Source organism: Anthonomus grandis, chromosome 13, assembly GCF_022605725.1.
Source record: "Anthonomus grandis grandis chromosome 13, icAntGran1.3, whole genome shotgun sequence".
In the NCBI taxonomy this organism is placed as follows: Eukaryota; Metazoa; Arthropoda; class Insecta; order Coleoptera; family Curculionidae; genus Anthonomus; species Anthonomus grandis.
Genome location: NC_065558.1, coordinates 11009478 through 11253270, shown reverse-complemented (window position 1 = coordinate 11253270; position 243793 = coordinate 11009478). Strand labels below are relative to the sequence as shown.

At 29.5% G+C, this 243793-nt stretch overlaps 2 protein-coding genes across 6 annotated transcripts; both read right to left on the bottom strand.

The window, feature by feature from the left end:
• Nucleotides 1-4243: 4243 nt before the first annotated feature.
• LOC126743789 (homeotic protein spalt-major-like) lies at nucleotides 4244-183479 on the bottom strand. 5 transcript variants are annotated; one of them, XM_050451009.1, is made up of 9 exons: nucleotides 182887-183477; nucleotides 28967-31740; nucleotides 28617-28905; nucleotides 26403-26536; nucleotides 15663-15827; nucleotides 14121-14430; nucleotides 13412-13563; nucleotides 13067-13240; nucleotides 4244-5713 (listed from the first exon to the last, which is right to left on the bottom strand). In XM_050451009.1, exons 1-9 carry the CDS (start codon nucleotides 183029-183031, stop codon nucleotides 5456-5458), a joined length of 4401 nt encoding a protein of 1466 aa, XP_050306966.1. In that variant the 5' UTR covers nucleotides 183032-183477; the 3' UTR covers nucleotides 4244-5455. The 5 variants fall into 5 exon arrangements, with proteins under 5 accessions (XP_050306966.1, XP_050306969.1, XP_050306968.1 ...); XM_050451012.1 differs by lacking the exon at nucleotides 182887-183477 and adding an exon at nucleotides 175020-175087; XM_050451011.1 differs by lacking the exon at nucleotides 182887-183477 and adding an exon at nucleotides 55841-55996.
• On the bottom strand, nucleotides 72145-74163 carry LOC126743790 (choline transporter-like protein 2). The gene is made up of 2 exons (XM_050451014.1): nucleotides 73712-74163; nucleotides 72145-73657 (listed from the first exon to the last, which is right to left on the bottom strand). Exons 1-2 carry the CDS (start codon nucleotides 74146-74148, stop codon nucleotides 72166-72168), a joined length of 1929 nt encoding a protein of 642 aa, XP_050306971.1. The 5' UTR covers nucleotides 74149-74163; the 3' UTR covers nucleotides 72145-72165.
• Nucleotides 183480-243793: the final 60314 nt, after the last annotated feature.

The following is a 243793-nucleotide window of genomic DNA, read 5'->3' as shown; positions in this document are numbered from 1 at the left end:
AGCATTATACACCCTAATGCAATTGTAAGAAGGAAATCTTTTAAACATTGCCGTTCAGCGTGAGGAAATTCTAAGACTTCTTGCTATCATGAAAATATTCAAAATGTACAAGCATGGCACTGTCAATATTTTAGGTCTTTAAAAGTGTGATCTACAAGATTCGGTATTTTTCAGTTCTAGCATGCATCTTATAACCATTTTTTGGGCTAATAGACTATCTGAACCAGCTGAGTTGTATCAAAATATTAAACTGAATAATTGATTGTACATATGCATAATAGTACGATAATAAAGACTTTAAACACAACTGGTCTCTCAAATACCCTATTACATAACAAGCTCTATGAATTTTTCCGGTTAACGCTTCAATTTCCCCTCTCCAGGAAAGTTCTCGATCAAAAAGCGAAAGTCTTAAAAAATTTGTATGTACACTCTTTATTTAATTCTACTAGACACCTATTTCAGCATTTTAAAAAATATGTACAGGATACCGAGAAGAAAAAACATTTCCGTGAGAAGTTATTTTTTTCTCAAAAAGTCCAAAATATGTCCATAACTTAAAAACCAAAAAGCGAAAATCTTTGAAAATTTCTATAGAAATTTTCTTATTTGGAAAGATTATTCTAGAATTTCGGAGAACAGCCGGTATATTTGCGGCTGTAAAGATTGTTACAACATATTGTTTTAATATTGCCTGTATAATCGATGAAATTTATTATCTTTCAAAAAATAAATATTTATAAAGATTTAAAGAAAATATCTAAATATGCAAATATTCTTGCAGTACAATTTTATATAAGAGCAGGAAATTACAAGGTAAAAGTACATAATAAAATTTCTGTGCCTAGATCCCACAATAACGCCGTAATTTTGTGATCTAGGGTTGGAGTTTGTACCGGTTTAGGAACAAGGGTTTTATTTTTCATTAACGTTCAAAGATATGAAGACATGAATCAAGAACCTAGGGTAGATACTTTATAGACTACAATAAGGACTTTATTAAAGATAAACATGACTAACTCATTGAAACATTCGTAAATAGAAGACTTCAGAGACACAATAATATGAATAAAAGATATAAGAGCAGAGAAAATGAAGACGCAGTATTGGTGAGGTATTCGGAAGGGCTAGATATTTGAATACAGTAACTAAGGCACTTATTGATCTGCACTCAGGCATTAAAGCCAACGGCCTGACTATAAGTCATTTAAGATATGTTGACAATATAGTTCTTATGAATGAAGAGAATGCCCACAGTAAGTAAAGGATATGGATTCAGTCACTTAACACAAACTGAACAAAATATATATTAATAACCAAAACAACTCGAGATACCCAAAGGATATGTAAGGAAATAATCAATTCATTACAAGAATAAAATAATACAAATACCTAGGCACTAACTATTTATGAAAACAGACATAGCTTCTAAAAAACACGAATAGGAATTGAACAGATTACTAGAATCTTATGAGATGAGCGCTTAAGTTTGACAAGAAGAAACAGGAAATATTTGAGATGTGGCTATACTGGCGAACTGGAATAACTTGTTTACCTGTAATGAAACGTATACATTAAGAAAGTAAAATTCTTAACTGTTTAGCTGGTCATATAATATTATAAGCATAATGATTGACATGCACGGTTGATGGAACTGTGCCGTTTTTTTTTTTTTATTTAAATTAAATTCTAACATTGCTTTGTTTTTTTTCTCTCTGAATTATAATTTTTCCTTAAGTTATTTCCTATACAGGTAGGTCATATATAAGAGTAGCTATATAGCTAAATATCGCCTATTTGTATAAGTTTGTATTTTTTTTTATTTTCAATAAAAGACGATTATTATTATATTATTATTTACCACTATTCATTCTTCAAACTGATGAGGACAACGAGTTTTCGGTAAAAGTAGTGGTACTGTATTTAACATCAACGAGATACGTAGTTTATTCATAAATATTAAGAAATTAGTAGTTAAAGGTAAATTTTTTAGAGGCCAACTAATGCCATGTGTGTCATTCTGAATTACTTTTCTGAATTCTCTAAATGAAATGCTTAGACGCTTTTTTACATTTCATTAGAGACTGTCATCTTTCCATTATTAACTGATAATGTGGATATAAGAGCGTGTGCGTGATAAATGTAGATCTAAAGCGATGTAGCATTTAGATATAACTCAATAACACTGTACAGGTTCTTTCCCTATATACTGATCACCCCTCTACAGAGTTAGGTGAAAAGTAAAAAAAAAAATTATATAAAACTTTTGGGAATTTACTTAAAATTTCTGAATCCGATGTAATTTTTGTTTTGTTTTTGGAAATGTCAAATTTTTGACACGATAAATTTTTTTGATATGGAACACCACACAAACAATATGACTTCATAGTTAAATAGAGAGGAATTTTCTGATTTCAAATGTATATGGTTTAATTACTTTTAATTAAATCGTTTTGAAAATATCGGCCTCTAAACTTTTGAAAAATTAAATATTGAAGATCTTGGTAGTCGGTGCATGTATGCATTGTTTGAAGCTTATTAGGAAACAAATAATTCTATTAAAAATGATATTAACCAAAATCATAGACAAGATTATACAGGGTGTCCGAAAAGTCAACGATAATACTAAAGGGGCTGATGGAGCAACTCATAAGCACCCAGAAAAACATAAAAATGACCTTAGTAAATAATCAAATTCAAAGTTAAAAAAATAAAAATAAGTAATACTTTATTTTAGAATAGATTTCTTATTAAATTTTTTGGCCGTTTAGTTTAATGTTTGTCTTTGATCAGTAAAATGGCTATTCAGTATTGCATAGCTAAAAAGAGATTCTAAAAAATATCTATTTTTAAGGCGTGACAATCGAAAATCTTATCCAAGAGTAGGATTTTGGTGACTTCCACTAAAGGGCCAATATCTCGAAAACCATCGATTTTTTACAAAGGTCATTTTACGTTTTTCTGGGTGCTTATGTGTTGCTCCATCAGCCCCTTTAGTATTATCGTTGACTTTTCGGACACCCTGTATAAATTAATATTGGGGGTGGTCCCGTGCTCATATAGAGCAGCTATAATTATTTGGATTTAATTTAAAGTTTAATAACGCTTAATAAATATGAAATCTTAAGGTTTTATTATTTTCACTTAATATATATTTATCTTACAAAACGGCAAAATCTGAATTATTTGCTTTGTAATAAATGTCAAACACTAACAATGGACCGCCTATCAAAATATTCAATATAGTATTTTTTTAAGTTTAGAGCCCGCTATTCTCAAAACGGTTTAATGGTTTAACGGTAAGTAGCTCAATTCTATTCCATAAGAAAAAACTGACCATCTGTCAAAATTTGAATCCATCCATCTGTCAAAGTTTTGCATATTTTTTTTTTACTTTTCACCTTTTTTTCACTTATCTGTAACGGGGCTATATGGAGAAAGACCTTGTACACCTTGAAATCGTCAGCAAAAGCCGAATGAAGTAAGTACAGTTTAAGAGTTTAAGTCATTGAGATCGTGTAAAAATTACTTAAATGAAAAATGGCATATGATGAAATCTTTGTGAGACATCGAATGCTTTATTTCTTCTAGATATATAGTCATTTATATGAATTATTTGGTATGTCCTATCAAAAGACTAATAAAAAATCAGGAGAATCATATTTAACTTCAAGGCTTCACGTTTTTTGTTAAATGCGTTCTTTAGCTCTGTCGAAGGCCTTTAGAAAGTCCAAACAAACAATGTTAACTTATTTATCTCTTAAAAAGATTTATTAATGTTAATCCAATGAGTAGCGTTGGTGAATTGCGACTATAGATCTCTCTTAAACAAAATTAAGAAAAAAGTATTAACCAATGTACTTCATAGTTATATTATAAGAAACCTAATAAGAATACCCGAAATTCAAGCACTGCACTGTTGAGCTGTTTCAAGTGAGAAGGCTATCGTTGATCCAATTTCCTCAGGTGTGGTTAGAACACTTTCGAAATTCTAGTTAAAGTTTGTTTCTATATATTGTCAGTTAGAATGTTTATTTTAAAATATTGCAGTTTTTACCAAATTCTTCAATTCTCTTTAAGTCTAACCCTTTGACTAAAAACCAGTAAATTCTCATAATACTTCTGAGAGCCAAACCCCTAATCTAATATTTAGGCTCAAATTACACAAATTAAACAAATGATTTTTCAACTTATTTAAAATAACTCAAGGTTAGTAAGAGGACTATAAATAAAACAACAGAAATTTATTATGTGATAAATATATTTTATGATTAAACAGAATCAAACTGGCTCTCGTGATTTTTACATACCTCGACCAGTCAAAAATATTTGTACATTACCCAGAACAGAAAATAGTCTTACAACATTTAGGTCGCTATAATAACAACTGTGTCTATTTTAGATGTCTTACGTGACCACAAAAAAAACTTCGGTAATTGTACTCAAAAAACAAGCGGGGGGGTTTAAACTTATATTTTTTTTAATAATAAAAACCAGTCTCAAATTTACAATACATAATGACAAAAATTATTTACATGCTAAAACAAATTGGACAACATCTACTTATTTTATATAATGTTCTATTTGTGTCTCAAACAGTCCATTATAATATAATGAGTATATATTATGTACATCCTTACTATGTATTTATTATAAAGCTAACATATGTACTGGCATTGCCAGTGTCCTTTGGACACAACTTCACCACAGCAACCATTAAACGATTTGTGAATCTTATAAAGGTCTTTTATAAGAGTCACAATCCTACAGACAAAATGCACCATAAATATAATATTTTACAATTTTTTTCTAATATTTTACAGACCTTAGCGATGATTTTTTTATTTAAATTAAATATTTTTAATTACACAGCTTTATACGTAAATTATATATAGATGATATATCACAGTATGCATTGCCCCAACCGTATTTGACAAGGAAAATATTTTAAACGTGAGGTAAATTATTCATAAAGACTCACAAATTAAAAAGAGTCTAAAGTATAATTTGTATGAAATAATGATGAAAATCTAGTGATAAAATCCTACTTTTTTAAAACTCCATCTAAGATATGTTCAGAAGCCCCTCGGTAAGAGCTTTAAAATTTTTATTGAGATCCAAAAACAGCAAAATCCTCTTATTTTTTTGATTTTGACAATCGTTTTTACAGATTACCAATCCACTTTGGAATGTAAAAATTATCTAACCGGTTAATACTAAAAATGTAACTATAATCATTTTTTTTCACTAATAAGTTAGTACACGAGTTCACTCATCTAATAACTGCCGAAAATGCTATTTATATAAACACTTGTCCAGATATCTACGAGAAAGCAAAAATTGGACTGTAAAATCTTACTAGACAGAATCGAATCCGAAACCAAATTTCCTTGTCGCATTAAAGACTAGTTGAACATATAGGAACGAGTCCTTCGATCCGGAACTGACGACACTTTCAAGCGGCCAGTCCTTCCCTGGAAGCGGACAGTAAGTCTTCCCTAGGGGCTTCTGCAGCTTTACGCTCGAAATGCAAATCCCAGAGTCCCGGCCTGGACTCGGGCTCGCTCGGCGGACGATCGGGAGCACGTTCGGGCGAGTTCGGTTGCGGTCGGATGCCCTCTGGCGGAGGATATCCGAAACCCAACAGACCGCCGTATTTTGCCGAGGGGGCGAGACCGTTTTGGGTCGGTGTTACTGACGACATCTCGTTTATCTGCAAAGAAATAAGGGATGTTATTGATTTTGTCAGGGGGTTGTAATTTTATGCTAACACATTGGTGAAAGTTATTTTATAGTATATATTTTTGCATAATCAATGTTTATTCAGCAGCGTTTTTCCCAATATTTGGAAAACAGCTCAAATTGTGCCAGGATTCAGGTCTGGAGAAAAAAACTTCTGTACGGAATTACAGGCCTATTTCCTTACTTAGTCACTTTGGTAAACTATTTGAATCTTTGCTGTTAAAACAATTATTCTTTAAGGTCAAAGAAGCTATTGATGTTAATCAACATGGCTTTTTCCAAAAAAAATCGGTAATAACCAACGTAATACCATTTATTTAGAGTATAAACGAAAGTATGGATAGGGGTCTGGAAACTTGTGCCGTGTACACCTACTTTTCCAAGGCTTTTGATAAGGTACATCATCCTACAATTTTCGTGAAATTGGAGAATTTCGGTGTGCACGGGGCCCTACTCAAACTCATTAAAAGTTATCTAACGAATCGCTCTCAGTACGTTGTCATAAATGGAGTAAACTCTTCTTATGCAACCGTAAGTTCAGGAGTACCGCAAGGTTCTCATTTGAGACCGATTTTCTTCTCAATCTTTTTAAACGACATTGGTCAATGTTTTTCTGTAATATCTCTATAATCTGTTGATCTGTAAATATCGTGTATATGAAGATGACCTAAAAATCTTTACAACAATTAAGAGGGTATCAGATTTTCGTGCCTTGCAATCTGATCTTGCAAATTTTGAAAGGTGTACCTTAAATAAATTATTTATTAACCTTGAAAAATGTCATTCTATACTTTTTAGCAGAAAACCATTTCAGACACAAAACAAATGTGATGTCTATCTTGGGGGCACTATCTTAAAGTAGGTAGAATTTATTAAGGATTTAGGTGTGACGTTGGATTCCAGACTGCTCTTCGACGTTCATATAGAAAACATTGTTCGGAAAGCTCTAAAAAATCTCGGTTTTATATCTTAAATTACAAAGGGTTTAAGTAATCAAACATCATTAATATTACTATATAATGCACTTGTTAAACCTACTATAGAATACGCGACAGTAGCTTGGAATCCGGTGAATCACGAATATATTAACCAAATTGAAAGGGTACAACGCCAGTTTGTAAATATAGTAAATTTCCGCTTTACTAGACAAAGGCATTTTTTTACTTACTATGATAGCTTAAAGCTTTATGGTATGAAGCCCTTAGAGAGTCGTAAAAACAATTTTGATTTAATTATAAAATTATTAATAATTTAATAGACTGCCCTTTCTATCTGGAAAATTTACGTATCAACGTTAATCCTTACATTTTGCGTAATACATCGACCTTTGGCATCTCAAGATATCCTTCAAACTTTTTGTCTAACTCCATTGTTCAGATGCGCCCGTAGTTTTAATAATTTTCAAGAAACTAATTTGAATAATGATATATTTTTCTCTATTATGGTCATTTAAGCGATACTTAATTAGAAATTCTACCTAATTTCGCAAAGAACGATAAATATTGTCCTATTTTTCCTATTGTCATTATTCATATGTATATATGCTTCTTTATTGTTTATATTGCTTGGTATGTTTGGTGGGCTTGGTGAAAATGTAATGTTTGGCAAAGCGCTTACTTGTATTTAAATTCATAAGATATTTTGTGCTTTCCTATTATTGGATTGCTTAGTCTATCTGTAGGAGAGCCTTAAATAAATAAATATATGTAAGAAAGTCATTAATATTCAGTATTGATAAGATCAGACTTGCAAAAAATGGTGAAAAAGACGAACTCATCTCATATATATTAAAAAAAATGTAAAAATTTATATGTACCTTTCTGTATACATAGCATAATCTCCAACAATTTGACTCTGTATTGGGCAATTCCAGGATCCATAAACAGCGCAAAAATCGAGTCTAGAGACACACGCCTTAGCAAACATATCTATAATAACGCTTCTGTTCATGTAAAACTAGTTAATGTTTTAAAAACAAACAACATTCCAATCAAAAAAAAAGTAAAGCAGGGAGACACCATCTCATTAAAACTTTTTACCCTTGCTTTAAACAATGTCTTTAAAAACTTGACTGGACGGAGAGAATTTGGAACTTGAGAATTCCAATTTTAATCATTTTAAACTGTTGACGATTTTTGTAGAGTCATAGCCTTAATGATGGCCTAAGATCGATAGCGCTAGACAGATATCAATAAATTTCTTACGCTGAATACTTATTATTATTGCATTTGATTTTCCCGATGGTCAATTACAACGTACAACTGACGAAATTAGAATACATTGTTATAGTATAATGAATTTAGTAGATTAATATGAAAAACGCACTGGGACTCTCTGTCAAGAGAGAAAACACTAAAGTGGATATATGGTTTTTATAACGTTGTCACCATCTTGACGTTGTTTCACTATTCGCCAAATGCAAAACTTTTCATTTTAGGCACTTTTAGAAAAAATAATTCTAAAGAAAAAAATTTGTACACACAATATGCTAAAACCATATTAACGTTGAGTTAAATATTTTGCATGACCCTATCAATACCTCCTTTTGTTTTAAATGATATTTTGAATGACATTTATAATTTTCTCGCCTCTAAGAAGGAATTATTCCCTTGCCGCATACTGTGCCAAATTTGGAGCATGTGTTTTAATAAACCTAATTTTTAAACAGGCATTGTGGTTTTATGCCGCGACCGCAATTTGTCCCATATTTGGCACCTTCGCTTCTTTATTTTCAATTAATATTTTCGCCGCCTAGCGCTTATTTTGTGAATTAAGTCAGATCTTGTTTAGCCGCCGGCAACTACGTGTTACAACGTTTATTTACAAAGTTGAAGTGATCATAAAACACATAAAAATCTTTTTTTTTTGTTTGTAAAATTATCTATGTTTTGGTAAGTATTTATTCATGTGATCTGGGTATAATTACGCCCTTCAATGCATATTATAGTTGTCAATTTTTGGTCATTAATTTACTTGTGCCATATTTGACGCAACTTGCAGTAAAGGAAAAAATCATTTATTTTTTCAGATGGATCTAAAACGGTTTTACGGTACCAAAACTCTTGGTATTCCAAATCAAAGTGGTAGTGAAGATGAAAATTTGTTAGATGACAAGGTGGTTCTTGAATGGTAAAAAAAACATATGAAGGTAGCAGTGGCGGCTCGTGGGTTAATCTTCAGGGGGGTCATTTTGGTTTGAAAACTTATAGTTTACTCTAATAAAAAAAAATCAAACTATTGATTTTTTAAAGTATTTGAAAGATCTTTTAGCATATTTAGAGCATAGGAATATTTATATAATAAATTGTAAATTTATTAAAATGAAACTTATCTTAAATATTTTAATTTTTTAAGTCAATTCTCCTATCCTTTAGTTCTGCAAAATAGTCTGTGACCTTCTCATTGAAATTTGGAATGCTTTTGACAAGCGTTTTCTCGATGCTCAACATAGACAAGGCACTAAGTCTAGATTGTCCCATCGTATTACGCAGGAATGTTTTTACTCTTTTTAAAGTAGAAAAACATCTCTCACTTTCCACGGTTGTCATAGGGAGTGTGCACAAAATAATTAAAAATTTTACTGCTTCAGGAAATGTTTCAGACAAATTCATGTTAATAAAAAGCTGAAGTATGGCTACTGCACCGGCACTTGAGCCTTCACCATATTTAAAATATTTTGCGGAAAGTTGATAGTGTATGCTTCAAATTTCTCTGTGTAGAATAACTGTGAAATCATGAGATGATCATTGAAACCAAACCTGTGATTTATTTCAGATATAATAATATCACAAATTTCCAGTGCAGTTCGTCGCTTTGGATCCTCTGTAGCTGTAGTACTTTACGTTCTTTTTTTTTGCTGTTGATCTGCTTGGTTCTTCTGATTCCATTATTTGGATATTGTTATTAAAAGACGGTATATAATTTTTGATAAATATGACATTAATATCTCGCATTTGCAATTGTTTAAACAATATATCAACATGGGGCATTATTTTATGGAAAAAATTTAACCAAAATAAAAAAAAGCTCATCTTCCAAATGTCTTTTTAAACCAGTTGCTTGATTTATATTGTTACCATCTTGCTCCTCATCAATTATTTCCTCTAAGCAAGATTTTAAATCATCTTTATAAGTGTATACAATTTCAACACATTTTGTATTGAAAGCCCATCGAGTGGGTGCAGCTTTAGGTAGCCTTACTTTAACCACTCTATCCAGAACCATCGTACGTTTTGGAGATCGGCCGAAAAAGGACGAAAATGCGTGTAAATTTGCGAAAAATATTTTTATCGGTTTATGTTGACTCGCCGCTTTTTGTACTTCTCCCAGTTTACTGCTCATGACTGATGCACCATCGTAACTTTGGGCAATCAATTTTTCAGGTGCTTCATTAATTTTTAATAATTGAAGTTCTTCCAATATTACATTAGTTAAATGTTGTGTTGTGGTACCTGGAGGGTTAACAAATTCCCAAAATCTTTCATGTAAAATACCAGACAATCATCTGCGTTTTATTGGAGCTGTCTGTGGTCTCATCTACTTGAATTGCCACAAAATTTGTCTGGCCAATCTCCTTAATTATATGAGTATGTACAATGGCTAACATTGATTCTAATATATCGTTTTAAATTGTTCTTGATGTTCCTTTAAATACTGTACTTTTTTCAATATGTTCTTTAAACATTAAACCCAGTTCAGAAACAAAATCGATAAGGCCCAGAAAAATTCCAGGATTATTGGAGCTGTTACTTTCATCATGACCGCGCAATGCAATTTCGAAACTCCGCAAAATTTTACACAGACGATTAGTTTGTTTAAAATACAGTAACTAACTAAAACAATACATTAATCCAGTCGGGCCGTCGACTACGTTAGCGATATAGAACTGAAAGGTAACTCTCACTCCCGCTCACGAAATGCGGATCTGCCCTCTTTGTTCTATTTTACATGCATTTCTCCATAAGCCATAAGAACTGTATAGGGACAATTTAAAATACGGCCCAGCCACGGGCTTGTGTGATGAGCGCGAGGCGCGACGTTAGTAATATATTTATTATTTGTTTTGCAAATGCAGACTGCTTAGAGAATTTTATAATTCACAGTGAAGTTTTAGATAAAAGATATTTTTAATAAAATTGGTATTTTTATGAGATTATTTTAGGGGGTCATTGACCAATTGACCCTAAGAAGGAGCCGCCATTGGAAGGTAGCTGAGGAAGACAAATTATTCAAAGGAACTGGAGAAGTCAGTTCCAAGGAATCAAAATTACAATTTTTTTTTGATAATTGGTTTACAAGCCTTCCACTACTTGTTTATCTCAGCAAAGAGGGCATTTTGCCTCTTGGTACTGTTTGCAAAAATCGAACTCCAGATTTTGATTTTCCTAAGGAATCTGCAATGAAAAACAAAAAGAAGGGGCAGGGTTGTTGACAAAGTGGCTCGACTGGATGATACAGATCTTCGTGGTTTGATAATAAAATAGTTACTACAGCATCAATAGAACCTCAGCTATGTAGGCAGTCAGCCTATTTCTGAAGTGCAGAGATTTTGTAGAAAGGAAAAAAAGCGCATTATGATCCCTCGTCTATCTTTCATCATCCATTTTTTGGATTCCATCCTAGCCTATTATAGGATACTAATAAGATCAAAAAAATTTTACCTAAGAATTTTTTTTCTTTTCCTCGACATGTTATGTTGTAACAGTTGTATATTATAGAGAAGATCGGTCATAAGTACGAATTCTGACGAATGTTATTTGCCACTGGCTGAGTTCAAACTTGGATTGGCGCAAATTCTAATGAGATCTAATATAATATCAAGAAAGCGGGGTAGACCTAGTTGCGCACTTCAGCCACAACTAGAATTAAAAAAAAGGAAATATTCTTTTGCGCAAATACCAGCACAAGAAATTCGTCGCGATAATGTGGGCCATCTTGAGTGCAAGGGTAAAACCTAAATTACAAGTGTAATGTCAGGTTGTGTTTAAATAAAGATCGAAATTGTTTTCGCCGTTTTCACCTGGAATAATTAAATATTCTTAAGGTTTATATTTAGTTTAAATATTTTTTGATATATTTATAATGTTTTTATAATGTATTATAAAGTTTTGTAGGTCCTGTAACACCTGGGGCCGTATTATTGAATCCATGCGAGAATCTTCGAATGCAAACAAAGTCGAGCGGCAAAATTCGCACACGAATTAAAAAGTGCATTCTTGAACAGCATTCGAAATTTCATTCGCATACGAACATAAAATGTAGTGGCAACGTAGCAAAGTCGAGTGCTATTAAAGGCCATGTCAAACGGGATGAAGACGATAAAGATTTTTTAACCCAACCTAAAATTTAAGTTTAAAAACATCAGGGCTTTTTGAGGTTTTTTTCATGGCGTTTCCTGGGTTTTTTGAATTGACTTTTTTTAAGTTGGATTCAAAAAATAAAACATATTGCAAATTTGTGTCCAGTGAGGAAAAGAAGGAACTAATTTCATTTAAGGCAGAACACCTGGAATTAAATTCGGAAAATTCACCCAAGATTTTTCAGCTAAAACTGCACAAGTCTTGTGGATAAAAGTAGCGGACAGATTACACAGTCTCCCTGGAGCACATAAAGAGCACATTAACTTCATCGTAATAGGCTTGCTTAATCTATATAATTTAATAAATTGAGCATCTCAATACATTTCAAAGGGGTCAAGAAATGAAGAGTACATCCTATTCCTTCTATCTGCTAGAGTTTCAGTCTCTTCCAGTGCATCGACGACGTTTCTTTGCCCAAGATTGTTTAATCTTGCCATTTGATTATAGTTGTTTTTTTTTTCTTAATAAACAACAAAAAAACATGACGAAAATACTTAACGAACTCACACAAATTAAAAAAAAAACAAAGCTAGTTTAAAATCAAAACAAGACAATTGGCAGAATCAAATTGAAAATCGCACACGAACTTTGAAATTCGAATGGTATATACCCATTCGAGACACCGCATGCGAAAAAATTCACACACGATGCGGTCGAAAATACGAATATCGATTTTTCATGCGAAATCCTCTAATTTCGTATGGTTTCAAAAATACGGCCCCTGAACTTCTTAAACCAGTAAGGGATTAGCATTTAAAATGACTCTTTTAATTCTATGGTATAGCTAGTACTTCGTATATCAGGAAAAAAAATATTTATCAAACGCATATAATTTAATAAATTTTAATATTATTAAGAAATTTTCTTCAAACTGATGAGGGCAGATATTTTGTAAATTTTTCGATGATAACTGTCCATAAAAGCAGAATTGTTTGATATTCAAGAATTAGGTAAATTTTTCTTACCTTTTGTTGCATGCCATTAAGGAACGGAGCCGGGAGGTACGGGTAGAAGAGGTCGGGCCTCCGCTGCAGAAATTCGGAATCCTTGGGCGTCATGGGAATGGGGGGCAGGTCGAGAGACATGCGACGGCCGCGTCGCGACGCCCCGTTGCTCCACATATGGGTACCCATGTGAACCTGAAACAAACCATTGCTTAGAAAGAATATACCAGACCTTCATCTAAGAGTAGTCTACACTCAATCACCCAGTACATGCACTAAAATCGTACAAAACACCCAAAGCTTAAACCCCACAGATAAAAACAGTTGTTAGCATACGCGTTAGTAAGCCAAGCAGACCTTACATACCTTAAGGTTCCCTTTGGTGGTGAAGGCTTTCTGACACACGGTACACCGGAACGGTTTGTCGCCGGTATGGGTGCGCATGTGGATCTGCAGGGCCGAACTCGACGAAAAGTTCTTATTGCATACGTGGCATAAGTGTTTGCTTGATTGCAAGCCTGGAAAAAACGCACACCACACACATGTTAGCCCACAACCTAGCTCGTAGTTAGTGCAAGCGAGATGAAGTTATTTCATTTTTTTTCAGAAAGATTATGACATTGTTTAGACTGAATTATATACATGGTTTACAGAGGAACAATAGATTGATAATATGTTTTAGTTTCATAGGTATAAGTATAAAAGTGAATGTCATAACCTATTAAGTTATGCATGGAAAATCTTATTTATTTAATCTTAAATCTCTTGAGTTTATTAACATCTTAAAGACATTAACGGTAACTAATTTCGTTGGAAATTATGAAAAAAAAACTATGACCAAACTAAATTCAGCAAATCCGTTGTTCCTCGGCGAGCACAATTTCACCTCGCCAATTAAAAGATATTTTCTAACGAATTCACCGCGAGACAGAAAAAAAAATTACGTAACGGATTTGAATCATTGTTCGTAATATGCAAATTAACGAGTTGAAACAAAACGAAATGATTTCCGTTCTCATTGCAAAATTTGATTAAAAACTTACACGAACGTTACGAAAATAATTAAAATACTTACTCGGAGGACGTTTCGGCAACGGCAGCTCAGTCTCGGTGGGTTCCCTCTTAATTTGTGAGGACTCTTGCTTTTGTTCTTGCATCTGAGGTGGAAGGTGAGGATGCGAGACTGGTGCCAACGGAGGTGGTTGAGGTTGAACCGGTAGTTGCACTTGCTGAGGTGGTTCGGTGTCGTTCGATTGTTCTCTGGATGGTAAGCTCGGTGGTAAAGGGGTAGAATCGTCTCCGCTTAGTGAAGGAGTCTTGTTTTCGAACATGTGTTGGGGCATGTCGCGGATTTTGTGGGTGAGCATATGCTGTTTCATGTTTCCCTACAAGGATAAAAAAGTGTTTGCTATTAATTTGGATTAAAATCTGAAACTTATGAAGCTGTTTGGAGGAAGTATTAGAGCTATATATATTAAGGAGATATTTAATATAAGCTGTGAACATGCATTGTGTTGCTGTAAGCTTTTATCGAACGTTTCGTAAATAAAAAAAGATTGCTTTAAGTGTACTTTTCAATACTCAAAAAAAATGAATTAAAATCTTTTAAAGTTTATGTTTATTAATCCTCTCTAAGAAACTAGATATAAAGTATAAAGTTTCTTAAGGCTTGATGACACTCTAAAATAAGAGAAATACGTGAGGCTATTCTATTAAAATTTATTACACTGACTTTGTATTATTTTCTTAAAAAAATGTAATGCTTTCTGTATTTATGGATCAGAGTTTTTTTTAGTTTGAGTGAATAAATTTTCTATGAAGATTTTTCCATAAAACTGAAAAATGCCTTGAAAATACTTTGTATTTAAACTTTATATTCATAAAGTGCGTTTTTATGTTTATTTTTTATTGTGAATTTGTCAGAAAGCCAAATATTTCATACAATATACAATGTAGTTTTGAATAATTCAAACCACTTACACATAATTTTACTATTCTATAGTCTGTTAAGTAGGGACAACATAAAACGCTATTTTTAGGCCATCGTGTTCTATTAAATTATGCAATTAATTGAATTAAACAAAATTAATTATTAATATCTAGTCCTATTTTACCGTTTTGGATTTTTTTAATTCTTCATATGCAAACTTGAATTATTTTACAGAAGGTAGTAGAGTCAACAAGTACAATACTTAAAATTTTTCTTCAAAATCGTACTGCAAAAACTAAGAAATAAGAATTTGTGCATATCATTCATTTAAGTTATGCATAAATTTGATCATTTATGGAAAATGAATTTCAGCCACTTTGGATAATATTTTATATAATATCAGATGTTTTTAAAAATAGGACCCAAATGCAAAAAAAAAAAAACAAAAATGTGAAAACCTCTTTAAAAATAACAACTATTATAATTATATACAACGAAGCTGATTTCAAATGCCGTTTTGAGATATCATGTATATTTTAACTCATTATAAAGCCCATAGTACTTAATATGTTTGCAGGATTTTTTCGAAACCTCAACGAGTAAACTTTAACTAATACTTAACGGGAATTTATTCCCGGCTATTGGTCGGTTCTGGATATGGAAAGCTGAAATGTAAAATGGGCTTACCGCGAGTTGCATCCAAGTCGAGGCGTATCCGGGGCTCATCGGTAAAGGGAATACTGAAGGGATGTTGTGATGGGGGGTGGCGGGAGGTTTTCTGAATTGAGCCCTGATGTTCCAGGGCTTCGTGTCCTCCTGGATACGCCTCTGCTTGTTGCACTCGCAACCATCCTGTAAATTTACTCGTATAAATTATATAGAATTATTTTGTTTTGTTAGTTTTTTTTTTTTTAGGATTAGTATAAAATTGTATTGCCTTAGTACTTGTATTAGGTACTATTTACTTTTAAAAGTACTAGTTACTTTTTATAGAAATTTAGTAAGAATTTATGTAGTAGGCTTTTATTATATCATCATAATTTCATTGATTAAGAATAATTTAGTTTTACTAAATTTTATTAATATTTTAAGGAATTTATTTATGTCTGATTTTTTTTTAATTTTTCAACGAGAAATGACCTCATCAAATTTCCTCGTTTATTTTTCGAATACGCTCTATAAGAGGTAAATTTTCACAATTTGAATTAATAACTACAGACAGTAAAATATTTTTCTTTAAGTATAAAAAATAAATCATAATTTAATAGTCGTGATCTATAAGGTTATGCAAATGTAATTTTACAATTTATTATAAAAAGATTAATTTACTATAAAATCTATTATATAATAAACTTATTCTAAAATTTAAATTGTAGGATACACAAATGTAACCAAAAAAATCGGAAAAATAAGAAATCGAGATTTTTACATCATTATTCAAAAAAAGTCTTGTCCAAATTTTTTTCATAAATATTTCTTTTTTTGTTAGTGCCCCTTAAACATTAAATTAGGAACTTAATACTAGTTAGTAATAACACTGAAAAAAAAAGTAGTTTAGATAATTTTTTTAAAATCCTTTAAGAAACCTTACATTCTTGAACCCATCTTCATCAAAACTTTTTAAAAATATTTTTGAACAAAAAACGACTTTTGAAATTTAATCATTCATTTTTGTTAACACCCTGTGTAACTGCCATATTTTCACAATTTGAATTAATTACTATAAACAGAAAAATAGTTTTTCTTTAAATGTAGTAAAGATCGTATCCATTTAAGTTATGCTTTTTTACTCTGTAAAGGGAAATATGTCTAAGAGTTTAAATATAAATTGATAGAAAAGCACTTTTTTAAATTTCTAAACATCTTTAGTTTAATTTTTATGTTAAACTGGTGGTTTAAATATTGTGTTTATTAAACGCATCTAAATTCATTTTGGGAACACTGCTTAATATTAATTTATCAAAAAGATAAAAAATTCACGTCAACAGTAATTTATAATTGTGTTTAATAATCAAGATGTTATTTTTGCATATTGACTGTATTGTACGTACGGTTAAAACAAAATCTCACTACACTGGCAGCAAAAATTGCACTGAATGTATTTTCCAGTTTAACAAATTTAAATTATATATTTAATACCAATAAGAATTACTTAACAACTGTGACAAGATATGTTCAAAGGATTGTCGTAATCTATACAGGGTGTCTACTATAAAAACCGCCAAACTTTAAGAGGTGATTAAACAAGTCATTTGCAATAAAAAAGTCGTATAACATTTTTTCGAAAAGTTGTTAGTTCTTCTGGTATTTAACATTTTTTGATTTTATCAAATTTCTTTATTTTTTTTTCATATAAACAAGAATATCTCCTTTATTCTTACAACCACATAAAATTTAGATATACCACCTGAAAGAGAATTAAATTTGCTATAAGATGGGTATATTTAAGTTTTCGAGTAATGTTTCATACCGGGTGTTATCAGAAGTTAAATGTAACATTTGGAAAATGTGCACAATTAGTGGTACATTCTTCGTTGTCGTTTTTCTAATATTTGGTAAATAGGGACATAATTTTTTTTCAGCAAAAACTACTGCATTTAATATGCTTTCCAATGATATATTTACTTTTGTGATAGCTATTTATTTTCACACCAATATCATGGGCAAAAGAAAGAAAACCACAAAAATTGAAAATTTTCAAATTTTATATTTCTTGATCTTTTGAGCACCAATGCGGTGAGTACTCCACAAATTTCCATTAGAGAAGCCGTAAACAAATAAAATATCGCGATATTCATTCTTTAAGAAAAAAGGCAGGTTTACTTCTTTTGTAAATGGCAATGGATCCGCAAAAGAAGGAAATTTACAAACCATGTATTACTTAATTTTAAAACAAAAGCATAGATATTTACAATTTGTCAAGAACTGAAGTTTTCACTTCGACTTAAAGTAGTTAAATAAGTAATTTTATTGATTTAAACGTGCTTAAAAAAATAATGCCTAATTTCACAAACATTGAATATCGGGACATCTTATTTATTTACGGTGTCGCAATTGGAAACTCGCGGGAGGCAGCAGGGGAGTATGCGCTTCGTTTTCCTAATAGACGGCAACCCCATAGAAGTATATTTGCAGAAGTGTTTAGACCCAGTGAGGAACCTGTTCCTTTCGAGGTTTGCGGATTAGAGAAAGTGGTCAAAATGGTCAACGCTGGAGACAAGAACCTGCGAACCCAAGAACCTGCTGTTACAGAAGATAGATCTAGAAGTACTCGCCGCATTGGTGCTGCATTAAGGATTCACCATGTATACATAGAGCTCTTAAAAAAAAATTTGCATCCGTTTCATTTGAAAAAAGTCCAGGATTTATTTCCAGTGGATGGTGAAGTGAGGCTTCAGTTCTGTAGGTGGTACTTGAATAAGTTGCAAGAGTGGGGAACAGATCAAATATTTTGGACAGATGAAGCAACATTTATAAAAGCCGGAATAATTAATTTAAGAAATAACCATATATGGCATACAGAAAATCCTCATGCGACTATTGTTTCACATTTTAAGCATGAGATAAGGGTCAACGTATGGATAGGATTAATGAAAGTCGCCTTTTCGGGCCTGTAATACTTCCTGATCGGCTCAATTCCAATGAGTTTTCAAATTTATTAAATAATGACCTTGTTGACATTCTGGAAGAAATTCCTTTAGCCCCTAGATAGAAACTTTGGTTTCAAATGAACAGATGCCCAGTCCATAATGGCAGAATTGTGCAAAATTCCTTGAATCAATGCTTTGGGGAGAAATGGATCGGAAGATACGGTCCGGTAAGATGGCCACCCAGAAGCCCTAACCTTACGCCCCTTGACTTTTATGTCTGGGACACATTAAAATCGAATGTTTATAGTTTTAACATTAATACTCGAGACAATCGAATTAGTGTGTTGCAATGAAATGCGACAAAAACGCGTTGAACTTGAACGGGTTGTTGATAGTGTCAGAAGAAGATGCATCAAATGTATTGAACAAGAGGGAAGACATTTTAAACAATTGTTATAATTTTAGGTTTGTTTAATGAAATTTTAATTTTCTTAATTTTGGTCAATCAAGAAATATAAAATTTAAAAATTTTCAAATTTTCTGGTTCTCTTTCTTTTGCCCATGATATTGCTGTAAAAACAAATAGCTATCACAGGGAAAGCATATTAAATGCAGTAGTTTTTGCTGAAAAAAAAATGTCCCTCTTTACCAAATTTTAGAAAAACGACAACGAAGAAGATACCACTAATTTTGCACATTTTCCAAATGTTACAATTAACTTCTGATAACACCCAGTATAAAAAAGTACTCAAAAACTTAAATATACCCATCTTATAGCAAATTTAATTCTCTTTCAAATGGTATACCTACATTTTATGTGGTGGTAAGAATAACGGAGATATTTTTGTTTATATGAAGAAATTTGATAAAATCAAAAAATGTTAAATACCAGAAGAACTAACGACTTTTCGAAAAAATGTTATAGGACTTTTTTGTTGCAAATGACTTGTTTAATCACCTCTTAAAGTTTGGCGGTTTTTATAGTAGACACCTTGTATAGTCAATCTTAGAAATTATATTTATATATTATATTAAAAGATGTAAAGTTTACGAAAATTTCATTAATAAATTTAACATAAGAATTATATATAAATTTGATATGCAGTATACAAAACGATTTAGTTTTAGATGACTTATTAAATTTAACGTTAAAACAATTATAATTCAACCCGATAGTAAATCATATTCCCATAGAATTATTGAGTGTGTATAAATATAGGTAAGTCATTTTTAAGTTCGGTTAATTTAGTTTTTGACTTCAACAAAATAGGACTATTTCTTACAGGCATTAAAATTATTTTTAAAATTGGTGGCAAAAAACTCGTGATTAAATTCAATATACTCAACGACTTGCTTTTATGCAAACTCAATAATTTTATTATTTTAAAAAGTTTCACACCATATTATACTCTCTCTATAAAAAATTTGATAGTCGTGACTTGTCAGATCATGCAAAAAATAGGAGACATTAATTTAAAAGAAATAAAACTTGATAAAAAATTATAAATAAATTCAATTACTAATAAGAACTTTTACATGAAGATTTTATGGATGTATCTTAATATTTCGGATAATAATGTGGTTTCTTTGCAGGGAAGAAAAAGACCTTGGAATTAATAATTTGACCCTTGTAAAAAAATAAGAGAACAAATTACCGAAAAATTTTGTTAGTATGTAAAGGAAGAAAAATTAATCCAAAAAAGTAGTTTAAAATAATTTTTCTTTTAGGTAATCAAAATATTTATTTTTTTTAATGAAACTAATATTTCTTAATACTTTTGCAAATTTTCGCATTACTTGTAATGCGAAAATTTGCAAAAGTAAAAAAGAAGTGCATTAAAATGCTTTCTTTTAAAGGATTAAAATTAGTTATTATAAAATATAAGAAAAAAAAAATTATACTCTACTATACTATTAAATGAAACAAAATTATCTATCTATTTGCAAAAAACTTTGGAAGACAATCACAATGGTCAATTAAATACTAGAAGTTTATCCAAATATAAGAAACTATTTTACAATCATGGAAAAAGTAACATTTTATATAGTTTTTTGGAATAAAATTAACCATCTAAAAATTAAAAAATAAACGAATTAAATTGCCTAGGCTCAGAGCAGTTCGATAGAGAAGCTTAAAATTTTTTAGACCTTTTTACCTTTCAAAACGAACCAAAATTATTATATATTATAAAGAACCCAAATTATTTTTTCTATTCTATTTGGCTGGAAAGTTTTCCAAAAAACATAATGTGAATTCTAATCTCCAAAAGCAAGAGTATATCATATATCAATCAGACCAAATAATTTCTTTAAAAGTGCGTGGAAAAAATCTTTTAGAGTTTTCAGGAAACAAGAAGTTCTAAAAAAAATTAAAAATTTTAAGTACACTTAAACCAAATTTATATTTCATATAATTTTAAGTATACTACATTTATTGGTGACAACAATATTTTGTTAAATTTTAGTAAGCGGACTAACCTTAATTGGCTCTTAACACTTTGGCTTTTAACAAATTATCTCAAGCCAAGTTTTCAAGTTACAACCAAAATAGGCTTTTTGATAAACAAATCAACAGTCGTGTTCTATGAGATTATGCAAAAAAAAGCGACAATAATTTATAAAAAATAAAAACTTCACTAAAAATCTATATGTAAATTTAGTAAATTCATTATTTGCAACTAATATTTTTGTCAGCTTTATAAAAAAAATATGGTAAATATAGTAAAAAATATTTAGTGATAAGCCTAACAAAGACAAAGTTCTTTTTTTAGAGTGAAATATTTTCAAAAAACCACAGCTTTACTAATGACAAATAACTCTATGACCACAAAAAAAATATTTAAAATGTAGACGACACATCATAAACTAAACAATAAGAGAAATAAAATTTCCAAACATTTGCCAAGACGATAAATTTAAAAAAAACAATGTCTAAACCACAATATCAATAACACCAGATGCCAAATCATATTTCTTATTTACCGCATCGGGCCGATCTGAAAAATGATTGAAATGTTATCGTACACAATAGACTCGGAGACATCTCGAATTAACCGTTGGCAAACTGCCCAAGAATAAAGTTATGCCATATGTCTATGCGGTCTATTTTTGATGGGGCCTCCTTATTTTTATGTTAAACTGTACTTTTCTTTTAACTTGTCGTCATTAAGGATCGCTCGGTGTGAAAAATGCAGACGAATTCTTCAGGATTCGGGTTCATTGCTGCCATCGCTATTTCCGTTGGTAATTATTCAATATTTATTGCACCTTGTATATTCGTTTTCGATTAAAAAGTGCTTTGTAAATGGCATCGTTACATTCTTCACTCGGTAGCTTTCTTGAACTTTGCGCCTATTTTAAACGTGTTATTATTCATCCTGATGCGGACCGAAAATAGTGTCTCGAGTGCATTAACTGGATTCTTTGTACGTCGTAATAATTACAAATGAGATTTCTTAATAAGGTTTTTGGCTATTTGTAATTTGTCACGTTGTTTTACTGTTTATAAACAAATTTTAAGTGGTGGTATTTCTGATTAAAATATATTAGTTTTAGGAGTAAATACTCGTAATAGGAGAACAAGATATTTTCTAATAACACTGTTTAATTTTATTATAACAAATTCTGTCATTGTCTATATAGAAAATAGGAACAATAACCTCACATGGATACCAGTAAATGGATTTTAGTAATTTTTTTAGAAAAAACTAAAGAGCCTCCAAATAGTTTATAAATTAATAATTGCAAAAATTTGACCACTTAAACTTAAGATATTGGGGTGCAAATAGGAGGTAAATTATTTTATTACTTACAGGCACTCCTGGAATTAAAATCCACTTTTTTGACTTGTAGAGATCAGTAACAGATCTTAGTTATTTATTAAGAAAAGACTAACAAACCTTCACAGTGATCTATAAATCAATAATTGCAAAATTTTGACTACTAGAACTTAAGATATTATCGTGCCAATAAGAGACAAATTATTTTATTACTTACAGGCACTCCTGGAATTAAAATCCGCTTTTTTGACTTGTAGAGAACAGATCTTAGTCATTTTTTAAGAAAAGACTAACGAACTTTCACAGTGATCTATAAATCAATAATTGCAAAATTTTGACTACTAGAACTTAAGATATTACCGTGCCAATAAGAGACAAATTATTTAATTACTTACAGGCACTCCTGGAATTAAAATCCGCTTTTTTGACTTGTAGAGAACAGATCTGAGTCATTTTTTAAGAAAAGACTAACGAACCTTCACAGTGATCTATAAATCAATAATTGCAAAATTTTGACTACTAGAACTTAAGATATTACCGTGCCAATAAGAGACAAATTATTTTATTACTTACAGGCACTCCTGGAATTAAAATCCGCTTTTTTGACTTGTAGAGAACAGATCTTAGTCATTTTTTAAGAAAAGACTAACAAACCTTCACAGTGATTTATAAATCAATAATTGCAAAATTTTGACTACTAGAACTTAAGATATTACCGTGCCAATAAGAGACAAATTATTTTATTACTTACAGGCACTCCTGGAATTAAAATCCGCTTTTTTGACTTGTAGAGAACAGATCTTAGTCATTTTTTAAGAAAAGACTAACGAACCTTCACAGTGATATATAAATCAATAATTGCAAAATTTTGACTACTAGAACTTAAGATATTACCGTGCCAATAAGAGACAAATTATTTTATTACTTACAGGCACTCCTGGAATTAAAATCCGCTTTTTTGACTTGTAGAGAACAGTCATTTTTTAAGAAAAGACTAACAAACCTTCACAGTGATTTATAAATCAATAATTGTAAAATTTTGACTACTAGAACTTAAGATATTATCGTGCCAATAAGAGACAAATTATTTTATTACTTACAGGCACTCCTGGAATTAAAATCCGCTTTTTTGACTTGTAGAGAACAGATCTTAGTCATTTTTTAAGAAAAGACTAACGAACCTTCACAGTGATCTATAAATCAATAATTGCAAAATTTTGACTACTAGAACTTAAGATATTATCGTGCCAATAAAAGACAAATTATTTTATTACTTACAGGCACTCCTGGAATTCATTCAGGACATTTGTTTGCCCTTACTTTGTGTCAAGGAAGTAGGTGGATAAACTGTCAAAATTATCATTTGCCACTTGTAACAAATATTATTGAAATAGATAACTATATAGCCAAATGGTACCGCTGCTGCCATTTTCCATAAAAGTAAATAAAAGAAGCCTCAATTATGGCAACTTATTGGAAAATTTAATTGGCAAACTAGAAATTTATCTACATTGCATTGTGACGTGGTTTATGTAAAAAATAGAAACAAATAAACAATAACCTCACATTTGCTTGCCCTTACTGTCTGTCAAAAAAAATTAAATTATTTCATTGCCAACATTATCATATCATGTCATTTGTCATGAATATCATTGCAATAAACAACTATATAGTGTAGAGGCACCGCTGTTGCAATTTTCTGGGAAAGTAAAGAAATGGAGCTTCAATGATGGCAATTTATTGGAAAATTTCATCATGACAATCTAGGAATTGATTAACATTAAATTCTGGCATTGTTTGTATAGAAAATAGGAACAATCAAAGAATAAGCTCACGTTTGTTTGCCCTCACTGTCTGTCAAAGAATTAGGTGGTTTCATTGTCAACATTATCATATATTATAATAATAGGCGACTATAAAGTCCCGTGGCACCGTTGTTGCCATTTTCCTATAAATAAAGAAAAGCAACCTCAATGGCAGCAATTTATTGGCAAATTTCAATGACAATCTAGCAACTGATCTACATTGAAGGCCTGTCAGAATAATTATAGGTAATAGATTTTGTAGGCTGTATGAAAATATACAAAATGTCTTAATGTTAACCATTTCAAGTAATAGGTACATCTCCCCTATATTTAAATCAGGGTCAAAAAACGAGGTTAAAAAGTATCGTAGTTTATCCATTCAAAGATTTTGACAGCCTGATATTTAGCTATTTAAAGTGGCACAGTAAAGAGAGCATGTTCCACATAAACTAATTTTATTGTTTACCAAAGCAGGTTATCAGAGACCTTGAGGTCAGGTTCATATTGTTTACATTGATTTCTCCTAGGGATTTGATAAGGTCAATCACTTGTAATGGAAAAATTAAAAATTATAGGTTTCTCGGATGGTCTACTGAATTAGCTGCATATTTTTCTTACTGATGGAAAGCTATTTATTGCATTTGGTAACTTTATATCTAAAATGGTGAAGCTATGCTCTGGAGTGCCCCAAGATGAACACTGCTCTATATTGCTGCTTTAATCTATTTGTTAATAACGGTAAGGAGTCTCTGTTGAAGTACTGTGAGCTTATAATGTTCGCGAATGGTTCATTAATCTACATTATTACTTAAAAACTTGACAGTTTTTTACAAAAAGATCTCGATAACCTTTAATAGATAGATGTTAAAAATTTTTTTAAAAGTTAAAGAAAAAACATCGAGATTGTGTAAACTATTACACAATTAATGGGCAGCAACTATATTAAATGAAGTGCAATATGACCAATTAGCAGTAAAACCTAATGAAATGTTTAAATTTACTTTTAGGAATTGTAGGTAGGTGGTCTTTAGAAGCAGTAAAATTAGTGTAAAAGCTGGGTTGGTGTGTTCACAGCTGGAATATGGTTCAATTATTTAGGCACCTCAGTATGGACCCTATAAGTCATTATTAAGAGTGTAGAAAACAAATTCTTGAGATACTTTAATTATAAATTTAAGCTAGATCTTATTCCTAACCATAAACATTCTCAAATATTAGAAATATAAAAGAAGAATCATGTTTGACATTTGTTTTATGTATAAAATAATAAATAAGATTATATACTATCCAAATATATTTACCTAAACACTGAAACAATACAATTTATTTTATATTGAGTTTCTTAAACCAGTTAATGATGATAAGTGATTTTTTAATAGATCTCTAGAATTTTTAAATAAAGAAGTAAAATTAGGTGAATTTTAGTCTTTTAAAAATGCTTAATCAAAAAAGTTTAGTGCAGTGCGTTCGTAAATACTGTCATTACATTATATTTATTTTATAAGATAAGCTACTGAATTAATTAATTTTTTTCTTGTGTAATTTTGATATACGATATAAAATAACAACTTCATAGAACTTCAAAATATATGAAAATACGCATATTTTACGGTTCTAAAGAAGAAAAGGGTTTTGGAAAAGGCTTGTAAACTGAAAATTTAATGGGTAAAAAATCTTGGCATTAAAACCTTGATCCTCATAATAAAATGGTTATTTTTTTTATTGTATCATATTTATTATAAATATTAGAACAATTAAAAAAAAAATATTAGTAGGAATAAAAACCTATTTAAAAATTACTTAAAAAACTACTTTAAAATATTCTCTCTTTTAGGGAATACATATAGATTTTAATTTTTGTGGAAACTAAAACTAATATTTCTATATGAGATAAAATGTGAAAGTTTGATTGGAAAATTTAACTACAATTACCTGGTTAAGTACAAGAACAATAATTTTCTTGACTAAACAATATTTTTAAAAGTGCATGGAAAATGTACCCCAAGAGCTTTCAGGGAGCAAAAACCCTTAAGGTCTCTTCAAATCAAATTTATATTTACACTATTTATTGGCGACAAATAAGAGGCATCACTAAATTAAAATTCTTCATATACTCAAGTAATAAAAACCTACTTTTAAAGCTTGAAATTTTAAATTATTTAAAAAAATGTTTTGCATTTTTTCACTCTTTCAAGCACTCATATTTTCATCAAATATTCTGTTAAATTATAATGAACTTTTTAGTATAAATACCTTTGTAGAAAATCCTCTGTCGCACACGGTACATTTAAAAGGCCGCTCCTTCGTGTGGCTCCTATAGTGTATCTCCAAAGCTGAATGACAGGCAAAAGTCTTGAAGCACAAATTACACGTCGTGTTGCCACGACCTGAAAAATTATATAAATAAAATCTTATTTAAAAAAAAACATTTTTATACATAAATTAAAAAGCCTAAAAATCCTTTTAAAATATTTTATTACCGCTAATTTTCTATATCAGGCTCCATACGTCTTTTAGAAAAAATATGAACTATAAATTTATTTTTTTCTGCCCTAAACTCATATTTTACTTTGAGTTTTAAATTTATATGTTTAACCCTTTCTAATACTTTACATAATCTTAGGTCATGTTCCTCCTAATTATGTTTCCAAATTAAAAGAATCATTCCATCATCATACATTTTAATGAGCTTTCGTAATTTTATTTTATTTCCCAAAAAGCTTGACTAGCATCAAATTTTAAAAGCATATTAACTAAAAAAATTATTTTACACTACTTTGATCCAAATGAAGAAATTACACTGTCAGTATATTCTCCCTCAGTATAATCATAAATTCAACATTAAACTCTTCAGGGGATACGGCTTTAATTTAAAAACTTATGAAAATATAGATAAACTTGATCAAAATAATAAGGCTTGTATTGTTAATAAAGTATAGCCTTTCAATTGTAGATAAAAATATTGAACAATTAAAAACTGAAAAAAATGGGTCAATGCCTTTGCAACCTATAAAGTACATTAAATAGGGTTTGTCAAATAATTTATTTGAAATGAATCCAGATACTTTTGAACTGAGAAAACATTTTGCAATGATTTATTGTATAAAAATTAAAAAAAAAAACTAATAATTCCTCAATTAATGCAACTCGTAATTCTATCTCATTTACATAAAAAAAAACAAGGGCTAAAGCAAGATGTCCTTTAGTGGCTTCTAAGAGACATTGATATTTTAATTATAAATTGTTGCACATGTATAATATACTCAAAAGAGAATCAAAAAAGAACTTCGATTTCTCCTAACTTTCCTGTAAGAGCATGGTAACAAATAGATGTAGATTTATTTGAACTGTATTAACAAAATTACGTAATAATAATAATAATAATAGATTATCCTTCTAAATATATTGAAGTTGTGTCCTCGGAAAAAGAACCTCGTCTGAAAGAATAATTTTAGAAATGTTTTTTCACTTTTTGCTATATCTTATATAGTATTCTCAGACAATAATAGTTTACAGTTTTTTTCACATTTATTTGCAAATTTTGCTAGTGATTAAAATTTTGAACATATAACTAGTACACCCACCTCCAGCTTAACTCTTACTTAAATAAAAAATTATATAATTTAATTAATATGCGTTGTAAATAAAGAAGATAACAAAAAATATTTATTTATTTATTTATTTATTTATTTCAATATACGGCAGAGCCAGTTCACAAAAAAAAAGTTTCTTAATAACACTTCAGGATTCGGGCAAAATAATTTACAGATATCGTCATAAATTGACCCCAAGTTTTTATTAACAAAAAATTTGATTCTTCCAAAGTTACAAATGAAACCCAACCCAACCCAACCCTAAATCAAAATTGAAAAATTGATTCGATTTTATAGAACAAAATATGGATGAATTGTCGAATTTTCAAGTTTTTGTTCGATTTAGATCTGAATAAATTTTTATATAGTATAATTAATCTAATGATAACTTGTGATTTCGTGAATACGAGATTTTTGTTAAATTTTTGATATAAATATATCGTATCAAGAACATATGTTCATTATAAATTAATTTGGTAAAAATTAATGAATGTATGGTAGGTATCCTTCCCATTTTTAATGAGTTGATATATTTCCACGAGAAATTTTTATCCTTGAGATCAAACATATGTATTTCAAAGTTTGTTTATATACTAGTGTTATTATATATCAGCATTTTCAATATAATATATTAATTTAATTTGAACAATAGTTCCTTTATCATATTTGACAGAGGTTAGAATTATTATTAATTCTCATTTTAATTGTAAAGAAAGGGGATGTCATGATATGCGCATATAAGTTCAGATTCCGCGACTATACACCTGATTTATATTTTCCCGTAAATACCTTAGAATGAAGGAAGTTAAGTTTAGACCGACATCAATGTATTACTAAAGCCATAACAACAATAACTTAATATTAATATACTTACCAATATTTGCAGCAGGTCCTACCGCCAACCTCAAAGGACTAAACGACGTAGACGTGAGCACCGATGAGGTCAAAGAGGATAACGCTGACGTCATTAAAGGGCCTGAGGGCTGCGTAGCTGGGGGCAGTAGTCCGAAAGCAGAAAATAAGGATGGAGGAGGTCCCGGACTTGGTCCTGGACTCGGTAAGAGATTTTGATTTTGTTTTGGGGTTAGATCCAAGGCTCCCATTGAGTTACAGTCTGATGGGGTGGGGCTGTTGGCTTGCTGTGACGAAGGAGGTCTAGGAACCTATGCAGATTTATTATATTAAAATTTGAGGGCAAATACTAAAACATTAAATGCTTATTACCTGGACGGGTGTAGCAGTCATTCTATTCTGAGGCGACTGGATCTCTGCATTACTCTCAGGACTGGTCACAGAACGGTTCGGAGACTTCTCTCCATTTTGTATATTCTGTGGTGACGGCAACCCTCTATTGAAGCTAAGATCCTCAGTGGAGCAGTTCAGATCACTATTATTAAACTGCGAACCATTGGGATTGATATGATTGTTACTTCCAGAGGGAGACGAGGAGAAAGGAGGCATATTTTGATTATCGGTGTTAACACTGACGCTATCATCATCATCGTCATCATCGTCCATACTACCTTGCTCAGATCTACATCCATCTTTGTCCAGTTTCATTGGGAAATGCATACCGTGGGATCCCAAAGGGGATAAGCCTGGAATAGGGAATCCTTGGCCTAAGAAAGGATGCATGGAATTGGATAGGTGAGGAAATCCTCCCGGGGAGGGAAAGTCTTTTATCTCGGCAGCCTGGATCTGCTCGGGTGTGAGATCAGTTGGTTCTCCAGTATGCAATCTGATATGTTGCTGTAATACTAAGGCATTGGTAAACTTTTTATGACATACGGGGCATTGGTGAAGTACGCGCATTGGTGGTTTGGCTCTATGCACGCCCATGTGGGTTTTTAAGTTACCTTTAGTAGTAAAAGCTCTGCCGCATATTTTGCATTTGAACGGCCGTTCACCGGTGTGCGTCCTGTAATGCATCTGCAAAGCACTTTTGCAAGATAACACCCTATGACATATCACACACTGATTTGGATCCGAAAGCTTATGCTCAATATTATCTACTAGTTGCTGAAGTTTACTCGTTTCAGAGGTTTTAGTTACTTCTATCAAGCTTTCCCAAGAGTTATCGTTGCTACCTGGTCTAGGCAGCAAGTTTGTATAAATAGCAGGATCTTTTGTGATGTCAGGAAGAAACGTTGTAGGAAACGGTCCCAAGCTGCCTGAAGAGGTACTGCTAGGGGGTGAGCTTTGATGCTCAAAAGAAAAATTTGCCGGCAATCGCTGACCAGTTGAAATACTAAGAGGTGTAGACATCGGGTGGGATTTACTTGATAAATTCTCTGGTTCATCTTGCATCTCAGATCTATTGTCCTCCGGACTTCTTTGCTCAATATTCTCATCATTACTAAATCTGCTCTCGTTACTGCATTCATCAAAAGCAAACCTCTCTGGTTCATTCTCATTTTCCATTTCACTTGGTTCTTGTTTAGGTGTTACCTCAGGTATTTCTGGTTTAGGCTCTTCATTTTCTATCGACATTTTCTCATCGGGCACTGGTGAGGGAGATCTGTGCGGCTTTCGCAAGTCAGCTGGGGCCTCTTGCTCCTCACGCTTAATAAATAGTGAGGGGTGGGGTGGGAATAATCTATGAGGAGGGGTGTGAGGTGACGGTTGTAATCTACTGTTAATAAATTCCGGAGGGGGTATTGGAGGCCGATATAGCGGCAAGGAGGTGGGCGGAAATGGAGGTGCTCCGGGAAAACCCAAGTGAGGAGGATGCGGCGGTCCTCCGGGTGAAAGAGATGGTTGCTGGCCGAGCTGGGCCAGTAAAGGTGGATGATATTTGTCTAAATGCTCAGGAACTGGATTGGGATTCATTTTGATATGGGGAAATTTCGCACTGTGTCTTTGAAAATGAACTTTTAGGTTACCTTTGGTTGTAAATCTGCTACCACAAACATTGCACTTATATGGACGTTCTCCCGTATGAGATCTTATGTGAATCTGGAGGGCCGAATCGGAACCGAACACTTTACCGCAATATCTACAACGATGCTTAAAGAATGGTTCATTTCTCCCTTTTGAGTCATAGGGAGACATAGATCCTTTACTTTTTCTAAATGCTAACTCGTCTGCTAAGTTGGTTGCTAATAAACCTTGGCTGGCGTTGTCTAGCACTTCTTGCGCACGCTTTTGAAGCATCTCCAAGGTGTTTGGTTCCTCCATAGTCGGAGGCTCGTTACTATGAGTGATTATGGTGGAGGCTAATGAGGCGGAGATCGAGCACATCGGAGGCTGAATCTGTAGAGGTAGGTTGGCAGAGCTTACTTCAGGTTGGGATTGTGGAGGTGTAAGTGGCGGAAGAGGAACATCTGAGGGATTTGGTTGGCGTATGGGTGATGGCTCACGAGACTTCACTGGGGTCCGAGGCGATTGTTCTTCTGAGTTTTCTTCCTCGTTATCTGATTGCGCTGGCGATCCGCTTTGGTCGTCCTCCTTATGTCGATCAATTTGCAGTTGATGCTGCAGTTGGTTGATAAGTTGCAGCTGGAGTACTTGTTGATGTTGTAATGTGAATAATGTCGATTGTAAAACGGCTAGTTCTTGCAGAGCAGTCTCGTTATCGGTATTGTTTGCCATGGCAGTGGCGGCAAACTGCGCAACCGCCACTTTAGTGTTTTGTAGAGCCTCCAAGGTGACGTGTCCAGGGGCGGCGGGAGACACGGGGAAAGGAAAACTATTGATTCGATTATCGTCCGGTGAACTTTCGTCGACACTATTATTATTGTTTGCGGCGTCCTGTCGATGACGACGAATCCGCTCGATCCGTTTACCACCCGACTCGTCGTCTTCCTCGTCATCCTCCGATACGACCATATCTTCCGGATCGGAATGCGCGGGGTCGTCATGTTTAATCGCCTTCTTGTCACACTCGACTTTGTGCGTTAAGTACTCACGCAGCTCGGTGAACTGCTCTTGACAACGTTGACACATGAGTACCTCGGGTACTTCGTCGGCGACGGCGGCATTGTTCGTACCAAGGCCATCTGAAAACAAAACACCGGAATGAATAAAACGGGCGAACAAATACCGAAGGAGCGGCGGGTACGTCCGCTCGCTCGAATACATCACGCGGTTTTGAGCGGCGGGGTGGGAGCTCGACTTAACATAGGTCGAGATATTATTAAATGAGATATGAAAGGAGTAGGGGAAAATATGAAGGGGGCCCACAAGAGCAAGCGCAGAATATGACAAACGACTGGGACGAAGCACCAGCCACAGCGGCGGTTATGACAGCTGGGCGGCGCTACCCGATCATAAATAATCTCCGCTACACTTGTTGCTCTCTTATAATCCACGCCCATGGAAATACGCCCAGAAATTTCATATCCATAAAGTATAACGTGGCAGTCGGAGTGCAGCAGCCGTTGGGGTGAACGCCGGAATGCCCTTAAGGGTGGTTGTGTGCGGACGAGACGACTTTGTCTTATTTCTCGGTTCGGGGCTCAAGAGAGCTTTGGCCGCTTGTGATTTTATCGATCGCTCGAAACTTTTTAAGTAATATTTTCTCATTTAAAGAATATTTATTTTACTGTGCTATTTTCAGATACCCCTGTATAATTTTAACTAAAATAGAAGTAGCTTTTGAACCTCAACTCGGGCAATACTATATAATTATATTATAATTCACGCTTCATAATATTAAAGCATAACTTAATTGCATATGAGGACAATTTTAATAATGAATTTATTATTTTCTTGATTATTCCAGACGTCTTATTTGCGCACCATCATAATGTTGGAAAATCTTAAGGAAATGCTTTACATTCCAAAATTAGCTATTGAGATTTAAATTCAAAAAAAATGTTGATGCATAAAACGTATAAAAGTCTAATGAAAATCGCCTATTGGCACAATTTATAGAAGAATAAATAAAAGAAATATTAAATCCATTTAAGTTATGCAATGTTCTCGTATTGTGTTTTAAAATAATATTTTTATTTAAGACGTGCCAGCAAAACATGAAATTTAAGATTAAAAATAAGCCTAAACATACTGTTATCGATCGAAATTTGCGGTTTAATATTAAAGTTATTCCAAGACGTAAAATATTGGTCATTTTGGATTGTTTGGACTCATTACAATTTATTTACAAATAGCATGATGTAAAATATACTTAGATTTATATCCATTTATCCAGTAAAATAATAAAATGCTGTAGGTTTCCTCCAAAACCGGAGTTAATAGAGCTGATTACACAAATTGGTTATTTGCTCCTATTCGTGATCCCTAATGTTCTTTTTTTTCTTCACTTTTTTCTTGGGTTTTCTGGTTGCCCTGCCCTGAAGAAGCCAAAAAGCAAAAACAGGTGTCGGCAGGTACCATCTTTATTTGTTCTGCTTTTCGTCTTATGGAGTATCCCGATAAACCTATTCTTTTGCTTTCTCCGTGCCAGGTTTCATTTAGTAGAATTATTTTTGAAAGATAATAGATGTCAAATTTTAATGAATATTCCTGCATAACTCAAATGGGTTGGGCATACCTTTTACTAAAATTGTATATTATTTGTTACTTATCCTTAAAAAAAATTACATTAAAGCAAGTATAATGAGTTTATTCTACTATAGGTTCCTTTAATTTTTGGATGATAAAATAAGCAAATAAAATATTCGGACACTGTCCTAAAAAATTAATATAAACTAATATTTCTAAAATAACTTAAACCTACTGCATTGTAAGATAATGTATAGTTATCAATGTGTTGATGTATATTTTATGTCAAAGTATTAAATATGTGTAATAAATTGGTTCCCTTATTGATAGCTGATGTCGAATTTAAACCATTGTAATGAAAATTATAGACTATGGAGTAGTTGTACGCTATTTACTCTGATACTATGAAAATAACAGTTATAGACATTGGTTATAGATAGTTTTTATTTAGACAGACATTTGTTATAGACAGTTTAATACATTGTTATACTTTAAACAAAATGTAAACTTTTTATTATGGCTTCGTCGATAAAAATCATAATTCCTTTATGCAGAAATATTAGCAAATAAACCTTAAGACCTTTAACAATAAGAGTGTCTTAAAAATTACTCTAGTGATTTTGACAGTCTATAAAAATCCAATTTTATAAGAAATTATAAAAGAAATTGGTATTTTCTAAGCCAATAGTCTGATATTTATTATGACCCTTGTGTTCCTAAATAGTACTTCTGTGGGGAATTTTAATGCAAGAGTCCCTCTAGCGACTGAAAAATTATCTAATAACTCTAAAAAAATTGCAACTACTGAAATAATAATGCCCTATTCATTTCACTGGTACCATTTTCATAAATATTCGTTTTATTTACACTAAAATAAAAAATGTAGTTTTTCAAACTTAACCCAGCAAATAATTCACGTTATATAATATTAAGGCATAACATAGTTTCATATGAGGACAATTCCACCACTGAATTGAAATTTTACTTATATACTTCAGACTTTTGATTTTTTTTATCAACTTTATAAAATTGGACAATTTTAAAGACATGTTTTTCATGCCAAAATTAATTTTTTAGATTTACAGAAATTGGTTGAGGCGAGCTAAAATTCTTGTCTAATAAAAATTCTATATAGGCACAATTTTATAGACAAATAACTAAAAGAAATGTAAAATCCATTTAAATTATGCAATTTTCATAAAAAATAATACGTATGTGCTCCGAAATGATTCCACATTTTCATAACAAAAATGTGTCAGTATTTTTGTATATTTATCTATACTTATAAAATACAGATTTTCTATTTTGATGTAATAAAATTATCAGATTTAAACCTGGTATTTAAGCTGGTATTAATATAAGTAGTCTTATAAAGATTCATCTATTTATAAAGTTTGCAGGCATTACTATTTTGTATTTTATATGGTATTTTATAGTATAATTATTTAATATAGTTAGTATGGTAGTTTAAATATTTTGAATCATATAAATTGGCTAAAATAAAATAATTATTTGATGATTTAACGACTAAAATAATTGAAACATATCAGAATGGTATAAAAATGAATGATATTGCCAAAAATCAGAATTCAATATACCTATCGTGGAACTGTCTCTAAAGGAGTAAAACAATATAAAGCGAGAATCCTAAATAATGGCCTGCGAAAAACTTCAGTATATAGTGATCGCATAGCGTAGCGAATTTCCACCCGAGAAAATCATCAAAGGAAATTCATAATTTCAGGATTCATGATGTTATGAAATGGGCGCCACAGTCACCCAATAGAAAACCTCTGATATAAAATATCTAACATAATATAAATAATAGAGATATCAGATTACAAAGTATAAAAAATAAAGAAGATTTATTTATTGCAATAAAATTGGAATGGGAAAAACTTTCGTACGTAGAAAAATGTATTAAATTAGGGACTCAACTACAAGATATAAATTGCGATGGAAATATTTTGCAAAATATTTCCAGCAAAACCTGAAGTTTAAGCTTAAAAATAATCGAAAGCATACCGTTTGTACTAGTGCGTAAAAAGTGAAACTTTATAGGCTCTGGGAAGTTTGTAAAGTGAGTACTCTACACACAGTAATAGAAAAAATATTTATCAAACTTTTAGTTTTGAAAGACAGTATGAGCCAAATTTTAGAGAATATTTCAGCATAACTTAAATGGACCTAACATACCTTTAACTAAATTTGTAAAATATTTGTTGTTAACCCTTTAAAAACAGATATTAAGTATAAAAACAATAAAATCATTTAGTATGACACAATTAAAGACTCGCGAACCCTCCTAGATCTATCCAAGACCTACCTCCAAGCTTATTAAATATGTCAAATGAATTGATTGTCTTTTTAAAAGCTTATGACGAACTTAAACCGTTTTAATGTGAATTATAGACTATAGAGACATTTACTTTGACTGCTTCATTGAATAAAGAGATATGAGTTAGACAGATAATTTATTGTCGTAATATGTATACGAATTCAAAACTTACACAAGTTAAATATAATAAGATTAAAATAAATATATTAAACGACTGGCATAAAATTATGCAATTTTAATTAATATTTAATATTACATTTTGAAAACTACAAACAAACAGATAATAAAACGGCACTACAGATTAAAATTGGATCAGAAATCTCTTGATCTGGATTTTATTACTAAATATCATCAGACATTTTTGGATAATTCTAATAATATCAGGTGCAAGATTATTGATGTTTCTTATACGGTTTGTATGAAAACCTTGAGAGTTGTATAGATTAAGATTTTATTTAACATGCAACAAACATATGTATTAGAAGTGTATCTCTTAAAGTCACGTGGATCAGATGTCTGAATAAGAACAGTTGTCAAGTTTTTTTTTGAGAGATTTACAAGGTGTTGTTTCTAGGTTAATCTAGCATCCAAATGTACATCCAGAAATTTAGCTTCCATTCCACGTTAAGGCAAGGAAATCTGCACAATCTCATTGTTGTTCCTAAGAGTAAAGTTAATACTTTGGGATTCTGAATTGTTTAAAGGTAGGCGATTTGCTAGAAACCATTACATTATTTTCTAAAGTTTTGTAATTAAGATGAATTACTTCTGACGAGTGATAGCTTATGTTAAAAGTCGTGTCATCAGTAAATAATATGGTGTGGTCCTCTTCACCTTAAGAATAAGCTAGAATAAGAGATCGCTAAAGTATCTGTTTCAGTGGAGCCAAAATAAGTAATCTATCTAAGTCTATAATAACCTAACTTTGAAATTATATATAATTACTACATAATTCTCAGGTTTCTAAGGTTTTCTGGATACGAGGAGATTAGTTCCTACAAATAATCTTGAAGACTACCTATTTAATAAAATTTGTTTGACTAACTAAGTTTTATTTTAATAGGCTATGAAAAGCAAACCTTTGACAATATTTTAATAGATATAAGTGTACTTTAAAAAAAAAATTATATAATCTTTCTTGGCATCATAAAATTACCATAAATAGGATCTAGTAATAAAAGAAAAGAACCCTCAAGACGTTTAGCAAAAAGAGTATCTATTGCCAGTAATTCTGGAAGCCTTTAATAGATCTATAATGATAATAGAAGATGGTATACTCCAAGAGAATAATATATAATTTATTATGACCCTATCAAAATCAGATGAGAGATATCAATTATTAATTTGGGAATGTTATCCATTTTTTTTAATCTTGATTTAGCCAAGATACCGCAAAAAATATATAATAATTTTGATTACATTGAGATCTCTTTGAGATCCAAAAATATGTGTATTAAACTTATTTAAATAAAATAGTACTTTTGTCAGCAATTTTGAAGCAAATTTCAAATTTAACTAATTATCTAAGAACTTTAAAAAAATTGCATCCTTTTTAAAATAATGCATAACTTAATGACACATAGGACATGTTTTTTTTTTAATTTTAAGAGCTGTGCAAAATGAGTTTTTATTCTTTTTAAATTTAAAAACCCACTGATGTACATTTTTAAGTGCAGTTCATGAAGTGCTGCACTATATTTAAATGTAATTAAACGATCCTGGAATAAATTAAAGTTTAATCTCTTGCAAAGCACCTTAACAAATTATTTCTATAAACAGAAAACCAAAACACCGAAGCCGGTAGTGGTATCTTTGAATCCACATAGAAAGAACGTAAATATTTATAAATGGAAAATCTATTTTGAGGCCAGAAGTCCGGAACGTCGTAAAGCTGTCTGTACTTTACGTTTACCTTTTATAAACCTCGACCGCACAGAGGTAAAATATACCGATTAGATAATTTATTTAAAACCATATTTGACCCTTTCACCAAATTTTACATAAAAGCAATAGAGTTGCGAAATTCCATATAAAATTTCCCAGCCGTATTGCTGACTAAGTATATCGTTACATTATCGCGAATTTTCCCTCGGAGAGAGGCAAATTTAAATTTTCCATTTTTCTTACGACCGCGAGAACAAAGGAAAAAGGAAATTTCATGCAAACGACGTCCGAGAGAGAGGACAAAGACATAACCACAGAAATATCTTTTATATATACCATAATAATAACATTTTAATTTGAACCCAGACGCCTTGTGTCCTTGAGAAACCAGTTGGGGTTATAAAACTCTAAAACGGAAGATTGAGGGAAATAAACGAAACATGTCCCCCTCATTAAAATAAACACAAGACCCGAAATGCGGTGTGGGGCCCCGGCTTATAATATATTGGGTAAGGACGGGTTTTATTTATAATCTTTCATTTATATTTGTGTTTTAAACGTGCCTTTCTTAGGTTTTTTTTATCTGAGAAACGTGCATATGTTTAAACTGGTTTTTTTGATTCATAAAGGATGCATAGTTATCTAAAGAAAGATTTTTTTAAATTTTTAAAAAAAAAATTCCTTGTCATTAATCTGTCAATTTTATCGTTTACATTTAAGTTATGCATACATTTTTTATTGGACCAATCGAAGTGATCGAGTTGTGTCATTAGGATTTTTGGTTCTGTCTATACCGATTCTAGCCGAGCATCTTATAAACGTAATTATTAAATAATACTAGGAAAATTAGCTATTGTCGGTGCTCAATAGCCTCTTGTTCTTATTCTTATTCCTCTTGTTCTTATTTATATTACTGATATTTTTCAATGTTTTAAAATTTCAAAATTTTTGATCGTGATACAATTATGTAATTAATGGTGTTGTTCTTAATAATGCTTAAGAAATTAAGAATTTGGGAGTAACATTCTCTTTTGAGATATTTTTAGTATCCTAGGATTTCTTATATATGGATATTCCTGAAATTCTTTGCTAAAAAAGATATATTTTTTACGGTAATATATAAGTCTTGTTTTCAGGCCACCAATTCCTAGGCTTTTAGCCTACCACTATTTCCCTTAGTTTCTTTATTTTACTTTCCACTTTCTTCATTACTATGCAATTTGATCAAATGCCAATGCCGACTATCTTCTGCATTCGCTGTACTGGACTGACCTGTACTTACCAATAGTTGCTTGGATGGCTACTGAGTAAACTCTATTTTACCCGTTATTTTGCCGACAACAATAATACGAAAAAAACCGTAATTTTTAATAAAGCATAAACTATAAAGTTACTTAAAGTTATCAACACATCGTAACATTAATATTTAAGTTACTACAATAAAATAAGTACTATAATTTGGTATTTTCTATAGTTTAAAGTCTATGTAAACCGTGCATATGTATATGCTGGGGATAGTAATCATTGTTATAATTCACAATTTGAGTCCTGCATAAAATTATTCACTTTATCTTTAAATTCATTGGTAATTGGTAAATATTGTATAAACGAGAGTACAATTGTGATAAATAAATAAATTGTAATATACCTTTAAATGACAATACACTTGTTTTAATGCTTTGATAACTTGATCACCCCTTCCAACCCACAAAAGAGCCTGAGGATGTTAAGAGGTGAAGTAGGTTAATAATAGTCATTTCTTTTGTCGAACTATATTCAGAAAGCTCCAGGTAAAGTAAATACCGCTCAGGTTTTTATGAATAAGTGAAAATCACAGTTCTGTTGTTGATTAGTTACACGCCTTCTATTCCTTTCGGTCTAGCATGAAGAGAATTATTCTGGAGAACGATTCCAGATGTGATACACATCACGTTGCCAAATCCCAAATCTATTAGCCACGAACCTTTGAAAATGTCCTTCTTTAAGTAAAGCCACTATTCTTGTATCTCAATTATGACTTGTCGAGGCATCTGTTCAGATAAACTCGTAAAATGTAACTTTTACTTGAAAACTTGAAAAATGGTTGTGTCGGGCGACAAGTATGTGACGAAAACAAAAGATAAATATTGATAAATAAACTCACAAGATATTGCGAACGTTAAAAAATTCATTGATATTAAAACAAGGTGATGCAAAACTTTTGAATCTTTACGTATTTTACGCCAGAATAAAATATCTTACAAAATATAACCGTTTAAACCTGACACAAATCAACTCAGTGTATACAAGAGCGATATCAAATTCCGAAATCTCTTTAGATCTTTTGTACCCGCGTGAAAGTAGTAAATTTTACGACAAATTAAAATCTCTTTAAGATTATGTAGTAATAAAACCATAAGAAACAGTTGCATGTAGCCATCATCAATCATTGTAGCTTTTATTTGCTTGTAAATTTCTACTGTGTGGCTTAAAATAATTGAAAACGTCCCTCCCCCATCCTAATTCGCAATCATTCCTTCGGACATATGAGCTGAAAGCACACATGACCCTTCCAATATTACCATTTTAAGGGTTAGAAATATCAAATATGCTGTGTATTCTACCGGATGTCACGGAAAGGCTTCCATGCTATAGAATTTCCCTCTTCGTCGGCCGACGAGGCATGTAAAGGGCTTGTCGGCTGGCCTATCTCTCTCTTTGTGAAAGCTATTGTACATTACACTTTTAAAATATTAAGAAGGGGATACCTATTTGAATTACAAATCGTCTCGAATCATTACTTACAAACATAAAACAAGAAACTCTTAAGCCTTAACGGTGTAAACGTATTTCGTAAGATCCGAAAATAAAAAAAAAACAGTAATAATGAGGCGAACAAATCCTATTTATTTAGATGTCTGCATTATACGGATTATGTTTTACGTATATTCACGGAAAACGAAAACTCGGAAAGGTTATTTTCGGAGTTGCGTCTTTTACATTGTGCCCGACGCGGCATCCAGCGAGTTTGTTAGTGTCGTGGTAATTTATCCAGTCATCATAAATAGATGTTTTGTGTCTGGGAAGAAAAAACGGGCGTGAATTTATTTTATGGGAAATGGTTTGGAATTGTAGACCGCCGAACTAATAAAAAAACGAGTTTTTATTACGTTAGATTTACTTAACGTTTTACTAAGTTTCCTTTAAGGAAAATTGAGATGTAATTTTCAAATTTAATTGAAAGTTTTTGAAATTTTGAAGCTTAAAGAATCAAAATTCTTAAATTTTAATAAATTGGTATTTAAAGTTTCGAAGCTTTGGAGGCTGAGATTTTGAAAAGTCAAAAATTCATAATTTTTTTCGATGTTTTTGGGGGAATATCTATCTGAAATTTGCTATTTGAACCTCTGAAAGTTTTTAATTATTTGTAAATTTTTGGAATAAGATTTAATATTATTGTATTAAGAATTTTCAAATTTTGTTGTCTTCTAAAACTTTGAATTTTTTGTAACTGAAAAGCTTAAGTTATAAAAGCTCATAAGATTCAGAAGCTTTTGGATGTTTTCTTAGTTTTTGGATATTATAACTGGTTTTTATAATTGTTTGTGTAAATTTTTAATAAATTTAAAATTCTACTTAGATGTACTTTTTAACTTATATTATTTAAAAAGTTCGAAATAAAATTCAAATTATGGCAAGAATTAATACAATAAATCGTAAATTGTCTTTAATTTTAGTTATAGTAAAATAATACAATTTTTTTTAGAAATTGTTAAAGTTTTATTTTTTTAAATCTTAACATAAAAAAGTGTCAAAAAATGTTTATTTCTGTAAAAAAGGACACAAAAAATAAAGATTTACAATTTTTTTAAATTCCTTGATGAAATAAAATTAGTTTCTAAAAATGTCCAAAAATTTTTAGAAAAAATTAACATGCGCAATTTGCTATTTAAAGCTCTGTAAGTGTTGAGAATATATCATTGTTAATACATCAAATAGATTCAAAATATAACACATAGATTCAAAAGCTTTGCATCACCTTGTTTTTATACGAAGAGATTCTTGAGCGTGAGTAATTTTTTTTCAATCAATATTTATCAATATTTTTCTTTCATATTTATTGCATATTCGTTACTTGACAAAAATTTTTAATGAATTTTTAATAATTTTTGTACCCACAAATTTTTTTTATTTATTTATTTAATAGACGGGATCAACCCTATTAAAGAAAAAAACAATATTACTAAGTTCAATAGTTACATCTAACCATAACTTAAAATAGCTAAAATACAAATATGTTTTTACAGGCAAACCAACATAAAATCAACAGAAGAGTTTACACAATTTCTCTAATTTGATTCCTAAAACTAGACAAGCCAATGCCCACAACTTGCCATAAACATGATCGTTTGGTATTTCCAAATTTAATTTAAAAAGAAAAAATTTTAAAAACTTATTCTGAATCCTTTCAAGGGCCAGATAGCTGTTCATGTAATAGGGGGACCATATCATTGAGCCATACTCCAATAAAGAAACCACCAAAGACATGTACACTCTCTTACAGGTCTGGACTGATACAGCTCTCTACAGTTACGCAGAATAAAACCCAGAACCCTGGAGGACCTAACCACTATATTATTTATGTGTATATTAAAATTTAAATGATCGTCAGCTGTTCATGTAATAGGGGGACCATATCATTGAGCCATACTCCAATAAAGAAACCACCAAAGACATGTACACTCTCTTACAGATCTGGACTGATACAGCTCTCTACAGTTACGCAGAATAAAACCCAGAACCCTGGAGGACCTAACCACTATATTATTTATGTGTATATTAAAATTTAAATGATCGTCAAATAAATGCCAAGATCCTTGATTGTATCAGAATACTGAACAGGGCTTCCCTCTATATTGTATGATGTTACAACTTTTTTACTTCTTTTATGAAAATTAATATAATTACATTTCTTTATGTTTAAGAATAAGATATTGTTGACACACCAATCATTTAGCCTATTCAGGTCATTCTGTAACAAAATTTGGTCTTTGGGAGTCTGGATTACTCTATAGAATTTCAGGTCATCTGCAAACAATAAAAAGGCACTATTTTCAAAACATGTAGCTATATCATTAACGAAAATGTTAAAGAGCAATAGTGAGCAGTGTCCACCCTGAGGTACACCAGAACATACATTGATATTGCTGGATCTAGCACTACCCAATCTAACCTGCTGAGTCCGGCCTGACAAGAAGGATGTGCCAGGCAACTATATGATTGGAGAAACCAAACACTCTAAGTTTCTCCAGCAAGATTCTGCGATCGACTCTATCAAAAGCCTTGGAGAAGTCTGTATAAATCACATCTATCTGACATCCCCTCTCCAAAGCATCCAACAGATCCTGCTGATAGATCAACAAGTTAGTGATCGTAGATCTGCCCGAACTAAACCCATGCTGCTGATTGAGCAACAGCTCCTTGCAATAGAAATAAATTTGGTCGTAGATAAGACTGTCCAACAGTTTTGGAATGGCCGACTGGATGCAAACGCCCCTATAGTTGCCTATTTGGTCATTATCATCTGATTTAAATATTGGTACTACAAAACTATGCTTCCATAATGACGGAAAGAGTGCTGAGCCAAGGGATTTCTAAAAAAGGAAGAATAGAGGGCGAGAAACAGTACAGACACAATTTTGTAAAAAATAGTTTGGTATCCCATCAGGACCTGAACTAACTTTGGCCTTTAATTTTAAAATTTTATCAAAAATCCAACCAACAGACAGTTGGGGATTAGGAATTGTCATATTTTCTCTCACCTGTTGACCCATATAATAATTGTTATTTTTATTTATATTAGTATTGTAGACAGTTGAAAAAAACTGGGCAAAACCCTGCGCTATCTGTTCGCAACCAGAAAATTCATTATCACCATAATACATTGAATTTGGAATTTTATTTACTGCCTTCCTACTGTTAAGGTGATACCAAAAGCTTATAGGGTCAGTACACAGTAATCGGTCTAAATTTGAAATATAATCACGGTAGCAAATATTCGTTAAAGTTTTGCACCTCGCCCTGAGATTAGAAAAAGTGACATAATCAGATTGATCACGAGTACTGATGTAATTCTTGTGAGCAATTTTCTTCTGTGTAACTAGATATTTAAGTTCACCCGAGAACCACTTAGGAAAATCAGATGTCTTATATCTTTTGAGAGGAACAAAAAGGGCTATTGCTATGTTTAAAATGTGATAGAATTGAGAGACAGCTATGTTAATATCAGTCTTGTCCAGTATTGTAGTCCAGTCAATTCCAGACAAGTAATTATTAATGCCATCATAATCTGCAAGCCTAAAATCATAATAAAATTCTACATACTCTACATTTAGCTTGAATTCACCACACAAATCTAATTGAAAGTTGTACGCTTTGTGGTTTTGAGATTTATCAAAAAGATAGTCGATTGCTTCTATTACCACAAGATTACTTTTATTAGTGAAGATCAGATCCAAATAAACCATTTTATCATTAGATATTGTTATATTTTGAAAAAAATTTAAATAAGCATAAAACTGACCCAGAGTTAAACCTGGAGAGTTAGAACTCCACTCAACCACAGCGCAAAGATTGTCACTACCCCAACGAGCATTTGGTACATTAAAATCACCGAAAACATAAAAGTCGTAATTAGAATACTCCTACCGGAAAATATCTATCGAGTGGCAATGGCTTTCATACAAACTGATTTCAGAATTAGGGGGCATATAAGCCCCTCCAATAATAAGATTATTGTTACCCACTTTACATGATATAAACTATTGTTCCACAGAATCATATGCCAACTTAATCCTTTTAGAACTAATTCTATCACTTATATATATTAATACTCCCCCACCTCGGTTCTTACTGCTAGTGACACGAGATCTATCACAGCGGAACAGGTAAATGATTTTACAGCCAACTCAGCATCAGAGAATCTATCAGAGAGCCAACTCTCCACAAACACCAACACACTGTATTGAAAACATAAAACTAGTTTACGGAGTTCTTCAATTTTAGTCCTCAAACCACCAACATTAAAACAAAATACTTGTAATGAAGCTAAACAGTGTTTTTTCTTGTATTCTCAGATTTATAAGTATCAGTAGTCGTAGCGATATATGGTGCAGCATTTTCATAAATTAATAAAATTTAATTAAAAAATTTTAATTGAAAGATTTGTTTCACCACTATTCTTCCTTCTATTGAGTTCAGTGACCACCCGTCTGATACCTTAAGTGGCCGAACATAATTATCTCTTTGCTTTCCCAATCTAATCACCTTGCCCATTTTGTCTGCAGCCGATTCTTTGTTTATAGATAACAGAAGTTCAGATACCTTTTGCTGATCAACTTTCGATTCTGTCTTGAATTTTATTACAATTGGATTCAGGTACATTGTATATTATAATATTGTTAGCTCTCAGTGCTCTATCGTTGACTTTAGTTAAAACAGTATCCATACTAGGTGGCATGTACGGAGAAGCTTCAGACAGCGGAGGATGCTGCTGAGTGATTGAAGATTTTATCGCAGCCAAATCAGTTTTCAGTTCATCAAACGAGCTTGCAAAGGATGTCTTAATAGTTTTTGAAATTTTATTGCTAAAAAGTTAATCTTCAAGAGTTTCCTCTTCAAGTGTTACTTAAATATGTTTAGGAATAATATTCATAAAGCTTCTTGTAATCTTCAAATTTTGAGATTTTCTAAAGGTTTTTAAAACTATTGTAAGGTTTTAATTAAACAATATCTTGTATTATTAAAATTTGCAGTTTTTTTGACAATCCTCCAGTTAAAAATGTGAAAATTTGCAAGTTCTTAAGTTTAAAGGTTAGTTTTATAAAGTTAGGTTTAGTGATTTTTTATTACAAATTTTGATTCACTTCTTAAACTTTTTCCAATTTTGAGTATTTTTTAGTTTTCGTACCCACGAATTTAAAAATTTGGATGATTTAAGGTTTTTAAATATAAGACTCCTTATAATTACATTAATTTTTTTTTCTTTCAAGTTTTACTCGATAATGTTAAATTAAAGAATTTTAGATTTCTTGGGAATATTTTTATTTAAAAATGTTAAAACTTGCAAGTTCTTATTTAAAAAATTTGCATTGAGTTTTAGGGAACTAATTTAAAGGTATGACTTTGAATTTCTAGATGAATGCTTTAGAACTTAATGTATTATTACAAATTTTGTTTCTTTTCTTAATTTTTTTATTTATTTCAAAATTTTTGAGTTTATCATAATAAGTACGAATTTTGCAATTTTAATGTTAAAAAGTCTTTATATATTAAGAATTTATATTTCAAGTTTCACTCAAATATGAGACATGTCGAGTTTTAGTAACTTCGATAAACGTATAATTGTTATGCTTCGTAAAATTTAAAAATTAGTAATTAGTATTACTTTCATTGCCCATTTAAATAATTTTATTTTTAATTTTCACAAGATACTCCGGAAATGTCTTTTTCTTTTGGCACCTTTCAATACTAAGTCAATAGAACATTTTTGAGAAATCATAAGGTGATGAACGAATTTTGCTTCCTTAGCCTCTACTACTAAATAGAGCTCAGCATAGCACAAAAAATATGGACCATAACACAGTAATATTTATTTAACAGCATAAAGAAGAACCTTAAGATCTAGTCGATCTATGTGGACTTCTCCAAAGCCTTTGATTAAGTAACTATTATAACTGATTGTAAGTTTATGCCTTGAATTGGGTGGAACCTAATAACATTAGAAATCTGTGATTCCATAGTAGAAGAAACTCAAAAAGGGCAGGTCTATTGGGAAATGTCGCACAAAAGCCCCCTTAGCTGTTCACTGTCTCTTAAATTTATATAAATTTTTTTCATAATTGATCAAAATTTCAGTTAAATTTTTAATTTCCCAATAAAATATTAGTTCAAAAACCTAAATTACTTAAATAACTAATTAAATAACTATTATCTAACTAAAAAGACATTACCTAAAAAGACTACAAAGATTGTTATATTTACGTAAATAGCGAAGTTAAAAAATCGTATGTTTACCAATCAAAAATCTTAAATTTAGTTTTTGGAGAATTGTTTGAATTTTCTAAACATTTTCGAGAAAACCTAACTTCGCTTAGGTTAAGCAAACCTTAAAGTCTTAAGGTTCTAAATACAGGAATACCACAGCCACTTAAGTTATGCATAAAACTTAGTAAAGAAAAATACTTATTTCAATAATAATATATTCTTGTTTTATAGGAACATGCCAAAGAGGCCGAAGCGCATATTAGTCAAGATCATAAGTGATGTTTTCAGAGCACATAAAAACTAGTCTCATGACTTTTAGAAACGTAAACAAGACCAATAACATTAAAAATAATATGAATATTCATATAGATCATACCATACTTAAATTGGTTATTGCTGCAAAGAATTTAGGAATTTTGATTGATTCTCAGCTTAGATTTAGAGATCACATTAAAAAATTAATCAAAAAATCATTTATGGCTGTCAGATTATCGTAAATTAACAGATTTATTTTAAATCAGGAAAATAAAGAAAACTTATATTAGAGCTTGGTATTGAGTCAATTTATTTATTATGATTTTTATTTGGATAATGAATGTAAGGAAAGAGTTCAAGTAACAAGTTCAGAACGCGTGTATACGTTTTGTCTTTAGTTTAAAAAGCCCTCTTCTTATAAAGGATTAATTGGCTTAAAATGGAGGATCGTAGGATACTTCATTTGTGTACTTTTCTTTTAAAAAAATCCCATATCTCCCTTATTAATTCGAGAAAGGTTAATTTTTCGCAAGGCAACACATATTGTTCATATAAAACCACTTACACAGCTAAGTACGTTATTTAAACGTAGCTTTTCATACAGCGCTATTTTCTTTTACAATTGGATCTCCAAGATTGTTGTTTCATATGTATAATTATTTTATTTTAGTTTTACAATTTGAACTCGTTTTTATAAATTTTTGCTATTTTATTTTAGGCTTAAATTTTACTTATTCGTTTTCTGTATGTGGGAGTTTTTGTGTTTTTGTATATGTACGAGCACCTATAAGCACACACTTTTTTCAATTTATTTGCATTTTTTACTTTTATTGATTTAAATGCTTAAGTTTGAACTATGTGTTATATTATCTATACTATGTATTACCTTTGTAGCTGAAGCTAAATAAATACATTATTATTATAAACTCTTGAATCTTAAGATGATTTAATTAAAAAAAAATACAAGAATTATTTTTTGTTAAGCGATGTCAGAACGTTTTGTAATAAATATATATTTTGTATATATACCAATTTGCTTCTTATTTATGGAACGCATTTTTTTAGGTTGATAAAAAAATTTTATTTGTTTATAAATTATGCTTATAAACACTTTATGAAATAAAATGCATTATTTATTTATTTAATAAATGCATGTAATTAATTTAATTTTAATGGAATAACTATACTTTATGTTAGGCATATAATTTAAAAATGGATTCTTTCGTTCAGGCATGGATTGTAGTTTCTAAAAGATAATTAACCAGCTACACAACCATGTTTAATATTTCAAATTTAAGGTTATTTGGTAAAGTTTGCAATTGTTGTGTTTTACTTTTATTAAGTCATGCACATACTTTATTTTACTTAAGATAAAGGTTCCAAAATTTAATTGTTTTTTTTTTAGATTTCCAATAATCAATAAAATATTATTTTAAATTCCTAAATTTAGTTAAATAATAACCACTAACAGATTCTAAATTTAGTTTTTGAAAAAAAATTAAGGAAACCTTACTTTATTTGGGTTAAACAACACACGTTTTTAGGTTCTAAACAGAAGAAAGCTAGATCCATTTAAGTTATGCATAACAACTTTATAAAGAAAAATAATTTGGTTTAATAATAGATGCATGTATTTTAGTAATAAATATACATGTTAGGCCTAAAATTTTAAAACGTATTTTTTTGTCCAGCCATGGATTTATCACGAATAGTAACTCTAAAATAAGATAACAAACCGGCTACACACCCATGTTGGAAATTTCAAAATTGAGGTAATTAAATAAAGGCTTGTAATAAAACAATTCCGACCGAATACATCAGACAAAAGATTCGAGCGCGCCCAGGCCAGAAATAAAAAGTTACTACCTCGTAAATTAATTAGCTGACAAAACGTTTCAAAAGGCCGAACAAGCAGAATAAACACAATAATTTGTAATATATTAGGTGCAAATAAATTTAAAATGTGTTCCACATGTTGTGCCGTTAAGTCCGCCTTTGTATCTCATTTAATTCCTTATAATTTATGTCGTCGCAAAAGACGACGAAGCGCCCGAAAAGTTATTTCCAAAAAACTTAAAAGGCAACGTCTCTCATGTTCCTTATGCTGTCACGAAACGGCAAAACAGAAAAAAAAAACAGGATTAAAAAAGGTTTCGCGGGGCCCTAATGCAAAAATACGCGTATCCTTAAATATATGGGGCTATTAAAATAAAACAAAAGTATATAAGTATGGCGACAACAACTGGCCAGACTGGCTAAGAAAAGGAGGGACATAGGACGATACGGGACGTGGAAAAAGGACAACGAGATATGGCCATTGTTTAAGAAACCACTAATTACAAAGGAGCGCGAGATGCTGAGATTTATTTTTCTTGAATATTGAAAGGCGAGGCTCGCTGTTGCTGCCAGTTTACTTGCCATATAACTCAGATCATCTGACAAGGGAACGGAATTTATTTTTGCTCGTTTTCTGCTAGAGAGAACGAAGAAGTATCAAAATTCCTTGAAGAGTCGATAATTATAAGTGTCGGTCAACACGACAGTGATGCGGAGTAATTATTGAACCTTTATCAATAGTTGTTTAAACCAACAATTACCAAAAAATTATCGTTATAATTAAAGAATATGTTTTAATTAATTAGCGTCACTTGTATGGCTCAAAATACTCAATAAAATTGTCGGCCTTTTATTTGCATACTATTCAGTTTTTGTTTTATATTATTACTGTTAACTTTATATATAAACCTTGATCCTTTTTTTTTAATTTATTGTTTTTGATTTGTAATTTCTTGTGCTTTATGGGAATTTTATAAAATTTATAGCATTGAATGTTTTATGGCATTTCCCTGAAAGTGATATATTGTTCTTATCTATAAAACATATTGACAATAATTACCTATTGATCAATTTATTGGATATGCCATATTCTTGTCGTTTTAATACTTAATCTTCGACAATTTGCTCAAAACAATTCAAGTCAGAAAAAAAATACAAAAAAAAAATTGCATCATGAATTTGCGAAAATAAATCCAAAAAAGGGTCAAAGCTAATGAGTTATTATATAGTATCTTTTCATACTCTGCTAAAAGGTAAGACAAGTAAAAAAGTTGAAAAGTGAATAGAAGAAATCTGTGAAAGTAATTATTCCTTTATGGAAAATTATTTTTTTAAAATATTTTATCAGTTCAATATTTTTAAGCAACGAAGCCGAAGTAAGTACATAAGTTTTATTTTGACCAAATCATTGGATTTTCAAAGGCAAATGAACCAGAAAATCTTACAATAAATGCTTCCTACTACGTCTTAGACTTACCAAGATCCTTTACAAAGAACAGAACTTATGAGTAATTAAACCTAATCGAATATTCCAGACATCAATAGTCTAGTTACACTGTATTACTAAATAAAATTATGAAAAAAAATGAAATTTATGAGAATACGCCTAAAAACAAACTATAAAGTTTGTACTGTAAGTAGCAAAAAAATGTTATAAAGTCAAATTATTTCGCAACAAGTATATATAAATTCAAGTAATTCATTGCCCTAAACAAAGTTTTAATATTTAACATAAATTAAATAAGCTCACCCATACAAACATTTTAACATTCTAAAAAATCGTATATTCACTACATAAAATAGTAAAATAAAAGTTCATAAAATTTTAATAGTCTCTTTTAAACAAAAAAATTCGCAGCTGCTGTCTGAACCTAAAAATAGACAAGACAATGTGCATTTTTCAACAGTCATATATAACGACCCAAAAGAAAAAAAAGCTTTCATAAAGACAATAACTTGAAAAAACCCCATACGAAACTGAGTTTATTGACCAATAAATGTAAAAACATATTTAGCAAACCATATATTTTATGGGTTAACCATTTAAAAACATACTATAATTTATTAAGCTGACTGAGCAGCAACGATATATCATTGGAACCGTCCGAAAACCGCAAATGTCGAGAAAAATGTGTGGAGATACTAAAAAATTGATTATGTTCGCGGCTTGCCAACAAAATATCCTGAAAATCGATACTTACTCATTTAACTGCTGACCCATTGACTCCTGAATCCCGGTCTAACGTTCAAAAGGAAGCAAACGCTTTATTCTTCCCCCTATTCCAAAAAAAAAGAGGGGACCAGCCTAGAGCTTCCCGAAATAATGGATTACATAAGGTTATGTGACAGTTGTGCAACTGACCGGCTATTAACTGCATTACACCCCCGCAATTTAGTGATTTATTGGAATTAACGACTCTGACGTGTGTCTTCTTCCACCCTATATTATATTTATTGTCAATGCAGTCAATATGCTGGTAGGTATGGCTCGAACTGGTGGCATCGTTGTGGAATAATTTTAGGTTTTTAAAGGGCAGCTGTTGTTTGGTAGCCAATATTTTGTAATAATGCGTTTTTGATGATAATGTTGTGCAGTGCGTGCCATATCCATTAAGATTATGCAACAGAACATAATCATCACTGAGACATTCATATGAAATAGGCACTGCCGTATTTTTTATTATGCTGATCGACTTTCATTTCCACAAATTTATATGAAGGCAAAACAAGATTATCTTGGAGAAGAATTTTTAATTTGTAACTATCTTAAAATTATGTTTTGATTATAAGAGCTTTTCTAATAGGCTAAGAAAGGATGGTCATATTCATTTTAATTATGCATAACACTGACAATAACTAAATAACTTCAGGTTTTTAGATACCACCTATTTGACAATGTGCTAAAATTATTTTTTACTAAAATTATGCTTCATAGTACAATAATTATTACTGAAACTTTTATTCGAAATAGATACTGAAGAAATTCCTATGTTTTTAGGATAAAAATATATTAAATGCATTTGCAGACGCTAGAATAAGCTTAAAACTTTTAGCAGCATTTAGGAGGAAACGTCAACAATTATATTAAAAAGTATAACTAATTTTTGTTATTGTAATCATCACCTTAAGGTAAAGCAAAAATCTTTCATGAAAATAGTTGCAATAGGTTAAAAGCAGTACTGAGAATCTTTTTTATAAAAAATATTGATGATACCTTTTGGTACTCTAATTTCATATTTAGTAGCGAGATTGACACGAAGCCAATAAAAAACAAAAATTAAGGAATTAACGCATAACAAATTTTTATTATTAACGTGAATAAATATAACTAAAACTATCATATAAAGAATGGTGGTATTGAGTTCTCTAGTTCCTGCAAATATTCATATTTGGAGGCCTCAATTGGGCGAGATCCATCGTATAATTTTGATTGACATGAAAAGGAATTAATTCGATTTTACCGTGTACGTAATGGTTTTTAATCTTACATTAGTCATAAGATGGTCATAAGTGGACCCAAGAGTCTTCAACTATATTCCTAGGGCGAATGCTATTATAAATAATATTTTCGTATTTCAAAAAATCATCATGTTGGTGGTTAGCGGATTTATATCGGTTGAGATTTTGTCTTACAGCTTAAATAAGATATCCACTGGAATATAAACTTCTTCTTTCTTTCTCAGTTTTCTTTCTATGGTAGCATGAATCGAATCTACTTCAATTTAAGTATGTCCAACTTCAAGGAACTTCACAAGGAACTTCAATTATCACCTTGTCTTTCATGCTAAGCTCTAATAATGCTTTCGATAAATTTGCGTTTTACTACAGATTAGATTCTATTGGGTTTATAGCAAATACATCACTTTCTAGTCTTCGAGCTCCTTCATTCCACACATAGTAAACAACATATTTGGTAGATAAATTATAATAGTTAAGATACATACTATGTATTTATTCTTTTAGGAAAAAAATTATCATATCCATTTTGATTATGCATAACATTTGCAATTTTCGATTAAATATTATAAGGTTTTGTAAAGTGTCTCACATATTTATTAGTATACTATAAAACAATTTATAGTAAATATTGAAATAAATTCTGTAATATTTTCAATGTACGTTATGGGGGAAATTTAAAGGATTAGAATCCTGGACAAAATTGAATAACTATATGTTTTACATAATAATGCATTTTTTTTGTATAATATTATTGTAAAATACATGTCATATCTATTAGGATTATGCCCCATAATATAGTTGTCACAAAAAACTTCTTTGAAATAGATACTGTTATGTTTTGGATGCGCTTAAGGGTGGTAATCTCGTAAGTGCATCTGCACAAACTTGAATAAGCCAAAATCCGCTACCTGACATAATCCTCGACAATATTTAGGACAAAAGGATGCAACGTTGACAATGACATAAATATGGTCCTTATTTGTCTTCGTCATCGGTCTACGGCTCCGTCCTACCTGACCGCATATATAAAAATATATCGTGTTACGTGCGCTTATAATATATCTGGATTGTCCCCCGAACAATTTTGTTGCGGTGAAAAACTAAAAGGAAAGGAAATACTCTCTATACGGTTATTGCTCGGTGTGTTTTTCGTTTCTTTTATGCGGTCCAATGCGCGCTTTGGGGACAAGTCTACGGCTCATAATCACTTAATAATGGGGTCGTTTTTTCAATTTTTGGTGACATAATATTTATAAAGATGTTCCTTTCTTTTAGGATTAAAGAAGATCGATATAGGTTTCTGGCGTTCACAAATGTATTTCAATGATGATCTCTATCATTGTGATGTCACGTAGGCAAGGTTAATATGCGCAATGTTTTTTACCCTTTTTGCCGCTTTTTTGTATTAATGTACAAAATGTTCATCGTCATTTTAAGATTTACGGATAAGGTACACAAACCACGATCTTAGTGAAAAATGTAGTTTGAAATCATAATTAGGATAATCTTAGGCTACTTATAGGTACTTTTTCCAGAAAGAATAAAATAAAAAAAGTAAAATTCAAGTGTAGTTTATGTAGGCATTCTTGTGTTATTTTTCATTAGTTCTTATATTTTAAATCAAATATTGCCTTACTTAGATTTCCATAGATTTCTTCAGGGTGAAGTACCATTATGCAAAGCAAACTAATCGGCGAAGGGTCCTGTTTACTTCACAATCTTTATTTTAAAAATCCTGATGCATTTCGGTTGTTAAACCATTGTCAAGGGAAAACTATTTAAGTAAAATATATAAGGGTGTTATTAAACTAATAAATTAATTAAAAACATAGTAAAAGTTACATGATATTATCACAAAATATCCATAAAAAGGTTAAAAAGGACGCAACGAATGAACGAAGATATGAAGAAACGCGTCGGCATTTTTGAAATAAAGATTGTGAAGTAAACAGTGCCCTTCGCCTATTATTTTGCTTTGCATTGCATTACTTATTTTGTTTTTTATATTTTTCTTCTATTTTTTCTATTTTAAGTATAATATAATTTTTCTTTCAGATGACCAAAACTGATGTTATAGTTTTCCAGCAAGCTAAGAATACAAGTGAATAAAACCTTGTGTTCCAATGTTTCTTGTGTATAACCAAAATGGCTACGATTTTTTTTTCTAAAAAGCATAAAAATTTAAATTGTCTTTTTTAGGCATTCTTATGTTTATAATTTTTCCTTAGTTCTTTTATATTTTAAATCAAATATTGCATTACTTATTTTGTTTTTTATATTTTTCTCTAATTTTTTATAAGTTAAATATGATTGTTCTTCCAAATGACTTTAACTCATGATATAGTTTTCTAGCAAGCTAAGAATACAAGTAAATAAAGCCTTGTGTCCCAATATTTCTTGTGCATAATCAAAATGGCTATGATTTACTTATTTTTTCTAAAAAGCAGAAAAATTTAAATTGTCTTTTTTTTGTTGCTTTTTTTATTATTGAATAGAGGATTTTTTAAAATAAAGCATTAATTTTTGAAATACGTTTTTAGACTATACGATAAATTTTGCTTATAATCCTTATATTGTATCTTAAGCTATTTTACGAACATTTAACATTAATTAAAATATAATTAAAAAAATATTTTATAGGCGGTTAAAAATGCTGAAAATTAATTTATCTATATAGTTAAATCTCCTTTTAAATATTACTAAAAGTATTCTCTCTAATTTTTTTCTAAGGTTTACTTATAAACTTTTGATCCTAGAAGGCTCCAGAGAATAAAACTTAGTGGTATAGGATACAATGATATTTCTGGCTATTTACCTATTTAAAAATGTCACATTAAAAATTATCGGTTTTGTGATTTTTCTTATTAACTTAATTGTTTTATTAACTATCTTAAGAAATCTTATATGGAATATAAGAAGTCACTTTTTTAATTCCAGGCAGTTGTATATTCAGAGAAAACATTAGAGAAACGAAACAAAATCTATGATAATATGTGAATTTTTTCCTTGATTTGATTGACAAAAAGGTAGACAGTTAAAAATCAAAAAACAGGGTTTTTTTAAATGGAAATCAGTTATAGCTGCTTAGGAAAAAGAATATATTTTGCTACATCCAGGCAGTTGAAGCCAGTTTTCAATTGCTTCAGACTTTTTAAGTCAAGGTTGAAATTATTGTCCAGAAGTAAATGAAATGTAACTTTCACTGCCTGAAAAAGACATAGAATGATTTTGATTTTGATTTGAACTGTTTGGAAGTATAACAACTGACACTAGGTCTAACTAAAAGAAACCAGAAATAGCAAAGCTTTCTTGACAAGAAATCTTAGATGATATATAAAAGCAGTTAATGACTTCTAGGTAGTCAAAAACAACAAGTGTAGGTTAAAATAAAAATTGGGGTTGGGCGCCAAAATGTACCGAATTCTGAGAAATATTATTTAAATAATATAATCAGAATAAGTTGAGGCTACTTACAGGCACTTCTTTGAGAATGGACAAATTGATCTGAGTAGGATTATCAGTATATCTAGTTCATGTAGGTATTCTTGTGTATATTTTTTCTTCGTTCTTTTATCAATTTTATTAATTATGTTTTTCATATAAAATTACAATTTTTTTTTTCAATCTATGAAAGTTGAAGAATCTTCAAATTGAATTTTTTTCTAGATGACTAAAATTCATAACTTCTTCCGGCAAACTAAAAAACAAGTAAATAAAAACCTTGTCTCCCAATGCTTTATTTATAAGCCATACCCCCAAAAAAACTTTTTAATGTCTTTTTAAATTTAAAAATTACATCCTACGCCATCTGCCCTCACAAAAATATATATAAATACCATATTCTGACAAAAACTTACCCTTCAACTAAAACACGCGGAAGCAAAACGTAAACAGAAAAAAACCTTTAAAAAAAAACCGTAACGGCATAAGCACGCGTATTATAAACAAAAAAAAACATTCCCCCAAACAATAATATGGGCGCGACACGTCATTTTACTACGGAAGAGCGTATTTAAATATTCGGAATCCAGAAGTCGCGTCACATATGACAACAGGCTGTTTCCAGGTTTACGAAAACGGAAGCGCGTTCTGTGGGGAGGCTCGTGCCTCAACCCCCTCGTGCTTTTGTTTTTCACACCCCGCAGATGAAAAAGACTCTAGCTAAAAATAGAATTTTTGGGTGGTTTAAGTTAAATGAGCTGAAAATTACCTTTTAATTTTGGGGTTTCGGATAACGATGTGATGACTGCGATATGCCAGATGATCGGGTTGTTGGGTTTTGGTGATTTTGTTTTTATGTTCTATGTCTGTCACTATTTTTTGAGGTTTATATACAAATTGTAATTTTCTTTCAAATTTCCATACTAGTTTTATTGGTGAGAGTTATGTATATGGAGTTAGACTTAAGAGAACACCATTGTACATACTCGAAGTTAAGGATGCTTTATAATTAAGAACGAATTAAATATAGAGGTTTTCTATAAGGCTATAGGCTTTAAATTGTAGTTTTTTTCATATAGTAGATAAATCATATTACAATATAATTTTCATCTAATTCTTCTTGATCAGCCTTACTTGGTGCACTCCTGCACATAGACTCGTCCGAGTCCTTTCCATTCCTGCCAATCTTGAGCTAGTTGTGCTTTTTTAGCTAATTCTATTTTTCTGATTCGGTTTCTTATAGATAACTCCAAGCGTTGCTCGTTCCATTGCCCTCTATATTTTTTTTCTATCGGTCTGCACTGTCTTTTGTGATTGCCATTATCTCGAGGCCATATATGTTGTTACCGGCATATCGCGCATTATGTAAACTTTAAGTTTTAAATGCATTGCATTGCCTGGATTTTATAAAATGTAATTTAGTTTTCCGCCCGCAGGTTCAACTTGCGTTATTTCTGACGTTTTATTCTCTTTTCTTAGTTTAATAAATTGATTCAGGGATACGTATTCATCAGCCTTGTTCTCTTTAGATAGTAATATTTAATATTTTCTTTTATCTTCATCGTTGATAAATTGAAATGATATCAATTTTACTAAAAATTCTGGAAGATTCAAAATCCAAATAAAATGCCCACAATTTATATAATAAAATACGTTTTTAGAACAAAATGTTCAAATAGAAATTGAAAAATACCTGAAAAGTCTTCCTTTTTAGCAGAGGATCGAGGTTTGCATTTTAAGGATTTTGACCATCTTAGCATTTACTATTATTATGAAAATTTAAGGTATTTTATTCGTATTTTGTAGTTAAAGTAGATTAGTAGTATTTATTTAGGGTTGTTTAGTTTAATGCTTTCATTTAAGTAGTTTATCTTGTTTAAAGACCCCACTTTAGCCCCAATTTAGGTTATTCAGATTATATTATTGTAAATCCCTCTATTTTTAATTCTCTAGAATTTGTACACTTGGTTGCTTTGACTGTCAGAATTCTCTAAAAACTAGTAGTCTCTTTCGGTAAAAACAATGAACAAAATTTTAAACATTTCTAAATTGTTCCACGGATCTTTAAAAAGGACGCGTTTTGTGACGTTATTCAGTTTTAATTGTTTAGTTTTAGTTGTCAAAATAAGTGTGTTCCTAAATTTCATTACAATAATTTTTATTTTCCTGGCATTGGAAATAACGGGTCATATTTTTGAGACTCTGGAACTAGGATTTTATTCTATTCCAAGCTTTTGAATTAATTCTTAAATATTACAGGTATTTCAAAGCTGCTCTGGCTCTTCAGAGTAATTCATACAAATTTTTACGTGTCTCAACTTTTCTAAGTAGTTTCGGATATCTGTCATAATTTAACGTAATATTTTATCTCTTCCAGGCATTTAATGCCCAAAAATTGCAAAGGAATTTTTTTATTTTTCAGTCTCTCTAATCATTTTGTACGTCTTCCAGGAACTTTTTCATATCATATCTCAGAAACACATTTTTATCCAAAATTGTCTTTAAAGTTCCTAAAATCTGGAGAAAAGCACACGAGATATATAATAATGCCCTTTTAGTACCAAATACATAAAAAGCATTTAAAATTTTCTTTCAGTAATTTATATTTTAAGAAAACTACTACCTAGAGTTTGTGCGAGTAAAATTTGACATATTTTAACCAAAAAACACCTAAACTGTTCTAAAAATCCTTTTTAAATATCCAAAAATTCTTAAGAATAAAAAAGAATTACACTGAGTAGCCTGTCAGAGAAAAAATTTAATTTTTCAACAATCATTTTTATACGAGCTAATTTAATCTATACAAGTTTGTGTTGGTCTTGTTCTTTCTTAAAACATTATTATTTTGTAAAAGCTACTTAATAAATCATTATAATTTTCAAACAACAATCGATTTAATATGTAAAGTTTTATTGTGAATTCAAGGAAAAATATATAGTTTTATTAAGATATAAAAGTGCGTTATTTTAAGTATTTTTTTAATTGTAATACCAGAAATTTAGCTTTTTATAAGTTTTAACTAATTTCTTTATGTGTTATAAATTTCTGTTTTTGGCATTATGCCATTTAAAGGTTTATATGACATGACCCTTATTTCTTATCATTTTAAGTAACTTTTAGTTGTGCGACTTTTATTTTAAATATTTTTCTTACATTTTGGTGCCCAATAGGTAAAACTTTTATATATAATATACTTTTTCAATCTATATAAGTCTATAATTTTTATACGTTACAACACTTACTTTAAAAAAACCTACTTAATGAACCAGTAAGATTCTTAAACAGCAATCGAGTCATAAAAGAGTATTTAAATATTTATTGTGAATTTAGGGAAAGCATATAATTTTATGAAGAAATTCTAACTGCATTATTTTAATTATTTTTTAAATTTTAATATAAAAAATTAGCTTTTTATATTTTTAAAATTAAATTCTTTATTAAATTTTATTTTGGAAATTTACGTGTCCTTAATTTTTAAATTTGTGTCATCAAAAAGTTTATATATCATGGCCGTTATTTTTTACCATTTTAAGTAAATGTTAGTTTTTTTACTCTTATTTATAATTTTGGTACATTTTGGCACCCAACAGGTGAGAATAATTTTAATTATACTCTACACTTCGTTCTAATATGCTTTTTTGATCTTCATTGTACAATATTGCTTTAAGAGAACTACTTAATGACCCATAAGATTTTTTAACAGCAACCAAATAATATTTAAATATTTATTGTTAGATCAAGAAAAGTATCTAATTGAGGCATGTTTTACAAAAACGGTACAAGGACTAAGATAGAGCTAATTGAAAATTCGATAATTCTGCAAAAAACACACATGTCCATTGTTTTTCCCCCAAATACAGCATTAGTCCGTGCGACAGGATCGGACATGTGTGCTTTTTGTCGTAATATCTCGCTGAAGCGCTCGAATTATTAGTCAGTTTGTTATTGTTTTGTCTATAAACCAGACGTGTTCTTGTGATTTTTGACTGGAGGTTAGAATTTGCTTTTTCTTGCTCAAAAATTATACTAAAAAAAATGCAAGATCGTGAAGAAGTTAACTAATTGGCCTACAAAAAAGCCAAAGAAAATAAAGAAGGAGACAGTGATCAAAGAGTTAAAAGTTCGTGGTGAAGAGCACATAAATCACAAGGGCAAACGTGTTTTAGCGTGTAAAACTGGCGAAGCATGCAGGTATGTTAGAGGGTATATTTTTTAAGTGTGGGTTTTCCAATAAAAAAAAAATTTTTTATAGTTGCAAAAATTCCGGCTTTTCCAAAGTTGCTGAAGAAAATAGAATTACCATTCTTACCCAGTTTAATAATATGACTGACAAAAATAATCAAGATTCTCATTTAAGTGGTCTCATATCAATGAACCATGTTATTAGAAGACGTCCCCGATCTGAAATAAATAAAAAAACTCACGGTGCAAGTTTTACTTACAAAATAAGGGTGGATGAATCTGAAATAAATGTGTGTAAGAAAGCTTTTCTCAGCCTATATGGCATTAAAGATGCTCGTTTAAGGCGAATTCGAGATTCTCTTATGACTACTGGAGCTTCTCCCAACGACAAAAGAGGAATACATGGAAACAGGCCAACAAAAACTCCAGATCACATTACAAGACTTATTAAAATCCATATAAAATCATTTTCCGCTAGTCGCTCGCATTATTCACGTCGTAAAAATCCAAACTGTTCCTATTTACCAGAATCTCTTACGTTAAGGGATATGCATAGAATGTTCCTACAAAGTTATAATATAAACATACCATATAAAAGTTACTGGAAAGTATTTAAGACATATTTTAACATTAAATTTGGATTTCCAAGATCTGACGCTTGTTCAGAATGCGACAAACTTGCTCAGCAACTAAACCGTACAGATCTTAACATAGAAGAACGAAATAGATTAGAATTAGAAAAGGAGATACACATTCGTAAAGCTGAAGCTTTTTAAGACCTAAAACGAAAATTTAAAATCAAAGCAAAAGCTGGAGAAGTAAGGTGTATCAGTTTTGATTTTATGCAAAATTTGCCCTTTCCTCACATACCATCTAACCCTGTTTTTTATAGCCGTCAACTTTGGTATAATGTTTTTGGTATACATGACCTTGGAACTGATAATGTTTGGATGTACACTAGGGGCCAATGAAGTCACTTCGATGTTACTGCATTTCCTTAAAAACCACATCCATAACCGCAGTTTGGTTATTTTTAGTGACGGTTGCCCAGGGCAAAATAAAAATTACGTAATGGCTCATTTTTTGCACACCTTGGTCAATATTCTAAAAATCGTCGATTCAGAAGAATACATATTTCCAATGAGGGGTTATTCCTTTTTGACAAACGATTCGGATTTTGCTCTGATAGAGAAAAATAAAAGACGCCTAGAGAGAGCCGAGATACCAGAGGATTGGGAAAATATGATTTTAAATGCCAGAATGAAACCTAACCAATTTAATTTGATAAAAATGAAGCAATACGATTTTTTTGATATAAAAACTGCGACCTGCAACTTTTTCCTAAAAACTCCAAAGCCAGCTATCAACATTAGAAAAATTAGGATTATGAAAATAACTAACCAAACATCTTTACTTTTTTTAAAGGATTCATACAGTGGCCCATTCAGAAGCAGTATTGTGGCCAAAGCAAATTTATCATGCAACATCCAACTGGAAAGGCTTTACAAGGAACCTCTTCCGTTTGCTTCAAATAAAGCTGAGAATTTAAGATCACTGTTACCGTTACTACGTCTTGTAGCTAATAAAAACTACTATGAATGGATTCTGGATAATACTTACCCTGATAACATGGACATTAATGAAGAAGATGATAATAGTAGTGGATGTGAAGATTAATTTACTACAAACTATTAAACTAATCCTTGTTTAGAATTTATTTTATGTTTAAATTTGTTAAATAAAACGTATGTTTTTCTTATTTAACTTTTTCTTCTTGCAAGAACAACTTATGTCCAATAGTTTTATCAAATTTTTAACAAATATATTAGAATTATTTTTTTTAAACAAGAATTAAATATATTAGCTTAATATACGCTCTAATTAATAAAAAAATTATGAAGAAATGAATTTGTTTTAAAACAAAATGTTTTTTTCATTTCCTGAAAATGTTGGATTTTGGACATATGTGTTTTTTATAAAACACGCCTTAATTTTATTGAAGGATGAAAATGCATTATTTGGAATAAAAAAAATTTCTTAATGTAATAAAACTATTTTCTTAATGGATTTTTTTTTGTCAATTTATGTATTTAGAGTTTCAATTTTTGAGTTTCTGTCATAAAACACTTTATTAATTGGCTTTTATTATACAAAAAAGTCAAACAAAGCCAAAATTTCAAACAAAACATAGTGTATTAGATAGAGGTGGGTCAATTTATTAATTTTAATAGGGAAATTATGTTACAACAAATTGGTGTTAGTTGTCTAATCATTCATAACTGTTGAAATGCTCTATGCCCAATTTCCCATAGTTAGGCACAAAATAAAATATCCTATATAATTTATCAACTATCAAGATAAACACTATTCCTATATATTCCATACAAAAGTTTATAATTTTATTAATCTAAGTTTTCATAGTTAAGTTCAAAAAAGGGACATCCTGAGGTCTGGATCATATTATTTTCACAGGCAACTGAAAGTTTTACGTAATCAGATATTTAGACATAAACTGTAAAATAACAAAAAAAAACTGTTAAAATAAAAATACAAAATGTGTTAACTCTGATCAAAAGTTAGCTAAACTAAATTTTTTTTTCCTAAATTTGAATGTCTTTGGAAGTGAAGTAAATAATCATATTTGATCAATTTTATGAAAGGAGCCATAAGCAATAAACGCTTTAATCCTCTTCTATCTGTAATTCTTCTTTTATAAAAGTATAAACATTATCTTCAATTAAGGAAATTTAGGAATACTTTAAATTTACACTTTATACAGTTTATTAAAATTTAACCTATAGCCTAGCACATATCTCGACAACCCAACGAGCAATTGCGTGATTTCCTGGTCTATACAATACACCAAAATCGTACGGTGTGAATACCGAGGTGCATTTAATTTAAATACAACAATAAATTGCTTATAACAAAGCAATGTTTTCGTGTAAATATAAACGTAACATCGAGCTAACAATAGGGTGTGCTGGTTACTTCCAAATAAGGAATTTAAATCAGATCGCAGTATGGTCACGATGGCGTCTAAGAAACTCTTTGCTCTTCCCAATTCAGATCTAATCTCCGTTGAATATCGATTTGATTAAATACATTAAACCCCATATCGAAACAATTATCGAAATACGCAGTACTAAAAAACGAAAAGCAAATAAACGGACTGATAGGGACAAGGGAACCAATATGTAACATAGAAGTTATGGTTCATGTAGGTCGTAATTCGCAATGCGAGCGGACAAGAAGAGATGCGGCGGCCAGGGCTCGCATATCGGTACCATTGCACCTTCGTATTTTAATTTTAATTAAGCAGAATTGATCATTAACTCGGGTTCGTTGGCGAGTGCAAACGTATTGATCAGGTTATGGGATCGCCTTGAACCGAGCCGGCTGCCACCCATTCCAAGGCCGAAAACACTATCTGAATTGCTTGTAGTTTGCGTTAAGAATTTTGTCGAATCGAGAGGTTTATGTAGGTGTGTTGTTATTTCGATGCGTTCCTCGCAAGTAAATTTTATGTCGTCTAGCTTTACTATATCGTATTGGATTTCGTTAGGGACACAACGATTTCATGAATAAAAAATAGGGTCTCATAACAGGATTTTTGCATTATTCGTCTCTAACCTAAAGTAAATTTTCGTGCATAACAAACACGGATATGATCATTCTTTTTTATAGATACTAAATTTATTGAATTAATTCAGTTGTACACTGTAATTGACTATCGAGAAAGTCAAATAGAATAAAGTTAGCTATTCAGCGTAAGAAATATATTGACATTTGCCTAGCGCTTTCAGCCATAGACCATCATTAGGGCTCTGACTTTACAAAGAATGCGAGCAGCTTAGAATTATTAAATTTATTAAAATTAGAATTTGTTTCAAAAACAGTATGAAAAGATACACGATTTAATCTTGTTTGTGTAAAGTGGAGAGTCGCTCCACTAAGGCTTACATCAATTCTTAGGCTCGAGTTATGTGGAACATTGTTAGCTGTTCGGTGCATAGGTTCATAGACATCTTAGAGCCCAGTTTAAATAGTTTTTATTTTTGGATGGACTTTACGGTCGTCTTGAATTAATTTCGAGAAAAATTTACTAATTGGAAGAGTTTTATGGCAAATTGCGTTGCTGAAACGTATAGTTTAAGTAACGAGGAGCAGTGAAATCATTTACCTCATAGATTTTATCTCACGAAGCATTAATCTAAATCATCATATATAACTATGGTAGCCTAGTCCATATTGGTTGTATCAACAAAAACATGAGTGGGTTTTAAACTCGAAAAGGTCAATCTACTTGATAAGATTCCAAAGAGAAAAAAAAAGAAGGTTAGTCTTGTGTCTTTATTTCCAGATTAATCAGTTTTTGTTCCTAAAAGCTTTTTGGTTCAATAAGTTAAAATTGCTAATATAAAAATTTAAAGCTTGTATTTTTTAACAGGGAATTTTTTTTCAAGTCAAAATTTTTAACTGCAGGAAACGGAAACAGCTCTAAGTTTACATATAACTTCGCGTTAAGAATTTTCTTGAATCGAGAGGGTTATGTAGGTGTGTTGTTATTTCGATGCGTTCCTCGCAAGTAAATTTTATACCGTCTAGCTTTACTGTACCATATTGGATTTCTTTAGGGATACAATGGTTTCATGGAGAAAAAACATAATATCATATCAGGATTTTTGCATTATTGGTCTCTATAACATAAAGTAAGTTTTGATGCATAACAAAAATGGATATGATTATAACCTGTTTACAGATTATACATTTATATTGCAGAAGGATTTAAAACGAAAATCCAATGATAAAATAGGTATTTTCATTAACGTTATTTTTGATAAACTACAATATATTTTATATACAAAAAGGGGTCTTTTACATACAAGAGGAGGTTATATTAAAACACTCCAATCCTACAATTATTTTAAAGATTACAAAAAAATAATAATATTCAATCCAAAATTTAATAAACAGAATATATATTTAAAATTGGAAAGTAGAAAATATATCGTTCTGTTGTTTAGTTCTTTAGAAAGTGTTTAAATAAATCAAATTAAAATAACTCTTTCATTTTGAGATGAATTACGAAGAAACCATTAAATAACAATTAAAAGTTTAAAATAAATCGATCGAATTACGACAATTCTGTGGAATATTTACTTTAATATAAGAGAATTATAGAATTAAATAAGTTTTGCATGCATAACCAAAATGGATATGAATATTTTTGGCTATATAACAAATAAAAGACAAATTATTATAATTTAATAACTACAAAAATAATTATTAATAGGTACATTGACGAAAATTTTATCAAGAATTAGATGAAAAATCGCCAAATTTAAGTTTCCAGAATGTGAGAAAACTATTATCGAAATGTGTTTAAAAGCCTTTAAATGCTTAAAGTAAATCAATTAAATTACAATACAAAATGTTGCCACTTTTGTAGAAATTGTATGTATGTAGAAATAAAAAAATATAAGTTTTTGATACATAACTAACATAAGAATAAGGATTGATAATACTTTTTGTTAAACAAAAAGCTCAAAAAATATTAATGTTTCGCTCAAATACTAACGTGTTAAAATTATTTAAGAGAAATGAATATATTTTTATTATCTAATATTATATAAAATAATATATATTAAATTATATATATTATTTATAAAAATTTAGCATTGTACTCTGAGATACACAATCATATACGTTTCTCAGCAAGAATACTTTGCTCCTCAATTTTCCAGATAGATTATGTGTAGCTGTATGAATATCCCAAGTAGGATTTGGGTCTACATATTTACTGGTTGAGTTTGTTATGATTAACCCAAATTTTTGGCCTGCAATTGTGTTTCACTCGAACTTTTTATTATAGGAGATGTTTTCTGAGACGAAATCCAATCAATAGGATGCCACTGTATTATAAAATTTTCAAATTCCTCGTTGTGTAATTGGCCTACAAGTCTTTTCATTAAAATTTTTTTCCCATAAAATATGGTATATAATGGGTTTAATTTTGGACCTTTACTTTTTATTTTCTGTACGTCATATATAGTAACCTCTTTAAAATACTCCAAGATTATTGCTTATGCTGATGGTACACAGTTGTATTTTTCATTTGACCCTAATAACTTCATTGAGTTGATGTAGCTAATAAAAAACTTGAACATGTTTGCCATTTATCGTCAGGAGATAATTTTAATTTAAACACAATTAAATCTAACGTGATGTTATTTGCAAGTAAGTCTAAGGTTGATTTTTGGAAAAATAATATAAAGATTTGTATTGATCATATTTCGCTTGAGTATGTGGACATGGCTCGCAACTTGCATCTAATATTGGATGCACAACTAAAATTTTAATATCATGTTGCTGAAGTTAGGAAGAAAGCCTATTTTCAAGTTGTGGTATCTTAATTTAAACTTAAGAAAAATAAAGTCTTTAGTTCTATAAAGATTCAACTATTGAGACTTTAGACATTTTGCTTGCCTTAGTTTCTTTAAAGGAAATAAAGTCCAAGTAATGCAAAATGCTTGTTGTAGACTTATTTTTTATCTAAACAGTTGTGACCTTATGAGTAACTAAGAATGGAAGACCACTGGACACTTCATGGTTCTCAGCATCAGATTATTAATTTTTCTGTCAGAAATACGCAAATACATAGTAATTTTGTTATTAGGTCCACCCTTCACGGTATTAAAATTAGGCATAAAGCGACGTCCAATGTTCCTTAATTGAAATATTTATTGTTTGAAAAATCTTTTACCTTTATATCAATTTCTCGTTTGAACTAGTTACCTAACAGTTTTGAAATTTTAATATGTTAAAGCTTAAGTATGAGTTAAAAACATTTCTTCTCTTAAATTATACAACTACTATAATCTTTGATCTATTACGTGTGTAATGTCTCATACAGTTTTAAGCTACTACTATATATACTTTGTAATGCCTATTAATTAAATTTTTGAGTCATAACAAAAAAATCAAAAACGATGATATATTTTTTTTCCAAATAACAAAAACATAAAAATTCATTTAAATCTTTATTATTTTAAATGTTTTTTCTTTGTAAAAAGTCAGTTTTAGTGGAATTATGGTTGTATAGATGTTTTGCGTAGATTCAATACATCCCTGTCAAATACAGAACCGGCTAGACTTCAGCAGAATACAAAATATAAATAAAAAAAACTGTTATTGGAACATTTGTAAAGTCCTTTACTATCTAAAATAAAATTAAGATTCCTTAGATAGCAAGAGCTTTTGCATCAAATAAGCTTAATCCTAAAATACTACCACTTTTTTCTTTTGACAAGCTAAACATAGATTCTAAATTTTTAGTCGAACAATTTATTGACATTTTATGCAGAGCATAGGAAAGAAGCATCAAGATATCCCCTTAAAGCCTCATCCATGCAGAATACAGAACAAGTCATGTTAACAATTGGCGAACCTGAAATCTGCGCGTGCATAAAATCTGACTCGACGTTTAAATCGAGACTCGTTACGTCCGTTCTCCGTTTACAGCTTATATGTATGTATATTACTTGACACAGGTAGTTTATGTGAGCGGTCAAAGAGGTATTCGAATCCCTATTGGTCGGGTCCGCGAGTTATGATGAAGTTAGATTGGCTCTACCTCTTCCAAGTCCCGCCCCTGTCTACCTTTGTTTGTCTCCTTCATAAGCTTCTTTATTACCTTACCTTACTGGTATATTACAGAAGCTGATGGTAATATTCTTGCTTGGGTCCCCGGTGTGTGATACGTTTCTTAATAAATACATACCCATTAAATTTAGATCTAAAACGTCGGCTTTTAGTAATGCAATCAACTGGCTCCTTAGTCGGGTATGTTCGTATTTAGAAGTCAGAACCAGTTTTTGATGGGTGGACAAGAAATAATACCGGTACTGAACAAATAGATACATGGTTCGGAACTGTTGTTACGGATTCCCATCAACAGCATGGTGCTTTCGGACATATTGGTCATGTTATGGCTTTTGTGCTCATAATGTTCCCCCTGGTAGGCACTGATAATAAAACTAGTTTTATATTATATAGGTAGCTTTTTTGATCAGCCCTTACTAAAATATATTTAAGGCAACGTGTATCAGGCACATTTAAGTTATGCACAAAAATTTAAAAAAAAATGATTGTAATAGTTTTATTTTCTATGGAGTCTTTGGAATGCTTTTTTTTAAACAAAATATTTTTCTAATTGTGAAAGAGGATCTAATTTTCTAAGATACGTCACAAAAACATGGTGAGGATGTAAGGTAACGACGGCCTTATTTGCCTCCAATACTACTTAAAGTTAATAGTAATTAATACGCCTTAGGTATTAGCTTTGATGCTATGCGTTTTATACTTGTTAAACTCATTTTAGTTGAAGCATTAACACCTCTCATGTAATTGAGACGCAGCATATTCTGCTCCAAGTTTCTTATGAAACACAAAAATCTAAATACAAAATAAAAATTTATGATATGTATCAAGAGTTGTACCCAATTGGAGTTAATTACCCTTTTTGATTTTTCACAATCTGACAATTTAAGCTCCTCAGGAAGCACTTTGTTTACTGACTATCCGATAATTAATAAAAACCTGCTATTTTAGGAATAAAAAATTACTCTATTGGCATACAAATATATTAAGATGCTTTAAAAAATGCTAAAAGTAAAGTAGCAAAAATGTATATTCCTCCCATAGATATAAGATACTAACTTCAAATTAATAAGCATTACAACATATTTAAATCTGTAGTTATTGCTATTAGAGAAGCACTTAATTTTAATAGACTTAATATCTGTACTTCAAGTAATTGAAAACAGATACGCCTAGCCAAATAAGATAAATTCTATAAGATGGGAAATTAAGAAACTGATTACACTTATCAGATTTAACTTAATAGATTAAAAACTTTACATTTATATGGGTTAAGGCATATATGAGCCGTTCAGCGGAAAAGTGGTCTAACTCCCTTAAAGTAGAAATTTGGAAAATTGATATTTTGCATCTGGATGAATTAAAAAATCACAGTAACATCTTCTTTACTTTTTTGTATTTATAATAACCCTGTACTAAAATTTCATATGGTAAACATTTTTACTGATTGCGTCCATTAATTACATTTTTGCCGCCCAATATCATTCTTCCAGTAAGTTTTTTTCAAAAACATAGCGGAAAAGTGGTATAACTTGGTGATTTATATCACTTTTCCTTGTAAAAGTTAACCAAATTTCACAAAACTGATGAACCAAAGAAAAATAGCTGTAGTATGTTTACTATGATATCTATTACTGATAAAAATGTTCAAAAAATATAGAGCTTGAAGAGCAAAACATTACTACTACTTATCTTACATACTAAACTTACAGTAAGGAGAGTAGAAACAAGTTATTAAACAAATTAATCTTCATCAGAATCGGATAATGGACCACTGTCAACAGCATCTTCTTTTGTCAGTAAGTCCAGGAAGAACTGATGCTGAATCGGGGGAATCCACTGAAGAAGTTCTATCATATCTTTTTTCTTAGCTACAGTAACTGATCTACACACTACGTACCATAACACTAAAAAAACCTGACTAAACAAGAAAAAGCGAGTTTAATATGACCTGGCGCGACATCGGAACAGCGTGGTGCCTTGACTTATACCACTATTCCAGCGAACGAATCCATTATGTTGCTATGAAGTTCTTATCTTAGCTAAGTTAAAATTTTGACTTATACCAGTTTTCGACTGAATATATTAGGCCAGTAGAAACATAATTAATGGTATAACTCAAAAATTAAAAAATACTGACATATACCACTTTTCCTCTGAGCGGCTCATATAGGGTTAAGTGGTAACGAGATCGTAGATATGTTAGCCAAAAAATTAGTAAGTCAACGAAAACTCTTATCAGATTCTCCTTGTGATGCTAATATTGCTAGAACATTAAAAAACGCTATTGCATTAAAACGTGCATAATGCACATTTAAGTTATGCATAATAATTTTAAAAACATTCTCTATGTATGTAGTTGTTTAGCAGTGTAAAGCTATTGTTAAATAAAATAGTTGATTTTTAAACGATAAACATATTTTAACCCTATTTTTAGAGCTGAAGGGCTAAATCGTCTTTCAAACTCTTTATATTAACACAGAGATAATTACTTCCTCTCAGCTGGAGATTTCAGGCTATATGGACTAAAGTCCTTAAACATAGAAATTATTACTTAAGAAAAATATTTAAAATATATGGAACAGTGGCTACTCTTGGTTTGGAATAATTTTCTAGTGAAAGATACTCAAATTTAAAATATATTTACATTGTAAGTGACTTAATATTTTGTATGTGCCTATAAAAATTTATTTTTTCCTTAAAAATTCTTTTTTAATTAATTCAACTGTTACTAGAGGTCAATATATTAGCGACTTAAAACTAGTATTTATGTTCCTCTTAAATTAAGCATTGTCACTTTTCTATAGCACATTTTTGATTATTAGATATTTCTTGTTTTTATCTATAAATTTATTACTAAATTGATTATCAGCGGTAATATTCTATTATAAAAATCATATATTATTAGCATCATATCCGTTTAAGTTATGCATGCCTAACTGATTTTTGTTATAAGGATACAAATTTTCTACTTACAAGTTATATTTATCAAGCCTCTATTAATAACAAAAACTTATTTTACTATATTTATATAATTAATACAAATAACATTTTGGTTCAAATATGTTTAAAAGGTTATTAATATTTTCGTAAAAAAGCCAGTTTTTGAAAAATAGAATAATTTTAGTAACAGTTGCAATCTTGTTTTTTTATCCATATAGACCTTTAGTATATAACTTTTCCCCTATAATATCAAAGACTAATGGTCTAAGAGTTTCAATCAAATCTCTAATATTTTAAGATTAATCTCATATATCTGAAAAGTTATTGAGAAACTCACTTTCAGAGACCTCACTTCGCTGCTCTGTCCTGTAGTAAGAGTTTAAGTTGTAACTCTCTAGTTTTATATAGTAAAATTTTTGAACAGCCCTTCTTAAAATATACTGAAGATAACCTGCATGATATACATTAAAGTAATGCACAATATCAAAAAAAGTTATATGCATATTAATTAGTTGTTTAGGATTAGTGTAAAGGGAGAGAAAATCTATATTTCTCTTAAAAAAATATTAATAGTTACTGCTTTTGGAAAAATTTCCTTGTGAATGGTATTCAAGTTTAAAATGCCTTTACGATAAATATCCCATTGCTATACAATATAAGCACCTAAATTACATAACACTTGTATGTGGCTATAAAAAGTTAATTTCAACACGAAAATTATTTTCTAATTACTTGTTGAACTGTTACTAAGGATCAATATATTAATGAATGAAACATATACATGTTTTTCTAAAAACAAGCATTTTTACTTTTTTATAGTACCTTTTTGGTTGTTGGTTATTACGTACTTTTATTTTACAAAAATTATCATACAGCATCATATTAAAATTGTACCTGATACCTGAAACTTTTATCTATTTTTGCCATGCGTAACACTGCTTTTACTTTTATGGAATATATGATATATTTGCTTCTAACTAATTTGTTTACAATGTAACAATAATAGTTACAATCTTACTTCATGCATCTACTAACAATTTATTTGAAATACTGGAAAAAACGTGTAGCTTCAATTGCCTGGAAAAAATGTTAAACTACTTCAAATATTCGAAATGAAACCAAAAAAACATACCGAGCTTAAAATGACCTCAATGCCAGGGATCTAATATATTTTCAATAATCAGGGATCTGAGGATTTTAATTTTAATCTAATCACCAATATTTTTAATTAAATCTGTCATATATTCAAAAGATTTTTAATAAATTAATTTCTAGATGTTTTATTTTACTGCTCTGTTCTGCAGTAAAGGTTTAACTTTAAACTCTTTTATTCAATCTATTTCAGGAAATAAGTAAGAATATAATATCCTTTTAAATTATGCATAAACCTTATATTTATAAAGCAACTACATAGTTAACTAAATTTTATATTAAAAATAAAATTCTTCTTTATTTCGCATTAAATAAAGCCTTTGCTTACTAAATTTAAGATATAGGTAATGCATAACTTAAATGAAAACGATAGTAACTTTACAATTTCTAGCTCTAAAAGTTGGCTCTTCTGAATTGGATATACAGATACCACTCATAAATATATTTATGAAATAATAATTTTATTTAGATGCTATAAAACATAAACTTACATAAAATAAATTATATTTTAAATTTAATATTTTTGAAATTTTGACTTTGATTTAGAAACATAAAAGATAAATCGCAAAAAAAGTAGATTTTTATATATTTAAAAAAATGCAATTTAATTTAATTAAATTAATATTAATTATATTCAAGGTATATTATAGTTGTTTTTTATACCCGCACTTCAAATAAATTTTAAAATTTTATAAAAATCCTAAAAGTGAATAATTTTCTAGCCCTTGCTGCATAGGACCCTTGCATAATTCTTATTATAAATATAAATCAAACAATAATATAAAGAAACATAACTTAACATTTATTGCTCTAATAGTAAATTAGGTAAACTAGAACTAGGCATATTCTCCAAATCATATTCCCCCTGACTAAAACTAATTAAAATATAAATTAAATAGGCATCTAACTTCATGGTGTACACTCCAAATATAAGAGAGCAAGTAACATACGAAAAATATAAAGTAAATAATACTACTAAAAAAGAATAAGCTATTGGAGTATCGGATTTAAGGAAGTAAATTAATAAATAACATACACCTGTACAAATAAAGGTTATCATTAATTTCTGATAAAATAAAATATAATAAATCGACCCTATATTTTTAACCCTTTTGAGAGATTCAGGGTTAGCGACTTTTCTATAAAGTCTTGATCCCTTAAGGAAACTTTTATTAAAAATTACACAAATGTTTAAAACACCCGTATCAATAACGTTATAAATTTTTTCATTGAATCTCCAATATAAGATACAACAGCTTAATCTACTTATGGCTTTTGAAGCTTTGCTCTTTCTTGCTGTCCAAATTAATATTAATTTAAGGCAAAGATATTTATATAAGGCTATTAATATTGCTCCAATAAGTGCTGTTCCCATGTGATAACGATATACTATGCCTAAGCTACTAAACAAGAACTTAATACTAACTGGATAAGAAAGTGTTAGCCCAATAGTCATTTGTTGTATAGATAATATAAAAAAGCTCATAAAAATATACATTAAGGCATTATAAAGCTGAAGAAACAAATACTGCTTTGCTTTAAGTGGTGTTATGTGACAAAAAACATTGTTGCAATTTAATTTATTCCTTAGTGTAAAATATTCTGGATCACACGCAAAAGCTACTAAATCTATATTATGGTTTTTAAGAACTTCTTTACATTTATCATCAGCTGTAACATTATAAGAAGTATTTTCATAGATATTACCTAAATGGACAAAAGTTGATATAAAAAATGTAAATATTAACACGTGTTGAACCCAGGAAATGATTACCAAAATAGATGCATACTTCATTTTACTATTAAATATTTTAATAAGATTTACCCCCTTAAAAGTCTCACTGACCCAAAAGCACGTCATAAAAAATAGGAAGAATGCTGCTACAGTACACAAAATAGCTGTGCCTAACCAAGCATATTTTTTAAAGTTAGCTATTTCTTGATTGCTATTATGAGTGTTTTTATAGAAAAAATATTTTCTATAAGCGTGCAGTAGAAAGTATGTTATACAACAAGGGACCACTATCAAGGAAAATAAAAAAATATGCCTGGTGAATTGTATGAAAACAAAAAACCATGCAAAACTTGTTAACAGTATTAAAAAGGCAGCTAAAAGTATTTTCCAGTAATATTTTAGGATTTCACTCATAAACAGCTTGGTACCATGCGAAACTTCTGATATTATCTTTATATTCTTTATAGACCTCTTTATAGTCTTAGCATCTACTTTCCTGTTCTCCAATACGGAGATTTCTTTTAAAGTGTCTTCATCTGGAACACTGTTAGGAACACATCTAGAAAAATCTAGCTTAAGAATCATATTTCTTTATTCAAATAAACACACTAACCTGCCTTGGTATGGTGCACTAGGCAAATACCACTGAGCACAATCAGTACTACTATTCAAGTACTCTGGACCTCTGAGACAAATCAACTCACTATCCCCACCCATTTTGGAAGATAAGAATACCTTTTTGGGACATTCTACAACACAAGCTCGTTTAGAATCACACCCGCCAAATGGTATTCCAGCATCATCGCAATTAGTCACGTCGAAATATTGTAAAAATGGTTTCTTCTCAACGAGATAGTCCAGGCCGCAGCTTCGACCAAATGAGTCTTTTGGGTGTAAGAGGCTTTTGATGTTTCCAATTAGGTGGGCAAACATTCCTATGCCAAACCACGTTATTATCAATAGGAAAAGGAGGATGGTGGCACCAAAATCGACCACGTTTCGTTGGGATGATGACGGATTTCTCGTTTGGCTTGTTTGGTTTATATCCATTATGTCAAATTAGTGTCAAAGGTTTATAACCTGTTTGTAATATACAAAATTCAGTAAGTAACAGAAAAAGTAAAACGTAACATTAAGTTGTACGTGATGCCAACATTATTTCTATTTAATTTGTGAGATGCAAAAATTATAACTCAATGCATAACTTAAATAAATATTATACATATTTCAATAATAAATTCTAGGAAGAAAAAGGAAGTGAAAGACGTCGGTGAATTTTAAAAAAATTGTTGAATATAAAACTGAACTGGCTTAAAATCCTCATGCGAAAAATTTAAGACTCTATTAATTCATTGAAACTTTGTTAATTATGGTTTAACCCATCAGGTAAAAAAAGGATTTCATGACTGGAAATAATAGTGAAATGGATGACTACCTGAAAGTAATGCTTGGACTGGTAATTAGCATCATCATCAGTTACCTTAAGTAAAATCTATATTGGTGAATTTATAATTAGTTCCTTATTTTGTTAGGTATTACGTCACTATTAAAGTAAATATTACAATTAATAAAAAGAAGAAGAAATAATTAGGCATATAAGATAATTAGTAACCTACATTAGTAGTAATATGTTGACGATTAGACATGTTATGATTAGTACCGATATCGAGTACCGGTAGAGTTTTCACGTTTTTTGATATAAAAAAACCAAAAGTGAAAGTCGACAATAATTTAAAAAAAACATTGTTAGGCTCAAAAGTAAATTGGCTCCTAAAATAATTATTCCAAGCACTTAAGACTATATTAAGTCAAATATAAATACTGCATAAAAAACTATGTTGGTTCTAGTTTAATCATTTAAGCAAAAATGAATTTTATGACTGAAAGTCATGGTGTGACTTAGATGGCTATCTAGAAGTAATGGATGGACAGCGAATCAGCATCAGTTGTTTTCGTTTTCTAAATTACAAAAGTACAATTTACTATTTAGGTGCCTAAGAAGAAGATTATAGACGACGGTTTATACAGGATTGGATTGGAGCCTGAACCAATAGGAAAAGCAGAAAAAACTGACTGAAAAACGTAACCTTACGTTTAAGTTTTACTTGTTGTCAAAGTTATATATTAATAATAACAATTAAACACTGTCCGCGAGATCCCAAAATAATAATTGAATGCATAACTTAAATGGATATTAATGGATTTATTATTTTATAACATAAATTACCATAACAATTATTGAGAAAATATTGGCATTAATGTTGTTAATTGTAAGATAATATTTTATTTTACAATAATAAATATTATTTTTAAAAGTAAAAATCGTCCGTAAGTTAATATTTATTAAGCAGACATTTAAGACTATATCAAGTCAAATACAAATACTGCATTGAAAACTATGTTTATTCTGGCTGCTAAAAAGGCAAAAAAAAATTCTATCACAAGAATTAAAGCTGTGACTTGAAGGTTTGCAGTAACATACGCCCATGAATTCTGACTAGCGGATCAACAAATTTTCTCTACCATGGTTAATAGTTGAAATAATGTAATTTAAGTCGACTTTTTGACTAGAAGTTTTTTTACAAATCCTGTCGAATCACTCTCAAATAAATTGAACTTGCTTTCATCACTGAAAAGTGCTAAAAGATTTTATATCCGTCTTTGTGATCTCTAGCAAACTTTAATCTGACCACTCTATGCCGTTTCGTCAATATTGATTTTTTAACACGACGTCTAAGAGATATGTCAAAAAGCTAAACGTTTAGATATTCCTTCTTAAGCTACCTACTAATATCTGGATTTTATTAAAGTTGATTGCTTTATTTTTGAATTTTTTCATGTCTTTGCACCTTGTAAGTGCAGGTTTTACAATTTTACGCCTCGTTGTAATCAAAATCAACTCAAGACATTTTTGTCAATTTGCTTAATACCATTCTCATATAATTCTGCCATTTTTTGTTTAAGGTCAGCGTCGCAATACTTAAACTTTACCATTGTACTTGGTAATACGTTAATAAACTTTTAAGTTTTTAAGGCCGAGCAAGTAACCAAAGTAAACTATGTAGAAAAGTATGTTTTCATACTTTTGTGAAGAACAAAATACCATTATTACAATTCGCAAAAACAGTTATACTTTAGTATACTTTTAAATACTAAAAAACTAGAATATTTCCATACTTTTGATCGAATTTGTAGACATACATATGTTATTCCCAAAGTTGATTTCTTTTAAATAAAATTTTGAGCCAGAGACTTATTATGAAGAGAAATTTTACATATCAAACCTGAATCTTTCTTAACTGTAAATTTGTTTAACAATTTAAATGCTAAATTTAAATAAATAAAGCTATAATAAGTGAAAAACTTGTACACCCTACTGTAACTTGGTTGTCAATATATAAATATAAAATACCAATTTAACATATTTTGAAATATCTAAAAAAAGTAACTCAGTCTATAAATTGGAATAAAATAATACTCAGGCATAACTTAAATGGATACGATTGATAATTTTTATTTTTTTATTCTAGAGGTGAAACTAACTGAAAAAAATTGTAGTATATCATTAATCCCCCTAAAAACCATAATTTATTTTTATGTAAAGAGAAGTGCAGTCAAAAAAAATTTAAAAATTTACAGCTCCAAAAAATGAAGTAATTCTTTAAAACTTTCTTCATATTTAAGTAACTTAGTATATCAGGAATATGACTTATTCTCCAAAAAAATCGCCCTGAATTTCAAGGAAAGCATTACTCACATTTCCAATAATACAAAATATAAATAGTCAGTAAGTCCCATTTTATTATAAATCCAACATTTAACACAGATCTAACCACCCACAATAACATTAAAATTTATATGGTTTCACGGAACAGGAAACAGTGTTGTTTAGTATTCAAAATAACTTATATTCTGGTGAATTTTATGCATCTTTAAAAAAAAAAACACGTTTATTACATTTAACAAAGCAAGATATTTTAGCACATTCTGCGGGGGTGCTATACTTTAAAACCTCGGACATTTAAGTGCACTGCTCCTATTATTTACTTTGCCCTTGCACCTGTTTATGGCCCTAAACCCGAAGTTTATAGCACTAGCACGTTTGGCATTGTCGCGTCTAAAAGAATGATCCTAAATTGTAGAAAGATGACACTGAAATGCTCTTTTTTCATTAGCAAAGGGTTGGATCGTAAATTTAAGACGTCAATTCGTTTTAAGGGGGTTTCAAATAGAAATAGAGCAGAACGGCTTGCCTTGGTATAGATCATTTGGGGTTCCAGCAATTTTATTTTATAATTTTAGCACATTTATTAGAAACTTCAGGGTTGTTTGTGCTTTGTGTGCTTGAGGGCGCAGAGTTATTATTACTTATGACAGTTTTCAAAGTGAATTTTTGACTTCTCGGAAGGGTCAAGGAGTATATATTTAGTCACAGGCCTTCGAGCAAACATTGAAACGCTATCTCAATTACTGAATTACATCAATAACATTATTATTTTAAATGGCTATTGCAATTTACAAACTATAAATTATTATATCAATTAAAATTTAATGAACAAATTTATGGCTCATAATAAAACTGATGGGACTACGTTAAACAATGTGGTAATTGTATAAAAATTAAAGAAAAAAAGTATGTTCGGTTTAGCGTACGCAAGTGATTACGTGTTTTGTTAATTGAGGTTTTTTATGAAAATTATTTAAATGTATAATTTAACGTTAAGGCGTAATTTGTGAAGGCTTATTTTTTTATTATAATAATGTGATTTTCTATTAAAAAAAATTAAAAAGAAGTTTTTTATATTATTAAAAACTCTTTTAAGGGGCTTTTGTGGTAATATTCTGTATTTGGAAAATAAATACACATTAGTTATTAGAACAACGCTTTTCATAGTTGTAAATCTTAAGAATTTTTTTCTTTCTTATATTTTTAGTACGCGTTTTTTCAATTTTGTGCCCAATTTAATTTTCAACCATTAAGTTGCCATAAATTAATTTTATTTTTTACAGTTACAAGAAATGAGTATAATTTAATTTTATTATTGAAGTTATGGTAGAAATAATACCAGGAAATAATATTTTTTTAATAATTTTTTGCATTTCCCAAGACACGTATCATTTAATTATAAAGGTCTATATTTGTAAAGCCAGTTTTTTTAACAATAATTTCCTATAAGCTATTTCCTTTCATTTGAAAATTTAATATTAAGGTCCAAAAAACTTTTCAACATATTTTATTTTCATCAAGAATATTTTTTTTTCTATTTCAAGCATTCCTAAACTCTCTCAACAAAAAAAAATAGTCTTACGAGTTCTGGCCCAATTTAACATTTCAAACAGCGATAAATCCGGGTTATTTTTACACCGCTAAAGTTTGTCAAACGTCCTTGACCGCAACACCACACACCAGATCAGTTCAGTCTAGTTGGACCGAGAATGTGCATCATCATAGATCTCCACATGTTTGTAAACACGGAACAACCTCACACCGGACCCCGTGTCTGGTCAGTTAGCTTTTAACAGGTGATTTCTTTTTACAGTTTCCGAATTTTTTGAAAGTGTGAAAATCAGTAATGTTTTTAAATTATTCATTATATGTGGAAATGTACATTTTAAATGTAAAAGCATCAATTATAAACTGGAAAAAAATTATTTAAGCGACCCAAAAAAAGCAAGTTAAACTTTAATGAAAAGATCTTTAATTTCCTTAACACTAAAAACGTATTTCTCATTAAACCCTCTCTAGACTCTGTCTGAACGTGACATTTTCACTGTTTAGAATTCGGAATTAAAGCAAATTATTAATATAGTTGTTGCAAATTTTAAAAAATTCTTAAGATTAAAATTTGTTGTAAATAAAAATCAAATAAATAGGACAAAAGCTTAAAAACAGTTATTTGACAAATGTATTTCTACATGAGGACTGTATACATTTTACTATATTTCTCACATTTTAAAAGCATAATTAGTAATTACATGGTTGGAAAAAAATTAAAATAAATAAATTTTCAAATTTAAAGTAACACTGTTATTTTATTTTTAATTAAGTTTCTCAAAATTTCATGTACAGTTTCATTCCTTTAAATCATTTTCCTTTACAATTTTCTGAAACACAGATATTTACTAAAATTAAATTTTCCATCTTAAAATTTAATTTGTTTACTCCCATGCTACGATTGTAAAATTTTATTTTAATTTTTAATATTTTGTATGCGGTGTCACTCATTGAAATCGATTTTCATTACCATTTTCTGAAAGAAATTTGTTCAATAAAATTTAACTGTCCTTTTAAAAATTTAATTTTTTTTGATAATGCAAAATGATATTTACTAACTTTTTTGCAGAATATCTTAAAATTTAATTCCATTTATTTTTTTTTTATTTTTAATATTTTGTATATAGTTTCATTAGTCCACATTACTTCCTAGAAGAAATTTGTTAGTTAAAATGAATTTTTTATTTGAAAATAAAACATTTAATTTGTTAACTCTGAAGCTGAATATTCAATTAAATTCTTATTTTTTTAAAAATAATCAAATTTAAATTTCATTGGTTCAAATCATTTTTCTTTTTCATTCATTAAAACTGTATAATAAAAAAATATAATAATAGTCTTTGTGCCATATTTAGAGAAACTCATATGAAACCACAAAAATCACATTCAATGTTTTAATCTCGTGAGTAGAACAGGGGATCTCAGAGATGTTAAAAAGAAATTGATTATGTTTATCCAGGAGTCGATCGTTTAAAACTAGTGAGTTTCTCTTTTTGACTCTTAACTTACTATACTTCAATAATTTTAAATTATTGAGTCATTCCTACCCATATACCGGGTGGTGGGTCGCCGAGTGGAACATAGGAAATCCCATGTAAATTTTAAGGAGGTCAATTATTGGCTTTCCTGTACATTTTACAGAAAAAATGTAAGATAACTTTTTGAAGAGACCAATCTGGCAAACCCTCGTGCAAAGTTTCAAAAATTTTAATAAGCGAATCTTGAATTAATTAATCAAATGTAATTGCAAAATTACCAAATTTTCGGTTTAGGTAAAACCAGACACCAGCCACCAGCAAACAATTTACTATAAGGCTTTGTCAAATCTGACGTACAGCCGAATACAAAAAATGTGTTTTTTTTACGGAATGGGCTTGCTGGGGAAATAAACTGAAAATATTTCAGATACTGCTCTAAAACTGTTTCCCGCATAATGCCACTTATTTATGGCTATTTTTTCGTCCATTGAATAATTCATACTTGTTTTCAAATATCGACTGTCACTGATTTATTGACACTTTTTCTCACTTCAGCAATAACATTCATTTTACTCGTGCCCGTTTGGTTTTACTTGAACCGAAAATTTGCTAATTTTGTAATTATTGCTTATTTTTGCAAAATTTCATTTAATTAAATAATTCAAGATTTGTTTATTAAATTTTTTTGAAACTTTGCACCAGAGTTTGCCAGATTGGTCTCTTCAAAAAGCTAACTTACATTTTTTCTGTAAAATGTACAGGGAAGCCAATAATTGACCCCCTTAAAATTTACATGGCTTTTCCTATGTTCCGCTCGGCGACGCACCACCTGGTATAATTCATTAATGAATCTATTAGAGAAAAAATAAAAACTTTAAGTCTCGGTCTTAAAATATTTTTTATATGTCCTGAAGGTTACATGTTTCGCATAGAAAAGCATAGTACTGCTAGCATACCTACAATACTAAGCAGGTCATCTCGTGAGCGTTATTACTAGTTTATAAGGTCTGATGATGCTCTTATAAGCGAAACATGTAACCTTCAGGACATATAAAAAAATATTTTGAGACGGAGACTTAGGGTTTTTATTTTTTTCTTTACTTACGTAGGTCTCTTTGAGATAATGGGCGAGTTCTTCCAAATGAATCTATTAAGTGGAGAAAAATAACTCTAAAGGTGCTAAACGTTTTTTCTTCACCAGAAGTATTAAATTCCTTTTATCTGAATTAGCTATTTTTTTTGGTTTATATTTTTCTTACGGTTTTAGTAGTTCTTCGTCTTCTTCGTCTTCTTAGTCATTCAGGATCTTGTTTTTCTCTTATATTTAATAAAATTTCATACTTTTGAGAGATAGTTAAATTCTATACTTATACAATTTTTTCTATTTAATAGTAGGTTAAGAAAGAAATCAGTATGACGTGCAAGACCTTCAAAATTTAGACTATAGAGATTTTTGTTAAACTTCCTCTTCAGATTTCTATTTCTCGCCCTGACAATGAATCAATCATTAGCTCAGCCCCAATTACCTTATTTGATAAGATCATAGCTAATGGAGTGGTCTAACAAAATTTTTATATCAGCCTGAGTTGATCAAGGCAAGAGGACCCTCAACTGAAGAAAGGTTTTCCCGAAAAACTTCTTATCAGTATCACTAGATTCTTTCAATTTGATTTTTGATTTCATCAAAATTTTCAATTGTAAATAATTGTCGTTTTAAGAATCAAGTCTTTAAAGGCGTTTTCTTTAAATGCTCCATGATCCTCAAAAATCTTATTCAAAAATTATTTGTTTTGAGGAATCACGAAAATGTCTCCTAATAAAGCAAGTAGCGACTTATATCATCTTCTTCTTCTTCTTCTTCTTCTTCATTTTTTTTCTTTAGGATCAAATATAATTTCATTAATTGCTAAATTCAGGGCCTCTCTTTTCATATTTTTTCCTAGCTACAAGAAGAACTGATAATTCAAAGAATTAGTATTGGAATTTAGGCAATTCTATTAATTCAATTCTAAAAATTACAATTTTCTACATAAGTTATCTAGAAGCTGGACATTTCTTTTTCCTAATTTGGCATCATTTAAGTGTTATAATTACATTAAGTGTTATAACATTTAAGTGTTATAGATCTTTTAATTTAACTCATTTAGTGGTACTATATGAGTTGGTCTGGTTAAAAGATATCTGGAAATTACGGACAGTGAACGATCCTATCCTTTGAAGCCAATATTTCTTCGTTTAGAGGAAGCATCATTTTGATCTTTAATAATCTGTTTTAGTTGTGATCTTTAGGACTCTTCAGGATGCAGTTCAATAACATTTCCAATAAAGGTAAATAAAGCTCCAACTTCCTTAAAATTTGATCCTTCAATGATTTTTTTCAAAAGCTTTGTCACAAATTGCTGATAAAATTGAAGTCTGCCCACAACCTTAATCGATCACAAACATCAAAAAGGGCAAATAGGAAATCAAAAATTACCATATAAATGGTCAATTAGGTTCGAATCAAGCATGCTACTTGAAAATCTAAATTGCTTAAACATTATTGATTGGGTTTTTATTAGGCGAGGAGCAGCATAATGAAGTAAAGCCAAACTTGACCGTGGTGGTGGATATAAGTAGAGGTATAGCGTGGGCCGCGACACCGCGACTTTATTCACGATTCAGCTATAACATTGATGTAGAATCGTTACGTATCGATGGAACCGCACTGGATAACGATTCTCCGCATTGTAATGTCCGCATTTAACAAGACCCCGATAACGTTCGATGGTATAGAGCACACACACCGGCTATAGAACTGATAAATAAATCCCCGATTGGTGGAATAGTTTTTGAGATAACGCGGTAACATCATCTATTTGTAACCGCGCGGGTACGCGGATGGTATATAGTATTAAAGTTAAAGCTACTACAAATACATGAGATCGCCATTACTGATCGCTTATCTTTAAAAAATTTTATTGGCTTATGGTGGCTTTTTTGTTCTCGTGTGAGAAATTTTATAGGGTATTGTATATTGTTTTCGGGATAACGTGATTTAGGAAAGCCATCTGGATATTTAAACGTCTTTTGATAAAGTAATGAAGTACATATTCTCCTTTTTTCTTTGTTAATGCATTTTATCTATTCGATACTTAAGGTTCAGGTTCTTTGTGTGTATAATATTGGAAAATATTATAGCATTGATAAAGAAAGAAAATACTTTACTCTATCTCTATCTCTAAATTTTGACTTTTTGTACGATCATTTCCATTCATATTGCTATATGTGCTTAATTTATAATGAATTATTAAGATTCTTTTGAATGCTTGACCATTGCACTTCAACTACAACTGAAAAATGCCATTCTAGGAAAAAAATTGCTTGATTAATAATGAAATAGCTTGTAAAATGAAGTATTTTTATACATTTTCAGAGAGAAAAATTAATTTCCTTATTTCTTTTGACAAATTAGAACTTTTATTTATTTTTCATCGAGGTATTGTTCAATTATTTAGGCTTCAAAATTAATTTTCTATATATTCAAGTCAATTTCACAAAGCCAAGGTATTTTTGCTTTCGTCAGGTAGTTTTTAAAGACTTTTTTGAGGGAATTTCTGATTTTCTGAATTTTATATTTTTTTTCTTTTTATGGGCATTACTTAAGCTTTATTAACGCATTAATTTTTTATTTTTATAGCTCAAAAATGGTCTATGTTTAGTTCTTTAAAAAAATTTAAAATATATTACGACGAGCAGGTCTTGCCTAAAAATATTTTTAAACGCTAAATTAATACTGATTTTTTTTTAATAGTTTAAATAGAATAGCTCAAAATGGAAAAATCATATTAAAACTAAATAAAGAAAATTACAGATGCTTAAAAGATATAGCAATAGTTTTGAAAATCTTGGAAAATATAAAGAAACGTGAAAATAGCTATTTATGTAACAAGTGTATAAAACGATCCTTTTTTGATAACTGGGAAATTTGATAATTCCCACGAATAAAAAAGAGGGGATTTTACACACGTGTAACATACAAAGATTTTTCTATTATTGAAGAAAATGTAAAAGGAAATAAAAAATATCAAATTATTTTACGCACTAGTGCGTAAGTAAAAAGGTCGAAAGAATTTTGACAAGTTATAAGTTAAATGACAAATAATCGTAAAATTACTTTTTATGCACTAGTGCGTGAAAAAGCTTTTTTTTAGGCCCTTTAGGCCCTAGTGCGTAAAAAATTACTGTAATACTGTATGTGCGTAAAACTTTATAAGCCCCGGAAAGTGTGTAAAGAGAGTACTTTACGCATGGTAGTAAAAAAAATATTTTACATGCTTGGAACATAAATAAAATGGATTCTTTGCCTGAGAAAAATTTAAGAATATCTATAAAGCTCAAAAAACATAAATAAAACATTATAAAAAAAACAATTATTTTAAATGCTTTAAATGCAAAAAAAATATTTTAAATCCCACATAAACATGAAAAAATACGTTAAATTCCTGGAATAAGACTTAATGAAATACCTGAAATTTATTAAAATTATCTCATTTATCACATGTATTTTCTTGTAAAAAGTGTATATTGCCCATACCCAATAAATTATAGGCAGCCATTGATTTTTAGTAAATATTTGGATAAATTGAAATCGAAAATTAAGAAAATTAATTTAAATTACTAGACCTAAGGCAATCCAATAGCAGGAAAGCAATGTAGTAAATATAGCCTTAATCCAAGAAAAAAAACATATCTAACCCAATAATTGAAACAACAATAGGAGTAAATAATAATGAAGTATCTAATAACAATATCCGGTATGCAGACGGCACTATACCGTAAAACGGGGCTACTTTCTGCAGGTTTTGAGGCATTTTTGATTCTAGGCGCTGCATTTATAATCGAATCAACTTGAAAAAAATCAATAGTAACAATACGGGTCATACTTATAACCTGCCTTAAAATAGGGTTTTTACAATAAACCGTTTTCGAAAAAAAAAATTAAAAAGATGGGTGCCAAAGTAGCCTCGTGTTTGGGGTTACATTGGCACCCAAACGGAAATGTGAATAAACATAATGTAGGCCCATCCTGGGGTTACTTTGGCACCAGATTAAGCTTTTTTTTTAGTGTTTAAATAAAACATTCAATATTTTTAATGAAATTTCTATATTCTTAAACAAAACACTTAAAAACTAACAAAAAATATTTTTCTAATATTTGGCACAGTAAAAGAAAGGAACTAAACCAAAATAAAATAAATACTAATCATCTTCACATGCCTCGCAGGTATAATATTTTTCTTTGGATCCCTCGTTACAAATACCACAGATCCATTTAAAACAACCATTGCATAGAATCCAGTCTGGTCCAGTATAACCAGACCAATAAGCAGCACAAATTTCGCCTTTGTTTTCATTGTATTTCCATTGTTTTCCCGCAATCTTCTTTTTGTCATTATTTTCATTTTCAATTAGTTTTTCCTTGTCTTGCTCCTCTTTAATTTCTTCACAATCGACTTCTTTGCCGGGAATAATTTTTCGTCCCCGCTTTCGTTTAGGGTTAGTGCTTGATTGTCCACGTGTCTCCTGAAGAAACTCTAATAAACTATCATTCAAAATATCACTCGTAGATGCATCAATTGGAGTTTTTGGCAATTTGGATAAAGGCTGCTGCGGATCATATAGACAAATTCCGGTGGCACGAAATCCGGATTTTAAATTGTCTTCTACTCTTTCCTGTAGAGATCTCCACAAGCGATCCAGAAGATTCGGAAAGTGTTCTTTAGGCAGAGTGCCTTTTACGCGACTGGTCTTACTCCAATCGTCTAAAATAGCCCTCCATTTCTTTTTCATGTTCATATTATTTTCTTTAGCAGCCTTTACCACGGTTGGAGAAAAATTTGAGGCTAGGTTATCACCTAAAAAAACAACTGATTCACCATTACAGTTTTCTTTGACGGGGACGGGGACCATACCTCAAAAAGATTCATATCGAACCATCCACTGCTGCTGTTAACATAAACTGCCCCTAGAGGGCCACCAACAGTCCAATTTTCGTAAATGTTGTTGGCTTTATAGACTACCATTGGTGGTAGTAGGATTCCATTTGCGCTTTCGCAGACCATTATACTTATTGTGAACGCGAATGTTCTTGAACCCTTTCAACCCTTTTAGTACCCCTACGAACTAAAACTTTTTTAAAGGCCCCGGGATCGTCTGTGAAATTAGTCTCATCATAGTTAAACACTTGTTTCGCAGAAATGGACTTCAGAACAGGTTTAATGTTATCGAAAAACTCTATTATATTGGCTCGCCCAACCGAAGCACGTGCACGCTTAATATTAAATGCCAAACGAATGCTAATATTATTTCTGCTAATAAATTTTTCAATAAAGTCGGGTCCTGGTCGATTGTTGGGCCATCCAGGAATATTTCTGTCTTGTTTTGTAACATATTTTTGCACGATTTCTCTGGCATCACTAACAGTAACGGGAAAACCCCAATCTGCTACCTGGTTGATGGTCTCTGAAATTAGCCTCTCCTCCTGTTGGGTAAGGATGGTGGGGTGACCTACACAACCCTCATGTTTCGCAAACAGCTTATTCTGAAGAGTGCCTCTAGGTATTTTCCATGTTTTGGAAGCTCGTACTTGTGACATCCTCCCTTCCCTAACAGCTTGCAATGCATTCGCTAAATTTTGTTCCGTGTAGTTTTTATAGGGCCTCGATCCAGGCAACCTACTATAATTTCGCGCCGCGGAACATACCGACCTGTCTGAACAATTCTCGGACTCTGAATATTAAAACTAGACAAACAAACCTAATATAAACATAGAGCGCGCACGCTCTGCCAAAGTTACCCCGTGTGCCAAAGTAGCCCCGTTTTACGGTACTCATTGCCGAAGCATCAGAAGACTTATCAAGGTTGATCTTGGTTATCAAGTATTGAGGAGGTCCATAAATATTAAAAAGAGTACATTTATGACCATTATAAAATTAGTTCAACAACACGAAAACTTATGGATCAACAGAGAACTAGTAGAAAAAGTCAGTAAATGCAAATAGACAAGCCTGAACAGAATAAGAAATGTTCTATGCAGTAGGGATCTAAACTTACAACTTAGCGTTCATAATATGAGATAAAATCCTGGAACAAAGAATACTTTACTAGATGTGGTCATATAGAAAGATCCCTAAAAATAAGTTGGGTAAAAATGGTAACAAATAAGGAGGTACTGGGAAGAATGAGAAATGGAAATGAATTATTAAACACAATTAAGATAAGGAAGCAGCAATTCCAATTTGGCATGTGTTACCAAATATCACAAAATCTAGAGAAAGTGAGGAAACAACCCATAAATTTATAACCGAAACATGGTGTATCATTGACAGAAATAAAGGAACCAAGAAGTTAAGAATAATTAAGAAGTTAAGAAAATATAAAAATATTATCTAAAGTGAATCTACAGTTTCCTTATGTATAAACTATGGCCAAGTGACCTTTTTCATAAGAAAGCATCTGCTTTGAGTTCTTTATTAGAATTTTTGTACTTTCAAATAATATGAAGCTTGAAAGAGATGTAAATGCAGAAAAAAAATAATTAAAAACATGGTAAATGCTAGGAATATAAGAAACTATATTTTAATAGCAATTACTCCAAATGCCTATAAAATAGAAAAAATTATTTCCGATGTCAAAAAACGTGAAAGAGTGCATATTTTTTAAATACAAAAAAAGATACAATCTGAACAAAATTGAATTATAAAGAAATAAAAATAAGTATAAAATCCTCAAACAAATAATACTTTAAATATCTGGAAGAATTTAAGAAATATTTGTAAAATTTCACATAATTAAAATAAAATTGAAAATTTATCTAAAATAAGACGCGTATCAAAATCATAATAATATTAAAATTTAAGTTATTATATGTAAAGCACCACATGCTTTTTACCTTGATTTAAATTATTCTGTTCATAACCTAAATTTTAATATTATTACGATTTTTATTTGAGGTAATTAATTATGATTGATTGTCCGACATATTACTACTGTAATGAAAACCCTTTGTAATTAAAAAGCCTTTTCTACCTTTTAGTTCGGTTAGCAGTAAAAGCGTTTTCATTTAGTTTTTTTTAAGCTATTATTTCATTATCAGTATTTTTAGCTACAAAACATTACTGACATTAACTAGGTTTAATTAAAGCTGGTATATTAGGAGATTAAAACACTGCAATAAAATAAGAAAGATTAAATAAATAATCACTATTTTTTACTTTTAATAATAAGCTAACATATTTTGATTTCCATGGTTAAAATGTCATAAAAAATATTAATATTAATAGTCATAAGGTAAGATCTATTTTTAAAATGAATTTTAAAAATGGTTGTTTTTAAGACGTATACTTAAGCACATATACAGGGTCCGGCAGTAAAAGGTGACGTTTTCCTCTGTACTGTAGTGATTAGAAAATTTGTTGTAAAGAGAGGTAAAAATCAGAAAAATAGTACTCATTGAATGCAATTTTTAATATATTAAAAATTACAGGTTTTTAATATCCACCATTAAGCTCTATACATTTTTCAATATTTTCTCGGTCGTGATTCTACTCTATTAGAACTCCATTCATAACTACTCCTCGAAGTCTTCTATCAATTCAGCCTTGTTTAGATAACCGTTAGACTTTAAGTACACCCCTAAGAAAATCTGGACCTGTTAAGTCAGGAAACTGTTTGTAGCATTTTCAACTATCGCTCCAAAGTAACAGTTACAGTTTGATTGTTCTGTTTAAAAAAATCCCGTCCAATAATTCCACAAGTTGCAGTACCGCACCAAACCGTAATTTTTTCAGCATGTGTAAACATTTTTCATGCAACTGCATTGGTTATTCTGCACACTAATATCGAAAGTTTTGTTCATTAAGAAAACCCGATAAATGAAAACGAACTTCATTTAACATAATTAAATTATCCATCTGATATGATCTTCTGCCCGAAGATCTTACAAATTCCTTGCAGAATGCAAGTTTGTTAGGTAGATACTCCATATCAGTCATAAACAAAACTCCTTTAACCATTAATGTGTCAGGCAGTGGCGTGTTAAAATGTATCGTATTCCAGTGCCGTACCCTGTATAAGAAAAACATCTTATTTCAATCCCGGAAAACTGCCGCTAAAATATTTTTATTTTGGAAAAAATTAAATGCTTCCTTATACTTGTCTTAAAAATAGCTTTCCTTCTAAACTCCTAGCTATACACACCTTAATAAAACCTTGTAACTTTCCCTAATCCTAATCAAACCTAACCATATTACAAAATCAAATAAATCAACGTTATTTTGCATCTGCAAAGCGAGACCGCGTCAAAGCAAAAAACTCGCCCCTCGTAACGCGTCCGCCACTCACATCAAACCCGCCATCAATGATTATCTAATAAATAGAATCTGCAGCAGTAGATTTCTTCGATGATTATAAAAGCACTAAAAGACCTAAACATATTGCGAAGTGTCACAGGACACATTCGGCATGATTTACCGTCAGCGATTACCGGCACTGACCGGCAGCAAAGAAGCTAATAGGAATAAAATCGAAACGGCTACACGGCTCTTAACAAAATAGTATTGCCGCGAGGCGAAAGTTATAAAGAAATAATAACTCTAGTTAAGTTATTCATGGTTGTAGTAGCGAGACCGAGCTGAGAATGATGATGATGATGATGATCTTCTTGCTCTTCATCACAAAGCGATTCGGCACGGGCTGAAATGGAGGTTCTTGTTTTTTTGAACGCTGCAAGTGCGTAAATGAGTTGAAATGCATTAAATGTTTATTATATGGGTATAAGGAAAAGTAAAGTTTCTAGGTCTGCAACAAAGAAAACTCATTCTCAGATTTAGACCCCATTTTATGTACATGACACCGTATATGTACAATAATCTCCTCTACAGTTTTTTTAGTAGTGTGTTCCTAATCAAAACAGTGATGCCATTATGTACATAGATTTGTGGACCAGTGGGAACAACAATAAGCTATTTTCTTCATTTGTAACGCCCCCGGACCCAAAGAAAACAGCTGTAGACCGAGTTGGGGGACATTTTCCAAAAATAGCAAAAAAATTTAATGTACAAAGTAATAATTTAAATGTAATTCACTATAGTGTTCATTGTTTGCGCACTTCCTTTTTAGATTTTGAAGTACTCCTGAATGATGTTTCTGCAGAATGTTTATGTATAAATGAAAACTGGCTGGTGCATAAGGAATTACATTCTATGAATATAAAAAACTACCGAATGGTTTCTGGGATTTCCAGGTCGGTTATGTCTCATGGCGGAGTAAGTATATATATTAAAGTTACTTTAACATCTGTTTCACTAAATCTTGAAAATGTATCCAAAGAAAAGCACTATGAAATTACTAGCTTGTCGCTGTGTATCGTACTCCCAATGGCGACTTATATCAGTTTTTCACTGTAGTAGCAAATGCTTTTAAAAAGTTCAATATATATAAACCTCAATATCCACTTTGGAGAAAGGGGTATTAAGGCTCTAGAACTCTGCAACTTTTTTTAAGCCTCTTAATTTAAACGAGTCAATAAAATTTAAATTTCCTGATTACAAATGTCTTGACAACATTTTCACCAATATTGATAGTACCTTGTTTACATCTGAGGCTGTTGGTTTCACACACACATCAGATCACAAAGGTTTTTTGCTTAAGTGTCAAATAGCCCGCACTAATCCTAAAACTAAAATCTGCTACAGGCCTATTAATGAGACAGGACTAACTACTTTATGCAATACACCCTCGTATTGCAACTTTGATTTCATTAATAGTAAATCCTTTGATATAGACATTAAGTATCAACTGTTTATTAACTCAATAATAAACCCTATTGAATTTTCATTTCCTGAGAAGTCCAAATAAATTGACACAAATGAGTCACATAAGAAGATCTTTAGGTTTGACAACTTAAGAGATAGGCGTAAGAGGCTAAATTTTTGGTGTCAAAATATTTGGTTCTACGCAGACACTTTCAGATTATAGAAAGAAATACAGACAATCTATGAAACATGCCAAAATAAAGTCTAATGATGCTTTTATTATGAATTTTAAAAATCGTCAGCAATTCTGATAGTCCCTTATCCCCAATATTGATAGGTTTAAAATAGCAAGTTCTGAAGAAGTAATGAAAGTCATCAATGATTTAGAAAACAGCCATAGAAAGGATTACTGATAAAATTTAAAAAAAATTATTAAAGCAATAAAAAATTAAATTATCATGTCTTTCACAAAGCTAATAAATCACTCAATTACTTCTGGATCATTTCCTACAGTGTTTAAAACTGCAAAAGTAATTCCTCTTTTTAAGGGTAAGGGCTCAGCTATAAATCATAATAATTACCGTATCTGCCTTCTGCCTATCTTTTCTAAAGTATATGAACGCATCTTAAAACCACAAATTAATGACTATTTTGAGTTTAATAGTTTGTTTGCATTTTCTCAATTTGGATTTCGTAAAAATAGAACAACAACTCTTGCTGTGAACCACCTTACTAGTAGTGTTTTGGAAGGATTTTGGAACTTTCTTGATACCGTAGCCTCTTTCCTTGATCTCACTAAGGCATTCGATTGTATTCAATTGTACTTAAAAGAAAAATCAATAATTTCTTCTAGACAGTTGAGGTTATAAAGGAAAAAGACCATAATACGAGGAAACGGACAATATACAGGGTCTGATGATGCTTTATTAGCAAAACATGTAAACTTCGTGACACATAATGTTGTCATTATGTTGGCTTTAATCAGAATAAATCCGATATTAGACCATTGAAGTATGGAGTGCCACAAGGTTCTCTCTTGGGGCCTATACTATTTCTTATTTTTATCAATGACTTGGCCTTTTTACGAAGGGCATCAGTAAACGCCGTTTTGTTTGCTGACGATACAACTTACTACCAACGTTATCATCCTTCACATATTGATGACGTGGACTTTCAGACTTCAGAAAAAAACCTTTTTCAGTAGTTTTTGGCTAAAAGTCTTTCCTTTACCACTACAAAAACTCAAAGACTTAACTTTCCCTTGACGCATTATACAGTTAAGCATCCTATTCTCTCAAATTGTGCAAAGAAGGCTACATTTTTGGGTATCTACCTCGATCCGGGATTATCAAGTCAGATATTTTTATTTAGAACTTTGGCAAATATTGAATCTCTACAAACCCTTCTGATAGCATACCATAGTAATTTTCACTCTCATATAACGTATACTATTTTGTCACGTACATATTTTGTGGTTACTCTTGCCATATAGACAAGGTGTTTGGGTAGCAGAGAAAATGCATTCGTATCCTTTCTGGACTGGGATATCGTGAAGATTGCAGGCAGTCATTTAGGAGGCTTAAAACCTTATAGAATTGTAGAAATGCACTGTAGAATGTAAACAGAGGCCTAAAGTCTCTGTTTACATTCTACAGTGCTTGCTGCATGTGCATCAAAACTTAAATCTCTATAAAACTCATGAACACTTCCACAACAATCCAACTAGAAACTGTAGAGATCTTGTGCCTGATTTTAATCGAATTGAAAGGTCCAGAAACGAAAGCAGGTATTTAGCTACAAAGTTGTTTAATTGTATTCCAATAGGTATTAAGGCTCTTGACCTATTACATTTCAAAGGGCCTTAATGAATGCCTTCTATTCATTTAAGGAGTACTTTCAATCAAATTTTAACTTTGTTTAGTAATCTCTGTACAGATATGTGTTTGTAATTGCAATTTTATAATTTTTGAATGTAATAATTTTAAAATTTTTAATTTTTCACATCTCTGATGCAATGATGTCAAACGCTTATGTAGAAATAGCAAAAAAACACATTTTATAATATCATAAATTTTTTTAAATTATTTGGATAGGCGCCAAACAATACTATTTCTCTTTAATAAAATATGAAGCATTATTTTTCCATAATACATGATAAGATACTCTATAAAGAAGTCAACATTCAAAGTTAAATAAATGTAGGTAACGTATAATAGAGAAAAAGGCAACAACATTGCAACGTCGCTTGATCGCATTGGTTCCACCGACACAAGTAATCTTTACCAGTGACGTCGTTAAAAAATATTTAAATGATAAATATTTATTAATATAAGATTTTGCTTTAAATTATAAACAATATAACCCTTTAGAGACTTTTTATTCTACTTCGTTAGAATAAAGGGTACTTATTCAATAAAAAGCATTTTTATAGAAATTAATATTTAATGACTAATAAAGATTTCTTAATAAGTTTTTATTATTCTACGTTTATGACGACGGTTGTCCCTTGATATGATGTTATGACAATATCGGTATTTACTTGTGAAAAAATTGGCTTAAATTACCTTCTTCCCATCATGGTTTTAGGAATAAGAATGTCTGTAATTTTTTTTTTGCTTGGAAGATGTTATTTTTGCGCCTTGCATAATTTGCGCTAGCAACACATTGCGCTATCTATTCTCCTTTTTATTTTTAATCCAAAATCTAACACCAATAAGTTAAATTAGCATTATTATATGTATTGTCATATAGCTGAAAATGTCAGTAAGTAAGACAAAGTCAGGTGTAAGTAAGACAAAGTAAGGACAAGTGTAAGATGAAAGCAAAAATTTATGAATAAAATTTTTGAGGATCATGGACCAGTTAAAGACAAAGCTTAATCTTAAGACAGAAATCAATCACAGTTAAGAAAGTTGATGATAGCATACTGCTAATAAAGCTAACTAATAGGCTGTCTAAAATGAAAGAATGAATTGATGCTGATAAAAATTCATTAAGTTCTTTGGGAAACACAGATTTTTTGGCAGAAGCTGAGTTGCTCTTTTGCTGCTTTTCTTTTTTTGAGATGTTCCCTTACCTTAAGAAACTATGGCTAATGTAAAAATATTGTTGGATAACTCTATTAGCTATGATTATATAAAGATTGTAAGATCTTAGCCAATACTTGATTCATTTACAGAACGGAAAATAGATTTGAATCCGGGGAGTCGTCTTAACAAATTTCTCTATATTACTCAGTTCAAGCAAATTTTAGAGAATAAGCCCGTAATAATGTTTTTTTTTGTAAACCAAGCCACAACAACAGTAAAAACTTTTAAATAAAAGAAAAGGATAAGATCCTGACTGATTAAAAAAAGTCACTCAATAATTTTAACTATTGAAGTAAAGTTGAAAGTATAAAAGATAAACACGCGAGTTTTAAATGCGCGACCCTTTTGCTTTAAAAAAAATCTATACTTTTAAGTTTGGATGTCACTTTCCTTAAATGTGGCATAAAATATTCAAGTCTTTGTAACGTACTTACTGACCAGGAGTTTTCTTCGACCGCATTTGTCCTAGTATGATGGATCTTGGATGAAACTTACCTGAAAAAAACATTATATTAATTTTCTTATTTTATATAAATTATACATATGTAAAAAATGAGTAACGTTTGTTTTCAATTGTGCATTTCTATTTCCATCATTAGCCCCTTCTCCTTCCCAACGACATCTATTTCCCCCATTTAATAACTGTAACAATTCGACTCATTCGATCCGGCATGAAATGGTACACTATACACCCTTCAGCTTAAGGGTGAAAATACCCTTAATGAAGCTGTCTATATAATTAATAATTTTAACTAAATCGGTGTGACAGTGACCCTTCCTTAAGGGGTCAGTTTCCTGATCTACACAAAATTATTATCCGTAACTAAAATCTGTCCCATTGTCGCTAAAGCGGGGGTGGAATTATTATTATTACGGACACGTGGCTCATTTGAGCGGCCCTTCGCTTGACCAAGGTAAGAAGGGCTCTGGACACACATGTCAAGCAGCTGCGTTTTCTTTTGTCGCCCACGCGCGCTTTTCTATTCGGCCACCTAATTTACTTCCACTTCACCACCACGTTTCCCTGATTTTTTCACACATCTGGGAATAATATTATTGTTACCGGCGATTGTATTAATTGTCACCCTGGTACCGATATTTTAGATAATCTTTTAAAGGGGATTAAATTTGGGTCAGGGGTTAAACTGGTATGTGGTAAATGGTGTTAGTTTTTACATTAGGGCCAATGCAATGTATGAACATGTGAGTTTATGCCTTAACAATAATATATTTTACAATATAATAATGGATTTAAATGCTGACTTTCCTGGATTATTCCTATCAGTTTAAATATTTACAGAAAAATTATCTTTTTCTACTACCGTACGTAAAGTACTCACTTTCTTTTTACCAACTTTCCAGGGTTTGCAAAGTTTTACTTTTTAGTGGTATGTTGTTGCTACTTGCACTAGTCGATCAGTTGATGTGTTGACCATAATTTTTCAATTCAGTAATTTTGGACGTGATCTGGGTCTGAAGCTTTCCAGTTCTGTAGCTTTTTTATGGCGTTTCCTCAAAATGCTAAAAATGCATTGGATTATATGTTTGACACTTCGTTTTCTAGTCAGCCATTCAGTATCGAGGTTGCATTCACTAGGTGTCGTTAGTTAAGTACCCCAGAACTTCTCTATGTTTTCTTTAAGTGGGTAAATGTTAATGCCAGTGTTTGTTGGAGAAGTATCATTAAGCTTTCGATAGAATTGCTTTTCTGAGCATTCAAAAAGGAAATTATATTGTTTCCTTTTATTACTAGATTTATACCTTCTTAAGCAAGCTGAAAAAATAGATAACTTTTGTTTAAAGGTGTCTGGGTCCTGCTTTGAGTATTGTTGGATCTGACGCATTATTTTCTTTAGTTTTTCTGGTTCTGATACATCAGTCTCCTTCTCCATTATTATTATTATTCTGTTTTAGCTCGCTGATAGCGGTGTTGTTAATTTCATCAGCCTGAAGGCAAGATGAATTTTGCTACGGTAGATTTAGGAACTTTTAAACAATGTTGCATGTATTCAGTATAACAGATTTCTGTATAGTAACAATCGTCTAGGAGGAAAGACCCAATGCGCTAAGGTTTTTAGACAGTGTTAAAGGGACAATTCTAATTCTTATTATGGACAATTATTATTATTATTATTAGTATTATTATTATTATAGACTTATACACTTAATTGATGATGCCCAGATACAAGTATGAAAGGAAATAAATGTGTTCTGTGTATCCGCACTTGATGATGCCTTGATGATGCCGAGGCTTTAATAATTACAAAAAATGCTGTACAGGGTGTTCCAAATTCGAGGGTGACCGTTGGGATCTCGGAAACCGTAAGAGTTACGGGGTCGGTTGGATAAAGGAAAAGTTGCGCAATCTGGAGCTTAATAAAATGACGTTAAAAAAATTTAAAATTCCGAACACTTCCGGAGATATCCAAAAAAAACCAAAATTTGCCAAAATCGTTTTTACCTTCTACCGACTCTATTTAAAGAGATATCGAAAACCTAAAAACACTTTATTACTGCCACTTTTTTTGCTCTACAACATGACGCAAAAAAAATAATAATCCGACGTTTCGTGTTTTTTCGATCATCATCAACTTTATTTTTTCTTATGGGCGCCAAGTATTTTTAATTGCCTTAAAAATGAGGCATCACACTTGCATGTCCGATTACTCCTTCTAGTACTTCCCATAAGAACTCCTCCATGAGTGCAAGAGAGAAAGATATATCAATGGTGGCATAAAGATATATCAAAGTGGCATAACGTGCAACGCAAAGGTCAATACTGGGACTGACTCTCAGGGATCACATCACAAACGTTAAGCTACCTACGTAGAAGAACCAAAGTGATTGTTTATAAATATTGACCCAAAAAAACACAAAAAATATTGAAAAATCGTGTTTGCATTTTAGGGTTGCTAGTTTGACTATATCACTATAAAAAAAATAAAGAAAAAAAAAATTTATAATCAAAAAACAACATAGAGGAGATTTTAATATCCACTATGTTGATGAAAAATCCAAAAATTCCTGAACAGAATAAAATGCATGTCCAATTAGGAATTCTTTAGATTTAATTAAAAATTTGTTGGAGTAGTATAGATCTTGTGAGCTCTGGCTTACGGTTAATCTGCAGTATGGAAGACCTAAATTATAGTAGTAGTAAATAGAGTTCTAATTAAAAAAAAAAGAAAAATTAAACATATTCAAATTGTATTCACAAACGTGTTCTCATGTACTCTAAAAAGGATCGCCGGAATCGACGGGCATCATTTACAATTACAAACTTTTAATCTGTTACAAATAAGGCAGCACAGAAGAGCAGACCGGGATAATAGAAGTCGCAGTTCTCGGTAAGAATTTTTCTAGCACGGTATTTAGCGAGGCAAGTCTTAGTTAATTAGTGGTCGGTTTGAAGATTAAGCCTCGACCAGTTCAAATAAATTTGCTACAGCCACGGTGTTATCAGGAACTCGACGGAGACACGATGTCTCTCTTGATATTTCGGTATACAAAGCAGTTGAATAAATCGCTTTTTAATTAAACTTTATACAAACAAAAACCGGAGCGACACGTATCGTGTTCATAATTGTAATATACGAAGAAATTTTCCATAAAAGAGCCATTAAAAACCATATTTGCCTCGCACGGTTGTATTTACGTGAGCCATTATACACCTTTAGCAAAAAACATCAACGCCATTAAAATTGAAACAAACCATTAAAATCCAAATACTAAGCTTGTAAAGCGAAAATAATGCATAAGGTACGGCCTTTAGATTATGATCTTTTCGTTGTTTATTGTCCTTTGGAAATTATTTTTAGAATTGCGTTTTTTTTTAATTAGGTACTTGACCTTAATATTCCAGAATTATTTCCAGATTAAAAAAAACTTGTCGACAGTCAAGCAATGTCAGCAATGTTGTTTTTCAGTTTCGGCCATTTAAACATTAATAGAGCGTCCTATTATTATATTGACAAGAGCAGCTTAAGAATGCATTATCCCAATATTTTGGCAGCGGACTTAGCGTCAATAAATGTAATTAAATATCGACAATCATTTTAAATTTAGTTTTTACTCATCTGAAGCGAGCATCGAAATAGAACGGGGTTTATAATGGCCTATTTTATATTTTAAATATAATCATCCTTCGCGTGTTGATCATTTTGATTGTCTTTGGGTTTGAGTTATATGTCGCAAGCATATAAAGAAATTTAAGTTCCTACCTGAAATAACTAACTTATGTTAACTTTTATTACTTAATGTTGTTATATTTTAAGGCGCCAATTTGAAAACCATGTAAGATTTTAAAGAAAACTTGATAATAAAATACCATAGAAATACTCCTAAACAAAACTACTTTTGTATTGAAAATGCCAATATTAAAAATGATTTTGCTCTTTTATTTAATTTTTTCATTAATTTAGTTTTAGTGATTCTTTAAAACTAAATTTTTATGATTATAATTTTAGTTTATATTTTACGTGTAATAATTAAATAAAATAAAGTGAATTTTATTTAACGCAGTAGAAGTTAAAGGTATATTATTTATTACTATAGATTTTTATGTTACCTTAAGTAATTGGGTTTATTTTTTTATATTCAATATAATCTTTATAATTAAAACCTGCAACTTACACGTTACCAATCTACCTATTCAGCTACTTAAAAAAACCTTTTTCATTGATTGCTGACCAAGCAAACACCAATAGTATAAAAGCATGTATTGCAGTTCCATTTTTGTTCATATTATCTACTATTAAATTAATGTTAAAATTAAGTTAATTTTAAGTTGTATCCTTCACTCTTAAAACAAATAAATTTAGAAATTTATCAGTAGGATCCCTTGCATCCCCATGCTCTCAAAGTTGAATACTACTAATCTACTTATTCAGCTAATTAAAAAAAACCTTCTTAACTTTTTCCATTTACTGATTATTAAGCAAACACCAATAATTTAAATACATGTATTGTAATTCTGTTTTCCTTCATATTATTTACTATTAAGTTACTGTAAAAGTTAAATTATAACTTTTACTCTTAAAATAAATAAAAAAAAAATGTTTCATGTTATTCACATTTAACTTGCAGGTCTTTTAAAAGTGGGTCAAATATATTAAATAGGAAAATAGTTAAACATCATTAAATGAAAATTTGGAAAATATTGAACATCCGAACTCATTTATTTTGGAAACACTGCTGAACATTAATTTATCAAAAACACAAAAATTCGTTATAGTGTATAGGAAATTATTAATATATATCAATTTAGAAGAAGAATAAGTAAAACTTCAAAAATTCAAATTTTTTTTATTAAGTTATAATTGCCTAAATTGCCAATGTCCTTTTGCTTCATTTGTAGCCATCGCTCTTGCATACAGTTCAGCAACTCTTTCCTTGTCTGTTACACTATTTCTTGATTTAGAACATGCCTTTTCATCCTATCCTAAACGTTCTCGACAGGTTTTAAGTCAGAGAATTGTGCAGGTCATGGTCATATCTCGTTTGCTGTTAAAAACCCATGATATTGAAACTTCAGCCTAAACATAGATATTCAAAGAAATGTCCAACAAATAAGAACATAATTTATCTTAAAAATTAATTTTTTCGCCCAAGAATAAAACGGATTATTTTCCTTGCCTCCTAGACCATTTTAATATCTGTAAAAAAGTACAAAATTGGTAAAAGGTCCTTTTTACACCTTTTCAAGTTAATAACGATATTTTCAAGTTAATTTATTTAAGCTTAATGTAACAATTTTCAAGTTGTTGCAAAAAATTGCTCTAAATTTTTATCTAATTTATGAATAAATAAGCAATTTATTTAGCAACAATGCTAAATGAAAATAACTTTAAAAAATAATGACAATGACAGATAACATAAAAAACGAATATGAATAGAAATATGATTAAAACATTATAAATAGAACTTATGCTAATGATAAAATTGTAAAAACCTAAGCTATGGGTAAAATTTATGTGTATCATATTTTTGAAAATTTTAACACAATTATGTCTTGGTATCGAATACAGTGAAATTCCTCTTAGCGGACAGCTTTCAATACTGGATGTCCTATTAATGGACAGTATTTTTTGTCACGAGATTTTAAAGAACAATTTCCTATAAAATAAATTCTTATTAGCGGACGCTCTGTCGGACGGACAAGGACAAACATTTTCAACCCCAAAAAGCGCAAAATTCCCCAACAACGGACACGGATCTCCGAAAGCGGACAAAAATGACCGTTACGTTACTCCAGGAAAAAAATCACGCCACTTTAGTATACACGTATGTATTGTTTTAGTACCGTCTTGTAATTGAAGCAGGTGACATGGCGCCCGTTAGAAACTTTTTAACGCTGAGGCAAAAAATGGAGGTTGTAAATATTGCAGAACAGGAAAGTTTAAATGTCCGTAAACTGGGAGAAAGGTATAGGTGTAGGATTTTAATTTTTGTATTTTGTGATCACAATGTACATATTATAGATAGTAAAGACATTATTTGAAGACAATGGCAATCGGGAGAAAATTTAGATCAGAAATCAGCAAAATTGAAAGGTGAAGCTACCCAAATAGACCGAGTTTGTTTTGAGTGGTTTGCCCGTGCAAAAAATTCCCTTCTCAGGGCCCCTAATAAAAACGAAGGCGAAAGAAGTAGCAATTGAATTGAGGCAATTTCAGCGCATCTGATGGTTGGCTGAGAAGAAGGCATAATATAAGCTTTAAGTGCATCTCAGGGGAGTCGGCAGATGTAAACCAAGAAGATGTGAATCAGTTCTTGAGGCTACCAGGAATGTTGCTAGGATATAGGCCAGAGGACATCTATAACGCAGATGAGAGCGGTTTATTTTTTAGAGCTTTGCCAGATAAAACTTTAATGTTTAAAGGTGAGAAGTGCACAGGGGGCAATATGTCAAAAGAACAATTAACATTACTATTTTGCGCTAATATGGCTGGTGACAAAGAAAAGCTTTTGGTTATTGGAAAAGCTGCGCGCCCACGAGCCTTCAAAAATTTACCACTTAAGAGTTTGCCGGCTACATGGACATCAAATAAAAAAGCTTGGATAAAAAGAATTATCGTGACAGACTGGCTTTTGGATATCGATAAAAGAATGGGTTGTCTAAAACGAAAAAATTTACTTTTTCTTGATAATGCCGGTTCACACCTAAGAGAACTTAACCTTAAAAATATTAAAATACTTTTTTTACCTTCCAACACAACTTCTGTATGTCAGCCCATGGACCAAGGTATAATACAAAATTTTAAACTATTTTATAGAAGTCAGATTTTAAAGCACATCCTATCAAAAATGGATGATGTATCGTCTGCTTCAGATTTATCAAAATCGATTAACATTTTGGAGGCATTATATTTTATTAAGAACGCCTGGAATAAGGTTACCCCACGCACTATACAAAATTGTTTTGTCAAAGCTGGTTTCCAAAAATCACCTCAAGGAGATACTGGAGGAGAAGACTACGATCCAGAAGATGACTTACCTTTGGCAACTTTAGCGGAATTCTGGAAAAACTGTCAGGAAGTTAGCCAAATTTCTAAGGCATTAGATAATGACTTCATTATATTGGACCAAGAACCTCATATGGAGGAATCATTTGAAGGAGGTCTAGAAACCATTGCTAATGAGGTACAAAATACAATTTTGCTGGAAAGTGATAGTGAAGAAAAGGAAAATGAGGAAGAAAGGGAAGAAGCTTTGAGTATTGTGAATTCTTATGCCGATGCATTAAAATGTGTTGATGATCTAAAAAAATTTACAAAAAATGATTTTGTCGCTTTTGGACACCTTAAAAATATCGAATCGCATTTTCAAACCTGTCTTTTTCAGGAAAAAATTAAAAAGAAGAAGCAGGCAAAAATATCTGACTTTTAGAAGGTATAAGATCTGAAATTTGCAACAAATTTTTAAGGATTTTAAATTTCAGTTTCCTTTTTCTGGTATTTAAGGTAGTAATGTACCTATGTTTGTTTATACTTGTAATTTTCATCAATACATGTTATTTAATAAAAATTATGTACATACATTTAGATATTCAGATTTTCTTATTAGCGGACACTTCCTATTAGCGGACAATAAACTTGGTACCGTCAATGTCCGCTAATGGGAGATTTCACTGTACTGATCTAATTATTTTTAGGTTTAGCAATAAATTGTTCCAAAGCTATTATTCTATTTTAGAGGCAGTTCTCTAATATCCTAGCTTTTGATTCGTATCCAACGATGTATGCTAACAAAATTAGTTCTACCAGTAGTATTCAGTTCTAGAAGCAGAACATTGACTCATACAAAAAATGAATTCCTAGATAACGTTTTTTCTTTAACTACAAACTCCGTTTAAGTACCGCAAAAAGATTTCGAGTAACCCTAAAAGATCTAGAAAATTTAGTCAAAAAAATTACAAATATAACTCAAAATTAAATCACATTTTTACATAAAATTAGTCTATAGAGTACACTTGATAAATATGTAAAGAAATTGCAATAAAAATAAAATACTAAAACTAAAGCTGAAACACTTACTATACGTTTCTAAAGCCTTTTACGAGGGTGGTCCCAGAAGTACCTGACCCAAGAAAGAAAAAAAATTATTTATTTTCAACATAATCTCCTTTCAGCTCTATACACTTTTCTCAGCGATATTTTATAAGTTCGATACCCTTTTTATAATAAGAACTGTCTTGCGCTTCGAAATAGCCATTAACTGCAGACATCACTTCTTCATCGTTGGAAAATCTTTGACCACTGAGCCAGTTATTTAAGTTTGGAAACAGAAAATAATCTGAGGGGGCTACATCTGGCGAATAGGGTGCATGAGGTAGCAATTCAAGCTTTAATTCGTTAATTTTGGCCATTGCAATAACGGATTTATCAGCTGGTGTATTGTCTTGATGAAACAACACTTTCTTCTTAACCAAATGCGGCCGTTTTTGCTTGATTTCTTCGCTCAAACGTTGCAATAAGTTCGCATAATACTCGCCGTTGATAGTTTTACCTTTTTCAAGATAGTCAATGAAAATTATCCCTCGCGCATCCCAAAAAACCGACGCCATGACCTTGCCTGCAGATTAAACGGTTTTCGCCTTCTTTGGAGCCGGTTCTCCCTTTTGAATCCATTGTTTTGATTGTTCTTTTGTCTCAGGTATGAAGTGATGGACCCATGTTTTATCCATGGTTATGAAACGACGCAAAAATTCTGCTTTGTTGCTATTAAATTTCGCTAAACACTCAATTGAAACATCTTCACGACACTGTTTTTGCTCGAGTGTGAGCAAACGTGGCACCCCTCTTGCACACAGCTTTCTCATGTCAAAATTGTCAGTTTTGAAATGCCTACTATGTCCGCTAGCTCGCGCACTTTCAGTCGACGATCATCCAGTACCGCTTTGTGAATTTTTTTAAAATTTTCTGGAGTCGTCAGCTCATTTTAATAAATTTAAATATCACATAAAAGATGAAAAATAAAAAACTAAAATAGAATTATAAAAGATAAAAATCTTAAAAAATTCTTGGAAAATATATAAATAAACAAATGGTAAAACTAAAAATAAAAAGAAATAAAATGTATGTAGGATATTTGCACTTTTGACTTCAGATTCCTTGGTTTTTTATAAAAATAATAATGATATTATTAAGAACTCATAGAATCAACTTTGCCTTTATCGGAAGTAACAGAAATTATAACTAAAGAAAAAATACAAGGAAATATATGTGACTCTAGATAGGAATCTTTTCCTTGAATAAAATATATTTGAACGTCCCTCCTAGAAACCTCTTTCATAAAACCATGACATTATCATAAACTCCATAATTATTCATAAAGACGACTACTCAAACCAATCCCGGTCAAACCTGAGTTCTAACATTAATTCAGTCAATAAACCCGACAACGATAAATCACAATTTGACAAAGTATGGACCGTAAAAGGACCATAAATACATAAAATAGCCTAGATCCTCTCTGATATATGTTTTAATTAATGTTGACTCCCAGGGCTGGGCTGGCGCATTATGATATCACACGAGTTATGGGTCTTATTACTGATTGGTGGGTCTCGGGCGTCTATTGTGTGCATCGCGTCTATATGAGCTATAAACTAACCGCACCCCGCCCTATTCCGATATCTTTTTTATTACCTCGATGTCTGGCTAGATTAAAATGTGGGCCCAGGTAACATTTTTTTTTAATCTGTGTCTTTTTCAATGGACATAACAGACAATTTTTAATTTTTTAAAGAGTAAATGAGTTTAGGGGTTACCGTAGATAAATAACAGGGGAATTTTTATTGACATTTTTATCTTAATGGTTTATCAAGAAGAATATATGGTTTGTTTCTAAATGCAGATATGACAAACAAAAAAAATCCTACATTGTTTGATCATAAGTTGCGCAGTTTAATATTAAAAAAGAAATTGGAATATTTTAAATGAAATTATACAATAGAAAATTTTATTAAATTTTTTGTTTTAAAAGAAAAATTGTTGCAATAAAAAATATTTTATTTATTTATCGGTGATCATACAGGGGATACAAAGGGAACAAAAAAAAAGGAAATATTCTAAATTCAAATAAACATATACAAATGATTCAGGTTAAGTCGCAATATATAAAAAAACGTATAAAACTTATTAAAGTAGCCCAACTTAAAAAAAAAAAAATCTGATTGATTAATGATCAGCAAAAATAAGTGTTCAAATTAGAGAAAACTTCTTTTAAGAAAACATCTTCTTAACCTAAGAATTTATTAAAATTATGAATTTGCGATTTGTGAACCCAAAGAAACATCTAAAATAAATTTAAAATTTAAAATATTGGTTTTTGAAACATTAAATGATAAAAAGGTGCTGTCGCACCATCTCTTAATATCAGTCAAATCCTCGTTCACCATTCCTCTAAAGATCTCTTCTATGCCAAAGAAGAATAGTACGATCGACAAAAAAAGTGCAATGTCCATCATTTACTGTCGATGGTAAGTCATTCACATAAATTAAAAATAGTGGTGGACCAAAAACAAAGCCCTGCAGTACACTTAACTTTTTATACTTAACTTTTCTGATTCAGTGCCAGCAGAACGAACCCTTTGCCATCTATCAGACAAAAAATACTTTAACCATTTCAAAATCGGGCCTCTATGAAGCTATACACTTCTAATTTTTGCAGCAGCACTTTTTGTGATACACAGTTAAAGGCCTTTGCTAGATCACAAAACATTATTCTGCGTCACTTAGATAAAGCTTCTCCAAACAGCATCACTTGTATTTTTGGCACACTAAATACCGTATTGAGTCTTATTTAAGACATATTTTTTGTCTAAGCAGCTTTCCCACAAATTTAAAGGGTGAAGGAAATATAGCTATAGGTCTAAAATTATCAGCAGTATCCTCTCCGTGCTTAAAAATGGTAGTTACTGTAGCTTGTTTTAACAGAGTAGAAAGTCACTATCCAAAAAAGAAGCATTAATGCATCCAGTCAATAATAACAGTGCTGACGGAGGCAAATTTGCTAAAACTTTCATTGAAATACCGTTCCAATCTAAAGTTAACCTTTAATTATTTTGAATATTCAGACAGACAGTATTATAGATTTTAATATAAATTTTTAGATCGTCTGCATAAAGTGAAAATGGTAATAACAATTGTTAATATTATTAATATATACAATAAAAAATAAAGGTGGTCTTGTGAGATGCCAGATAAAGGGGTAAAAAAATCCGGTTAAAATCCCTGGATACATACAGTAATCTATTCTTTACATCAAATTCCATTTATCTTAAGACACTGTCCATGAAAAAGATCATGAGTTATTTTGTCAAACGCTTTACTGAAATTCACGTAGATAGCATCAACCGTTCATCCATAATCGCATGCAACTATTTAGCAAATATAAAAAAATTGAGATCAATAAAAAAATCGTGCTCTCTAAAAACCGCGCTGTTCAAAACTCATTATATTTTTTGAAAAATTTGAAAAAATATTCATAGATCAACTTATTTAAAAGTTTTGTTACTATAGAAAGTTTGCTAACTGATCTACAGTTTTTGACATCCCTTTGAGTATTGGGACAATTACTTTTCCATTGTAAAGGAAACTCTTCACAACGTGAAGAATAATTATAGATATAAGTTGATGGTTCAGCAATTTAATTTTATTAAGATCTATAATATTACCAGAGCGAGGAAGATTGTAAAAGTCAAAACAATACTTTTTCAATTCGAAAAGGCTGGAAAAGTAGCTATCAAATACATAAATTATGACTTTTTCATTACATGCTGTCGCGTTTAAGCGACTTTGTAGTAGAGCAGTTAAAGTCAATACATTTTAATAAAATTGAATTATCATTAAATTTTAAGTCAGAGATTTTTGAGGAAAACATGGTATAGGCATTCTTGTCATTGAGTGAGAAGTAGACACATCATACAAATATAGATTTATTACTATAGACCTTAAAACATCCTCTCCATTACTATAGAACTCGGGATTTAAAAAAGTATTGTATTTATTTTCTTATTGCAATGAAGACCTTGCCGCCATCACACTTTCCACTAGCAGTAGACTCACGATCCCTGCGAAAAATTGCAGATTCGTGCAGTTCAACAACTTCATGATCCCTAATTGATTAATTTAGCCATGACTCGTTAATACAAAAAATGATTCGGTTATTTGATTACAGACTTTGTTTAAATACATTTAACTTGCACAAAAAAAAATACATACAACTAACTAAAAACAGTGTCTATCATTGTAGGTTTTACTTCAGTATTAAGAAAATCTCAAATATTTTTTACAATAGACTAAAGGTTTTTATTTTCCGTTTCGGAAATATCTTGGATGTCAATATTGTTACACCTCAACGACTGTTTCTCCTGCAAGTAACGTATTTTTTTGTTTAGTTTTCCAATATCCTGTTTTAATTTTCTATTTTCTTTAACCAGAAGGTCCATCATTTTGAAATATCCTTAAATGTTGACGAGTTTCTCCTCAAAGTCGATAATTTTTTTAGAACAAAATTCGACTTTGTCATTAAAATTATACTAAGAAAACATAAAAAAACGCAAGAAAAATAACAGAAGAAATAATAAGATTGGATGTAAGAAAAGAAAATAACATGTAAATAAATAAAAATAAGCATGGAAAAATTTAAAAATATTTATAAGAAGAATGAGATATTTTAAACTTTCGACTCGATCTTCCTTCATTTTCGAAATGAGAATATTTATAATTTTATTAAAAACTCATAGAAGTATTTTTATATATTCCAGAAATATAAAAAATTACAGCAAATGTAAGAGAAAAAAACTTGAAAAATATAAAAATTATAGCAAGAATTAAAGTTAATACAAAAAAAATTATAGCATGGAAAAATGATAAAACAACCAAAAAAGAAATAGAAATTATGTGATAAAATATATCTACGCTATTTTGCCTCGGTATTAATGGATGAGTAAATGGATCAGTTAAAAACAAAAACCATTTCTTGAATTATGGTTGGACCCTTTGGTGTGATACTCAAATTACAAAATAGTTTTACCACTAACCAAAACTCTTTATTTTCTTTTCGATACGTATTTCACTATATCACTACTAATCACTACGTAATTTCAAATTGTCTATTCCTTCAAAGTGTCCAGTATTTAAAACATGCTTAACTTAACTAGTCTGTTCAACTCTTCCGAATTTCACAAGAGCTATATACTCTTTAAATTTGATAATTGATCTTCTTATTTAATTTATGTACTTTTGTCACAATCGCGACAATTAATTTTATTGATCCCGGATTTTATATTAGTCTTTATTTTATTTAACTCTTTAAAAACACTATCAAAGCCTTTTGACAAAATAGGTTCATATGGTGGTGCAGTGAAAGTTTGCCTATTTTTATCTTTCTTAAATATGATGTAGTTCTTAAGATTAGCTTTTAAGTTATGTCTTTTAATCAGCCTATCATCATAACCATTGATCCTATTAATTGAAGATTCTCTTTAGCTTGGAGGAATATTATAAAAAAATGGACTGTATCTAAAAATGAAAAAGATTAATTTTTATTCAAAAAAAAAGGTTCCAAATAGATAAAGGGTGCAATTAAATCGCTATAAATTTGGGAATATAATATAAATTCTTAAAAAAAGAAAGAGACATTCTTTATCTTGGGAAAATTGGAATTTGGGACTTCGTTGATTAGGTAAGTACAAAAATAATTTATTGAACAAATAGTTTCGGGATGAATGGTCCAATTTGTAAAATCTGCGATCGGACAAAACATTATTAATTGACGATCCAAATAGTGGTCTGAAGATACAAGCAAAGTCAGGTTAAATAAGATTTTGAGCCAATTTTTTACTTTTGTTTTGTATTATTCTCTTGTTTTGACCTAAAAACTTTCTAATTTATTTAATTTTAATATTATCTGAGATCTATTTAATAAAAATTAAGAATGCTCGTTGTATTTTTTATTACTTATATTGTATTTAAGACAAATATTCATATTAAGTAATGATAAACATAAAAAAGGGGATATTTAAAATCGGTGCGGAATAAAAGGGGATATACTGAACTAAGCTTGACAAAAGAGAATATTAAATATTTTTGGAAATTTATATCATCAAAATGAAGTAAATAATTTTTTCTAAACATGGAGTTTTAAGAGTAGATGTACGTTCTTTCCAAATAGCAACATTTTTTGCCTGCACATGTATCGGTATATTGTCAAACAGTTTTTTGGGTTACCTGGAAAAGAAAAAAATGTAGATATCCCCTATTAACTCCTCAATTGTTTTAATTATTATTTTTTATTTATTTAGTCTGTTACCATATAGATATATTCTCTATAAGTTTCAAATTCTAACCAATTATTACTTTTGATGACAAGAGTTTCTAAAATTGAAAGTTGGTTATTTGGTTCTTGTTCCAAAATAAATGTAATAGATGGAAAATAGTTATAAGAGTTGTTCTACAAAATTATTAATATTGCATGTGCTTTGGTCGAACACGGCATCAACATATCTTATAACCAAACCCGTGGAAAGTATTGGAATATATTTTTGGCATTTAATTCAAAACGGTTCATGAATACTAATAGAAAGATAAAGAGCCAATTACCCATGGCTGTACCGTCAAGTTGTTTCTAATACGAATTGATGTATTGAAAAATATTTTATGCAAAGTTTTTTTAATTTAATTATTTCTGGGATATTGTCGAAACTATAACTTTGCAAAAGTTGAATCAGATATTGCAAAGTTTCTGATATAGGTATGCTTGGAAACAAAGAAGATGCATCAAAAAAATAAGAATTTCATTTTCTTTAAAGCATTTAAAATAAACTGTTATTTGCTTTTGACTAAAAAAATTCTTGAACTTATCAACGTTTCAGTTTATTCGAAATGATCTTCAGGCCTCAACAAACAAATAAATCTGGATAAGAAATACGCCCCGATGCGTCGCGACGTCCCCAAACAGGAACCAGCCGTCAGATTTAGACTGCGGCGGGCGTCTCGTCTTGACTTTGTCACATTCGGTTTAGGGCCAAAATTACAACTTGAACACTTTAATTTAATGGGCCCGCCGAACCGGAATCCGAGAGGACCGAGAGACCGAGGTGGTCGCTCTTTTCAGAATTAGTAAACTGAATGGGGCACGCCGAATACTAATTTCGTTTTTTCGGATCTTGTGGGGTACGAGGAGACCTTTCCACTTTCTGAACTGGTATATCGATGTCGCTTTTAGAATGAATACAAATGGCGGGATTTTCGGATTCATAAAGATGAGATTTAATTTTTTTATAGCATCAGATTTGATACAATTGAGTCTTATTTAATTATACTGAAAATGTATCACTAAATAAATCCAAAAGAAAATTTACGTTAAAGCCTTATTGCATTTTTGCTGGAGATTCATGTAGCTGAAGTTCAGTAGCTGGATACGATAATATGAGAGAGCTTTCAAAAGAATAAAGACTGAGTCGATGGATATACTGCTGGATATAATCACCTTTTAAAAAGGATAAATTAAGGATAGGTAATAATACATACATACGTTAAAAAGTAATTTTGTACATAGTCCGGCCTTGAACATAGCTTTGGTGGTAATCGAGATGTTATGTGAAATATTAATTCCACTCTAAAATATGGATTATGAATGAACACTACTCTCATTAACCTGTTGGAAAGGTACATGATTGCCATTTTAACTTAAAAATTGCATAAAACCTTCTGAAATCTCGTCACAGCCAACAAATTATTGATTATAATAATACATCATCTCAGAAAATATAAATATATATTTTTAAGTATAGTATGAGTTAGTTTTGTTTTTTCCAAATTTTATTTATTATAAGAGTATTTTAATTGTAATTAATTTATTCTTTAAATTGTAGATTTATTAATCACTTAAACATTTTTTCCATTTATGTATGAAGTGACAATATTTAGTTAAAATCTCTAAATTGCCAATTGAAATATTTACCAGAAGTCTAATAATATTCTTAAAATGAGTACAAATCACTAGAAATAGTAAGAAAAAAAGTGATTAGGGTAACTATTAAAGAAGAATACAATATAAACAAAAATATGAATTAATAAAGAAAAGGTAATAAATTTTTTTAAATTAATTTACAGCAAACTGCAAATGTTTAAAAAAATCTAGACAAAAATTAAAACCCATTAGTATGAAAAAAAGCAACTTACTAACTTTAAACATCATATGCAAAGTTAAAATTGACAAGTTACTTTATGTAAGCAGACTTAGACTAAATAAAGTGCCAAATTGCAAAAAAAGAAAATTTTTAATAAAACTTGTTGAAAATTTAGTAAATAGATTCACAAAATGTGGCAACAATAAAAAAATAATAATTTAACAAATCATTCTGTGACATGTACTCTTAGAATTATTTGTAAAGAAATATATTGAATAAAATTAAGTTAAAAAATTTATTTGCAGATTGCAAGAAAAAAATTATTTAAGAAGAACGTTAAATAAAACAAAAATTTTATGATTACATTTTTTAAAAATTGCCTGTAATAAATTTAGTTAGTAAACGTTTTTTTTAAAATAAGTAAAAAACAAAATTTAGATTTAACCAATAATTCTATAATAAGCTCTAAATTCAATGAAAAAATTTACTTAAAAATTACCTTAAGTTAAAGCCAAATTAATTTAATATAAACAAAAAAATTTCAAATAGTAAACTCCAACCGAATTAAAATTAAAACAATAAACGTAAAGCTAACATATTATATTATAAAAACAAAACCATATAGAAAGGTCAATTTAATCGAAAATTATTTTGATAATTTTTAAAACAAATAGCTAAAGATTCAAAGGAAACTTAAGAAAAGAGAAGAATTCCTATTCATTAAACATAGAAATATACGCTTTAGCATCTCTAAACCTAAAAACTCTTTCGAATTCTCAAAACTTAAATAAAAACATAAAAAGCATATTAATATAAATAAGAACATTTGTAAAAACATATCACATATCAGAAAACAAAGACAAGCTGTACCCATATAGCCCGTATTAAAACGATGAGCACTTATATCTTTCCAATGTGCCTGGAATAACAATTAAAGTATCATGCGGTAATATTGTTTTTTTATTAATATACCTCCATTATATTAATGCGGTCGCTCGAAGCTAATGTAAAAACTTTTAACCAGGTGAAGCAATACATTAAGTAAAAGTAAATAATAATAGACGTCTAAAAATCTTTAAATAAACTTTATCATGTAAACTTTAAAGGTGATACTAATAAAACATATTAAAGGAATGAAAAATGTGCCTAATGGCTAAATTATTCAATCAATAAATTTTAAAATTTTAATTTATGCTCGCGATAAGAGTTTTGCCTATTAAATCCGGTTGTGTTAAAAAATAATTTATTTCAAATTTAAAATCAATTTTTTTTGGACAATGGTAAAGGGAATCAACTCTCTTCTTTAGATTAACGTGGAGGCCACATAATATTAATATTTAAATTGGTTAACCATCCAATTTAACACTTGTCAAATATCGTTCTTTTTTTTTGAAACTCGAATACTGAAAAGATATAAGAAATTAAGATATCAGGTCGTCTCATTGTGAGGGTATATTTAGTTTTGGGTAATTTCACGGTTAAATGTTGGCATTATTATTAGTGAAAAAGGTTATAATTATGTTTTTGGCCATTTGGTTGAATTGCTTTTGACAAGTCAAAACCATTAAACGCTATTTAATAAAGATTGAAAATTTTAATTTACTTTCTGAGGCATAATTTAAGTGGATATGGCCCCTCTGGAAGACAAAATTAATAAATCACTTCTTTGACAATCTTTAGCAATATTTAAAGCAAACACTCACTTATTTCTACTAATATAGACTGCCTTTGCTCTTAAGCACCCCTAAAAACCCAAAATAAAACTGTTAATAACGTCGCTTTTCCAAATTTTAAAACCCCATAAATCAGACAAGTTAATAATCAAATATCATCAGGATCTTGGAGGAATTTACGGCACGAGGAAGCAATTTTTCCGTTTTCACCCCTTAAGTAAACGATGCGTGTGCGTGTCACATTTCCAAATATTCCACATCTTCTCGAATTTTTGTCTCGTGCCCAAACGGCCCTGAATACGGATTTAATATTGTGCCATGTGTTTAATGTGAGACCTGAGTCTAAGTTTACAAAAAAAAGAGAAGCCCTTTAACAGCTGGGAATTTAGGAGAAAAGTTTAAGTAAATAAAGGGTCTACCAATAGAAGTGATAGAAGTTTAGTGGGCCATGTACGCAAAATGGTATGTGTCAAAACGCGGATCAAGCGTCAGTTGTGTTAAGTATACTTTGACATTTCATCATGAATCGTTTAAGTCAAGAGCAACGTATAGCTATCATGAAAAGGTATTACGAAAATGCGCAATCGGTTAGAGGCTGTTATCGTGCTCTTAGAGAAGATTTTGGCTATCGTGGACGGCCTTCTGAGCTTGCAATAAGGCGCACAATTAATAAGTTTGAACGGGAGTACACTCTTCTGGATAATAAGCCACCAACGCGACAAAAAAGTGCAAGGACCGCTGAAAATATCGCCGCTGCAAGAGAAAGTGTTGACGCGAATAACAATATGTCTATTTTGCGCCGTTCTCAGCAATTAGGCATTTCACTAATGTCTCTGTGGCACATTTTGAAGAAAGACTTAGGTCTACATCCATATAAGATGGTTCTAACTTAAGAATTGAAGCCTGCTGGGATGCTTACAGGTCAAACACACTCATCTACAAGGCAGGAAATATACAAATATATGTATGATGAAAAAGCAACTTAAATAAAAAGGTAAATTTAGCAAAAAATAGAGAGCCTACATAGAATTTCTGAAAATCTGACCCTGTAAGTTAAGACAAAATTAATTACCACTAACCCTACCCCTATTGATCAAGAACACGACATATGACAGATCTTGTAATAATAAAAATCGCTTAATTCTGTATATTTCGAAAAAGTCAGTCGTCATATACGCGACCAAAGAAAAATCTTTTATTAATGACCACGCTCATGTCGATCCGTCAATAAATCAATTCACTGACATTTCTCTCGGTATACGGTGATGTAATCTAAATGACAAACGTACTCGTCAGCCACGAACTTTCTCGGGTTCACATGCGCCTCTTAAAAATCTCCGTCACGAATACCAGATAATCTGAATTCTGTGTGATGGCTCGGCCTGAACTATACCTTCTGTTCGATTAATGCAGTTTGGGATTTTATCGATCAAATCTTGTGATTAAATATTTTAGAACGCGTATATATGTTCAATAGCTTGTGCTTATATTATAAATACAATAAATAAATCATTGGTGTTTAAATATTGGTTTGATGTTTTTAACGCATTGTTAATAATTAAAATGCATTCTGATGCATAATTTAAATGAACACGACAGCCATGATTTTTAAATGCGACGTGTCCATCAAGTTTTAAAGATGCTAGTTGGTTTTAAGTTTTATTAGAATAATTTATTTTTCATAATACAATATAGTAATAAATATTTATAAGCTAAACAAGACGAGAATCGCATAAACATCTCTCTATAATGTTCTGCCAGTATAATTTTTAGATAAAGAACAAAAATATATTTCACGAATAATCTGAAAAAAAACTATATTGATATATATTGAACAGGTTTTATTTAAAACATAACATTATTAAAATCATGTCTTCAAAGTCTAATAACCTCAGTAAGAAATTTGCTTAACACCTATCAGAAACAACAAACTACAATTCTAAAAAAATAGAATATACTTGTAAAATTTTCAATAAATTAAATGCATATTTTTAGAACGTTTATATTATAATCTATTGTTCTATTGGAAAAATGTGTTTACTGACTGAATTATAATAAAACGTAAAAAATGTTTGTAAAATCTGCCAAGCACATGAACGAACATTAAATCATTTGCGTCTATAAATACCCAAATTCCATGATTCTCAAACCACAAAAACGGAAACTTAACGAAAATGTTAATTAACAACTTTAATAACCAAAACATGTATAAGTTATTACGACGTTTATGCATATTTGTTTACGAAATAAATAATATTTAAAAGTAGTTTCAGCTATCAATCAACAACTAGTTCGTTTATGAGCTGAATCATTTTAGTGGCATCTGAGTGAGTCAACAACTCCAAGATATAAACCAATGAATTTTTCGTAGATTACATAATTTGGGTGCCCAACGTAAGGAATAACAAAACCATTAAATCCTAGAGAATTATTGTTTGGAATTGAGATAAAAATTACATATTAATTAATCGAAATACTTCCAACAAATCATCACATTTATGCCCCGTCAACGCCAACAAAATCTCAATTCTTTAACTAAAAATGACAAACATAATTAGTACATTTTCACACAGTTAATTGACGTAGATTTAAGTACGGCAGACAATTTAAGAAGACGCCACCCACCGTCTAAGTGGTGTCACTTAATTTCTGGCCGCATGCCAACTATGTATATATTTACTAAATATGATATTTCTTTCAAGATTCTTTGGTATATGGCACATGTGAGGTTTTGCCAACGTGCTTTTGGGAGTCACTAAATCTTTCTAAGAAAATATAAATAATTAAATAATTTTAATAAAAAGTTTGTCAAGGATAAATCAATTAAAATAAGTTTTAGTATTCTTTTAATGTCCCTAATGGATTATTATGATGAAAATATTAATTTATCTAAAAACGATTAGACGCCACATGTATAATTCAGACAGTATTTATTTAAATTGCCTTTATTAAAATATTAAGTATTATGTTAAATGTTATTCTTTATAGAGGAATTTAAAGAACATTACTTTAGCTTATAATAACTTAAATCTTAAGTAATTTATTGATTAATTTTCAAGAAAAACTATGATAAGCTACTTTGTTCTTTTTCAAATAAACAGTCATTTAATTTAAAATTTTTGCCTTTAGCACAGGTTTGTTATTGGTTTTATATCCTGAGTATTAATATTTTTCCTTTGCAATATCAATATTAATTTTTCGTGTTGGCCAACGCTTTTTGAAAGCTTACAATACAGATATGAAAATCTTGATCCACGTCCAGATATCTGCTTAAGAATATTTTATACAAACAGTGCTTCCCTTGTACACATACTTTTTCTGAACCTTTCTTGTCAGTCATCAACATCTATATTTAATTTTGTATAAATTCTATTGTATATCATATGCAATAGAACTTTAAATGTATGGATCGACAGTGAGATTGTTCGGTATTTAGAACAGTTTTTTGGGCACCATTATAAATGTCGATTGAAAGCACTCTTTAGGAATAATCCTTGTCCTATAAAGAGCGTTAAAGAGATCAACAATGATGTCTATGGGAATTTCATCTGGATTACTTCTTTTTTTACTTTTGGTCTGATGAATGGCATGAATCACTTCGTCTTTAAGAATTTCTGCTTCTGCGTTTTTTGCAAAATAAAAACTTAATTTCAATCTAGTATCGTAATAAAGGGTTATGATGTAATCGGTCCATTCTGCAAGCTGTTCATTGATTTCTATTAGCAGCTTCTTTTTATATTTTTTTAGGCCATTTCTTTGATTTTCTTATGAATATTGAAACTATCATACCACTTTTCATATTCCTCTATCTCCTTACAATTTCTTCTTAACTACTCATCTTTTGCATATTTGATTTATGAGTTTAGTTTAACAGATTCAATATTGTTATTCTTGTTTTCTGTGTAATCTAAATTGGTTTGTGTTAAGCTTTTTAAATATTTGCTAATTTCATCTTTTTTTGTCACACTTTTATGTCTTTTAAAGAAGATAAACTAATTGATTGTTTAATTGTTTTAGGTTTTATTTTTTTAAATTTTGATTTATTTTTGCTACTAGAGGATTATGATTCAAGTTGATATCTTCCCCCGAGTCCTTATATCATTCTTTTATAAAAGTCAAACCGATTTGATTTCTCATGATAAGTCTAGTACCATCTGAAAGGGATTTCAACTTGTGAAATCTTAGATTTGGCAGTTTGAAAAAAGTGTCCAATCAAGTTTCGGTTTGACAAAATTCTACTACATTATCTCCTTGTTCATTACGTTATGTAAGCCCAAATTTTTTCAGCCCAACCTGTCCCCATTGAAGTCACCAAGTATGTTTATCAGCTCATCGTTTTTTGTTGTTTGGAGTACTACTCTAAGCTTTTCATAAAATTTTTCTAATGCTTTATGTGTGACCAAAGGCTCTTCATATAATTTTTTGTAAAAAATTTGTGGACAAGTGTTTAGTTACCATTTCTCACCTTCTTCTAGTCAGGAGTCAACTTTTAAAAATTAATTATTAAAATTAAACGCCTTATGCGTGGCCAAAGGCTAAAATCTAAAATTGTCAATTAATATCAATTGCAACTGGTTCCATTTACATTATTTATAGTCTATATAAACTTAAAATTACTTTAAATTGTTTGTTTAACTTGACCACATAATATTAATAGTTGAAAATCTTTATAAATAATAAAATTCAACGCTGCGTAAGTATAAAAAGGTTCTTCTGGTAGTGTCGGATGAGCTTTGCCTGACTAGCATTTACCAACAAAAAGGCTTCATCCATTTTCTCAAAAAGACCAGGTACAACAAAAACAAACGAAGAAAAACAACCACAAAGTCACGGTCTCACAAGCATTTATTATCGACGACACGTGTTTCGCTCTATTAGAGCATTATCAGGTCTAAAACTAAAACACCAAAATACACATCACTTTAGTGTCGTCGATAATAAATGTTTATGAGACCATGACTTGGTTGTTTTTCTTCGTTTGTTTATGTTGTACCTGATCTCTTTGAAAAAATGGATGAAGCCTTTTTGTTGGAAAATGCTTGTCAGGCAAAGCCCATCCTGCGTAAGTATGTCTGTAGATAGCGATTCTATATTCTGATTTAGTGTCGCTAGTGCCAGGCATAACTTAAATGGATATGGTACGCTTTTAATCAAATTTTGCAATAATCAACATTTAAGCGTATAATAGTAAAAACGCAAGTTTAATAAAAAGGAAATTAATTTAATAACTCTAACTTACCAACTAATAACGAGTTTCAATTACTTGATCACTATCTTATCTACAGTAGTCGCCATAAACTGTATTACATTATGTGCTGGTAAACTTGCTTGGAGCTTTAGCAACAAATTGATAAATAGAAAGAATATAGTAGGGAATTTTTTGATGATGAAAGATCTGGATGTAATACGATCGATCCTTCATCAGAGCCACCAATTACTCCAAACGAAGTTGTTTTAAAATTAAACATTGAAGTAGAACCTAAATTAAGTAAAAAAAAATTAAAAGAGGTCTTCAAAAATGATATCAATTATATTGATATTATAATTATATTGAAAATATTAAATTTTTGCTTAAGAATCTATATTCTTCAAAGACTTTTGTTTTTTATTTTATGCTCTAAAAGAAGAAAATAGTATTTACAAAATTTAAAATAATAGATATTAATTCTGGTGTTTAAATTAATTATTTTCAAAAAAATATCTCAATGGTAAGGCAATAAACGCATGATTAGGTTTAGTAGAAACTAACCTTAACCAAAACTTCTAAATTTAACCGAAACTTATTTTTACCAGGGGCCATATAAACTGCAATTCCAAAACGCATTCTATAATATGTTTGCCTTCAATTGGGTGCTTTACACGTTAGCCTAAATAAAGCGAACGCGAGAACCGATAGCATCTCCCTGCCGTGGCGTGTCAAGGAACTATAGTCTAAAAGTAGTGCTTAATAAATTAGAACAAATCTTTAATGTTTGGGATGCCACGCTCAAGGTGTTTTATTTCTGATTGTGCCGGCGACGACGGCGGTTACGGTTATTCAAGAACGTTTTCATCGATCGATGCATAATCATATGTAATATGATTTATGTATCTTTATTGTAATAGTTGTTTTCCTTTAATCGCTTTACATACCTTACATTTTCTGTGCTTTTGATTTTACGAGTTTTCCAGAAACTTACTGAAGCAAGTCCAATGAAAGTGAAAATCTTATGTCATCCTCAATCTTTAAAAAAAATGATGATGCAAATATTGCTCTAAACTCTATCCAGACCACCACCAATATGAGGAACAGCCCCGCCACCAATACGACAACATTTGCAAGCCTTATAAGACTTTTATAAATCAATCAACATCGAAATGAAAAATCAATAAAACATAAGGTGAGCTTTTTCGTTACAAATGCATTCAGTCTGACTTCAGTGTATCTGGCGACTTCATTAGTGACTTGCCTCGTTGTCATTTCACGTCAACTCTACCTTTTAATGACCAGATAGGCCGTCATTAATTTTAATGACATAAAGGTTACAAATCGTTTGTTTAACATGCCGATGTAATGCTGGTAGTAGTTGGGTGGGAGCGTTGCTTGCGAACGCTCTGATATCTTAAGTCTTTCTTCCTTTTGCCTACTGTACCATTCTTAAATTAAAAATATATATATATATATATATAAATATATTAACGAAGGATTAATTTATTTTTATGAAGACCGGTAGTCGTAAAATTTAAATCAAAGTGGCATGTCCGCCTCTCGTTAACAGGTATCAACGAAACCACACCCATTTAATATGTAGCATATCATTTTATAAATAAGCGTGGAAAGTGCGCATATTCTCGTCGTTTTTCATAACCTGTCATAAAGCTGGTTGGATATGCGCCATTGCTTTTGGATTGTAGCCAATTTAATATGTATTTAAGGCAAGTAATCTATTGTTTTGATTCTTTTGAAATGTTAATTTATTTATTGAGGAGCATATTTTGTGTTCATATTTAAAGAAATAGATAAAGAAATTTTGTTCTGTAGTTTTTGGTAAAGAAAAATGTGTTTTAAGAAGAAAGCATTTTTTTAATTTTAAAAATTTAATTTTAAAATAAAAAAATGCATATTTTTAGTTTTAAAGAGCTAGTGTTGGTAATATTAAAAAATATTTTTAAAAAAAATATAAATATTAAATATCTTACGATATAATATTTAAATGAAGTATTTATAATTTAAAAATATTAAAATCATTTTTAAGCTTGGTTAATTTGTTTTTATTAATATTTATACATTTTGGTCGACGTTTCGATCTTTATAAGAATACTCTCAGGACTTTAAAAGGTTCTTTGATTTTTTTAAAAAAATAAGTTATCATGTGTAAATCACGACTACTAATTACTAGCATTTTACACCATTTATAACCTTTTAAAATTTATAAACCAAAAAGGTACAACAGATAATAGGAAAATATTATATCAAAATAAAGCGACCTCACGTACACTTAATATATCGTAGATTGTCTTCGGTAATAATAACAATAATTGTAAAACCATAATTTGACAAAGATTTATAGGATTTTCGTGCTCTAGTGTTTTTTGTAATTTTTTTAACCATTTACCTTGGGAGATTATTTGGGGCAATAGCTATGAGACAATCATAATTTAAATAGCTAATCTCTTATTCTTTCTTAATAGAGCAAAAAGAAGCTCAACATTGATAATAACAAATGGATTTATTTATTTATACAGAAAACAATATAAACCTCAATAAAACAAATAAGGTAAACTATAACGATAAAGTTAATTTACTTACATAAGTACGATTACGATTATATGAGTGTCATAATGGTTCATTATTTGATTTAAATCTGGATAACCGGAAAATATTGTTGATCGGAGACTTATGTAATCTAAAGATAATTTTTTAAAAACCTAATTGTATATCCGATGCAATTAGTTTCATTCCCACTAATTATAGTTTAAATAAAGTGAGAGTAACTATATTTTTTTTTGTATAACTTGGCTACATATTATTGATAATTTTGAGTTTTAAAAATTAAATAAATATTAACGGGATAACATATATAAATAATAAAATTCAACGCTGCGTAAGGATGTCTGTAGGTAGTAATTTTATATTCTAATTGGCGGTCGCTTGTGTAAGGCATATTTTAAATGGATATGGCGTACTTGTAGTCAAATGTTTGAATAATCAACATTTAAGCGTAAAATAGTGGAAACGCAAGTTGAAGGAAATTAACTTACCTTACCAACTAATAGCGAGTTTTAATTTCTTGATCATCTTGTTTTGAATGAAAAGTAAGAAATCTTAAGTCTTTCTACGGAAACTAAATATTATATCATCTAATGTGATCATCATTTAATATGAGTGATTTGTCCAAAAGTAAGCTTATTATATTGTATTACAATGTTACAAGATACAAGGTCTTAATAGTGAAATTTATGTTTTGTATAAATCTGTATGCGACCGATTGCAGAAATAAACTTTTATTGTCTATTTGCGATATGAATTCTTTTTTATTTTGCCTAATCAAAAAAAAAATATGTTTTTTTATGTTGTGTAAATTCAAAAATTATGTGAGAACTTTTTTATTTTTTGACTTAAAATTGAAGAATTTTGAAAAATTCGTATACATAAAATGACTCTTTTACAAGGGAATTACTAAAAAAAATCACGGATTTTTATAAAATTATACAAATTAGATAAATGCAATGAATTATTCTATTAATTCATTTGAAATTAAAGAAATATATATTATTTAATACTAAGTGTGGAAAATTGCATTGTGTATGTAAAAATATTTAAAAAATGGATATAAACATGATTTACCCCATTTTATACAATCTACTATCCATGACCAATCTTTATCTGTAAATTACATTTTTTAAGGTCTAAACAAGTTAAGTCATTAAAGGTAGAAATGCTATTTAGGCCTTACCTGAAACTCATATTTGTCCAGTTTTTCAGGTGCTTAACAAGTTCTAAACATGTTCTTTTCTTGAACATTTTTAATACCTAATATTTATTAACTCTTTCTAATTTAATAAAAATATGATGTAATATATTATTTTAGCGACCCAGATCTAATTGTTTTGAGCCTTAAGGATTAAGTTGGTTGGAGGGTTAGGTAGAATCCAGGCCGTTTAAATCTCTTTTCCCTTTATTGCCCATGTTTTGGTCTATACTAAGCCTTTTTCATGGCAAACAGAAAAAATTAAGGGCTTTCGTTTGAAAGTATTACGTACAATAATGGTGTACCTTTAAATAATTTTATTAAGTATCTCTAAAGATAGATTAAGTCTTTAAAGATATATATCGAAGTACTGGCATGCAAGAAACAAGGTTAAATGAATAATATTTTAAACTGTGGGTTTGAATATTTAAACCCAAAACTCAAAAGAAGCTAAAATATGTTTCTTTGGTCTAAAAGACTGTACACTCTAAAAATACGTGAGTATTTGTCTGCCTAATTTTATTTCAGCTGGAGCTGAATTAGTATAAATGTTTGAGTTTTTCTACTGTAAATTGGGACTTTGTGTATTAATCCTGCTTTTATCATCATAATTTCAAGATATAGGAAAAAAATTTATTACGTTTAGAGGCGCTTTTCAAAAAAAATTAAAAATACTCTAATTAAGCTGAAAAATTATCATTTTCTTCTTAATTAGAAAAGTTTAATTTATAGTTTAGGTATCTTATATGACAATGTCGACAATTTTTTTAAGTAAAATAGGAAGTAACTATATAAAAGATTTTTCTTAATTAATTTTATGTTATATAAGTATTAAAATGATTAAATTATCAAAAAAAATATTTGCCATTGGTATTTTATATTTAAGTGATGCGCATTAGAGCTTAAGGCTCATCATAGTAAGAACACAGTTAAATTATTAATATTGCCCAAATACATAAAAAAACCATTGACAATTTAAGAACCATCAATTAGTGAACTGTGAATAAAATGAAAAATTTAACTTTTATTAAGGTTTTTCAAAACACCGTAATTTGAGTTTAGTATTGGTTTAAAACAAAACAAAAAAAAACGAGCTCCTTAAAAATAATCGGTCAAGACTAATTTAAGAAATAGGACGTTTTTATTTTCAAGCGTACCGCACTCATCTTCCAGCCAATGGATGTAGTAGTAAGTAATTTCAAAACGGACTTTCGCTTAAGGCGAAACTCATTCAAGGAGCTCGGGACAAGGTGTTAGATTGATTTAAAATACGGCGTGAAATTTCGTTTCTAAAGACCATTAACGAAACCAGAGACTATCTCATATGTCGGAACTACGGTTGAAACAAGCGCGGTTAATTAACAGCCATAAATGTGTATCGTAAAATTCGACGTGTATTGACGGACAGACAGCGCGTCGTTTTGCCGTAGAAAAAAAACATCTCTTTCATTACAAATATTACGAGCGGTGTCCCGAACGATCTGAGACCAACAATTGTATGCACTCAAAGTGCAATCTATATGCTAATTGTATGTAGTGTGGTTGTGTGCTTAAAAGTTGAAACTGCTAGGATTACTTTGTTGTTTTATATCTTAAAACCTATTTCTTTTTTAGAAATATATTAGAAGTGATCAAGAAACCATTAACTCATTAATTAAATATTTATTGCAGTACAGTTAGAATCACTTTAAGGTTGCTATAAATTAAGTTTAAACCTAATACCTTCTGTATTCTTGAAGATACAAACATCAAATTTGATGTACTGCTGGTCAAGCATTCTATTACCATTTTCTATCTGGTAATGGTGAAATTGTACTAAAAATATTAAATGTGATTTAGAGCCTCTCCAAGGAAATGTTTGTGCAAATTGTTAATTATATAAAAATTATATAAAAATACCCAATGGTTTACTTCTAAAAAATGTACCAAAAATGTTCTCCTAGATCTGACTGGTAGGAATATAAGTAACGTTATAGCATATGAAATAGTTAAGTCTAGATTACTTAAAATTATTAGTTGGAAATTTTTCAACTTTTTTAAAATCCATTGCAATTAATTCCGTTAAAATCGTTCCGTTACTTTCTGAGGAATCCGACTTAAATGCTGGAAAGTTTAATAAGAAGAAAAGTACCGCCATTGGCAAAGTATTAATTAGAGACTTCTCTATGCTTATTTTTAGAGAACTGAATGGTAAATCCATTGCAACTGATCCCATTCATATTAATTATAGTCCAAATTATCTGAAAATGACTATAATGTTTTTGTACAGCTAAATGTTGTTCATTTAATTTATAGTCTCAGTTTTCAAAATGAACAAAAAATATGATAACTTCCTTAAAAGAAATAATTATAAAATTCAACGCTACGTAGGAATGTCTGTAGGTAGCGATTCTTTATTTTGATCTGTGGTCTCATAAATTAAGGCATAACTTAAATGTATCTAGTACGCTGTTATTTAAATTTTTCAATAATCAAGATTTTAGCGTTAAATAGTGGAAATGCAAGTTAAAGGAAATTATTTCCCCAGCAAGCAAGCTCTGCTGGTTTATGGATATCTATTATAGCACTGCCATATGGGTCACAAAGCTTTTATAGTTCACTGTCGCACTGTCAGCTATAACGGCTTATAGGGTACTAATAACAGTAGAATTGTATCGAAAGATTCAGGGGAGAAGATTCAGCGGACTCTTAAGGGCTCTACTTGGGTTTGTTTGCATGGATCCTGTGACGGTGTAATGTAAGAGGCATACGAGGCATTGGAATTTATCCAGTTGCACTTGATTTTTTTTCTTTTTCGGTGCAGGGCTATTGATATGAGAAGAGGTTTGACCATTGATAAGTAGATTCAGTAAAAGATTCTAATGGATAAAGCTCAGGAACTAGGCCTGCAGGCCTAAAGTGCACACAGCCTTTTTTATTCAGTGTGATATCTAGAAAGTTTTTTATCTTGTAGTATTTTAGCCGCACAACTCCCAGAGATACAATAGATAGTGTACCAACGTTAAGCCTTCTTGTAAAACATAGGAGCTATGCTATTTAAAGGTTTATCTTTAGCTCCTCCGAGAGGCACCCTAGCGACATCTTTTTTTTAGGCAAATAACCACCCTATCGTTCTAAAGATATTATTTTAAAATTTTCTTTTATAGCAGTAGAGTCTTTTTGGCTTCAGTTCAGAATTTTTGGAATCTATCAAAGCTAAAATTCTATAGCATTTTTTCTTTTATAATAATGATCAGCTAAAATGTTGAAGCTCTAAACTCGATACTGCTGGACATATTAACTAAAATTACACTTTGGGCACGTTTGGCTAATCGAAATCTACCGATATTGACCCAAAATTCAATTTTAAGAAATATAATTAGTTGCTCGAGACTCACAGTTGACCAGAAACATTTTCAGAATTTCTTACAACTTTATCTTCGGGAGAAGTTTAAAAACTCTATAAAACTTCTTTCCTTAGTCCTTTTATTCTAATACAGATAGCGTTCAGAAATGAAAAGCTATACAACAATAATATAGAAGAGACTAGTTTATTAACTCTATGCAAATCTATAAATGCATAGCTGCATTTCCTTTAATTTTTATAATTTTTATTTATTCTATTTTTGATTTACTTTTTATATGATATTCTCATTTTATTAAGCTTTACTTCAACAAATATAATTTATTTAATGCCAAAAATATTAAAATATTTTCTTAGAGCTAATTGGTAAGAATGCAAGTGACGTCGTAGTATATTATTTGGTTTAAGTCTGGATCCCTAGAAAAATCTTAATTATAGGCTTTAAAACTCTAAACATATTCTTGCGGACTTTTCCCAAATTCATTGCAATTGGCTCCATTAAAATTATTTCAGTACTTTTTGAGAACGATGGTGAGTTTGGTAAGTAGACAAGTAGCTAAATCACCTGAAATTTACTATAATTTGTTTGTCTAATTTAACTAAATATTATTTATGGTTCCCAGTCTTAAAAATTAAAAAAATAATGATTAGATTCAATGCTGCGTAGGCACGACTAGTAGAGATTCTGTATTCTGATCTGTGGTCGCTGTTGTCAGGCATAACTTAAATGGGTATGGTACGCTTTTATTTGACTTGTAAGTGGATTGATCATTTTATATTGTGTTAATTGCATGACTTTCTAACGAAAATATTAATACAACGATTGCCTCACTATATAATTTACATATATATAGCGTATATAAAATGTATTTACTGTAACAAAAAGTAAAGTAATTTATTATAAAATATTAAATACAAATTCCAATTCCAGTAATAGGCTATACGTTACATTTGACAAATTTCGTTTAATAAAGTAATAAATCATGGTAATAAAATGAAAATTAACACATGTTACGGAATTGGAATTTATACCCGCGCACATATGAAACGAAATATCATTCGTAATTTACGGAATAATGGAAAATGGCGATCGCGACCGAGAATATATATACGGTAGGTGTATACGAAGCATTTTGTGGACCATGAATATTTAATAAAACCCCCGATGCCCGTCCGTTTTTCATAAAACCATTGGATATAGCTTTTCCATTAGGTAATTAGCCGCATGAATTTAAAAGTGATTTACCAACAACATATTTTCGTGTTACGACGCTATTAAGCTCACCAATTTTATTACTAATTGTACACATCGCATCGGCTTTAAATGAAAAGCCCTATAAATATGTATTGTTCCGCTTTACTATGTTTTATATAGCTTCACTGTAATCAATATGAATTTTATATCGTGTTTTATTTAATAATGAAACCTTTTTTACACTCTCTATCTCTCTCCGGTTTGTTGTTTTACCCGTAGGCAGGAAACAAATTAGTTACACAGAACGTTGATTTTAATTAAGCCTATGTCAAATTATATATATATTTCTTATAAGAAAGCGTTTATATGTATTTTTTCCTTAGGTCTAAAGCTACATGTGAAAAACGTAAAATATAAAAGTTTTGAATCATAAGGGATTGCAAGTTTATTTAAAACGATTACACTTAATACACTTAGCATGAGCACTTAAGCAGTTGACATGAATATTTTAATTGAAATTGGCTGTCAATGGAATTATCATTTCACCTGCAGTTATTAAGTTACTTAGAATTTTTAAGAGTTACTAGAACTGTTTTTATTAGTATAATTAAAGGTATTACACGAACTGAAATATAAACATAAAAACAAACTTTTTTACAATTTTTCCTCTAGCCGAGGCAACCTTTCAGACAGAGAATGCATTACTTAATACAATTATAATTAATAAAACGTATTAAGCTAGCGCATAACTTAAATGGGTATGGTGCTCTAATACATTTTAGATTAAATCAGTCTTAGATATTATTAAAGAGAAATATGAATTAAAGTTAATAGGCACTGCTCCATATTGTCTAATAAGAAAAGGGTTAAATAGGCTTATAAAAAAGCATTAAAAAAAGTAATTTGAGAAAAAACTCAAAGGAAATAACACAAGAGACTACAATATTAAAAAGTTGTGATGAACTAGTAGAAGATAGAGGATGGACTTGTACAAAAGATCCTTGAAAACTGAGAAAAGGTAAATATTCTTTAAAAAGCTGTTTTTCCTTTCTCATATTTTAGTTGTATTTCTATTCAGTTATTACCCACTTATCCCCCATTGTAGTCACTTTAATATTATTTGACAAAATACAAGTCTAATAACGTTGGCTTAGGCGAGAAAAATCTTATTTAAGGACTTTTAACCTTTAAACATCGTTCTTGCAAATTTATTCTGAAATCCATTGCTATTAGTTACATTGAGATCGTTTCAGTATTTTTTGAGAAAGTCTAAGTTGAATTATAATGAGTTTGGTTAGAATACAAGTGACGTCGTGTTTGGTTTAAATTTAGAAAAGTATTATTCGAAGATATATGTACCCCAAACACCTATTTTAGGAATCTTAGTTATTGTAAATATATTGCAACTGATTGCATCGACGTCCATTATAGCTTAAATTATCTGAGAATTAGTATAATTTGTTTGTATAACTTGACGCTATATTATTTATGGTTTCCAAATTTGAAAATTTTTATCAATACGATAACCTTCTTAAAAAAAGTAATTATAAAATTTAATGCTGCTTATAGAGAAATCTGCCGTTGCTTTCAGGCATAACATAAATGGGTATCGTGCCTTTTTACTTAAAATTTTCATTAATCAGCAATTAAGCATTATATAGGGGAGTCAAGAGAGCTTTTTATTTCTAAAAATAAACAAAAATTATTTGGAAATTGCACACAAAATTCTTAACATTAGAAACTACATTGCTGTGTGTCAGGAAAATCATTTATCTTTAAAAATAGGGAAAATATCAATAGAAAAATGAATAAATTTTCTGAAGAAAGCGGTAATATTCAGGATTACATGGCAGTTGTTTCTTCTCATTCATAGTTACTGCTTATTGACGCACTTTAACAATAGTTTAAAGATAAGTTCTGCTAATAATTTTATTAATAGTTAATAATCTCCTATTTAAAGGAGATTGAACAGGAAATTGAACTAATTAACTAGAAGGTACCTTGCATCATAGTCTAACAGAAATTATGATATAAACTTATTGACATAAATTTAGGAACACACTGTTTATTCTTAATTTAGATCGAAATACTCATACATAATATGTATGACTCTTCAAAAAATTTTTAATTTCTAGTGAGTTTATCGAATTTCTCATGAGTTCGTATGAGTTCGGATCTAGACGAATTCGTAGGTGTGAGCTACAATAGATTATTGATAAAATGCATGTGGTATTAAAGAGTGTAGAGTAGAGTGGTATTACTGGGCCCTTTTAGGAAATGGAAAAAATGTACAGAGCAGAGCTTTAAACACAACTTAAACAGAACAAAGAAAAACATCGTGAAACATCATTAATACGCTTCTAAAATAAAATATAGATATGCAAGCAAGAAATCAGGCATAACCTAAGTACATGAGAGATCCTTTTAATAAAAACTTTAATATTAACTAAATTAGTAATAATAAATATACTGTAATTCATTTGTTTTAATTAAACAATGAGGCGTACATCCTGATCGATGCCAAACGCGTGAAATAACGTAATGGCTTTAAATAATAGCCTTTTATTTACTAAGACCTATCCATTACCATGGATATGGAAGAGCCTATCTGGTGATACAAATCTTCAACCTGGCTTTAAATATGCCCGCATTTTACGGCTCTGATATTATCAGATTCGGTTCGGCGTGGGTTATTTTTGACGTCGGCATAAATCTCTGCTTTAATTAATGTCTGTTTCAGGATTCTTACCGTTTTTATAATTAGGGTTAAAAAAATTCAGGTTTTATTCTGCCTAACCTTTCATTCAAGCTTTTTCAGTCAATTAAAATACACCGGAAAAATTTTCCTCGTATACAACGACAAATGGAGCGTAACGGGTAAAGTTTCAAGAAGAATCTCCTGATTAAAAGTATCATGGGCAATCATAATCTCGAGAGCCGCTTGGCAAGACGAAACGGCATTAATAAAATTTGAGACGTCGTGCGTATGTCAATGCTCAACGGAGTATTGAATATTTATGTGTGTTGTTTTATATTAGGGAGGCTTGCCAGCGTTTCTCATAAAAAGTTTTAGGAAAATGGGATGTCATATTGAACTGATGAAATATTCCTCATACATTTTATACGGTCTATTTTACATTACTAGCAGATTTGCTTTATGTGTTTATCGTAAAAAGGATGTATAAGGCTTTTTTATGGCTTGTATTATATAGTCTTGTTTACTTGTCATTTACTTGTTATATCTGGATTTCAACATAAGTTTTCCTTTCTATTGGGGCTTTTATCTCAGTAGAAAATGAGAAGAATATGAGGTATTGTAGTGATATGAATACCTTGATGTCCAACCAGATTCTCCTGCAGTCCTATAAAATAATAGGATAATCTGCAACTAATTTTATTATTTCCAAGATAATTGCCGAGAAGCTTCTATTATTTCCAGATATTGGTCCAGCATTTTTTTCAGAATTGCCTGCAGAGGAAGAGATAAAAAGATTTATCTTCCAATTTAACTCTTTAGATTTGTTGTTAAATTAGATAATTGTTTCTTCTTAAGATCTTATCCTGAGATACTAAAACTGCTGATACAACTGCTCAAAAAAAATATTTTGTCTTATATTATTAGACCTTTTATAAAGTTATTGATAGGACTTTTTGTTCTCCGATATCTTCCTAAATTTTAGCCTTTCTTTTTTATAGCACCCTGAAAGCAACGTGTAATCCAAGGACAAAAATGCCTTGGCTGGTTGACTATCTGCCTAAGCAAATACTGTTAAAGTATATAATAATAGTAGAAGGAAAAAAAACATGTTAACAGTTATAATAGGAACAAAATAATGTGTGAGGTAAGGCATAACTTAAATGGATATTAGAAATAACAGATAATATACGTTATTGAAGCGAAGGCATAACATAACTGGATATGATGCCCCTTTAAATATATTTTTAATGACATATTCTCAGATAACCCAGTCCAATAATCTACAATTTAGGGAAATAGAAAAGATTTGAGTCTTCTTATATTTATGTTAACTACACTTAAAAATATAAATAAAATAACTCTATTTAAGAAAAAAAATGGTTCTGATTTATCAGGAAAAAAGTAAGTGGGTATATTGCTCTATTAGGTAAATTTCTCATAAGCAAGCCTATAAAATTTAAATAGTGGAAATAAAGAAGAACAAATATATAGCTAAATAAAAATAATTTAAATTATACTTATATGAAAAGAAAAAGAAAAATGAAGAAATTATATCTGACAGTTCAACATAAAGCATTATCATAAAGAAAATTATAAAGCTAAGGCATAACAAAAGTGAATATGATTCCCTTTTTAATAATCTAAAGCAATAACCATAATTTAAATATTTGTTAACTTTTTTTTTCATCTAGATATTATATATAGAGTTATTTACTGTAAATAAAATTAAAATGATCCAAAAAAAAATGCGGCTGATCTTTAAGAACTTTTCTTAAAATCACATGATCCTTAAACATAAAAGACGTCATGTTATGCCATTAAGAAGAGCATATCGTCTTAAAAATGTCGAGGACAGACCCCATTATGTGACATTGTGGTATCATTGTCATCCCAGTATTGTCGCAAAATATCAAATGCCGAAAATGACAAAAGACGGATGTTTGAAAGGCGGGTGCGACCGACCGTATACGCATTTCAAATATAATAAGAGCATTTATTTTAGATTTACAAATGATAAAGCCCGAATGGGATGAAATCCAACCCGTATTTTGTAGTTATTAGTGTCACTTTGTCCGTAATACGCGTCGAGGGCTTTTTGGGTTTAGTCTTGCGTTATGTCAAAGTGTTCCCTGAAGGGGTTCGGTCAAATGCCTCCTGGGACAAAGCTGTAAAATCTTCGAGAATAAGAAAAACTCATCAGACTGTTAAATTATTCTTCTGCTCGTATTTGTATAAGTACTTAAAACAAAAGGTGTTAATTTTATTAACATAGATAAACCTAGTTTTCATAATATAAAACCTGATCGTTATCGATATAAAAAATTCTGTATGGTCGTACTAAAATTTTTGTAGCATGTAAACATAAAGGTTAACAGTAAACATTAATCAGAAATGTATATAATTTGTAAGTAAATGCAGCCAAGCTGAAAAATTAGGGTTGTTTTAAAAGGACGGTAAAATTCAACAACGCGGATAATAAGGGTTGAATTTAAAATGCCAGGACGGGCGAAATTCGTTACGTTAAGGAGGACGTTTATGGCGGAAACTAAAATTTTTATTCACAAAATGGAGTATACGGGTGGGAACTACATCAATCTATTATGGGAAAAAACAGTCTCAGATTAATTTAAAAAATTTAGTAGTTTATAAATGTTGATAAATGTTTTGCAGGTTTGTTTATGGGCATTCATTAATTAAAATTGGAAAAGTACTAAATTTTAAGAACTAAGAATATCCTACTTAAATTAAGTAAGTAATTTTAATTCCTAATAAACTGATCTATATATTTCACTCATATATATCTTAAATTATAGAATATTGTTATTCAGGAGAATTAGACACTCAATCATAATTTGCTTTAAAATCTAAATAATTAAACAGGTTAAATAACATCAGAGTCAGAAGGTATTTTAAATTTTTACCAATTTAAAAATGTTTTAGAAACTGATGACTTTTAAAATAAGTTTCCACTCAAAATCCACTTCTATGTTTGGAGTAAAACACACCCTTGTCTAAATTACCACTTAATCTAAATTTTTTTTTGCTCTAATTTTTTTACTCTTGGAATTAGTTAATAAATAGTTAGTCAAAATAAATCGCAAAAAGTAAAAGTTGTACCATAACCATTTATGTTATGCATATTAATATATTGCAAATAATGAATTAGAAAAATGGGTGATGCTTACTGTTATACGTTTTTACTCATTGACAAAGTAGTGCAAGCAAAGAAACAAAAAATATACAATTGGAACATGATGCTCGTTAGATTTTATCGTTTTAATCTTGGTATTTAATTTACAAGTTACCCAATGTAGCGTTAATTAATATTAATAATGAACAGCAGGTTAACGGATTCAGATTTGCGATTTTCATATTATTTACGAGAATGTTCAAGGCTTACGAAGAAAATCTGTTAATTTTAAACAAAACTTGATAGTAAACCATCCAGACATTTTTTGCTTATCAGAATCTTGTTTAAGCAAGTCTATTATTGACCACAAAGTTGTTGATCTTCGCGAATATTTACTATTTTTTTGAGATCGTTAATCTACTGCAGTACTAGATCGGAGGGTGGTGAATTGTAAGTTGCTGTGAAAAATAAATTTAATTCTTCCATAATTCTCCAGTTTCAGAAAATAAGAGGGCTACGCTTTATCCAAATTAGCAGATTTAAAAATTGGCGAAAATACCTCAGTGTTGGTGTTTGGTCATTTTAATTGTTTTACTACCAAATGGATGCAAGATAATCAATTTTTGGATCCTTAGTATTTTTCAATGAAGTGAGTATTTCTAATTTTAGTCATTATAGTAATATTGTACCTAAAAACTAAATTCATTCATGTTTAAAATTCTGCAGAATCTGATCTTATACTGCTGCCTAAACGAAATTTCAAACTAAACCCAAACAGTAAACTAAATATACATACATTAATGTATACTAAAGTTAAGAATATACATAATACAGAAAATACTAAATATACCAATTGCCTAGAGTAAAGATTCTAAACAGACACTGTTAAAGTTGCACTACCAAAAATTAAAAAAAAAAAAACAGTAGATGCAATACTAGATAAATACAATAAACAAACTTAATTAAGCATTTATAAAAACCTAGTTCTTTATTTAATATACCTTTGATTAATTAAAATAAATATTCTTGTTAAGAAAACTTATTTGATTTTCAAGATTATAAGAAAACAATCCTTTATATAATTATTTATTAAGCCTAAGAATTACATTTGTTTGTTTAAAATCTTGAGAATATTAAAGCTTCTCGAATATTGTACTCCAAGTAAACAATATAATTTAAAAAGCTACATCATCCTTTCAAGTAATGCACATTTAATTTTCTCGTAATGCTTAGTCCTGCTTCAGAAAGCTTAAAACTATATTTTCAATTCCTGCTGGTTTTTTGCTATCCTGATATTATTTATTAGTAAGCAAAACTAAGAGAGTTTCTGAAAAAGGAAAACATGGAAAGTCTAGGAGTTTATTGTACTGAAGGATTTGATCTAACTGAGAAGTTCCCTTGACACCGCATTTTTAAGACTACGGATTAACAGAACAGTCTAATTCATTAATAAATAGTTCTTCAAAAAAAATCCTAAAAGCAAAATTTTCAGGCACTGTCTATTTAGATATACTTTAAATAAACTCTTATATATATTACAATTTTATCCTTCAATATTACTTAAATATTTGAATTTTTTAAATTGAATTTTTATGCAAGAAAAAATAGTTAATAATAACAGTTATACCGTATCCATTTAAGTTATGCTTTTAATTTTTTTTAATTGTTTTAACATTTTGATTTGTTTTCTATTATTATGTAATGTTTAGGACCCACTTCTTCTGAAAAGTTTGATCTAATTAAGTATGTTATATCTGAAAGTCAGCTGGAAAAAATATATAAGGCACTTTTAAAAGTGTTCCCCTCCCTACTGTATATTGTATACACCACCTTATTAACTTAATCCGTTAAACCACAACAAACGGACGTAACATCAGACAAAATAATTTATATGCGAAACATAAATTAGAAAAGCTTACAAGCATATGTGCTGCTTACGCGTGAATTTCGAATTATAACAAGAAAGAAAAGCCATGTAAATTTAAATATCACCCCGCGGGGGCACCGTTTCGTATTTATTAAATTTTAAGGTATCAATGACAGTGAACAGGTGCAAGATCCGGAAACGGCGAGGGGGTGTGTTTTTGTAAGAATTCAGATGTCTTAAGAGGGCTGATTACAATAGACAGGTGGGAAAGCAATACGAATAATTTTAATATATATAACATGTAAATTTTACAAAAAATCCCTTGTTTTCAAGCATTTCTCTTAGGATGAGATACTTATCGAACTAGAATGCTGCTATTAAAATACTTTCGCCGGTTTATTCTAATGCACGGAACTGCAATTTGTTATTTTTTCTCGATTGCAAATCACGAACCTTTCGACAGGTGTATTTATACCTCTTTGGTACCGTGAGACCCACTACTGCCTGTTTTATTGCTGCTCGTTTCAAGTTGTTGTCAGTGAAAAGTGAGCCTATTGAAAATTACATAAAAACAATTATAAATGTAGAATCAATAAAATGCATGTTCGCACAAAATATATGACACCCAACACACAAATTGAAATGCCTCCGCGTTTCTAAAATTAAAATATTAAACAAATAAATGGCGCGAAATTAATTAAACCGAATTTAATTTTACATATTTCAAAAATATACAAAATTTAGCCTCCGGTTCATAATTTAAAATATTTTATTGCTGTTAAAACAAACATTCTATATTCCAGAAGTTTTTGAAACGATAAAAACTAATTATTATTAGAATGATGAGACCGCAAACATGTGCTCCCCCATAGCGGAACTATAAAATTATTAACTTCTAACATAAACGATTCTATCGAGGTGCAGAAATGTATATACGTGCTTTCTGTAATTGCGTATACATATTTGATTTCTTAGAAATATTACTAACTAGGTTTGTTTGAACTTAGCCTTTGAGGTGGGTCGGTACAGTTGGGTGGTTTATCCAAACAAATAAAATTGACTAAATCAAAAAGCACGTATACGTAGGCCAGTATACGCGTTGTCAATAATTTTTTTAAGTTTAAGGTAAGAGTAAAAAAAATATGTTATCCTTGTAATACAGTTGTGAGGAAGTTCATAAAAATTGGCTCATTTGGTAAGTTTACTTCCTGTAGTAGTATTTCTTAACTGGAGTTCTCGTAGTACTATAATACGCACCTAATATGTTAAATAGTTAACAAGCAAAAGCCAATTGTAAGTAAAGTGAGCTTAGGTATCAAAGTTTTAATAGAACTTTTCCAAATATCCAAGTACTTGATTTGCAAAAATAATTATCAACCGACTATGCAGAAAGGGTTTTACTCTTGTGATATTCGTGATGCATTCATTTGTCCTATTCAGGGGTAGTAATACCTAGAGCGAATATTGGTGTTAAAGGAAAATAAACTTGTACACTACTTTTGCCCACATGAAGAACAAAAGTGTAAATATGTTAAAGGAAATACTCCAGAAAAATGAAATAAACTGATCTTGTTACATTTTTACTATTATTTATGTATAGGGCTGGATTCTTAGACAGATTAAATTTTTATCTAATGATATAATTTAATTCAACTTATAAAAAAACGTTCTTCAATTTAGTTTAACCAGCCTTATTTTAATGCAAAAAAGAATATTTGTCTATAAAGCTGTATCACGTCCATTTTAAGTTATGCATCCAAAGTTATGCATTTTAAGGTTCGTTTTTTGGGAGTTTTTAACTTTTCCTATTAAAGGTTTAAAAGTAAAATACTGCTAAGGTATTTAAGAAAAACAAGATTTTATAATATATGGTTAATGTATAAAATAGTATAGTTGCTCTTTAGTACAAAATGAAATTGTCAAATTATCAACTAATAAATTTCAATTAACTTACTTATAAATTTTTTTATTTTTAAATTTTCTGTTTATCGTCTGTCTTATTTATTGACAATAAAAGATATTACTTATAATAGCTATATAATAGTCATTTAAGTTATGCAAATTAAATTTTTTTTTAATATCCCTTTGATTTTGTTATATTGTGATTAACTTTAGAATAATAGAAAAAAATCATCAAGTGTATCTATTTAATACTGTAAAAATATAATTTTTTGTTGAAGTTCTGAATTTATTTGTTGGTATTTTACGTAATAGTACAGTTTTGGATCTAAAGATGTTTTGTAGGATAGATATTCAATGCTAAAGATTTAGAGGCAATACCAAAGGTATATCATAATTTACTTAGTTCTATAGTATAAACGAATTTCCATTGCCAAGGAACTTAGTCCTGATTAGGATAGTCCTTGGATCGATTTTAAAGCAAACCACAAAAGTTATCATAATATATGAAGCCTTTGAAAGTATACATATTTGAAATATTTGCTATTCGGTAAAGCACTAGGAAATATTTAAAAACAGCAATTATAAGGCAAACAAGCAATGGCAGAATAAAAATAGTCCTAACTGACTTACTATCAGGAAGTAGTAAAAATAGATAAACATAGATCAAAAAAATATGTCGCGATTTCCAGAATAAGATCCAAATATTCCTGCATTTTTAAAGTCATAAGCTGTCTCAAAAAGGTATCAAAAGGTACCAACATCTCGAACTCCTCTTTATGAGTGATTTAGAGAAATTTTATAAACTTAAATTTGTCAAAGATATTCTGGATATTTCTTAATATATGCCTTCCTATTTTTATTACTTGAAAATAAATTTGAGGCAAAATTTAGTATACGTTTAAGCTATTTAAATTATTTAAGTCTTTGTATTAGTAGTAGTAGTAGTGGTAGTTTGTATTTCCAAAAAACCAAAATCCATTGCAGAATGCAATTCTAAGAGAGCTAAATAGTTTAGTTTGTCCCAAATTTGAGCATTATTCCAATAACTAAGAGTAATTTTTAACAAAAAGTATGCATAACTTAAATGGATGTAATTTACTTTTTATAATAAACTTACTTTAAGTAATTCCTCTTACTCACAAATAAACCTAAACTTGTCTCATTCTACTTTATCAGCTTAAAATTGTTTTTTAGCAATCTTTATAGATTATTACTAATTCAGTTTACTTGGGATCAACAGCACTATGATTGTAACACAAAGGCAATGGAAACGTACTAAGCTGAGGAAGTATAATTTTCTTTTTTTTTTATTTAAAATTTATAATAAAGTACTTTAATATAAAATTTAAGTTATGATCATATTTTTATTTTATTAGAATGTGCTAGTGGTAATGGGTTTCATTTACGATACACTAAAAACAGTCAAGCAAAGATTTCTGATTTTAAATGTAAAAATTTAAAAAGAAATCATCCGAAATTTTTGTCTGGGTATTTGATTTAGAAAAAATTGTTTTTCCGGCTTGTGGAGCAATTTTCGTCATCTTGTGTGCATTTTACGTAATTTTTGAACTTCCAGGGATAAGAAATAATTTTTTTATATTTCAGAGACTTTTTTCCTTTTATTCTAGGCAATAGTAAGTATTTTTTTATGCCTTTAATGTACTATAGTAAATACAAGTTTTTTTATATAGTTATAGGCGTTTCAATTATCATTTTAAGTTTGTAACATGACCGAACAATGGAGTAATCGCCTTCTATAATATTCATTCACCATTTATTCTAATTTTAACCGTTCACTGTTTTAGCTTTAATCCACTTAATAATTCTACATTTTCAATACCTGTTATGTATTTTTTAAAACATGCATTTCTTACTTCGATTCCAAAATAATAATTAACCTGACAGACTCTACATTAGGTAGTTCAAAAAATTAAATCTAATCCCTCATAAAATTAGTTGTTATAACATAAACTTGCCTATTTCGTCAACCAATAATAATATATTCAATCATCACTTTTTTATATTAAAAATTATCTTAATTAAGTACTATATTATTATACAAAATGATTATTTAAAAGTTTTATTATTCCCGTTTTCTTCACGTTAAGCCAGTATTTTAATTGACATATATTAAGTTCCATTGTATTTAGTTATTAAAGTATTCCTCTAAGCAAAATATTTTAAGAATACAATAAAATAATAAAAATTAGTTAAAAAAAAATGAAAAACCAAAAAAACAAAAAAAAACACCTTCAACGTTTATTAAATTCCTGAAGCATCCAAACTTGATATTTACAAACTGCTTTAAATCCATCATGAAAGAAAAGAAAAAACAAGTAAAACCGTAGGGACATTTAAAAGGATACATGGCACCGTCTCATAAATGTTGGACCGCGTGCCTTTAATATGTAAGCAAATGTCAGATGATGACAGGGCCCGGCTGCGGTTAAACATGTTGCTTCCTAATATTAGTATTCTATCGGTAGCGTCAGCGGGGTGACAAGGTTGGCGATGTGGGCCCACCTGCGTAGCAAGCGTAGCCTATACTAGTTTATACTATATATTAGCTATCAGGATCATACAACATCCAGACGAGCTAATTGCTGATCCGCTGTTACAGATGTCAAAACATCGAACAGGGGTTGGAGTGGTACATTTAATATGGATGATGTCTGGATGGGAATTCCCAAGTATATTATACTGACGGGAATGTTAAATTTTTTACGTGTTTTACTGATTAAAGAGAATTTAGATTAGAAAAAGTGGTTAGCGATATAATGAAGTTTTCGGTAGTTTCCAAGCATTTTTTTATAGATGCAAAATTGTGGTTTTATTAAATAATTCATTATGACTCAAACTTGAGTTGTTTCTAAAAGTTGCAAAGACTTCAGTAGTTAAAATAGTCATAGTTCTTAAAAGTTTAGTAGATAATTACTTAAACAGTCAGTTATTATATTCTTAGTAAGAAACTGGCTTCGAATTATTCCTAGTATCATTATATTCAAATTTATCTTTAGTTTAACCGCAATATAACCCAATCAAACTTGACTCTTATTCTAATTTTTTTATGGATTGAACGGAGATCAATGTTTTAGCAAAATTCAAGTTTTTTCTCTTAGGTCTCAAACCTTAATCTCCTATAAACCTAAAACATTGTGATACATAGTGTTGTTTATACCAAATAAGTTAAACTGTTAAAATAAACAAGTAGAATAAGGCAGCTTTAAGTATATTTGTGACTAAGAGGAGTTGCTTGCTAAGTAGATTTAATTTTTTTATTATAAAAAATAGATTAGATCCACTTAAGTTATGCATACTTTTTGTTAATTACTTTCACTTAATTATGCTTAGATTTAGAACGAATAGTTGTTTAGTCATCTTGAGAATCGATTTTGTCATGTCTTTTGTTTTTTTCAAAATATAGAGTTACACGATTTAAGCCTGTGAAAATATTTAAAGGAATTTACAGGAATTGTATCAATGGTGTATAAAGAGTCGGCTGAATATGAATACTGAAAATTTTTAAGTAATGACTTATGCAGCAAAATAAAAAACAATATTTAATAAGACTGTCTAATCACATTGACAATATAATGATTGAGTCTTTATCTAAACTTGCTGTATTATTTAACAGTAAATTAACATTTGTTGATCACATTGATTCGATAGTTGCTAAAATCTCCGGAACATATAGTAAGGTGTACTCATGGTTTTATAAATATATTGTTTTTTAAGGGAATTTTTCATTAAATCTATACTCTTTTAATATGCTTTTTAGTACTTATTATAGCACTAAACATAAATAACTCTAAATAGCTTAAAATGGTCTTTTCTGAATTTTTTTTTTTGAGAAAGTTCAGAAATTTTTCTGAACTTTGGAATTAGTTGTGCAGATATAAAAGCTAATAACTTTTGATTTATCGTATTTTTTTTTAATAAATGTTTACTGCTATTCTTTTATTCGTTGTTGCTTTTATGTATTCTATTTGCTTATATTATATCTGCCTTTTAATTATTTATTATGTATTATTTATATAATACGCTAATAGGCATTTAAATAAATAAAAAAGCTAGGTAGCAAGTGTGCACACACTTAATTTTTAAATTATTTTTTAATGAATTTTACTTATATCTTAAATAATTGTAATAATAAAGTGTAAAAAAATTAAACACTAACGTAGAATAAAATATTATTTCTATTATTTAATTAGTTTATTTTTCATTGTATTTTTCAATTTTTTTGCCCTAATTTTCTTTTCTGTTTTATTAATATTTTTGAAATTTTATTAAAATGTTTTTTGAATAAAAAATAATGCTTAATAAATAATATGAAAACTGCATATTTACAAACTAGGATATAGCAAGGAAAAAATATTTTTAAACGTTAATTTAACGGTTCTTTTACTTTTAATTTAACTAAAAATATGTGCAATTATATTTTTGGTTTAATATAATTATTTCTTTTATGTATTCTTTTTATTCATATTAAATTTTCTTTTTAATTACTAATTAATAAATATGTTTAAAATAATATGTTATAACCTTGGAATAAATAGCTTTAAAAATAGCAAGAATATATAGAAACATTTAATTTCTATATAAATATCTCATTATTAAATAAATGTTACTTATATATGTAAAATTATTTTAATAATTAATTAAAAAGTATAATAGTCAACAATATAAAATTAAATGTTCTTAGTAATATTTGGTTACTTTTTTTGTTCGTATTTTTAAAACCTATACTTCCTGCCAAAAATGTATTAAGTAACGCTATATTAACAGAAATTAATAAAATTTTATAGAAAAGTAAATATTTTGTATTAATTTAGTATGCATTAAAAAGAAAATACTATTTATTAAAAGATATTAAGAAAAATAGATATTTGCGTACTATGATATAGCAACGAAAAGACGATTAATAACTTAAAGGTTTTTTGTACTTTTAATTTAACTTAAAATATTTAAAATCTTCTATTTCTCTATATTCTTGGTTTGATTTATTATTTTCTTATGTCTTTTTTCTGCTTTATATTTGATTTTTTTATTCATTTTATGCTTGAAAAAATTTCAATTATTTTTCCTAATTTACGAAATTAAAAGGCACATAAGTTATTCCTAAAATAAAAAATATATATGCCATCTTAAATAATGCATTTTTATATAAAATGTCATTGTATAAAAGTCGCGATTTTAGTAACTTTATTACTATTATTTTACATAACTTTCACAGGAAAAAGGTCTAAATAAATTCAATATGTAGAAAGTACCAAGAATTAGAATAGATAGATACAAATAAGTAGAAAAAATTTAAAATTACAACTTTAAATTAATTTTTAATAAAAAATAGAAAATAGAATGAAAAAGTTCTTACGATGTTTATTTAAAATTATAATTTAAAGTTGTTTCAATATTCTATCATTTTTTATTTAATAAGTCAAATAATAATAATAATATTAATAAGCTTTTTTATAAACCATATAAAAAAGAATAATCTACGTATAAAATACATTTGGGGTAACTTTATTGTAAATAAAAGAAAATATTTCAAACCTTGAATAAAGGACAAGTTCTGTTCTACCTACATGGCGCAACCTAAACCTAAATAAAAAACTCTTATTTAAAAAAAATAAATTATCCCAACAAAACATAATAATAATATTAAGTCATAGCAATTATATTATTATAGTAATAATTTAAATATTATTTCTAGATAGCAAGAGGCCCGATATACATTTATTCTTAGGTTTATTTAGTTTATTTTTTGTTTATTTTTATTAAGTATATGTTTATCTTGTATTATAAGATAAGCTGCATTTTAAAATTTCTTTGCAATGCTTTTCTTTGGATGTATAGAGAATTTGGATGTCTTATATTGACACCATGAGTAAAAACTGCACTTTTTGAGGATTTTTTAAATTTTATAACAAAATACAATGTATTCGAACTCTATAATTAAAACAGTATAATTTACCCCTCTTGTGGTTGTCTTATTTCACATATTAATCTCACACATACATTATGAATCATAGAAGTTTAATTGTGAAAGAATGCGAATATATATCGCAGAGCACCTTTTTTGCTTTTATAATTAACCCATGTGTGAAAATTTTAAGTTAATATCCATGTATACAGAAAGATTCCTACTCATGTTTTAAAATTAAATTGATATGCAAATTAACGCGATTAAGAAGTTTGTGTCTTAAAGTGTATTTAGTGAATAACAGAGTGACAGACATCTTCGGATTCAGCTGTAAATAATGCCTTAGGGTTTGACCATAGAGAAGTTTTAGGTCTTCATTTAAATAATCATTTAGCGTAAATATGATGCTAGAATAAGACCTAAAATACTTCCTTGTGGTAAAATGCTGAATCAAAGATTCAGATTCAACTCTGTGTGTCCTATTAATGATAAAGCTTTTCATGAAAACTACCGCCTTTTTAGAATATCTTACAAAAACAAAAATTTATTAACAATAAGATTTTAATTAATCGTGTTAAAATCTTTGCTGTAATCCAATATAACCAGTACTGTCAACATATTTTTATCCAAAGATCTGAAAATATTGTCAGCTATATCATAAAGTGCAGCCCTACAGCCACAGCTTTATTTGGAACGAAAATAATTATTCAAATTTGACCTTAATCACATATATTAAAAAAACTTTTTAGAAGAAAATAGATAACTAAATAACCAGATTTTTATAAAACTGTAAAAAATAAAAATTTTAAGAGACAATAATCTACGAAATAGAATATGATGATAGAAAAAGAATTAGTTTAAGTACTTATAGCACTACCTACAAAAATTAATTTTAAAATTAAAAAAATTGTACTACAATATGCATTTTTACTCAACAGTTTTTTTTTTAATTTTTTTATCTGTGTATTTTAAAATTGTTGTAAAAACAGTGTAAAAATATAATAATAGGCTATTCAAAGCTGTCCATTCCAGTAATATTGATTTATTTATACCCTTATTTTTAACCCTTCCTTTATTCAAAATATTTTCTGTTTTAATTTAATATTCATTTTGGTTAGTTTTTTTTGTTTTAAATTTATTTCTTAAATTTTTACATCTAGAATATGATCACAATTGAACAAACAATGAACCCTTGTAAGTTTTTATATTAAATTATAGTGACTAGTAGCAATAGCTTTAGCAAGAGCCTTAAACAATGGTACTACATACATATAAACCAATATTTAAATTCATTAATAAATATATACAAAAAAAAATCTTTAAAAAAATGTGTAGTGTCTAAAAAACATACTTAGAATATTAAACTTATTTTATTCTAAAACAATTTGCATTGATTCTTTTCTGGATTTCCCTCAGATTTTGGCGCAGGAAAAACCTGTTTTTTTAAAAATGCTTATAAGTCTCTTAAAGACATAATCACTGTAGAGATAATAATTTGTAGAATAATTGAAATTTTCCTGTCTCTTCTCAATTTATTATTTTATAAATAAATATTCCATTCGGTTCCAAAACAATCCATTATCAAGCAAGTCAATGCCTTTCGATCCTATTTGACGTGATTTCAGTTTTATTCTCAAACGAAACGGCAGCTTCCACGAAAACGTCGTCCGTATCTCCTCGTTTGCATACGCGAACAGAAGGAACAAAGGCGTAATAACCTCAAGAAGATCAAAATCAATCGGACAGGTCGAGGAAAGCCAAACAGCAGCCAAGAGCAGTCACAACTTTGTGACTTCGACGTTAACGTTTGTCCAGATGGCCTTAAACATTTACTAATTGGGCGTATTTTTTAATTTAAAAAAGGGCTTTTTTTACCCGTCCTCATCACCCCTCATAAATTGATTGAAACAGTATCTGAATAAATTAAATTAAAATCTTTCAAATCGAGAAAATGGGAAAGGCAAAGAAACTCAAGAAAATTATATTTCTGTTTGATAAATCTCTGATTCCGGCAGACAATAAAAGTCGTTTCACGAGGGGAAAAAGCATTTTTAAAAATCTGTATAAAATTAAAGCATCGGGCGCCGGATCGATTTGTATTTGGATTAGCTACAAACAATTACGAAGTTAGTTTACTGTAAAATTTAATAAAATCATTATTTGGATGATTTGATCGAAAAAAAAAACTAGTAATTTACATTTAATCCAATACACCATAACACGAACCCATTTTGTCAACCATATGGCAGAGAGGACAACAGATGCAACAGCAAGCAAGTCCATAAATAAAATTACTTGATAAATTACACATTAATTCTACGCCAATGACCAAAAGACCAATTGATTCACCATTTCATTAAAGAAATCAATACCGGTCGCAACTGAAAACAAAGCGCATTAAAGAATAAAATACATGCACTTCTCTAACCATATGTTACGTGTTTTTAGCTCGGGGCTAACAATAAAAATAATTTTACAGTTTATTGAACAACAGTGAACCCTTGTCGAAATATTTACGTATTTTCGAAAAAGTCAATAAACACCTTGTATAGTCTATTTATTTACTTGAGTTATTAAATTGTATAGGCCAATGTGTTATTTTATCATCTTTGAACGTTGAGTTTTGGTCACCATATGTTTTATATAAACTGGTGTATTATGAGTTCTTTAGGGAGTTAACATTTTACAACTGGCGCCTCAAAACTGTTTAGGAATCATTTAGTTTTATATGATGAAGTTGTTAATTTATATGGTTCTCTTAATGAATAAGAATTATTGTTAAGAATATAAGTTTGTTCAAAAATGTAAGCATTAATTAGGATTTTCCCTAAAATGCTAAAGCCAATTTATTTTTTTTAAGGATCATATTTGCAATGAAGATGATGAACTACAATTAAAAAATTTAAGAACCAACGGATTTCAACAGGTATCATCTAAAAGTCAAATATATTTATTGTAACTATACAGATTGGCTAAACTTCTAGTTACATCATATTATAAATACGAAACTCAATAGCTTACAACAATAACTAGAAAATTGAAGAATTTTTTTTCCAAACCAAAGAATAGTTAACGATTAATACTGATCCAAATCAATTAACCAAGAAAAATAATCTAACAAAAAGTTGTTTTTTACAGGCATCAGTCGGATAATTGAGAAAACTGTTAATGTAAATGTATGACTTAGTAAAACTTCTACTTTACAGCCATAGAAATTCTATATTCACATGCAAAAAATCATAAGCAAGCTTATGGAAATAGTGATGATCTACTGGTAACTTTTTTAGAAACCTCTAGTTTTTTTATAATGAACTTTTCTTAACTTAACCTATAAGTAATTTTTTTAGGAACTTATAGTTTGTTTCATAATAAATTATTTTTCTTTTAACTACAAGGATAACCCACTCGTTTTTTTTAAACCCCTACTATCTTCCACTATATATTTTGAATGATATTTAGTTTATAGACGCCTAGTTTTTGTATGATAAACTTAATATTTGAATTACACAGATTAGACAACCCACTAGTATTTTTTTAGCTACCGCTGGTTTCGTCCTTTATACACTTTGAATTATCTTCTATGCATCCCACTAGAACTTTTTTACAAACCCCTAGATGGCTTATTCATACAACTTCGCATTCAAGGTAGGAAATCCTTCTATAATTATAGTTATAGTTAAGAAACCTTTAGTTACTTTTTAAGTACGCTAATAATCCGCTAGTAATTTTTCAATAAACCCCTAGTTTTGTTTTGCATTTGCATTTAATTACATAGGAAATAGGCAATGTAAATATATTTTTAGCTTAAGATATAAGTTATTTTATCTGCAATAAGAATAATGTAAAGGTAAGTCAATTGAATAGACTTCAAGCAGTCAACAAGCTTAATACTAATCATAAGTGTTCGCATTTATTCAATGAAATAACTAGACTAAGCACATGTCTATAGTTTTATAGACAAAAATTAATTAATAGCGTAGTAAAAAATAGTTTTTCTGAGCCAAATTATTAAAAACTTATTTAACAGAATCTAGAGCTTAAACAGTTTGTAAGTCTAGGGATATTATGAAAAATGTGATTTATTCTTCTACAAATCCTGAAATTTGATGAAAAAGCAATCAATATTAGGAAAAAACTTCTGGTTATACTACTATAGCCCTGTAGAAAACATATTCTACAAAACTCCTTGGACTTTGTAAATAAGTCTATGGAAATACATGTTCATCAAGAAAAATTATCTAAAAAAAAATTGTTTCACAGGAATTAATCGAATAATTAAGCAAACTGTAAACGTAAATTTATAATTTGGTTAAACTTTAGGCTACAGCCATAGAAGTTCTATATTCACATGTGAAGAACTTAAGCAAGGTTATAAAAAGAGTGATATATCATGGTGTAAAATGTACGATGATCTACTAGTTTTTTTTTCAGTAACTGCTAGTTACTTTCTGTATAGGTTTTGAATTTTTTTTATATACCTCTAGTTTACTTATTGATCCATTTCACATTTAATATACAAAATGAATTTACTTATACCTAGAGAAACTGCTAGTTACTACTCTCGATTCTTTTTTACATTCAAATTATGATGAGCCACTGGTAAGTTTTACAAAACCCTAGTTTGTTCATTCATACACTTTCTAGGTACCTTTTAAATACGCTGCTAATCCACTAGCAATTTTTTTACAAACCTAAAGTCGTCGTATATTTTTACGTTAATATATTTTTAGCTTAATATACAAGTTATTAAGCTAAAATGAGAATAATGCAATGACAAATCAATAATTCCTCTAAGTAGTCGATAGGCTTAATACCAAGTATGAGTGTTCGTATCTATTTCATCAATAAGGTATAGTTAGGCTAGTAAGATATAGTATAGGCTATATAAGATATAGTATAGGCTAAGTACTCAGCTATAGTTTTACAGGCATAAGTGAATCATAATCATAATCAATCACAGGCATAAAGTGCTATAGCAATGTACAGTTTTTTTGAACAGTTCGCCAGTCCAAGAAATTTCTGGCTTTTTTTTTAAAGCGCTATCAGAAACATGTCTTAAAGAACTCTAGGGACCCTGTTAGTAATTCAGTCGACAGATGCATAAATGTCGGTGAAACATATTTGACCTATAATATTCATCATCTCAGAACAGTCAAGTTTTTCTATTGTAACTATTCAGTTTGGCTCGGAAAATTGAGTAATCAGAATCCAGAGGTTAAACAGTTACTAGATCCAGGGATATTACGAAAATTGTTATCCGCTCTTAAGAAAAAGTTTGAAACTTGAGTGCCACTGTTTAAAAAAAAATTCTGTTCATGGAAATATGCGTAGGGGTCGAAGATTTGCAATGTTTGTCTGAAATAGCAATTTTACAAGCGGATACGTGGTATAGAAACAATTTAGGAAGCTAAATAGTAAAAGCTAACCCAACGCTTGCAATTCAGGTGATAAATTATGTAAAGAAAAATTAACCTTCTCATTTATGACTCCACAAACCTAATTATACCTCACAGAATTAGCTGTCTGTTCCTATTTGGCTGAACTATATCTATCAGGCGTGTAGGAATAAGTAGTTTACTTAAGATCATTTACTACTCTACTGCTTTAACATAAAGCCAATGTGTCGATGACACATTTGTAATTTATGTAAATACTTTAACAATAGCATTTAATTAAAAAGAAGTATAGTTGCAATAATTTTTTATTTCTTTAGGTTCCAAAATAGAGATCTTGGTTTTTCTGTATTTTACAATGCATATATACTTTGTACATTTCTGAGGATTGATGGTTGAAACGTGGAAAGAATCGAGAGTTACAACTTTGTAAATATGTTAACAAATATAAACTCAATATCGATATAAATATTTATTTTTAATTATAAGAATTAATGACACTAACTATGATTACCTCAAAAATAGTAAGAGATACGGTATGAGTTAAATTTCAAAAAAAGTTTAACATTTTTATTTTCAATAACGTTACTTTTACAGAGATGTCAAATTTTTATTGGTTTTTTGATTTCTTATTTTAGCAAAATAGTTTATTTACTTTTATTTATATCTTTTTCTTATCTGCAAAATGGGGTACATAGTAATTTCAATAAATCTTTAGTTTTTCAGATATCGATGACAGTTTTATTTTCCTAAATACAGATCTAAATTTATTATATCACATTTGAAAATATGATATACCACAAGTATTTTTACCTATGTTTTGTATAAAAGGGGGCAATCTTCAGTATTTTTAAATGCAGATCTGACTTTTACGCACTTGCGTCTTCTTTCATTTTTATTAAAATAAGTTATAAGTCATTTAAAAACAAAACAAACATATTTTAAATTATTTGGCGACCTAAATTTAAATTGCCGTATTATGTACTACCAATATGGCATAAATAAGATAAAAATTCAATTATGAAAAATTAAGGCTGGTTTGTACAAAATTAAAGTTAGTAACTAAATGAGTTACTTAAAAACGAAAATTAAGTCAAAATTGCGGAATTGTTTTTATTCTATCTACCTAATATCTATAATATCTAGTATGAGGTATTTAAGAAACATGAATAATTTCAAATTAAATAGAAGAATCAACATTACATTCTGTGCAAATGAAAGAAAATTCTACATACTGAACCAGTTTTAAAAATGTCAGTTGAATACGTTAAAACAATCAAATTTTTATTGAGCTCGTTTATAAACAAAATAACCCAATAATACATATTCTCAAAAGAAGGCCACCGCCATGACTTTTTCTGTTATGGCTAATTATTACGCAAATCCATCAATATTTAACTTATACGGCATCTGACATCAATCGCGTACAATAATTACCGAGTAACAGAAAATAATAAAACTTATTGCGTTAAAAAACAAAGCGGCCGCATATAAAATTAATGAATATTTACACGAAACAATCGGTATACCTAAAAAGCCCATGTTAATTGTAATATTGTCCTCCGAACCGACCAGAATGGGAAACTAATTGATTCCCCGATATTTATCAAAAAATTCTTCGATTATGCGGAGGTATCTGTCGAGCATAAATAATCATTTTAAAATCGTAAAACCCTACGCTCGACCCAACTAATTGGTCAATATTCAAAATTATGCCAGAAATATATATTAAGATAAAAAAGAAGAAGTATTTGTTAGGACTGGACTCCATTTTGACCACAATTTAACTGTCTTTTAATCTTTTCATCTCCGATGCGCGATTAAAGCCTGATGATGTTATAAATCTTATGATATTTAAATTCGTAGTGCCACCGGACCTGAATTTTATTTAAATCTGTTTTCGATATAATTTTAATAGTCTGCGGCATAATTATATGCATATGCATATATTAGGTAAGATTTTTTTATAATATGCATAAATACAAAAACTTAAAAAGTTAAATTTAGCAAATATATTTTTAAAATTTCATGCATAATTTAAATGGGTACCACAGACACTTTCCTAAATTTACAAGTTGCATGTTTATTTTCTACGAAATTTTTGACTGATCATCTTTATAGGCGTTCCATACTCTAAAGAATATGATAAGAATATACCATATTTTATTAAAATATTAATATGTGATACAGAGGTATTAGTATTAACGTTCTGTGTCCAGATTCAATTACCACACGAAACAGATTCTTGGCTTCTCAGATTTTTTGTTTCTGACAACTTAGTTGGCGCAATTAGTAGAAGCGTTGCGACTTTTTCATAAAGTTTAGAACTGATGAAATTACACCCTATTAACTCACTATGGGAAAAGTAGTTTACCAGCAGGTAACAGTTGCATAAAATATTAGAGATATGGAAACATCTTTATTTTAATATGCAACGTGATCTGAGTTCTTAAAATTTTAATAGCGAGTGAGCAGTGCTTCTTCTGAGCAGTATCTCAAGAAACAATTAATTAAATCTACAGATTCTAGTACCAACAGTAATGGATGGACTTTGAGATCACTTGGACTTTTTCAGGTACCAGATTCCAGGTCTGAAAGTATGTAAAATGAGGCAATTTGAGGTAATTACAAGTTAAGAGAGAAAAACTTATGTTACAGCTTAACTGTTGCATTAGACCGATAAATGTATTAAATAATCGTAACGTTCTAAATGTAAAATAAAATTTTTATAATGTGCCCCTAGACGGGAAAAATGAGAAATATATGAAACAATTGCATGGTTAATTTTCTTTCTGGTCCATTAAACATCATCACTTTATGTTTATTTTATGTGAATAAATTGTTTATATTTAACAAATTTGGGTTGTTCTTACCCTATACCAATCACTAGATATTTTTTTTTCAAAAAATAGACCTTACTTAACCCACTGATTGCAGTCCTAAATGATACTGAACATATCATTTGCTATTTATATTGGCTGATAATGCGTCCACAATTCAACAGATACTTTTTCCAAGAAATTTTTTACTAGAAAGGAAACAAAACTATAAATTAATGAATTTTTAAAAAAGCGGCTATAATAACCTTTTAAATTATGCATATTTTAACGAAAATTTGGTAGAAAAAAAGCGATTTAATGATAGGTACTAAATTCTTAGGTCACTGGCTTGATCAATTTCTTATCTTTGCTTGTGTGCCTTTATGTACCTAAGTACTTAACTATCTATGATTTAACTCGTTGGATTATCAAATTTTAAGATTTCTCAAATACAAATAATAAATGATAATTTTTTTGCCTAAAGTTTACTGCCTTGGCTAACCAATGGGTCAAAAAAAAACTTCTTGATTTATTTAAATATATTCAAGCTATTCGACCTTCAGAAAATTCATAACAATTTGCATAAAATCAATATTGATGTAATTCTATTTCTGCATTGGTAGTAAATAATGACAATATATTAATTAAGTCCCCTAATAAGCATACCTATCTTAAGCTAATACTAAAGGTTTCTTTGGTGGCTTACTTGCCTGATATTAATTATTTTAATAACTCATCTGTTCGTCATCTCAGGCTCATTAACTACGAAGACACCAATTTACAACTCTCACTACTTAGTCAAGCACCAATTTTGACCGCCACGACGATTTATTATGTCAGGCCGCAATTATTTATGCTACCTCCGTACCTAAGAATAATTTTTAATATATACGCCCGGTTTTCGGATAATTTATATTGCACGTGCTAATCTTTTAAGTAAACGTGCTTAATTTAACGTGGGGGGCTCAGGAAAAAGCTACTTACAACTAAAACCAAAAAGCCTTTGGGCTTACAAGGTTGGAAAATTAATATTGAAATTGTTTATTTAAGATTTGTCGCATTGTAATGCGTTTATCGTGTATAAGCAAATTGTTTTAGATAACTACATGACGGTCTAATCAAGCACAATTTATGGGTAAAAAGTTGAAATGTAAATTTATATTTACAATTTTAATGTCGAGGTGCTTGATAAATCTAAATTGTCTACTTAGTCAAGCCCCAATTTTGACCGCCACGACGATTTATTATGTCAGGCCGCAATTATTTATGCTACCTCCGTACCTAAGAATAATTTTTAATATATACGCCCGGTTTTCGGATAATTTATATTGCACGTGCTAATCTTTTAAGTAAACGTGCTTAATTTAACGTGGGGGGCTCAGGAAAAAGCTACTTACAACTAAAACCAAAAAGCCTTTGGGCTTACAAGGTTGGAAAATTAATATTGAAATTGTTTATTTAAGATTTGTCGCAATGTAATGCGTTTATCGTGTATAAGCAAATTGTTTTAGATAACTACATGACGGTCTAATCAAGCACAATTTATGGGTAAAAAGTTGAAATGTAAATTTATATTTACAATTTTAATGTCGAGGTGCTTGATAAATCTAAATTGAATTAGAGATAAGTGCGGTAAAGCCACCACGTTACTTATTTTAAACGAATTTAATTATGCTGTAATAGTTTTGCAATTGCAATAATATATATTTAATTATTTTTTTAAGGATATTGGTGGTGACATATTTTATTTGTTTTATGGCCCCTAAGTATTTAAAGAAATATTAGATTTATTATATCATTATTATGCTCAATTATTTTACTTAGAACAAGAAAAGCGACTTTCAATTAATTAAATTTAAATGTGATAATTTCTTTGTTTTTCTAAAATACTCAATAAAAGATTGTTATTTCAAAAATTACCAAAAAAGTTCAATGGTCTGTTTTTTTTTAAATATGTTAAAGAGTGTTATCCTATATATATAATTTAATAACAGAAGAAATATATCGAGTGTTTTTTTATTATTGCAATAAATATAAGGACTTCAAAACAGGGATATATTGAAAAGTTTTCCCGTCTTAAACTATAACCCGCCTCTTAGTCATAGTAACAAAAATATCAAGCAAAAAAAAATTGTATGAACATTATGTCCTAAGCATCTTAGGTATAACTTATATTTTTTGTCACTGGTTGTGATACGTTACTGGTTTTTCTTGTATTAAAAATATTTTCTAATTATTTCCTTTATAGTTAAAGATTTAAAATGAAAGAGAAAAAAATAGAAAAAGAGAAAAAAAAAGAAAGAACCAGAAAAAAGGAAGAATAAAAATTGCGAAGTTCTTTTTTTTCTCACAGAATTTACACAATACTTCTCTCCTTTACTATCTTACCTTTATATTCGTAGTTGTGCTTGTGTGTTTTTAATTTTATAATAATATATTGACAAATATTTTAATAATTGCACTCATAAAAATCTCTAATAATTAAATTGTATATAGAGAAAGAGCTTTGGATCAGTGAAATGCGTACTGGTTTTTAGGAAAATATCTACAAAGCTTAGAAATTTATTAAGAAATTATGTTTCTTTTTCTAAAAGAATTTGTGAAATTAACAAATACTTTTACAAAAAAAATGGAAAATTGATTTGTATGAGGTAATTTTGATAATTCTTTCTCAGTAATTAAATCTTGATTATTTTAATTTATTATTTATCCTAAAAGTTTTGTATCACTTGTTTCTTTCATTTTTTCAAATTCTATATAGCAGTGATGGTTTTATTATTTCAATAATTTGGCTTTTTATTGCACACCAACTGCACATTATTACACCAAATTATATCTTAGAAATTTATATTTTAGAACATAACATTCTTAATCTACATACCTATGAAACTAAATTAAATTTTTCTCTCCTTTTTTTAATTTCTATTTTTTGAATTACTTAGTGACATATTTGTGTTCTTTTATATTTTTTTATATTTCATTTAAATTGAATATGAAATCTAAATACTACTATAATAAAAGATTCTTTTTACGCCGCTGGGGTTCATAGTTAAAACACAAGGGAGTTGATCATGGCTTAACTTCATCATGGAAAAACACAAAGGGTATAAAATGTAGGGCCACTTTTTTCTAAAATATAAATAAATCTAACATAAACTAAATACTATGTTATATAGTTTTAAGATTATTTGTTATATATAATAATAGTAATGTATTGTCTTAAAGTCAGAAAACGTAATTTTATCTTTAAATCAACTTGCACTTTGATAAAGATAAGAAATGCATTGCGGTATTCCTAGACTTGTTGCTAAAGGTATTTATGTAATTAGTCGAAACTTTATTAATCCTACAACATACCTTTAATTCCTAAATAAAGATTTTGATGTAATTGCACTAACAAAATCATACAAAATCATCAGAATTTATAAAGAAAGAAATGAAGAAATGAAGAAAAGAAAAGCAATATTTTTCTCGTCTTTAGCGTACTGCAATCGGTAGGCCTATTCCAAAGACATCCGACCCTAAGGACTTTTCCGACCTTAGAATAATCAGTATTTTGCCAACGTTTTCAAAAGTTTTTGAAAAATTTGTTTATAAACAAATATACCAATATGTATGTGAAATTCCAAACTATCAGTGTGGGTTTAGAAAAAACTATTCAACGGCGACTGCCTTAGCTACAGTAATCAGTAATATAATTGGGGCCTATGATAAAGGTAATTCAAAAGCGTTTTTCAAAAGCGTTGACACCATTGATCATAAGTTATTAATAGCTAAATTAAAATATTATGGCTTTCATTATTCGCTGATTAATTTAATATCTTCCTACCTAAAAGACAGGTTTCAGTGTGTCTCGTGCAATGATAGGGTGTCTGATTCTATCTCCATTTTACCTGGTGTTCCTCAGGATAGCGTGTTGGGTCCTTTACTGTTTTTGGTATATACTTCTAGTATTTTGCAGTCAATAAAACATTGTAAACGCCAAGCCTACGCTGACGAGACACAACTTTATTTTAATTTTAATTCTGCTGATGTTTTATTGGCAAATATATTAATTAATGAAGATCTAAAAATTGTAAGTGAACTCTCAGCACAACATAATTTAAAATTGAATGCCTCAAAATCTTTATTATTAATATTTGGCCCTAAAACGAGAAGAAATTTTTAAGAAAGAATTAATTTTATTAGAGAGCATTTAGATGTAAATATTAATGGTGTAGTAATTCCTGTTTTGAAAAAAGTGTTGAACCTTTTATTTCAACATTTTTTATCCTTATAGCTTATAAGTTTCCTTGGTTCTTTATAGATCCCTAAAGATGAACATCTTATATGTCCGAAATATGTAGGATAGATGATTTTTAAATAAATTTAGTGGAGAATGACACAAACAATTTTAGTTACCCTTTGACAAAGTATAGAATCCAGAAAGTTCAAAATACTTGCGCTAGACTTATATTTGGCTTAAGAAAGTATGATCGTATTAGTGCTAAAATTGAGGAGTTGGGATGGTTAAGGATCGAAGATCGTAGAGCTCTTCATGCGGGTAACTTTCTTCAAAAATTAATGACATGCCCCAAAGCTTTTTATTTATTAAAAGATAAATTTGTTTTAAGAACTTTCGTACATTCACGAGTCCTACGTATTTTAAGTTCATTTGCTATTCCTCGTCATCGGACGGCCTTATTTAAACGAAGTTTTGTATATAACAGTATTAAATTATATAATAGGATTCCTGACAGGTTAAGATCTTTAACATATACCAAGTTTAAAAAAGCGTTTAAAGTTTTTATTATAAACCAGAAATTATGAAAAGTAAGTGCATCAGTTATTAAATTATTATTCTGTTAAATTTTTTATGTATTACAATGATTTTTATTATTGTTTAAAAATGATAATATTATGTTTTGTCTAAAACTTGTAATATTTAGACATTATTAGTTTTTTTTTAAATTATTTTGGGTACTTTTAAATCATTACTTTAATTTTGCTAGCCAAACACAATGTATTTTTGTTTTATCTCTTTTAAGTGTAAATCTTAATTTTCTTTTATTAATAGTGTATTAGTAAATAAGCCATCTATGGTGCTTTAGTGGTTAAGTATGAATCTGCAGCTAGACTTCGCCACTGCTTGCACCTATACCATTAAAATATTAAATTAATGTTTTATACTACTTACTTATATATTTTGTGGTATCGAATAAAAGACGATTTATTATTATTATTATTATTAATATTATTTAAATATTCTAGGATTTCATCTTTGTTATAATGAAAGTTGCATTAACAAGTGTGATGGCTTTGTTATGTATATAAAAGATTATTTATTTGTTAGAATAGGAATAAAAAAATAAATAATTGCAGTTCCTTAAAATTTGTGTCTTTTTTTGTAAAATTAAAATAGTCGATTGTGATATAAATATAAATCTTTAAAAAAACGTGTAATATTGTTAATAGTTTCTTAAATTTAAGACTGCCGAAAGGGTTTGTCATCAAAATGAATATTAGTATTAGGAAAAGACGTGAATTATTTTTATCAGGTCAAAGTACAACTTGGAAGCTATTATTGTAAGGGGAGGATTCTCAGATTATTTCTCTACTCTATTAAATATTTCTCTCAATTATAAAAACAATGTAGTTAAGTGAAAAGTTATTAATCATTTGGACAAAGTTCAACTTAATATAAGACTAAATGCTAAACTAATATGCTTTAAATTTAATTAATAGAATATCTAATTATATTAAAATATGTAAATGATTAAATACTCTTAGATGGTTATTTAAAAAAAAAACGTGTATCATAAAATCCGCTTAATTTTGATCGCAAATTCCAGTTTATCGAATATCGCAAAACGCTTACTAAAGTAAAGTGCTTAAAATTTCACATTACTTAATTTCTAAATATATAATGCACAATATGGGTTTGAAATTATAGCACGAATGATGCTCTTATAAAACTAAGTAATTATATTATTTCTGAAGTTGAAGAAGTATAAATTTTAAATAAATTTAGTGGAGGATGACCGAAGCATTTTTACTTACCTATTGTTATATTATTTTTAGTTTGAACGAAATAAAAAAATGTATGACCATTATGATTGATTTAGCAAAGCCTTTGATACTGTGCTTCATGGTGTTCTGCTGAAATATCTAGAAGATATGGGTATACTTGGACTACCAAACTAGTTTTTAAAATTGTTTCTAAAAAAAGCAGTAGGTAAAAGTAAATGATATACTGTGCTCTGGACGTACAGTGAATTATGGTGTACCACAAGTTACTATTCTTCGGTATTTTTTATTTACACTATATATTTATAGTTTATTTTAGGTTATTCCAAGAAATAGAGTAATTTTTTTTTTCAGACGCCTAATTATTAAAGGACAAAGAATAGATTTTTTTTACCTTAAACACGGATAAAACAAAGTTTATGTGTTATACCATAAGTACATCTAGTCTGCCACGTTTTGCTACAATTTGTTTATATAATTCTGATTGTCTAATTTCGGTCACTATCATTGTAGCACTAGAATTGATTGCGTAAATATTTTGAAATATTGAGGAGTATATTTTGACAGTCTACTTATAAAATCCTTAATTAAACTGTTTTACATCTTAAGACAGTCTATGTCAAAAAAGCAATCTTCTTATTTAATAACATTTTTGGCGGAATTTATACTTAAGTATTAACAAGATATTAAAGTAATAATTCTTTTCCTTTGTCTATTATGTAACCTATATAACTTTATAATATAATGAATTAAAATAATCATAATATTATAGATTTGACTAAAGATCATTTGTCACAAGTCCCCAAGTTCATTTTTTACGTTCCGGATTAGCGTCATATTTTATTTGAACACCAGCAATACTAAAGGGACGAGACCATACTACAAGCAGGCATAAGACCATAATAAACGATCCATATCTCTGTATTTAATGTTACTTTTAAATTTGCCACAATACGATCGCGCCAGCTGCCAGGCATCACAGATTTTATCAAATCATATATCTTGTCTCTTTCGGGGCGTGTGTCATCAGATTTTTGGACGATGATGTCCTCGCCCGAAAGCTGCTAATGTAACGGAAATAGTGATGAAATGCGGCGACAAAAGATTTTTTTTTTGATAATTAATTATTTTGTTGTACTTACTCATACGCGACATACAGATAATGATGAGAATGTCTTACCTGAAAATAAAAATAAATACTGTTAATAGTGCATTTTTATGAATTTTAATACAATTTTTTTTTTGAACATCTGGCTTAGGAGGATAAGCCAATCATTCGCCCTAAACCATAAGGATTAATTTTTTTAACGTGTGAATTAAGTTACCACATACAGGGACATTATAACGGTTATTTTGACACATTCTTTCTTTATTAGTTACCCCAAATACAATTCCACTTCATTGATTTTAAAAACTAACCCAGCAGGCTTTTATAATAAATCTCTGCCAACGTACGGTAATAAAACCATAATTATTTTCGTTCTAAATATGACAAGATAAGAGCCGGACCTTGAAAACGCCGTAAAAAAATTATTATCCCCGTCGCAAAGCAATAACATTTAATTTTACAATAAGGCAGTCAAATTGGCGATACTTGAGCTCAAACTCGTTTTTGAATTTGAATGAATTGAATTTTAGCATTTCTAGTAAAAGTTTTTATGATTATTCTATAGGCGAGTTGTTCCATAAAACTTTCGATTTTATGGTTGCTGTTAAATGTAAGGATATGTTGACAGGTGTAATGTACACTTGTAGCATTATCTTTATGCGGGATAATCTTAACACACTAATAATGTTTTAATTATTAATATTATATGAAAGTGACTCGGGTATCCATTTAGGTTATGCATGAATTTACAGAATATAAACGTAAGCAAGTTTATAATTTATTCGGAACAAGTTTATTATTTTGGAGAAAAATTGCTGTGGTACCCATTTATGTTGTGCATATTTTTTGCAACATAAAAAATTAATTTATTTTATTCTCTAAAAGTTGAAAGTAAAGAAGTGCATTTTTTATAAATGTGCTTCAGTTTAGGAACAGAAAAAAGTAAATAAAATCCAATTATGAGCATAAATATAGAAAGAATGTCAAGATTTATAACAAGCGAAGATATTTTTGGATGCAATCAAAAATATATTTTAATTTATTTCAAAATGATTTTAAATCATAAATTTTTTATGCATTGTCTATATTTTACACTACAGAATTTCAATTTTAATTTTTCCTTTTTTGGGGTAAGTATTTGTTTTTTTGAAATATAAAACATATTTAACAAATTGTTGCTTTAGGATTTAAATTTAAATTTTTGATGTTCTTTTGACTTTTTTAACATCTTAATAATCCATAAATAATATTTTCGAAGCCTTCTAATAAATGCGAAATAATTTAGTTATACCAACAAAATGAGAATTAAGTATATTTTAGAAGAATGGCTTTAATCTTAGATTATAGTAGATATATGTTCGACCAGAGTTAAGCATTTAACAAATACAACTTTATTACAATGTATAAATTTTATTCCTGCAAAAAAAGGATGAAAAATAAATTCTTTCTCTTTAAAAAGTAGCCAATACTATAATAATTAAGTCGTGGACCATGTAGATTTTTTTTTAAATTTTGGTTAAAATTAAATAAGGTTGGCTAGAATTTACTAATAGTTAATCAAATTTTACTTAAATGATATTTAATTTTTAAAACAAAGTAGATCTAAAAAATGTGTGAATGTAGAGTTATATTTAGGTAAAGACTTTCAATAAAATAAAAATTCAAAAGCTTTTTATTTTCAATTATACAGGTTTGAGGCATTTTTCCAATACTATTACTCTCTAAAAATAATGTTTAAGACTTAAGTCATTTAGTATAAATTTGAGGTAATAAAATATAAAATTTGGTTAGACCTTTTATTCGCATACAGTAATTTTAACAGACTAATATTACGTAAATTATTTTATTTTAGAAAAATTGATATAGTGTCCATTTAGATTATGCATGTATTTAGAAAAAAAATTATTATTCGAAAACACCAAAAAATTAAATAATCCATTTAATTTTGATAATTGATAATTTACACTTGCCTGTAAGAGCACTTAAGTTCTTGCAGTTCTGGATACTGTTTCCATAATATTTATTTATCCTCGTCTTTCTTAAAGTTCTTTCTTTCATGGTATACCAAAGTAAAACAAAAATAAAAAACTGGATGCGTACTCAATTTAACTGAGTAATTGAAAATCTGTGATGAGGATGTTTATCTTCCTTAGATAAACTAATATCCTGACAGGATTATTTTACTTTATAAATCCACAGATTCCTAATAAGGATTATCCTACAATTTCTAAACTTATAGAAAAGTGTTCCCTGCATTATCAATTATTTAATATATTTAATTAATTTCGATTCAAAATCATCTACCAATACTATCTACGGAGCATAGACTATCAACTATTTTATCATAGACATTGCTATTTCTGATCTATAATAATTATATAGAGTGCAGTGATCCTAGTGCTGACCTAATTATCTTTGCTGATGATACAACTATTGTTAAGAAAGATTTAAATATAAATCAATTGCAGGTGAGGGTGACCGAGATATAATAGATATTCGCTGATTGGTTTGCTCGTAATCAAGTCGAAATATAGAGTTTCTTTGACCTGCATTGCATTATTCGTATGAAAACAGGTCCATCTTTTTATGGACCCATATTATATAATAAATTGTTACGTGACCTAATATCATTACAAATGAAGCACTTTAAAAGTAAAATTAAAAAGTGTGTTATTTCTTAATGTTTTTATATTGTAAGTAAATATTTAAACAATAACTTTAATAATTTTACCTACTCTTCATTACTAAAATTTATATGTACGTGATTTATATATAAATCTATGCATATTCTTTCTTAACTTTTCAGCCCTATACAAGTATGCATAAAGTTACCAAAAAGTAATTTATAAAAATAAGGAACTGTATCTAATATCTATTTTAAGTTATGCAAATAAATAGAAAATTAAGTAATATTTTAAGGCATAAATCAACTATACAAAACCCTTTGGCTGGAATATACAAAGTAATATTTAATTGTATGGTGATACAAAATGCTTCTTAAAATCTAGTTGCAAACTCTCAATACAATGTATTTATGCTTTAGATTTTACCTAACTAGTTACAAGATAATTAAGCGAAACATGTCTCGTTTCCATTTAAGTTATGCATTTATTTTTGAAATATTTTCACGTAACCTAAAAAACACATGCACATCTATTTATGACAATATCTAATAAACCACCGTTACTTTTATGTTCCCAGTAACCTCTTTGATAAGCACATATTAATATTAAAATATATATTTAATCCGATAGCATGCCGAAGCTACCGATTGAATATTACTAAGTTTGTCCCAGTTTCGTTAATGTCTTTACCACGGTAGTCATTTGGTATTCCGTAGCGTTATGACGATCGGCATGTCAACATATTCATAATGTATTTGGTACGGTAAAGTACGGTAATAAATCCGTCACCGTTTAAATATCTTAAAAGAAATAAAATGCATTATTATTAAGCAACCACTCAAAAGTAATCGTCAAAACCGTTCGTGTTATTTCATCAGATAATGCGTCGCAGGTTTAATTTACCTGCTGCACTAAATCGACGATACTTCCCCGACTGGTTGTCATATCAACGACAGCTCAGATCTTCTTTTCTCACTTAAATGGCATGGATATTTGTAGGCTTAAGCACAAACCAGTTTAGTTATACCATGTTGGCTAATGGAGTGTATTAAATCTGTCTTCTTCAGTTGATATGACTAGGAATTTGTTGCGTTTAAATTTGCATTTTTTCACCCTATACAGTTTTTGATTACATCATTTGATCAAAGCAATGTCCTAGTTTTTTGTGATTTACAAGGTGAGACCCAATGTTATCTGTTACATTTACCTGATAACTTTAGAATTGTAATATTTTCACTGTCCCACCCTGTCCGGCCTCCCAATATTTGAAATTTGTCATGGCATTTACGGTCTTTTGACCATATCAGATTTGCTCTTATTTATGCGTGACAACATTTACGGAGGCCAGTGGAATTTTTGGTACATTTAACTGCGGGGTGCCGAATATAATTTATGGTTATTACTCTTCATGTTTACCTTTTCGTAGATATCACCTAGTTTTGGTTTTTCGAGAATTGTTGGTTCCGCTCGTTAAAAGAGTTCTGGCGGACAGGTGGAATGTCGAGTTTCACTTTTATGCAGGTATAATTTTTTAGGTGGTTAGAGAATTGTATTAAAATCTATGGAGAATTTTGACCTAATTACGAAACATATATCAAGAATAAATTAGTCAAGTTTCTTTTATTATATGGTCCATTATTGTAAGGCTCGTATTAATAGGTAAAATTTTAAGATAAACAGTTTCTCCAGCGAGTTTTTGTTTAACAATGTTGCTACTGCAATTAAATAACCTAACCTCGGCAACATTTACTTAGTTTGTATCTCATCTAAAGTAATTTATTTGATTATTGATTATCTGGCCAGCTTATCCAGTTTTCTGTTTAAAGTGTAGAAATATAATACTCTGGACTAGGTAAGGACAACCTGGACCAGAAATTGCGGATTGACTTAAAAGAACATACTTTTGCTCATTACTATTCCAAATTTTTTTGGTTAATTTTGTATAAGGACCATTACCAACCTATAAATATATTTTTCGGTAAAACAGAAACTCTTAAAGTTCACTATTTTTAGGATCAGCAGCGAGATCTCATTAACGTAACTATCCAATATTTTGTTAGAAAAGTCTCTGAGCTACCTAATAAACTTTAGTACAATAATTTAGTGACATTAAAACACACTAAACAAGACTAAAAATTAACCTCGCCGATCTTTTTTATGAAAAGAAGAGACTTAAGAACACATTAAGTTCTAGCGACTTTTATCTTAAATTTAAGAAACTAACAAAGCTGACCAAGACTTTCTGTAAGTAAATCCTATAACAAAAAGAAGCAGTGACAAATGAAGTGTTTATATTATAATAACTTAATTCACTAGAACCTATTCAGGGGCTATTCAATACCCTTTGAAAATTCAAAAATAACATTAACCAATATTTAGATTTAACTTTCTCTTTTATGCCTAAATATACATTACCGAAACGTTCACGCTGAAAACCTACCTAAACATTTTTTCCCTCTAAGGCCATACTTCCTTTGCACCAAACAAACCAGATCACCCCCTATAAAATATTATGCTACCCGTCACTATTTTAATAAACACGCTTTAATGGGGCGTGAAATAAACTATGATTTGTTTAAAAAACTCCCATATAAATGCCTTCGTCTGTTTTCTGTATGAATCGACACGTTGTCTTTCGCTCGCGCTACCCTTCATTACATCCAGTGGCTGTATTACTTCACAAATCACCACTTTGGGATGATGACAGGTTAATAGATTTTAAACCTTTTTTTATATTTGTTTATTTGGTTTATTTATTAGAAGTAGTAGTTCTGCCTTTCCATGTTTGTGTATTTTAACCATACATTCTTTATTCATCCAGTTCCTTTCTCTAGTTTTCTCTCTCTCCTCTAAAGCTTTCACTTTAATTTAAGGAATCTTGCCACGAAATGTAGATGTAAATCGAAGAAATGGGCTCTGGTACCCATTTAAGTTATGCCTAATAACCTAATATATATTTTTTTACCTAAAGTAAGTCATAAGAAATATAATATAAATTAGGTTTCAAAAATCAGGTTTCATATCCCTTTGAGTTATGCTATTAATTAAAAAAAATTTAAAATCTTTTAACTGCAGTCGGAAGAAAAATGACTCTGCACACGACTTATTAATAATTGCCCAAAGGCAATTTAACAGTTGACGCAATTATCCAATTGCCAAGAAGTGGCAATATGGTACTTATTTGTGACAAATTAAAAATAATTAAAAATATTAAATAATGTTTATAGAACAATGCACCCGTAAATCCTTATTGCAAAACAATTGGGTTTGGTGACAAAATCTTCAATATTTTTCAGCAACAAGATCGTTCAACCGTAATTTCCTTTAAGGGTTTTTTTATTAGCAAACATCCGATTGTACTTGCGGTTAACCATGGAGGACATTATACTACATATGTTGTGTAAGTTATATGTCTAAAATTAAACCTGAAAACCAAGTTTTTTTTAATAATTGCGAAGACTTTTCTCCATTCAAGCTTATCTGTAACCGTTCCTGAATTAAATTAATAACTTTCTTAATAAAAACAAAGAACTGTTACGATAATAAAAAAGCCGTGTCCAATGTCAGTTTTAAACAAGTCAAACCGAACATCCCATCGGAGGTGACAATCTTAAGTGAACCAACTTATTAACTTTTTCTATACTATATTCCATGGCTTGTCTACAGATGAATAACTCCGCCGCAACTGTCTGCGGTTTCAGATTCATTCATAAATATAAAAATTCATTCTTAGCTTTAGCCAAAATATGCTTAGTCATATACCTACCTGAAGCTTTTTCGGCTCTTTGGTTTAAGACAAAAAGTTCTATGGTTTCCGACGTCAAAAAAAAACAGGGCCGCATTAAAATTTTTATTTATTAAAAGAAGCAACGGTCATAATCATTATGATAAGATAGGGACCGATACCTTCCCTGTAAAATATAGGCAGCAGATCTACGGCAAAATCGTTACGTAACAAATCGATTAGTCGAGCCGGTGTGGGTCGACCAATAAAAAAAACGTCGGTTTCGGCTCTTAAGGAAGGCGAAATCTCATCTAAACACCTTAACTACCGAATTACCCCAAGAACTTTATGCTAATGGAATAACTTTGCTCAGTCATCTGCGTGAGGGCGGCTAAGTCATTTGTGTAATAAATCAGCCCTTCATCTTCGGAGACAAATTAGTTTTTTTTTTGAAGTTGCGGTGCATCCGCTTTTGAACTGGCAGCAGTTACTTGACGAGAAAACTATTCCGCAGATGAGTTTTCTTTTTTGCAATATGAGTAATATGTACGCTTGGTTGTAATTGCGTGGTCTCATCTTCCTTATTATTAAAGATGTAATCTTGTGGTTTTATTGAGCCTCTGTCATTAAACTTTTAGTATTGGTAACGAAAATAATCTACCTTCTTTTGTGCTGATATTCAAGGTGGTATTGAGGTTAATGTAGATACTTTGCAATTACAACCAAAATATACATGGATGTACATGAATATGTAGAAAAACCATCTGTTATCTAATTCAAATAAAGAATTGAGCAAAAAATACAAAAACGTTAAACGAAAATAAGCAGCTTATTCCCGTCCCTCTCCCTTCTTATTCGCTTGCGTATAAGGGACCTTATCAAAATTCAATTTTAATACCCATACCCCAATTCGCCTACCAGCCAGGGTAGGTTCACGTTTTTATTAAAATTTTATTCTATTCCCTAACAGAATGTTTGCATTTGCTCGGGTGCTATCAAACCCAACAAAAAAGTATTACTGTCGGGGCAATTCATGTGCCTTGGCCCGTGAAATCGCGCGCCGTAGAACGAGGGATAAGCCCCTTGCGACATATTAGCCGCATGTCATATTGTTTACATTATCTCCTTATTGTGTTATAGTACCAGTTGGATGGAGATGTCATGGACCCCAGGTTTAATAGTTTCACGACCAATATAGCCATTATTGAGACAGACAGCTTATATTCATTTTTTAATGGATAAATGTGAAAAAGATACACGTAAGCCTATATATGGAAAATACTGGAACTGCCTAACAAGATTTTATAGGACAATATTGCCTGTTGGATCTTCAGAAAGCAAAACCTGATTTAGAAGTATTAATTTTAACTGGTTACGATAATTACCATAAAATAAGTAAAACTTGCTTATTTAAATAGGCACTAACATTAAAATTAGAATTATTTTAAAAAAAAGCTTTGACATCCATTTAAGTTATGCATTTTTTCACAGAAAGTTATATTTAAACTGAATATAATTTACTGTAACTTTTGGTTAGATGTATGGAATTTTTTGGCTTAAGTTGTTAGTTTAGTGGTAAAAGTTATAAATTACATATAAGCTTATGAGCAAAAGTAGAATCCGTAAAACTAAGTTTAATTTAAATTGCACATTTGATTTGATTTCAGAGGTTAAAGTTCCTTCAACCATTGACCATTGCAAAAATTTTTAAATTTCTCCAATTATAATAATAATTTTTATTAATTACATTATAAAACAAAAAATGACAAAGTGACAAAATCAGTAATACAAGTTACATCCAGGATATAATTAAGTCCATATTAGCTAGTACTTTTCAAAAATACACTTATATAAAATTAATAAAGCAATCATTGCAGGTATTTTAAATTATTGAATTAATTAAAGCATCTCTGCCCTTTAAAAATATCCAATCTTTAGTTTTAGTTTTCAAACGGTTCTAATTTTCTACTCGCTTAAAGTGCTCAGGAAGTATATTATATAATTTAAAAAAAAAAATATATATATATATCAAACTTCTTTGGCCATAAGTCTTATTAGTTGTTGTATATGCTGAGGTATGTCTTCTTGTGTAGATATTTTGGCACATTTCTAACCAAATTTTTAATATGTTTTAGTATTTCAGGGACAGTATAACTGACGCAGATCTAAGGTTTTGTTTGGGAAAAAAAATTGTTTAATGGATACATTTTATATTTTTTGAAAATAATTTGTAACAATAATTTTTGCATAGTCTTTAATTTTCTTAAATAATTTTCAGAGAATATGCCTCAACCTAAAATGTAAAATTTTCAGTTTGGTCTAAGGTTTACAAAGCCTTTAAGGTAAATGAATTTTGGAAGAACTTCACTGGTTTTCTAATTATTTTTAAGCTTTCAACTTTAATTTTAAGATGTCTGACAGATGACGTTGACATAAAACAATAACTGTGGTACACCAAACTTGACAGTTCTACTCTATTTGTTCCAAACTGACAAATTGTTCAATAAATCGAATATTTTATCCCATAAACTGTAGCTTTACGTTTATTAAGAAGTATGTTATGGAAGAGTGTATCAAATGCTTTAAAAAGATCCACAAACAGACATACATAAGATAAATTATAAATTGAATTACATCCTGTGTAGTTATGCTTTATTACACAAAAATATTTTATTGATTTACATACTTCCTTAATAAAAATAGATTATCTCTAATGGGATTTTTTAACAGCCTATAAGAATAATTGTTAATTAAATAGCTTTTAGGTTTGTAAATAGACAAGCGCTAAAAAATCTTTAAGTTTTTTTTACAATTTCAAATGATTTAAAAAGTATCGACAAATTTTTATGCATAATTTAAATGGATACTCAGCCCACCTTCTTAAAATCGTATTATATTCGAGAAATATGTATGTAGCATGAAAATTTAAATTGTCGTTACCTTCAAAAGTTACTTTACTTGTAAAAAAAGTTTAATTCTAGATTACCGGGTTCCCCTATTTACCTAGAAATAAAAAAAATATTCCATGCTTTCTGCATTAATTTTAGAAAAAATTGTTTTAATTTAACAAGAAAAAGCATAAAGGTCATACTTTTCCAGACATCTTTAAAAAATTTAGATTTAGGTATTCTTGACAGATATTCTTGGACTGGGTTGGGTTTTATTATAAGACAGATATGCTGTTTTTTAAATAAATTAATTGTATCACAATAAAAAAAATCATATACCCTATATCAAATTACGAAACTGTTTTACCACTAACCAATTTTATTTTTACAAATTTTTATAGAATATATTCTATAAGACGAAAAGAACTATCTTTAAAGTACTTTAAATTAAATATAAGGAAAAATTGCTATCAAATCAAGTTTATTAATTTTAATTCCTAATTTAAAAAGAATGTTTTATAACCTTAAAATATATTTAGATAAAATAAAATTAGTGCAGTTTTATAGCAGTGCATAACTTAAATGGCTTCAAAAGCCAGTTTTTTTAAAAACAGTCCTTATAAGCTTTATGACAATTTACGTTACCTATAAAGCAAATTGCTAGATAAATATGACAATTTTGTATAAAACGGCGTCAAGCTTAGTTAAGCTTGCTCGATAGCGTGTTACATTTATCGCACTAGTTTTCATAATAAATGGATTTCAATTCGCGACATGACATTAGCCGCTCAACATATTCATGAAGTTATCTATTCATATACGTTTTATTTATTTAAATATTTCTGGGTGCGAAATATTAACAGCAGTTACTTAATTGTTAAACAATAAATTTGAATATTTTAAAGAATAAACGTGACATTGAGCTTTTTAATGTCTGCATATGTTTAAAATACTAATATAGATATGCTGGCGTTGCTGGTTAAAAAATAAAATTATGGTTTGAATAAAAAAATATTACGATGTAATAAAAAGCATCTTAAACTGAACGGAAATCAAACATGCGATTTAAAAAAAATATACATCAGATGTAACACCAAACAATCAAGTTTTAACATAATCATAAAACTGGGCCTCTGTTGAAAAATCAACTAGTCAAATAAATGGACTTTAAACTCGACATAGGTGGCTAATAGTGTTTGTTAACATTTTAATTATTTTATTTCATCCTGGATAATTATTTGGAGAATCGAATACGCTTCGCTGGAAAATAATATTGTGTTTAAAAATAAACGGTGCTCAAGAATGTTTTGTATTTTGGTCCGGCCGGATATAAATTCGGTATTTGGATTTTTAATCCAGAAAGCAGATTTATGCTGATGTCAGGAATAAATCAGAATCAGAGCACTGGATTAATTTTACTGAAATTGCAACGATACTTTGGAAAATTGTGATATGTTTTAGTATTCAGGGGATATTACATGGCGTTTACCTTTTAATTGGTGAAGCTTAGCTCGGTGCAAAGTTATCTTGACAAATGGTGAAGGCGTCTTAGTTCCTTCCAATCTCAATAATTTTTTTAGTATAAATAGTATAATATATACATTATCGTATATTATCGATGATAATTTAATAGTTAGTATATATTTATTAATAATTATTTATCTCTAAGATAAATTTCCATTTTCCATAAATAAGTCTCTATAATTTCATTTATTTTTTATATGTAGAATTACAAATTACTTTTTTTAAGTGCTGCCTGTAACTTATAATAATAATAATAAAATACAGATGCCGTAAAAATTCAGTAGTTAATAAAAGGTAATGCATAACTTAAATAGATACCAGCCCCACTTGTTTATAATAAGGTTTGAGAGCCTTATAATATTGCTTTAGTAGAAAGAATTGTAAGAGCATAAGGTGACATTGACTTTTGTTGAATGATTGTAAAATAGGTGCAGTTTTCGTAATTGTTTAGCAAGGGAAAGTTTCAGCTTTGTAATGTAATTCTTCTTATTCGCTGCTTAAAAAATATATTTTGGTCATTTCAGGCAATTGGTCTGAAGAAATCAAGAGTCCCGAAAGAATACCAGAATGCAATAAGTATTAGGTATTAATAGGTAATAATTATATTAGTTACGCCTTGGTATTGTATTTGATTTTTAACTGCCTAAATGAAACTGACATATTCGGCCATTCGAGGCAGTAGGTGACCGATAAAGCCATTCTTCTCAATATTTATGAAATAGACCAGTATACTGCTTTATTTTTAGAGGTTTTTGAATTTGATATAAAAATAATAATAAAATAGTGGAAGCATCTATAAAGAAATTTATTTGTTTATCCAGGCAGATGAAGTAGGATTGGTTGATTTTTTTATTTAGTTTAACAATGTCAACTTTAATTTTTCGCAGTTAGTTGACGAATCTTTCAAAATACTTATGATATATTTTAAAAAAATTAAAGTAATTTTCTGTTTTCCTGTTTAAATTCGATGCGAATAATATTTTTTATTATTTCAATTTATTATTTTAAACTATTGGTCTTTTTGTTTCAGATAGTCCACGCTTGTTTTTAAGTAAACATTTGAGCGTATATTGACAAAAATGTAAATGCGCATAGTTTTAAGAACAAGAAAAAGACTATCAGATAAATTTTTGCTAAATATTAATCAAGGTAAAAATGTTCAAAAAAGGTCCCTTCTAAACGAGAATATCCCTTTAAATAATGACTTTATATACCTCAAAATGGGATAAATTACTTAAAATAAAATCTCGACTTTTCTTCTCGAGTCATTAAAATTTGATGAAAATTTTGAAAAAAAAAGAAATCAGACTCTAGGCAGAAAAGTTGAAAAAATGTTCATCATCTTCGTTTGGTTATTGTTTATGGCTTCAGGCTTAGTTTGTCTTTGTATTTTGAAATGGGAAACTTTCTTTTATTAGACGATTCTGAAGTAGGTGCAAGTTTCAAATTCGTTTAGGAAAAGTTATAGCTTACAGGAAAAATTTTCTAAGAAACTGTATAGTATACTCTAAGTTTAACTAAAAAACAAAGGTAACAGCGAGAAATATAAGAAGACAGAAAAAAGTTAAGAGAAATAAGAGGAAACAATCTATAGTATATTATGAGAAGAACTTAAATATTATAGGAAGTAAAGGAAGTGAAGATAATGAAGAAAAATTGATTTTAATTGAAGTTACGTTCTCACTTTAAGACGTATAGTCATAATATTTGTTAAATGTTTCATGACTTTGTTAGAAAACCCGCAGCTATAATATATAGAGTACCCTGAAATTGCCAATGTATTATTTATAGTATATTTAGTATTAATTATTAATTTTTACAGTAAATTTAAATTTTTTTATGTAGCTTAGTTTTGGTTTCCAAATTACACTTTTCTTTAAAGTGCTGCGTACAACTTATATTATTAATAACCAATAAAAATGCTCTACAAATCCACTAGTTAATAAAAAGTTATGCATAACTTAAACGGAAACAACCTCACTTCTTTATAATTCGGTTTCTGAGCTTTATAATATTGATTTAGTAGAAGGAATTGCAAAAGAATAAGGTAATACCTTCTTTTGCAAGACAATTCTAGAATAAGAACAATTTTTAAGGAAAATGTATCCAAGAAGCCCTATATTAAAAAACTTAAAATTTGGCTAAGAAAGAAAGGTAATAAGGAGAAACAGGAAAACGATTACATAGAAGGGATCTTAAGTCTTAAGCAGCACTGACCTAAAGAACAGATTTTGCAGAAACTCATTACTTTATTACATATAAAAAGATATTAGGACCAATTAGGGAATCAGTAGGTTGTGGACAAGCTAAAGAAATAACGACATACTACAAACAATCAAAAAAAGGAAGATTGCTGTAAAGAAAAGGGACGAAAAGGTCTTTACCATATTATAAGAAGTAAAATATTATAAGAGGTCAAAGAATAAAGATTTGAAAATTGATTTTTAAGTTACATTTTCACTTAACATATCAGATCACAATATTTTCCAAATGTTTTAGGATTTGTTAAGCAACCCGCAGCTAGGATTTCGTTTTTGACCATTTTCTTTATTTTTCACATTTAGTTTTTTAAGGCTTTTAATTAAAATTAAGTTTGTAAGCCATAAATCAGATAGATTTGCTTTAAAAGAGAAATGTTCTGACTTTAAGGCATCAAAACTGAAAAATGTACTTGCCTATTCTCGAGTTAAAAAGTTCGTTGAAATTTTCACTCTTACAGTTAACATTTTAATTATTTTATTTTATCTCAAATAATTAATTGGAAAATCGAATATGCTTCGAATATTCTGGAAAATAACTGAGTATTTAAAAATAAACAGTGGTTAGAAAGGTTTTTTTTTATTTTGGTCCGGCTGGATATAAATTCAGTATTTGAATTTTTAATCCAGTAAGAAGATTTATGTTGATTTTCAAGAATAAATTAAAAACAGAGTACTAGATTAATGTAACCAGAATTGCAGCGATAATTTGGACAATTATAACCGAATGAACTGAATAACTAAACATTGTAAATGCCTAGAACTCTAGTATTCAGAGGATATTTTATGGGATTTACCTTTTAATTGGTAAAGTTTAGGTTGGTGCTTAAATATCTTGACAAATGGTGAAGGCATTTTATTTTTTTCTCATCATAATAAACTTATTTCGTTTTACATACCATTTAGTTTAAACAAAATATATAGAATTCCATAAATTTGAAAAATAAATATTTATTATTAATTAATATTCTTTGAGATACATCTTGATTTTCCATAAACAGGTTTGACAAGCATTTTTAACTTCATTTATTTTTTATATGTTACTTAATTCTGGTTTTCAAATTGCATTTTTTAAAGGCTGCGTGTAACTTATAATAATATTAATACATATAAAATTCTGTACAACTTAACTAGTTAATAAAAACCTATGCATAACTTAAATGGATAATAATTCCACCTCTTTATAATTACGTTTATATGCAGTATAAACAAGCAATTAAAAGTAGAAAATACTGCTGGAAAACAGTTATGAGAAAAGAGAGAAAAAGAAGATTTATACCATAAAATAAGAAGACGTAAAATATTATAACAGGTAAAAGGAGTAGAAGGAATGAAGTAAAATTCATTTTAAATTACGTTTTTACTTTAAGATGTAGAATCGCAATATTTTCAGCATGTATTATCATCGATCAAGTATTTCATTATTTTTAACATCTAGTTTCTCTAGGAATTATTTAAGTTTGATGTTGTAAGCCATAAATCAGATTTATTTGCCTTAAGAGAGAAATGTTTTGATACGAGGATAATAAATTTGAAATATTTCATTAATTGTTGTGGAATTAGTGTCTGTTTCACAAAATTTCCAAGATTATTATTTAAGGAGTATTAACGGCTTTGTAAGTTCCAATAGAAAAGATCTCCTAGGTATTCTAAGAGCTACAAATTTCTAACTTTAGGTGTTATTGGTGCTATAGGTGAATACTATTTGTTTGAAGACTTTTTGCCGCATTAATAAGGTAAGAATTGCCTACTAATGATTAATTATTATCTTCAAAACTCGAATTTTGTTGATCCAAAATTACCCGAAAATACCATCCCGAACCGTTTAGTTCCATATTTGAAATAGTCGCTACGCCTCTGATAACTACCTGAACAGATTCCTTCGGCATGCCAAGTTTATTATATTTATCGCTATAAGTAACGTTCGCGAGATTCATAACCGTTTAGGTCTACTTGAAAAAAGTCGACTCGGTAGTCTAATTGATGATGGATGGCTGTCGCGCAAGAACAAAGAACCATAATTTGCTGTCAATTTCTGGATATATTGACGTCAATAATTATGCGGCGGTCGCTTTGATCCCGCCACATTTCGCCTCTTCTTATGCGCAGAATTCCGGAATGCTTTTTATTAAATAATAATTCCTCAATGTTGTCATTTGAAGACCGGTGGTCTGATATTGTGTGTGTGCAACGGCTTTCGGTCGCGCGGTTTACTTTTTCTTCGCCATCTTTCGACCTTGGAAATCACCCAGATGGTATGATAACTTTATAATCATCATTTTAACATAATTAAATAGGTGGTGAAAAAAACATAAATGATAAATTGAAACAGTAATGCCACAAACGACAAAAGCCAATGATATCTCGTCCCGCCTTTTAAGCACGCACATTAAAATTCGCAAATTTCAATTTAAAGTCTCGCTTCAAATGAATCGTGTCAAAATTCCCGCTTCATCCTTGCGGAATCGGGGGGAGATTCCGGATGAGCAACGAAGACTGCGCTCCTTTACGTCTCCTCCTCCTCCCTCTCTTTTTCCCCTATGTGATCAACGTAACGCAAATACCAGTTGGAAAAATCAAATTTCAAAGCGAACGATTAATTGCCAACCTTATTATTACATACGGTGTATATATGACCAACGGGCATGTCGATGGGGCCTGTGATGTTCTTTAACACAACTCGTTTTACCCCCTTTTTAACCCTTTGCTTCGGTTCTTTACGCTTGGCCTGCCAACACAGACGCCCCTCTTAATGAGATTATTATAGGCGGAGGGTTGGAATTACAAAATGGCGACTTTATTAATATCTACGAATTAAAATTCAGACACCATTATTAATTTGTATGCTATATTGGAATTCTTTGAACGGAGAGAAAGTCGTCGTGGAGAGGATTGAACTTGTTGGAATAATTACGGAGCAATGAATCGTTTTTTCATTTATTTTTTTGCTTCATGAAAAATATTTAGAAGTTTGGAACGTAGCGTTTAGAGTGAATAATTTTTATTATATAGATGGCGGCATGATTAAGCCCTTACAGTTCCCAGTCTTGTTAATAAAAACTTAACTAGAGCATCTAAAAGTCTCATCGCTATCAGCTTGTAAATAAATTGTATATAAAAATCACTAGAATAATTTTTTTTACTGCTGCGTCCACGGAAAATGGTAGTGTAGCGATTTCTAGTGTATCGGAGATCAACTGAAATATTCATACTCGTATATTTCCTAAAATACCCAAATATTGTTGCTGTAAACATTAACATAACAAACATATTTTAAAAAGAAAATTAGTTTTTGAGTAAATATTTTTTACTGGTTTGGCTTACTACTTGGAATCGAAACCTTAAGTGTACATCCAGAATCAAAAAGTATTAAAAAAAGGAATTCTTAAGGTAATTTTAGTGTTTCTTTCAGGTAATCTTAAGCATTAAGTGAAATCTCATTTTATAGTGATTAAAGAGAGTAATAGACTCAACTGCCTGGAAGAATATTTTAATGTCTTCCAGGCATTCAATCATCTCATAATAAGCAAAGAGAAAATCAGGCTGCAACTCAACTCCTGGTCTCAAGGTCTCTTGTCTTTGTTGAGTAACTCTAGTGCATTAAACTCTCAGACAGAAATAAAAGAAAGTAGCAGTCACTACTTTAGTTGCCTGGAAGAATAATTTAATTTTTTCCAGAAAATTAGTGAGTGAGATTAATCATCTCATAATAAGTAAAAAAAGAAATTGACTTAATGCCTAGAAAAGAAGTTTAATTTAAAGCAGATAGTATAATATACTCCACTGCCTTGAAGAATATCTTAATTAGTCCTAGGTAGTTCAGTGAATTTAATCATCTTACAATGAATTAGAAAAAAAAATCCCATATAAAAAATAAGTTGATATAACAGTTGATATAGGAAAAAAGTAAAAATATTAATACCCTCACTGCTTGAAATCTTAACAGGATCTTAAGTGTACATTTAAAATTAAGAAATATAAAAAGAAAATTTATTTTTTAAAGGCAAATTTGCCTTTCTTTTAAGTGATCTTTAGCATTAAGTAAATTCAGTTTGAGAGTAATGAAATTTCATAGTGATCAAAAAGTAATAGATCCGATTTCTTCCAAGCGGTTGAGTGAATTCAATCAGCTCTATAATAAATTAATATTTAGTATTATGCGGTTCAGCTGTAAACACATTCAGCTTAAGGTAAGCCAAAAAATTATCTGAAACCTAAAAATCTCACACTCCAACATCTTCCACAGATTGCAGATCTTAAGGGGGAAATGTTGGTTTGGAAACATTGTAGATATAAGTAGATCATTTCATTCGCTGATGTTAATAAACATGTCTTATTTTTTTAAAGTACTCTCTACTAAGCGCTCTTGAATTTTTTGTTATAGTTAATCATTAAAAATTCAATAAATTTTCTTCTTGGTGCAATTAAAGGAATTCAATCAGTTGTTAGTGAGCACAAAGTGTAATAGACTTGACTGCCTAGACGAATCATTTACTTACTCTCAGGCAGTTGTAAGAAATTAATTCATTTAAGAAATGAGCTCAACTGCCTGGAAGAATATTTTGATTTCTTTCATGCAGTTGAGAGAATTTTAGCACCTCATAAAGAACAAAAAGTAAATTAGGCTGCAACTCAACATCCCGAAAGATTTTTTACTACAAAAAAAAAACTTCCAGGCAATTGAATGATTTTATTCGTTGGAAAATTATCTAAATTTCTTCCAGGCAGTTGGGTAAGTTCAGTCATCTCACAATGATAAAAGAGAAAAATCGACTCAACTGCCTGAAAGAATTATTCCAATAATTGAGACTGAACCAGAGAATAGTACAACATCTTGAATTGTTTTAGATACTTAAATTTCGAAATCAATATAATCAATCAATTTCGATCTTTCTCGTAAGTTTCTTTACTTGTGTATTGGATTTTAGATGCTGATCAATATGAATACCTAAATATTTCATGGTGCTTGTTTCTGGAATATTTATTGATTGATTTATTTATAAAGGACTTAATTCTGGTAAGTTTTTTTTGTATGTAATAAAATTTCTGTATTTTATTTTATCAACATTAAGTGATAATTTGTTTACTCAAAACCAAATTGATATTTTTAAAAAGGCTCTTTCTGCTTTAGTTTTTAGATCGTTCCAAGTTTTTTCTATATAAAGTATTCCGGTGTCATTTGCGTACTTAATTTTTTTTATAATAGATAAATGTAAAAGACTGTAACACATAATATTTTGTTAAAAACTTTACAATCCTTCTTTTAATAATTTTTAAGATAATTAATAATTTTTTAGATTTGATATGAAAGACACCAGTCTGTAATTATAATTTTAAGTGGTTCTGGTAATGTACCACTACTAAAACAAAGCTAGATAATAATATGGCAAATGGGTACAAAAAAGAAGTCCATTTTTCTCAAAGAGACCTCTTGATAATAAAAATTTAGAAATTAGAGGGACACAAAGTCAATGGTCTCAAAAGATGTTTAATTTTTAGAAAATGATTACACGTGTTTCGCCCTAAGGCATCGTCAGATCTAAAAGAAAACAGAAAGCAACCCTAGTATAAAAACAACAATGCAAAGACACAAATTACAATATAGAGATTTGACTTACCGGTAAAGCTATTGGATTAACACCACAAACATTCAAGTTAAAACAAAAATAAATACATACAAAATAAAAATAATGCTGACGTTTACATTCATTCCGGTGTCAAAACTAAATAAAATAAAAGAAAACAAAACAAGCAGAGTGAGGTTAAGTTGAACGGGAGAACGGAAATAAAGCAAAAAATAAAATGAAAAATAAAAAGTGAAATATGACTTGATCGAGAAATGAACCAGCGACCATCGGGTTCGTAGGCAAGCGCTTAACTTACGTGCTCTCCAGTTCGTGATAAATATTGTTAAAAATTAAATGCGGTTCGAAGGTAAAAACATCATTCACCCAAGACAGTACAGGACTCCTTTTTGCCCTTGTGATCTCCATCTTCTCTAATAAGTCAAGCTTCTTTCCCTTGGGGCACTCATGAAAGATTGTTACATCTTCCAGGATGGAAGGAAAGTGTTTTGAGGACAATAAATGACTTGCAAAAGCCGATTTAGTCACGGTGATTTCGGTATCTTTGTGTTTATTATATTCTCTTAAGTGTTCCTGCACTCTCGTTTTTATTTTCCTTCCAGACTGCCCAATGTAAACGGCATTACATTCCCCGCATTTAAGTGAGTAAACTCCCGATTGGGTTAAGGGTTCTCTTTTATCTTTAATGTTTACGAGCTTTTTAAATAATGTATTGGAAGTTTTGAATTACACCTGGTAAGTTTTAATTTTTTGCAGTACTTCGGTTTTTACTCCATAACTGCTCAACAATTAGGCAATTAAGTAAATTCAACCCATCCACATAAAGCATAAAAAGAATCATCAGCTGCAACTCAACTCGCTAAACAGTTTTTTGCTTTTGTTGAGGAACTTGATTGATTTCATTGAATTCTTAGATAGAAATAATAGATTGCAACAGTCGCCAGTTTAGTTGCCTAAAAGAATCGTTTAAGTTATTTTAGGCAGTTAAGTGAATTCAGTCATTTCTTAGTGATCATAAAGAGAGAACTGCCAGTGAATTCAATTATTCAATCGTGAATTCAATCACATTTCAATAAGCCAAGAGAGAAATAGACTCATTTACCTGGAAGAATATTTGAATTTTGTCTAGACCTTTGAGGAATTCAATCAGTTCTTAGTAAGCAAAGAGTGTAATAGACGCAACTCCCTAAAAGAATATTTTAATTTCTTCCAGGAAGTTAAGTTGATGTCAACATACTCCTCTCGGATCACCAACAATCTTAAAACTTAAGTTCTTTTTTAAATATACCTCAAAAACCTTTGATGTCAAACATTTTGATTTTTTATTTTATGACACAAAATTTTTCACACGCGTGCTGAAATGTTTCTACAACATCGTATGAGAATCATAGCAGCAGTGTTTTTCAAAATCAGCGCTAGAATGTACGATAAATGTCCAAAACATTGTGACCAAGAAATACAGTTTGAAAACTTAAGAGCAAAGTACAACGAATCACATTTTAAGACAATGTGAAATCAAAGAATTGCAGACCTTTATCATTAGATTAACAGCAGGAGTAATCTGATCGAAAACGTTCTCCAATTAACTGAAAACATCTGCAAATTCAGGCAAAAATCAACATAGAAATACGATAGCTAAAAAAAAAAGTTCTTCAAGGGTGTTAATATATATACTCCATTTAGAGTTGTTACATGAATTTAAACTGGTATTGACAAAGTACAAACAAAATATAGAACAACATTTTCAGATAATCTATCAACTTTGAAAAAAATTAACTCAACTGCCTGTAAGAATAGTTTAATTTCGTCCAGGCAATGGAGGGAATTCAGTTAGTTTTCAGTAAGCAAAAAGTGTCATAGACTCAACTGCCTGGAAGAATATTTTAATCACTTTCAGGTAGTTGCGTGAATCCCGGTAAGATGTTTGATTTTGTTGAAGAAGTTGAGTGCATTGAACTGTTAGACAGAACAAAAGATTGTAATTGTCACCACTTTAGTTACCTGGAAGAATTATTTAATTTCTTCCAGGCAGTTGAGAGAATTCAACCATTTCACAAAGAACAAAAAGAATCAGGCTGCAACTTAACTCCCTGGAAGGTGACAGGCTTAATTTTAAGGAAAGTGAAGCTGAAGACACGACGCAGAACATTTATTATTTATAATATGAACGGAATCAAAAACAGAACAAATGAAAAATCGTTAAATACCTTTTTTTTTTTAATTTATCAATAACGTGTTTTTACTTAATAAGTAAAATACGGGATATTTTTCAATACCTCTGACTGCCCTAGCTGGAAAACACTTTTATAGATTCCTTGGAAATAAGGTAAGTTATCCTATAAATTTACTATAGGATAATATGCCTTAATACTTTCTTTATTAATTATTAAATTTAATGATTTTTCAATAAAAATTTTAAATATACTATTTTTGAGTTTTTTGAAAATTTTTGAGTACGTAAAAATTCCAACTTCTATATTGTTTTTGGTTTAAATAAACCCTCGTTGCAAATTTCTAATATTTGCTGTTACTTACTAGTAACTTCTTTATCCTTTGAATTAATTACTCATATTATACGTAAGAACGTAACCAAGTGATATTTAAAATATATATTTTAATACGCAGCTATTAAAAACTAAATTAAAATCAGAATTTTTATGATATAATGCATAACTTAAATGAATATGACACGTTTTTTTAAAATAGAATCGATAAATTAAGGTCTACAACAATGTCTATTTATCTATATATCTATTATAATAGGGCTTAATAGAATTAAATTTTTTAAAGCATGCTCTTTATATTTAAATTGCATTTATTTTGTTTAAAAGGGAACAAAAAATACTAAATAAAATCGGTGATTATATCTTCGTTAAATTATTATAATTTGCCCGAATATTAACCGGCTGAATGAATAAAAAACTTAATAAATACTTTTGTTAATATTTTATTGCTTATAAAAAATAATGAAAGATTTTTATAGAGAAAAAAAAATAAAAAAATTATAAATATTCAAAAAAGGTTTTTTTTTCTAGAAATTTAGATTTTTTTTTAAATTCTTGTTTCAGAGAGTGTAGAAAATAAACTATAACCAACGTTTCTCTCCCTTAAAATATGCACGTTAACTAATATTACCAAATATAATAATGAGATATATTAAATAATAAAAAATGTTAGAAGCTAATTTTGTATTTAATTTTACTAGTTGAAGAAATAATGAAATAAATATATTTTCCTGAAGCAAATATTTTGGTAGGTTCCTCAACTGCCTGGAATAAGAAAACATTTTTTATCTAACTAGTATCAGTAACAACACTTTTAGTAGTGTTATTTGGGTTTGACTCTATTTGAATATAAAAGCATGAAATGGTGTATCAGCTCGATCTGCAGAACTCCCAGTATTACCATTTAATTAATCTTATCTTTAGCCAGGAATAGCCTAATCTCGAAAATTTCTTCAATTAAAACAAGAAATCCCAAAGCACTAAGTTCAAAGGCAACAGCAAAGCAAAAGGTTACCACCATTCCGTGTTCGCAAATCAGCCGATATCATTGAAGAATTATGGCAACGTGCCCGCGATTCATTTTATAAAACGTGATATCAGATGACACTAATAAACTCCACACAAGAATGAAAGTTCATGGAATTGTATCTAACGTTACCGATCTTATATTCCTACTCTGCCAGTAATTTTCATATTCAATTGCGGAAATATGAACGATAAAACAAAGAGTTATGTTCACGATTGAGGCTCGGGATTTATCAAAAAATCAGATGTAACTTAATACGCTCCGTCCATAAATGCGATCTACTACGGATAACATTCACGTACACCTGGGCGGGTTATTCTTTCTTTTAAATATTCTAAACATTATGCTTCGTCTTCCTTAATATGAATATTATTTAATCAGAGATGGTATCTACTTTCAGATTAATAGTGTTGACGGCGAGACAAAAAGGCCAGTTAAGGCCGGTTTGGGTCAAAAGATTTTTCAACGAGTTAATGGTAGGCCATTCAGGTGATGGTTTGTTATGATCATTAAGTTTCTTCGCTTTATTATGTTGGTATGAATTATAACGAGAAGGTTTAGGATTTGGTGGATGTTTGACTTAAATCATTATTTTTTACGAAGGGTTTTTTAAAATTTATTGCACCTTTAAACAAATTTTTTATAAAAAATTTATGTGACGCTTTTCCAGATGTATCTACCTCGATTATATTGACATAAAAATATATAATTAGAAAAAAAAAACTAATCCTTTAAATATTTAATTATCAATGTCATACTCTAATCATCCTAGGGATTTAATCATAGTAGTAGGCATATTTTTAAAAGAAACGAATGGTTAATCAAGAGATTTATAAGAAATATTCTATTCAGATGATATCTGAATATTCAAAGAGTAAGCCAAGAATACAATAAATATAAGCAAATATTTGTTAAAAATATTACGAGAATATAAAAAAAAAAAAAAATTACAGATCAAAGTTTTAGCACTTTGTTTTTGAAAAACTATTATTTTCTTTATATAACGAAAATTGAACAAAAAATACATTATACGAGAGTTACATAAATAGTTCTAATAAAAAATCTTAATTCCTAAAAAAATTAACGTAAAGTGCCATAATTGATTTCGAAATAAAAGATTGCTTCAAAAATATTTCTAGTATAAAGTTTAAAAAAAAAAAGGACGAAGAAGTAAGAGAGCTCTATAAAGAAATCTTACATTTTTGTATTATTGCAAAATATGTATACCAAAAAACAGTCTTTTATTTTATTTCAAAGATCAGCTTTAAGCACAATTGACAACAAATGGTGGCGCCCAACATGAAGATTTTAATAAACAAAAGCATTATGGGTAATAATTTTTATTAACTTTACTTTCAAATTATAAATATTAATTTCTTTTATAAAATTTATTATTCGATCCAAAGCTAATAAATAGCACAAAACTATTGTAAAATAAGCAGAAAATGGTTAAAATATTATTTTTCAGCTTAAAAAAACTAATAAAAAATAGAGGGGTAGTGAAAATGGTAATAATTAAATATTATTTAAGATTGACACTCAATTATTATAAAAATATTTTTTACTCAGGTTTTTTATTATTTCGTCCTAAAATTTAAACCTGTATAATTATTAAGCAATATTAGATTTATTTATATATACATAAATATATTTTAAGTTTAATTACCTTATAATTTTCTCTCAATTTTCTTCTTAAATAATAAAAAATATGTATAAATAAACAGTTGTAATAAAGATTAAAATATATTATTTATCACAGTCGTAATAAATTAAATTTATTTGTTTTTATTCGAAAATTTTTTAGAATATATTTTTTTAAAAGATATCATTATTCTTAAAAAATATTGATCATAACCGAAACTTGTCAAAATAAATACTTAATTCTTAAATTAAAATTGCAATATTTTTTTTATTTTTTTTATGTAAACTGATTTTAAATTAAATATATAAATAATCTAGATAATTGCATTTTATTTATAAATTAAGGCTAAAATGTAATCTTTTTTTACAGTTTAAGTTTTTTTTTTCAAATTTCTGCCCTACTTCATTATGCCATATTAAAAAATTTTTCTTGCCAAATGTAAAGCATAAACAGTAATCTGAAACAAGATATTAAAATAAAAGAAATAGAAGAGAAGAAAAAAAAATTAAAACCTAAATTTTTATAAGAAAAATCTTTTTGTGAATATCTAGTTTTTGTTTTTTTTGTTTATAAAAATATGCCTTTATTTTTTATTGGCCTTAAAGTATTAACAATTGTATTTATTAAATTTTTTATTCATTCAGCCGGTTAATATTCGGGCAAATTGTAATAATTTAACGAAGATTTAATCACCGATGTTATTTAGTATCTTGTTCCCTACGAAACAAAATAAGAGCAATTTAAATATACAGGGCATGCTTTAAAGTATTTGATCCTACTAGGTCCTATTAGATAAATAGACATGGTCGTAGACCTTAATTTATCGATTCTATTTTGAAAAAGGTGTCATATCCATTTAAGTTATGCATTGTATAATAAAAATACTAATTTTAATTTAGCTTTTAATACCTGCCTATTAAAATATATATTTTAAATATCACTTGGTTACGTTCTTACGTATAACATAAGTAATAAATTAGGAGAATAAAGATGTTACTCTTATATGGTAGCATCTCATTTTAAAAACATACTAACTTCTGTATTTGGGTTTTTATAAAAAAATCTAAAAATATTAAATATAATAAAAAACTAACTTAACTTTACTTATTACTAATTTACATTTAGCAGAAAACTGCTTTTATATTAAACCTATACATAGTTCAGGTAATTATAATTTATTTATAAGTTTAGACTTAAAAATAAATTAGTTATTTTTATATTTTTATTTTTTTCAATTTTCATCTTACTTCATTAATCTTGTCAAATCTAAACTCATATAAAAAACCTCAATTTTTATATAAAATTTTTTTTATTCTATATTCATAATTTAAAAAATTTTTTTTTTATAAAAATTACCATAACTTTTTGCTTGGCAATAGAGGATAGAAAAGGATAAAAACTATAAATAGATCATAAAAAATCTTTTTTATTTATTATCATTATTATTATATTAAACCAGTTGCATTTATTTTTACCCTAATATACTATTTTTATTTTAATTAAATTGTTTCCAAAAAAGTAAAATTTTAATTTTAAAAAACAATAAGATTAAAATATTGATTTTTCTAACGCAAAAACCATTAAGATGGGAAAAAATACATATATTAATATAAAATATATTGTTAATGTATATCAAAAATTATAAAACTAATAAACATTAAAAAAAATAAGGATAAAAATAATATTACTTAATTAAACAGGTTTAAATATTAAAGAATAAATAATAAAAACCTGAGTTAATAATATTCTCAAAATAATTAAGTGTCCATATTTATTAATAATTCATTATTAGCAGTTTTTACTACCTCTCTACTTTATTAAGTTTAATAGTCTCTCTTATAAAAAAATATTTTAACTATTTTTTTATAATCGTTTTGTTTATATTTTGCACCTACAATAAATTTCAAATTGCAATAATTAGCATTAATTGCATTAATTTTTTTTTAAAGACTTTATAAGAAAAATTGGCAATTAAAGAAAATTTAAAAAAAAACTAATAAAAAATTATCACTTTTATTCATTGAAATTTTAGGAACTCACGTTGGGCGCCACTATTTATTGACAATAGGAGTTATTGAAATAATATAAAAAAGTGTATTTTGTAATATATTTTATAGGTTTGGCTTTATTTAATTTTTAGTAAGTTTATCTTTCCTGCATCTATAGTATTTTATAGTTCAATAAAATCAAGTATTAAATCAATAATAAATGCCATTAATTTATTACCAAAATAATCATACATAAAAATCTAAAATTTCATATATTTTAACAATAACATTTTGCATGATGTTATATTTTGTTTATAATTAACGGATTAAACTATTTTTTTCATGTGCAGGACTTAAGAAAAGTTTTAATCCTAATGTTATTTTTTAGTTAAAAATATTGCCTCAATTTTTATTTAACAAATTTTTAACTTCAATATTTATAATTTTTAATATCTTTTTTTGTTAAAATTTGTTATATTTACTATTGCTGTTATTTATGTAATGACAATAATACATTAACAAAATCTTAAATCAGTTTTAAATAACAAAAATGCATTTATCGATTTCGCTGAATAAAACACAGGTTTGTTTCGAAAAATTAAGTAGACAAACAATGTTTGCATAGTCGCCTATTTTGCTAAATCTAATTTCGTTTAATATACTTTTGGAAAATAAAAATAAAGACGTTTATTATTATTATCAATATTCGAATGCCCTAACAGGTAAGTCTAAGACTTACCGTTAGCAGAAGCAGTAGGAAAACCAGTAGAAGCGACGGTAGCAGCACCAGCAGTAGCAACAGTAGTAACACCACCCGCGGAAGAAGCATTATTTTCTTCATCCTCCAAAAGCCGGATAGGCCTTGCTTGTTTTCTTCGCGACATGGTTTTGTCACTGCACAAAAACACGCTTTTTTTCCACCACTGTCACGGTCCTGATGGATGATCACCACTCAACATATCGCACTCATGATCAGTTATGATTTTCGGTGATTGCCAAAAACGGGGGAGCATAAATGCGACGACCTCGACGGCGCGGCGTCGCGATGCTGTCTAATCTAACGCCGTCACGAATGGTGGGGACTACTCGGGTTAAGGGCGGCGCGACCGAACAACCCTCGTGCTACGTCGGCACCGTTCGGCGTCTCGACGTATTGCAATTTTTTTTTTGTTTTTTTGATAGGGTAAGATCATTCAGTTCCCCCCTCGTTATTATCACTGCAAAAGTCTTTTTTTTTCAGGTGGTTGTTTTGTTTTTGTTTTTAAATAGTCCAGACCCGTGGGGGATGAAAAATTCGTGGGGCCCTTGCTTGCGATTCTCTCGGCGTGCGGTGTTTGACTAAGTGATATTCTCAGGCCGGCCCAATAAGCACCGCCCCTCTCGGATTACCTGGGAAGGGGGGCCCCGTGGACTGGCTCATTCAAAGCGAGAATTGCTTACCGCTCGATTCATAAATCACTGATATTTTCAGGTTTTATTTCTCGAGTGCGGATTAGACGGCCCAACAATAACACCTTCGCTTCACTATCGACGACGTTGTAAATATTGGTCCTTCGAGTCGGGACGGACTGGTCCGGTTTTCGATCTTTTCACTTTCATTGGCCATTATTTAAATTAATTATTCGGCCAAATTGTAATAATTTAACGAAGGTTCAATCACCGATTTTATTTGGTATTTTTTAATCCGCTGTTAAATAAAATAATAGCAATTTAAATATATCGCTCAATCATTTAGAGTACTCACACATTAAGTCATTATTCTAACTATCTAGAAGTTTGCTATAACCAACAACGTCAAAGTTCTTTATGTATACTATATTAATTTTAAAAACGTATCATACTCATTTAAGTTATGCATTGTATAATTGAAGGTCAAATTTAGTTTAGTTTTGAAATATTTTTTTTGTAGTGACCCAAATAAATTTTAGGATCGAACCCAATGTTATACCTTGCTTGGCTAAAATATAAAAAAAACGCCAGTTTTTCGCCAAATGTCTTGATACTAGACTAGGCTGGATTTCACGGCTTTGGTATATAACAAATGATATTTTGAGCGCCATTGACATGGTAAAAATTAAAATTTTATAACTTTAAGATTACACTAAAGCCTTTCATTATAGCTTATAATTTATAAGAGGCAATTTGTTCTTATGTAGGATTTAAAAGAAATGCTATTCAATTTTTTTAACATTATTTGACAGGAAACATTCAGTGTGTTAGGATTGATGGAATATTATCTAGTTCCCTGTATATTTCCTTATGGGATGGTTGTAATGCGTTTCTGTACGTCATATATATACACCAAAAACTAATAAAGTAATAAAAACATGAAAAATTTACTGAGCGCAGGATGAGCGGATGATACGCAAGTAGGATAATAATTGTTTTTGACAAGTCTAGTTCATGAGACGCTTTAATTTATTAACACAGATTCCAAAAACGTAAGATTTATTTTCCTACAGCTTTCTCTTTATTTAAATCCCAGCAAGTCTTGTTTGTTCCTAATATTTGGTTCTTAATATGATGTGCAAATTATAAAAAATCAAACTACTTTTACGATGACGTATATTTAGAAATGAAGGAAATCACATATCCCATTGTATCCAGAAAGCTTATCTTAGACTTTTTATACAGCAATTGACAAAATCTATCGCATGCATTAAAAATATGCATCCTCTTATTCTGTCTGTATTCGATTATAGAGATCTCATTTATAGAAACTGCTTGACACAAATATAAAAAAATCAAATATAAAAAGTTCAAAACCCCTGTGTATGGTATATGTACGGAATTAGTAAACATAAAAAAATTTAAGTAGGACCCTGCCACAAATAATTTAAAATGGAAACCAGGTGGACAGTGCAGTGTGCATCTTTTCATAATAGGTTATTATTTTATGAGATATATATCTTTACAACAAAATTAATTATAGATCACATACATATATAATCATGTATTTTGTGTATTTAATTATAAATGGAGTTTTTCTCATAAGTTTTTAAAGCTTTACAACTCTATTCCCAATTGTTTCAAAATGTTGGAGCTACAAATCTTAAAACATGAAACTTTTGATTATCATTTCTAGCTGGAGAATTGGATAAAAAAATTAAAAATATGCCTATATGTAATTAACTTAAGTAATTAAAATAAGCCCTATTCTATTTATCCTTTTTAAAATGAGTCTGTTATTTGTGCTTTTTTTTGCTTATATATTGTATATAATTCAATTAAAGTCACATGGAAAAAGTCTTTAGTATTATTAAGGTATACTATGGATTTCTAGGGTTAAGTAAAGCATCGAGTAAGTCGATAAAATTATATGTATAGGTTATGTATATCTGTTCATCTATTCCACATCTGACTTTGATTCTTTTCACAATAGTACAATTTTATTTAGGAAATACGACAATATTAACTTTTTTTCCAAGCATGGTATGTTCGACAGTACCAAAGGCCTTTTTAGGTAAGTATGGGTAACATTTTAATTAAAAAAGGTGTGGTATCCATTCACGTTATGCATGCTATAATATAGAGTTAAATTATTATTTACTTTTTAATAACTGCAGAATAAAATATATTTTTTTAACAATAATAATAAAGAGTTTAAACTAACAAGATACCGTCATCAATTCACTGAAAGTAAAAAGTACTTTTATAGGAATCTAGAAAGTCCAACCTCAAAAACTAAAATCATCCCTTTACTTAAACAAGCAATAAAAGAGTTTTGGTCAGGAACATGGTCAAAATCTTTTCAATATAATGATGTTGCTAAATGGATAGAAGTAGAAAATATCAACAGACTCATAAGAATATAAATGACTTCACATAGAATGTACTACTTTGGTTGGTTTTTTCTTGGACGTCGTTCAGAAATGTGCAAAAATAAATACAATCTCTAAAAAAGTACTTTTACAAAAACAGTCACACATACTTCAATACAATAGCCGAAAGAGATGTAAACATGACACCTCTGAATCTCAGTGATAAAAACTACTTACCTTTCTTTAATTTAAAAACTGACATCGAAAAAAAACCTCAACTGCTGTCCAAAGAGCTACATGGTGGGTTTCAAAATGACTTAAACAGGGATAGTATTGACAAGTCGGATTCTGTGCACTGGAAAAAGATTGAAAGTATCTTTGCTGAAGCCGAATATGCTGGGTATCCAAAATAATGTAATCAATACCAAAAATATCAAAATTATATACTGAAGCAACAGATAAAGACTGGAAAATGTAGAAAGTGCAACATCCAAACTGAAACCATAGAACATATTACATCTGGATGCACAAAATTAGCAAACACAAAATACTCTTGGAAAGGCATAAGAAAGTGGCTGCAATTGCTTACCCTGAGCTACTAAATACACACAAGTTTAATTATAAGGCCGATATTCCATACTACAAGTTAAATTCACCATCATTCATTGAAAATAAGAAAATCGGCTGCCTTCGACGTATTTCAAATTTTTTTTTCAAGATTTTTTATTCTTAGATTTTTCCAAGATTTGCCTCCTTTTAATTCTTTCTACATAGATTCCAGAGAAAGAAACTTTAAACGACCGCAAATTTAAAATTTGAAAATATAAGATGTTCGCATAAAAGAGCTTTTGAAGTAAGTGAATATCGCTGTGCGTAAATTAAATTTAGTTAGGAATATGCTTTTTTTTAAATACATATTATTATTATAAAATAAATGTAGTAAATTTGAGAACTATAAATAGAAAACATATAATAAAACGAATACGAGAAAATTTAATCAAATAATAACCAAAGAATATATTTTAACCTATATGTCTTAGAAACTGGAGGCTGAAATTAATTATCCAATTATATAATGCATGGCTAAATACACACGATACATTTCTTAATAGGTAAAATAGTACACAAAATTTTAAAATGTTATTTATCTCTATTGGTTACTAAATATTTTTATTAACATTACGTTTATGAACATATACTTTACTCAATAAATCCATTAAATTATAAAAAAATGTAAAATTTGCAGCAACCAATTGACTCGTTGATAGTACGTCGTAATCATCAATCGTTAATTTCAAATGTTATTATTCAGTATTCTATTTTATAATATTCCATTCAGTACTCTATTCGGAGTACTATAGGTGAGAGTTATATATGAATCTTAGATCTAACAATTAATATGAACGCTATTATAGTACCCAGAAATTGTACAATCTGTGCGGTCGCGTATCTTAATGGGGTACACAAAGCCCCAACGGAAAATCTATTAAATATATTTATTTGGCGGCAAATCCAAGCAAACACTATAATGTAAGACTTTATGGCTTATTGTGGGTTATACCAGATGTCTCCAGCCGCCAGAATAAAGTGTTATTAGGAAGACATTTAGATATAGTTTAATTGTTAATACCTTTTAACGCACAGGATATTACATTATCAGTAAAATGAAGAATTTAAAGTAAATCGTTACTATATAGATATCCAAAGTTTTTTGTATTTCCAAGACAATAATAGCTTTAATCAAAATTATTATAGTATAATGTGTTTAATTAGGCAGGGACTGAATGGACGTTTAAGAAAAAATTCTTTTAATAATTGTTTACAATGAATTTATTTAGTTTAACAGTAACCTTAAAGGTTCATTTACTTACCAGTATAAAATAGAACTCGTAATTATAAAGGTTGTTACGTTTAAAGGTTCATCTAATCCTAAATAGCAAAAAAATGCTTATTGGCTTAAATGCGTCATGGTTTTTATCTCTATAGTGATTTTAAAGGTTTATCCATTATTGCCCAGTAAAAAAATATTTTTTTATCAGCTTAAATACAATATTCATCTGAGCACTTTTAAAGATTCAAAGCTTTTAAAGATTTAATCATAGCTTGCAGTAAATTATGTTATTTTCTCTAATGGCTTATCTGTGATAATAAATTTAATTTGATTGGTGACCAGTAAAAAACTGTTTTTCTCTCTTACTTGCTTAAATATACAAGTAATATTTATCTCGGCAGTGATTTTAACATATTAATAATGTAAAATAAAAAAACATATTGTCCTTATCGGTTAAGTTATAATAAGATTTTCACCAAATCAGTGGTTTTATGGGTTGGTCTTATTAAAGGGTAAAAAATTTTACATTGTTAAGTGATTTTTAAAGTAAATTAATAAACAACCAGCTAATTTCCGTACTGCATTTAATCTATAAAAAAATATATTGGTAGTGATTTTAAAAACCTGTAGACCTGTTTCTAGTATTAATATTAATTTTTTGTTTACTTCGAATATGATAATATTTATTTTAACAGCAATTTTCTTTTCTTGGTAATTTCTATCTCATAATTATCACAAAGTAAATACTGAATGCAATTACATAGTTATCTTAACAGTTATTTTAAAAGCTGGGTGAATCCTATAATATGCCTCCTATCCTAAAATTTATGTTTTTTAATTTTTTTGGATGTTATAATATATTGATAACAGTAGTAGTCTTACAGGTTTGTCGATTATGAATAAATAAATAATATTATTTCCTCCAGTGGCTTGAATTTGAAAACTAATATACATATCTCTTTCTGTCGATAAAATTATTAATGTCTTTGTCGCTTCGAAGGTGATAACATTTATCTTGGCAGTGATTTTTACCCTATTTCTTAGCGGCTCATATGTTATTTTATTACCGGAATAGGAAAAAATATTTTTACATCTATTGGAACTTGATAAGTTTCAATTATTTATATCAGCTGTGAATTTTAAATTTCGTTCAATTTTATTTTTTTATTTCTTTGAAGCTTTTATTTATGAAGCATGTACCATTAGGTTTCTTTAAATTTATTTCTTTAAAGTAGTGTAGCTTGGCTTTATACATCCCATCTTCAAAAAATTTCTGCATTTAATCTAATGAATGTTCTATTTATTTTCTCACTCAACAGCAATATTCCTCTTACTATTCTTTAAGAAAGACCCTCAATTACTTATTCTCGCTAAGCTCAATAAATTTCTTATAGAAGTCTACTTGTTTTAAAAAATTATATCAATTTTTTTGTTCTAATAAAGAAAATAGATTATAAAAAATCTTTACTTTTTATATTCTATTTATCGTCTTTCTCCTAATTTATTAATTAATAAAAATAAAATTTAATCTTAATAAATCCCAATTTTCTTTTTTTTCGTAAATATTTTATGAATAATAAATAAATTCCACAAGCTTTATGGTAGATTTAAGTTAAATACTAACTGATCTGCTTTTTCATTTTTTAAATTTGCAATGTAATATAGCAAATTTATTTCATTGCAAAAGCACATTTTTTCTAAAGAATTTCGTGCGGATTTTATAGAAGATAAATTATAAGAAAAGCTGTTAATCAAATTTTAATGTCATAACTTTTTTTAAAGTCATGTTTATGATCAGTATATCATTAATACGAGTCTATTTTATCAACAAGTAAATCTGCATTATATAACTAAATTTCTATCACGAATTTTAATAAACAAATGTAAAATGTCTTTCCATCCATTTAAATTATGCTTTGCTCAATATTAATTTGAGTTGCTGCTAACAGCTTGAAGCTATTTGGTGAATAACATAGTGACAGCTTCTTCGAATTTAGCTGTAAATAATGGTTTAAGAATTGGCCATTTAGCAGTTTTAGGTCTTTATTTTAAGAATCATTATCATACTCAGGATTAGAAGGATCAAAGGAAAAAATCAGTAGGGGTGTCGTCATATGGAGAAATAAAAAAAGGGAGCTAAATACTTTCTTGTGATATACTACATAGAAGACTACCATCCTCTGAATCTTTACTATCCAAATAAACTCTCTGTTTCCTATCAGTGACAAAGCTTTTTATGAGATCCACTGCTTTATTTGGAAACCTTATGAAAAATAAGAATTGGCGAATAAGATCTTATAATTAAGCATATTGAAACCTTTGCTGCAATGGAACATAACCACCACTGTCAACATGTTTTCATCCAAAGATTTGCAAATTTCATCGCCTACGTCACAAAATGCGGTTGCACAGTTATAATTGGAATATGAACCAGATTATTTTACACAACTATTAAAATTAATTATTAAAAATAAATTAATCTGTGACATCAGACACTTTTCCTTAAATAAGACTGGCAAGTTTGATATTGAGCGAAGGTCGCAAAAACCCTTAGGATTTTTATCTTCTTTCCAATGGGTGGAAAAATTCCCAGTAAGTGTACAATTACTAATGATATGGACAATATGTAATAAAATAGATTGGATAATAAAATTTTATAAAATCTGTTTTAACCAATAAGTAAATTTGTATTATTTAGGCATTTTTCTATTGTGAGCTTCACTTAATAAATGTAAAAGGGACCCGCACCCATTTAAGTTATGCCTTGCTTATTACTAATTTTGAAAAACTTATCTTTGGGTAAAATTTATTAATATGCATTAAAAAATAAAAGCATGTAAACAAGTATTTTTAGACTAAAAATAGATAAAATAAAGTTTTAAGATTTGATATTACTAACACAAACAATTTTTCAAAAATTACCAGATATCTCTATATAGAAACTTTAAAAACGGCCATCGAAAGTCCTCCTTTATATCTTTTATATCGCAAGCAAGGATTTATCACCGCAAAATATTTTACCGATGGTAGAAAGAGGCGGTAAAATTGGCACAAGGGAGGCATTCGGGCGTTTTTGCGACACGAATCTCGTCATATCTGCAGGTTATGATGATTTGAAGCTCAGACACGTGTGTTTTAGAGATCTTTCGGTGCTGATATTCCCGCGGAGGCACGACATAACTCTTGTTCGAATGGCTCGAAAAACACATACCGAACACAAGATGGAACATCATCGACCGCCATACTTATAAATTATTGATGGTTATTAAATAGTTTGTACAGGTGAGAAGCTGATGATCATAATTTGAGTTTTTTTTTCATCGTGTTTAGTCAGTGACTCATCACTATCATGATTATCAGTATATTGATGATTTTCGATTTAATTATGATGGACTTTTTTATTCATCTCTTTTATAAAAGGTATTTGAACCAACTAATTAAGGGGAATAGAGAGTAGTTGAATAAATGGTTTTATGTTGCAGTCCTGCAGTATTTTCCATAGTTTCTATCTAGTTAATAATATTAACTGTTGCATAAAAAATGTTTCAATATGCTTAGATGTTGTATCTGATCAACTAATCGCGAACAGTTGACAACATCTTGGATCGGAATATAAACTAACTCAAAATCGGGCCAACATCTAATGTTCTAAGTAGAAAATAGATGTTGACCATACATCTGGATGCATCTTATGATAAAATAAAAGAAACAAGTAAAATCCCAAATTAAAAATTAAATTATAGTTTCGATCATGAGAGATGGTTGGTCAAACATTAGAAATGATCGTTGAATCTTCCTTTTCAAGATATGAAATGAGATGATGTCTTATAGGCTAAAAGCAATATGTTCTTTAGTTCTTCTTCTTAATTTACCCCGATTTAACAATTTTTTTCTCGTAAAATAATAATTATTTATTAATTTTTAAATCAATTTGAGATATAATGTACTGCCTGCAATTAACTTTTCATTTTTAGTAAATTTGTTTGATGTAGTACAAATTAAATGAAATAAATAATTTACAATTGGTAATATTAAAAAAACTATATTCTTTCTGATAAAAAAAAAGCCAACTATCGTTGTATCGTCTTCCATTTGTCAGCAAGTTTCTTTACGATAACACGTCCCGCAACACAAACCGATTTTTGCACGTATAGCCATGAACATGTTGACTAGATCCAGCTACATCGGTTTTTGTTCGATTTTCCGCCCGCTTTGATTCTATAAACATGAACGTTCATCCTATTTATTGTTCAATCGTCGTAGTTTTTCCTATACGAAATTGATTTCGCTGTTATCCGAGAGATAATTTTGTCTCGACTCCGAGACGCACTATTTCAATAAGTTTTTGCTTGTTGTATACCTTCGATACGTGGGACGCTGAGCCATGGGAAATAATATCTGTACCGTAGTACCAGATCTTTTTTTTGTAATTGGTTTTATTTACCTATTGTTAAAATTTTTAGGACATACTAACTTAAAAAAGTGTCTTATGTCCCTTTAGGTTATGCATTATATATATAAAATTTGGTAAATTTTTAGTGTTTCTTTGTGATTCTTCTTTTATAACTATTTTTGTACAGGCATTTGCAAGGTAAAACTTTACCTTTAAAATAAAAAGAGCATTAAAAGTTCACTTGAGAGATTAAGATTTTATTAAAAGAATTAGGAATACTGATTTTTAAAGCACAATTTAAGATCAATTTAGATGCAAGTAGAAATTAAAAATGAACTGGATACTGAAACTTAATTAAATTAATATTTTTTGTCCATAATTTTAATAAATATTAAGGGTTAAGGTAAACATTTATTAAAGTTTGATTTAAAAAAACTTAACATAGTTTTCTAATGCATTTTTTTAAACATTTTATATAAGAACATGATGTAAATTGATAAATGTAAGTCACTATTTTATTAAAAATCACATTATGCATCATACAAATTTTACAATTATAAGGTTGTATAAATATAAAGAGTTACATCATGCATATTTAAATTATTTCCATTATAAATTTAAAATCTTGTTTTTCTTTATGAAATTAAAAATTCGACTTTAAGGTCTCTTTGAATAATTTTTGTAAAAAAATAGTTCTAATAATTAGAAAATAAATTAAATAAAATAGCATTTTTTGTAGTCATAGATGATTCTACAAATACACTGAAAAACAATGTATGAAGTTATTAAAACTTTATTGTGTTTGTATTTATAATTTCTATTTTGAATTTATTTACGAATATTTAATAATTTTTATGTAAATAAATTAGAATTTAAAATGCCAATAATAGATAATAACAAAAAGTTAAGGTCATGGAAACAGAAGGAAATCGTAATATTAAATTTTTTTATATTTCATTTTGGTTTTTTCTCAACATTGCCTAAGCTATTAAAAAAATAAATTATGCAACCTTTGTTAAACAATTCTTTTACCTTACTTTTTGAGAAATAACATTTTTATTTAGCAAAAATTTTTAAATTACAAATATCATATAAAAATAAAAATATATAATATAATGTTAAAAAAAATAACAATAAATGAACGCTTATAATAAAATATTTTTAAAATAGGTGCAACGTGTACATTTAAGTTATGCTGATGAAACTCTTAATAATTATTTTATTTAAATGTCAGATTTACACTAGCGGAAAACCCAAAAAAAAGTTTTATTGTTAAACCGAATCATTTATGGGCAAAATATATTATTTTCTAGGACAAACTAAATCTAATCCCTGCAGAATACTTAAAATAGGTGACAAAGTGGCGGTCTTTTTATGAACCTTACACAAACATCTCGGATTATCCCTCTTTGTTACTTAAGAACATGTTTACAAATTCTACTTGATTATGATCTGCCAAGTGTTCTTTTTCGGAAAGGATTATTATAACTAGTAAATATTTTGAAATAATATATACCAAAGCCTCCTAAAAAGAAGTAAAAGATTAAAATATTTCCCAGTAACACTATAGTATTATAGCTTTGATATATTGTATACTTGTAGCTGTATAATAGAAGTAAACATCAACATTTTCCTTTAATATTAATTTAACAGGTGTATGATGTCCATTTAAGTTATGCGTATAAAATTATTATTTTTAATATTTAGTTGGAAAGTTTTAAGGCATGAAAGGTAAATTAAATTTAGGTAAAGTAGATGTCCAAAAAAAGTGAAATAATGATATAGTTTTTACATTTTTAGGATTTCTGTAGTAGTCTTAGTTTTAGTTTTATAATTATTTTATTTTATTCATACAATTTGAACTTAAGCTAAATATTTTTAATTTACGTACTTGATCAGAATTTCAATACGAGAGTTACTTAAATTAGATAACGTAGTTCCCGTTTATTTGCTGTTAAGCGAAAGACTTTAAATCATTCATATTTTCAAACAGTTAATCAATTTAAAAATTGCAAATCCTAAATAGAAAAAATAAAATTATTTTTTATGACTTTTCAGACATATAAAATATACGTTGAAAAAGATATGGCTTTTAAAGTTAAGGTTGATATTTTAGGTTATTTTAACGTCAACTTCAAAAATTGTTAATTCCTGATCTGACATTCAATTTAAAAAAAGCAAATAAACAAACAAAGATCCACCCAATCATTTATTTAAATCGCCCGAGTCAATTCAAGCGTGCAGATGCACCACTTAATTTACAAATCACTGGCAGCTTTTATCCTCCTCCCCGTATTTACTTAGATAAATTGAAAACTGTCGTCATATTAATAAAATCTGAATGACAAAGGCGAGAAGGGAAGTGCGAACGGTATTAAAACCCCGTCCCCCAATATTAATAAACGGCTAAGTGCATATTGAACCACTGTATCGGACAAAAACCATCTATTTATACCAATGTAAACATGGAAGTGTGACCGTAAGCATCCCCCTCCCCTTGTGGATCCCTTGGGGAGTTAGGACGGACGATAAAAGATTCTTTTAAAATGTTTTTTTTTTAGAAATCAATGATAATGCTTAGCATAATCAATAGAAGCTTTCTGATAAGAATATATTTCTTTTGACTTAAGCAAAAATAGGAGAAAAAAGAAATTTAGTAAAAAAAAGTTTCTTTATTTAAAAAAAACTTTATCAAAAATTAATAATTTGCCTCCAATACAATTAAAAAAATTAATATTATTCTTATAGCAGCTTTAAATGAACTTCAAATTATAAAATTTCTTTCAAAGAAAAAAAGTACAAAAGCCTAAATAAACAACCCAGACTAGGTCTTATGTAAATAGGATAAGTTGTGAAAAACTCAATTAAATAATAAAACATAAACCATTAAAATCCAAACTTTTCTCTGTATTGAAAGAAATAGCAAATATAAATATTTTATTCTATAAAATATTTTTTAAAATAAAAAACCTTTGTAAAGGGCATTCAATAGTTTATAAAAAAAAACAAATTTTGCCATCCGTTCTGGGTCAATAGGATAAATGATACGAAATATTGACCTCTTACTTATGGTCCTCCAAACTTTAAGGTTATCAGGTGTTTAATATGAATACCAACATTTGTGTTTATTCCCTTTCGCCTGTGGTTCAATAGGTCTGTGCTCAATTTAGCTTTATTTTGGCTAATCTTTGTTTTGTAGCTTGAAGTTATTATCTGTCGGATTGCCTTATGGCCCAACATTTCACTTAAGCCTCTAAGAATAAGTTTTCCGATAATACCACAGAATAGGAGCTTCTTTATTTGTAATTTTAGCATTTCCTAATTAGCTAGTTTATTGGACAAAGCTCTACTGTCTGGGTACTTAAACAGTCTTTGGCTAGTTTTATCTGACCTTAGAGCCTTTGGTTAACCGAGTAATATTTTTTATGTTAAATTTTTCTTTCTTGAATTTATTTGGCATAGTTTTATACGGTAAAAACTTCTGTCTGGAATACTGTTGATATAATTCTCCAAGTTAATGGCAATATTTGCCCTTTAGTTGCTTAAGTGTTGGGGTCTGTTTAACTTTTTTTACAGGGCCACTAAACTATACTAATTGAACCATATGATAGTATAAGTCTTAGGCCCTCCGCACATTAAGAAACTAAAAAGAAACTCAACTAATTGGAAATTTAAATCACAAACTAGTTACCAACTAAGAATCGCACACGATGCAACTGATAAAATCACTTCGCTTCTGAATTATCGGGGGAATTTGGTGCTTAAACTATTATTTTAGTAGAGTGCGCGTTAAAAAAATGTCTAGTGATTCCAGTGATGAGGATATTATCCTTTATTACTATTATAGAAAAAGGAGAAATCGACAAAAGAAAAGGAGACATTGGATTCACCCCTACATTGAGAAAAATATAAAATGCAGAGCTCTTGTTGCTGCAAAAGAACTACAAGAAACTGACGCCAAGTTTCTGGCCTTTTATAGAATGTCAAATGAATCATATGTACATTGCTTGTCCCTGCTATCCACAAGAAAAATACTCCAATGCGAAAATGTGTTGGAGCAGACTAAAGAATTTTAATAACCCTCAGGTAAGAAAATTAAATTTATTTTCTTTAATATAAAAACTGAAGAATTATAAATAAATGGTATTTACAAAATTAAAGATCATTAGTATTGAACATATTTCCCATAAATTTATAATAAGACGAGGCTCTCTGTGGATTATGTGTTGCAATATGAAGGGAGGTCAAGATATTTCCTTGTTCTGTTTGAATTGTTGAGGTTGTAGGTTGCAACTCTGCCGAGACTTCAGACCCTGTCGATATATTTGAATTTGGGCTCAAAATCTTTGGCGCACTATGCACTATATCATCAATTAAATCCATTACTTTTCGCTTAAACATTCTTGTTTGGTGGGAAGACATCTCGTTCAAATCGGGCAGTAGGCTCAGTAAAAACATTTTATTGGCCTCCTGCAGCGGATCCATCTTGGCATCAAGTTTTTTTTTGCTTTTAAATATCCATCAAAGCTTTCTTCTGCATTATCTTTTGATCGTTTATTATCTCTGCGCTTTGAATATGATTTTTTTTTATGAATTAATGATTGTGGAGGCTCAGATGGCAAAGCATACGAGTGAGGAGATGGTAATTGTAATGAATTTGATTGTGGGAATGGTGCTGGCAGGGACACAGAATTTGTCCGTGGAAGTGTTGTCTGGGAATCATACGACTCTTCTTCTTTATGATCATCATGAATTTCTTTTTCCGATTGTTTTGGCAAATTCCCTGAAGTCGCGGAATTTAAAGCTTTTATATATGGTAAAGCAAACTGCATCGCAGTTGTTAGATAATAAGCCTTTTTTAATTTAGCTGAAGAGCCACTTGGAGCTGGTTTCATATGTCTCACAAATACTGTTCTCAAGTTTTTCCACTTCTCCTTGCATTCGGTCCCTGAAATAAAAAAATATATTTAGATATGATGTTTCTGATTTTTGTTTTTTGCCTATCTTTTATTTAAATGAAAACTATTATTCCAAGGCAGATTTCCGCAGAAAAGAATAGGGTAGTAGAGAAAATATGTATAGTGTTATGTTAAATACATTTTTGTTTCAGATATCTTGCGACTGGAGGAACATTCGTCTGTCTGGCTTTATATTTTGCTAGAGGGGACAATACCGTTTCACAAATTATGACCGAAACCACGGCTATTATATGGGATGTATTAAAGGAAGAATATCTGCCCATTCCAGATATGGAACAATGGAAAAAAATTGCAGAACGCTTCGGTTTATTGTGGAATTTATTTAACTGCCTAGGCGCTATTGACGGAAAATATATTCGTATTGAAAAACTTCCAAATTCCGGATCCACTAATTTTAATCATAAATCGTACCATTCTATCGTACTGATGGCATGCTGTGACGCTGATGGTCTATTTACATTAATTGAAACGGGTTATGCAGGCAGAAATAGCGATGGCGGAATTTTCCGTGCTTCAGCTATTAAGCATTGGATTGAAAATGAAGTCCTAAATTTTCCGCTATCTTCAAAATTGCCCATTGACGCCAGCAATAATCAATTCCCTCACTACTTTGCTGGCGACGAAGCTTTTCCCTTACTACGCTACTTAATGAGACCATATCCACAACGTACATTGGATAATGTAAAAAGGATTTTCAATTACCGATTAAGTCGGGGAAGACGTATCATAGAATGTTCATTCGGAATGATGGCCGAGAAATTTCAAGTTTTAGATACTTCAATAAAGTGTTATTCGCCCGAGAAAATCATTAAAATAATAAAATCTGTGTGTATTCTACACAATTATGTACGAAAACGGGAAGGCATATCATAATATAATCCACAGCAATTTAAAGAAAATAATAGCCCGGTCATAAATCCCGATATAGAACCCCAAAATCTTCAAATAAGTGCTCAATCTTCCGCATACAACTTAAGGAATTATTTGTCTAACTATTTCATAACTCCAGCAGCTGTTCTTCCATGGCAATAGAATTAGACTGTATAGCTTATTTTGTAATAATTTAAATAAATCTGTATAAATCAATACATACCTGATAAATTTAGTTCCTTTCCAATAGCATTCCAAGACTTTTCGGTTATCTCTTTGCGCGAATATTCATTTAATGTATAGTCATATAGACAGGGGTATTTTCCCACTTCTTGAACTAATCTAATATTCAATGATTGTTCTGCCATTTTCGACATTTTGAATGTTTTCTCATAAAACACATTAGGAACTAATCGCGAGCGCCTCGCATGTCCGGTTGCTGCTGACAAATCACCGACGCGTTTCAAACTGGTAACCAACTAGTTGCGCTGTTGCATTTACGACTTTTTTTAGTGGTACCGAGTTTTATAAAATGGAGAATAATGCAAAAAGGCAGGTATTTAAAAAAAGTGCTTTTTAACCTTAACCTTTTAATATCTCTGGAACTTTTTAACATATTCAAAAGATCTTTTTTTTGTTTTAATGAGAATACATAAGCGCTGAAAACTGCGATAAAATAAATCCAAAAAACGTTTCTTTTTATTAATATAACATTTAAAAATCATTAAAATTATATTTTCTGCAATGTGAAATGAATTTTTGAGCAAGCGAGAAACTTTTTTATTTGAAAACATTTTTCCATACAATCTGCGAATAAAAGGTAGACAAAACTGTTACGAAGTTTTTAAAAGTAACTGCAATCGGATATATTAGCTAGATTGCGAGAAATCCACCTGCAAAGTTGTGCCAGATTAGCGAGTCAAACAACAGTCGCCGACGTTCGCGGGAGACGCGTGACTAATCATATCAGAGACAATCAAATTTGTTTTTCTCTGGTTGTCTCTTTAAAACTTTTTTCTCTTTAAAACTTCTTTTCTTTTAAAACTTTTTTAATTCTTTTTTGTCTCAAATCTTTAAATTTGGTTGTCTCTTATCATATTATAACCACTAAAGCTGTGTCACATAACGCTCTTGATTTTTGTGCGTTAAAACACGTTTTTATTGCGTTGGTGTGTGTTTATGTTTTATGAGAGTTTTGTTGGTGTGTTTCTTTCTGTTTCATATGAACAATAGCAACAATGAAGTGCCTCTTATGTGAACAATTATTGAACAATGATGATTGTATTGTAAAAAAACCAACACAAAAAGGTCTACGTATGATAATAAACTTTGTTCAGAAAAGAAATGACCCTATTAGCCGTAATATTTTGGAGAAAAAGGAGCAAATGTTAAACGGCACTTTGACAGTTGTGTACCATGTATCTTGCAGAAAAACATTTACAAGTGAACAAAATTGTAAACAATTTGACCAAACCGTGTTTAATATGTGGCAAATCAGGCACTAAAAATAAAGAAAAATTAACATCCGTACAAACAGGTTATTAAATTTTAATTATAACTACGAAAAGTTTTTTATATTAAAAAGTTGAGAAAAATATACATAAAAGTAATTTTTTAAATTAACTCTTAGTGGGTGCAAAAGGTTAAAATTGGAAAAAGGTATAAATATTTTCCGCCGTATGCAACATCTTTTAACTAATAGCAGTGACAAGTTTAGTTTTTATTACATTGATTAAATGAATTTAAATTAACTTTTAACTGAAAGTGGTGGGCGATGTAATACGACCACTAAAGTTTTCCGTAACTCTATCCATGGTGTATCAATTAATTATCACATGGGATGTGACAAGTTTGACCATTTAGAGTTAGTTAGTGCAGTTTTTAAAATACTTAATACATTTATTAAAATCCCCCTATTAGATGAGTTTTAGTAAATTACACGTGTAACTTTTTATTTTAGGAACAGGAAAAGGTACGCACGAAAAAATTATTAATGCAGCACAAAAACGGGAAGACATTTCTATGATTTCAAAGCTATGTGGATACGAGGATTTATTTGCTTATGATGCCAAATATCATAAACGATGCTATAGTCACTATATATCTAAAAAGAATATTCAGGCATTTAAAAACAAACAATTAAAATTAGGAAATAAAACTCTGTTATCACCAAAAAAAAAAATCCCCAACGAAACATGATAATTCCGCGGATAAGTCAGATTCAACGAGTGAATCTCAATTAAATTATTTAGATCATTAGCGATATTTTCAAGAAAATTAACTTCATATCTTACACAGAGCGGCTAGAATATTAAAGGATCAAATGCGCGAATTTCAATCCAAGCGGAAAGAATTTCCCATTCCTGAGGACATAAATGAGAGAATTTTTCAAGAACAACTTCCTAAAACGTTGCTTCAATTTATTTCTTATTTTAGGTGCATATATCAACTAAAAATTTGGTATAACAGTCACATACCATATATGAATTTTGAAGACCCAAGAAAATATGGATGGACAAATAATATAGAGTCTAATATATGGACTCCAATATTTGCGACACAGGATCCCGTCCCAAAGGAACTACGGAAAATTTTAGTTCTTCGATGTTCCGATGGAAACTGCAACACTAAAAAGTGTATATGTGTATCCCAGGGCTTAAAGTGTTATAACGACTGTAACTGTATCTTAAGTTATTATTATTCACCAACTTCATTTATAAATTACTCGTAGATGGTTAATAAATGGCGGCAGTTGGAAGTACGTTCGGTCGGCAACGGTATAGAGCGCGGCAATTTCCACCTACGCGTTACTTTAAAAATTCATATTTCAAAAACTATTTCGGATAGAAACCTGTGGCTTTTTTTAAAAACTTTCTTATGGTTTTTTCAACATTTCATTCGTAGCATGTATGGCAAAATTCATCATAATAAAAAAGTTTATCGCTTGCTGAAAAATTCAATACCAACAATATAAATTTTATAATTTTCATGTTTTTTATTAACAAGAATAGAAGTTTTCTGCAATTATTTTACTGCAGTTGTTAGCGCTTATATATGCCCTTTAAACAAAAAAAAGGAAAATTTAGCTATATGAATTAGTTTTGGAGATATTGGCAGTTTAATGTATAATGGTAACATTTTTAAATTAAACCATTTTTTTTTAAATTCTGATTTTAAAAAACTCGGTACCATTAAAAAAAGTCGTAATTACCCATTTCGTATGTGCAATAACCAAACTAATGATTTGGTAAAGGTTTCATCTGGTTCTAAGCCGGTAAAAAAAATGTGAAACATTTTAAACCGTTATTTACTCCGCTATAGTCAAAATCATATATTTTTAAATCTAAAAAGTGAGCAAATATTATTCAAAAAAAAATATAAAATAAATAAAAAGACATTAATAAAAGTAAAATAAATAAGTAAAAGCTGCTGCTCTTTTAATACTTTTCACTTTATTGTCACATACTTTTTTTACAAGCTCTTAGTGTCGGTTCTCGTCTAGTCTGTTCAAGTACAAAATTCGAGTATTTCTATTGCTTGGACTGTCTACATGATATTGTTTGATTATTTATACACTTTTCTCTTCCTTGTTATCTGCAAACTTCTCAGATCTGAATGGTTCTAGCAGTTTTGTTCTGACTATAAAATGGTCTGGCAAGTCGCTTCTCTATATGCTCGTACGTCATTTATTCGCAAAATCGTATTTTGTCTTATCATTGGATAGTCAATAACAAATTTTAAGGTTTTTGTATATTGTATTCATGTATATATGAATATCCTTTTGTTTGAGATATCTATTTGTTATTTGTAATAGATGTTGTTGACACATTTCGATCAATCTCTCACCGTTGTCGTTTGCATTAATTTCTCTGAATGTACCTACTGTGGGGTCATATTTATTTTTTCTTGCTAGTGGTTCGTCATTAGATATTCCGTATAGTCCAAGAATTGTCACTCATTTCTGATTTATAGTAATATTAACTTAAATAATATTTTCGTTGATGGAATCGAATGTTTAGGTACTCCAATAAATTTATGTACATAGTTAATATTTTCTGTCCCTGTACTTTTCTTCTTTGTCTCTGTTAAAACCACTATTTCCATACCTAGGTTAAATAACTTGCCATTGCGTTATTTCTTTAATTTTTCCTTTGATTTCTTGGACAAATTAAATACTAATATTCATACTACTTTTTCATAGCTTTTACTGTTTTCCATGTAATCCATTTGTTTTGAGGCTATATTAAAAATGGTTGAGCGCCAAGCAACAGAGAGCCAGACATCAATACTTAGAAACTGAAAGAACAACCAGAAAAATTATAAATAAAGCATGAGATGTAATACAAAAAAAAAAGTAGAAAAAATAGCTATTATATAGACAGGAAAAAGTACGCAGAATCCTGGAAATTTATGAAAAACTTAAAGATCGACCTAAAAACATTACAAATTAATTAAACCAGATGTATTCAGAGCAATTTTATTTTAAAAGCTTAGCAGAGTACTTTCAGTGTATGAGCCATCATCAGTGCTAATTGTCAACACATTTGATATTATTAAAATTATACATTAATTATTTCCCTCTTCTAAAAACATTAGGCAAATATTCAAATTATACCAACAAAGAAATGAACTAATCACTATCAAAAGCTGTTAACCGACAACAGAAAATAATAACTGTGAAGCACACCTACAGATATGGTAGTAGAGGGTAATTATCCTCAATATTGACCAAATCAAGAATGCAGTAGGAAACTTTTAAAAAATTCGGTCGGGCTGCAGGTCCATGAGGAATTACCATAACAGGATACCAGACATATATATCGTCCATCCATAAGACAGAGAATGAACTGTAAAGTTCAAACTACAGAGATCGATCTGTAACCAGTGCCATGAGTAGTCTGTATAAGAGAATTATCCGAGAGCTCATTAAACAAGATTGTATGAAACAAGAAAAAGAAGAACAGTCAAAATTTCGAGCTAGAAGAACTTGTCTCTATCAAGAAATTGTAAAAAGTTTTACAGGAAACCAATCTTAGTTAAGATTGGTTTTAAAAATCGGTAATAACTTGTCAAAGAAGTTCCCGGTAGATAAAGGTTTATGACAAGGCTGCTGTGCACCTCGGGATGTAATGCTTATCCCTAACGGGATAAGCATTGACATCGGAGACATTGCACTTTATACATCTCAAAGATGACTTATGGCAGGAAAATTGCAGGAAGAGTATAATAAGTGTGAATTGGATATTAATGCCTACAAAACAAAATATCTCCCATAAGAGCCGAACCATCTGACATCCAATTAGATATAAATGAAGTTATTTGTACCTAATAAAACTAGTTGCAACGGTTACACGTATATTGGTGTGAAGTTTGACTGATCTAAAAAAGACATTAAAAAAAAGAACAAAAGAATAAATCATGCTAGAAGAATAACAGGATGTCTAATTGGTATACTAAGGAGTAACGGAATTGGAAAACAGCGTAGATACAACATATATGAAATACTTATTAAAATCACTGGGCATATCAATAAAAAATAGAATCTAAAATGACGACGTACAATAACAAATAGGAATAGATTGATCGATAATGACAGACATAAAGCAAAAACAGCTGATATGATACGAGGTGTATATCAATTAAAGGATGGAAGAAACAAGACTGTCCGAACATGCCATGAAATGGGGACCACCAAATCTCATAAAACGAGAGAGACCGAAGAAAACTAAACTTGGACGGAAAGGATAAAGAGAGCCATGAGTACTAAAGACAGAGAGAGGAACAGTGAAACAGCAAAAGGGAGTGGCACTTAGGCATCAGACTACGACAGACGTTTTGAAGAAGACACGATTTATATATAATTGAAAACCTAAAATTATTAAGTAAATAAAAATAATAATAAGGATAAGCTTCTTAAGCCGCATCATAAATCACCCCTCTAACAGATTTCAATAAATACTTAAAAACGCAGATGTGCTAAATAATTATGTACTTAAAACGCACCTTAAATAAAGTCGTCTTAATTTAAAGCTAACAATAATTAAAGAAAAAAAAGAGCATAGGAACCTAAACATTTTTCCTTAATATACCTAAGAAAAAGGCTAATAAAATCAAAGAGAAATAAAGATATTTCACACACACTCAGAAGATTTCACGCTTCGAATAACGCACTTTGTTTTTTCCTAGTATTTTTATAGTACCCACTGTCATTGGTCTTAATTTGTTCTATGAAAACCGTTGATGTATATTTGCGTTTATTGATAAATAATTCATGAAAGAAGATTTTACGATATAATAGCCTTTGATTTGTCATATTTAACCATTGAATTTCATTGCTTTTTTGTATTTGAAACTTGTCACATTGTCTGAGGCACGGACAAAAGGGCAAAAAAATAAATACTATTAGTATAATAATTCTAGGTATATACAGATGTCTTAAAATTACTATTCTATAGGTTTTAAGTTAATTTTTTTTTAATGTTTAGCAAATACAAATGAATACCTTAACGTTTAATTTGATTAATATGCTTCAGTCTATTTTCTTTAAGACAATAAAATAATTTTACTGTATTGGCTTAGTGAGAAAAACCATAATTATTATGAAAAAAAATTAAATGTGATTTCTTATGGGTGTAAAAAATAATAAACGAGAAACATTTGTGAACTTTAGTCATTATTTATCAATTAGGATTTTTTAGATTTGTTCAGCGGGAACGCTATTAATTTTTTTTAGAAAGACCAATAAATCATAGGCTTTTATAATTTATTATCGCCTTTTGTTATTTGATTTCTTGTCTAGTAAATTAAATAAACTATTTTTATTATAGTTTTTAATGTTGGTTTTATTAAAAAATTATTCGGAAAAACCATGGCTATTTTAAAAACTAAATACCTTCTCTATATAAACTTATACAAGGAAAACTAAAAAACAGAAATAAAAGAATATTGTAAAGTGTGCTCTAAAAAATAAAATTATTTTTCTTATTATTATTATTTATTATTTTAGTCATGAATATAGATTTTGCAAATCTGATCAGTGGGACATATTTAAATTTATTAAAATGCTTATATAACTAAATATGCCTTAGTAAAATAAATAAATAAGTACATGCATGAACATTACATAGTAAGATGTATGTCCTGGTCCAGGAGCTTTTGTGTTAGAAATACGTGGACATCTACCAGGATTTAATGACTGGTCAGGCTTCTTTATGTTTTTGAAACTCATGCTCCAAACTTAAACAATTATTTTAAAATTCTATGTAAATATTTAAAACTATCGGAGTTTACGATTCATTTTCTCTAATTACAAAAAAAAAATTCTATGACCTTCTTATAGAAAAAAAAAATTACATTCATGGACTTTAGTAATTCAATATCGAATATCGAACATTAGCTTTTTTCTCCTAATTTAGACTAATTTTTATTGCTCGCATCAAAGTTTTTTATCACTGTAATTCTTGCAATTAAATTTATCAATACACGATAAGTTAAGTTATTAGTTTACCACGATCATGTACATTCTAATGCATTTTTTGCAAACTATGGGTTTATTAAAATCCCCAATTAGGAAATGACGACTTGTGTTATTAAAATACGATGCTACTTATTAAAGTTAGCTGAAGGTGAATAATTAATTATTCCTGTTTTGTTACACTGACGTGTGTACATGCGTTAATAAATTGCTGTATGCGGCTTATTGTTTTTCTCTTCGTCCGGCATTGTTTTTATGTTGTGTTGTTTCTCTTCTGCTCTTGACGTAGCACTTTGCTTCTTTTGCTTAGAAATTCCTTTTTTAATTTTTTTCCATTACTAGTACTTGTTTCTGCTTTATCGTCTAGTTTCTTTTTTACTTGCTTAGCTTTCACTGGTTTTAATTTTTCTTCCAAATGATCTTTGTAAGGAGAACTAGTTATTATTTTAGATCCTTCTATGCGCCTAGATTTAGATTTGGCATTTTCTTTTTTTTGAGAGGGTTTTGGAACTGGGCCTAAAGTTGAAACTGAAACATAACTACATGATGGTTGCTCTTGTTCAAAATTGTTTACTAATTCTTTAGAAGTGCCCTGGATATCATCTTTTTTCAACAAGACTTCATCACTTATTACGGGACCCTCGACGGGATTAATGTTTTCTGTCCTACATTCCTTTTGAAGAATGTTCTCGGCTGGCGCAAAGTCACTGTCTTGAAACACATCTGAATTATATGGGTAGATTCCTGTTTTTTCAAAACCCTTAATAATATTTATTGGTATAAGAGTCTTAATAAGCGCATTTTTAATAATAGGAGCCATATCATATTCTGTGATCCTAGAGACTGGATGATTTGTAAGCCAGTGATCCATTTCTCCTGCCAGATAGGTTTTAAATAGTCCAGAGACACTTACGTCCAGCGGTTGCAACTTATTTGATGTGTGAGGAGGTAAGGTTATAATAGAAACTCCTAATTTTCTAGCCAGGTTTACTAAATTAATGGACTTATGACTTGAATGTCCATCTAGTATCAGTAGACTTGGACAATCTGTTGCTGTTTTGGTGCAGCCTATAAAATAATTTAAAAATTTAATAAATAAGTCAGCTTCCATCCAGCCTGATGGATCAGGAAATCCTACTGCTTCAGGAAATGAACCGCTCAAAAAACCAGGATTCATTCGAACACGAGGGAAGACCATAAATGGTGGAATAAACGTACATGTAGCGCTGACACAAGCTAATAAAGTTGTGTTTTTTCCATTCTCTAAAGAAGTTAATCTTCCCACTTGCTTTCTTCCCTTTTCAGCTAAAATTTTTTTCCGGTTTTTGAACGCAGGTAATCCTGGTCTCATCACAGTTAAAAATCCGATGCGGCGGAAAATTAAACTTGTCCAAAGTCTCTTTTAAGTTTTGAAAAAAATTATTAACCCTAGATTTGGAAAATCCTGTTACTCTTGCAATGCTGGTTGCTTCAGGTCTTCGAATGAAAAGGATTTTCTGCCGATTTAAAAATGAGCTCATCCAGTCTTTTCCTGCAAGTTTTCGATCTTTATTAAAAGGATGACTTATTTGATTGGCTTGCTGATTAAAATGCAATCCTTCGAAGATCTGTGGTCGAAAGTCCATAAAACAGTTTTTCCAACAAAATTATGTGTCCACATAATTCCTTTTCCATTTTTTCAGTGAATACGGGCTTGAACCTGCCGTGGTTTACGAGTGGAGTGAGCTGTCGACGCTTTAATCGTGATTGTAAGGTGGTTCTCGGAATACTAAAAACCATACTAGCTTTTTTAATTGACATCTCTTTATTTTGAATCGCTTCTAAGGCACCACGAATGGCATCTTCTGAGGATGATCCTTTTTGGGTTTTGCGCACGTAGTTACGCACCATTTTTCCTCTGCAATATATAAAATATATTTATAAGAACTTTTTATACTTCAGTGGGTCATGCCTGACTCACTCACCCCAATCGTTCTTAAAATATAAAAATTTGATGATCTTGAAAAGACAGATAAATGTGCCAACATTCTACGCATAACGCGGTATTAAGCAAATATAAGGTTATGGTATGCACTTCATACAATATTAAGAAAATGCCTTTAAATTGGGGAAAATCCTTATTGATTTCGCTTAAAATATTATAAAACAACACGCAAAATTTAAAAAATGTTAATATTTACCTTAATTTTAGTAATTTTCAGCTAAATGCTTAAGGACAAAATACGCGCTAATAGACATGTACACTACACTGATCATTGTCGTGCTATGATGCCGGTTACTCGACATATTTCTAGAAACGCACTTGTCCCCTATGATTCACTTGCCATGTTTTTCTCACAGTGAAAATTGCAGAAATTTGATTTTATAGTTACTTAAACTTAAATTGATAGGTATTTTTGTAAATAATGTAATAAACTAAGTATCCATTATAATTTAGTTAGAAATTTACTAAATTATATTACAAAAAATACATTACAATCTGTAATATAATTTGTTTTTAATTTATTTTAAAATTTTTCGTTTCAGGTTTCAGTTTTAATCAGAAATTTATTATGAAGTGACATTGATTAAGCACAATAAATAAATGTAAAACAATACTATAACTTTTATTACCTGTAAAGAAAATTATTGGTGACAAGTTGATTAAATTAGCACATTACACAAAATTATTGGTGAGTAAAATTATTATTATTATGTTTATGAAGACAACCCATAGACAATCTAAGTAGTTTTTTCGGTATAATAGAATATTAAAAAAAAGTGATTGAAAAAAAGATTTTTTATTGATTATAAATTGGTAAAACTACTAACATGTTAAGTGAAAAATAGTTATTCAGATAAGTCTAAAATATTTTTTAATTCATAGGACATTTACACCTGAAACTACTATCATGCATCATGATTATAAAAAACCATCAATTCCAAAGAGAAGAAAAATCAAATGGGCCGTAGATGAATAAGATTATTATCATCATGTTCATGAAGACTATGCGCAACGCATTATGATTCAGATAAATTTTCATCATTATTAAACAAAATATAGAGTCATTGGCATAGAATGCTTTATCGGTAATAAATAAATAAAATTATCATCATATTGAGACTTCATGAATCTTATGATAAATCTAAATAGTTATTGACTTGGTACAATGAAATAAACCAAAAAGTTCTTACTGTATATTAATATAGATATATATCATAACAATAAAAAATATTTACGGCCCAGAGAGTGGAGACCATCATCATTTTAAGACTTTATTAGCCTGTAAATTAAAAAACTTTCATTATGTTGATTTTAAAGGCCATTGATTTGGTACAATGAATAAATAAAAAAAGCAAAATTTATTGGCCACGATAAAATCATGATCATCAAAATTTAAAAAAAGTATTAATGGACTGTAAATTATTAAAATTATCATCTTGACAATTATTTAAAGTCAATCGACCTAAAATAATATTGTGATTTACAGAATTAGCTTTCAGTATTGTATTAAAATGAAAAAAAATCTGTCACTTTTTCAAATAATGAAAATAATCAAAGCCTGGAAAAATATCAAAAAATATTTTGGTTCAGAGAAGAAGTCTTTAATTGGTCATACGTTTATATTTTCATCAAAAAGAAGGTATGGGTTTAGTTTTAACATATGCCTGAATTTAAAATATCTTCAAATTTTTAGTCTAAGTTATACTAGGTCCTTATTCCTTGCCCTAGAAGAAATAGTTTCTCAAATGTTTTTTTAAGTCTGTTTTCCTTACAGAAGCAGCTATTGAGCTTAGATATAAAATATCATTTTTTATTACCACTATTGAGGCTTGTAACTATTTATAGAAAGAAAACGACTTAGTTATTTCTTTGCAATAAATACGCGCCTATTTTCATGAGTGCAACATTTGTTCACCTTTAATGATGGCATTTTCTTGTGATATATGTTTGGGGGATTGATAGACTGTGTATTAGAATAAGTATTTTCTGATATAATAGTAAATCAATATTTCTCTTTTTAAAACTGTTTTAGAAATACCATAAAGTATCTTACTGAAAGTATCTTCAAGCATTGAAAGATTAGCATCTTTAATCCGATCCTGTTGGGCAAAAATAATTTTCTCCTATTTATTTATTTATTAAAATATCAATATCAAATGTTAATTACATACAGTGCTTTCATTTCAAAACAATCCATCCTTAATAACTTTCTTAAAAAGAAAAAAAAAGACACGTCAATCACCTCCTCACCTCCAGCTAACCTCACTTTATTATGTCAAATGGGAACCCCCAGCATAAGAGATGCTGGAAAAAATATTCAATTCAACATCTATTAAGAATAACCAATTAATATATCAAATAAAAGGATAATCATACATACACATGAATACAATATAAAAGAAACCTCACATTTCTCATTGACTATGTAATAGTAAGACAAAATAAGTTGTTGCGTATAAGTGACATACGAGCATATAAAATACATAATGTTGGCAGCCTAATCAATGAAAGTACTTTAATTTTATAACAGAACAGTCTAGATGAGAAAGTTTTTATGACAGTACACTAAAAACCTGTAGACAATATTGTTAATAGTATCAAAGAAAGATGTTGAAGAAGCAGTGAACTAAAGACTGCACAGAGTTCACTCAGAAGTTGTTGATATACTCAGTGATCTCAAACAGAGATCACTGAGTATATCAAAAAAAGAATCCAAAATGATGATGTACTACAATGGCAGTTTTTTGATAATGACGGACATAGAGCATAAACACCTGATATGGTAGGGAGATCTAAGAGAGGATCAGTGGAACATCAGAAGTGAGTAAAAGTCAGGTATCGGACAATGACGAAAGATGTTTTAGATAGATATATATATATATATATATATATATATATATATATATATATATATATTTATATATTTATATATATATATATATATTATAATAAACAGTTATAATAGCATGCCATATTTTTCGAAATAAATACTTTTAAAATTTGCTGAACTTTTTCATTCATAGAAATTAAAATATTATTGTTGCGACCATACAACTGATGGATATTCAAATAATGCTGCCACCTAATCGTAAAAGCATTTTCAACTTTAGCTAGAATGTAAACTATCAAAAGATTTTTTTTCTAAGTTGCTCCTAAATTAGATTATGCAGGTTTTGTTTTATAAATCTTAAAACGAATCAATTTAGTATTATCCCTTAAAATCATCAGCAAGAATAGCACATTTGGTGTTTCTAAATTATCATTTATTGTAACTAATGAAAGAAGAGGGACAAGACTAAATGCCTATGGAACTTCTGAAATACTTAAGACACAACACCACTTCATTTTCAGATATTGAAGCCTTAACTTCAAATATGATTTAATATTTATTATGAATGGAGGAAATTCTGGACTCTTAAGAAAATAAGTATTATCTCTCTATCAAAAGCTTACCACGTACAGCTTATTAATAAAAATTAATTAAAGATTTAGGAAGTTATCTTTTTAGAGAACACCCGTGTTGAAAGACTGCACATTTGACCTTAGCCTTACTGAACTGCCGCTTATTAAAATTAATATTAATAAGAATTTAAATCACTATATTTTATTAATTTTTGTATGTGCGGGATTAAGAAAATAGGTGTAACTTTTATCTGAATGGATCATTGGCAGCTATACATAAAATTTACAGATTGTTATTAAATATCTTTTATAGGTGAGAAGCGTTTCCTCGAACTTTAAAGTAGAACGTCATAATAAATACATGTTGGATATAAAAGTCTGTCATTAAATCAAAACAATCTTTAGACACAATGGCATTCCACTGGTAAGCAAAAAAAAACCGTCTATAGCCATCCGTATCGAATCTGCAGAAGCGCAAACATACAAAAAACAATAGTCACTAAATTTATGCCCATCAGGCAACTGTGAACAAACGAGAAATCATCTCCGGGCTCCATGTCATAGCCCGTCTTAGATTTATGCTTCCTTTATTCTCCGTTCTATATTAATATTTCCATAACAATATTATGTATCTGTCATCGGAATTGTCTGTTGGTAGCTTCCTTTATGCGAGCCGGCGGTCGTTTATTAAAGCTATCCAAGACGTCCATCGGACGGCAGCGTCACAGCGAAGACGGCTGAAAAATAATACCACTGAAAAATTTTCAGATATCATATTATTATGCGAGCATTTGCATGTCCGAGTTCGCTGTCGTCGCTGACAGATTTATTGGAGACCTTCTGAGGGAGCAGTTGCGGTATTAAAATCCCTTATTGTTGTGCCGTGCCACGCCTGTCAGCGTATGAGCTACGAACGTATGAACGCCATCGCTGTTCCGAGTACTTTTTTGTGTACAAAGAGTTAAATTCTATGCAGATTTTTAACTTTTCTTTTTTATTTTGTTTGTGTTTGCAGCTATATGGGGAGATAGGTATATGATCAATTTGAATCTACGTATATATAGTGCTCTTTTTAATATTCCCCCCTCCCCTGTTTATTTTTTGAACAGATCAATTTAAAATATTAAAACTTGAGGTAATGTAATTGATGAATAAATACTATGTTTTAAAGCAAAATTGACAGATGAAAATTTCAAGATGGCTGCTGGGCGCCATCTTAAAAAACATGTTTATAAGCTCTACTCGGTTATTATTTGCAAGCTATTCTTTTTAAGAATAGATTGGTATAACTAATTATTATTTTATAAATCTGAATATCTAGTTTAAGCTCTTTAAGTATAACAAAGGTACCAACATTTTCTCTACTAACTTCGACTAATAAACGACTAACACAAAGACTTTGACTACCGCAAAATATGAAAGTAATGAAAATGGATATCGTATCAATTTAAGTTATGCTTTTAAAATTCAATATTTAAATTCAAATTCCAAGTAAACGTTCCAAAGTCCAGTTGAAGAATATTCCTAAATATGACAAAGAAGACCACGCCTCAATGATAAAAATATTCTATAACATCCATTTAAATGTGTATGAATAAATAGACTAAAAAAAATAAATGTAGAATTTCGAAAAAATGAAATGTAAAAAATTTTATGCTTTGCATTTCAATTGGTACCTACTGTATTTCTGAATGATTATTAAATTCAGCTTTACAACAGCGGCAAACATAAAATGAAGGTCTTATCCCAAGACTGAACCACATGAAAAATATTAAAATCTTCTCCGCAAGACGGTTTAAATAGGTGATAAAGTGGCGGTCTTTTTGTGCCCATATATCCCAGATTATCCCTCTTTGTTGCCGTTAAAGAATATGTTTACAAACTCCACTCGGTTATGATCTATTTTCGCAAAGAATAAGGATTAAAAGTGGTCAGGTATATAATAATTTTCACTTGTAAAGTATCAAACGTCTAACGGTAAAAGTGATTTTAATAAAAGCACTATGTGATTTAAGTAACGCATAAATAAGTTCCATAAACGCAACATGAAATGTCACTTTATTTGCTCGGTATAATGGGGCAATAATTATACTATTTCCATTGTTTCTTATAAAAAGTGCTTTAAGAACACCTGCTTATTATTATTACTATCAAAGCTTAAGCTCCCACGCATGTTAGGTGATACACTTGGTTAAGTTTTAGTTTGTAGGGCTGTTGATTTCTTTCTATTAGAATTTTATGTATGACCTAACGTTTCCCAAGGAGGTAACAGAAATAATTAAGGCCATCTCAAGAAGATATTTCGCTGATACAAAAAAAACTTTTCTGATAAGAAACACGTTGTTCTTAGTGATGAAATACTAACCTTAAGGTCTTCCTATAGGGATTTAGTCCGGCAAAACATACTAGACACGTACCGAAAAGCTAAAAGTCGGGCAATAACGCCAAATTCCATCAACCATAAAGGGAGATTTAATTGCAGCTTCTTCGCCGTGATTGGAAACATCGAAGGGATGGATATAGGAGTTCTGACTAAGACCATCGGGGCTAAAATCAGAGTTTTTTACTCTGGGGAGCCTGATAATTGTTGACTTATAGCTGACCTGTCTGTAAGGCCTTTAGGGAGACTTTTCGTCCATTAAACTTTGATCTAATATTGATGTTGCTAATTAACGGTTATTAATCTGACGTTTGATGTAGGTGCGGTAGGTTCCTGGCTATTTAAGTATTAATTAGGGAGATTATATTGCTTTTTGATGGATTAATAAAAGGTTGCTTATTTTTCAAAAATACCGTGATTTTTGTTTAACATATAAAAAGAAATTATTACTATTTTTAAAGAAATATTCAATTGAATAAGGAATATTTTAAATAATTTGTTACTAATATTTAATTATATCTTAGTATTTTCAATTACAAAATTTTGAACTACTTGAAGCCAAATATCGTACCTCCTAAAATAAGAGTTATATTGAGGGTAAATATTACTGAATATCTCCTCAATATAGTCAATGTCTTCCAATAATTTTTCGAACAAAGAAATGGCAAATTTGAATTTGCTACTAACGGATGCATGTAGAAAGTATTGAAAAGTATCAAGTTTTTTATCTTATCTATTTTTTTAATAGGAAACTTAGTTTGATTTGTTCGACATATCCTTGTTTTCCGTAATAAATTACAATACATTGTCTATTTTTTAATAATAGTTTACATATTTAGCCATTTGTATTATTTCTTTGAAGTTTGTGCATAATTTTGCAATCTGTGGGGCACAAGTCTAATTTATTCATATTTATTTCCTTTTATTTTTTTAAAACTAAATGCAAAAATTTTAACTCAATTAAATAGTAACCAAAAACTTTTGTAACACAGATTTATGATTAATAACTTAAAAAAAGACCTACGATGCCAATTTACAAGACGTACAAAAACGATTTATGTTTTAATCTAAATCTTGCCTTTACACCAACGATAAATATAATATTGAATTAATTAAAAGAATAGCAATTATAATGTATTTTAATTATCGTATATGATGCCTCTTAAAGATTCAATTTGGCCAAAATAAGCTTAATATTTAAATCTTAAAAAAAATAAGGTTTTTTATATCTTTTTAATAATATTAATGGTCTTTTCTTTTTTTATTAAAATTATTATTCTGAAAAGCATAGTAAATAAAGAAATGTTAAATTATGTGTATTTTTGATAAAGTTAATTTTGTTTTCTCTCACTATATATATACACATAAATATAGTTATACGAATATATAAAAATAAATATAAAAAAAATGCATTTTGTCTATTTATAGTATCCTTGTAAATATGAAAATTTCTTAACTTGTTATTTGGTCTAATGAAATTAATAAAATATTTAAGTTTTTTTGAGAAACTATTAATTGTTTTTATATTTAGTTATCAAAAACAAATATTATAAAAATTAATATATGAATATAAATTTACGAAGAATTTATATTTAAGGTTATTAAACTAACAGCCTCCAAATTTAAATTTGATTTACACTAAATCGTTAAATTCTTATAAGGGTAGTGCTTAAAGTCTTAACATATTTTACATTTAAACAATGATTATATTTTCTTACTATGACTTATAATTATAAACTTAAAAAGGTCTAATGCCAGAATATTTCAATAAATTTATTTATTAATTTTTAACAATAAGAACTAATATATAACGATTTTACAAGAAACAGAAATAGCTACCATTTAGGTAGAATAACAGTCACTGTTTCATATGGGTCTGAAGTAACTGAAAATATAACAAATGTTAAAGCTCTCAATACGTTTAAAAATTGTTATAAAAAATATACGCCTAATTAGAGCCTAATTACTTTAGGGCGAAGATATTCTATGTAACTATGTGAGTAGGAGGGCATGTAAAAGAAATACAAAATAAAAGATAACAGCTACAAATTTTATTAAAATTTATTACTTAAATAAATAAATAAATAAAATTTTACATAGCCACCAAAGTATTTTTTCAATAACATGTCATAAATATATATTTTTTATATTTATAGTTTTAAATTAATGGAGAACTTTAAAGTGTACATATAATTACTTAAAAAAGATCATCGTACCCATTTAAGTTATGCTTATATTTTATGTTAAACTAAATATTTATAGCTAAAATAAAAATCCTCCAGTCTCCCTCCACTTATTTATTAAACATTTAGTTAGCTTAAAATTCCCTACATGTTTCGGACATAGTGGTGTCCATCATCAGGGGGTACTAAAAGGAAATAGTTACGAACAAAAGACAAACAGACACAGAAAAGAATTAATATAAGGTACACTTACTTAGGTTTAAAATTGGTAACAGGCACACGCCCCAGAGTTTGATTACATATCAAAAACCCTCTATTTATTACTATTGTTTTCAATTTTAATTTTTTATTTTTATTTGCTTACATTTTGTTGTTATCAAGCACTGTAGGTGACATCTATGGGAGAAGATCTAAAAGTGCCATGGTACCTGAGGTACATGGTAATTAAATGTTTAATAAATAAGTGGAGGGAGACTGGAGGATTTTCATTTTACCTTAACCTATGACTCCACTGCAAGTATGGACATTACAGGTATACTTTATTCAACGTTTAAACTCTTAACTTAATAAAAACTTTGGATATGTCGATTAATTGTTTTAATTTTGAATGTTTTATTCTAATATTATTAGTGAAATTTTATATGCCTTTAGATAAAATAAACTTTTTTAATTTATTATCTTAACTACTAAATATATATACATATATATAAGCACAGTTGAAAACATAAACTAAAATAGTAGGCAAAATTTATTTCGCATTTAAAAAAAATAAAAAGGGTTAATTAATTAAAAGATATTATTCAAATTTAAAAAAATAAATAAGACTATAATATAGTTTTTTAAATATATTGCAAAATAATCTAACACTTTTAAAATTTTCCTCGTTCATTTTGATATTGTTTTGCCTTATTTTTTGAGAATATTGTAAAATAAATATCCATCAAAATAATAAATTAGGTATTTAAGGATTAGTGTTAAAATATTATTGAACTCGTTTATGACATGTTTAATAAATATATTAGCAAATTGACGGTCCAAAATGTGACTGAAAGGCAAAATATCGTAGAATCAACCAGCAACACCACTGTGGTCCGAAATGATAAAATGTGCTATGCGATGCCCGTTAAAATTAAATATTAACTCATGAAATGCCTTTAATATCGAGCGTTGTAATACGCCGGCCGAACGGGTGAAACTCGTTTATTTTTCTGCGCGCCAAATATAAAAAAGGCCGCGAGAATGCATAAAATGCCTTTGATAATCTCGAAAAAGCCAACTCACCGACAATACCAATAAATAAATTACCCCGTGTAAGCCATTTCCATTTGCCAATGATCGTAACTTTCCTACAGGGAATTTGTGCCTCTTTTACATTATGCGCATGAATTAGCAAAAAATATTTTTGCTGAATACGCGATAAAATGCACTAACAAGGATAATGACGATATTTTATCAATTAAATTGTAAATTCAACCTTAACGACTTTAAGTATCCTTGTGTGAAGTTTCAATAAAGCATTGAGTCACCTGGGACATGGACCTAATTAATTAGAACTCAGGGCCAGAAAATTATAGAGAGTCTTCTTGTTTTCATTTTGCACGAAATACTCCCTGATCATACTTATATACATATATTTTTGAAACAGTAAAACTGCAAAGCTAGTAGTAAAAAGATTTATCAATTTAAGGTTACTATAGTATGAATATTACTTAAAATATATACTACTCGGCCAGTAGAACCTTATTACGGTTAATTTGCTACAGATTTTTTTTCCTTTTTAAAAAGTTGATGCTTTTATTGACTTGAGTAAAGATTGCAAATTGTCGTTGCATTGTCCCTTTTTCTAGTAAATAGTCATTAAAATAATTATTATTTATTTCTTTAGGATCATTTACAATTCCTTCTCGACAGTTAAGGTCTTTCCAGATATTTTAGGTAATTGGTTTTGATTCCTTTTAAGTACATGTCTTATTCATCTGTTTATTGAAATTATTCCTATTTAGGCATAAGTCTAAAATTTGCTACTTCGGATAAAGGGTTCTTTTTCATATTTTCATCTACACCTATAGAGATTACAACACGTATAGGAAAGTGTTTCATACAAAAGTTGATTAGCATTTCCTCTAGGTATACGTACAGATTTTAAAAATAGTCCTAGGCAGTAAAATGTGATCGCGTAAAATTACAACAATAATAATTGGTTAAATAATGTCAACAAAAATCATGATAAATTTACTTGAATATACATTTTTACGTACTTTATGTAAAGAAGAAAATATAATGTATTTGTAATATTACGATAGATATGTTGTAAAGAACTTTTAGAAACTTTTGCAAAAATACTCTATTGCACAGGAAACTTTACTAGATTCTCTGAAATATTTTTAAAATTACTATAAAATACTAGGAAATTTGCGCACGTGTTGTAAATTCGCCACAAACTTATAATACTTGTAATGTCAGACATTTGCAAATACACATTAAAATTACACTGAAATGTAAATATTTTTTAAGTCGATAGTAAATGTTATTTATCCCGAAATGACAATATCGGCTGTTTAAAAGTATATATAATAAATATTTAAATGTGAATACACTTTTGTGAGATTTGGAATAAAAAGCGATTAAATGCTTTTAAAACAAATGTTAATGAAAGATATAAATAAAAATAAAAATAACTTTTTTTTTTTAAATTCTGTATACGTATAACAAAAAATAGTCGAAACTTTTCAGGAATTATAAAGACAAGACTTAAATGAAATGATTGCAAATATTTCCATAATGAAATATTTCCTTAGACTCAGTAAAAGAGTCTAAATGATAAGCCAAAATTAATAAAGATAAAAGACTAAAATATTACCGAATTCTATTATAAGAGGTTCTAGAACTGAAACCTTACTCCAGATCTTAATAGAATCGCTTGGATCAATATCCTTTAAAAAAAATAAGTTGGGAATAATTATATCATTTCTATATTTTAACTTAACTTAAACCAATAAAAAAACGAAGAAGATTTACTAGAAATTGGTTTGTTAAGACTTTTGTCGCCTTGTGAATTTAAAATAATTTTACCTCTTAATAAATCTTATTTCTAAATGATGCAAAATTGCTATGCGAAAATTCTTGCCTATGCGATTGAACCGTTCGAAGAAAAATTTTTCTTTCCTGTAAAACAATGATTTACTTTTATAACAATATTTACGAAAAAGTTTTTTTTTACGAAAAAGTATTTACGAAAAAGAATTTCTGATGAACTTTTTGCGTATATATTGGTTCAAAAAAATTAAAAGTTTGTCATTAGTTAATACATACGACTAAAGTTGATTTAGTAACAATCAAAATAATTTATAAGAATACTTTTTGTTTTAATTCTATAAAAATTACCCTACTCTGATTTGATCAAACACAAAATACTTTTTAAAAAGCGAAAGCGCAATCAATGAAAGGGCAAAAAGCTGATGGGGGTGTCAATATATCACAATAGATTTTTCAATTTAAAAAATGAATGCGAAAAGGGAGGGTGGATAAGAAATACCCCACGCATTTTTCGCTGTGATAAATGTCAGTATCGACGCAGCATATACATAGCTTGTCAGTAAAACTAAGACTTGATTGACATTGATTACGGACTTTATAGACGTCTATCCGCGGCGCTAATTAATTTCGGAGTACATAAATAAAATCGGACTTGTGCTGGACTTTTGTTTAGAATTCGAAATTTATCTCTATAGTGAATCATACAGTCGTAATATTAGTAAATTTAAATGTTATTTTACTTATTACATGCTATATAAAAGCATTTGCAAAAGTATTTAATTGTTAATAAGACGCCCAAAAAGTAAGAACTTTATAAGGAATTTTCTAACATGTACTCTTAGATTTTAAAATATAGCTAAACCTTGAGAATAAATTTGCTGAATTTGCATCTTTTTTGTTCTGTATTTCTTACAATCCTAATACAAAAACGTATTTCTTTTATATGTTAAATATATGTTTATAAAAGTAAGTTAAACATTACGAAAAATTTAAATTTTCTGGTACATTATAGGTATATTTTAAAAACATTTTTTAAGCGACTTATTAAAAAAATTAAAAGCAACAACAATAAAAAATTATAATTATTAATAACAAGTCATATCCATGACCGCACACCCAATAAATGCCAACACCTAGAGAAACTGAAATTATAAATTTCTTAATGAAAAAAATTTATCAAATTATCGTTTTAATAATTAGCACAAAATTTTAATAGAAATTTTTTAAATTTTAATTAGAAACTAAAAGAAATTATATTTTTTAATTATACTTCATATCCATTTTTATGACAATGACTACGATATTGTACCACACGTAAAAAAGTTTAAATTATAGATTGTTAATTTAAAAGTTTATATATATAATTAATAAAAAAACTACAAATGATCTTTATAAACATCATTTATATTTTAATTTATTAAATTTATCTTAAAAATTTTTTGGAAAAATTTTGTATCTATTTTTTACTTACTAGTATTTTAATTTTTTACACTAATCTTATATAAGAATATGAAGTATGAATAAATGACCAGTTAGTACAAACAAATTTTTAAATTTTACAAGAATTTCATTACCATTAGCTTAAACATACCGTATTTATTTTTACATATTTTTTATAGTCATTTTGGTATTCTTTCTTAATATAAGTTCTTAATATTGTTTCTACGTTTTTAGTATAAGTTCTTAATATTCACTAAATTTCACTTAACTTCTTAATATTTACTTAGATCCGATAAAAACTTAAACTTTTTGCAATGAATGGGGTGAGAATAAAAATAAAACAATAAAAATATATATAAATAAGAAAATGTCCATATACAGAAATAACTGAAATAATTTAAAAAATCCTGATTGTGGACGAATATTGTGGGAAACCTATAGATACCCAATTTTAAATAACTCCAATGCATGATATATTTATAATATTATCGACAGCTTAAATTTAATAATAACATTTGCACGATTCTATCCCTAATAGTTTCCGCGATATTAAAGATTTTGAGCACAGTTTTGAGACCAAAAATTGTTAAAATGATTATATTTCAGTTTATATATAAAATGACATAGTTCTAATAATAGATAACTTGAAAGAGATTAGAACTATGACCAGAGACATTCAAGCTATTAAAAAACAGAAAAATTATCTTTGCTGCATGAGCTTTATTATTATATTATATTATTTATAGCTTCACATGAATAATATATACTATATTATTTATATGAAGCTCTATGAGATATATTCAAGAGCAGTATATCAAATTACCTAAAAAAAAAGACATTTTACCAATGCGTGCATTCAGTCATATATTTTATGAATAGAACTATATTAAATTACAAAAGTTATTTCTATAGTTTTCAATCATCTTAATTAAATGTTTTTTTTTTCTGCATAACGCTGAATATATATTATATTGATAAAAGATATGTAATGAGATTTGGAAAATAGTAAAACGCACACAGTAATATTATTCTTAAAAAAAAGCGATTGCGTATAGCCAAATAATACGAGAAGCAGGCAATCTAAATCTCTTACTAAAAATATACTTGTTATTCCTTACTGGTAAATATAGTACCATTTAAAAGAAGAATAAACCCAAAAAATTATAATTTAAATTAACTCACTATTTTAAATTTCCACAATCTGCTATCGCAAATATTTTATTCCGACTGGCTGTTGGCGCAGGTGCTACTTTAAGAAATTCAATATGTAAATCAGACGCACATTCGTCATGGCTCGTTTTATAGCGAGAGTCCGCAAGGTAAATTGACAGTTTAGTTGCTGTCTTTCGCCTTCATAAACCATTCTCTAAATGGGTTTAATCTTATTAAAATGAAACAAAGAATATATAAATTCAACCTGTTTATCAATATACGTCTCGGCCGACCAATGCAATGGTGGTATGCTAGGGGTATTTAAATATGGGAGCTGTTTCTCAACACTTACGTGTATGGAAAACTAAATAAGTATATTGAAATATTAAACTAAGTTTTACAATTGTTTTATATTTTATATTTGCCCTTTGTTATACACCCCGCAGATCGAGAAAGGGATTGTCCCTAACAATGTATTATTGACCTTAAGCTTAAACTAAATCTCAGAGCTTCGCTGGCTTTAGAGATAGCGTTTCTGTTTTGTACGGTTCATAGCGGATTTCGAGTGGTGTCCAATACCTCCATTATATATTGAAGTAAGACTTAGATGCAACTTATAAGATGGATTTAATTGGGATTTATTTTATCCTTAAGATTAGTTGGGTTGGATAATTAATGGGATAAGTAAGGTACTATGGAGGAAGAATAGTCTAGAAATAAATAATAAAATTCAAATTATTTAAGTTTAACCATGCTAAGCATTTTATTTAGTGTTTTTTCATTTGATTAGCATAATATTTAACATAGGATATATAATAAAATAAAAAATTATATTTAACAAATACCTACAGTGCATATTATAAATATCATTCTTATATCATAAACTTATTGCTTTATCATATGATCTTCTAGGAATCAAAGTAAATTCTAAATTCATTACAATTCATTAGAGAATTACCGATAATTTAAAATTCTCTATAGAGGTTGATTTAAAAGTAGATCATAAATATAAGCTAGGTCAAAGACCCAAAATATGAAATCAAAAAGTTCATACTTTTATTCGCATCTCACTTTTAATTATCCCAAGAAATATGCGGAAATTCGCGTTTTTCTTACGTAGTTCTGCAAAATGATTATACAATATAATATGTAGTTTTCTTACATAAAATCCAGATGATCTTTAAAATAGTAAAAAAATTAGTCGGGATTTTAAAAAGAAAAATTGCTAATACCAATAAAATAGAAGTACATTCATAATACCCAAATCATGGTGTAAAGAATAGGTGGCCTTTATATTCTTTAAATTTGTGTATGTTCCTTAATTATTTTTCACAAACAAACTTCAGATGTTGTTTTACTATCAAAAAATCCATACTTTCATTATTTGAAAAAATGTTAATTGTGTTAATATCCAGGAATTTACAATCAATGTGTCACTGCTAAATAAATTGAAAATATGACAATCAATTAACAATCAATTATTTAGAGTTGCTTAAAAAAAACTAGTTTCACTCTTGCAAAAGAAGGATTAGTATAAGACAACAATATACAAAATAAGAGTTTTGTTTGAGAAAAATGTTGAAAATAAAATGCAGATATATCCTTACTGATTTCTTAAAAGCTTTTGATAGCGTACATTTTCAGATAGGACCAATATAATCATTGTCAGTGGGTTTTTTTTGTTGTTTGTTTGTTGTTAATTGGTCAGGTCTCCCGCAAGAAATCCATTGCACTTTTCTTTTTTTTTTAATTTTTTTTAATTTTTTTAATAGAGGCTCTAGAAAATTCTCAATGGTCTCTGGATTTTGTTCATAAATATTATTTTTTTGCTAAATTAATCCAAATACTACATAAATTATAGCTCTTAATAAAATATTACCAAGTCAATATTTTCATAAATGGATATTTATTTGATATATTTTATGATTTTTCGTACATTTGATTCACTATGCTGTCTGTCTTTTTTGTCTTTATGTAATTTTTTTCTTGTATAATGTCATAAAGATTATTCTTCACCTCACAATCTTAATTCTATAAATAGTGATAAAGATATATATAGATTTGGAATTCAAATTAAAAAAAAAAAACTTAAAAATTAATGCGTATTATAGAAGTTTATTTATAAAAAATATAAAGCGATTTTTGAATAAAAATTTCAGTTTAGTAAAACAGGCTTAAAAAAATATAAAATTAAAGATTTTTAAGTTGTAATTAGTCGTCATTTTTGAGACTTAATCGATACATTATGAATACTTGAATATACTAAAAAATAAATGAGAGTAATTTTTAGTATTTTTTTGCAAGAAAACCAAAAAAATATTTTAAAACTTTTAAATGAAAAAAAAATTAAATTGTTAATCAAATCATAGTAAGAACTGACATAAAATGAAACTTAGAAAAAAATTTAAAGAATAAATATTAAAAAAAAATATATTTTTTTTCTAAATGTACTAAAACAAAAAAGATAATAATTGTTACCATTCAAAACGAAATTTTAAAAGAAGAATAGATAACCTATGAAATTTATGATTTATTAAAAACGCGAAATTACAAAAAAAAGTCTTTATTTTTTTAGTAATTTAATATATTAAGATTATTTAGAAAAATAAACATCACTTAGAATTTTGTAAAAAAGGCTATACAAAGTATTTTTAACTAATTAGAAAAATAGCTGTACCGTTATTTGTAGCAAAAAAAAAAAATTAGCATTGGTTTACCAATTGACCAAATAAAAAGATTATATTATATAAACTCCATCTTGACTATTAGAGTGCTACTAGATTTATTACATGATATACAGTTAATAGTCAAGCAACATATTACTGTTATTGCTTTGCATATTACTGTTGTGCTTGCTTGGTTCAAAATAATATTGTAATGGCAAATATTGGCAAATGACCTAAATCCGTGGCTACTTATATAGCAAAGCCAAAATTAATTAAACTCAACTCATCAGACCATCAACTCATCAACTAAATTATCAATTAGGCAAGTTGAGTGATTGAAAACTCTTATTTAACGAATATTTACGTAAAATATTTAATTTTTGCAATGAGGAACTAATATGTTGCGAAGATGATTATTATTCATGATAAATGAAGATGATCATTATATATTATAAGTCGAAACGTCAACTATTCATACAGAATAAATCTGTAAAGGATTGGAATGGAATATCGCGAAATTCAATATAGCTTAAATAAAACTTATTTTCCTCAACTTTTATGTTCATTAATTTTCTTAAATTTATTTAGGATTATATAATTTAACCACGAAACACCAAGATATTCAGTAAAAATTCTTCAGAGAATCGTAAAATATAATGCAAGTGGTAACTTAAATCTTTTAAAGAAACAACTCACGGAGAATTGGAGAAACAAGAAAACCGAAAAAAGTGTGTGAAAATCAAAGTGTTACAGCAACAATTGATTTCTTTTTAATTTAATTCTTGATCTATATATCTGACAACACGGCAGAAAATATTATTCAACTAGATCGATAATTTTTCTTACAGATTTAATTATAATGCCTAGATCCAATTTAAATAATTCACTCAAAATAAAGAACCTAAATCAACCGAAGATCTTTCTAAAATCTACAAAAATGATCGCTTATCGTATATTTTTTGCTTCCCTTCTCGTGACCAGTAATCATGATTTACTTACAAAAAAGGCAGATTTATTAGTGTAGACCAATTTTTTCTGGTATTTCACCATAATAATGCTCCTAAGCACACTTCTACAAGCAGAACTGCGGGAGTCTCATGTTCAACTGCTTTTACATAATCTTCACGTTTGGCTTCAAGTGAATTTTTAAATGCTAATTATTGATCCTGATTTATTTTGATGAAAAAATCCTATATTGTACGTCTCATAGCTTGCACTTTTTACTATTAGGTAAAATCAGTCCCTCGTACAAGTTAAACTGTAAAATTAATTATATCAGACAAGTTAAACTTGAGGAAAATTAGGTAAAATAGCATTCTCTTCCTCTTGAGGACATAATTGGCGCGCTCGGGTCGAGTTTAGCAAAGATTGTACAGAGAGTGGAGCGAGAGAGGTATCGTCGGGGGGATCAGGTTATGACCCCGTCCAGGCAAACCGCGTTCTCTCGTGATGCAGTTCCCGGTCTATCATTATATAAATACACCACTGGGAACAGACATATTCAGTTCGGGCTGTCAGTCATTTATCTAAGACACCCCAGTATTTAATCACTGCTATCATTATTCCTTGTTCTCGTGCTTCGAAGAACAGATACATAATCGTTACTAGCCGATTACGACCGTTCGGATCATTATTATTATTATTCCCCATACGGTTGCGAACGAGCAGCAGGAAATAATTGTTCTTTTTATAGTAAGGCAGTGGGGATTAAGCTTTCAGTTTCATCTTATTGGCTTTAGAAAAAATAAAATAAAAAGATTAAATTCTAATATTGACAATCTTCAGCCCTCATCAGTTGCAGCAGTAATAACTGGCATAACTTAAATGGTCATGGTGTGAAAAAATAGAAAGATTTGAGCTAAATTAATCCATTTAGGACAAGACATGGTTCTTTAAATACTATAATGACGAATTCCTATTTAAAACTTATTTCCTATGTTTAGGCCAGTGTACATAAAACTATAAAAAATCATGTTTAAACAGGCCTAAAAATTAAACTTATCTTAGAAACAAGTTTAAACAACTCAAAAAATACACTCAGCCAAAGTCCAAAGTGTTTATAAAAAGTATGTAAGAATATGCAAGAATCTACTAACTCTTTTCCTTGTCCTGCAAAACCGAAGGTTCAATATTGTGTTGCATTGGTGACCTATCAAAAAAAAAATTATATAAATGTTTACAATTAACTAAAAAAAAATTAAACAATTGTTTATCTTTGGTTCGTAGTTACAACTACATCTAAAAGTGACAATGCTTTTCAATAAAGTTATGCTTTTAAACTGTGCTTTATTTAACCTTAATTTAGCTGATTAAATGCTAACGAAATTATAAAAGAAACTATATTTTGAAATTTTGGTATGTTATAAAGCATTTAAATATAGAAAAAATTAAAATAATCACAACTACTAGAACTACGAAGAATATTTGAGAATGCATATGATTTATGTTTTTTTTGTTTTAAAAGTTTGAACTTGATATCTAAAATTTTTTCCTCAGAGATTAAGCCTAAAAGAGATTCTATTTATTCGTATATTTTTACGAAATATTAATAATAATTATTATCAACACGGTAATGAAGTTATTCGAGTAATGGTATAGATCTGCTCAATTAACTTGGCGTTTGAACCTTCTTCAACGACCACAAAATATTGTGAAATAGAGACAAATTCGTGGGAATAAGCTCTGGGTGTAAGTATTGCTTAGCAAATGCGTTATTTTAATTAATTCTATATGAAAGGCCTAGTATCATATCCATTTTAGTTATGGATTTATTTTATTTGTTTTAATTAATTTTAAATGATTAGTGGAAGAAATATGGGCAGATTTAAAGTAAATTAATTTATTTAAGGCAACCTAATGTATATTAAGGTACTATAATTACATATTCCTTTTTAAAGCCTGTGTATTTTAAATTTAGTTTTTAATAAAATTTCCTGTGAACTCAGGCCTGAAAAGACCTATAAATTGAACTTGTCTTTGAAAGATGGTTAATATGACCTAGTCTGAGACGAAAAGATATATTTAGCCAAAGCTATTTACACTAATAAAAAGTAAGTAGGAATTTTAAGAACCTACTACGACATGATAGGGGGATTAAGGTTCCTTGTAGTGCTAAAGAACCGAAATATCAGTATTGGGTTACGTTAATAAAGTAACTAAAAAAATTTTGATCTTCACAAAAATTTGAACTTTAAACCATTATTTATCTAAGATCATAATTAAAACTAAATCTGAAAGTGACTATGCTTTCTACTAAAATTATGCATTAAACTGCTAATAGCTGACGAAAATATGAAGGTAAAGTAGTTTAAAATGTTTGCATGTTATAAAACCTTTAATATCCAGGAAAAATAATAATAATTAATATAATTAATAATTTTCATAAAACTGCAATTACTAATTTAGCTACTAGAACTACAATGGTTTAAATATATAAATGTGACCTGAATCTTCTATTGGTCTTAATTATTTGAATTTGATGTTTAAAATTTTCTCCTAAGAAGACCATAATTAAAAGAAGAGATTCAATTTATAAAAATATTATAATAAGAACTATATATTAGGATTGAAAGAAAAAAATAACTAGATATTTAGTAAAATCATAACAACTGCTAGTTCATAACTCAAAACTTATTTAGAATTATATTATCGGCAGCTCTTTTGCATATTTCAACGAAAAATTCATAACTAATGTGTGTATAGAGAGGCTGTTCAGGAAAGGAGAATTAAGATTGTGGTGCTGAAGAAGTAGTATTTAATATTATGTATATAATTTAAGCCTAATTATTAGTTAAAAAAGTTACACTAAAATTATTAATAGCTCTTAGTTTAAAATTTACTCATTAGCATATGCTGATGACAAATGAACAAAATGCTATTGAAGTTAATGTTATTTTTATTATCACAGATTACAGTGGCATGAAGACTTGCGATATGGGGTTCTTAAAACTAAATATTAGATGATGAATATACTGTCCACTAAAATGATGCACTTTGACATAATAACATTGAATTATTAAATATGGAAATCTAAAAAGCAACAAATTAATACTAATTGATCTAATTAAAACTAAATAAACTCATTTTGCGAAAACTCCTTTATATCAGGAGCGGTTTCTTTAGGCTTAGTTCTCCGCTTCTTATTTTCTCGCTTGAAATGTTGAACTGTTATGGTTAATTAGCACGGCAAACAATGTCTGCATACTTCGGTGGCAGTTGATATCTGTTATGCCATTTGTTATTATATTCGCGGACCACACATCGCACATTTCTATATTCAACGCTTTAAATCGACCATTTATTAAACTGTGCATCGGAAATATGAGCTTTTGTTTCTGGTCGGTCTATTTGACTGTTTACTAGCCTGTCACAGCTTGGTTTATTATTAAACTAAAACTTTTGAGGAATATAGCTTCGTTGCTTTGTTATATGGTTTAAATATGAAAAAGGTATAAATAAAAGTATGTAAATATGGTTTTAAGGTAAAGCATTTTGTTTAAAATTTGTTTAAACCTACTATATATCATATAAAATTAGAATATCTCAATAATTTTTTTTTAATCTTAGGTCCGGAAGTTACTTATATTCATCCACCAATAAAATAATGCTCCTTTTACAACTGAATAATAAGGAAATAATTATCGGATTCATTTAAGTTAAGAATTTTGACTATACGTAAGATTTATGTGCCAAAGTATGCTTATTTCGCTTTTTTTTTAATACTGATAATGCCATAATTATAATTGATTAAATAATGTAGTTAAACAAGTTTTTTTTATAATTAAATTATGTATATACTTCAGTACTTATGTAGTGAGAATACCCTATAATCTTATGTTCTAACACTACAGATTATAATTTTTTTTTAATGTTTCGTATTTTGCTAACCTATAAAAATACCAAAAATTACTCAGAAAAATATTTAAAAAAATTCTTGGGTAAAAAAGTTTAATTAATTAATAACAATTAACACATTTTTATTAAATAATTAATCAACATACTGAAAAAATTTAACGTATAGATAGTTTTTTTAAACGATAATGTTCACCGCTTTGTTTATTCTATTTGTAGTAAAATGTATTTGCTTAAAGAACAAAAGAATATATAGTGACAATCATATCCATTTAGGTTATGCCTTTAACTTATATTCATTAATTTTTAACTCATATACTTTTAAACCAACTTTCATTTTATTCCAGAATTTGTACAAAAATTAATTATTCTTAAATTTTACGACTCCGTGTATATTTCCTTTATGTTAAGTTCAAAGAGTTAAATCATAATGTGAATAATTAAAATATTTAAATTTAATCTATTTATGTGTAACTTAAATGCAGATTAAGCTAGAATCTTTAAAATCCATTGTGAAATTTGTTTTTAAATTGGTTTTTGCTAACTGAAATAGATCTTTTAATGCTTATCTAAGTCTGTATTTGATACCAAAGTACTGCCAGATATACAAGTTTCCACATTCTAAATTATGTTCAGTAGTGAAATTATACTGCTTTTAGAGCAGGATATTAGAAAGTGACAATCGTATCTATCTAAGTTCCAATAATAAATTTTATGTTTTTGCTTAATTATATTGGATTTAAATTCGTGAATTTAAATCGGGTATTTTAGTTTTAATCTGAAAATATTTTTTTTTTCACTTATTTACGGAAAGTATATAGAGAAGGAAAAAAAAACAAATCTTAATGATTGAGAACTAGAATGTGAAAAATAACCGTAACATATTATGTTAAAAGAAATATTAAAAAAGTAGGTTAAAATAATTACAAATCCCGGCAGACTTTTCACTCATATTAAGCTGGTCATCTTCAAATCAGGGAATTTTATAAACATTTGGTAAATATTTGTTACATTTAATTAAATTTATTAAATTTAATTAACTCATAATTAACATTCATACATATTAATGACTACTTATTAATACCACAATACTAGAGCAGTTTAATTTTTTAATATTCAATTTTATTGACTCGTTAACATGTAGTAATTTATTTGTTCTTTTATATTTTGTTAATAAGTCGATAAACCATATAATTTGTATTTTGACCAAATGGTAAATTAAGTATAATAATTTATAATAACTAACAAGTTTTATTAATTTATCTATTTATTAAATATTACAATTTTGATGAAAATATTGTAGGTCTTAATAAGATGATTAAGATAATAAATGAAATAAAAGACAATTTTTTTAAACTAAAAATTAACTCCAATAATGTATTAGTTTGGCAGCTAAATATTAAAAAAAGCATCGTGTCCATATAAGTTATGGAATAATTATGTTTTTTCGACATATAAAAAATTATTATTTATACCAGAAAAATTAAATTTTTAGCATGTTGCTTCATTATGCAACTTACCTAAAAACTCTTAATTTGATAAAAATATTAGCTTATACATTTTTTTTCAAATAATGTGTAATATATATAAAAGGCTCTGGTTTCAATTCATCTTTAAAGTGTAAGAGTTATTTGATTGAGGATTCATTTGATTATTTTTTGTTCAATTCCTAAATATTAAAATAAAACATATAAGTCTCTGATAAGTAAATAAAAAAGATATTCAATAAATAAAAAGCCACCCAAATAAAATAATAATATTTCCCAAATTGAAACAACCCACCTTATTAAAAATGACACAAAACATGGTTTCGCTTTTAAGATGTTTTATATAAACCCGAGATGGTAAAGAACCACCGCTTATGCTAATCAAACCTCATTAAATTAGAAAGAAAAAAATAATTTTGTAGGTAAAATGACGCCACGAAATTTTAATGACTGTCATTTTTCGAAGCCGCGCTTATACCAAAGGGACTGATGAAACAAAGGGTTCATATGTTTATTGGTATCGGACCGCTATAAATTAACATTGATTAGGATTTTGTGTGATAATATCGGATTGTCTGTGGTAAAGGTAATAAATTATGGCCAATATACCTGGCGACCTGTCCTTAAAAACGAAAACAGATAACCAGCCTTGGGACCGGAAAGAACTTTCGTCTTATTTCTTATGCCTTGTCTCTAAATTGCAAGTGCGCCCTGACAAAGCTAAATTTATTACGCCATATCGGATAATAAAACAATAATTAAAATGCTATAAATTTATTGCCTTTAATAAGATATTATGGACTCTCATTACTTTTATAAATTGATTTAAATATTGAATAATTTATACTCTCATAAAACCTTGAGAAGAAACATACACTTTTTTTTAAACTAATACTGCTTATGTTTCGACCTCAGGCCATCCTCAAGTTGATGAAAAGTAAAAACCTTTTATTCATAAATATTATATTGTACAATCATAAAAAACACAGTGAAACTTAAAATTAAACAATTTTATTTGACCTCCAATCCAACACACTTAGCAAGAAGCATAAATGATTCCTGGGTAGTAAAAAACAATAATATTTAGTACTGCCACTTGCCCTTGCAAGTGTCCTATAACGTATTTTTATACTTAATTGTATAAGCTATCTAACATAATCAGATTCTAAACCTGCTCTTTGGAAATACCATTCCATTCTTCTGTGAGCCATATCTGTTCCAGGGCTTTGATAGATTTAATCTGCTTCTAAAAGTTCTTTCGAGTGCATCTTACATATGTTCTATTGGAGTAAGGTCTGGCGATCTAGCTGGCCAATCAATCTTTCCATCAATATCCATATCTTGTAAGAGCCTTAGTATGCAGGTTGTTTAAGGACGAGCGTTTTTCTTCTTCTTTCTTAGCCATTGCTTATCCACTCCAAATTCCTTTTATGGCTGGCTTCCTGTACTGTGCTATCTGTAACCAGCTTCTATCCGCAATTTTCTTTACACCATTAGCCCATATTGCCTACGCTTCTCTTTGTTTGCCTCGGTGTTCATCATGTCCATCTATCTGTGTCACTTCTTGCTACATGCCCTACCCATTGCCATATAAGTTTAACTATTATTTTCACTATATCTGTCACCTTCGTTCTTCCTCTTATTTAATTATTTGGTATTTTGTCTCTTAAATTGATGCTCAGCGTCGCTCTTTCTATTGCTCCTGACAGAAAATTTTAATTTTTAATTTAATTTGTTGTCTGTCTGATATTATTATTCCATTCTTGTCTTCTATATGTATTATTATTGGTCTTCCTTTTGACGATTGTGTTTTCAGTACTACATTGTTTTTTATTGTCTTCTTGATCTGACCAACGTTGTATTCTCGAATATGCTGTGGAACTATTTTCTTTATATGCTTATTAAGCTGTTATTCAGTACCCTTACTGCATCTTTTTCGTTCTACCATTAATTTCATTGTTTCTTTCTCTATTTTGCTGCCTTTTGATCTTCTTGAGTTTCTTTCTCTCCAATTTTGGTTTAGTTGTTAAAATTCTTTTACTGCCTTGTGATCACTACCAGTATCAAGTTGATTTAAAACGGTGACATCTCGACAGATTATTTTACAGTTTTAGAAAATGTAGTCCTTTTTATTTTTTTACTTTGTTATCTGGAATTGGTTATGTTCATTTTCCATGCGAGGTGCTAGGGCTATATAACTCTTTAATATTTAAAAAAATTACTAACACATCGCTTCTATGATTTCTCACTCCCAATCCAAAATTTACGATGTCTTTCTCTTCCTCTATCCTCTACCCAATCTTCGTTCAGGTATCCATTATAACTATTAAGTATATTTTCTCCTATTTTCTTGCGAGCGATATGTTTTCGTATACATGAATTGAATTGTCTGAATTGTCGAAACAGTGGGCTGCCAAGGCAGTTATGAATATAGGTCTCCTGATGGACTTGTCATCACCGGGGGTTACCAGAGCCCAACGGCCTTAGAGAAACCGATAAGGCTTTCTGGTCTGAAGGACTTAAAGTCACTCGGTACACTAAAAGTGTTACCCAAGTATTTGAACCTGGCGCGCGTGAGTGCTGGGCACTCTGCGACTACATGGTCAACGGTTTTATTCTCCTTACAGCACCATCGGCATTCCGGGTTGTTCGCAATACCGATAGTATGGAGATGGCTTCTTAAGTACCAGTGACCGGTTTAAAGACCTGTCACTAGCCGAATTTCGCGTCTTTTTAGGCGTAGTAGATTTTTGGTGAGACAGGCAGAGGGCCCACCTATGTGCGCTTTGGCATGTCTCATACCATGGGACTCAGTCCATCATCGGTGGGTCCACTTGTCCAGCAGACCCTTCATTGACGCGACCGCAACGCATTTGGCGATAAAAACTACGGGTTCCGGCCCCATCGGCACTTTTGCGGATCCCAGTCTGGCAAGAGAGTCCGCTTCCTCATTACCTGCATGGCCTGCGTGGCCAGCTATCCAGACGAGCTGGACCCTGCAGTCAACCTGTACCAGTTTTTTCACTTTTATGCACTCTAGTACCAGCTTGGAGCTTACCTTTGCGGCCGTGATAGCCTTAATGGCAGCTCTGCTGTCCGAGCATATTGATACGACTGTATTGCGGTGTCCGCAGCTTAAGATTTTTCTGTCCGCATTTTAATACAGCGAATACTTCGGCCTGGAAGACAGTGGCGTGCTCCGTCAGCGACTATGCCCTACTGGTATGTGGGATCCCACCACAAAGCCCTGATCCAGCTCTGTTATTCATTCTGGAGCCATCTCTGTACCAGATGGTATCCCTATTTAGCAATGCAGGTCTGTTGGAATGTTGCCACTCCTCTCTGCCTGCAATGTGCGTCACGAATCCCTCGCAGTCCACAGGCACCGGAGCCATGAGGTCACTGCCCATCAGAAGGAGAGGACATTCCTGTATGTGTCCTGTGTGTGACGTGTAGCCTGTACGCAGTCGTCATTGCCTCGAATTGCACAACCAGGTCCAGAGGCGGAAGGCTCAGCAGAGTCTCAAGCGCTCTAGTTGGCGCCGTCCGCATGGAACCCGTTATGCTGAGACATGCAAGACGTTGGACTCTATCCAGTTGAGCACGAATGTTCGCTTTCTCCATACATGGCCACCAAACGATAGCCCCGTATGTGAGAAGAGGTCTCACAAAGAGGTCTAAAATTATTTCCAACTAGTGAGGCAAAAGGGATAACCCCCTTTATGGAGATTAGTATGAGCATCGAAGGTTAATCCTCTCAAAACCATAACACCTCTTTCATCAAAAGCATTTTACTGACAAATATTGGTTTGTTGGAATCTGGTTTCAGGTCTTCAATATACTTTTACTCTTCTCTATACTTTATCAAGAGAGTAAATCTTGACTCGTCAGAGAATAGTACAGCCCTGGAGTCATCCATCTACATCAGTCCAGTTAACGTGTTCTCTGGCAAATGGTAATCTGACAGCACGTTGTTAACTGGTGACCATGGACCAGCTACCACTATTCTTGATATTTATTTGATATCAAATCCGTATCTGAGAAGCTTATGTCAGCTGATTTTATAAGTTTCTAGCCGTTTTTGCACAATTTATCAAAGTGTGCAAGTACAAAAATCGATCCTTTGTTACTGTTGTTACCCCCGACCTTGACCTGGACATCTGGTAAATGATAGAGTATCCCTATACAGTCTTAAGACCCTACGTATTGACGATTGGGCAGCATGTAAAATATGTGCAATTCTTTTTTTATTAAATTCTTCACCAAACAACGTAATACCAGTTTGCGCTTTAGCTTCCGTTGATGTGTGAATATGCCTTGTAATGTCGTCTGTTATCGTTGTTCATGTTGTCAATATTTAAACTATTTTTTAACAATTTTCGAAAAAGTTATTAACATAACTTTATGTAAATTTAAAAATTTAAAGCATTTTGCACTGAAAAATAAAAAATAAGCAAACATTAAAAATATTGTTGGGCGCCAAAAGAGCATATCACAATTTTAGGATTAAAAGGCTTTATACATGGTTTTACAAAATATGCGATGTAAGTGAAAAAAAAATCCACCAGATCTGAAAATTAGGTGCTGGAAGTATAGTCTATAATACTTCAAATTCAAAAAGTAGCTTTATTGCCCTTTACTGACAAAGCCTTATTTAATCTAAGTCAATAAAACATTAAACTTAAAATCGAGAATAAGCCAAACAAGCTTGACAGTGTTTATAGAAATATAGTTTTTAGTATTTGTCTGGGTTCAAAATAGAAATATCTTAGTGCAAGAAACTAAGAAATCAACGATTTTTTCCATCCCAAGTACTCAAGATTTCGAAGAAATATAAAGTGCATTTTTTTCTAATATTTGCGTTAAATAATTGTTTAATTCTTATTTATTTTATTTATGGCTCTTAGAATAATTCATCAGAATGTTTAAGGGCTGCGAACGAAATTAAGAACCTTTCGGCAAATAATCCAGATATTATCAGAGAAACATTTGTATGGTGTTTCATCTATCAAGACGCTTTAAGTACCAAATAATCTTTATTTAGGCCTTCACAATATAAACCAACAATATTCTGCTTTAATTCTGAACTTGGCATTTTTAAATATGGGGCAACTTACAATATAGTTTTTAACAGTAACAATAATCTTTTAGATATTTACTTTTATTAATATTTATACTTTTTTTAATATTATAATATTAACATTTATTATAATTTTAGAAAACAGATTTATTAGAAAGTACGCGTCAATTATCTGAAGTGAACTGACAAACAAGTTTTAATGGCAAATCTTTACAAAGCTTGCCATTTATGACCTAAAAAAAATTTAGTATCTGTATATTCGAAAAATAAGTAATTTTTTAAATTTGTAAGTTTTAATACGTTAAAACTGGTAGATCTAAGAAAAAAAATAGAGTTACAATATTATTTCTTCCAAATCACACATACATATTTGGTAATCAAGATAGAACATCATTTAAAAACTCGCCTAGAGCATACCCTTAATAACTAATTAACTTATTATAAGACTTAAGTTTTCTTATTTGACGAGGAAGGTGATAAAACATTTTCAAGTTGACAAGGTGATAAACAAATAAAACAACTTCTCTCTTGCTCTAAATATAGAATGGGCAACCGAAGGGTATATGTAAGACTAGCTCCAAATGAACTGCCTTCTACAATTTCCTGCTTGTGATTTTTAAAGACCATAGATATTGTTTCAAGCTCATATAAGCAACACAGGATCAAGATTCTATTTTGCATAAGAAGTTTTTGACAAGATTTAAGACACTTCACTTACAATAAGCTTGTAAAAAATGATACGTAAGTCCTTAAATTTATTTAGATTTGCAATCACTTTTAAGTTTTATTCTTTTACAGTGAACATTTTCTAAAATAACATTATCTTGACAAGAACTCTTCAAAAGACAGACTCTCCCAGTAGACCAAAGAACTTTAGTAGCACCTAAACTATACCCTTTCATATCATTACAATTGAAAACTAAAAATGCGCGAAGACAAAAGCCCATAATAAAAAAAAAGTGAATTTTAAATTTCGACACCTTTTTTTTCGGAACGCGATCACAACAGTACCGACCAGTTTCTCATGCGAGTCTCCCGAAAAGTTTTATGACAGTATCGATACAATAAATATTGGTTAGTTCTCGTACAAAGAGAAGGTCCGGAGACAAGATCTTGCCCCGGGTCTGCCTTTGTGTCACTCGCAGCCAACCTAAAACCAAAGAAACTTTATCTAATTAGGACCCGAAGAACAGATATAATATAGATTTATGTCCAGTTTTAGTAACAGAACTGGATTGGGGTTGTGTGATTTGTTACTGTCGCCTCTCACGTATCGGTTGCGAGAAAAGAATCGTATATTAATTTTATTTAATCTGAAAATTAAATTATTGCATAGCGTTTATGGATATATTTTAATAGTATATTCTTTATACATTTAATTTTTTCAAAAATGCATTTTTTTGTCTCCGATTCAAATGATATTACATAATCAATAGATGCCTAAAAGCATACACATGCAATTAAAACAAAAAGAATAATTAGACGTGACATAAATCCAATCTGAAAAATCGACCGCATTTGTCAAGTTACCTGCATCTGACACCTAAAGGCCACATTGTGCCGTCCAAATGATTCGATTTATGTCGACAATATTACAAAGTACAGGTAGAGTTAGATCTGAAGCATCGAGATAGACCCATTTTACATACGACGCTAACACGCCGTCCTTTTACCGCGTATGTCCCTAAAAAGGCTGTTTTTCTATGGTGTACCTGCTGACAGTTAAATAGATGATTGACTGAAGTTACGATCGGCAGCACAGTTAAATTTGCTGCTTTTATGGAAACTGTGTAAATTTTTGTTAAGCGAATTACTACTATTAACGTTGTATTTTTAGGACGATATATAAGTCCAAGCAATATCCCTTTATAACAATCGGCGAGGCATAAGGTAAAGCAACATTAGAGAGGGCCCAAGTTAGTAGTATTAGTAGTTAAGGCAGTTGCGAGGTCCAACAACTTCATTAATCTACCCGGATACTATTAATGTTCGAAATGCGGAGCTTTACTTGTGAATTTAATTGGAAATAACTTCGGAGTAGCTTCGAATAAGGATTATCAAATTTTGCCCATAAACTTCGAAACGAGCAACTTTGTTCCATTTAATTTTTAAATTAACTAATCTGTTATTCGACAAGCCCTACTCAAATGATATATCATTTGATGGCCAGTGCGTATCGTTATAGTATTGATATATAGAATAACATACATTCTGGTGCCCAACGGCTAAAAAAAAATTAAGTTAACGAATTTAATACTAATTACGGTTTAAAAAAGTGATAAAAATAAACAGTTTGATCAGTGCAAATAGTTTTTTTAACTGCTCAAAATATGTGGCCTAATTACACTACGATTGTCACTATTTAAATAAAGCTCTTTGTATATTAATCCAATATTGCATTTAGACTAATTTAGTAATTTGTGCTTTTATCTTATATTTATTTATTTCTTACTACTTACACTTTTCCCACTTTTCTATATCAAAACTATAGTGGTCGGGAAAAATATTTACGTAAATTACTTAATAAATTATTAAACGTCTCTTAATATTTTAATTTTTTTTAATAGCGAAATTCAAAGCAAAAGCCAAAAAAAAACCAAAACAATGTTTATACCAAATATCTGTACATTAAAAGAAAATTATATTTTATAAGACTTTTTGCAATATATAACTTTTTTAGCAAAAAAACTCCACTTTAAAGTATTTGGCCAAAACAAAAAAGTTAAAACTGGAGCCCGCATATACAAAGCCATATATAACAACTGAAGCAAAAATATAAAACATTGTAACAACTCGAAAGTTTTCCGAGTTTCCATAAAGTTCTTGTTGACAAAATCGGGGAGTCATAGATCGACCATTTCTTTAGGGGTCCCTCGGGCCCAAGGGGTTGGATTGTGCGGACATCTGAGTATTCTTTTATGTTTTCGTGAAAATTATACCTTCGCCCTGGCTCGGACCGAGCACGTAACTTGCTCCAGTTTCACTCGATTTCACGTCGTTCACTTCTTGCATTATTATTGGAAATTTCAACGAATTTACCGAATTGTTTTCAATTTTATTTTTAAGAATTTTTCCTTGCTGCTAAAGAAAAAATAACGAAGAATGTTTCCTAAATATGAAGACAAAGCTGAAGGATAAACAAACAGCCATTAGGGTTGAATTTCATTTTTATTATCTCTTAAAAGCCCCTTCATTATAATTATTCATTAAAAGCTTTTATAGGATCGCCTACGGCAAAAAAATATTTGGTAATGGATTCTCATATTACTTTCCTAATACACTTTTATATTACGAAATTATTATAGCAAATTTTACGACAAATTCATGTTTCATTTGTTGTTTTTTTGATTAACAAGTTTTATTCTAAAGGAAAACTTTAATTTTTTATTTTTTATTATACAGTGCTTTCATTTCAAAACGATCCGCCCTTAATAAAAAAAAAAAAAAAAAAAAAACTCAAAAAAGACAAAAGTCAAATTAGATATACAGGGGGACGTTTAATTTACTGCATTTACTGAAGTTCTGTCAATCACCTCCTCATCGTAAGCAAATAGTTAGCGAAAATGTCTAGAAATAATGAATATTTTATTTACGCCAAACTTTAGTATTTTAAATGAATACTTTTAGTGTGGTACCTACATCATTTTAAAATTCTTACATTTTCTATAATAGATCATCAAAAAAAATACAAGCAATTTAGAAGCTAAAATGTATGGTAACAAACAGTACATTTAGTTTAAGCAAATTATTTATTTTTTTAGGTAAAGAATGTGTACCGTTATTTGCGAGAAAAAAGAGTGTCTTCAAATTTTTTGCAAAAATCTTTGCAGTCTTATAACTTTGTATATGTATTTATTTCACTTATATTTTTTGCGAAACCTACCTAATAGGTACAAAAAAACACTGCAATACCTTACATTTTTAAGGGGTTTAAAAAGCAGGCAATTTATTATTGCTAAAACTGTCAGTTTGACGCGTCCAATTTTTCAATTTTACTTAAAACAGTGAGTTAATAAAATGGTGTATACGCTAGCCGAAAGAATAGAATTGATGACGATCCCCATTTATTGAAGAACATTTGCTTCAGTGACGAATCGACCTTTTTTTTAAATGGCCTGGTGAACAGACATAACTGTAGATACTGGGATAATGAAAATCCGCATGTTTTTCGGGAAGGCCATACCCAATATCCCCAAAAAATTAATGTTTGGGCAGGAATTTTTGGGAATGAAATAATCGGGCCATTTTTTTGGAAGAAAATTTGACTGGCGAAATTTATTTAAACCTTTTAGAAAATTCAATATACCCTTCCATCATCCAATCTATGAAAAATCAAGTAGATCGACATGGTGCTATATTATTGAATGAAAATAATATACATTTTCAGCAGGATGGAGCTCCCGTGCACTACACTTTGGTAGTTCGAGAGTGGCTTGATGAAAATTTTCGGGAAAAGTGGATTGGCAGACGTGGTGCAATCGAATGGCCTGCGCGGTCTCCGGATCTAACCCCACTAGACTTTTTTCTTTGGGGCTACTTAAAAAGCAAAAATTAAAAAACCCCACCTGAGAGTATTAAGAATTTAAAAAATAGAATATTTCAAGAATGCAGAGAAATTAGCGGGCAGACCCTTGCCAATGTTCGTAAAGAGTTTGAAAATAGGCTTTTTTATTGTCTTGCTAATAACGTCGCGCATTTTGAACATTTAATAAAATAAATTTGTTAAACTAATTAAATTTGTTTTTCTACCCTACCGATTTACAATTTAATTGCTTCTTGGTCAATCAATGTTATTTTTTTTTTACAACCATTGATAGCATAATGAATGTTCTTTAAAATAATGTATCACACCATGGGGTAGCCATTTGACATAACAAAGTTTGGCGTAAATAAAATATTCATTATTTTTAGACATTTTCGCTAACTATTTGCTTACACATTTACCGATTATATTTTTTTGGTACCGTTAAATAGAGAATTTTACGCTGCTTACTATGATCACACGATGGGGGTTCCTATTTGACATAATAAAGTGAGGTTAGCTGGAGGTGAGGAGGTGATTGACAGAACTTCAATAAATGCATAATTAAACGTCCCCCTGTATATCTAATTTAACATGTTTTATTTTTATTTTTTTTTTTTAAGAAAGTCATTAAGGGTGGATCGTTTTGAAATAAAAGCTTTGTATAATAGCTTTTGTTGTTCGGTCATTTGTATATTTTTTTTGCTTCGTAGTCTGCTATAAATTATTAAGCGAATTTAAGCTATAAGGCAATTCAAATTTAATTTAAAATTCGACTTATTTACCATATTTATCATATTGCATTAAATCAATATATCGTCAATTGATAAAATATTTGTATTGAAAGAGCTAAGAAAAGAAACTCTTGGGATTCCTAAGCTAAAAAGTCTAAATATATGATAGTACTATAAAATGAGAAGTGTGATTTTATGTGAGGTTTTAGTGGTTACTGGTGGTATTCGAGAAGCACAGGATCCTAAAGTAGTTGAATGTCTTATTATTCAGTTTTTTCCAAATCATTTGATATAGCTACTCTCCTTACTTCTTCCTTTTTAAGTATCTATTTATCCTAAATAATGATAAGAGGAAATATGTGTAATATTTTATAATAGATGTAGCACAATTAAAAGTTATACAAAATTTAGTATATCAGTAAGAGAGAAATTCCTATAATATATAATATTTTATTATGTATTATTAGTTACTTTATTTAAGATAATATTTTTTAGTAATTTCTAATTAATAATTTACTTTAATCTTTAGTTAGTTACATAACAACTTTTATAAACAACTAAATATTGCGCAGAATTTTAACTGAAGAAAAAGCCAATTGTCAGTAAATAAATTTTTCCTTGAATTCACTATTTCCGTGCATAAAATATAATAAAGTGCAACAATATTATGTCAAGTAACGCAACACTCACAGATATTTTAATAATCGTGATGTCTGTTTTTATATAATGTTCGTAATAAACCTGTTGTTGTTTAAGATCATCAAATACATGTTATGAAAAACTCGTATATTTTATATGCATTCATTGATGTTTTTTTTGACTGCTGTTGATTATTATATTTTTCTAAAATTAGTAAAATAATAGACTAACAAAATAATTAACCAAATAATTATGGACTCTACAAGAATGACCTAAAAGTAAATAAATAAAAATCTGTTTATTTTAGAGTCGACGTAGTATTTTAGACCTAGTACAAACTAATAAAAAAAAACCATAAGTAAAATATCTTACACACGTGATACACAGATACCACATTTACATTAACCTAATACAATTTTTAAACGTACTAAATAAACTAGTATGAACAGTTAAATATTGACTATTTTATCGAGGAAGTCTAAAAAAGGTAAGCATTACAATTTTCTTGTATACAGGGTGTCCTAGAAGTCAACGATCAAATTTAAAAAGGGGAAGGAGGAGGTCATTTAGAATCTAAATATCCATATTATGTGGTTATCAAAATACTGATGGGTAAAAAGTTATTCACCTTTTTGTATTTTTTATTAAAATTGAATACTGCGAACAATTAAAGAGTTATGCAAAATAAACGCGATAAACTACTGTTTTATTTTTGACTATGTTTAATTCTTAGGGATGTCCTTTTAATTTTAAAATAGATTCAAAAACTCTAATGTCTTCTAGTCCAAAAAAAAATGTTTAAAAACAAGTTTTGATTTCAAAAAATCTTAGTAAGTTTTTTAATGGATGGTGATAAACAGAAATTACCCTTTAAAAAACTGACCCGCCCTTAGAAAATCTTGAGAAATTATTGTAGATTCTTAACATAATAGTAAATAATAAAAACAGATTTGTTTTACCCAATTTCTAATGGAAAATACTTTACTTGTCCCATTGCCAATTCTTTTAAAAATCACAAAAACTTTTAAGGGTTTTTATTTATTACCAATATTATTAAGGTAGGTATTTACCATTTACCTATTCTTAAATTTAAGGTGAACGTTAAAGTTCAGTTTAAAAATATTTTGAATAATTTGCATTGTCCTTTTTTGTTGAGATAAAAATAACAAACGATTTGGTATTTTTTAAATCAATCTTAGGTACGCTTTTCTCCATACTGGGCTATTTCATTTCGACCTTTGTGATTAATAAGTACCTACTTTTTTTTATTTGTTAGTTCAACTATTAAAGATGCGTTATGCGCCACAGGAATATGCAGAAATGCATTATGTCTATTATTTGGGTTTTGTGACGGTAATGCTCGGGCTGCTGCTAGAGAGTATAGGGCACGATTTCCTAATAGAGCACATTATGCTGAATACAGAGTGTTTCAAAATGTTCATAGGATATACGTGAATGGTCAAATTCCTGGCCAGCATTTGCCTAGAGAAGGAAGGCCTAGAGTTGATATTGGTGAAGATGAGATAATAAATATGGTAGCAGAAAATCCGACCATTAGTATTCGTCGTATGGCAAGGCGTTTGGCATTATCATCTTCATCGGTGCATCGTATTTTGAGAAGATCTCTGTGCCATATCATGTGCAACGAGTGCAAGCATTGTTACCCGGAGACTACGCCACAAGAGTACGATTTTGCAGGGATATGTTGCGTCGCAACAGAACCGACCCTCAGTTTTTCCAAAGATTTTTGTAGAGCGACGATCAACGATGATCATTGTTTCAAAGGATAGCAATATTTAATATTCACAATTTACATCATTGGGAATATGTTAACCCTAGAATTGTGCGCGCTTCCCGTTTCCAAAATCAATTTGGAATAAACATGTGGGCTGGAATAATTGAGGGTAATTTAATTGGCCCTTTTAAATTACCAAGATGACTCAATGACGAAAGCTACCTCAATCTTTTATAAAATCATTTAAATGGCTTACTAGAAGACGTATCCTTAGAAACACGTCGAAACATGTGGCTGCAGCATGATGGAGCTCCTCCACACTACGCTCGAGTAGTGAGAGTTTATATCAACTAACAGTTTCCAAATCGTTGGATTGGAAGGAGTGGGACTATCCGCTGGCCACCGCGGTCCCCCGACCTTAACCCATTGGACTCCTTTTTGTAGGGTTATTTTAAAGAATTAGTTTACGCTACAGAAAGTCGCACTGAACAGGAATTGCGTCAAAAAATAGAAGAAGCGATCAGAGTGATCTATAACAACCATGCAGCGGGGATTTCAACGGTTAAAAAGAAATTTTATTCGACGATGTAGATTATGTGTAAGTGTAGGCGGCAGACATTTTGAACATTTAATGTAGTTAATACCTTATTAATAATTAAATAAAAAAAATATTATTACAATTTCTGGTATTTTTGAAAAAATGTGGCAATAGTAGAAATAAAGTATTTTCCATTAGAAATTGAGTAAGACAAATCTGTATTCAAGTCTTTTATTATGTTATGAAACTACAGCTCGGAAATATCGAAATGGCCAGTGAAATTTGGGTGCGCAGTGGCAAAATCCTCGAAAGCCCATATTAGGCCGTTGGTTTATCATTTACTGTCTTCATCGCACACTAACTCTCTCACTCTTTCTTCCCGCATCTCAAAGGCCATTTTGACATGGGCGAGTTGTACATTAATTTTTCAAGATTCTCTAAGAACGAGTCAGTTTTTTAAAGGTTAATTTCATTGAATAAGCATTCATTAAAAAAAATATTTATATTTT

Coding starts and splice junctions, on each gene's coding strand:
- LOC126743790 (XM_050451014.1), bottom strand. CDS start 74,148: ATGGATATAAACCAAACAAGCCAAACGAGAAATCCGTCATCATCCCAA. Junction 73,658..73,711: donor AGTGCACCATACCAAGGCAG/GTTAGTGTGTTT, acceptor AGATTTTTCTAG/ATGTGTTCCTAACAGTGTTC.
- LOC126743789 (XM_050451009.1), bottom strand. CDS start 183,031: ATGTCGCGAAGAAAACAAGCAAGGCCTATCCGGCTTTTGGAGGATGAA. Junction 28,906..28,966: donor TGACTGCTACACCCGTCCAG/GTAATAAGCATT, acceptor AAATCTGCATAG/GTTCCTAGACCTCCTTCGTC. Junction 13,564..14,120: donor GTTGCCGAAACGTCCTCCGA/GTAAGTATTTTA, acceptor CGTTTTTTCCAG/GCTTGCAATCAAGCAAACAC.